This window comes from Coloeus monedula (genome assembly GCF_965178545.1).
Source record: "Coloeus monedula genome assembly, chromosome: 9".
Classification (NCBI taxonomy): domain Eukaryota; kingdom Metazoa; phylum Chordata; class Aves; order Passeriformes; family Corvidae; genus Coloeus; species Coloeus monedula.
In genome coordinates, this window is record NC_138789.1 from 28028389 (window position 1) to 28316746 (window position 288358).

Genomic DNA, 288358 nt, shown 5'->3' on the forward strand with positions numbered 1-288358 from the left:
GACAAAAATGATAGTTTTGATTGCTTTATGGCTTGGGGAGGTGATGTCTCTGGGGGATACAAGTGGCTGTGTCTCTGTGCAGCACCGGTACCGGCGGCTGGTGCAGGCAGCAGAGTTTGGAGGGCGACGCTGTGCGGGGCACCTCTGGGATGAGCAAGCCTGTCGAGCTGAGACAAGGTGCACAGGGCCACCACGGTGTGGGCAGGACTTCCAGTGTGAGGGAACAGGTGAGTGAACCAGGCACAAACCCCTGCCAGAGAGGTTTTGGTCCTGGGGGTATCAGTCCCCTGCCCTGGGCAGCAGGAGGGTGAACCAGTACAAGAGAAAGCAGGAAAGTTCCCCTCTTTAGGGTTTTTCCCTCCTTTAGTGTTTTTCCCCCCAGTTTTACAGAAATCCATCCATGTCGCACTCGGATTTGGGTAGAAAAGGAGGCTGTGTGACATGGAAAATGTGAATTTTTCAGTGGAACAAAGAGAGAAGGAATATTCTGCTCCAACTACTGTGCTGCGTGCTCACGCACCCCTCCGCGGGCACAACGCTCCCGCAACGCGTCGCTTTCTCCCCTGTTAGAGACAGAGTTCAATCATCAATCCAACCAGCAATCTGTTGGGGTGATTTAGTTATTTTTAGCCATCTCCAGCTCTGAGGATTAGGATATAAAACGGCTGTTCTCTGAAACTTTGACTAGCCTTGACAGGTTTTTGTTCCTACACAAATGGCTCCAACTTCCATCCTGAGCGTTTAACGAAAATTCTATTGAAATTTGGAACCAAAGGTCGGCTCTGTGACCAGCTCACCACCTGGAGCAGGTCATCATCATTCCCCTGGGGTAAATTAAGCAGTGCCAGTTCCGTCCTCAAGGCTTTATCCACACTCCCAGAAGCAAAAGCCCTTCCACGCTGCCTTTCCTGCAAATATCCATTCTTGCACTCTAATTATTGCAATAAACTCCCCAAATGCTTCCTGCAATGGGAAGAGGAAAAATTGCACTTTAATAAGATGGAGTTGACTTCCTTTAGCCAAGGGGAGAAGCTATTCCTATAGCAACTTTCCAAGACCATAATTTTAGAAAATTAAGTCAGGACAGCGAGGTGACCTCACCTTGATTCCCACCTGGCAGAAGCCCATGGGAGTGGCCAGCTTGGGCTCCGTGATGTGTTTAGGTCACAAAGACCTCCCCCCAGGAGCTTGAAAAAGCAAATTCCCAGTGGAATAGCTCTGTGTTTAACACCCAGCATGACTCCTTGTGGCCCTGAAATGTGGGTGAAAAGCAGCACAATCAGTGCAAGCTGCCAGCCAGGATTTCTGGAGGGCGGATAAGCCACCGCCTGCATCTGTGCACTTTAGGGCGCTGCATCAAACGACATCTTGTGTGCAATGGAGACAGAGACTGCAGAGATGGGTCTGATGAGGATAACTGTGAGGATGAAGATATTGAAAGCCCTTGTGAACATCTGTTCCCAATCCCAGGGGCGGAAAAAGCAGTCCAAGGGTGAGTAATTAATCAATAGCCGCTCCTCTCGCAATCAAACCAGGATTATGTTTCTTATACTGCTCTTCCTTAGTAATAACTGTGATCCATGAATTGATAGGGGGCTGCACAGAACCCAAAGGGGAGCTGCTGTCCCATGTGACCATGGGTAGCAACGAGGGTTCATTCCAGCTTTTATTTCAAATTCTGTCTCATATCTGTTACCTGGCCTTGGCCTCTCCCAGCCACACCGTACCTGTGATGCCCTCTTTATACTCCTGTACAAATATATCCCAGTTACCTCACAGCTTTCTTCAGTTGTTAAAACCAGTAGACAAAAGCAAACAGCAGACTTTGGAGATGCAACACCCTGCTGGCATTCATCCTTAAGGAGATTTAACTCCAGGATTTAGGACTTCAGAGCACAGATTCAAGGCAGAGAGCCTGAGCTCCACATGAGTATATGTAAATACTCCTATTCACAAAAAGTGTTTCCCTGTTCAGTTTCAAATTTTGATCAGGTACTGCAGGCAAAAGAGAAATCCAGAAGAACTTGAAAGGCAAATAGTGCACCGTGACATTCTTGTTGTAAATCTTGTGTTTTAACCAAGCTACTGCTTCACTTGGAGAACACGGCCCTGCCTGTGACAGGGGTTGGAACAAGATGATCTTTAAGGTCCCTCCCACCCCAAACCATTCTAGGATTTTATGAACATGGGCTACAGGATGAGAATGGAGCCAGCTGTTGGATAACTTTCCCACCAGCTCAATGGGACACTCTCTGGAGTCCATGAGATAAATGTCTCTCTGGCCCAGGGCCTGGGATGGTCCATCCAAAGTTTTACAAGGCATGCATTAATTTTCACTGAGAACCCTGCTTAATTCTGCTCTCTGAGGTGTTTCTCCTGCAGAACACACAAAAGCAATGGCATTTGCTATCTTAATCCTAAAGATGGTTCCCTGTTGAGAAGAGCAGTGCTGCTGCCTAGTTTGAATAATGCTTTCACTTTGGGCCACGGAATTACATGGAATACTAAGTAATAGGAGGGATTTCAGAGGGCAGCAGCTGTGAGGGCTGGAGAGCAGGAAGAAGGAGGAATAAGGAAATAATAAGTGACAGACTTGGCAAAGCACAGGCTTCATGTCTAGGGAGGGTGTTAACTACCCTGAGAAACGGGACCATTATTAAAAAGAAAGAGATGAAATTAAGAGAGAAAATAATTGCAGAGAATGCCAGGAAGCACTTTGTGACAATGAGATGCATTAGGCTCAAGAGGAACCTGGAGGAATTCCAGGACTTTGGGACTTTCATGGCTGTGCTTGTAGGGAGGGGCTGGGCAACTTCACTGATTTCTTCCATTTCTCGCATCTGAGTCCAAACTAACGTCTTGGAAATAAAATGGGTGTTTGTCTCCTGTTAGCTTTGGGAAGGAGATAACAACAAGATAACAAAGCCCACCCAACTCTAAGTTCTATTCCAGATCCTCAGCAGGCCTGAGGATAGATAACCTGTAGTGTCAGCAGAACCTGTGACAGAGACTGGGGAAACAAAACCGGAGCTATGGGTAACTTCCTGAACGCTACTTCTTTCCAAGATACAACATCCTAACACAGGAGGAGATGCAGAACATATACGACCCTGGATTTTTTGGAGGGCTCTGTGAGTACGTGTACAACGGGGAGTGGCGGGAGCTGCAGTACGACGCCGCCTGTGAGCGCCTGTACTACGGAGACGATGAGAAGTATTTCCGCAAGCCTTACAACTTCCACATATACCAGTTCCTGGTGAGTGCTTCAGGAGGCCAAACTTAGCAGCAGTTTCCCAGCAGAAAGCCAAACTTCCCACAAAGATATTAGGTACATTCCATCATTCTCTGTAGGTTGTCTTTAAGGTACCTCAAGGGGCACTTGATGGTGTAAATGTTGGTTTATGGCACGTCAAGGAATTAACGTGCTTCATCGCCCAGGCATCCCCACTGCTTCCTCTGGCCCAGTCAGAGCCAAGGGAAAGGTGTTTTCTCTAAATTCTGCTATTAGTGAGCTGTAGAGCTTGCACCAGCCTCTTGCCTCTCTAGGGATAGAGCTGGCCATGTGTAAAATGGTACTGATGCTGCTGGTTCAATCTTTGAAAGTGTTTTATGTCTATGGCGTGGCTACAAGGGGCATAAATCCCAATTCTGAGTGAGACAGGGATCCTGAAACCCATCACCATGGATCACAACACCTATAGTCCACGAGGTCACATCTGATGTTGGACACTGATCCAAGCAGACCAAGGATTCAGCTTGGGTTTTCCATGTCCTAAGTGGGTGCCTTGGCCACACTGTTGAACATTCATCATGTTTTGTGACATGAATGAATGAAAACACATTAACCCTGGGAAATATTACTCAGTACAAGTAGCTTTCATGTCCTCCCAGAAGGCAGAGTCCCTTAGTCCCCAGTGTGATCAGTGGGGCTGGCTTTTTACAGAGCTGGCAAATGGCACAGCCCAGATTCAGCAGAGCTGCTCGATTCCACGTGCCAGCAAAGCAGAGCTGTCAAGGAAAAGGTCACTTCTCTAAAACACAGGCAAAACAATGTTTGTTTTCTAGCCTTGCCACTGTAAATAGATGTTGATTTTCTTTTTTTTCTAAAGAAATTTATCCAGAAGCAGGCTGGAGAGAAAAAAAAATCAGTCCAAATCGTTAGGATTTGGCAGAGCTGTAAAGAACTGGAAGAAGGGTTTTATAATGGGAAGTGTCAGGCTGTCTTAATAGGTACCATTACCAGCTCTGGCTTTGAGTGGCTAAACACAAACTTCTTCCCTGCTTGGAGATGGATGAAGCAAAATGCTTGGCTTTATCCACATTTTTCACATATTTCCAAATGAAACAGCAAGGGACTTAATTCCTTATTCCACAATCACTGGAGTCAGTGCTGGTGCTGTCAGGAGCATCACGGGCTTCAACAGAGGTACTATCAGCTCCTTCAAGAAGTAGTGATTGAAAAGGAAGGGAAGCACCTGAAAAATTAATGTCTGCTCCTTTCATTTTAGGCTCATGCTGATTCTGGATTCACTTTTGAGTTTTACAACGATTCAAAGGACCTGCTTGACGCCCTTAAAAGTGATAAATCCAAAACAACGGGCTTCACCATTGGAATTGGGCCTGGCAGAGCAGATGTCATGTTAAACCTGGGCCTGACTTTATCAGGTGGCAAAGGATCCCTGAAGAATTTCACAGAATACAATGAAAAGGTAAAAAAAACCCCAACCAAATCAGTGATGCATCTGCTCCAGTCGTATCATCTGTGCATCGCATGGTCTGGCTGTAACTTATGTCAGTTTATTCTCTCAACTGCATTTTTTAACACAGGGTAATTGTACCTTAATTTGTTCATGTAATTGCAAATGTATGATCGTTAGTAATCCTGTTTGCTGTTCCTGGTATGTTTTAGCAAACAGGGAGTGGGAATAAAATTGAATTACGGAGTGCCACGGCACATGTCATCTCACCCCATCCTGTTTCATGGCTACATTAAGCACATAAATAAAAAAATGCTTAAAAGTGACGATGAGGGAGGAGGGAATATCAAGATGCTGATCAAAACAATTATCCTCTGGGAATGATCTCCGGTAGCAAATATATCTTGCTCAAATTAATACGAGCTGCCTTGTGATGGGGAAATAGGCTGCTTTTTACAGGAGGTTAAAATACCACGCTGAAAAAATAGCACCTGGTAATAGGGTGTACTTCTCACACAGGGTTTACATCATGGACTGGCTGTGATGACCTCTTTCCAATCTAATAACATGAGTGCTGGTATTTCCCACATTTACTGTGCCCCATCTCCACTTCTCTCGTGGCTGCTGACAGAAAACAATAAAGAAGAATTACTTTGATGGTGTTCCAAGTTAAAATGCCCTTAAAAGCTGTTTGAAATGAGCACCATTATAGTATTTACTGTGCCCTTGTCCAGACTCACATGATGTTTGCAGCTAAATGATGATCAGTTATTGGAGGAATCATTTAAAGGGCTGCTCATGTTGCAGTGGAGATTGTCCAAAGCAATGGCAAATATAGAGGTGGAGGCTTGGAGCTGGTGTATATCCAGGAAATTCTGCCTCCATCAGCATCTTCCTGGCCAGGGAATCTCCCCTCTGCTGGGCTGGGCTTGACCCTTGTGCTTTGTCACTGATTGAGGCTGTGAAAAAAGCAAAAAGGGAATAAACAATATGGAAAGGAAACCAGAAAAAGAAATGGCAGAAATGGAGAATGGAGGGGAATCATGTGGAGCCCAAGTCTGATCGTGTTCACACATCAATTAAAAAAAACCCCACAGTATCCAACTCCCCAAGGCCCTCCACCTCCCTCCACAGCACGTAAGAGAGAGACTTTAAAAACAGAATTACCATTATTTCATTTAAACTTGGGCTTGTTTTCATGCCTTCAACATATATGGACAGTCAGAGACTCAGGCTTTCCCCTGCAAGCCTAAAGACTAGAAATTCATTTGTTTAAATTAATATTGACTGCAGCTCCTCTTTCCTTTACCTACAGGATGTTGGATTCATTAGAGCTGTGACCAAGGTGCAGACAGCCCGCTTCAAGATGAGAAGGGACAACATTGTTTTGGATGAAGATGTGCTGCTCTCGCTGCAGGACCTCCCAGACACCTACAACTATGGCATGTATGCCAAATTCATCAACGACTACGGCACCCACTTCATGACATCTGGCACCATGGGGGGTGTCTTTGAGTACATCCTTGTCATCAATAAGGAGGAAATGCGAAGAAAAGGTCAGAAAATCAAATATATATCAAATAATATATCAAAGTATATTCTCTGTTCTCAACTTTCTGCTTTGAACCAGGTATTTCCAACCTGGTGACATTACCAGCCACATGGCCTGGGATTAGCTTGAGTGTCCCAAAATGTGCTTCCTGCGGTAGTTTAGGAAGGAACCTGAGCATTATTTTCTCCATTTTTTCAGTGTCACTTGCTAGTCTTGCCCCATTTCTTGTCATCTTTGTTCACCAGGAATGCTGCAAAGCCATCCAGAGCACAGCAAATCAGCCCACTCACATTTTAGCCTGTTGGGAGCGAGGGCTGCAACTCTCTGTAAAAGGAAATATCGCACTGCACTCAGCCATACCTCTGCCACTTTACCCTGCTTAATGCCACATCTGAAGACTAACAGACCCCTGTTAGCTTCAGTTCTCAACAAATTGGAGTGTATGAGGCTGGAGAGCCCTACCTCTAAATCTCAGTTAGATAAAATACCCACTGCAGACGCCGAGAGCGTGAGAGTTGCCATTGCTGGCGAGTCAAAACGTAACATTTTTCCTAACCAAAAACATGGGATGCAGAAAAATAATATGGGATTTTCGCTCACTAACCAGGTTGTCAACTTCTGTAAAGGTGTCAACAATGCAGTAGATCCCACTTCCCCTAAGGGCCATCACTCTGCTGTGCTGAGGGCACCACTGCCTTGGTAACTCCAGGCCAGACACTGACGCAGAAGGAAATTGTGATCTTGGACAACAGGTGCAAATTGCTATAACTTTGGTAATTTCAATAATTTTCATGGTTCTGACCCAGATTCTGCCTCTAGTCTGAAATGGTTTGGCCCCATCAGCATTAGGATAACTGTGCATTCCATATTTCACATTAGCCATGCCAATTTTTCCTCAAGAAATTACTGATTGAGAGAATTTTCATCAAGTTCCTGAACCTCTAATGTTTGGAAACATGATGCCTCTTCAAATCACTTCTTCACTTTGAAGGGTGAGTGATACAGAAGTGAATAAGGTCTTGGCAAGCAAGTCTTCGGGAAGCAGACTGCCAATTTCAGAGGAAGAATTAATCAAGAGCATGTGGAGGGAGGCTATTATTTTGCTTTATCTTGTGCTTGCTGTGTATGTAAGGAGATTTACTGCTACGAGATGCCTTATCTTAGGAAAGAAGGACGCTAAGTCCAGCAAAAGACAAAAATATGCCCCAATAGGGATGTAATTTTCATTCGAATGCAGCACCATTCTGTAATTTTCATCTAATCCAGGCTCTGCCAGGAAGTCCACCCTTACCAAGCCAGCAGTGCTGTGTGTCACACAGCGCTGACCCAGAAGGACCCACCTGCAGTGTGTGATATGCCACTGTCTGAAAGCATTTAGTAAAAAAACCCTGATTTCTCTAATGTTGATCACAGCCATGCTTGGAGGCTGTGTTTGCAAGAGGATTATCCTCCTTGCCTGAGGAATGGTTAGGATCAGGATGTAAGTGCTCAAGTCTTAAAATTAGAGCTTCCTAAGATGAGTGAAGCTCTGAAGATGCATCACTGAGTCCCCACAGGGCTGAGCGTGGCACTGCTTTAGATCAACCACTGCATCCTGAGGGCCCATCCAGCCCACGAGGCTGTTTGCTAAATGCTCTGGAACAGAGAATAATCATTTTTTCATAGACCAGTGACTAAAGCACAAACTCAGGAAAAAGATCCCTTGGCTGAGTCCTCCCTAAATGAGACACAGCTTAGGTGGCCACTGAGCATCTGGGTCGGCATAGAGCTGGACTTTGAGCATTTAGGAAACCTGAATTTTGAAAATGAAATCACCTTCTCTGTTTAGATATCCACAACTCGCTGCAGAGCTTAGGGCTGCAGTTTTGCTGCCAGACCCATTCCCTGCTTTCAGGCTGCAAGGGCTTATATGGACGTGGTCATGAGTGAAATAAATACACATGTCAGAACGAGGTCCCTCGTTGCTCTGCCATCAATATTTTTCATTACTTGTTTTTAAAATAGATTGTTATGGTTCTATTATTTAGCAGAAAACAGTATAATGTGTTCACACATTACAAGAACATTTATGGGAGGAACATTATGTGCGGAGTAAATTAGAAAGAGTCTTCATATATTCTGATTAATTCAAAATGCAGCAGTAAATCTTATCACTCGAGCACATTTAACTATTGCAAATTATATCATATAAAAAAAAAAAACCCTATCAGGGCTCCCCCCCTCAAGTGCCAATATTTACTGTGGCCACCCTTTTGCAGTGATAACCACTTTTCATTTATCAAGACCCGATCCTGCTGCGACCAATAGCGAATGGTATCGACAGCCCCTCACTGAACATAATTACTCAACGGGAACCATGGCAAATCAATTAATCAGGGTGTTCCTCAAGTTTAATTTTATGGCACTCCAGCACCAAGATAAGCAATCACTCATGTTGCTTTGGGTGAATGAACTTTACCCACTGTGTTTACAACTGTTGAACAGTTTAGTACAAGTAATTGAGTGCTGCACATTTAATCTTTCTCAAGGGCCCAGTTTTGCAGTGGGATGCAGTTCCCACTCAAGTCTGGAACATGTTTCAGCTCTCACCAGTTTGAAGCCAGGACTTGCAGCCCCTTTCTCAGGATGCTGAGAACTTCCCCAGGCTTTGGATCCACCAGGCCAAGGAGCAGATCTGTGCCCCAGCTGGCTCCAGTGAGCCTCTCCTGCAGGGTGTGCAGAAGGGAACAAGTGTGCAGTTGACATCCCAGAGGGACCTGGACAAGCTCTGGGCCCATGGGAACCTCATGAGGTCCAACAAGGCCAAGCGCAAGCCAAGGGAGGGGATTCTGCCCCTCTGGTGAGGCTCCATGTGCAGTGCTGCACCCAGCTCCAGGGTTCCCAGCACAGGAGAGATATGAAACTGCTGGAGCAGGTCCTGAGGAGGCCACAAAGCTGATTAGAGGAGTGGAGAGTCTCCCCTATGAGAAAAGGCTGAGGGAATTTAGGTTGTTCCGCCTGGAGAAGAAAAGGCTCCAGAGAGACCTCATTGCAACACTGCAGTACTTATAAGAAAGACAGGTTTTTATCAGGGCCTCTTGTGATAGGACAAGGGGTGATGGTTTTCAACTGAAAGAGGGTCAATGTAGATTAAAGAAGCAATATTTTACAATGAGGCTGGTGAAACACTGGCACAAGTTGCCTGGAGAGGTGGTGGATGCCCTATCCCTGGACACACTCAAGGCTGGGTTGGATGGGGCTCTGAGCAAACTCATTTAGTTGAAGATGTCCCTGCCCATGAAGGGGAGGGGGCTGGACCAGATGGCCCTTAAAGGTCCTTTCCTAGCCAAACCATTCCAGGATTCCACAAAACCAGAGCTGTGAGTGTTTGAGCAGTATTTTCAACACAAGCAAGGCAAGGCACTGCTCCCCAGTGCTGAGGTGAGGCCATTCAGCAGACAATGCTCCAGGTCAGGGCTTGGACAGAGGTTCAATCCTCAGACCATTAAACCACAACCCACAAACCCCACTGAGCTCTGTGCCTCCTTTCAATACCATGGTATTGATCACCAGGCTCCTTTGTAAAACACTTTAAGGTCCTCTGACAAAAAGAGCAATATAAAAGTTACCTATTACTTACAATACCTGCATTTACTGAAATCAATGGACTTTTTAACTACCAAAGAAGACGGCCTTATATTTGCAGTACACTGAAGTGCTTACATAAAACCAGGCTGTATGAAATATGCACATTGCTTACCTTGGTGAAACCACCTCATTAGTTCCCTTCTCCCCTCTGCAGTCGCTTCATGGGTCTCCAGTTACATATTTTCATGATGTATGTGGTGGTGCTGGCAGCAGCAGGCAGGAAAGCTCTGGCAGCTCTCAGCACACAGACCTTTTCCAAGTTACTACTTAAGGTGCTGCTTAAGCCATTAATAGGTGGGTCAGATCCTGAGTTTAGGAAAATTAGCGAGGATCTATTAATTTCAGCTGCTGTTCCCAGCTTTACCCTAGTTATGGTTAGTCTGTAAAAAGAATAAAGGTTTGCTGTTAAATATATAGATCAAACAGGACGTACGTGCCTGACGCCTTGCATTAAGATTTTTACTTTCTTCTAATATTTTCTAAGGAAACAAATTTTACACCTATTATATTACCCCACAAACCCAATAAAATATTGGGGTTTTCCACTGTGCTCTGCCCAGAATAGCTCTTGACTTCAAAATACAAGCCATGAAAATAACTGAATCTTTTCTTCAATTATAGAAAAAAGAAGTAAGAAAACAAACATCATGAGTCACTGCATTTATCCGTCTACTTTCTGTTTTGCAGCCATCAGCACCGAGGAGATAAGTGCCTGTTTCGGCCTGTTCTTCGGCATGACAGCCAGCAAGGAGAACCTGAATCTGAGTGCAGCTCTGACATACTCTGACTGCAAAAAGAAAGGATTTCGGAAAGCTGGTACAGCAGCAGGGCAGGGGTCTGTTGAGGCACCTTAGGTCACTTGTTTTGGTCACTTGGGCATGGGGATTTGAGTAGGGTCACACAAGGTATGAGGAAGGGTGCTCTGGTGTCATCGCCCAGAAGAGGTAGGACAGGTAGCAGAAACTTTGGGTCCAAGTCTCCAGGAGTATATTGACTATAAAAAGCACTCAAAGAGGGTAGGAGCCACCAAATCTGTACATTTCATAATGAGCTATAGACAGTGTGACCTACTGCCCATGTCCTACCCAGAAACCAAGGCTGGAGGGGTGCAGGCTCTTCGGGTCTTATCAGTTTAGAGGATTTGGGATGAGGGCTCACCCCACAAGCAGGGAGCACTGGGCTGCCATCGATCCCAGGAGCCAGATCCCTGAGAGCCCCCTGCACGACTGATCTCACCTCCATTTAGCAGTTTCTGGAGCCTGTGTGGAAACAGCAGCTAAATAATACGTGTGTAATTCAACTTTCCAGATTCTGAGAGCCACAGTGCAGTTGTGGAAGATATTATTCCCCGGATTAGAGGAGGAGATACCAGTTACAGCGGAGGGCTCCTGAACAGTTGGGATGGCAAAATGTATCATCACTGGGGAAGGTCATTAAAATATAATCCTGCTGTTATTGATTTCCAGGTAAGGCTTTTCTTCAGTTGAAGAAACTCTGCTGCTCTAAGGAATGAAAGTGTAGTCGAGCAGATCATTTTGTATTTTTATTGTGATCCCATCACAGAACAAGATTAAATGTAATGGGCCACTGATCTGGTAACCTCTTATTCATTTCACAATGGGGAGTACATCTCCCACCGACTGCATCCGCAGGGAGACAGACAAGGAGCTTAATGCTGGATTAGTGCCAGGTTAAGTTTCTGATGTGTTCCCCAACAGCTTCACAATGAACTACAGTTGTATTCATCCCTATTATTCTCCCTGGTGCTGTCCACCCTCCTGTATAAGCTGGGGACTCACAGGGGGCTGGGGAAAGCGTTTTGTTTCCCCCCAAACAGCAAAGGCTCTGCACAGACAGCCCCCCTCCAGGAGTTCTCTGAGCAGGGAGCTCCTGGATACTTTGTCAAGTGCATCCTGTCTTTCCCCACACTCCACAAAGAGGGTCTGTGGCCATAAAAAGCGGCAAGGCTCTACTCTCCCTTTTGTTCCACTGGATGCCCCATAAAATGGGAAGATCACTGAAGCACCTTATAGGGCTTCTGAGGGGGGGAGGAGATATGGGCAAGCAGAGGGGATGGAAAGGGACAGAGAAGAGCAACCCTACAAAAAAATAATCCAGGGTAGAGCTGGCAGAGGCATGAGGGGGTGGCCACAACTCCTCAGCTGTGGTCAGCAGGACCACAAGTACCCCAAGACACCAAGATCGCTGATCTGCTCCAGGAGCAGCTGTGGCGTGTGGGGGAAGGACCTCTGTCACGGCAGGGACATGCTGCCATTTCTGTCCCTCTTGTCTTCATCTGAAAGCAGAAAGCTCTGACAGAGAGTGGGAGAAGGGAAAATGGATTTGGGAATTATCTGTGTTATTGGCAGGGCAAGAAGGACTGTGCAAGCCTTCCTGGGCAGCACCTCGGTGGCGGAAAGATCTGATAAGACACAAGTGCTTTCAGTTCCAGCTTCAGGTTATTCACCTTTTTGCACAAGTTCCCATCAATTCTGGGCAAAATTTCTTGCAGTTTTCCAGTAAACCATGCACTGACCTCTCTCTTGGCTGCTCCAGAGCTGAGCAGTCACCTTGCAACTGGAGCGGCCGATAAGCGCTCGTGTCCACTTCAGCAGCTCTTATCTGCAGCCCCCTCAGTTTGTCAAACAGGCTTGTGCAAATTTGCCTAAGAGCTCTTCCCAAAGCCCAGCTGATCCTGATCTTCCCCATGAATCACTCTCACTGTGCCTTGCACAGTGAGCTGACACCCAGCTCTTCTCTGGAACAAATTCCTGGCCTAGTCAGAGAGCATTTGCACAGCTGCATCGATGGACAAACATAAATAAGTGTCCTCAGACAGTCTCAAGTTTTTAGCTTTAATACTCATTTGAATATTAATATTCAGTTGGGCAAGTTCTAATTACAGCTGCCCATACTGGCCTATTTTTGCTGACTGGTATACAGGAACTGGATTTTGCTGCTGGAAAATATGATGAGCGAGTTACGTTCCCAAAGCTGTAGATGACAGTATTATTATCACTACATCAAAGGGCAAAAAATATATAGGAAAAATTCCTCATTCTCAGCATTTACTGGATATTTCACAATCTGGCCACTGCAAGTGATAGGATGGCAATAAATTTTGATGATACCCTCTGTCCAAAGCTCTTACCAAAACATTTTCTTCAAAAAGGCAAAAAGCATGCAAGAATCTCAGGGATTGTGACAGCACTAAGAAATCAGTCAAAAAAATGGGCTTACTGGGGTGTTTTAATTTATCATTCGAATCCATACTAAAACTCCCAAGCATGTCCAGAAAAGCCAATCTCACACAAACCTCCAGGATGAGGAAGGTTTTGGAACGGTGGTTTCTCACTGGGGCAGCAACACATTTGCATGATGTACATGCAGCTGTCGAGGAAGACAAATGAGTTTTTCCCGAGTCCTGAATTCATCCAGCAATGTCACTGCATCCCAGTTGATGCCCAGCTGAAATTGTTTCCATGCTATCCATCTCCATCCCCCACAGCTGCAGCCCATCCACGAAATCCTCCACAGGAGCAACCTCGGCCACATGGAAACCAAACGGCAGCACCTGAAACGGGCTCTGGATGAGTTCCTGCTGGAATTCAACCCCTGCCGCTGCGGAACGTGCCAGAACAATGGGGAGCCTGTCCTGGTGGGAGACACCTGCTCCTGCCAGTGCCGCCCTGGCTACAGAGGCCCTGCCTGCGAGCAGACTGAGCGCCGAGGTGAGAGCCCAGGGTGCAGCAGGGGAGGGGCGAAGGCAGCAAAGGGGATGGATTTCCCCCTCCACATGGCTAATCCAACAGCTCCTGGCATCCACACATCAATCCCACCTTCCCTTCTGTGTTTTGTTGCTGCGTCATCCTGAGCAGCCCTGCAAGAGACTGAGTTTAGCAGCTGAGGACAAAGGGGAATGGGTTTAAATTGAAAAAGAGCAGGGTTAGATTAAAGAAGAAATTCTTCGCTGTGAGGGTGGTGAGGCCCTGGCACGGGTTGCCCCATTCCTTGAAGTGTCCAAGGCCAGGTTTGATGGGGCTTCCTGCTCTAGTGGAAGGTGTCCCTGCCCCTGGCAGAGGGGTTGGAATTAGATGTTCCCTTCCAACCCAAGGAATTCTAGGATTCTATGGCTATTACAAACAGAGTAGTGGAAATGAGGGTGTGTTTAATCGCTGGATTAAACCCAGGAAATCCTCTGGAGGGCTCATGGCATGCCACTAAGGATGGCTGCTCCAAGGGGGAGAGCATAAACCTCAACAGACAGAGAGGGGAGGGAAGGGGAAAGGCTCAGGTGAAGCAACTGCTCACACAACGTGCCACCAAAAATGCTGTTTTAGTAAAAAATTGCTACATCACCAGATTTCCCACCCCCTCCTGGGATGCGTTTTGACTAGAGGGAAGTGTCTATTCTGGGGTGAAAAAATATGTTTTTCTGAAGTGACAGGCTTATATTTATGTTTTCTTTGTCACTTTCTATACTATCCTAAAAAGTTAAGTGGGTAGCAAAAAAAAGCCGAGGTCGGAACAGGCTCTCTCATTTCCAAAAAAAGTTGCAGTTCTCTCTGGATATTTTTGTCCTGATTCATGATGACAAAAAAAGTCTAAATCTCAGCACATGAAGCTGGCAGAAAAATCCATCTTCAGAGCAGTTCCACCAGGCAGAGCTCCAGGCCTTCAACCGTGGGCTCACCAACAGAAAATCAAAGCCGTGATGAGATAAGGAGTTGGAGCAGAGCTGGGGAGACAGTTTTTGAGGCTGAATGCCAAAGCTTAGCTTCACTGACTGCAAAGTGGGTTTCTTTAAAAAGCTCAGGTTCTTTAAGTTGTCTCCAAATCTCAGGAATTTGCTTGGGAACCTCAGGACCCGCCACCAAAGCAGCACACTGTGCCAGCCCTGTGCTCCTTGATTTTGCCAACAGTGGGGACAGGCACACTTCTAACTCATGGGCAACTTTAGTTTCAAATTTTCACTTCCAAAACTCATTTAAGACCAAACTAAATTTTCTTTTTTTTTAAAAAAGCACAATGTTCCAGCAGATGGAAAACCCAGCTTTCCAGCCAGCACTAAGTAAGAGCACACACATCCATTTGCGCTGTCTGGATTAATAAACTGCCCAAGCCAGGCATGAAGGCCAGATGAGTAAATAAAAAACGACAGTAAATGACAGCCATCAAGCATTCCCATCATTCAGGAGCACTGCTATAATCCATAGTATCGACCGCTCCTGACAACTCAGTCTGTACTGTAATGAAAAAGCTTTGAAATGACCCATCTCCAAAAGGACTTTTCACAACATCCCCACAACATTCGGGGACTTTTGTCCCTCTGCCTTGGTCAGAGGTGAGGAAATTGCTGCAGAGAGAGCTGTGAGCTACCCTTTGGGAAAGGAAAACCAAGACACAGGCTTTCAAATGAGCTGAGAAGGAAAAGAAACAACTGTTGGTGTTTGGGGTGACGATGTTTCATCTGCCCTGGCTTCCAAGTGCCTTGATCTAAACAGCCTGGGCACAGCTGGGATAGAGCAGGGAGTCCATATCCAGAGAGGTTTCAACCAGACCTGAAATCCCTTTTTTTGGTCTGTTTTTCCCTTTTTTTTCTGTGTGTCTGCAGGTGGAGAGACGGATGGGCGCTGGAGCTGCTGGTCGGGCTGGTCGCCGTGCCAGGCAGGGACGTCACGGCGCAGCCGGCAGTGCTCCAACCCTGCCCCGCAGCACGGTGGGCAGCCCTGTGCTGGGAAAAACCTCCAGAGCAGAGCCTGCTGAAAGCCCAAGGTGCCTGGAACAGTGTGGTTTGGAACCTGGGCTGGGCCATAAATACTCCAGGCGTGCTATGGAATTACCCCCGGGAGAGATAATTGATTGGTAAAGTGTTTCTATACGCGCTGAATTCACTGTGTAAAACCTGACCAATTGCTCTTGTGGTTTTGCCCCACCAGACGGGATGGGAGCCCCACCAGACGGGATGGGAGCCCCACCAGACAGGATGGGAGCCCCACCAGTGCCCAACACCACTGCTGCAGCACAGGAGATGGCAGAGAATCCACCCAAAGGAGGTGGTTTTGCTGCGGGGTGACCGCGGGGCTACAGCGTGTCATGAAATAAATTCACTGCGAGTGTTTACATAACTAAGCTTGACTCTCAGGGAGTTTATACGTTTCCCTTTGGGAAACACATGAAAAGCTCACGATCTATGCAGTTGGTATTGACATATGTACCACGAAAACTTTTGGAAGTTGGCACTGTCAGATTTGTAAGTCCAGCATATTGGCCAGGGCTGGATTTCCTGCAAAGCCATATGCTGCTCTGCATGGAGAAGGCTTCAGCCCAAAGATGCTGAAGCATCACCACAAAATGTAAGCCCGAGCTGATGAGGAATTTTAAATAAGTAAATAAAGCAATAAATAGAGAGGCTTGAACGCAACCGTTGGGCAGAGGATGTTCCCACACAAGCAAAGGCTTTTGCTCTGTAAGATCAGTGATGAATTGACTATTAGCACGCAGGCATTTTATCTCCCAGGCACACAGAGCCTGAGAAGATGCTAACAGGCTGCTTGATTTAAGGGGCTTTTTTGAATGTGAGACGTAAATCTCAGCACAAGAATGCACACAGTATTGAACTGTGTCCAGAGACCACGGCGAGAGCCAGCAGCTCTCTCTTCTTAATGAACTGCCACAAAAACCTGGGATGGACGGAAGGCGAATGGCACTTCATTTTACTGAGCTTTTCATTACGGGGGGAGAAGGGGGGAAAAAGCCCTGAGAAGGAATCAGCCATTATGAACAACAGCACCAAAACCTCAAAGCACAAAGCAGCCCTTCTGTAGACATTTGAATGGAGAGAGGGAGTAGAATGGAATAGTGGTTTAGTGAAAGAAATTGCTCAGGTGCTTGGAAATGCTTGTTTTTCAACTGTGTGTCAGTGGGGATTTACAGGCTGACACTCAGCTGATGTAAATCAGTGTTGCCCCTTCACTGCAGCTGATTTATGGCACCTGAAGATCTGGCCCCATATTTTCTTTTGTGAGCATGTTTGCCAAAGGCCAATTTTTTCACCACTTCTCTTTTGCTTGTAAATGAAACTACGGGCTGAAAACAACAAACCATGTTGTCTCGAACCCTGAGATGGATTGTCCTGTGAAAAATCCTTTTGCTGAGGGGCAAAGCCATGGCCTTTTGGGCCAACTTTGCTACTCCGGGTGAAGGAGCTGTTCACCCAGAGAGGAATTTGCTCCCGAGGGCTTGAATTTGATGTCTTCTGTGTCAGGAAATGCAGCAGCATGAAGCACCCATGGATTGGTGTGACTTAGACATCCCAGAGGAATGTGAAATGTAGGATCACAACAGGTGATTTAATGAATGCTGCTCGGCATTGGGCTGCCAGGTTATGTGGAAACACGAGACAGGGCTCTTACAGCAAGGACCAGTTTGGCTCACAAGCAATTCTTACCTTTATATCGACTTCTTAGGACTCAGGAAAATGCCTGCAAGTAAATGAGTACAAAGTCACCTCAGTCAGAAAGCCAAGTACGCTTCTTTTTTGACCAGAGGGGAGAAATTAACGAACAGAGAGATCTGATGCCTTGGAGGCTGGGAAAAGATGGGGTCTGCAGGAAAACAACCTGCATCCTCAGCTTTTAGAGCTGTTTCTAGAAGGATAAATCACAAAAGAACCACAAAAAAAACCAAAAGAATAAATCCAAGTGATTAAAGAAACTGCATGCAAAATACCACCATGAAACATATAAACAAGAGCAAAAAACCTATGTTTTACCTGCAGTTGTTCATTCTCATCCCTCACCTCATAGCCCAAGGCACTGAGACACAAACCCAAGGGCTTCCTTCAAACACCAAAGGCAGGTGGGCAGTGCCCCTCTCCTCCCCCTCCGCCCCAGGGCTCAAACATCCTCTTGCTGAAACCCAGGAGCAGCGAAGCTGAAGTCAGAAGAAAGGAAGAAGCTGCCTGTAAGGCCTGGGAGAAAAAAAACCCCACAAAATAAAGAAAGAAGAAAAGATTATGAGCAATTACACATTTACAATGGCAGTGGAAGAAGCTAATATATCTCGTGCTGAAGTGGGCAGTGGAGAGTTGTGCAAGATGAGATAAGCAGCAAAAATGTGTGTTTCTTAGTTAAACTAAAAGCTTAGAGGGTACAATAAAACGCTGCAGTTCCACCCGGCTTCTAATGAATGGATTTTCCCCTCTTGCACACTGACATACATTTGATATAGTTATTTATCCTATATATTTCTGGCGGCATATTTCCCAGGAGACCTTGTTTATCTCGCTCGTAAGCGCATGATGGATGTATGGCGCTTTGGATAAATGGTATCACAATCAGATATTTTTATGGATATAGGCAAACTGGGTTATTAACAAAGGAAGGGCAGAGAGGAACCAGCACGCAGAAGAAAATAGGAAATGATTGATGACAATACACCTGAGGTTGCAAGGTGTAGGCTCCAGATAACCAGCTAACAGAAGAGGAGATAAGGGCAGTGCTTGAGACAGAGCTGTTTTCTACCTCGGGGTCAATGTCACGTCGGCTGCCCCAGCTCCTGTGTCCCTCTGAGCCTCGGAGTTTGGAGCAGGCAGAAATTCCCTGGCAGGAGCAGCTCAAAAATTGTTGCCTTCCTTTTTATACAGTGGAATGCACAGGCACAGGGAGCTACAAAACATTTAATCCCTCCACAAAACCTGAAACAAAAGAAATTCCAGGTTCTGGCAAGTTTGGGGAGGGACTGGTGTTTGTTCCCTGTCATGCCCAACACAGTGGGATCTGTGGTGCTGAACTACAAATAAGTAAAAATATTTGTTTATACTGGCAATAATGACAGTATTCAATGCTAGCTTTTTGATTTACAGAAGCAGGAGGTATTAAAATGGGATATAAAAGGAAGATAAATCTGCAGGCATGATTTGACCTGAAGTCTGGCAGTTGTGTTGGGTGCTCACTGGGCTCTTCAGCCACCAGGGTAAAACCAGGAGTTGGAAATCTGGGGACTGTTTACACCTCTGCATGGACTTTCTGGGTTGCTTTCAACAAAACATCTCCATGTGGGAGAGAACCTGGGCAGGAACAACTGCATCCATCTAGCAGTGGGAGAAACAGGAGCGTGGTGAAGTAATTTAGCAATACTGAGTTTGCAGGTCCCCAGCTGCAGCCTGGACCACGTTCCAGCCTCACAGGTAAAGTGTCTGCGTGATACGACACAACAGGGAGCACATGAATCCAGGCTGGAAAGCAGTCCAGAGTCCCACTGCTGATGGAGACATTAGGGGTGGCAAGATTCAAGCCGGTTTTGTCCTGGGAAAGCTGGATATGGCAATTACAACTCACCTGAAACACTTCTCTGGGATTTTCCGTAGCTGCTGTACCACAGCAGCAATGTCTTCAAGCAGGGAGGTGCAAATAAATACAGCCTCTCCATGTCTATCCTCTTCTTTTCCTCAAGAAAACTTGTGAAAATACAACATGGGATGTAGCAGAGCCCATTGAGACCAGTATCTTAACCAGAGGGATGGGCTAGAGCAGCACAAGCAGAGCTGAACACGTGCACAGCCGCCTGCAGCCTTCCCGAGCCCTCACACGTGGGTTATTAATCTGAACTTACACTTGGAGTGAGAGTTAGGAACACCAGTAAAAGATGGTACCAAAATTTAATGTGAACCAAAATGAAACAATAAAAGCTTCAGCACAGTATTTTTTATTGCCCCCCAGGTTATAATAAATCATTAGGTAGGCGAATCAAAGCACAAAATCACAAGGACAAGATAAAGTTATGTCCTTTATGGGAGGCTTCTAAGCCTACAGGCTGAATATTCAACCAGTGCTGAACTCATTCTTCAGTCAGACTATCCTGATGATCTTGACAACTGTCAAATCTCTCCTCTCTTCCTCCAAAACCCCGGCTCCCCAAATATACAAACTCAGGTACTGCCACCACTTCAAAAAATCTGGGTTTTTCTGATTTGGGAACAATTCAGGTCGCTACACTTGGCTCTCCTTGCCACAGCAGTGGAGAGAGGCACCACTGCTGTGTGTTTAACCAGCTTGATGCTCAGGAAAGGTGGTTAAATTTAAAAAAGCCCCTTGACTCATCTGAGAAATGTCCTTAATCAGATTACATCGATGATTCTCGAGAAGGGCAGGCAATGACACTGCAGCTTGTGTCCTCAGAGGCACCCATGAACCATGCTCAGGGTCCTCATCTCCAGAGCTCCTACACAGCCCCTGCAAAACACTTGGAGGAATATCCTACTTCACACAAACAGTGACCTCTTTGATCATGACCCAAAAGAGAATCTCTGGGCAAATTTCCATCACACAAAAGATAGTGCAGCTACGCAGTGGAAAAGGGAAATGTTTTGGGTTGGCAGCTAAATGATGAAGCCCATAATGAGTACAGAGCCCTCTTGTTTTACATATGCAATGTGCTCTGCCTTTCTTAAAGCTGTCACAGAAGCCCTGTCGATAAGTGTGGAGGCGGCATGAGGGCTACAACTAAATGCATGTTCCATTGTTCAGATGTCAGAGAGCCTGAGCTGCTCTCACAGGAATTACATTCAGACAACGTCAGTCTGAAAGGAAAGGAACGGGCAATACCACCCCACCATCAGCAGCTCTGCTAAAAACCCTTGGAAGAGAGTTTGACCTTGCAGATGTTAGAAGACTCACAACACTCATGAGCAACTTTGCACTGGTGGAATTGTCTTTTGGAGCAAAGCTGTCGCTGGTTATTTTGCAGCAGGCCCGACCAAATGTTTTTGCAAAAACTATTAACCACCAACAAAGCTGTAGGAGGCAAGGCCCTGGAACGATCCAGGCTCATGGAATGGTGCACAGTGTTTTAAGTTCCTCTGCTGTTAGACCTGGACTGTGATGCACAGCTCCAGGGATGCCAAACCATTCAGTCTGTCTCTTTTCACAGTGAACTCTCCCCAGGTCAGATGTCCCACCCTGGGTGGACTCAGCAGCAGTGGGAATACTGGCCTTTATGGGATCACACTGATGAACCAGAGCTTGTTTGGGGCAAAGGCAGCTACTAAGGGCAGAAGACCTCAGGGGATGTGCAGACAGCTTTTTCAAAATGTTCCATTTGTCCCAGGGAAGCTGTGGCTGCCCCTGGATCCCTGGAAGTGTCCAAGGCCAGGCTGGGCAGGGCTTGGAGCAACGTGAGATAGTGGAAGGTGTCCCTGCCCATGGCAGGGGTGGGAACAACACAGTAAATTGGGAAAGCAGAGTAGTGAGGCACAGTGGCTCTAAATGTCACGTTAGACACTGTTGTGCTCATTGGGATTTAGGCTTTAATGTGCTGTATTTTGCTCCACATGACACAGCTGCCTTCACAGAAGCTGTGCATTAGTGCACATCCTGCTGCACGTAAGATCAAAGTGTCTCTTCTTATCTCAAAGGAACCTTCAACAGCAAGACAGTACAATTTGAAATCATGCAGCTACCAAATGCAGACAGAGATAAAGCTTGTCTCATTGCAATAAAGACAGGGAAAAGGTAAAATATTGAGGTCAGTAAGCACATTCAGTCCCATGGGACAACTGCATGTCCAAAGGTGTGGCTCCTAACACCCTCCCAGCTCCCACTGTCTTCTGAAACGTTTCTGACTTGGACGAGACCCAAGGGCAGAGCAAGGCCAACTCAGAAATTCAGTGAGGTGATGTCTTCCCAAGCAGTCTGCCAAGTGCCCATCAGTTTTGTGGGAGTTCCTGCTGATTCTCTCTAGCAAGGAACTGTCTCAGAGTCTGGCCCTGAGCACGAGGAGCCACCATTCTGTGGGGCAGGGTTGTTGCACTGTCGCCTTCTGGTCCTCTGGCCCCCTGAACACGGGGACCAGCTGGCCCAGCACCCCCAGTTTCCATTAACAGCAGCATCTGGAAAAAAAAACAAACAACAAAGCTGGAAAGGATTGTCAGGAACAAGCAGCTTGTTCCATGGGAAGAGTTGTCAGCTCCCATGAATCGTACTTGAGTACAAACAGCTCTGCCCCTGTCCACATCACTAACAATATACTGGAGTCATTAACAATGAGCAATTGTTTTAGAGATGTTAATTCTCTGCTCAGCATTTCTGGTACTTGTTCAAACTACACTTCAGGAAGAGATGAAAGGGGGGGAAAAAAGTCAATTAGCTTTTTATTTGCTTGAAGGATGTCTCTCTCTTTGTCTTAGTCCAAGCCTAGATAAGAAACAGACCAACTAAACTTGTCTCAGCCACATTTCGAGGTGGTAGGGGCAGTGTTAGCACCTCAGTGAACAACAGCTTGACTATTCAGCTTTGCCTCCACTGCTTTTCCTATTACACTGATTCTTCTGGACCCTGAGCATGTGAGTGACATAAATTCAAAATCCCGAGGATCACGGAGGCAACACATAAAAGGAGGAAATGGGAGTGAGAAATGAAGTTACAGTGTTGACAAATGGATGGGTGTGAGCTTTGGGAGGGTTGGATGTGACTATGTGTGTGAAAAACAGGCTGAGGTAAGGTGTCTGAGACTCCACAGTTCAAGGCTCCGTGGGATTCCTTAGAAACACACACAAAAGTGACCCCTGGTTCAGTGAAATCTTGGCTTAAAGTGCATTTCAGCCTGGCTCAGTTTGGACATAGCCATGCAGAATGAGCACCGGGTAAGGCTGTAAACAAAGCCAGTGATAAATGCAGTGCATCAAATTGTGGGACAGTGCCAGAGCTCCGGGTGCCTGGGATCTGGTATTATTTAGCATCTAAATTAATGAGCTGGAAGAAGTAAACAAAATGATTAAATTCACAGATGATCCTAAACTAGAAGGAGTTAAGAACATCAGTCAGGAGGCAGGAGATATAAAGTGACCAAGAAGCATTAATAAATACTTCAAAACAACGTAATAAGATTTTAAGATTAAAATGCATGGTAGCATATCTGGGGGAGAACAGTTTGCAACATGCTGGCTTTATCAAAGGGGAAAACTTAGGAAACAGAGCTGTTTCCTGAGGAGGAGACCTGAGGCTTTCCAAGGATTGTAAATTAGGCAGGAGTTTGTATTTTGGTTGCAAGGCATGTACATGCAGCTTTGAACTGCAAAAGTAAACCCACCTCATCAGGAGGGCAGAGAAATTCGGAAGAGGGCAGGGAAAATACAGCTGTCCCCTTTGCAGGGGCCCAACTGGGTGCACTGGGCTGGGCAGACTGGGAATGGCCAGGGCTGGCATCACTCCTCACCCATCAGCTGCCATCCCTGGACACTCCTAACCCAGCTGGGATTGTCTCCTTGGAGCTGGGAGCCTCTCACCTTTCCTCCTGCTGATCTCACAGGCGGTGCCGCGGTAGCCGAGGGGACACAAGCACTCACACTCTGTTCCTGAAAGCAAGCAGAGATGGTGGGAATTACAGACCTGGAGCCACATTTCCCAGCAGGCATCCACTCCTCTCCAGCACTTCATCTTCTGTGAGGAAGGGCCAGAGGGTGAAATGCCATCATTTTTCTCCAGTGCTGAAGGGATCAATACCAATAAAGAGGGGAGCTGTGATGGCCCTGCCACCCCTCTCACCTCCCCAGCCATTTGTTCCTGCCCTGCAGCTCAACCTCAGACTCGCTGGTGCAATTCCACAAGCCAGGGGACCACAGAGTCCTCCTGCTCCTCTCCAAAAGAGATCACAGAACCCTGGAATGGTTTGGGTTGGAAAGGATTTTAAGGCTCGTCTCATTCCAACTCCACTGCCATGGGCAGGGAAACCTTCCACTATCCCAGGTTGCTCCAAGTCCTGCCCAGCCTGGCCTTGGACACTGCCAGGGATCCAGGGGCAGCCACAGCTGCTCTGGGCACCCTGTGCCAGGGCCTCACCACCCTCACAGCCAGGAATTAATTCCCAGTATCCCACCTAACCCTGCCTTCCCTGTGGCCTCCTCTGGACTCACTCCAGCAGCTCCTCATCCTTTTAGTATTTGGGGTTTCAGAGCTGAACACAGCACTGCAGGTAGGGTCTCTGGAGAGAGCTCTTGGTAAAACTGATAAAGAACAAACTGCACCATCCAGAAAGAACAACCAGGACAGAAATATCCTAACTTGGCTTTGTGGCAGAGGAAAAGCCCAAAATCCCTGCTCTGACTGCCCAGGACTGTGGTGTGTATCCCAAGTCTAGAACCTGGAGGAGAGTTCCCACTTAGGAAAATATATGGTCATTTAAAACCTTTTGCTGAGAAGATCCTAAATGAAATACTAACCTAGACTCATCTCCTACAAAGTTATTTAAACAAAGGTCACCACGAGACAAATGCTTGAAGTGCTACAATCAGCTGGCTGGTACCTGAAGTGATCGTTTCTGCATTAGATACAATTTGATGATAACGATTCTCATCAGGACTTTTGCAGATGCAGATTGGAATTAGGCACTTGACAAAATGGTCCCTTTGTTAGAAGCTCTCATCACATCATATACCTCTTGTTTAGGCAGAGCAGTTTTCATTTAATTTGATTATTTTTCCCCTTCATTTTTAAAATCACAGCCTGCTTTCAAAGGAGGACAGCTTCTATCAGAAACGGGGAGGTGGTGGTGATCACTGTGCTTGGCACTTACATGGTGCTTTTCATCTTCACAACACTTTTACAAACACTAATTAATGCTGAGACAGTAGTCGCTTCTCCAGGAGGATGGAAGCAATCTTAAAAGCAAAAGGAGGAGACTTAAAGACGTCAAAGATTTTTTTTTTTTTAAGTGGATAATTGAGAAGTAACAAATTCTTCTGTAAAACTGATACAGATAATGCTCACTCCTATTACAAAGACACATCCCTTGACTTTACTGTCTTTACTTACTGGGACTTTACAAACAGAGCAACTTTAAAAACAGAGTAATTACCTGAGAAAGAAATGACAGGAGAAACTAAAGAGCAGACTGCCTGCCACGTGCTCCCCACAAATTCCCAGCTGATTTCAATCAAGAGGGCAGAAAAGAGGAGCAGGATCCCTGTACCTCTCAGGAAGGTGATGCCATTCCCGTGGCACGGAGCACAGCGACAGGAACTGGTCTCCAGCTGGAACTCATCCAGAGCCTGCCGCAGATTCTCTTTTATTTTGGTGGAATCAGCCAAATCAGAGGGAGTCACCAGCTCATACAGTGGCTCTGCCTAAAGGGAGGGGAGAAACTGCATTAATTCCCAAGCTCGAGACACTCTGAACATCCCAAGGCCCGGTGGTGGCGCAGCTGGAGAGGGACATGGAGGCTGTGTGGCACAAACTCCAGGTTTCCCATTGCTATTTGCTAAAACCCTGTGAACAACAAGGCCACAATGCCAGGAATACACCCAAGGATGCTCCCCTTGGTTTCCAACACCAGAGCAGTCGAAATGGGTAACAAAATACAGCAGCCAAGCTGCTGGCTGACAAACAGGCTAAGCTGCACAGGAGTTTCATTAAATCCTTTCTCATCCACATTCCTGGTACAGACATTTATAGATCAGATTTGCTCAAACTTATGTTTTCTGAGTGACCTCTTACTCTGATTTTAAAAATGTCTCCTAAAAACCATCCACAAAAACCTCCTCCTACAGTGCCCCAGCACAGCCAGAGGCACCAGTCACAGGGACTCACATCAGCACTTCCACCTCCACCACTCCTGCATTTCAAGGCTGGTTTCTGTCTTTATGGGGCCCAGATAAGGGTTTCCATTCCCTTCCAGAAGGGAGAGGATTTGATCTCCATGTGCAGATGGGGTCAGAGAGAGAAGGCAAAGGGGTGCACAACACAGTGAACGTGCAGGGATCAAGAAGACTTTGGCTCACTCATTTATTTTCCTCCTGAGAACAAGGGAGAGTTGAAGTGGGGTGTCAATAGTGCCAGTCACCCACTACTGCCAGTGGGGTGGTATTTCCATGTGCCAGCAGAGGATCCATCCCAAATTCCCATCCTCACTGCAGAGATACTGCCATGCAGGCCACACACAGTAAGCATGAAAGGATCACCCTCCTGCTGTCACAGGTTCAAACTACAAGAACCAAAGAATGTTCCAATAAAAAGCAAAAAAATGCTCATTTCCTGCTGCTGTACAGCCACTCTTCATCAATTATCTGTGATCCATACTTTGCTTTTTGAATTCAGATCATACAAATGAGGAAATACACTAAGAGTGACCTGCCAAGTCCCTCCAGCAGATGATTTATGAACTGATTTGCTTTAGTTTTCCCTAACTAAGCATTCTTGGGCTGACATTTAGTCACACTCCGCTGGTACTTTTGATCTTCAAGCCCCACAGGGATATTGGTATGGAAATGAAGATACCAAATCCAAATTACATCCGCCTGAGCTTTTTCACTGGGCAGCCTGGTCACTGATGCCAGGCAAGACAAAGAACACCTCAGTTCCTCATGGGAGATGTGTGGGATTTGGGGCAGAGGGTTGCATTCCTCTTGTCTCCTGCCCTGAGACCTCCCAGTGCATTTCTGGACGCTCAATCCACAGCACACCAGGGGCTGCAGCAAGTGCCAGATGGGCACTGGCTGTATTTCCAAATTACTGAGTTTTGCTTGCTTCACCTTTTTAGAGTTCACGTCTTTCTGGAGAAAAACCTCTCTTTTACAAATGTAAAGATTTTTGCCTAAAATTAAATTTTACAATGAAAAACAACTATAAATCAACTTCCACCTCAACCAACTCCTGTTTAAAAGGATGTTCTCTTGCACCTTTGTTCTATTCACTCATTTCGACACTAAAGACGATGAGGCATGCTTGCTTTTTGCATTTCTAAAACTCTCCAGGATCAAAATTCCTTGACTCTTCAAAGCCAAACTCCTGTTTTTAAGGTTCAGCTAAGCTTCACAGACATCCAGGCATACACCGTGAACCACTTGACCTTATGAACCAGAAAGAATTGTCACTAGGGCTCACAGAAGTTGATAAACATCAAGGAAAATAGAAGTCCTTATAAAATACATGCTGCCAGATATAATTTTGGTAAGTTATACACTGGTAAAACAGAAGGTGGATTGTCTGATCTGCCTGGCAGGCAGCAAGAAATGGCATCTGCACAGCCCAGCTAAAGGGTTAAAGCTGTTTACTTTGTGTATTTCTGACCACAGTCCCTTTAAAGCATCACACCTTTGCTTTTCTGAATCTCACTTAGAGAAGCTATGCCGCGCAATGAGGTCCATTATTCCCGGGTTTTTTTTTCTCTAAATCCTGTTTATCTAAACACAGAGTTCTCCAAAGTGCTCAGCTGAGGCTGGAGGAAGTGAGGGATGCAGTACCTTCAGCTTTATGATCTCAGGGTTGTACTGCACAGCCTCTCCCCACTGCTGCATGAGCTCGGCCGTGGGCACGTCCTTGTGGGCCAGGGTGACGACGTGTTCACTCGCTCCGCCGCGGACCAGGGCGAGGAAATCCTCCACAAACTGCTTCTTGGCAGTGCTGTCTGCAAAAACACCCTCAGAAAGTGCCCAGCTCTGCCCAGGTTGTGTCTTTGTGGGCTGCAGTGACCAGCGAACAGCAAACCAACACCCCCCTACGGGACACGTCCCACTCAGAGGGCAAAGGGAAAAGGCCACAAGTGTTTCTCACCTGGCTTCCTACAAAGGGTGTGCTGTGTCCCTCCTGCTCCCCTGCAGGAATTCCCCATCCTGCACCCTGCATCTCTCCCCTAAATTTCTTCCCTATGGTGTTAAGCCCACAGGTCCTTGCACAGCCCGATGCTCCTCACCACCAGGAAGATTCCTTGTTCTCCTCCATGTATTCCCAGGTGCACCTTCCTCCCATGCACACCCCCAGCTCCCCACGTCCCCAGAGGATCCCACAACACCATCACCTCCCTGTTTTCCCCATCAGGATGCAAAAAGGGGCGTGCTGGGTTGCCCTGCTCAGAGGTGGGAGTTGATATTTAACACAGTGCTGGCCTGGTGGGTAATGGTTGATCTGCCCCTGCTTTTCCTTGGGATGCTGAGCAGATATTTACTCTCTACACAGAAAATACTGGAAAAACCCCAAGCTTTGAGACATCTCCTCCTCTGTTAAGCCTGGCTGGGGTTAGCCAGGAGACCCAAAAGTGGCTGTGAGGGAGTGGGGAAATATTTCAGACAGGCAAGCTCACAAAATCTTCCTTTCACTATGACAAAGAAATGAGATGGCAGAAGTGTTTCATGCTTACCTCCAATCTCTTTCAAAAGGGCTTTACAGCCAGCTGAATCTACTCCAAGCCCCACAGTGACTACACGAAGATTCACACCAATGTTAAAGCCCTTCTGTGCACATTTCTGGACATCACTCAGAGAATAACCTTAAATACACAACCAAAAATTGTAGGGTTTTAATACAACTGTTCCATGTTTTATCTCCATGTACACAGAACATGGGAGTTGATGAGTATTTTTGCTTTGGGGGAATAAAAAAAAAAGATAAGATGAAGAAGGTTGGTTTTTTTTGGGTGGTTTTTTTTTTTTTTTTTGGTATTTAACAGAACTATATGAAATGAAATCTCTGTGTTTTATAGAACTCTGAAGCCAAGTGGAAATGCAAGGTAAATGCTGGAAGAGGAGGATTTTAGACATCCACCCAGCTGTACTGGGTTAAGCAGAGCTGCAGTGGGTGGGAAAACAGTGGATGTCTAACCACAAACTCCCCACCACCCCTCCCCATCCCCAGGAGCCAGGCTTTTTAAGAGGAATAGATAGCTTTTCCTCCTTTTACTAGCTCCCATCTCCAATTCTCTGTTGCCAGAAGAGCCTTAACTGCTCCACGGAAATTTAGATTGGATTATCAGGATACATTTCTTCACCAAAAGGGTTACCAAGCCCTGGAAGAAGCTTCCCAGGGCAAGGGTGGGGTCACCAACCCCAGAGGGATTTATAGGACATGTGGATGTGGCACTTGGGGACGTGGTTTAGCGGCAGCCTTGGCAGTGCTGGGTTAAGAGTTTGGACTCCATGATCTTAGAGAGCTTTTCCAGCCTAAAGGATCCCGTGATTCTATGATGTGGCAGATTGGATTTTATGGATATCTATTCTATTATATGATTCTATGAGAGCAGAGCAAGTTCCAACCATGTAACACAGTGTGTGATACCAGATCTGCAAAAGAAAACTTTAGTTCCAGCACAGACAGTACAAACATAATAATGGATTTGAAGGGAAAACCCTGAATTCTCAGACTGGACCTACAAAACCCTGGTGAGAACTCACAGCCCAGCTCAGCACTTGAGTGAAAATGTTGTCATTGCTGCAGGATGCTGATGTGGGTCAGCAGACACTGAGCATTTTGATGCAAACAATAATACACTTCAGTTCAAAGAAACGTGGCTTGTGATGGGCTCACACCAACAGCTGAGAAATTGGGAAACTCTGTTAGAATTTGAATACCTGAAATCCGAGTCTAAATTCTGTCCCTCTGGGCTCTACCAGAGTCCAGAGTAAGGAACTTCCTACACAGCAGAAGAGCAAACAGACTGAGCATCACACAAAGCAGAGCCCAATAAATGCCTCTGCAAACAGACAGCGGAGGCAGTTCCTCACTCCCCTGCCAATGAATAAATAATTGAGAGTGCAGCTATTGATTAATGTCACACTGCTCGCTCTGTCCTGCACAACAATCATCATTTCTCACAACAAAGGGAGCCAGAGCCAAAGAGCAGGAGCAATGTCAGGCTCAAGAGTCACCCAGCAAATTATTTACTGTTTCCTACGTGCTGGAAAAGCTCTCGAGGCTAAAGGTGTTTCAAAACTGCCATTTGAAAGGCAGTGGAAAAAGAACTTGGGTGAAGGCTTTCAAAGCTAACAGAAGTGTTAAGATCCACGATTCTCATTCATCTCAACATCTTGTCAGCCTCTAAAACGTGTTGTCTAAAATACTTGCCACAGGGCCTTTCTTTGTGAACTAAATCCAGTCCATGATGCTGAGCATGCTTTGAAAACCTCTTTATTCACTGCCAAGGAGCACGTCCACTCCCACATTTCCTGCAGGATTTCTCAGAGATGCTGTTGACTCCTTCTTCCATCATCTCCCTCTCCCGACCTCAGACCTGAGCCATCCCTGTGTGCCTGCAGAGGGGTTTTACCACCCAAAAGCTGTTCCCAAAGCTCCTTCCCAACCATCAGATGCACGTACCCGCCTTGCGGAGCTCATCGCTGTTCATGACCAAAGTATATTCATAGATGCCTCCAACAGTGGCCTCCTTGATGAAGTGTGTCCCAAAGTCCCTGTAGAGCTCCCGGTATTCCCCGTAGCTGTATTCCGTGGGGAGCTGCCGGAGCCTCTGCAGGAACTCGTGATGCAGCATCAGGGCTCGGGGCTTCAGCTTGTAAACACCAACAGCCAGCTCAGAACGGGCGTGGATGAACTTGCTGGACTGCAGGAAAGGCAGGAGCACAGGAGAATCCAGGAGGAGTGAGGGATGTCATTCTTGTGGCAACGTGGGGTTATTTGCAGTTAAACAATTAGCGCTGGCCAGGATTTATTAATTTCACAGTTTTTAACTGGAAATCTCCTAACTGGAAATCTTCCAGCTAACTTCTGCCAAAGGAAAACTTTTAGTAGTAAAGCTCCTGAGAGTCAGGCCACGACTGGGACACAGGGAAGGGCAGGGTCCTGGTTCTGACGTGGCACACCCAGGACGCAAGGACACCTCAGCATCCCATGGGACTGCTCTACCCCTAATAAAACTTTATCTCTCACAAGCCCTCTCCTGAAAAGTTCTGACATCTGAAATCATGATTTGTATGGGAAATGGTGATTCTCTGGCTGAGCTAGGTTCATATTTGTATTTCACAGAGTATGCCCTCATCAAAACTGAAAGGAAAGAAGAAAACACAAACACTCTCTCCCACACACACACATTTATATGTCTCTGTGTAGATGTGTGTACATGGATACATTTTTTTCTCTCCTCTTTTTGGCACAAAAGTCTGGGACAGAAAATGTCTTTCACTAAGTTTAAAGGATTTAGTGTTCAGCTGTCTGAGCCAGCAGCACAAGCACATCAGGGAGGGTTCAGTATAGAGGTCTGCAGCTTCAATAATAAAATCAGGACTTAATTTGGGGTTTCTTTATGGATATCTATTGCAAATGCTTCTCATCAGCCACTGATCTTGTTGTGCGAAATGCCACTTTGCAGGAAGCAAATGCAAGGAACACTTTGCCATTCCTGAGTACACTTTATACTGAAAGGAGACACAGGTTGGTGATGCTATCTAACCACTGATATGAGCTATGTTTGTTTATGGCAACAACAGATGAAAAAAAGAAAAGTTATGGGAGTCATAGGAGTTATAGATTCAAGTTGAACAGGCTTCTCAGTTTCAATTTTTAGATGACTTCATGACAAACATTCAAAGGTGGATGCCCAGCAGGGCACTGGACAGACCCCACTCAGAGTCAGAGAATATCCACAGCTGGAAGGGACCCACAAGGATCACTGAGTCCTCTCAACAAGTTGTGGCTTATTTCAAAGGTCAGGCAGCCCAGACCCTGGCTGAGAGCTGAATGGAAAAGCTCCAGGATGCTGCAAACACAAAGGAAGGTGTTGTGGGGGTAGTCAAGACTCGAAGAAATGGAAGAATCCAGTTGGGGAAAAAAATTTGATTTATCCCAGTCCTGGCTGCTGACCTGAGGAGGAGCATCAAACCAACACACACACACACACACACACACACACAGGGAACACATTAGCAGGGAATTAAGTGGAGCAGTGCTTACACTTGAAGAAAATCTTTTCATCCTCTGAAAGAACTTCTTGAACCTCATGTCATTTGAATTGTAACCAAGTTCAAACACTCGTGGTATTTTTATACCAAAGCCGAAGCTTGACTGCGAAAATTTTGCCTTCAGGACACTGCTTTCATAATTTGAGTAGGAGTCATATTCAGTCATTGTAAATTCATATTTGCCTTTGGTCTAAACAGAAAGGAAAAACAACACGTCTCATTTCCTGCATAGCGATTGCACACCTGAAGCATGGGGAAGGAATGCAGACACAAATATACTTGTGAATTAATGCTTGCACTTTGAAGATGAAAAGCCCTGTATAATTGCAAAGCACTATTATTATTAACACAGGTACTTCAAGAATGCTTGATTTACAGCAGCAGAAAAGCCCCTGTCTCCTCCACACTGCAAGGTCCTCAGGCTTTCACTTAGTATGTCAATCTTATGCAAAGAAGGCGAAATCTTAAACACAGGCATCAATTAAAGTACAAATTCTAAAAGGAAAAGGTTTCCTAGTGGGCAGCACTCAAAAGCATCACGTCATCAAAAGCATTAAGGTCATATATATATAATATTTGAAATACAGCTTTGATGCCTGACAGGAACAAGTTTTCACACAAAGCACGTGGTGTGTTCAACATCGTGGAGCGCGTGGGGTATGAGGGTGTTCTGGAATAGGGTGAAATCAGCCTGATCCTTTTGGGTGTCAAGAATTTGGGGATTTTTTAAAAAAAAGATCCAGCAATGAAGCTTTGGGCACTAAATCCACTGGAATATGTGTAGGTAAGTTTACTTGCTGATACGTACCTCTGGTATGTAGCTTTCCACATTGTATGGCTTCCTGAACCTTGTGTCTGTGATGTAATGGGGAGAACATCCCCCAGCATAGTACCTGTGATCAAGAACCAACCCTTCCAAGCTGTTTGTGAAGATATTCAACCTGTAGATGAAGCAGAACAGCAATATTTTATGGTACCATCAATTCAGAGCTAAACACCAAATGCATTGGCTGAGAAAGGAAAAAGATTTTGTTTGGCCACGGGCTCTTTGTTTCACACTTTTTTATTTTGAAACCCCAAAGGAAAGCTTGGCCTCTTCCACTGTCCAACCAACCCAGGTGCTGCCAAAGAACTGACTAACAAGAAAGGAAAAGACAGAGCTGAATTTTGACACTTGATGAATACAAAGGGCAATTTTCACCCCCCCCAGCTGGGAATGTCACCAATGTTACTGCCACCAGCACTGGCAGCTTTGTGGCCTTTAGTGGAACTCTCCAGGAAAAGCAGAACAAACTGGACCAGCCAAACCCCCACCCCACCAGGCTGCTCACCCTGAGCACCCCCAAATATCAACAGCATCCATCAGAACCTTCAAAGACAGGTTTGCCAATCCATGCCATCAATCCAGACTGATTTTTAATTCACATTTCTTTGTTCCGGTTTATCAGCCAAAATCTTTGCCAGGTTGGTCAAGGATCAACCAGAGGTCAGTAGACAACAGTAAAAATTGCTGGGGAACAAGAATAGAGGTACTTGAGCAACAGCTCAACTAATCCTTGAAACCACAGGGAGTTTTCCTTTGATTTCAGTGGATGATGGACAGAAACCTTAACCTGTGTGCTCTAAGAAAGGATGTAGCAATGCAGTTTGTGGAGATGAAGAGATTAAACCCCATCGTTTGCTTTTCCCATTGCTGCTGGCGGGATGAAACTTCACCAAAAAAACCCCACAAAAAACTATCAGCACTCCAGGTCTCTGTTGGATCTGCCTCTCCTGATTTTGGGGAGAGAGGCTTGCATGATAATGACTCTGAAGCTGTAAAAAAATTAACTCTAATTTTAGAACAATCTGGAAAAAAGGGGAAGTCCACTAAAAGCAAATTACTGAGCAATTGTAGCTTCAAAGAGATGAGAAGCATGTTCCTATAATTGTCCAACATTATTTTTAATTTTGATTAAACTCAGAAGTACAAAGCATTATCAATGACATGTGCAGCAGCCGTATCTCCAGAGAATAATGAGAAAATTGTATTTTTTCCTTGCAATATGATTTTCCTTCTTTTTTTTTTTTAATGTAAAAAGCAATTTTTCCCCTGTAGAATAAGAAAAAACCCTCTTTTCACACAGTCTGATCTTACAGAAAGTTGTCACAATCTTAGCCTGTAAAAGCCGAATAAATTCAGACTTAGATTTTAATCCCCACAAAGCTGCTAATATGCAGGTTCACCCTATCCCACTCACACAAAGCACAAAAATCCCACCACCTCTCAATGTCATGGAAGAAATCAAAGACATTTGAACACCTTTCTCCCTCCCCACCACACCAATACAGGGTGTAAGAATAGAAACCCCAAGAATCATGGAATGATTTGGGTTGGGAGGGACCTTCAAAGGTCATTTAGTCCAACCCCCTGCCATGGGCAGGGACACCTCCCACTATCCCAGATTGCCCCAAGCCCCATCCAACCTGGCCTTGGACACTGCCAGGGATCCAGGGACAGCCACAGCTCCATTGGGAACCCTGTGCCAGGGCCTCACCTCCCTCACAGGGAACAATTCCTTCCTAATATCCCATCTGATCCTGCCCTCTGGCAGTGGGAAGCCATTCCCCCTTGTCCTTGCACTCCAGGCCTTTGCAAATAGTCTCTCTCCATCTTCAGGCACTGGGATGCCACAATTAGGTCACCCTGAAGCCTTCTCTTCTCCAGGCTGAACAATCCCAATTCTCCCAGCCTTTCCTCTTAGCAGAGCTGCTCCATCCCTCTGATCAACTTGGTGACCTTCCTCTGGACTTGCTCTAACAGGTCCATGTCCACAAAGCTTTGGATCAGGTTCCTGGATCCCAGCTCACTCCTGGATACAGCAACTGCTCCAGCTTTTCTCTGTTCAGTGTTTGTCTGAAGTCACATTAGACCATTCTCAGCCTTAAGCAAGGAAGCATCTCATCAAAGCCACTGACTCACCCTTTTGCCAGATTCTCTATCCCCCAGTACTCTTCCATCTTCTGGTCACATTTCCTGAACACTTTTTTGCAGTTTTTTTCATCTGACTGGTCCCCACAGTCGTCATCCCCATTGCAGAGCAGCCTCCGTGCAATGCATCTCCCTAGGATGGAAGGAGAAAGTCACTCATAAAACAATCTTGTGATCACACTCCCTGACATGGAGTCTAGGAGCAAAATAGGAAAGTCCTGGAATTAATGGTTCAAATCTAGCTGGAAAAAAAAAATTCTTCTCTATCTGCATGGATCCCAAAGTCCATCTGCTCAGTTTCACTCAAAATCATCATAATCTTAAAATTCCTTGCTCAGCTTAGGAAAAAACCCCACAGTAATTAAAAGTATAAAAAAGTATAGAATGTTTTGGTAATTTTGTTTCATTTGGAGAGAACAAACATGCTGTTTCAGCAGGCCTTGTATATGGTATTTCTTTTCCCCTCTTCCCATGTCCACAGTTACTGAGTGTTTTCAGTCTCACCAAAACACTGGAAGATGGAGAGCAGAGGCATTTTCCTTTGCCCCATCTCAGGTGCCGAGCTCTTGTTGCTGTCGCTTGTGCTACAGATTTTGCTGATATAACCAGGTTATAATTTCCTACTTGGAGATTTTAAAGATAGACAGATGTTGTAATAGACTCACTCAAAGTCACTGACACACAACACAAGCATGGATGGAGCCAGGTCAACTCCTGGCACCCCTCTGGCCCAGCAAACTCCTGCAGAAGCATAAAGTTCAGCACAGTGGCATCAGAGGTGACACCTGATTATCTGAGCACCACCAGTCCCCAAATCCTTACCTGTAACTGCACACACAAACCCATCACATCGAACTCTATTCCTGCAAGGACTGTTTGTGACACAGTCCTCAGTTTCTCTGTCAGAGTAATCACAGGGATCTCCACTGAACTGAGAGGGTTGTTCCAGGCGGGCAAATCTGTACTGTGATGAAATAAAAAATATTGACTCAAGTACACAGAAATGGTGAATTTTACGCTTCTCTGGTTGAAAAACAAACGTTGTGTCACCGAGATCTGATCTCAGTGCACTGTCATATTAAAAGAGAAAAGTGTCAGCGCAGAAGTGTGATGCTGGTAATTTGCCTCATTTCAAAGGTTTCTGATCTGCGACAGTTTTAATTTTACTGAGGAAGGGTTGAGGATTGGGAGGGATGAAGGAAAGTTTGCTTTCTTTGACAGTTTGTGTAAATGAGCCTGACAGTGCAGTGCGGAACTTTGCAAGAATAAGGAAGGATTCAGTTCCATCTCCTCTCTTTCAATTAATGCTGGTAACGACATCCCTTGTTATTTTCTGTCAGTGTATTTACTTGCCCCTCTGTATCATTAGGGATTTTTTTCCGCCCACAACACTGCTGTGAAGCAGTCAATTACTCCGTCCAATATGTTAGCCCTCCTTTTTTCCCCAGCTTCCGAGATTAACTCTTTGATATGAAGCTTCACTCTGCCCAACTCCCATCACTGGTTATTTCTGCTTAAGCCTGGGAACAGCTTCTCCAACTCGTTAGCAGAGGTCTCTCTAGCAACGGGGATTTTGCTCTTCACGCTGTTGGGATCATTACTTTCATTTGATGGGGCTTCTTGGCTGGAAAATGCTGGCTGGCAGACAAGAAAAAGCATCCTAATCCTGAGAGGCACCAAGTGTCTCCAGGTCCCAGAGGGGACCATTAGTGGGGAAGGTGCCTTGCACCGATGCTGGGAGAACAGGACTGTGTTGGAAAGTCCCTGCAAAGCCTGGGCCGACACCTTCTCAGGACAGCAAGGCACCCTGGAAAGCACTGGAATTACTGGGGATGGTGAGCTGAAGAGCTAAAAGCCACCTGAAAGCAAAAGCCCCCAGTCTCAGCTGTACAGGACTTTCCTCAGCAGCCCCCCTCGTTTGTCCAACCCCATGGACAAAAAGGACAAGGCTTGAAGGAGCTCCCACCTCCTCTTTCTAGGTGGTCCCTAGACCATAGACACTCACCCTTTTCTTCTGGCAGGGATCACACGTGCTCCAGGAGGACCAGGCGGAGAGGGCGCAGTCGCGGGGCTGCGGCGGGGCACTCACGGAGCGGTCACTGCTGTCACCGGGGCTCGGGGACTCCTGACCACTGTGTCCAACACCACAAGAGATTCAGGGCGTGAAACTCTGAGCTATGAGGCCCTGGCACCTCAGCCTATGCCTGTGTGAAACTAGACACCGAGGAGAACTAACACTTGTTAGATCTCACCATGCTTTGCATGCAGCCTCTGGATTTCAGTCCTCATCCTGATGGCATTGATTCCACTGGCACTGGTTCTGTATGAAACCTGACCCACCCTTCAAGTGCCAGCATGGGAAACTCAACCCATAATCCACCAAGCTGGGCTTCTCCTCAAGCTGTGCAAGCAGTAAAACCTTCACCATCAGTTGCTGCCCTTGCCCCACGGCTCCCAGGGTCAGACACCTCCATGACAAACACCGGTCCCAGCATGCACTCAGCATTTTTGAAAACCAGGTTCAAGTGTCTCTGCCCAGCAGCCCATTTTTTCCCAAGCTGGCCAAAGCCACTAGTTTTAGATTCTACTCTCAGTTCACAGGTCATTAACCCATTAATCCCTTTCAACCCAATAATGAACCTGAACTCCAAGTGTGAGCCTTTACTCTTCACCCCAGCCACTACTTCATCCCCTCACATGACCACTGTCTCCAAGGTTTCCACAATGCCACCATTAAAATGCTGCCTCCTCTTTTGGTGGATTCAGGATTTCTGATTAAATCCTCGTCCCAGACAAATGCTCCCTTGTAGCACCTCCTTCAAGTGGGGAGCTTTAGTAAAACATTGACAATTAGTTTCTTTTCATACCCAGTCTGACAAGGAAACTACCACAGCGGTGTTCCCAATTCTTCCACCCAGACAAGGAACAGCATCAGCTGAAGTTTTAAGTATGATTTAGTGCCTGGCATGGGGCTCCCATTGTAGCATATTAAAAAACACATAGAATAAAGGAATTACAAAACCTCATCGGCTTGCTGAGGCATGAAATCAAAGCTCAAAGTTCAGAGAACAGTGCAAAAATATAGTTAGATTGGAAAGATTACAAGATGTAGTTCTCTGAAACAGCAACATCTATTACACCAGCAGAGAAAGAAACAGCTCCCAGCCACATTCTCACCATTGCTGCACTTGAAGGAACCAACCCCCTGTGTGCCCAGCACTCTGTGGGGCAGCCAGCATGGGAGGAGGCTGCATGTTCAAACAATTCCACGTTACAACACGAGTGTGGCAATTTGTCAGCTCCGATTTATCACCAGGATTACTCCTCTGAAGGTGGAAACGCTGCCCCACGCTCCCTTCAAAACATCTTTCACCGTTACCGGCGCAGAAATCCCTCACGACAGCAATTACAGCCTGCACAACACCAAAGCCTGCGCTGATCCTGATGGTTTCTCATGTCATCCCGTGGATGTGGCTTCAGAAACACTCACTCACCCAAAGCCATGAGCAGTCTGGGTGCCGAGCACGGCCCAGAGCAGCAGCAGCAGTTTGATGGGGCGCGGAGCGCTCATCGCTCCGAGGTACGGCCGGCGATCCCACACCACCAACACCCCCACCCCGTCTGCTCACAGGGGTTTGAACGGGGTTCAAGCAGAAAACCAGCAACTGCTGAGCTGCTTTGCCACCCTGTAAACAGCAGATGACCCAGCACCTGGCAGGCTCACAAGGTAAACGCTGCAGTTGTTAGCACATGGCTTTCCCAGGGCGAGCGGGCAGGAAGCAAAGCTCTGCCCAGGAGCAATTTGCACTTTCATTTGTAATGCTCCTTTCAAGGGGTGGACAAAATGAATATTTCAACAAATGAAATGTATTTGAGTCTTGGCAAGAAGGAAGTGATAAGTAAACTCGAGCTGGCTTTCTAGGAATAGAGTGCAGAATCATTTATTTATTGCTGCTTTGCATGTCTGTCTTCCAGAGGAAGGTCAGACACAAGGCATAAGCACTTATTCTCATGCCTCAGGGAAAGCCTTATCCCTGAAAGTTCTCTGCCCTGTCTCTCCCACTGCTGGGGAGGACAAGAGCCCCAGCCCTGGCTGGGCCATTCCACAGAGACTCTGCTCCACATACCCGAAGTCTTGAGCCCATGAAAGTAGGACCTGTCAGGGTATCAAATGTAATGTCTCAGGATATCAAATGTGATATCTTGGTGTTTTCTTGCTACTAAATTGAGTCATTCTCTCTCTTAAAAGATCCTGACTGGGCTGAGAACTTACCATGGGCTGGCTCCCATCAGTTCAGTTGGGTTTTCAAAGGCGGATCAGAACCTTGAGGAGTTTTTCTTTGGTTGCCTGTTGAGCCTTCACATCCTGCTGCTTCTTCCTCTAGGTACAGCTTTTTGATTCCTGAGACACAAGAGTCTTTCCCTTCATCTTCCTATTAGTCTTAGCCTACAGCAAGCATCTTAGAGGGAGGAAAGTTCTCTCAATCTGTGTTTCCCTGTACAGAATGAGGAATATCATTGTGTTTCCCCACCCTTCCCCTTGCTGGACAATGTATTTGAAGAGACAAAGCCTGACTTTGAACAATTGTGGCTTACAGCAGCGCAATCTCTCGCTCTGGGGTACATCTCTGAGTGCTTTGATGACACAAATAATACATACATTTTAATTAGCTCATTACGGGAATGAAGAATGGTAGATATATAAAACTATTCCTATTCACTAACACCAAACAAACCCAACCACCTCAGTGCTGTTACCTGGCCAAGTGCTACACCTCAGTGTGTCACAGTTACCTTACAACTGACATTACTCTGCCTGTGGAGCCACGTCTCTGCAAAATAAGCAACTGGCTGAGGCATCCTTCTGGTTTGGCAGTGGATGATAACAATTTAACACAGAGAGGCACATGAACCAAATCCTTGCAGGAACCTGCTCCAAATAAACGAGTGTAATTCAGGCAGCCCTTTTTTAAACCCAGTTACTGAGCACAGTGATAAACTGCCCTCCAGACATGGAGGACAAACTGTTAGGGGAGATGATTCAGGCTGTGCAAAGCTTTCTGTTTGCCTCTTTTGCCTGATTTTTCTTCTTCCAAATGACTTTGCCCCAGCCTGAACCCAAGATGTGCCTGTGTGATACGGCTTGCTCAACCTCTGGCACAATTGATTCAGTTGTTAATCATTTGTTCATGACTAAAAAAAAAAAAAAAAAACCACTTACAGACAAGACCTCTCTATCCACGGGACCTTTGCTGGCCGGGAAATACAGCACACATCCAGTATTTCAACAGCAGTAAAAGATAAGCTAGTAGTATAAACACAGAGCACCCTCTAGATTCAACTGCAAACCATGAAGGCGATCCCAGCATGTGGAATAATCAAGCTTCTCTCTGCTGCTTGTCCTTGTTTTGCTGCCTCTCACCATCTCAGTGGTGAACAGGCAGAAGCGGTGAATTACCAGAAGTGAGGTTAAAACAGGAGCAGGGACCCATGAGACAGAATTTCCTACACCTCAACATACTTTTCAGAGAGAACTAAGAAACACAATCAGGTTTTACACATAATTTACAACTTGGTTTAATTAGAGGGAGGTCTAACACATGAAATTTGTGACAGCAACCACAGGTCATTTTCTGCTTCCTCAGGTCCATGGATCAGTGGGAATGTTGCCTTGTAACACTGCCTGTGTCCTCTTCTCCATTCCTGCTCCTTCTCCACTGGTGACTGTAGCAGCCATGGCTTTCTGATGAGCTCAAGTCCCAAACCAGCTCTCTATGTTGCTGAATGAGGGTTCATCACACTTGAAAATCAAATGTCCACCATGAACACAGAGCCTGCAAATGCAACACATCCTTTGCAGAGCTCATATCCCTGCTTTACGAGCCCTTGCTCCCTGTAAGTAAATCCCACACAGTTTCACCAAACATGATGGTGCTTTAAATGGCAGTTTCCTGTTAAAAGAAAAACTGAAACACATCAGCACTGAAAGGCCCTCCCCGGGAAAGATGAAACTGGAGCCAGCATGCAGCTGTTTATAGAACTACCAGGGCACTTTTCAAAAAGTTTCTTTCTTTCCTGTGAGAAAACTGTTTTATTCCCTGCTTCGGAACTCAAGAACACATTTTCTTCTGTGGAAAAAACTCATTCAAAGGTAAAAGGAAGCTTCCCACCAATTTTGTGAAGAACATAAGGTGGCAAATACATGGTAAAATTTACAACTAAGGAATACTTCCAGACTTTTACAACTAACCCCACTGCATCACCACTTCTGTTACTAACACCGTTATTTTCTGGTGTGAGGCTGGTCTATGAAAGGCCTTGGACATAAAAAAACTCACCTTGCTGAACTTAATTCTCCTCTTCTGGCTTTTGATCCACTAAAAATTATGTCCCATTATGACTGAGGCCAAATCTGGCACAGGTTCACCTACTCTGAAAGCTCTATAGGTCCTGTGAAGAGGGGTAAGACAAAGAAAGAAAACTCCACCATGCCCCATCCCCTCTCCATGAGACCTCAAAACACCACACACACAAACTTATTTTCAAACTAGAAACGCCATTTTTTAAAGAAAAAACCCAGGACACTCATAATCCACGTATGTCAAATAAACAGCACAAAATTTACAGAAAATCCAACGTCTCACAGCATTGTAACTTCTGCTCACTTCAAATACAGCTCACTTCAGACACTGAGAGCTGTTCTTACACCTCTAGTAACTGTTAGAGAAGACAAAGATGCCACAAAAGGATTTTTTTGCAGCTAGTACCTGGCAGTAATTCTTCCTAATCCTTTATTTTCACAAATGTCTGAGGCTGAATGGGCAGAGATTGCTGCCTGTTAACCTGATTTTCCTTTAATCTATTGTGATTTCCTTTCTTTGCCGGTGAGGAGTATTTATAGAAGTGGTGCCAGGGGAGCGATGAAATAGGGTTGAAAAGCCAGCAAACAATATCAAGATCTTAAAAGACCTTTTTTTTTTTAAATAAAACCCCATTCTGTATCTGAAAGCCCCTTGAATGGGCAACATCTGAGGCTATTCTTCTCATTGAGATTTTTTCAGGTGCTGATAAAACATTTTAGGGTGATAGATGAGCCACAGGGCAAACACATCCATTGAGATAAGACTATTTAAAGCTCTAAAAACTAATAGCTGGAGAGCTGTCTCACTAATAGACCTGATATTTCCTGCCTCCAGTAGGATAATTTTAGAAAGAGACAGGCCATGTTACAGGTACTCAGGAAATCCTATCAGGGTATCTCCCATATTCCTCACTGTCATGAGATGAAATGTGCAATTCAGTTTCCCTACACTTTCAGATAGCAAGTAAAACCAGAAAAAAAAACAACCCCACACACCTTTATTCTTCCTGATGCCAGTTTTACCTCGGGGATTTAAAAACAACAAAATACAGGTTTTTAATGGGGCTGATCCTAAAAAGCAAATCAGTGCGAGAAGACAAATTCATGGAAGACCCCAGCACAAGAGAGAAATACTCTTGCAAATCGTGACTTTTGCAGCAGTGACATCAAACCAGAGCCAGGAGCAGGGGGTGAGTCCCAGGATGGCACAAACAGGAGCAGAAGGAGAAGCCAGGAGCTGTGCCTCCATTGCCTGCTGGTCAGATGGACTTTCACTGCGCTCCTTCACCATTGTGTGCATCCCACGTTGGCTCAGGGAGGGAATTGCAGAGAACAGTCAAACCTCTGTGGAAAACTGCCAACATATGTCCCCTTTCATTTCTCTGACATGGTATTCTTCTGACTGGGAACAGCATTTGCCAGGGAAGCAATAAATATGAATGTGACAGGACAGGAGTTCTTCACAAAGCAAAGAAAGAAAAAAGGAAACAGTGCATGAAAATGTATTTCACAACCTAAAACGCAGCCAGGAAGAGGTTACCTTCTCTGTTGCAGCAACTGTCACCCAGCAGTGATTAAAGCACATAAAACATTGCCTTTAATCCAATGTGAGGGAGTGAAAATTGCATATTCCCAGTCTATACAAGCAGTTGCTTTCCCAGAAGTCACTGACATGGAGAAGAGAGATCTGTCAGCGTTCTCACTGCTGTAAAACACAGGCTGATTCTGCAAACCGTTTGCTAAAGAAATTCTCACTACTGCAGAAGATCATGGCCTTAATTAGCACTGGTTAAATTGGGAGCATTTCTTGAAGTGGTCATGTCTGAGCTGGGTATCTCATATGCAATCTACAGACTGACAGTGCTGAAGCTCCAGCAGTATTAATGTGACACAGGACATAAACACAGCACAGTAAGAATACATTGTTATCCCTTCTGAACACACAGAACACATCCTTCCCTCCCTCCTTGGGATTCCTCTTCCTCACCATTGCCAGATGACATCTCAAACCTGCTCATTCTGAATTTTTAAACTGAGTTTACACAACAACTGTGCAACATGAGCCAATTTTTCTGATTTTTCAACCAGCTTCACCCTGAGGGTACCAGAAGAGGATCAACAAGACCAGATTTAGCCTTCATTGTAAAAATGCACATTAGTTTAAATCCACACTTAGCTGTGGCTTATTTAAGTTGATGTTTTGTAGCTGGTTGAAAACCAGAGATCACGTTCTTCCTTCCAAGGACACCTGAGTAGAGTTACACACGAATCAAAATGCCATTAACACTGGTGTGCATTCATCACAGCAAAATAACCTTTATTCCCAGGTGGGATCCAAACATTTCAACAATGTTCCTTGACAAAGGCAAGGAATATTTCAGCATGACCTACTGGGCATTTCTGGTGGAGAAGGAAGGGATGAGACATCAAAAAGCAGAACTACAATAAAATATATGTGCACACACCCACACCTCTCTCTCTCCTTGTATATAAACATGTATTTCTTACACTTAAATTTTACTGCATTACTCTCTTGGCAGAGAATGGTAAAATTCCTTCTCAGCTGAGCTTTATTATCAGTTCTGTGCACACCACTGGAAATTTTGGGGGGGGGGGAGGGGGTTCTGCTTTCAAAACTGTCATGTTTAAATGCACATCTTTAATTTCAAATCCCACTTGAATGAAAAAAGCAAGGAAAATTAATTTCAGCTTCTCATTCCGCAAAGATAAACCAGCTTCAGGAGCATCACAAAGTGCAGGCTGTCCCAGGAATGTGGGATTTTGCAGGAGGTGATACAAATACCTCCTGGTTTGGGATGCTCATCTGAAAACACCCAAGAAGAGGGCAAAAATGAAGAGGCAGCAATTAAAATCAGCAAGTTATGTATTTGCAAGATAAGCAACACTTAGTGTTTAAGAATAGTTATTCCCCAAATCGAGGGTTTTCTCCTTTCCCAAAGGGCCACAGCAGACACCAACACTGCACTGTAAGTCTGGCAGAATTATCCCAGAGGAGAACTAGCTATGAAACAAACTTACTGAAATGACACCTTTTTTTAATGTTTTTATTCATAACAGTATTACATGGCGTGTTACAGAAATTAATGGAAAATTTCTAAAAATTTGTTGGTTTCTGTTGTTGTTGCTGAATGCGTTACACATAAAGTTAAAAATAATGTGTCCGTATGTGTTAACAAATGGTCATTATCTGAGGTAAAGTTAAAGTAGGTTTAGAAATGTACTGCAACAGTCATTTTATCTTTCTCATCTTTATTAAAAAAATAAGTGTCAGAATGCAGAAATAAAAATGAATGAAAACCACGGAGTAAACATTTTTGCAAAGAAGGTGCCCAGTACGTTATTTAGATGAAAGGTTTCATCAGACACTTGGATGACTACGATCTATCAAAATATCTTTTCATGACAGGTAAAGATCAAGAACCTACGGGGGGGGGATGGTAACAGGATGGCTGGTGGGGTTCCCTGGTTTGTAAATTTAAAGTGACGAATTTAGTGCTAGTGAAGGATGAGGGATTAAACAATTGCACAAGCTGGATATTTGAGTTATCTACAATACTGGTACAGTGCAGAGGCCCTGCAGCCCTCTCAGCTCAGCATCTCAGCCACGACAAGGACGATCATATGACAGGACAATCCAGAACCTGTTTTTATTTATGAGCATTGGCAAAGGTAAGACAAAGGTCCGCGGTGACGGCCCAGCTGTCTCCCGGGAGAGACACTGGAATTGCAGCCTCATTCCCTCGGCACCTATTCGTAAGTGATCTGCTTCCTACAAATATGATCCTCTGAGACATCAATCTCTTCTTTTCTCTGTGTTTCACCCCATCACTGGAAATGCACTGACGACACTAAACCTCCAATGTCTGTGATGAACCAAAACTGGCTTTTGTGGTTCCATGTGCAGGACAAAACCCAAAAAAAGCCGCTGAGGAATAAAGTAGCACCACTGTGCAGCAAATCAGGAAAATATTCTGACAGAAATGTCCTCCAGAAACGCTTTTACCTCTGCTTTTAATCCTGAAACACTCAATCCACCAAAGTTTTAAATTATCTCCTCCAGTTAGAAAACTTGATCTTCCAATGGGAAAATAAGATTCGCTACAAAGCTTTTTGCACATGACTAAGGAACAAGCATCAAATGACAGTGGATGGGGATAAAATTCTCTTCTCTGCAGGTTTGTTAGGTCTATTCACAGCTAATTTCTCATTCACATACATTCTGCAACTCACATTTCTCTAATTTCTCTAATTCAAAATAAAAGAATGGGATCATGTTGTGAGATTTGGTTGCACGTACCAACAATCACCACTCCAGTTATTCTGCCTTCTAAACCATTTTTAGCTTATACTAGAGATGAAAGAAAGTAAAACATTTGTAACTCCAGGCCTATTTTAATCATGACAAAAATGTAAATCCTAATGTGTCAATTTAAAAACAAAATCTGCACAATAACCCTAAAAACTGATTAATCCTTTGATTTCTTCAACCTTTTTTCCTTTTTCTATTTTTCTGTTTTTTCTTTTTTTTTCTTTTTTTTTTTTTAGTGTTAAACCACTAAATTCAATATACTGTAACTGCATAGGAACATCAGGAAAACACATTTGACCTGTATAACAATTCTCTGTAGGGCAAAAATATATAGATTCTTTATGAAAATCATGTGCTAAACATATGAACCCAAACACTGCACTTTTTGCTTCATAAATGTAAAAAAAGGAAGTTTTAAATTCTTTTTGTTCTGCGTGTAAACAGTTGGATGACTTCTATGCAGAGGTTCAAAGGAATGTCAATGGAATGTGATCTCTTCTAAGTGGAATTATGTCCATGTGATAACGCTAGACCATAAAATCATGTGTTCCCATTAATTTCACTAGTTGCTGACAAGCTGACTGCTTTTGGCAAATGCACTTGAGCTTCAGCCCATTATTGTTAAGCACGTGAAAAAACATATGTGATGCAAGAACCACAAACTGGGTTTGCCACACCTCCCAAGCACTGCAACTTGCTACCTTCTCTACTGTGTAATGGCATTAGTAAAAGAATTTTCATAACATTTATATTTACAAAAAAATGGCAATTTTCATTCGAACTCCTTAAAGCCATTTCCCCTTAAACATTTAAAGAGTTTAACAGTAAGATTTTTTTTTTCAAGTTATAAAATAAAAATCCCATTTGATTTTTTTCTGATGTACAAAAAGTGATAAAGATGAACAATTTTGATCACAGAGTCAGTTTGTTATTCCAAAATCCATGCCGTCCTTGTCCCATTTGTCAAGTCCGCTTCATCCAAACTCCTAAACCAGAAGCATACCAGTATTATTTGGCAAATGATTTTTTTTTCTCATCAAAAATGGCACACAGAGAAGAAAACACTTGTCTGCATAGCATTACAGCAGCAAGATATTGAAGAAATAAAAATATTCCTTTTCTGCACTTTGTTTAGAGTTTCCTAGGAAATACTGACTCTTTTGTCTTTCCTCAGTGGGACTCCATGTCCTTTCTCTACCCACAACATGAGTATTCCAACAGAAAGCAGCATTTCTTCCTCGTGATGTGCTAGAACTTAAAAGGTCCATTTGGCAACATTTTCAGTCAGGATGGATAAACAACCGAGTTCTATTCCGTGGTTTCAAGTTGGAAATCATTTCCGCAGGAGGCGTTTCGCTGTAAGATCTGTCACTCATACAAAACTACAGAGTAAGAAATAAAAAAAAAAATACAAAAAAGGAGAAAAAAAAGAAAAAAAGAAAAAAAAGATGACACCACCAGTATTTTGTTGTTGTTGTTTAAATATGTCTACGTAGGGGGAAAAAAAAGGGGTCAGGATCAGCCTGATGTAAATGATGATGAAAAACATGTCACCGTGACATAAAAAGTGCCAACTTGTGCCCCAAAGGCTGCTGAATGATAATGCCACTGCTACATACAGACTCTGCTTTTTGCTGGAAAGAAAAAAAAAGGAATGTCTAACATCCAATAAATTTCAGATGCTCGTTATTTATAGGTGGTGCACAGAAGGTGAGAAATGTTTAAAAGAAGACCGAGGAGTAAGATTTCCTAGTCTGGATACCCACCACTTGTGGGGACGGGGCTGCACTCGTGGTATGAGAAGCAGGGAGAGTTTTTGTTTTGTGCTGCCATAGGAATCTGCCATTGGTTGCCAAAAAAACACATCAGGAACACTCGTAGAGCCAGTCCAGGAGGGCAATCTCTCTCCTTGTCAGACAAAATCAATCGGAAAAAAAGCATGAAAGCCAAAGGCCTGCCAGGTTGTTGGGTTTCTTTTTGAATCTTGGAGCACCACAAGCCTGTAACAATGCTATTTCTTAGGTCTGTTAATCTGCGCGTAGAGAGGTTCTGCTTCCTGGGGATAACAAAAATAAAATGAGCAGAGATGTCTCCAGACAGCATTTTTAGAACATTTTTACAACATCTGCTTGAGAACAGCGATACCTTGTGAGTCAAAACCCACAGGGAGTGTTTGCTTTCTGTGCTGCCCTGAGTGAACATGGCACCCCAGTTGAGTGTGAAGAAAATGGGAATTATTTCAGAAAATGAATGGTTACTGTCCATTTCCTCTTCCAGCACTGGCCGTGCACTGACCCTCACTGTTGGGCATGGGCATATGAAGAAATTAAATGAAAATTTATAGGCCAGGATGTTTGGAATTTCAGAGGCCGGAATTGCAGCCTGTGTACAAGGCTGAGCCCCCCCACCCCCAGCAACACAACAGCAGAACATAACTGTGGGTTTTGCACAACTCAAGAGAAAACCACTTGCAAACAGAAACTGCCACAGAAAGCTGAGCTAATGAAGCTGTGATGGGATTTAAAACAACAGCATGAGTGGCCCATGAAGAACGAGGAGCGCCAGCCCTGTGCAGTTTGATTAGGAGTCTGTGGAACCATTAGTACAATCGTTAAAGCTGGGAGGAAAGCACGTCAACTTGTTAACAGATACTTTCTTGGGAATTTCCTGGATGTGGGAGGGGGGGAAAAGCTGCCACGTTCTTCAGCGTTGCTTCATAGCTGGCACACCCTGTGTGCTTTCTTAACACTGTGTTCCTCTCGGCTGCGGTGGGAAGCAAACCATCCGTGGACCCTGGGATCCATTCTACTTCATTTGCAGAGACTAATTTATTAAACTAAGAATGACATCTAAAAAAGGAACAAGACAGGCAGAAAGGCTAATTAATGCCATACTGCGTTAACTCTCCGCAGCTTGATAAATATTCAAATACCACGCCACGGCATTGAATTTAACCAAGTTAGAAGCAACTCGTGTTACAGCAGCATTGGCAGGAGCTGACTTTGAGAAAAAAAACCCTCAGGAGGTTGGCAAATCACTGGGCACTGAGGAGCACACACAGGTCTGCCAGGGGATGGCACAGGATTTTAATTACTGTTTATCAAAATGATGCTGGGGATGAGGAGAGCAGCCCAAAGGTGGATCCATCATTTTGTGCGTGCTCAGTGCTCCAGGCTCTGCCCCATCCCAGTGCCCTGTCCTGCCCTCAGAGTGCAGGAGCACACAACAAATCCAAAATATGACCTGTTTCCTCCATGCCAAGGCAAGTTGTCTCTTTTTCCCCCAAAACTGCTGCCTTTCAGGAGCTTGCAGACATCCTGTTTCCCCACCTCCTGCCCACATGAAGCCCTGAGTTCGCTATGAGCACTACAAGTGAGAGAGACCCTCTGGAATGATTAAATAAATGCTGCTGAAATTATTCCCAGCAAGAAGCAAATACATTTTGTGACCTTGAAAAACTGAAGGTAATCAAAGGAGATGACTGGGAGTAAATAACTGCTTTTCACACACTGTGAGTTAAGTCTACCTACGCCAATTTCCACGTGCAGGCTTGAAGCTGGCAGAATGATCTATCACAGCTAGTTCAGAGAAAATCTGTACTAATTAATGTGTGAACCTGACACACACCAGGCCATTCTTCAGGCAGTTGCTGAACCTGAGGTGATTGCAAAGGGAAGTGAAAAGGAAGGAGGAGAAGAAAAGGAGAGGGAGGGAGAACATCCCTTTGGAACAAAAGATGTCAGTTTTTCAAACGCCTTCGGGGAAAAAAAGAGCTTTTCAAAATGTCAAGTCTGCTTGTTAGAGCTGTCCTCAAATATCCTTCAGATATGCAGATGTGCTGAAGTAACAGGTGTCCTAAGGTGCCACTGGACTCCACACCCTTGAAAGAGCAGGAGGAGGAGCTCCTCATCATCAGCAGCACTTCCAACAACGCATGAGGCAGCCTTTACAGTGAGAAACTTCTTTGATTCATATCCAACATTAATCTGCACAAACACCTGATATGGCAAAGGCCTGCATCTCTCACTGATTTGAGTAATTTCTCTTCCAATAGACCAGAGCATTTTGCATGAGAAGTGTGCTCTTACTTTTCCTTTCAGTTGATTTCTCCCTTCAGATGCCTAAACAAGAAACTAATTGTGGTAATCGTGTGCAGTCTTCCCAGCCAAAGGGTTTTGGTCAATGCCTGAGCTTTGTTTCCCAGTATTATTTTGAGTTAATTCAAGCATGCTTTTAGCCCAACAACGCAAAAGGTGTCTGTAAAATATTGATATTCAAGAGGGCAAAAGAGAACAGAAAAGGAAAGGAAAGAGGCAAAAGGAGAGTTGAGTGCTGTTGACTTCACAGACAGCTTCTCTCACAGTGCCAGGCACTATTTTGGAGGGTCCTGGTCGCAGAAATAACCCCCCTTTTTTTTACATACTCCACGCAGAAGTCACAGGCCATGTTATGAAAAGGCAGGTGAGCATTAACTCTTCTCACAGCATCTCACCAGCATTTTCTGCTTTTGACTTCTACGACTGCATTAGGAACAGATGCAGAGGGAAGGAAAGGGAAGAACTGGTCTTTGTCAGAACAAAAAGAGAGGAGCAAATAAAATAGCAGACAAAGCTCTAATTCACATAAACCCCTTGAATCTCACCATGTTTTCCTTGCTGAACTGGCCCGGAATCACTTCTGATGTGCTTTCAACAACCCACAGGGAGAAACCAAGACAAGAACTGGAAGCCCTTTTTTTTTGCTGCAGTATTCCAGAAATATTTCATGCTGCAAATCACTTTATTCTTCCCATTTTAAGGGGGACAAGACAGCAGCAAACAGCATTTCTGGTGTAGTCCAGTACTGTGTGAGGCAACAAGGGTGCTAGTGCTTTCGAATAACATTATGCAAATACTAGAAGTAAATTTTCAAATCCCATTTGAAGATATTAACAGCTGCTCCCCAGCAGAACTACTCACTGGAGAGCATCTCCTCAAAGACTCAGCACCTACTCAGGCCTGTAGGGGTGAACTCACTCACAAAACATAACTGTGGGTTAGGAGGAAACTATTTTTACCCTGTCAGCCCTTTGATCACTGTGAGGCACCTGCTCCGTGCAGAGCTGCAGGCGAGATGTTCTCAGCTGTCGGGGTGAGGCCCTCATAGATTTCTGTGCCCTTTACAGCGGGTGCTCAGTGCCAGTTTTACTCCTGGCTGACTGATCAGAAAGGGCAGGCTCCAATGATAAAGAGTTTCATGAAATAAGTGTGCTGGAGAGCCACACAAAATGAGCATCTTGTGCTGGGGATGCAAGTGAAGGGGGTGGGAGTGAGAAGCGTCTTCTCTGTTTTTTGCATGCTGACCCATAGGCAAAATAGGACAGAGTAAAGTTGGCAAGCGGGGTTCAAATTAAATATCTTTGGTGATAAGACAGGTCATTCCTACTGCCTCATTAACAGGCAGTTTTTATTTACTACTTATTGCTAATTATTAATACTTGGTTATTTTTCTTACAGCCTCCATCAGCAACAACCTTCTAATTCAGGATTATGCCTGGAGAGTGTCTCTGTTCTTACCATAAACCTACCCAGGAAAACTTTCTAGTCTCAAATATCCAGTTTAATTATTAGCATTCTAAAAATCTCTGTCATTTTAGTAGTGAGATGGATGCTTCACATCCATAAAATCAAAAAGCAATGACAACTACTCAGAAAGATGAACCTGCTCCATATCTTGGTCCTGATATAAAAATGAAATGCAGCCAAGAAACACTGATTATTTCTGGGCCCCTCTCCCAAAACAGTAGCCACACAATGATTTCCATCTACAGATCTGCCATCCACATATCCTTCCATCTATGTATCTGTCAATTCTCCTTCATAACATTTGAACCTAATGGCCAATTTGAAGCAAATTGTTCAGAAGTCTCAAAGACGCTAAATTTTCATAAGGAGATTTTTAAAATCAGTCGTCATGCAGAAGACAGGGAACTTTTAAATGACCTCATCACAGAGGAAGTAAGGAGAACTTGTCCCTAAATTGAATTGTTGGGCTGCAAATCAGCAAGAACACAGCTCTAGACAAAGCTACAAAGAATGCTGTCCCTTGTTTAGAGGAAGAAGTTGGAGGAATGGAAGGGTGCAAGGCTACTTCGGGCGGGCTTGGTGACACTGATGAGGTGAGAAGCCCTTATATGACCTGGCCACATGAAAATGGACAGCTTCAAGGAGACTGCAGCCAGCAGAGATGAAGACAAGCCTGCAGGATGCCCCTGTTCACAGAGCAGCCTGAATTTCTCTGCTCATGCCCCTCCAGATTTCCTGGGAAATACGAGCAACCGAGTATGAGACCTGAAATGCCACTTTTAGGGTTTCTCTGGAGTGAAGCAGTACTTCCCAACCTGTGATCCCCTTCCAAAGACACAACACTACTTCTCTCAGATTCCCAGCCCTGCCCAGTGCTGTGTCTTTAGCTCAAGAACAACAGCTTTAGAGCCTACAGCAAGAACAGGTCACCTGTAATTAGAAATTTCTCTTTGGACTTTATCCAGTCCCTATTGAGCCAGGTGAAGGACTGGAACAGGTCCTGCAAATACAGCCTATAGTAATTTGAGCCCATTCAGAGTCCTGGTGCAACAGAAAAAGGGCAGAAGTAAGAGGAGGATGCAGAATCAGCTTGATACTCCCTCCTGAGGCTCACAAAGCTCCCAGGCAACCCAAGGCTTTGTCTGTAAGTTCCTGTATTCTCTCCACTTCCTAAAACCAGCCCAAAAAGGAGTTACAGTAGCCCATCCTGGAGCTGACTAAGATTTTTAGGAACATTTATCACCAAGCACAGCACTTGCTCCAAGATGGATGATGGCAGCAGGCCACCAAAGCACCACCAAAAGCTGATAGACAAATATTCTAATGAACTGTTGCTCTCCTGACAGTGCTGATGGCATCGTGAAGGGTGTGACACATTTTGAGGGCTCCTTATTGTCTGCACACGTTTCTCAGAACAACTGAACAATTTTTTTCAGGGAGATGTGCTCTAGCCACAAATGTTTTGAAGGTTTCTTGAGAATCTCTCATGAATGATTGCCAGTGCAAGTTTTGAGCTGCATTTGTTCCTCTGTTCAAAACTTCCTGCTTTAATGTAAAATGTCAACAATAAGAAATGTTTAACACATTTGGTAGGATCACAGCTACAAACAGTTCTTTCCCTCCCTCTCCTTTCACCACAATTACTCCCCACACAATCTGGAGACAGCAGTAGGGATTAAACATAAATCATCTGAAGATGGCAGTCGTCTTATTCTGTATTCTCTTCACCCCTTCTGGAAAATCACTATCCATCCTCAATGCCATGCATGAACAAATACAATGAACAGCTCTGCAAAGAGTTAATCTTATTTCACCTGTGGAATTTGGGCCTTTCTGCTTCAACCATAAAGGGACAAAAATGTAATACATCCATAAAATATTACATTTGCCTACTAAGAGGTCACAGCTATTTCTGGAAGGGTGATTTCTAGAACAGCTGCTGGAAGGATGAGGATTTTGAGAGCTGAAGATTGCAAAAGGAAGAGAGGAAAAACAGGAGAGAAGAAGATAGTAACTAGATGACAATACAGAGTATCAGAAGGAATCAAGAAACCAAATTGCTGTGGTACCTTGAAAGATCAGGGTACAAAAATCCAGGCAGGTGAGTATTCTGACTACATCAAGATAAATAAAGATATTGTATGGGCAGAGCTGTTCTCAGAGATGCTGGGAACAGACAGATTTGACATTTCTGCACACAATGCTCTGTTCCTGAGAGGTCCATTCAGCTGAGTTGTTACTGTGCTGTTCTTGGGGTAAGAACCACGTTCTGAAGAGCGAAGTAATCTCCCACCCAAGCCACAAAAGTGGCTCTTATGCAGACTCTGATTCTTTTGCACGACATCTTTCTCCCCGTTAAGTTTCTCCCCCAATGCAGAGCTCAGTACACAACTCCATAGTAAGTCCTGAATTGATAATTTTCCATGGAGATTAGACTTCCCATTGCTCTGATGACACCAGGCTTCAGAATTAGATGGGCTGGCTTTGGGAAGTGGATTTCCTACGGACTGCTGCTGAATGGCTCTGCACACAGGCACAATGCTATTAGTGGAACTTCACTGGAGAGAAGCTTTCTTTTTTGTTCAGCTTCCTGTTCCTGCCTACAGCTTTTAGGAATTACTGTAACACGATAATCAGGGACATTATTTAACATTTCCCAGAATACATTTCTGAGAATTATACATATTTGATGCAAGGCTCTACAGGGATTAACGAAAAATGCAGCAAAACCATATGCAATCACTGGTAATACACTGTCCTGGCAGCTCTGAATTTCAGAACCACCCTAAGATAAACCATAATAAACAGATGTATGGGGGTTTCCAGAGTGTGGGACTCAGATAAATGGCAAATCCTGTTTCATGATCCAGGAAAGAACTCCTGGAGTGGTGTGAAGCTGGGATAGCTGGGGATGTCAGTGCTGGCCAAATGTCAGCCAAATTATTACGTGGCACCATCTATCTGCAGCAGCAGCTCTCACTGGAGGAAATAATGAACGTTCTTGCTGGAGCAGCTCATCCCAGCTTGACTTTCTCCTCACACTGTCGCTGGAGACTCGAGGAGACACAAAGCTTAATGCTCCTGTTGCTGCAGCCCCCAGGAGCTGAGCATGGGTGAAGCTACAGAAGGGGGAGATGCCCTCTCAGAGCACCACATATTATTAAGAGAGATTTTCATTATTCCCAAGTGGATCAAAGCTAAGTTACTGTAAGATTTTTTAAAATCATAGGTAATGCACAACGTCAACTGACTCCTAATGAAACTGCTAATTCTGAGTTGAAACTAAACTCAGGATGGCTAAGTCACTGGCAAACCCAGTGCAATTTCTGTACAAAACGGGAAAGGGTTCTCCCACTGCTCTGGATTTGCTCCAGGAGCTCTGTGCTGGAGCACAGAAGCTGTATCAGAGAATGTATTTGGGCAATACCAAGCAGGAGTGGCAGACAGGGAGAAGATAATGAAACATATTCTTCAAACAGCAACACTAGAGAGTATTTGGATGGAATAACAACACTCAGCACTCATAAAACTTTGTAGCTTCACTGTCTTTTTGGCAAAACATATTTACTATATTGAAACAAATCACAGAACATTCACAGGCAGCCACATTTTCTACGTGTTCTGTAACACAAAGGATGAAAAGATCATCTTTCCCGTCTGTCTGGGTTTAAATGACTTACATTGATGAATAATTTTTAAAACATCAGTATGCCAATGGTAATGTGAATGATGATAATTTTCAGATGTTTTTAATTTGCAGTTGGAGATAAAAATACACAAACCCATTTCAATATTTTTTACATGCAGATAATAAACGTGCTTCTTCTACTGATTATCACATTGATTTAGGGTAGAGACACTCATGTATCATTACATAATTTTATTTAATGATTGTTATGTCTGTGGGTAAGATGTCTTATTCCATTTAATATGTTACATCTGACTGAAGGCCAGGGTGGCTTTGATAAAAAAAATGCTCTGCCTAATACATTGTTAGTAATGGCTCAGTTTCCCTATTTGCCCTTAGAACTTGAACACAAAGTAAAATAAGTCTACATTTCTTTGAAGCATGCAGGCAGCTGAAACACAAATATTTGCATAAGCTGCAACACTCAGTGAATGGCAAAAGCCATGCAGACCACCAAGCACGAGGAATGCACTGTGGAGGATGGAGAGGTCAAACGGAAGAGATGAAAAGGAAAAAAATAAACCATGCATCCATGAAAGCAATGGCAGGCACTGGTGGAAGAGTAAGTGAAGACCTCAAGGTGTAGAGAAAAAAAGGACAGATACCTACCCCAACCTGTGCTATCTAGCTACCGACCTGTGGACTTATAGTATCACCAGTTGGCTCACCAAAGGGATCACTGTTGGAGGAGGCCTGAGACCCATCAGGCTAGAATACAAGAACATAACACCTTTTTTTCTCAACAATAGAAAGTGAAAAGTCAACACGAGGTTATTTTCATGCTGTGGGCATAACAAGTACATCCTATCTCATGAAAACCAGAGTGAGACCTCGCCGCTGATCCGCTCTCAAAAGCCGTAGCGGTTCCCTACAGCTGCTGCAGGCAGCAAAGGACCTCACCAGTTCCTGCTGGAGCCCAGGCAGGAGGTGCCACAGACTCCAGAAGGTAGTGGATCAGGCCAACCACAACTGCAATAGGCCCTGAAAGCCATGTGAAACAGAAAGAGTCCAAGCTTGGGTTATTTTGCACTTTTTGTTGTACTGACCCCCTCTTGCCTTCGGCTCACTCGGGCTCCTACCTCCCTAAGACACCTGGTGATTTAGTCATTGCTTGGATAACACTTCTTGCTTTGGTCCATAACGGCAAAGAAATCACATACTGAGGGGCCAGAACATTGAGGAACGTAGCTAGGCAAGCAACTGGGATGCAAGAATGTGCAAGACAACATCAACCATCATCTTTTAACACACAAACTCTCACATCTTCCTCTGCAGCCTCAGCATGTTTGTTGTTTTACCCTAGATTTCCTTACCATGAGTAAAGTGAGTGCTGGTGTGCTAAAGAGGACATTGGATATAACTAACATGTACAGCCTTACATATGAACTCTGAGTTTGGTTCCTTGTATGCAGTGCTAGTGCATATCAGCAGAAACGTTGTGCTATCAGCTGTCAAACCCAAAGCAGGACGGGAATTCTGGCTGCAGCTCCCCCGTAAGCACCACCCAGCCCTACTGGAAAAGTTATTTCTGACGCTACAGAACAACATTTAATTAGCTGCTGTCTTTTCTAGCTAAAAGGAGACAATGAGGATTTAGAAACCTTGTTGCTACTCACAGCCTCTGGCTCCTCACTTTTGCTTGGGCTTTCAAAGCCCTCTTCAAAGAGGTCGTCTGCAGCAGCGTCACTCGTATGAGATGCTGATGATTTTGATGGAGAACTCTGTCTGGGTGCAGGGGTTGGAGCTAAACAAGGATTAAGGTAACAGCAACAATTACTCTGTTGATTTCTTCAAAAAGACACTGCAGCACAACATTTGCTCATGCTTTTACATCCCTCAACTTTTACCACCCCTGAGAATCATTTTCTAACAAGGAGCTGCAGGAGGTAAATTCAGGCACAGTCCTCATTATCAATCCCGTATCTTTGAATACATCTGGCAACTTCCAAATTAAGTTTGGCTGCATCTGGTCTATGTCTTTATGAAGCTGGGAGACACCACTACATTATAAGAGGGAGATGTGAGTTGCCTGCCCTGTGGCAGGTAAGTGAAACACGTCTGTGACTGACCCCTGGTGAATCTCATGAATTCCTCTTTTCAGCAGCCTGCAAAATCCCCCATCCCCATACTATGAACACCATAAGCTTATTTTACAGCTCTTCAATGAATTTTCCCACATGTCCAATAAATAAAGCTGCTAAAAAATAAATACCCATCCCCTAATTTCTGCAAAGTACGGATAGGACATAAGCAAAACCAGTTGTAAGGTTGAATGCCACAGGCATTTGCCAACCAGCTTGCATGTCCCCACCACAAAACTTGTATTACTGTCTTAGAAATTAAATTACAGACTGTAGCCATCTGGGCTGTTTATTTCTGTGGCCTCTGGAATTCCTCTCTGATATTTTCCTTTATGGCTGGAACACATTTAATAAGCCAGACCATGCATGAAGGTTCTCAGTACATATCTGGGTTGGAATTTAAAAAGAGACAGGAGTGCTCTGAGGAGCAGTCAACTTCCAAGGAAAGGGATGGCTGAACGCACATAAATACTCACGTGAATTTGTAGATGGTGTCGTGGAAGTCACAGGAGTCAAATTTAACTGAGAGATGTCAAAGTCATCACAATCATCTGCTTCCTGTGCCATCCCAACTTTGTTAAAGTAACTTGAGAAGGCCTCTGAGGTACAACTGAGGGAAGGCTGATCTGGTTTTCTTGATGGCACTGGTGGAGGCTGAGCCATCTGGAAATCTTTAAACATTTCTTTTCCCATTTTCTGTCTGGGCCTGTCTGTCTGCGGACTCGATCTGTTGGAGTCGCTCGTGGGTGGAACGGTGGCTATAGGAGCAATGGTACCTTGAAACATGGCTGCTTGTAAAGGCAAAACAGTTTGTGTTGGCATGAAGGCAGTTGGCTGGAACTGGCCAGCCACGGATGGCCACGGCTGCTGGGTGGGAGGAAAGATGCCGGGCTGGCCCCACGCGATGGGCTGTCCTCCCTGCATCACCTGAGCAACTGGAGGCTGAGCACCCATGGCCAACTGCTGTTGAACGAGTGGTTGCTGTCCCCAGAACGAGGGCAGGACAGCTCCCATGGCAACATAACCTTCGGAGAATAGAGAGAGCAGGAGAGGGGGGGAAACAAATGGGATGGAAGATTTTAATGCTGCTGTCAAGAGCACGCAGGAGAAGCGACACAATAAATCAGAAACGTGCAAAGCTGCACCAGTGATCCCAGAACTGCAGCACCCTCGGAAAGAAAACTGAAAACGTGGTTGAACTCACATCACTGAAGAAATACTCATAGACAGAACCACAGGCTGGTGGACTCTGCAAAGCAATCATCTCAAATTGCATCATAATGCTACTACTACTACTACTAATAAAAAAATCCAACCCAGATGATTTCAGATTAAAACCCTCACACACTTGGTTATTACCCAATTACTTGAGAACATCAAAAAGATCTTGAGCTTCTGCTGCACTAAATACCTATTAACAACAAACTGCTCCAGGTATTAGGCTAACATAACCCCCTCCAGTTGAGGAGGAAATTAAAGATTTAAACTGAAATTATAATTGCTTCCTGTCAGACCTGAAGCCTCCTTTATAGCCAGCAAGAGTTTGACTGTGTAGGAATTATAGGATCAGGTGGCTTTTTTATTTACAACAACAACAAAAATGCTCTGAAACTAAAACTCCTGTAAAAATTTTTACAAATTAAACTACCTTATATAATTATGTTCCACTGACAGAAGTACTGTGCTTTACAGATAATGCTGTTTCACATTTAAATTCAATACTTACCACTAATACTTCGTATAATGTAACTTCTCTCTCAATTTTAATACTGCTATAGCTTTAAAACTCTTGTTTCTAACCTGTTTTCTCAGTCCTCCTGTACCTTCTCCTCTTTGCTTTATTTCTGGGCTGTTTTGTAATCATAAATGTAAGGATGGCTGCTATACTGTGAAGCAAAAAGCCCCAAACCCAATAAAATTAAAAAATAAGGAATTGAACTTTGAGAGACCAAACTGCTGAGTGATGAAAGGAGCAGTAGCTCAGACACATTTCTGTTCCAACAGATGTCCAGGATGGATTCTCCAGATGTCCTTTGATCTCGCCCCCGCTGTGACCTCATCCCAGCATCGAAGGTTTCTATCTGACATTATCCCCAAACACTTCACTGCCACTGTAACCTTTCTGAGTGGCTGATCTGGTGCCATCAGGAGTTAACCAATTAGAAAGTCACTGCTGAATTACTCAAGGCACTCCTCCTCCTCCTTTCTTTTCCTAAGTGGAGCTGAGAGCGTGAGGAGAGATCAGCAATCAAACCACAGTGTCGGTTTAGAATGCACCCAGCTTTTGAATTCTGAGCACTTCAAGGAACACAGGGAAGTCTAAAGGACATCTCAGGATTTGACAAAGTGGAATACCTTTGAAGTGCAATCAGATTCTCAGCTCTGTTTACTGGGGACAGCAGAGGATATTCACCACTACCACCAAATGTAAACTAAATGCCGTTTCCTCTCTTGCTACTGAACCTAGAAGTTCTGTTGTCCAGATGGTTGAACTATGCTTGAACTCTCAGTGACTTTTTTGGCTTTTGCTTTAAAAAAAATGTAGGCAAATTCAGACTAATGTACTCCCTGCTTGTTACAGACTTGCTTTGCCTTGCCCTGAAGCACTGACCTCAAAAGCCTTCCCCCACTTCCACCCTGCTAAAATCAATGCCCTGAGTACTGAAATGCAAACCAGAGCTGGGCACTGATCCCCTAATCTGAGTCAGGACTATAATTCCAGTGCATTTCTTACCTGAGGGTACGGCAGCAGTGCTGAAAGGTACAGAACCAAACATGTCTGTACTAGCAGGAAGTGACTGGGATGAAGATGGGATAAAGGCATCACCTGGAGTAGCAGGAGTCTGCAGGGAGACAGGGATAAAACACAAGGGTGACACATCAGCTGCAGTTTCTGCTGCACATTGCTAAAAATCCAGGTTTGGAGTGAAGAATGAGACAGAAGAAAGAACGGAAAGATGTAGAACGAAAGAAGCAATAGAAATAAAAGTATTAGAATTTGCTGGGGATGGGAGAAAAAGAAAGAAATGGAGAAACTTCCTATCAGAGGAAAAAAATCAAGATGAAATTTTCCTGGAATACATCACATGCAAAATATTGACACATTTTCTTCCTCCAGAACATAACAGACTTGTGATTTTAGATTTTAGGTGACAACCAGGAAAGGCAGTGACCAAGACACTAACTTTAGAAAGACTTAAAGTAAATGAAATATCTACAAGATTTGTGGAAAAGTGAATAAATATTGCTTCTAATTAACCAACAGGATCAGAACCATAGGTCTACATTAAAGGAGAAGCCAAATCCAGTTGAGTAAGGTGAGGATGAGCAGACAGGGCTTTGAACATCTAGTCCCACACATGCCCCAAAACACCCTGGAGATTTGAGGCTCCCGACCTCACAGTGCCTCAGTTTTCTCAGTATCTTCACACTTCCCTACAGCTTAATGTAAGGCTCAAAAGCTTTACAGGAAAATTATTGTTTTGTCATTTTATAATGCTGAAAAACATGTTCAGAAAATTTTCTTTGCCTTTAAAATACATCCAGCCCTTTCTCTCCCTGTCTCCCTCTCTTTTACTGTTTTGCCTCCCCTCCTTTAACAGCAGTTCTGGGATCTGCGCTTGGTGGATCCAGAGACATGAAATATGAGGCTGTAACTGGATCTTCTGCAGTGCAGTGGGAGTGCCATGAAGCACTTCCCTCTGACAAACACCAGGGAAGCAGATCTGCAGCTCAGGCTGCACCTTATGTGACACCTAACACTAGAGCAGAAAAATACAAATTGAAGGTATTTTTGCACATTGTCGTGAAGCAGGGACTGGATGTTCGATCTGCTTCGCTTTTGTTTTCCTGCAACCCAAAAACTACTTTGAAATCCTCCCCACTGGAATGGGTGAGGACATGAATTGTAAATGTACTCAATTAATGTGCTGAAAATAGCATGTAGGGAAAAGCACAGTGCAGTTTCCCTGGGTACTCACTGGGGGAGAGGTTACATCAGGAGGAGTGGACATGTCCCCAAAAAGCTCTAGTTGGGTAACAGCCTGTAAAGAGAAGAAAAAATAAATTCCATTTATCTTTTGAGAAGAAGAAACTGTGAGTTAAGAAGTTACAACTTGAAAAGTTATCTGGTAACAGCAAACAAGATAAACCTCCCCAAAGCCCTGCAGGCTTCAACTGTGAAGTCCCATATGGCCCAAACACGGGCTCAAGCTGTGGGATTTTAATATTGCTGATGGACCCAAAGAGCCAACAACTGACTATAAAACAATTCTGTAGGAAATTCACCAAAATGAAAAAAAAAAAAAAAAAAAAAAAAGAGTAAAACATGAAACAACTATCCAGAACAGGACTGGATGCATTACTGCTCTGCCTTTAACATCAGCAAGCTCCAAGTATGATTTATGGCCAGCCCTTTTCCCTGGCTCCTCTTCTAAACCCTCACTTCAAGGTTTAAAGCATGGCAGCAGCACGTGGAGTGCCAGAAGGATACAGAAGGGAAGGGCTTTTAAAGTGCTGCCTGATTTCCCCTTGCCCATGGGACAGGTGTGACCTGGATAAGTGGACTTGAAAGAGGATGCACAACTGGGTTATCACAAGTTTGTGGCTCTACATTAAATTATTGTTAGAAATATTTCCTCAGGACCTTCCATGGGAGCTCAAAACAGGTCACCCATGCAGGCCTGGCTAACTGGACCAGAAGAGAAAACACACTTTATTATAAGAAGCAACTTGAGTGGCTGCATAATCAAAGCTCCTTCACATGTTCTAGAGCAAATTTACTCCCTTCCACCCAGCTGCAAAAGAATTCAGCTGGAGTTCAGGGATGTTAAAGCACAGATCCCTCAGAGCTCTGCAGGACACCTAAACCCCATCCACCATCCTTACCAGGGTGGTTATACTGGAAAGCTTTGGTGGGAACTCAGAACTTTGCCTTCTCCACTACCTTTCTTACAGGTTTTCCCACAGTATCACACCCGACCACACCCACAAAACGTGGGAAGCCACAATTCTCATTACGAACAAGATTTAATGTAAATCTTAATATAGCTCATTGAATCTCCTCCCCATCTTAGGCACATAAACCTTGGATCCTGCTGCCACACAGACAGGTCTGACATTCAGTTGAGTCTTGTCCTGCAAAAGCAGCCCCTGAGTTCTCTGGACATTAACCAAACTGGCTTTACAACCTTCCAGAGACCAAGATCACCCCAAGATTTTTTTCCTGCCTTCAACCTTCCATTAAAAATGATCCCTTAAGGAGTAAGACTACACATATCAGAAGTTCACACATTTTTTTTCAATCCAGTCTCTATTCCCACACATAAGGGCAACACCAAAATCACTTAGACATGGAATTTGTCTAAGCAGCTCGGATGATTCCCAGCTTCACGTCTAACGATGTACCCAGGGATGAATTACCTCACATTTTCTCACATCATGTCTTATATTAAAAAGATCACATTGCTTTAGTGCTATGACAATGCATTTTCTTCTTATGGGCTGTTATATTCCTCTAAGTATCTGCATGGAAATGCAGAAGGGAATTAGAGGGAAAGCCACGTTTTCTTCAGGGTACACCAATTCTAGTGCTCTGTACTAAAATGCTACTAGGAGTAGCTTCTGAAAAAAACCCCAAACAAGCAACAAACCCAGCCTAAGTCCTTTCTGCAGTGTGCACAAACACATTAGGCAAGGGTTGTTAAAATGCCCAGGAAAGTGGGAATAATGACAACAGCAGCACTCACTTGGAAATCACTTCAAGCCTCCTGCAGGCACTACTGACTCAAGAGGTGGCAATATACTGAAATACTCCAAGAGCCACTTTCTTCTCATCTCTCCAAACTGCTTGTTTAGCAGCACCCCAAACCTGCCCTTCTCCTGCCCCCTCGTGAACTATTCACTGTTTGCTAAGGAACACTTGTGTCCTTTCCATGAGCAAAAGCTCCCCTGTGCCTCCATCCCACGTGAGGGAGCAGATGAGCAAGCCAGGGAAAGGATGGGAAAGGGCAGGATACACACAGCTGTGTGCAAAGCTATACATTTTTTGTGGAAAAAATATTATAGGTTTCACAGGAATACTGGAAATTGATAGTCAGTATACTTTTGAACTCTGGATTATATCACATGCATTTGAAAGGTGGTAACTCAGATCCCTGTGCCTCCATACTCCTGGATAATGGGAATAGTAATACTTTTCAGAATGCTTCAAGGTGATGGATCTTTGGATACTCTTCACAGATATAATTCTGTTAAAGCTCTGCAGACACATTTCTAAACAGGCAGCTGGAGAGAGTGATAGGAAAGCCAACAGCACTTTATTATTATAAACCCCCACTCACAATATTCCCCAGGAAAAAGAAATACATTTACAGGGGAGTTATTTTTTTACAGAATAGCAACCTCATATGCAACAAGAGCTACAGAACCATATCAGAGAATGTAAACACAAATTTAGTGGGAACACAGCACCTTCATTTACTGACTGGAGGCAGCTTTCAACAGCAACACTTGGAGGTAGATTTTAAAGTCCCAAATGGTTCAGGAATCTTTTTTCTACAACCTGGTTGTCAGCCTGAATAAGCAAATGCATCTTCTCTGACACAGAGCTGCCTTTATCTACTTGCAGCACACGAGATCCCGGACACCAAACACTCACCTTTTATTTCTGTGATTTCACTGTCACTACAGAACTGATTTCACCCCTTATGCTTCATTAAGATTATTCACATCTGATATTAGCTACGTTCCAGTGAAGTTAATCCCAAGATGAACATTTTCCAGTTGCACTATTCCTATAGATGATTTCAGCAATATTTCCTTAAAATATTTTTTAGTGTTACAACCTTACCTGAGTGACTGAAACAAGATTTTCATCAATGTCCAGCAATAAGTTTCCATTCTCCAGCTGTAAAGCATGATTTATGAAATGAGATGATTTATGAAAATGACATGAATTTCTGAGCATGAAAATGATAACCTCCATAATTATTGACTTCAGCATTGAAACAAAAACCCTTTCCATCTTGCTGTGAGTGCAAATATGAAATCAAGCAGTCAAAACAGTGAGTCTGAATGGTGCTGGGATGTGGGGCAAACATACACTTTGTTTATGCTAAATTTCATCTTCCAGTGCATAAAGCATTTTTACCACTTGTGACACAGCTATTTATTTTCCCAAATATTTATTAATTCAGCAGTAAGCATACCCAGTGAGCTCTGATCCTGCTTACATTAATGGAACTTTTCCCTGGCTTGGTGAAAGAAGGGATTTAACATCCTCAGGGGAAAAAAGAATGACTGAGTTTTGGAGAATGAAAGCTCTAAAGTCAAGTATCCACAGAAAAAAACCACACACTTCTCTAACAAGGGAAACTACTACATCAATGTAAATATAATTAAGATAATTATTTTCTTTCCACAGCAATTTTGAAAATTATGTAAGTCAATTCAAGTTGTATTTATATCAATAGTTTGTGTTTATGTAAATATACATGGGAATATACTGCCCTCACATCTGTATTCACCCACACATTCAGCACACATTATCGCTTCAGAATGCTGAATTTTGGGTCACACTTATTGTAGTGTTGGAGACTTCATTCCTGCAGACACAAATGACAGCAAGCTGTCGAAAATCAAGTGTAAGATGACTGAGAAGCTTCATACAAGTTACCAGCCAGTAATCCCATGTCACTTAAAAATCTCACAAACAGCCTAGAATGATTTTTTCCCCCTCCTCTCATCAGTGAGCTGAAGAAAAGAGAAGAAGAAAGAGTGGGAAAAGGCAAAGCCAAAGGCAGATAATGTTGCTGTGCACAGTCAGGAACAGATGCAGTCCTGTATGTTCTTGGGGCTGACCCTGTGTTCCCACAGCCCCAGGTGAGGAAAGTGTGAGAAAAGCTGTGTCCATCCACTCAAGGAACTCCAGAGACTTTGAAAATGCTCTTAAATGAAAGCAGGCATCTTTACACCTTCAGGAGGGCCCAGTTTTAGCCAGCAGTTCATCACTTTGTGCTCTGACAGCCCCCTTGTTTGCCCCCCACCCTCCAGCCCCAGGGACGGAGCTCCAGCGGCTGTGCTGGCTCCGTGGGAGCAGCTGAAGGATAAACCAGCTCCCAGCACAGAGGGAATGAGCACCCAGTGCTCAGCAAACCACCAGAAATCCCCACCTGTGCTGCAGCAGGACCTTGCAGGAGACATTTGCCCAACATGCCACGGTGCATCCCCCAGTGCCCAACTACCACGCAGCACTCGAGCCGCGCCTTCCATCAGCTCGTGTCGGCATCACACACAGAGAGGAGACGCCTCCCGAGGGTGAAATGACCCTCTCTGCTGGAGCATGGGTCAGCCTTCCACAGTGGCCACGTCAAGGAAGCAACATGGGCAAAATTCACCCTTTTGAGCCTTCCTCTGGTTCAGCTTTTCCACACCAAACAGCTCAAACTTGGCAATCAAAGTCAACAACCCTCTCCCTCCTTCCCCCAGCGCTCGACAGAAAATAACCAGAAGCCTGGAGAGATGCTCCAGCTCTTGGTCTTTCTCCATATGAGGATTCCTCCCCAGAGTGATGTAAAAGCTTGGTTTAATTATTCAAAAAGGCACGGTGTTGGATGTGAAACACCCCTCCAGCTCAGCCAGCCAGGAGCTCACCAGTCCCTCACGAGCGGCCGCGCAGGCCGGGGCGGAGGAAGGAGAATTAATCCTTGTATCCTGGTGACATTAAACCTGTAATGAAAGCTCCATCTTCCTATACAGGCATGTGAGACATCCTGTAAATCTTTCAAACATGAAATATGTAAATCTGGCTCCTTAAAGCAGCAGCACCACTGGAAGCCAGGAGCAGTTTTAAAGCACTCCAAGCCGGCAGCAGAATTCCTCGTGACACTTTTCACTATTCACTAAAAAATAACTTGTTATCCAAGAGCTGGAGAGAACTCCAGAGTGCAGAAGCAATGGTAATCACAGAATCACAGAATATCCTGACCTGGAAGTCACCCACAAGGATAAGAGACAAGTAAACTGCAGCTTTCATAAACCTCACAAAACCAATCCACTTCCACTACAGTATTCCCTCTGATCATCAAGTCCTCTGAAAAATATCTTTTCTAAGCAAAGCAGAAGTTCAGATATTAAAAGGGAAATCTAAAACAGGGCTCTTGTGCTCACATGAGTGTGAAGCACCTTCTTCTTTCACTCCCATACACATATCAAGACAGAATATCCAACTTCTGCTACTCAGTCTGTTTTTCACCAGCAGCAAGGGATCTACGCTGACATATGGCACGAGAAAACCTGCTTAATACTGTGTACTTTTGCAAACAAGATGATAAAAGTAGCATCTTACAAAACATGGTTTTGTAATCTCAGAGAATGGAGCAAAGATGGTGCTTAAAAGCATGAAAAAAAAATGTGGTAATTAACTTGTACTCTGCTATGGAGCTCAGCAAGAAAAAAGAGTATGAAGGATACTAAATATAGCAAATAACCAGCAATTAGTAATTAACCTTTGAGCTGGGTATTAGCTATTCAACTCTTTTAAGGCAGCAGAGGGATTTAAACTTGGTTTCCTGCATTCAGGGTGAGTGCTGTACCACACAGCCCAGCAGACGAAAGAGGAGTCATCCGACCACAGCCTCTCTGCATCTCCAATTCCCTCTCTCTAACATGGATTTCACATTCAAGTCTAATGACAAGTCAAATGGTTGGTCAAACTGAAGATTTTCTATCTTATTTCAGTTGAACATGTAAATATTTTGGCGATGGCAATTAACTTTTCTGATGGTTCACGTCGTTATTGCAGCTCAGCAAAGCCCCAGTAGCTCACACCTTACACTGTAACTGTTGATACTGCAACAAGCTCCATGAGCTGCAAGCAGCTTGCTAATTAACTACAATTCATTCTAAAAAAACAATTAGAACCATAATGAAGGAGCATGTCAGCATCGTGGCTAAACCCATCATCAGTCAAACTGTGTCTGGTAGGTTGAGACGCACTGAAAACATCCCACAGACGTTGTTTTCCTGTAGAACTACTGCTGAATTAATGAAGTAGCATGGGAACTCAACAAAGAATTGCACAATTACTTCCCAATTAAAGAGAATACACAGAAGAACGTGTGTCAAGAAAAAACTATCAGTGTCTTTGCAATCTCCAGCTTCCTACAGATCCTAAAGATCCTCAAATGCCATGAACTTTCCCAGGTACAGGCTGCTGTTACCAGCCCAGATTTACAGAGGTACAGCTGAGCACAACCCTTTCCTTGTAAGGCTGCTGTGAACATTCCATTGAGGAATCAAGAATGGTTTGGGCTGGAAGGGACCTCAAAGCTCATCCAGTCCCACCCCCTGCCATGGGCAGGGACACCTTCCACTATCCCAGGTTGCTCCCAGCTCCATCCAGCCTGGCCTTGAACACTCCCAGGGATGGAGGCAATTCCCAACCAGTACAGGTCATGTCAGCAACACGAGCTGCCATAAAACCACTGAGGGATATTTATCCAAAATACAGGCACTTTGGGCATCTGACACTTGCACAGGGTACAAATCCAGTGCTCAGAATGCCATGGGACACAGGAATTCTCCTCTTTGAAGCTCCTCTTTTCAGTTTCACAGGGTAACTCCGAATGCTCATGGCCATTCTTCTTCAGGGAATTCTCCTGAAGCCATAAACCCAAGTCCTGAGCGTGATGTATCCAACTGCAGGGCGGCCTTGAGCCTCACTGCATTCTCCAACTGTGCAGTTTCCTTTGTTTGGTGACTGGGAAGCACTGGATGTGCTGGTTAAAACTCCTGTTAGCCAATCCTGCACAGCTGAAGAATTGGGACTGCTGGATATAACTGACATCCCAGATTACTGAGGCGTGTTGAGGGAATTGAATTGCTCCACTGTTGCTCAACAGCTTCCTTTAAATTAAGGAACTCTTCATATGATCAAAACAGACGCTTACTCATTTGTTTATTTTCTCTTCACTTGCAGGGAACTTAATTCTGAATTCCCAGTGTACTTGAGGTATTTACTCTTATAGGAAATGGTATTTAAAATGCTTCAATTACCACTTTTCTCTGACAGACTCTGACAAATCAAGAGTCCACCAGAGTGACTTCAGCTTGGAGCCAGACCCATGCTGCTCCAGGGCTGCACACTCCCAAGAAAATCAAACTTCCCAGGCACAGAGGGTGCTGGTGCAAAGATCCCAGACATGGGGTCAGGACAGGGAAAGATGAGCCCTTTAATGTCCGGATCACAGCCTGGGGACATGAGGTGGCTTCCTTTAACTGCAGGTGGGAGACACAAGAGATGATGAGAACCCAAACTTCCATGTGGGAGCCAAACTCCACTTCTGGATGGCGACAGGATGCTTGCAGGGAATAAACTCAACAGTGGAAGGGAATTAGGCACAACCTCATATTTATTATTTAAAACACCTGCAAGGCACCGTTTGACAGGCGTATCGAATGCTTTTCAAAACAACAGGGGACTGGAACTCCATCCAAACTTCAGAAACAAGTTACTTCTACCTTCATTACTGAATACCATCATGGTATTTTCCAAACCTTGAGATCCTGTGAGTTTCAGTAGGCAAAAAAGCCAAGACCTGTGTACTTCTGTACTTAATAAGGTAGGGTAGCACTGAAAGAATCTGCAAAAATTTACTACTACTTCTCCCCAGCCTGGTGCCAAGAGTGTACAACACTTTCCCCAGAAGTGTATTATCTTTAATTTGTGAATAAACCCCAAGTTGTGCAAATTATAAAATTTAAGGCATAGAGTGATGCAGACCAGGTAGAGCTACAAACTTCACTACTTAGAAAGCAGACTGTCTGTAAATAAATATTTTAGCAAATTACTATGAGCTGTAGGGCTCTGAGCAAATCCAAAAGTAGTGAATCAACACAAGGTGCAGCTGTCAATTTAATGTATCAGCTGCTATCAGAAAAAATCTTCATTGGTCATATTAAATAAAAGACAAAAATTCACAGGATGTGACAGAACTTTGTGCCACAATCAATCACATTAATCTATGGTCCAGCTGCACTCTTTTCTCCACTTTGGATAATATCAAAAGGTGCAGAATATTACCCAAAAAAATGCCCAGGCACCCAGGGAAGTTTAGGAATGCAAATACACATGAAGCCATTAGACACCTGACCCAACAGGTTGCACAACTGTGAGGGCCCACTGAAATGTTTACCATTAATTCACATTACCCAAGTTTTGGATTAAAACCACAAATCTACACTGCCACACACACGGCAGCACCCCTGTGCCCTACATCCACCAAGAAAACTGTGTCACTGAGGCAAAGCCTGCAGCTTTGGGGTTTGGTTTGTTTTGTTTTCTTGCTGCTTGCACAGCACAGAGAGAGAACAGCGACAAACTGATCAAGGGCAGCACTGCTGGATTACAGCTTCCCCACGCCATGTGATTATGTCCCAAAATCCTAAAGGATTGCACTAGGAAGTGAACTCAGTGCTTTGATGGCATGTAATCATTCTGCTGGTGGAGCAGGGTTTAGGATCACACTGGGGGAATGGTATTACCCATGCAGGGATGCAAAGCCTGCTAGCAGGACAACTCATGCAGATTAAAACCAGCTCAAGATGTGGCCCACAATATCCATATGGCATAAAAGAACAATTAAATTAGGACATTTTATCCCTATCTGTGAAACAGCACTCCTGCACTGTTAAAACCTGCTATTTGACAGGCCTGATGTAAAATCCAAAATGAAGTTTGAAACATGAAGCTTGCACGGGCAGATGCTCAGAAACTACCCAGATTAAGATTCTCAATCTTTACTTGTCTATACATTAAAAATTGATTAATTCTAACATCTGACCCTCCTGATTTTTGGAAATTCATGTGAGTAACCTCTGAATTCAGGTTAGCAGCTTTCTGAATTGTCTTGCTCTACCTTGTAATGCAAGAACAGTTTTTCAAGGTTTGGTTGAAATGCCTTTAACTTTGAGCTCAGGTGTTAAATTCCACATAAACCGTGTACTTAACACACATGAAGGAACTTATCACTTTATGTTAAAGATGTTATAAACTGGGAAGATTAGGGAGGAGGACCTGGCTTCTGCTTTCTGTGCCATTAAAGTTTTTTGTAAGGAATAAACCAAAAAATATCCCAGAAAAGATAGCTTAAAAAAAAAAAAAGGTTGGATGGGGCTTGGAGCAACCCAGTCTAGTGAAAGGTGTCCCTGCCCATGGTAGGGGGCTGGAACAGAAGATCTTTAAGGTCCCTTCCAATCCACACCATTTCATGATTTCTATTCTATGATTCTGCCTAAAAAAAAAACAAAAGTCCACCAAAACATCAACCCAGGCCACAAGACACTGTCCTAACAAACAAATACATTTTCCAATTTTGCAACAAGTAGCTGTACCTGTTAAAAATGCACGCCCCTCACTGCAATATTAAACCTCCTACATGGGGTTTAATTGAGTGTCACTAAGTCAGGACATTTGAACACAGGTGTTTCTTTCAGCAAATGTAAACAAAAACTGGACAGTTTTCCCAGCACAGATGGCCAGAGACCAGGACTGTGCACTCCCTTTCTCCTCATGTTTAAGAATTTGATCCTGGAAGCCTGACTGTGAGGCTGAAGTCAACATCACCAGGCTGCAGGTTGTTTCTGCAAAGCCACTGATGCAAACTTTGGGAGAAGCCAGACGTGGGAAGGGCACTGCAACCCCAGCCAGAATCAAAACTGAGCTTTCCCAAACACACCAGGACCACCAGGCAGATCTGGTGGCTTCTAAACCTGAGTGTGCTCAGGTCCAGCTTGATCTGCTCCTCCCACACTGTGTCCTAAGGCAGCCGAATTTCTCCCTGTCTGTTCCACCCTCGTTTAATATTCCCCACGCAGCTGGCACCAGCCCAATGACTGCCTGCACTGTAAGGCACCAGCTCCAATGCCTTGGATCTTGATACAGCAGCGAGATGAGTTGTTTGAAAGCCTTCATAAAATTCTTAGGCAGATAGTTTAGACATTTTGATGAGGAGAGAAGGTTTTATTGTGACGTGACTGACAGTCTCTGTGAAGAGTATTTACAGTCTGACTCTTATTACTAAAAACACCATGACAGGTAGAACTTGATGTGGATGTTCAATGGGGAGACGAAGGGAAATTATGACAAAAAGAGCTCATTAAACATTTCCCCTTTTTTTAGAGCAGTTAGTTTCACACGCACAACTAGAATTTCTAAGTGGAGCATGCACCACTTAACAGAAGCTTTTTGGGTAAGACTGCTTTGTCTTGATGTCTACTCTCAGTGAATGGGGAGTAGGAAAACTGAGGAAGGAGCAGAGAGAAAGCAAGAATGAATTCAATAAGTGTGAGTTGATACAGAGGAAGGGAGAGGTACTGGGAGAGAACTGAATTCCAGGAAAACTGTGTGTCTGGAGCTCAGCTGCACACCCAGCAGAGGAAAACCACAGGAGAGCAGGATTTGCTGGGAAGGGATGCAGCGAAGAGGTGGGGAAACACAAGAATTACATTGAGTAAGCAATCTTTTCATCCCAATGTCAGAGAAGTGACTTGGCGAGCAGCCACTGCTCATAACTGAGTTCAGTGGGTCCGTTCCAATCCCAGGATCCGAGGCTCATTCCTTTCTGCCTCATTTGCTCTGTATTTACATTACTTGATATCAGAGATCATGAGGAGTCAGGCTATAAAGCACTTTGACACCTGCTGACAAACGGCCCCACACAATGGCACAGCACTGTTAAGCACATGAATACACAACTTTGAACTCTCCTGCTTCTCCCTGGCTCCACCACTGAGATGCTCCACTCCTTCAGCCTCAGTGGGATACCGTGTCCACGGAGAAATATTTGCCCGAATGGTTCTGGTGCCTTATGAAGCTGCATCTTACTGAAAATCAGTGTGAATTACACTGCCCAGGCACAAAGCAGCCTCTGAAATGGGGATTCTGCCCTCAAGCCTTGACACTGTGACTTTTAGGAGTCATTGTACCTGCAGGTCATTTCAAATCTATCTGCAGCCACAAAAGAACCACGTGCAGATGTACATTTATTTCCACCTGAGAGTGAGACGTCGTGAAGATGGGAGGAGTTTCATGGAATCAGAGAATCACTGAATGGTTTGGGTTGGAAGGGGTGTTAAAGCTCATCTCATTCCAACCCCCTGCCATGGGCAGGGACATCTCCCACTGGAGCAGGTTGCTCCAAGCCCAATCCAACCCTGGGAGGTGGCCAATTCCCTGCACTGGCTACAGAGAGCCAAGGCTGGGGGGCACCTGGATGGCTACTTCAATATCCCTCACTTTTCTGTGCAGAGACTGGAGATAACCTGCCTGGAAACACACCAGAGGAAAACAATCCCACGATGGAAACTCCATCCCTGTCCAGGAGCCGTGGGCAATTCAGCCTGAACTCAACCAAAACTTGCAGCATTGTTATTTAGAGCTGAATTTATCATCAGCAGAGAGAATTCATGGTGCCTGAAACCTATCAGGGGCCACAAAGAAGTTTCTCACTTCATTCATCTGTTACAAAATTACTGAAAGCAAGACCTCCTAATAAAGGAAGTGTCCTTACATGTTCAAACCAGGTAGATGAGCTTGATTATTTGCCCTCAGATTGAATTTTAGAGGTTTATATAATAATGACAGCTATAAATTGAAAACAGAATTATGGCAAGTGTCTCAATGACAGAGAGTCTCACATGTGGAAGGGTGAGCAATAAATCAGATGGGCAGTGGAATATTAAATTGCTAATTTAAAGAGCTATTGCTCTTTTTTTTTTTCTTTTAATACATACTAATATAAAAAGATGAAACAGGATCTCAGCTACCTCTTTCTTCCTCTTCTTTTCTTCATTAATTAATGTACAGAACTTGATTAGAGAAAAAGCTTTAATCCCTTTAAATTTAACCATGAACTAGCCAAAAAAAAAAAAAAAAAAAAGTGCAACCAGCTTCATGGAGATGGCAGATTAAATGTATTTGACGATTACAGAGTAGGTTTCATGTGTCCTGGATCTCACATCTGCTATTTACAGGACAGAGTAGTACCAGAGTGTCTGCAGACATGATTGCAAGTGTACTGCACTCCCAGTCACACTGCAACAACCTAAATTACACACTGCACCCTGAGTAAAACTGAAGCATCACTGAAGGGCTAATAAAAGAATCACAGGAAAAGCACAGCAGAAAAATTCTAACACTGAACTATATGAAATACAAGTGAAAAATCAACAGCTATTCCATGCCCACAAATACCTCAATTGGTGATGCAAGGTGAGTTCTTTCACCAGATTTTTGCAGGCAACATGTAGGAGCCTCCCTGCTCCTACTGGCTCATCATGAGATATTTATGGCAGGGTCTGTTTGTTTGTTTGTTGGTTCGTGCAAAGCCCAGAAGTGTCACAGTCCAGGTCCCACCCAGCCCCTCCACAGCATTTTTCTTTTTTTATTCCACACTTTGGTCAGCCCAAGCTGTGGAAGTCACCACATCCTGGTGTCAAAATGTCTTCTCTTCAACACAGGCAACCTTTTCCTTGGTTTTTCTCCACTCTCACATAAATCCTCAGAAATACCCATTTTTTTCTGTAACCAAAGCAATCTAACAATTTCTTGAGGCATTTATAGCACAATTTTCTACTGAACAGCATAACCCACCCTTTGGCAAATGCACACCTTGTTCTAAGGCATCTGTCACTTCTCTCAGTCACTTGTTACCATTCCTTACACATTTTGGGAATGAATGCTTCACCTTTTCAAAACGCCAATACACAGGAAGGGAAAGCTGTTTTATGGATACAACACCATATTACCCCCATCTTTTAATATTTTACTGCCCATGCAAGGTATAGGACGGGAAAAATTAAGCTGAATTAAGCTTAGCTTCCTGTATACTTAGAGCACTACAGAAATAATACACATCTGGGTACCAGAGGAACCCTTCTAAACCAGGCAGCACCTCAAGCATTAACAGGCAGAAGGCTCACTGTTGACTCCTAAGCACAAATAACAAATTTACAAATGGTGACCTGCCTAAAAATGAGTCAGAAAAGACAGAAAGGAGATTCAAGTGATGAATGAGATGGATGTAAGTGACATCACAATCCCAACCAACCCATAATGCATCACTGACAAAAGTCACACCACGAGGAATGCACCAAATGTTACACACAAAAATGGAAGTCACAGAAGCTAAACCCCTCACTTCCTTTACTGTGCATAAATGAGGGAGATACTTACACTTACAGGTTGACTTTTTGGCACATCATAAACACCTTCCTTCTTTTGGCTGGTAGGAACCTGCAACAGCAAAGGAAAACTGAGGTCACTACAAAAGCAGCTTGGACAAAAAGCTGAGAAGAGCAACTGGTATTTATGTACAAGGTGTACATAAATTAGTAGTTTATTTAATAATACTTTTTTAATACCAATGAAGTCGAGGATGGTTCCTTTCTTAACCAAGTAGGACCATTAATGGAGAAAATACTGAAGAAATAAAACATCTGATTTTTTTACAGCCCAGCAGTGTTCAGAGAAGAGATTTCCATTCTCAGATAATTTTGTTTACATGAAGTTCAGGTGTACTTGGAGCTGCTTCCCACTTAAATGGTTGTTTTTTCCTTTAACTTGGGGATTAGAGATGTGCAATGGAAGTTATGGTCAGGTGAGTTCATCATCTCCCCAGATGAAGAGAAACAGAGTAGAGCTACCGACATGAGGGTAAGAGATGTTACACCTGGTGTTAGATTTCTTCCTCCCAATTCATTTAATCATCTAAAAAAGGTCCTAAGACTGCAGTGATGGGGCCTTGTGGCTGCTCTGTGAGATATTTGGTTATAATGCTGCAATTTTACTAAGGAGTTAAGGCCTCTTGAAGTCTGACACAGGAGAGATGGACAGGGGACGATGCACTTAAACTTCGTGTGGGCATTTAGCTGAGCCACCAGTCATGATTTATACCTGGGGGATTCACAACCTGCTCATGTAATATTGGGCTGTGCTTACCCAAGGACCACTGCTTTGCATATCTATAATTTGTGATTATATTTCTTTTCCTTCATAGAAGCACGGAGTGTTCAGTGTAAGTGCCAAAAGCAAAAAGAACAGTAACCTGTTCTCATCAGTGCTGCTTTTCCACCAAAAAAGGCATTCAGAGTACAAAAGTTACATTTCAGACAACAGTGAAACCTCACAGGTCAATGAGATGATATTGCAAATATGATAAAATCATCATCTTTTTGGTTTGTAAGATAATAGATATCTTAAGGTTCTGATATTAAACTTGGACTGATCTAGGGGGAGCTGAAGAAATGTTACTTATTCATTGAGATGTGCTATCATTTCTTACTCTGTGTAACTATTCTGCCTAATATTCTGTGTAATACATTAAAACCTCTCTGTACTGCTGTCCCTACTGTACTCTCACCCCTTCACAAGCCTTCACAAGGAATTGTGTGTCTTTAACTTGGTGCACACTGAAGAAATTTGTCAAGAACTCTCAAAGAAAATGAATGAACTTTGCAAAAAAACCTTCTTCTATTCCTATCCTGGGAATGATTTGCTTGCCTTGGTTTCCTCTGGCCACTTCCACTAAAGCCAATGACATTAGATACGTGAAACTGGTAAAAATTCAGTGTCATGGCAGTAACAGTCTGTAAAGAGAGAGCTGTAGGTGACACTGTCAGAGCAGGAACCAGGAAGGGTCTATTTAGGAAGTCAATGGAAAGCAGAATCTTTACAAAAGAAGGGGTAACATGGAAAGATAAACTGTTCCTAAACTTCCATTAGGGTGCATTTTTTTTCTGTTTTCTCCGGAATGTTTCCCCTTCAGCCATTCTCCTCTTCCTCCTTCCAGCCTTTCTGTGAAGTCATCCCAATTTGCACATATATCCAGAGTTGACTGTGGAATGAACATTACCCTGCACTATCAATCCCCCTTTTCCTACTCCAATTTATACTCAGAGAAAAGCTCCTTGCATCTCATATGAAGACAGAGAAACTTTTCTGAAAGCCATTTTTCCCTCCCAACTCAGTGCTGCCTGACCTGCTGTCTTTAGTTGTTGTGCACTTGCTTGCATCTCCTGTTTACACTGGGGGGCTGGCAAGGAATTGCTGTTTTTCCTTTGATTAGCAGTACCAGTAAGAGGTACCAGCACTATTTCTGCTGTCAGCTCTGTCTCTGTGACAGGCTGTGAACCATCTGGATGGATTTGCATCTTGCAGCAATAAAAGCACCACGATTCAGAACCCTCCATCTCGGATTGTCAACTCCTCACGGAGCAGAACTTGCCTCTCCACAGAGACCAGTGCTGCTACACAAGCACCAAACCACCTCCCAAAATCCCATCTCCACCTCGCTGGAACACCAGGCAGGAGAGGAGATGCTGTTAAGCAATCTGAGGGTTGGTATGTGCTCAATGATTGAGTCCTTGTCTAACAAATTACAGCAACTTACACAGATAATATTAAAAGAGCAGACACAGACGGTCTTTGGGGTAATGCATCAAAGAAAGGTGACAGACAGAGAGAGAATGCTTAAAAAGAAAAGTTGTGACCTCTATTATGCTAAAAAGATAGAAATTGTCACTTTCTGCACGTGTCTTTCATCTGCAATTCCCCACGGGGTGGGAATCTCTTCCACCAAGGCAGAAGTGAATTTGTTGCACACCAGCAAATGAAAAGCCAGAGCAGTACCAGCAGAAAGGTTTGGTGAGGCTGAAGCAAGGCTGCATGAGGTTATTGAGCAGATACACGTTGAGCAATGTGTGGTATGGGGAAGGCTTTGCAGTAAATAATAGAAGCTGCCACAAATATGCATCAAATTTTAAAAAAACCCTGAAAACCCAACCAATCAACCAAAACCACCAAAAAAAATATATAAAAGAGGATTTTTTCTGATTTTGGTTTTAATAGTAGCCTGATGGTTCTGAGACTACCAAGACCTTGTAAGAGAAACAATTTTGTCAGCGATGTGAGTGTAAAATCTGAGCTGTGGAGACCCAGCTTTGGGGAAGCCAAGAGCTCCAGGAGCCCGTGGGAGCTGGGAACCCCATGGCTACAGCCCAGTCTGTGCTAGTGATACCTCAGCATCCATCAATTACACAGACACCAGAAAAAGACTCCTAACTCCCCAATTCAGCATTTGCTGTACTCAAGTAGTGCCTGTAGTAAACACAGAGGACAATGCGAGACTGTGAATATCCAGAGTATGGCACATTAATCACAGGTGTTTTCTGTGACCACTGCAGGAGGAAACACTTCATCACACCCAGATACTGTCAAATAAAGCCTTGAGCAATTCTCTGGTGACTTAGAGGACAGTAACAGCAGTACCTTGAGATGAGGCAAGGCCTCACTACCTGCTTATCACCTTCTATTTCCATTTTAAGGAAAAGAAACTGCCCAAGGAGTCCTCCTGTTCTCTGGGCCATTCCCCAGAATACAGTTCCAACTTCCCTACCCACCAATGTTTGCTGGAAGATCTACAAACACTGGGAGCAACAGCCCCATTTTGCTTCCTTCCACTAATAATTCTGTAGAGTACCACTAAAAGCTCCACACTTTGATGAACAACAATCACTGTTTTTTTCTCCAAAGGGAGTTCTCATGGGATTTTTGTTTCTAGCACAAACCTGACAACTAGAGTAGCAATTTCTTAACATTTGCTGAGAATAGTCAAACTTTCAACACTGAAAATGTTCAGCCTTAGGCAGACTCTCACCTTGAGAGCCTTGCATGTCTTGGTCTGGAGATGCAGAAAGCTGTGTTTTTGAGTGTGTGTGGTGGGGGTGCCAGGGCATCAGCAGGGAGAGATTAAATGAATCTCATATCAATGACCCTCTGATGGCATCTCCAAGATGTTATTTTCTAATGTTTAACTTGCATTTCCCTTTCCCACTCAGCTCCTTTTCATTTCAGCTTACAGCTAACACTAGCCTCACATCTTCCTACATTTTCTCATTACTTAATGCTTTTCCTTTTTTTTCTTTTTGTTCAACCCTTGCTCCTGCCTATCTTACAAACCTTTCCTATAAGCAGATCAACCTCTAGTCCAGCTGGATGAAATGCTTAATCACTGCTTGAAACTCCTTCCCCTCCACACTAAACGATTTCCTCGAATCACAATTTTCTCACAGCGCACAAATTTGCCTCAGATTTGCCTCTAGTATGTGATACAAAATGAATTACATTGTATTTTAATAAACCTCGTACTGATCCCTTGAGGATAAATTGAATGACAAAAGATTATTTTATATTGCTTTCAGTGCAGTTTTTTGTCAGCGTGAAGAATGCAAGCTTGGGCTTTAACACAACATATGCACTCTGAAAATAGTTTCCCTGGTCTGGGGGATATCCCTTGAGAGCTCTGAGGTTTTGCTCAGTTATTTCCTTGGTTAGACAGAAGCAAGAGCAGTACCACTGAAATTTCTAAGAATTGCTTAGATGGTCTGCCAACAAAACATCTTCAGCACGTTTCTCAGAACAGGGGTATAAAATTTCAAAAAATTAACAGGAAGCAAAGAAGAGTTTCTCCACTTATCACCTCATATGGTGTATTCAAAAGTTTGGGAGTTGACCAAGTTAATATAAATTTGCAGAAGCTGATATGACAAACAACAGAAAAATCACACTGTGACTTTTGTGACATTGGGCAGATAATGTCACCAGAATGAAATGCCAGGACATTTTGGTGATGGATGAAAACTAAAAGCGAGCTATGTATGAAATGCACTTTCATTAAATGCTTGCGGTCGTTGCAATGGGAACAAGGGAGAGGTTTTATACCTGATAAATGTTTTCCTCCGTTTCAGGCTCACGGATGGGCTCGTGTCCAGCCTCAAACACAATGTACTATGGCAGCAGCGCCAGAGAGGGACAGTCAGAGATGAAACAGAAGGGAAAAAGGCCGTTTGGAATTCCACGTCAAAACAAAGGCAGGCATTAAAGAAACAACTTCAAAGCACAGGCTGGCAGCAGGACAACCAGTTTGCTGGGAAGGACCAGGAAAGGTTGCTTCATATTTCATAAACTGGCAGTGAATAGGCCTAAATCTCCTCTTAATGATCATCAGAGCAACTTCCTAATTCTTTCTTGCCAGGGAGACTGCCTGTGGCCCAATATTAATTTTCTGAAGGCAACATGAATTTTGCCTCTTTTACATAATGGCAATTATTTCCACGTATATTTATTATCTATGAAAAAAGTGCTAAATCCAAGCTGGGAGAACAGGCTGGTGTGTGTGGAACAGGCCACATGGCAAAAGGCTGTCACAACACTTTTTCATTTTCAGGTTCTTGCTTTATTGTGAAGAGTACAGAACAAAACTCCTGACATTATAAAAGCTGAACAATAATTTAGGGCATCCTGACTCTTATAATCTTTCTCGCTGCACCTTAGGCACTGTTCAATATTCACTAATGGTTGAATTGGTTCCTTTCAGCGTGCCTCCCACTGATATGCCTAAGTGGAAGAACACAAAATCCCCAGGAAAAGAAAAGTAAACTACCACATATTTTGTTTCAGCACAAAAACATGAGAATGAAATTACATCTTTTTCTTCTTCACACTCAGCAGGGTATCGGACATGAATATATTGACACATTTCTGATAATCATCTTTGCTCCCAGACATTTTTCTTGGATGAAGCAAGACTTAAATTTCAAGACTTAAATTAAAACATAATTTTATGTTATTAAATCATAGCTCAAACTCCAACAAGGGAGTGTGTTACATCAATGCCACTGTTGGATTTTTTTCCCAAACATTCACCTTCTGAATTAAATTCTGGCCCCACAGAAGACAAAATGCCAACTCATTACTATCAGAACGAGATTTCACCTTCCCTAATTCTCCCTTTTCAGTTAGAGGTCCTATAAAAAATGATTACAAATCTCATTTGGAAACTTAAAATCTGGATGTACAAGCCACATTTTAACTAATATTTATGACATACTTCAAGTAATATTCCTATACTCCCAACTGAAATATTCTATTCTATTCTATTCTATTCTATTCTATTCTATTCTATTCTATTCTATACAGACATATTGTGCTATTACTTACAGCTTAATCTCTATGCTACTTTCTGTGGAAGTTTTAAAGGTTTCTCACAAGACCTCTCTCAGTAAATTTCAAAACACCTTGTGCAAGGTCTTGGCTGTGTTTGAAGAGAACATGTATCTAGTCATTTCTGAAACTCCAAGGCCATACAGCTTCAGAAATTACCTGGTATACAGGATCTTCTACATCTTCTTCCAAAATTGTCTACAGCAAAGTAAGAGGACAGGCAGTAAAAGCACAGAACATAAACAGCAGAGGTAAAAGAACTGTATTCAGAAATTAAAGGACAGCAAAGGGATAAGCAAAATGGGCAGGTAAGTTTATAGTTTTCTTTCTTCAGGATACAGATAAAGTCACATTATGGTACAAAGTAACTTTATTCAAGTTCCATCCGAGTTTAACAATCTGCACCTTGTTTGACTTGATTCAAACACACACGTTCAGAAGTATATTGAATCTCCCCTAAAGTATGAGACACTTAAATCCTGACTTAAAACACTTAAAACCCAACTTACAACACTTAAAACTGACTTACAACACTGACCTTCATTAAAGTTTTCCTTCTGAATTAGAAGAAACACTAAGCAGGAAATGAGCAGATCATTTCTAGCTGCTAACCAGGTTCATCACACCCCACAGACAGCTTTCAGCTCAGTTTAATCCTAGTCTGGGCTCAGGATGACTGCTGGGCTCACACTGGTCCTTTGGAAGCCAGCACTGCTCAAACCCACTGCTGTCAGAAGTGCTGAGGATGCTCAGAGCCTCTCTGGAGCAACTTGGGGGGAAACTCCAAACCCAAACTTTTCGTGGCAGTAGTCTAAGCTTATTGGTGTACCTGGTATACCGCCTGCTCACACTGTTTGTCCTTTTGTGCCTTTTTTTCCATTTCTTCCCTTTGTTTCAGTTCGTAGATGAGCTGAAACAGGTCTCTCAAGTCCAGGATTACAGGTTCAGCCTATGGAAGCAAAAACAGGGTGGAGAATTTCTGTAGGGGAAAATACACACCCCTTATCCCATATCCTGCTGATAGAGCTGTTAGAGCACCTCCACAATTAAACTTCATATAGAATTAATTTCTATCTCAGCACACAGGCCTGGGTTAATTCCTACTGAACTAACTATGCTTGAAAATTAATGGTAATTATAGTTATGAATATAAAAAGCATTATGAATATAAAAGGCACATGGATGACTGTAAAGGCATATTTATTAGTGGCTCCTCAACCACTGGAATTATGGTAGACTACACACAATGTAGGTTTCCATGAGTATAGGAACAAAGCTAAATTTATCTGCATCCAGTCTAGCTTAGCTAGAAAGGTAAACAATAATTATGAAAAAATAGATCATAAAAAATTGAGAATAATGAAACACATTCCCTTTTGCCCAAGATGGTTTCATTAATTTGCTGTTTAAGATCTACACAGACACTTGTGACAAGTTTAGCACAACCACAAACAACCCAAGACTGGCCTCTTGAACAGCTTCTCACCAACAGCTTTTCAGCTGAGTTACACAGCAGAAAATGACAGTGATTTGATACTTACTGCCTGGGCTGTTTTTATTGCCACAAATCTATGATTGCCCTCCTTTCCACACACATATCCAAACGCTCGGTGGTCTGTGATATCCTTCGCGATGTAGGAAATTTCATGAACTGCGTGGTGATGCTGGAGTAGCTAAAAAAAACCCAACAGTAGAGAATATACATCAGAATGGTTGATTAAAAGGCAGTATAGTTTCTCCTTCACCACTTTATCTGGATCCCAACGCAATCTGATATGAAAACCAATTAGTATCTGAAGTCTTTAAGCCCCTTTTTTTCTCAAAATCTAGCCAAACTTGACTTGCTTTAGTAGGTTGACTAAAAGCTTCCCCTGGAGATTTTTCTTGGTATCTTTAAGTGAAATATAATTAAATAGAAAATGCATTACCATGTTACTATCTACACAGCATCCCAGGCACAGAACCAGTATTTCTAGGTACATAAATGAACAGGGGTTGCAGAAACCTGTAGCTTCACACAGGGTGACTCTGAGGCCAGGCTGATCTGCAGAGGCTGCAGAGCTACAGCTGAAATCTCCAACACCTCTAGGAATCAGGACCAGACCTGCCTTATCTCTACAAAAATCAGCACCAGCCAGTGAGACAGATTTCACTTCAAGCAGTAACAGAACTCCAAATATTTATTTTCCCCAGAAAATGAATGTAAATGTAATTACTGAACTGGAAATCAATGCTGAATGCAAAACTTCACATTTTATTTAAAATCCCACTCTGGCAAATGGTAATAATAAAAAGACTTAATTTTGTTTTATATGTGTGAGCAAAACCCTGCCCAGAGTCAGGACGTGATCTGAGGCTTTTAGAAGCATCTCTTGTAGTGCCAGAATCTTTGTCACTTTGGACTAAACAGTATTTCATTATCAAAGCAGTACAGAAGTACTCCCACTTAGAATAATGTCCTTGGAAAGCTTATCTAAAACAATCTATTAGCTTCAATTTCTACCTTCTGATATATTGACCTGCTCTTATATCATCTAGGGCTAATGCTATTTCTGACAGCAGGCAAAGCCTCACAGACAATTCTTTCGAGGTCCAGATTCCTGCTGGCTTTGAGAAAAAGAACATTTTGAAAACCAGCATGGTATCCATGCAATCTCTAAACAACCAGTTGTTTTTAGAGTTAAAAAAAAGTAAGTGTTTTAACATTCAGAAGCGGGGAGGATGCCTGTGTGTGGCAGGGAAAAGGCTGAGCAGGGCGAGCGATGGGACTTCTGGAGGGCAGGGATTGGGATGTGAAAGGAGAGGCAGCCTGGGAGAGATGGATGGCTCCATATAAAACAAAAGACTGGACATGTTTCATTTTCATTTCACAGTAAATGGCTCTTAACGTCCCCAGATCAAGATTGCTTGCTCGTGGGAGAGTGAAGTGTTGCCAGTGACTGCAGGCAGAACGTGGCTGAGCTGAAGCTGCACTTCAGACTCTCCCGACGTGTTGAGCGTTTAAAATTAATGATGGGATCTCACTTAGATAATACAGGGATATTGATTTATTAGGTTTTTTTGAAAACCAAGTTACATGCTATCTGTTACACTGAAATGAAGTGTTCCCATCTCTCTATTCTGCATATGACAGAGAACGTTATCTCTGGCTTCTATTAAATCAAAGTTCTCTGACATTGCTTTATTGATTGCCAGGCAGCGTTTCGCACTGAAATTAAACTGTGATCAGATGCCTTCCTCATGGAATTAAATTTGAAGATTGTTCTGCCATGGAAGAGTATCACCCAAAAGGTAAGAGAGCAGATGGAGACGCTCCAATTTATTTGGGAATCCACGTTCACTGTTCAAAAATCATTACATTTCCAATGGTTACGATATTTTACACACTGTATCAACAGAGATATAAATTAAGTAAAGGTAACTGCAATTATCCTTTTATGTACTTTATGGGATGGAGTTTAGGGAGAGCTTTTCACTTGTTTGAGGAACACAGAGTTGGAACACACACATTGCATGCACACATCTGTACTCAAATGCAACTATAAACACACCTACATTTTCACAGCCCTCAATTCAACTCATGAGTCCCTTCTACATATTCCAATGCTCCATTCTAAGCATTATTTAATGAGTGCCTGACTCTTTGCTCCTGCACAGAAGAAACGGGGGTCCTGTTGCAGCCAGGAGAGATTCACTACAGTAAACTGCAAGATCAGAACCCTGTCTCTAGTGGCTACAAGCACATAAAAGAATTATTTCTCAACTCAGGGATGTTTCTGACCCCCCTGTATGCCAATGCTGATGGATTCCATCACACACTATTTAAAGTTTTTACTCTATCTGTGCAGAGAGCTGCTACAAACCATTTACCAATCCTTAAGTGAGGTACCAAATTGTTTTGGAGCACTGCAGCACGACAGAACAAATTATAGAGAAGGCTTAATTTGTATTATGGTTCAACACAGTCAATTACATACTGCAGAGATTAGAAAGGAATTTAACATTTAAATTTCAGTTGTTAACAAAATCCACAGCCTTCAAATTATTTTAGCTCTCCTGTGACTTTAGTCACTGTTGCAAATGTTGGAGATTTTAAATGGAAGCACAGATAAAGTCTCAAGCTGGGTAACAAGACCATCTTGTGATGCATGAGTTGTTTTTTTAGGCTAAACATAATGTCATTATTATATTTTATTCATACACTACCAAATTTTTGCCTGGTTTTAAACTTAAAAGTCAAAAATACCCATGTGCACCAAGCCTGCTCCCTTTTCCTCTTCCCTGCTCTCTCCCACCAGCCATTATTTCCTCTCCTTTTCTCCATTCCATCCCCTGCTTCTCCTCTTCCCCCAGGTTGCTCCCTGTACATCACACTGAATTGATTTAGCTGCCTCTGAGATCTGTAGCATTTCTAATTTCCCTCAGGCTGCTTGGCACCTATCATAAATTTTTTCACCCCTTATCCTCATCGTGCCCCTTTATTTCCACACTGTAGCCTCCAGTGCCACTAAATCAATTAAGTCAATCAATTAAGTACTTGGAGGGTCCAGCAATCATGTCAAAAATGTGAGTTAGATGGCATGAGAAAGTCACTGCTTTACTATCGCTATTTCTCTTTTAATGAGGTTGTCTATTTAGTGGAGCCTGGGGCACAGTGTTAAGAGCCACAACAAAAAAAACCACCCTGCAAGCTGCAAAGCCTCCTGGAAAAGCTGCCCCACCGAAAGCACGAAGCTTGTTCCACACAGTGTCACATCCAGCAGGACAAGTTCCATAGGGATTTGGGTTGCAAGGCCTCTCACCTTGAGTAACTGAACACTGAGCCTGGTTTCAGAGAGGTGGGATCAACTGGCAGCTCCACCATGGATGCTGGGATGTGGGATACAGGCAGGGACCAAGCCTGTCCCTGCCCACTCACACTGGAATAAGCAATGAAACACTTTGCCTGTATAAGCTCCCTAAACACCTCAGTTACCCACCAAACTGCAAAACCCTTAATGGATTCATAATAAAATAACTTCGTGGACCATAGTTTCAGCCATGCTTCAAGTCCCCTGTATTCCAGCTGGGACTGCTCAGCAGCACATAAGGAAAGCAGGCCTGGTATGTTTAGGAATACCACTGGAAAAAAATCATGGAAATTGAACGTGGGAAATGAATGGTAAAGCCTTAACAAGAAGCTCAGCAAGCCCAAAGTGCAACAGGACATCGACCATTACTTACTGCAACACACTCAGTGAAAACAGTGCACTGCAAAACACGTGAGTGGCTCGGAGATCAACTTTATCTCCCTGCTGCAAGGAAAACACTGGGAGGTACAGATGGTTCTCCTTCACTGCACCCAGGAGGCTGCTGTGCTCCTTAACAGGGCTCAACATGCAGCACCTGCTCCAATGCTCTTCATGGCCATTTCCTTACAATTCCTGTTTGTTGGAGCTGATATTTGCAGGGATCATGGGGACAACAAGAGGCCACAAGCATTTCCTTAACTGCCTGTGTTTGTGCCACAATGGTTCTCTGCTGTTTTGTTAAAATGCACTTAGAGGTGGTGTGGAGCTGCTCATCCCCTTCACAAACGTCCCACAGTCCTGGAAGTGCCCATGGCACTGGGGTTGGAATTAGATGATCTTTACGGCCCCTTCCAACCCAAACCACTCAATGACATGAAACACCTGCAGATTCAAATCCCAGACTGATCTGGTTTCATAACTTCTGAAAGTTTTAAGAAATGGAAAGCAGTCCCTGTATGTAGACAGCTAAAAAAACACCACCCAAACCCCCAAACCCTGCTCCTGGCATAGACTTTTCCCTGGTACCCATTAAGGTGCAGGGATACCTCTCAAGCAGTTGTGAATCCTTCCACTTCCTCTCCCTCTTGAGAAAAGTGCATTTCAGTGGGACTGTGTACAGACAATTTGGAGGAAAAGTCAACAGTCTCAAATGTCAGAGTGAAATGAAAAGCACATCAAAAAATTGCATTTGCATCACAAACTTTCTCGTGTTTTTTTCTGGAACTTGGTATTTGGATGGCAGATGGGGTGGCAAGACATCAGCCTCATGAGATAGGCAGGGGATGAGCAGATGGGGAAATGAAACAACCACTGCAAAAATTCTCAGTTTCACGTGAAATAGCAGAGAGGAGACAGCTCAGTGTTACTTCAGAGCTACAGCTGCCAACAACTTCAAACTCCCTGCAAATTACTACTGGACACAGCACAGGGTGACTGAGAAATATCTTATTTCCAATCTGACAGTCCTCCCCTACTGTGATGAACGCTTCAGTCACGTCCATGGAAAGAGGACAGAACAAACAATATGTGACAGATCACAGTAATCTGCCTTAAATGTGATAGTGCTTAGTGTGAGGAAACACTTGATAGCCCCCCAAAAATATCTGTTATATAAACATTTACTGCAATATGTGGAACATTTTATCAGGTTTGATCTAGTAAAGGAAGAGAGCTGTAGAATTTAAGCGCAACAATTATCAAAATACTGAACTCCTACAAGAAGAGCAAGGAGTTTTGGAAGAAAGCACCATTCCAATTCAGCTTTCCAAAGAAATGTCACATATGAAAACCTGAAAAGCGAAACTCACTGGAAACCTCTTGCATTTATGGAGATTTCAGTACTGGGAGGCATCTCCCAGCACTGACCAAGACAATCAGTTTTGGTCATAAAAGAGTATAAACTGAACATAAAACCACAGAGTGGGGGCTGAACCCTCCCCCTGAAGGAGACTGAAAATGAAAAATCCACTGCTGAATCTGCTTGAGCCAAAGGCACTCATGGAATGTAGGCTGAGCAATAGATTATGGACTTTCCTTCTCCAAAAAAACCCCACCCCAAGAACAGGAGCAGAAAAGGAAAATGTAACCTCTGGAGTGTTCCCCAAGCCTGAAGGGACCTTTCAGATGGCAGCCTGTAAGCGTGGCTTCACAATCAGAAGAAAATAAATCTGTCTAATCCCTGTGCTTCCTCCACACACACTGATTTTGCAGACAATAACCTGAAGAAAGGCTTCTCCAAGTGCCAGCTACTAAAAGGCGTCTCAGTGCACAAGCTCTACAATAAAAACACTTGGCACAAAAAGCTCACTTTGAGATTATATGCAGATCAAAGCTTGGTCTGTGTAGCACAAAGGGCCACATGAAATATTGTGTGATAAAGAGAAGAATCAAAACAGATTTAGCCCCAGCTCTTGCAGACTCAGTCCCTCCAGGGGGGCAGCCGTCTGGCTGTGACACAGCACAGCACCCAGAGAAGTGTAAATTTAATTTCCTTTTAATAACAATAACAATAACAAACTCGTAAGAGCCATTCTCTCCCTGCAGCCGAGGAGACTGAAGCAAAAAAAGCAGATTATGTGACTTCCTGAGCTTACATGGCAACGTGCAGCTGAGCCAGGAGGAAGCAGAGTCAGAGAGCAAGATCCTGGGTGAGGATAAGCACCTGCTCGAGTTGAGGGCTACACTAAGCCCTACCTGTACACTCCATCCTAAATAAAGGCAAGCACTTCACAGGAGTACCCCAGGCAAGAGCCTGTTTGGTTGGACTCAGGAAAAGAGCTTAAACGGGTACTTGGGCCACAGCTAAAACCCAAATTAATCCTCACCGTTCCCTTTGCTTGATGAGAAAGGCATCCTGCTGCTGCCTTTATCTCACCTGGGGAGCAAGAGGGGAAAATTCTCAAGAGAGCAAAGGCAAGTGCCCTTGTGGGTGCCTCTGTGCCAGACACACCCAGTGATGCTCTCAGCTGGTGTGGCCCTGTCCCCACCTCAGACACCCAGAGTCAATTAAGGCAGCAGGACGTGGCTCTGCCAGCACAGCAGCCTAATTGTGATGAATGGATCTCTGATATTGAGCTGGCTGGATGCTCCAAGAACCTAATTTGTGAAAGGGAACAGCACTAAGGTAATAAACTTCTGTCCAGCTCTCATAATTTGTAATAATGTCCGACAAAGACCAGATATGAATTTAGTTATTGGTCATTGTCTTCGGAAGCAAATGCTAAGTTGCTCATGCAGAAGAACCATTTATTAGATATATGAATTTGGAAGGGGGCAAAACAAAACTGGAATGCACATATGGCCATTTTCCCATCTTCTTTTCAAAAGCTTTTCAATTTTTTATCGAATCAGGAGTGAAAGCAGCCAGTTAAACCCAAAACCCTTCTCCAGTTACTATTAAGCCCAAGTTATATTTTAAATATGCACTTGCAAATTTTGTTCCAGGGCAAAGAAAATCCTAAAGGCCAAGGAACCATTTTCAGAGAGCTTTGGAAAGACAGATGTGCTACACTGAAGCTGAGATGCTGGGCATCCCAGGAGTCTTGTACTATTTTCTTACTGTTCTGCATCTGACACAGCCATTGTTCTATCAGATGGTTAAAGCAAAGGACTTGCACAGCAATACCAAGAAGCAGCAAATCTGACCCTTGATACCGAAGCCGACGGCCCTAATCAGCTCAGCAGTGCACCATGCCCCAAATTCCAACTGCAAGGAGCATCTATAGCCTGCAACACATGGTTTCATGTTGCCATTTCACAATTTCAGTGTGCTGTACAAGCAACAGTACTTGCCTGGAAGTTATTACTTCATTCTTTGGGATGGCAGCTGCCCAGTGGCCACTGTGGGATTCCCAGGGCTCTAACACATCTGAGTGTACTCCCCCCGAGCTCCCACCTCACCACCCTCTGCAAAATGCTCAGCGGATCAAAATGGCCATAAATATGCCAATATTGCCCTCTACTCTCAAGCCAAAGCTTGCACACAGCTCAAGTGCAGCACCAATGACCATGCCTTGTATTTTTTCCTGATAAGACTGTAAGACTCACTGATTAAATCTTGAATTTGAGGGAGCACAATATGCAGGAATGGGACAGTTTGCAATAGCATCACTGAACCCCTCCGTATTTTTGCTGTGTTCATCTTCACAGCTTGTGAATGTCTTTTGAGCAGCCCTTACTTTTTACAAGATTCTTTTGTTCCTTTACACCAATATTCCTCACCCTCCTCAAATGCTTTTGATTTACATGAACAGCACAAGAAATTCCCTCATACAACTCCTAGGGGATTTGGAGGTAATTTTTTTGGCTTTAACTGTCTCACATCTTAACTGCTTCAGATTCAGCAAGCATTACCAGCCACCCTCTTCTTGTAGCCTGTGATGTGAAAAACTCCTCAGCAAGAGGCAGCCGCTGATTCTCTTGATTTCTCATGCAAGGTCTATAAAGCAGAGCTTGGAAAGATCACAAAAACCATACTCAAATTTAAGTTGCACTGGATAGTCATCAAACAGAAACTTCCTTGGACCATAAATCTACTTGCACAATGTACCAAACTTTACTGGAAAAGGGGGAAAAGGACAAGAGGGATTCATTTTATATTTATCTATCTATCTCCCAGATACTCTCCCTAATTCAGCAAGATTTGAAAGGGGGCTGAGAGAAAGCACATGTACAGGGAAGAACAAGAGCAGAAAAGGATTCTGTGAATTCACAAACTGTATATAACCAGTATGTTGTGCTCATGAGCAGACTGAAAATGATGCAAAACAGTTGAGAACTTCACATGAAACAATTTTGGTATTTTTCAAATACTGAAGTGATTTCACAATCAGAAATTAACCAAGGCATAGAAGCAAGAAACCCTGTGTTCCACAATGACAGACTGGTTGCAGTGGCTGACAATGGAGTTGCTGCACTTGGATCTTTTGCTGCACATCAGCAAAAGATGACTCTGGAGTGATGAGCTTTGCAATTCAGAAACAGCATCATGAACGACCAATCCTGGTCATAAAGACCAGAACATTTTGTTTTCAGTCTTCCTATAGTAAAAAGAGAGGAAAGCTTTTCCTCCAAGTTACAACTGCACGTATAAACAAGCTTCAGACAATCCCACAAATGGGATCATTCATCAATAAATCCTTCATTTGTTCAGGTCCCACAACAGACACTTCACCTCGGCTGTAAACCATCCATAGCAATGTGACAAGTGTGTGTGCAGTATTTGAACCCTAAGATAAGAATAAAATAAAATGTAAAAGGCAAACCTCAGAGAGACTCTAAAGCAGAACAAAGAACTTGCAGGTAGTTTTTTTTTTGCTCTATTTCCTTTTTCTTTTCCCCTTGCATTATCCCAAGGTAGGAATTCCTGAAGCTACTCTAGGAAGGTGCTTGGCACATTGTGTTCCAAGAGTTCTACATTTCAACTCAGGCAGAGGAGACTGCTTTTAAACTCTGCCCTGGCACCTTCCAAAAGAGATCCTACAGCTCACATTTGCACATTTAGAGTTGTTTCTTCCCTGCTCATTTTCATGGAAAGCAGGATGAATGTTTAGTTTTAGTCTTCTTCTGTTAATTGAAATCTCCAAAAGCAAACTTTGATTAACGCTCTGCATGCAGACCTGGGCCCAGCTGAGAGCACAGATCAACTCTGTTGGCTTTTCTCTCTCCCTGCCTTGCTTTGCTGTCCTGGCCATGGGTGTCACACACAAGGTCTGCCTTTCAGAAAAGCACCCTGGCAGTGCTGCCCTCACCTTCCACCAAAATGCAGGCAGCAAAGCCCTTCACAGCTGTGGATGCTGGCTTGTTTCCTACTTATTCCTTTCATTCTACTCCCTTTGCAGCTCCTGCACACAGCATGTCTTCTCCTCAAACCTGAACTTACTCATGACTCCAATCCCAGCACTGCTCAGCACTGAGCCTTATGCATGCACAGGTTACACTCACATGTGCCTTACACTTTAAAATACCTCCAAATTCCTGTATCACTCACAGGAAAGCATTTGGCTAATTAAAGATTGCAGAAGGCTGCATATAAAACCTTTCACAAACCCACTCAGCCTTTTTAAAAGCAAGGACATAATCCAAAAATTGGATTCAAATCCATATTTTGACTATCTAAAAGGAAAAAAAAAGTACTTTGAGCTATGCAGAGCCAGGGCTGGGAGCCATATGCAATATTTTTAGATACCCAGACTTCTTACTTGCTTTAAATGTCAAGGCACTCAAACTAATTAGTGTTCTGCCTCACCTATTCATAGTGCTGCCTTTAAAGCCAGCAGGAATGCTGCTGCCTGTTTCACTGGGAGTACAATGACGTGGAATTGGGATGGGAACCACAAAGGATTATAAAGTATTCACAGCAGAGATAGGCAGGACGCTACAATGTAGGGACACAAGAGGCACTGCTGTAATTCCACGACTGCCACTGGCTGCTGGGAGCACCACAGGAGATGCTGTTCCAGCCCCTGGGCTCCCCTGCCACATGGGCAACCACATGCTGGGCACACAGAGCATCCACCAGAAAGGTCAGGAGTACAGGGAGCTCATTTGGGAAGACAACTTTGATGAACAGTTGTTTTTGTACTAAGCAAAGATATACTGGTATGTGAAATTTATGACTTATTCAACTGAAAGAGAGGGATGAAAGCAGGTATTTGTGTTGGTAAGTGTTGACAATGAGAGCACCCAGTGACAGTGGCCTTCCCTCCTCTTCTCCTTCCATTACACAAACTAGGAGGAAAAGAAAGGTGTTTATTCATCCTCATGAACTCTCAGATTGAACCACACTCTTGCTGACTCCCCTGCAAACACAAATGTGTTCCAGAAGGCAGAACATCACCCACTGTCTGTATTTCCAATAAGTATCTATTACCATCATCCTGCCAACTCCACATAAATTTAAAAGTAATCCTTCCTGTAGTTTCCCTCTCTCATTACCCCGACAGTGAAGGACATCTGCCCCTCTTTCACCTGATCCCAGCAACAGGAGAGCCCACAAGGCAGCACAGGAACTCGGGAGCAGGGACAGTGCTATTGCTCCTACCAGGGCAAGCACAAAATTGCAGAGCAGCCTACCAGATAAAAATGCTCTGAATAGAAAGGGAAATCACCAGCACTCCTGGGGTGTAATGCTTCCCAGCCATTTCCAAGAAAAAAAGAGTGGATTTCAAAGCAGGATGTAACTTTCTGTTCTGGCACCTGCTGAATGTCCCCCACTGCTCTCCAGGGAGGTTTCAGAGCATCTCAGCTGCCTGTGCTATTATTATGTCAGCACTTCTCTTGCTAAATCCTTTCCCAAGCAGTCTGAAATCCAGCCATTGTAATTCCAGGTGTGCTGAGAATGGGCCTGAAATTTTCTTCTGCTGTGTGATGCATTAACCTGGCTTAAAAACACCAGGAACTTGCATGCAACTCTGTATTTTGGGTGCTCTTCTTGTAAGACAAAATTGCAGCTGGAAAAAAAGGAATGTGGCTCTGCTGGAGATTTATTTAACTGGATCACAAAAGGGTAGTGACTATAGGCAAAATAAATCCCAATATAACTCCATACTTTTGAGTTTTCTGCCATGGGACAATAGGGGACAGATGCTGTTTAGCTCCACTATATAACAGGATCCATAACAACAAATATACTGACTTCCAACTTCTTAGCAAAATTCACCCCAAATTCTGGTTAACCACACCAAACAAATTAGACAGAATTGGAAATGTTGGTGTAGTAATTTTTACTACAACAGCTCTGTAGACAGATACCCACCCCCATATGCAATGGAAGCCAAATGGTAACTGGGAATCCATCAATATTCCTAATATTTACTGTTTGGAACTATTACATATCACTGTTGCAACTATATAATAGTGAAATTCTCCATACCTTAATGCAGAATGAATGTAAGCAGCACTTCCCTTTCTTAAATCCATCCTGGGGTGCTTGGATTAAACAACAGGAGGCCAAAAGAGACCATCACTAAACTCATAAAATCTCATTTTCTGCCTTTTTGAAAGCAATCAACTTTTTACCCTTTTCCCACTGAAAAAATAAAGCAAAACAACTAACACAAAATGGCACAAATTATTTCAGTTTGGATAATATGTCTGGAATAGCATTAGTTCATCTTCATGCCCATTAGGGTCAGAATTCTCACAAGGCAGTTTCTGCATACCCTGGACTACAAACAGGCTGGACTCAGCTCTAGATTAGAACTTTTCCCTTTTCCAGATGAGAGGAAGAGAAATTTCAGCCTTCCTCTGCACGCCAAGTGTTGAGAGGGATGACACAAGGTTCAAATCAAACCTTGAGATCCTCAAGACTTCCTAATATCCAAAATCACACCCAAATTTTGCCTTTTGTGTTCTTTTTTCCACAGTAACAAAACTGCCATAATACCTAAGGCTTTTACAACCCTCATACAGCAAACTGGGCATTTAAAGAACAGAACTCCATGAGCTTGTGGCTATTAAAAATCCCTGTGGAGCACTGTGAACCATCCAAACCGCCCAGGGCCCAGTTTGGAAGGCCAATAATGAATGAATTACAATAGTCAATAGGGGATGTAATTAAGGAAGTAGGTTCTTCTGACATTTACATTTTGCTGGTTGTCACATGTCCATGAAATGTGTTATTGTTTCCCTTCTGAAGTACCAGAGTCTATAAATACCTTGTAAGAATCATATGCAGATTTTTAAGTCCTCTCCTCTGCCATATTCTAATTAGACACATTTATTGCGTGTAGAACAGTAAATGCCATGTTTTACTGTTCATATTTACAAGCAGAAAGATGGAGAGTGTCAAGGAGCAGGGCATGACTCCCAGTCAGCCAGAGGGATCTTTTGCAGGCAGAAGCTGTGGACAATGCACAAAGGAAGGCCTCAAATGTCACCATTTTCAACTCTATGTGCAAAATTTGACTTTGCTGTTTTACAGTTGTTGCTCTTTATCGTTATTATGTAATATTTTTCACACTGCAGTCCTTAGAAGTCCTCAGCATGGTCCAAGACCAAGCATTTCTTACAAAAGAAGTTCCTATAAAAAGATAATAGTGATCTAAAAAATAAAGAAAGAATTAAAAGGTAATCCCAGTGAGTTTACACTTAAATTCCAGCCTTTGAGAGCTAAAGGCCAGATGGCCCTTGGACATCTCCAGGATGCAGGAATGCAGTAGCTCCTCAGCATCATCAGGTTTAAAACAAGTTTGTAGCATGGGAGTGTTTTAAAGAAAAATTAAGGAGGTACTGCATGGATTTGTGGAAAGAATTCCTCCCAAAGATGGTGGGCAGGGTGGGAAGGGGCCTGAAGTAATTTATTATGAAAACTGAATAAATGAATGGTGAAAGTTGGTACTATGGACTGACTCCTCGAAAGCTGATGAAGAGTAAAGGCAGCCATGAAGAGCCTGGAAAAAAAACAATTCAGCAATGGGCTGATAAAAGAGAGAAGGCAGATTCAGCCCAGGAATGCAAAGGGAAGTGTGACATGATCAAAAGAATAAGCTGAGGCGGCAATCCTGGCAGTGACGATGGATTTCAAAAATAAAAGTCAAATTTTTCAAGGACAAAGCAAAGGATAACAATTGAGACACGAGATGCAGAGAGGCAGGACTGGGCTTAAACTCTCAGTGTGAGAGTAAATGCTGCATTTCAGAGTAGGTGAGAAGAATTCTGCAAGATTTGGAGTTACCCTGGGTGTGGCCATAAAAAAAACAACAGGCCAAAAAGGCTGAATTTACAGGGCTGAGTAATAGATGATGCTGGTATTTTGCTCAGCTCTCTGAAAAGGAGGTCAGAGAGAGACCTCTGGGAGTCAGGATTAAAAGGCCTGGTTTTAGCCACACTGAGCTTCAGCTGTTGGCTAAACATGCAAGGAGAGGGCTGGAGAGACAGATCAACACTGGAACAGAGGACAGAGCTGGCATCACTTGGTTTGACACAATAACCCAATTTATGTTTGCAAATGAAATAATTCTGGCAAAAAGCACAGCAGGGAAAAAATGAAGAGACCAAGGACAGACAGCACACAGGAAATTCCAGACAAAAAACTGCAGGAGAGGTTCTAGGAAAACAGGTAAAATCCAGAGACAAGAGTCATGGAGAGCAGGTGGAGGACTCTGTGTGGAATCAGCTGATCAGGTAAGATGCTCACAGAGGGCTGCACCTGAGATCAGCCAGGAAGAGGCCAGCAGGAACTTTGGGAAGTTTTAAAGACATGAAGGTGACAAAACCCACCTGTGGCAGCCCCAGGCAAGGACCACCAGCAGTCTCCTGGCCAATCCCACCCCCTGGCAAACACAAAACTCAGTGAACTCCTCGCCCCATCTCTCCTGCTTGCTGCAGAGCGAGCAGAGAGCAGAAGAAATTAATTCTTTCTATTTTTAAGGACTCAGAGACACTCAGTGATAGAGACTTTGACAGTTTGACATTTCATCTGCTCCAGCACATGTGCTTCAAGGAATAACTGCAGATCCATGATGGTACCTCGATTTCTGGTCAGGGATGCCAGAACCAACAGATTTCCAGCAAAGTCAAGAAGTACCTTTGGTACATTTTAAATGAGGCCTCTTCTGCCAACCGTGAGAATTTTAATCTTGCTAAAATTTTCTTTCAGCCAAGTTTAGCTGTCCTGTTAGCAATCTATCAGCATAGTTAACACCATCACTCACACTGAACGGGGAAGAGCAGCAAATCCAGGGGTTATCAGCACAAACCTGATAAAGCCTCAGAACATGCTGGAAAATGCGCTGTAGCAACAGCTTGAAGAATCTGTGTGCACTGTAAGGTCAAGAGAGCTTAAAAGTTCAGGAAGATGGGCAAAATGATGGCATCCAAAACATTGGTTGGAACACTTCAGAGCCTTAACATGATCTCAGTTAAAGAGAACAACCTGAGGACAACAGGATGATAACCACCCACCACATGTGTTATTTATTTGGATGTCATTAAGACTTAAAGAAGAAGCACAATCACCAGTTCTGTGGCCAGCATGGGGAGAAAAATTAATTTTTTTTTAATGGAATGCTACAGGAGAGGTCTGGTCCCCCTTATATGGAATAGGGCACTGAGTAACACCATTTCAGGCAGGTAAACCCTCAAAGATAAAAACTAAACTAAACTAAAATCCTCAGCTAAGATAATGAAGCTTTGAGTAACTGATAGATAATAAGAACAGATAGCCAACATGAAATATATGTATTTATCCACACGGTTTCCCTCCCTGGGTTTCACACTGACAGCCTGAAGAAAATGGCTACAGATCAAATTCATAAAATATGAGTAACACACTGCAATACTTCCCTGCAATAAATACTGAAACTCCACCAGAGTATTCCTAGAAATGTTACAATCCCACAGACTGGGCCCAAGAGCTTTATTTCAATAAAGATAGGGGTCAACATCTCTGAAAGAGAATAGACAATGCAAATGAAACTCACTTTCAGGGTGCTACAAAATAGGAAAGAAATTGTTGTGATGACTGTCATCTTCATCAGCTGGGTTACAATCCATCTGTTTAGGTTATTTCCCATAAGATACTGACACTGATTTACCCTGCTTGTTGGCCAGTGGAGGAATCCAGATAAATAATTTAGCTGTAACAATAGCTCAGAGAGAGCTGTATTTTACAGCAGATTCTGGCAATTTACACATCCACGAGCTGATACAAAATTTTACTTTAACAGATATAATTCTTTGCTTAAAGCCCAATATTAATTTCCTGCTTTTATCTCATTTCTTTTTCACAGTGTAGGCTCTTGCCATTGAAGTCGACAGGATTTTGCAGTTAGAGACAACAAGAGTTTAAAAGCCCACCTCACTGCATGGAGGTGGAAGGAAATACTTTCCCAAGCATTTCAGAGGATTTAATTATTAGTTTCAAATACATTTTTGGAAAGGAACCTACAGTAAACAGAGATTTATGGTCACATAAATAAACAATGAGACAATTACAGGCTCTTTACAGAGCCCAGATTAGTCACGCACGTCTAATGAAGCATCACGGAGCTATCACAGGGAGATGGCCTGATGTGTGTGATTAACAAAACAACCCTGAGAAACAGCTAACCAGCAATGATGGGCCTTCACAAAATCCCCATTTCCTTCTATAAGCACAGTTATGCCTTTTGTTGCTGTCTTAGGAAATCACCAACCACTAGGTTCCACCCCAAAAGGCAGAATATTAAACAACACAATGCAATTATTTGTATTTTGTGCCATCTGCAGATTGTGCTTTTGAAAATATAACAGAATTCCCACAAAGATTATTAATTAAGAATATATTGCAGCATTGAGGTCTAACCAAGATGGGATATGAAGAATAAATGGTAAGAAAATATTTTCATATCAGATGCAGCAAGGAAGTCTCTCAAGTGGCATTGGGTAGAGAAAGTCTGGGTTCAGCAATAATTATGGTAGGGTTTTTTTCAGTATAAAACAAACCAAAACGTACATCCTTCAGGTAAGGTACATATTTAGCAAACATAATCTGGAGAAAGCAAATGGGATGGATGGATGGAAAACATCTGACAGCAGAAAAAAAAGGTGCATTTATAAGATTAACAGGGTCAAACCTTATGTGTAATGACAATTTTTGGCACACACACAACAGGAGAACATCCTGTTAGTCACATTAAATACAATTTTTTGCTATCATGTTCTAAATACACTGACAAGTACTTGGAAAGTGGTATGAAGGGACCCATTTAGTTTAATCCCTGGCATGGAATGATGGAATGTAAGAAAGGATTGTTATTATTTTTATTACAGTGCTGTAGATGAACCACATTGTACTGCATCTCAGTGCAAACTCGCAGCAAATCCTTCTTGCATTTTTCTTGGTGAGATATGTTCTTTCCAAATGATATTCCACCTTCAACTCAATCTCCTTCATGGATAAATTTAGTCAAAGGGCAGAATTCCTGATGGCTGGAATAATACCATTATTAAAATCAATACTTTTTGATGAATGGAACATATTAAGGAGAGCTATAAAAGTAGAGGGAGGAAAAAAACCTGCTTATCATTTTCAGTAGTAACCCAACCAGAGCCCTTCATCTGTAACGAATTATGGAGCAATTCCCCTAAATCATCTGTATGAAGTCAGCTATGACACTGCCAATTTAAAAAAAAATTTGCTGGTTTTGAGCTACAAATTGATTTTTTATTGTGATAAATTAAAATCCAATGGCAGCCTACAAGATACTCAACATGAAGAAGCCCACTTTTTTTTTCTGAATATTTTTATTCTTTTCTATCACGTCGGACTGGCACTGGGGCAGACGTGACAGCAATAGACAACAGCAGAAGTTAAGAAAGGACACACTGGAGAGACAAATAATCTTCCTAAAATACCCTTTTGAGAACTCCAAAATCATGGAAATACAACCAAGGGAGAGAACACTGTGGGGGACAGGGAGGGTTGTTAAAGGAGGAAAAAGCAAATGCAAGATTATCCAGGCTCTTCCCCATTTAGGGCTGCTTTTTTCCCTGTTGCACAAAACACCAAACTCCAAACTTTATAAACTCTGAAGTTTAACATGGAAATCAGAAGATCTGTGTGAGTGAAACACAATCTTTTTACAGCCCTTTATAGTCTCTTCCCATCCAAAAACCTGGGCTGAGCAACTGTACCATCTCTAGTTTTGTCAGCTTGTGGGATTTTCCAGCAGGAATGGGAATGAGAGGACACCTGTAAGATGGCAAAGCAGAGACAGGCTGGGTGAGAAAGACTAAGAATGAATGGACAAGGGTGTGAAACTCTGGGACAAGGAGAGACCTGAGCTGGGAAAAAAGCCCAAGGGATGGTGGCTGTGAAGACCTGGCAGAGGATTTCATGCTCCTCTGCTCCAAACCCTTGGCATGGGGAGCACGACTCTCCTGTTTCCAAAACAAGACGTAAAAACCGATGTGGAAAGCTCCCCACATCCCTGTGTCACAGCCCTGTTCCAAGAAGGACAACTCAACAGTCCTGTCCATCACTCCAGCAGCTCAGGGGCAGACATCTGCAAGGTGGATTTAAGGCTTTCATTCTAAGCCTCAGTGGGTGAGTGACAGGTTTACTATAAGGATGATATAGTTATGTCAGATTTAGAGTATGGGATGTCAGAGCTATGAAATGAGGGAGACTGTTCTCATGTCTGCCCCTGAGAGTGTGCAGGAAGCTGCAGGAGAGGCAGCTGGAATAAAGCACATCTTTGTTCCCAAAACATGTCCCCTTTTCCCTCTTTATACTATGCAAAGCATTCCAGTGGTTGAGACACACTCAGAGACAAGTACAAAAAGAATAGTCTTTCTCTTTCCTCTTTTTTATTTCCCCAAGAAAAGGCTTAATCTTAGGACAGCAGCTGTGGCTGGGGTGCAATTTGCACTGACAGTCCTAATTTGGACATTTCCTGTTTTCTCTAACCCCAGCAATGCCCTCTGAAACACAGCTTTTGCCTGGATATTTTACACAACACATCCCAAATGAGCATTTCATTACTAACTACTTGCATTATGTATCAGTGAGCTCAATGACATTGATTTTCTAATAATATAAATTAACTGGCAAAGATAATTTCATCTACCATCAGTAGGGTTTTATTTCTGGCACCGTGTTAAATAGTTAATCTTCCAAAAGATTAAATCAAGAGCTTTTTAAAATTCAAGGCAGAGCTTAAACTGCTGTAAAAATCTTCTTAATTATGACTAAAACAGTTTGTGTGTTGTTGCTTTTTATCTAAGTAGTGTAATGTTTTGCTTAGGTTTCTTCTTTTAGAGCAATTTAAAAAATCAAACACGGTATTGCTGCGGCAGAAACTGTGTAAGGCATGAAAGTCTCTGCAACTTCCTTAACCAGATGCTACTGAGGAAGTTGTTGCTTGGCAGCTTCACACAGCCAAACACAAATTTTCTTTTACCTCCCATTCCATACAAAATACAATTTTTCTACCACTGACAACACACAAGCTACACTGTACAAGTGATGCAATGGCTTGCTCTGACAGATGATAACCCTTTACCAAATCTCTGAGATGCTTCCCATGTGTTTGCACCAGTGAGATTCCACTGGCCCAGCCAGGAAACGCTTCTAAAGGAACCAGGGAAAGACTGAATTCTGTCTCACCCCACGATCACTTTACTTACCCCTGTCTTTTCATCAAAGATTTTGATTCCCCCAAAGGAAACTGTTAAGAAGACTTTTTGTTTATGTTCTCCTTTCGATCGAGCCGCAGCAACAATTCCCTGTGGAAACAAAGAGCAGCTTTGGTTGGTTTCATGACTCTCCCAGGAGCCACAGATCTGCTTGTGGACAACTCACCACTTTTCTAGGAAAACTCAAAGACCTTCCAGGAACAGTCCCCTCCTTACTTCTGTCTTCCTCCCTTTTTTCAAGGTACCACATCTCTTTATGCTACCCAGAGAGCATTTCAAATGTGCTCCCACTTCCAACCCCTGCATTAGCTAATCCTCCATGAAATTTGTTTTCATGGAAGCTGAAGGTCATTTCTAGCACACTTTTCCCAGCTATAAGCTGTTCTATTTATTTTTTTTTAAATAGGAAAAAAAAGCCCAGCAAGCAGCAGAGGAGAGAAAATGCCAACGACTTTAGCTTGCTTCACTTCACACTTATCTGGAATAAACAAGTTGAGGTTTTTATAGACAAAAAATATTCTTCTAAAAATCAAACTACACCTGGGCTGTTAAAAACTGGTATTGAGGGTTATTTTTTTTTAATAATCTCAGGCCTTTACTTTGTAAGACAACTTGCTGATATCATCTCATGCATTATTCTCCCACAGCGTAATTAGAACAGTAACTTCTGTTTCCACCTTCTCAGGAGCCTGCCCGGACCAGTAACACTGAACTGTGATCAAATATAATCAACTGTACTCCTAAATAAATGGAAGTATTTAGGTTTTATCTGGTTCTCTGTATTCCAACACGTTTCAAGAACCGCTAACTTAGATTTTAAGACCTTCGCTGCTTCCATTACAAGAATATGATGTCAAAAGCCACCCCAAAACTTTATGGGTGGCCTTAAAATTCACACTGTAGGACACTGGGTTTCCAGAGTCCATAAATTTATGCTCTATTGCAAAACATGAATTTCTAACACTCCCTTTCTTTAACAGTTTTAGTCATTTCCCAGGACTATTTAGATCAATCTTGCCACCTGCAAACAGGAATTAGGCACCTGGGAGATGTGGAAATATTTAATCCACGGAGGAGAGAGACAAAAAGGTTTGTGCAGCAGAACAGTGACAACTCTCCCCATAGTGCCAGCAACTATGACATGATGAGAAATACCCAGCACACACTTAAATCAGATAGGAATATTGTGGCAGATGTGAAATACCAACAGAGCACCTTTTGGAGCAGATTAATTTTTGCCTGCTGTAAAACTGATTTGTAAATCATCTCCCAGATCTTGCTTTTAGGTTGTTGAACCATAAGCTGAGTGTCACCCCATGCTGTTTCCCTAATGAATAACTCATTCCTCCCAGGTCTTTGGGACTGGAACCCCGTGGGCTGGTAGTGCACCAGACACCATTTAGTGATTTCTTCTCCTGAAAAAACCAGCAATGGAAAATCCATCAGCTCTCAAAGGCTGGAGAGAGGGCTGGAAGGGAAATAGAAGGGAAAAAACAGCAGAGGGTTTGCTGCTAGACCTGGTTTGTAACCCTGCAGTGCAGAGGGGAGATGGGAAGTGAGCAGCCAACACTGCACTCCAGGAAAACACAACCGCTCCTTCCTTCCCAGTGACTCAAGCCCTTCCATATGCCCCAGGGTGAGGGACAGAATGATTCCTACAGACAGCTCTCACGCTCTGAGAGAGACTGGGCCATAGAGGGATGTCTGTCAGGTCCAGACAGCACACCCTCAACACCACTGGTATTTTAGAATCTGCCTACACTCCAGCCTTACAACCAAATCTGCCTTCGTCATGGCTTCGCTTCTTCCTCAAAACTCCAGGGACTCCTCTTTACATTCTCATGCCCCATCCTCTCAGTGCACTGCCTGATTTTGTAACACATCAGCCCTGCCACTACTGGTGAAAGACTTTCTCCTCCCAGTGAGGACACCAGTCCCCCCTAAATCTGGCTGCCTACACCCATCACTGTCACTCACAGGAGGTAACAGCCAGAGGCAGTGCTGTCGTTGATTAGAAATGTCATAGAAAATGCTCTGATATCCCATTTTCCTCCGTAGTCATTTACTTCCCCTTTTGCATAATAAAATTATTCAATTTGCAGTGTGTTGTTTGTAATTTGTGGACAAATTGCAGCGGTGTCAATCACTGAGTAACTACAGAACTCAGAGATAATGTATTAAAATTAAAATTAAACCAGGATAAGCAATACCAGGCAGGAGTTCATGCAAAATTGACTGATTTCAATACATAATTAACCAGACTAAGGCTCAGTGTCATGAAAGGAGAATGAGCCCAAGTTCAAGCTGACATCTGCTCCGTTTGACTCTGTAATACTGAAAGTTTCACTGCACCTTGAGCTTCATCATGGAGTCCTGGCATAACTTGTCCCCTCGGGCAGCAGAAACCTCATCTATCCCGATGAGCTTGGCTTTGTACCGGACGCCGTCGCCTTTGAACCTCTTTATCAAAGTGGCTTCGCTGCGATCCTGACCTGCAAAGACAACAGGGACACGAGGCATTTACAGGAGAGGGGAACAAACAAACACAACCAAGCGGCAAAGCAGATCTAACTCCCACCCCGACACGTGCAAACATTTCAGTGGAATTAGAAGGAAGTGCTCGTTCAAGGAAACCTTTTGGCCTCGCTACCTCAAAGGAGTTCGCAGTGGAACTGCTGCCACACAAAATCTCCTGCACGGAATTTGCACACAAATTAGGTTTACTGAATTAACAGATAAACCTGATTCACAGCTCGTGGATCTGGAAACTTGTGGTCTATACAAGTTGTTTTAATCCCAACACACAGGAGAATTCTACATTTTGCAGACAAAACTCTAACAGAAACATGCTACTATTTCCTTACAAAATGACTCATCCAAGCAATATTGACACTACTAACATTTGAAAGATGGAAAACCCAAATTGTATTATTCGCCTATAGAATACTGCTGCTTTAAAACTCCTGGTTCTATTCTTTTTGCACATAAACATACACAGAAACAACTTAACTAGCAAAGGCTGCTTTCATGGGCTTACCCTGAGAAGCTTAAAATAAGGCAAAAAGATGTTTCTTAATAAAAAAGCTTGGGGATTTTTTCTCTCCTTTTTTTGCTATTTTTCATTTCATTGTAATATTACTATTATTATTATAATTACTACTACTACTACTGTTACTATTATTTCAACTAATAAACTATTCTTATCTCAACCCACAAGTTCTCTCACTTCTACCCTTCCAATTCTCTTCCCCTCATCCTGCTGGGAAGGGACTGAGTGCCTGCACTTTGTAGTCAGCCGAGGTTAAGCCATGACACCAATGTACCTAAATTACCTGAACCACAGGACTATGACATCACAACTATCCAGAAAAAGGACATTTTTGTCAGGGAAACTTCCCCCCCCTTCCCTGAGTATCTGCAGAACAGTTTTTACCGTGTCTCAGCTGGAAGAAATATGTTAGTTAGGGAATCAGTCTTCCTAAAATTGATTAAACATGTATTTCGCAGCTGCCTGTGGAATTTCTTGCTAGGATCTCAAAAAAACCCCGGCAGTGAGCTGTAAATAACTGCAACCAAACAAACAACAGCCAAGGCACAAAGAAGCAGGCAAAACGGTGAGATATTACAGAATCTTCAGTTTCTTGGACCCAAAAGATTTCTCAAAAAAACCCCTTGCCTAAACATGGACAGACATTGCTAAAATTTACACTATTGCCACCTAAAGGCTCTAGTCACAGATTCTTCCAGCTCATGAAAGGGAATGAGCCAGGAACCACAGTCTGCTACAAAGGAATCACAGGTCAGAATCTAGTCTTAGTCTACATTTGAAAATTCTGGCCCAAACTTTCTCCAGAGCTCATTCCAATTTAAAAGGTCAGATGTAAGCAATTTTTAAAAAAATTATTAATATGATAGATTTTATTAATACACTAAAATTAATATAATCTGATACTGTACAGCTGATTATTGATAAGAAGAAGTACAGAAGCTTTGGGGGGAAAATGCTGTTTTGTTTCACATGTCTATTAAAAGCCCCTTTTTCAGCAATCAACACCTGGGTAAACTTTGCTAATTTACACACCTCTCAAGTTGATCAAGAAGTTAGGTTCAAAACTATGGAATTAAGTCTTTACAATACCATTACAAGCATATGTGACCAGCAAAGAGCACTCCAAATGAAGATATTCATTTGGCTCCCTTCCCCTCAGCGCAGAGCACTGTGAACTAATGATGGATTAAATGTATATTAAAAACCAGAGCTATTTTAAGCATTCTGAGATCTTCAAGTATGTTTGAGCTCACAAATACTATTTCTTTCAATGAAATACATCAGCTCAGAGCAAATTTTAATGCCTCATTTGTAGCCCTTTAAAAATAAGGCAGCTCATAAGTGCTACTGTGATAGTTCAGCAGCCACCCAAGGGTTTCCCTTGATTTCTTCTCACCCCTCAAAAGAATTGAGCAGGGCTGAAACTTCATGCTCTTAACATTATCTTGTATTTAAAAAAAAAAAAAAAAAAAAAGAAAGAAAGGCAAATGAGACACAAGTGATGAATCAGAAACTCTCAGCAGTGCTAATATCATTCCCCAGGGAAGCGTCAAGGCAGATGTTGGCACCATCAGCTAAGAACAATGAAAAACCATTTCCCACTTTCAGCCTCTGGAGTGGGGCAGGAGGGAAAACATCTGGAGACACAACGAAGTACAACAATTAACAGTGGACTTTTCCATATGTCTTTTATACTTGGAAAGACATCCTGTTGATTTGCAATAAATACGATCCAATTCCAACAGCTTCCTTACCCGAAATCTTCAGCTTTACGCCTTCGTCAGAGCCAAAGGCAGCTGTGAGCTGACAGCAGGAGCATGTCAAGTGTTCAAAAGTTTTTTCTGGGTCCAAGTCGTGACTGTGACCTTGCATTCATCTGTTATTTTAACATTTATGCTTATTTCAACCTCTGCTGTATTTTACTGCACGTAACGAAATCCCTGCCATTAACAGCCCACTCAAACACAACTTATGGCCGCGTCTGCTTAGGCACAAGTCCCATGTCAATTATGACCCAGATTAAACAGGATGAAGTGCTTTTGGGATAAATGACTGGGAAAAATCATCAACTTGAAAATGATGTAGATATATAAAACAGCGGTGGAAGCTGCAAATTGCTGGAGACTGCAAATTCATCCGTGAAACCCCAGAGCATATGTCCCGTGCAGAGCACACTGAGTGCACATGCACACTGCCCTACATTGTGGATCAGCCATCTGCAAGCCACCACTCCTCAGCACACACCCAGGTCTCCTCTGATCTATAGCCATCCATATTCCCAAATTTTGGCGCTGCAATCAGCACTGAGAAACTCCCTACCTGCTTGGGAAATTACCATGTGACACTGTCAGGGCAGCTGATTTTACAGCACCCACGAGGTGTGAGATTTATGGATGGTGATACTTCAAGTGAACTCTGGGCACTCTGGAAGGCAGATTAGTTCAGACTGTCATAAACATCTCATCATTGAAACAAAAAGGGTGGGGTTATTTTAACGACAGTTCTCAAACAAGGTTCTTTCTGTATTTTGGAACTGCATTAATAAGAGGTGCCTGAATTCTGAGGCTGTAATTCTTCCCAGGCTTCAGAGGAGGGCGAGTGATAACATTAAAGCACTAAACCAAAGAGCTGTGCCCGTGCCAGGAGCACGCCCAGGGAAGTGAATCTTTCCTTCCATGTAACAAGCAGAGTCAATCTTTGCTCCTCTGCAGCTTCTGCCTTCATCAGTGGAGCTCTGCCATCAAGCCTGGCTCTCCAGCTGTCCCTGCCATCACACTGGATGGATCCCAACCTTTGGGAAGGAAAATTGTTCTGGATACAGGGCTGCACTTACTGCCAGAGCTGAGTTTTATTCAAATACTGTGAAGGCACATCTTGGGGTCAGGTAACATCTCAATGGTTCAAAGGGGGAGAGTCACCTGTAAAGGTATTACGGAACACTGAGGCTTGAGGTCAGAAATCAGTATCAGGCCATAGTCTGCAGCCAAATTAGAAGCCCGTGTTTAATGACAACCACTCTTCTGTCCACAACACATTTCCTGAAATCTTATTTTAGGGTCTCTAGACTAGAGAACAGCACAGATGCCAAAATCACTCTGGGTGAGCAGCTGATGTCCACTGTAGGTGTCCACTGTTCCCTGCACAGGGAGAGATCTACCCAAGTTCTTCAGAGGACCAGCACCCTTACATCATTCTAAAATGACCCTGAATTAAATGTCTGTATCAACACTTTTTGAGATCAATGGGTACTTTCCAATGCTTTGCTCTAAAATGCTTTCATAGACTGTTTTTCATAAGCATAAGGATTGTTCATAAGAAACAACCATAGCATTTGTTCACAACTCAACACAAGCAATTTACAATCCAAAATGGAACAAGATTATCAAAACGAAAATCAATTTGATTCTCATTCCACAAACTGCGAAAAAACGCAGAAGCTAAAAATGCACTAAAAAGTCATACAAATTCAGTTTAGAAAGGTAGTCACTTTTAATTAGAAAATGTGCCACTCTTGACTCAGGCAAAGAGAAGTTTTGTTTGCAGTGTATAGATTTATAATCCTCAGAGGCCCTTAAAATGTAAATGTGAGAGTAATTATTTTATTTTTATCTACTTCTGTAGATGTCACCACACACCCATGAGCCTTATGTGTTCCAGCTGGACCCCCTGCTTCTTCGTGAGAAGGAAAACACGACCTTTGCTGCGGAGCTGTGACGTTGCACTTGGACTATCATGGTCCTTTAAGAGAACAACAAATCCCCAGAGCTGGGTGATGCAATGTGCTCCCAAGCTCCCATCTGAAGTGGAGAGAGGCTTAACAGCATGATCAGCATTAAGGTACTTTATCCATCTCACTGCAGAAGTCATAAACAAGGTTTGTAATGCAGTCAGTCATTTTTATTCAAGGCACTATACCTTAATTAAACCAAGATTCCCTCAAGCAAGCTAGAGACAGCCCCAAACCCAAATCCCCAAGTACTCAGCTCAGCCTCAAGCCCAGTCAGTCCCAAGAGGTGACTGGCAAACAGCCCAAGAGGAAGATAATCTATTGTAGAAGATCCAGGATGGAGCAGCCCGAGCTGAATTCCAGAGGTGCTCCCAGAGCCATGCCCAGCAGCAGCAGCCACTGGGGCTCCTTGGGAAGCTGCGCCCAAGGCAGCACCATCACCTGCCTTTGCCATCAAGAGGGAGAGCTGTGTTTGTGTCTGTCTGGCTCCCCACACTGCTCTGAATTCTGCAGCCTGAAGCTCACCCAAGGTTTGCTTCCCAGGCACTGGGTATTTTAGTAAGTGTTTCAAGAAGCCTTATCCTTGCTCTTGGTACGAGCCAAGGATTACACTTGATTCCGGCTCTCAGCCCCACAGAACACCAAGCTAACGCTGTATTAATATGCTAAAGTTTAGAGCAAATGCTGTTCATCCTCCCAGGGGATCTGTAAGCGAGTGTACTTCATAAACAGAAAAAGAAAATAAAGCAAAGCCTCGCTGCAGTGAGAACACTGTTGCTCTTTCTGTCCTCCTCACAACACACTCAGCATTCCTCGTAGCACCCGCTAATCTAAACCAATAACCCTGGAAATGGCTATATCCTTTATTTAAATGTGGGAAGCCCTCAGGGCATAATCTGAATTTCTTGATTTTATGACTGTAAAATATATAATGATATTATCACCAAAGTCAATAACATGCTCCTGGCAATCAATCCGCTGAAAAATGACACAGCGCTGTCTTTTTTTCCCCCTCCTTTTCTAACTAATAAACTGTCAAAGTTGCATCCATTCAAATTATGTACACATTCAAATTATAAACCTGAAATAACACCTCCTTCTGTATCACAGGGCTGAAAAACAATCCCATACACACTTATAAACAGCCTACATCTTCCTGGGGCAATTAGCATTTTTATGGGTTTTTTACAGCATCAACGCAGTGGAAAATACAAAACACTGCGGTGCAGAATGACCTCTAAGATGCCACACAGACTGAAGACTCCTAAATTAATTGCTAAGTGAAAGGTATTTCCCATTAGCTGTGCATATATATGCACCTAAACACACATATACACCCATGCATAATCTTATCTATTTGCACATATACACACACACGATGCACAGGTTCATTTCATGTCAATTATCCCAAGAAAACTCACAGCAATTTTAATCAACTACAGATTTCCCTAGGAAAAAAAACCCCTAAGTACATAAGCAGGTGTAAAAGAGGAAATACTCACATGCAATTAAATGCACATTTCAGTACAGCAGGAACTAAAAGGAATCACGAAGATAACTTTGATTACTCTCCTTGACGGCACATTTTCCTCAGTGGCTTCACAGAACCTCAGGACCAACACAGAGGGCTCAAAATGATCCATCACACAAAGGGATACCACAACCACAGCACCCTGACAAAGCATTTCTTCCTTCACAAAAATAAAAAAGTTCAGTGCAGAATGCTTTTTTGGGGTTTTAAAACTGAGAAGCCCCCCCAAGTTCTCAGATTCCCCTGGCATCTGTTAATCTAACTTTTGAAATTTTCTGCTAGAACTAGGAAACACAGAGTTGCTAGGTCCTGTATTTGTCACCATCTTTGGGAGTACAACTGCCCAACCCCTCCTGTGTGGCACCCACAGATCTGCCACAGAAAAATAAAACCTTTTTCCTTTTATAACATAACATTTTAGAAAAGAAACCGCATTATACCTAGCAGTCTGTGTGCCCAAAATTTAACTTCTGGTGCCAGCACTACATTCTCTTCCTCTAACAATACTTCTCAAATTAGTTTCTTGCAATGAGCCATTTTTAACATTTTCTTTATTTTTAAACAGGACAGATACTTGAGGGATTAATTTCAAGATCAATACTTCATCTCAAGTGACCAGAGCGCAGTCACAGCACGATTTGCTCACGACATCAAGCAGTGCTGTCTTTCAAATGAAGACATACTGGATTTCACACTTTATTTCAGTGATAAAGGCTAATCCCTAGCAACTGAAAAAAACTACTGACAGTGAAATACAACCTGTTTATGGGGGTACAACCCTAAAAAGCATGCTAAAATTTCAAGGGGAATAAGCATCAATTTTCTATATAAGTCCCTGTACAAAAGCTTGGTCACAGTACAGGGCACAACTTGAGTGCAAACTTCTCCTTTCATCAGTTGACAGGAAATCTCCTGAAAAGTCTGCAAGCTGTTGCTCTGGAGTGCTTTTAATGCCCCGTTTAGACAGCAAAGCAATTTGTCCTGAATGCAAAGACTGAGAATACGTCCACAGAAAATGATAAACCACATAAAGAGGGGACACAGAAACCACTTCGAAGGCTCAATGAACTTCTATTATGGTTTAATTTAAAAACATTACCTCCAATTTTAAGCACAGATAAAGGCTCTCCAGGAAAACTCAATCATCATTCAGACTATCATCTCAGCAGTACTCCCCAATTGTTCAGCGCTGCTGTTCACAAAACCTCCAACTGAGAGATTTTATGGCTTCTGGCATTATTAGCTTGAGAATTACTGTACTCCAAGGCACCTACACAGCCCCACTCCTAGAACCACGTCTCCTCTGCAAGGAAAAAAGATGTTCCCATATTATTTTCTGTCCTTGATCAGTTTTATAAGCAGAGATGTTGTCCATCAGGTGACAGCAACTGCACTTGCCAAGTTTTTACCTTAACACTTAAAACAAGATGAACAGGATGCACTTTTTACCATCTCCAAAGCAAAATGGTTGCATGGACAGGATTGAATTATTTCTTTATACTACAGTGAAGTCCATGTGAGTACGTCAAAAGAAGGGTTCTGCTATTTACAGAGGAGGCCTCAGTAAAAAATAATGTTTGATTAAAACTTGGGACAAATCTCAGTGATGGAGAGTCTGGGGCGAGCACCCGGGAGAAGGCAGTGATTGAGCACCCAGGCTCCACGGGCAGATGACAAAGCACTCATTTTCCTTTTAGCCAGAAGGCTCACTGATCAATTTTATTTTCTTAGATGGTTTTTGAGATGACAGTATATGGGCACATCTTCAGACATAGAAATGACCAAAAGCTGAATGTAATTAAACTTCCTTTCAGCCTCTCTACCATGCAAGTCTTCATAAATCTTTGAAAGTCATTTTGTAAAGGAGCCTTTTACAGGCTGTGTGCAGAAGCAGCTGAAATTCCCAATTCTACATTGATTTAAAGTGAAATGAGACCCTGCAATAAAACTTCATATCGGGGTACTAACCTTGTTGAGCAAGCCCCAGGGAATGACCAGAAGAGAAACACAGGAAACTTGGCAGTCCATTTTCTGCTGTTAGAGAGTTAAAATTATGTTTTCTGGACAACCAGAGGGGAAGGGTGAAGACAGGTATTTGTGGACTCTCCTCTTAAGAGACAGAAGACAGTTTAGCAATCTTTGTCCACCTAATGTTTCAAAGCTTGGGTAAATGTTTAAGTCAAACAGACATCAAAATGTCAAGTACATAAAGCCCTTGGGAAAACAAGGTCATCAACCATTTCATTCCTTACCCACTTGCCTGGGTGTCAGCACGAAATCAGTTGTTTCTGAGCTAAAAGCAGCTAAGAAAAGGTAACTGATGTTACACTGATCCTTAATTTGCATTAATATGTGCACTGCACTTGGATGGGGCATCGTAACAGCACAACCCCTCTGAAAACCAAAGGACCTATTACAGCTGTACTCACATGCCCGAGCAAAAGAGTCCCAATGGGGCACTCAGCTGACACCATCTGCTGCCAAAAATCTCTTAAAGGACTTCCAGAGCAGCAAGGAGAGTCCAGTCCAAAGGGGCTGTTAAATAACCCCAGAATGTGTCATTTCCCAATCAAACCTGAACTTGTTGGGGCAGAGGAAAGTCAGATAGAATTGCCTTTCCTTCCAACCTCCACCATAGCACTGAGAAACACCTTAAAGCAGAAGAATTAGCCAACACAAGGAATACTGATCATTTACGGACAAGCATCTAATTAATTATTTTGGTATGTGAACATGCAACAAGATCTGCAGAGTTGCTGGATTTCCCTGACTCCTCTTTAACCCTACAAGAACTGTAAGAGCTCAGAACTCTTGAAAAAAAAAAAATCAAGCTGCTTTTATGTGTCTCCCTAGATCTGGCTTTAAGCATGCAGTTTTCAGGAACAATTTTAACTAGACTTTCACTAATCCAGGACACAGACACGCACCCGTTTACACGCGGCACCCCAAAGTCACGGCGAGACACACAAATTCACAATTTACACTTCAAAGCCTACAAAATGTATTCTGTTGATGAGCCTATCAAAGAGTTTAGCTTTTGTTATGTATAAAGAGAGAGAAAGGGTGGAGAATCAGTTCCCTTCATATAAATACCAGATTCCTGTGCTGCCCTAAGACAAATGTTAATTCCCTGGGACTATAAAAAGAGCAAGTTAAGAAAAGGTTATGCTCTGCTGATTAACATTCCCAAATTTCTCACATGTTTAGTAAGAGAAAAAAAATCTTTCCATTCAAGATAACTAATTACAGACACTAAAATCCTCAAAGACAAGAGCAATAGACTGTAACAGCTGAAGCAGGAGGACAAAGCCATTCAGTGATTTACACTTCACCCTCTCCTGTCACCACTGTGGTTCCCCCTGCACCAGTGCTGCGTGCAGGCACAGGAACGGGGCTGTGCACCACAGTGGATGGAGTCATGGCCCTGTGCCAGGGCCACCCTTCCCCTTCCAGCCATCCCCTTTGTCAGTGCAGAACTTCATTCTGCTGAAGGCTGATGTCAGTGCTCTGCAGAATGTGGATCCACCAGGCTGGGAATATCTGCAAACTGCATGGTCTGGGGCTGTGCTTGTGTTCCTTCACTGATGTCGTGCCCCAGTGCAAATAAAGTCTCACCTAAATCACAGGACTCAGTCTTCTGGGAGACAAGGTGAACTCTTGAAGAATTAAAGCTACCCAGCCCCTGCTCCCACTTCACTTAAACCCCAGAACCACTTCAGATCCCTCTGAACAAAGACTCCACAGAAAATGACAGTGCAACTGCAGAACAATCCTCATCTTCCCTCCTACGGAATTAGTGGCCCTGACAATTACACCTGGATTATTAGTTCTGATAATATTGGTGTCAAACACACTTCTGGAATGTGCAGACCTGTAAGTTTCTGCCTTAAAAAACTGGCTCCAAGGGCATGGTATTAAAGGCAACACGTGGCCTCAGAAGGGATCTGCACACCCACCTTACAACATCTATTCTCATGCAGAAAAAGGAAAAGAATGAAAGCATCACGCTAAAAAAAAACCCCACAGTAAACAGGTGCTTAGAAATTAGCCTAATATCACATTAACTCCATAAGAAAAGCAGGTGCTATTTATTTTCCATAGTCAAATGGAAATACCAGTATCCACCACGTGGCAGTCAACAAAACAACAAACCACTCCGTCCCTGCTGAAATTGTTCACACTTTGTTATCCAATGTTTCAGGAAGAAAATTATTTTCATTTTGGCCTCCCACTGCCTCTGCAACATCAGAGCACGTCTCTCCCTGTTGGAAAAACAATAGGAGGCAAAGAGGAAAGCAGCTTTTTTCCTGAGAGTTTGCGCTAAAAAACGCCATCAATTTCAAAATTACAACAATGGCAAAGTGCTTCTTTCAATCTGGTCCTTTCATTTTTGCCTCCTGCTGCCGTTCCTATTGTCAAAGTGGCAGCAGGAGGCAGGAATGAAAAGACTACCGCTGGCAGTCACCCTTGGGCAAACTGCTGATAAGAAGTAAAACACCCCTGTGCCAGAGCGAATTCCAGAGGTAAGAAATTGGGGTTTGCACATCTCTCTTGTGCGTAGAGCCACAGAGGATCAGCACATCAGGAGAACTCCTCTGCTCCTGGAACTGCACTGATCAGGTATCAAGGAGCCAAAGTGTTTGGGCTGGAGCTCAGGAAACTGAGAGTGAATTGCTGGGAAAGTAATGAAATACAATAAAAACAAACTGACAAACCCCACCAGCTAACTCTGGGCCAAGTAAAAGGAAAGGAAAATACTCAATCAGGAAAAGCTGGGAACCTTTTCAAGACACTGGGAAGCTGGGTTGAACTGTAAGGGCACAAGGACCCAAGTGACCATGTTTGAATCCAAAAAGCCTGTTAGTATGGGAAGAGAAGCAGGAAAAAACACCAAAGCTGAATGCTTAGCCAAGTGCCAAAATTTTCACAAATTTTAACACATTTGCTGAGCCACCTGCAGAGCAGTCCAGTGTTTCAGAGCTGTTCACTTAAAGAGCAACCAGAAAGAAATCACTAACAATCCTCTTCCGAACACTGCAAGTCAGAGACAAGCCCCTAAAGCAGCGACTGTGACTAACCCAAGTAATCACCTCTGTCTCCTGCCTTTTGGTAAAGCTTCCAAAGAATCCAAATTCAGCTGCAAATCAGTGTCCTCTAAACATGACTCTTTTTTTAGAAGGATGCCTTCATTCCCTGCAAGGAGGAGCTTCATCCCCAGCTGAGCAGTACCTACAGGTGTCTCTGCTTGCAGCCCACAACGCTGTTTCTGGCAGCTGGGCACTGCAAGGATGACTGACCTGGATCCTTTTTGGAAGAAATATGGGTGCTAAAGGGACGGTTCAACCTAATTCTAGGAAGTTTGAAGCAGCTGGAGCAAATCAAGGTAGAGGGTAGGAGCTGTGTCTCAGCCTGGCCCTGCTTAAGGCTTGAAAGAGAACAGATCTGCCAATATTATACACATGGTTTTACTTCCTTTGTGCTAACAAGAGTTCGTTACAACAGAGCAAAACATTCCCCTGAAGACCTTGAGGAAAAAAGTCTGAACAAAGTCGACTTCATCTGCAGAGATTCTCCGAAAACAGAGAAAACAACCAGGAAGCAAATAAAGGGGCTACTAAAACGGAATGTGTTATTATTTTTCATTGCATGGATTAAATAAAAGGAGGGTTATCTTTGCTGAAACTGAGCCATGAAAAAGGTACTTTTCCCCCACTAAAAATAAAAATCATGGTACTTTACAAATAAAATCACTATTATTACTTGTGCCAGAACTGAACAACAAAAACTTATGAAGCTTGAAAAAACTATTCTGTGCAATAAGCACCTAAAATGTTTCATCACCTGTGTTTGTTAAAATAATAAAGGAAGATGATTTTTTTATAAGAATCCATATCAACTTAAACTGAGAAGACTCTTTTCCCAAGGTCAGAGTTCTCTGTTAACTTAACCTGCAGAAAATCCTTGTCATATTAACTGAAAGGACACACAGATAAAATCAGTCTGCTGAAATCAACACTGGCATAAGGAGCAGCTGCAGGGGGAAAAATAGATTTTATTTACACCATCACAATATTACAAGATTTCTAAAACATTATTATTCCTCTTGCAGTTGTGCTTGTCTTCTGGAGAGTGTAAGACCTGTCTATTTGGTGTAATTCTCTCATTATTTGGCTGCTGGTACCATCAAGCTTTGCTGGCTGTTTCTACCTCTAGCAGATTTTTCAAGACCACACTGAAAACACTGATCAAACGATGCAGGAATCCTTCTCTGGACTGCACCCCAATGGCTCCTCAGTAACTTGCCTATAACTTATTCATTTATAAACAAAATTGGCTGTGTCTAATCTCCATGCAAAAAGCCCAACAATCTAATAATTTAATGTCTGTATGCAGCTTAGAATATTGTAAGATCGGGCATTGCTATGCCAGGTTAGTCTGCTATTAGCTGGGGGATTCTCAAGCATCTGTCATGCAAAGTAGGTCAATTTCTAGCCATATAATTCTGATTATGTCAAAATATTTATTCATGAGTTTTCTAATTCAATGTACTTCAAATAAGTCATATTTATGTGAAAAAAAAAACCAAACCCACATCTAAATTATGGTTGTTAACAACTGGGTTATCGCAGCTTCAAACACTCTGCTAATCCAGAGACGTGGAGAATGTTTTTTCCTTGCAATGTACTATGTAGTAACAGAATTGTTTTCATTTCCTATTTGCTGTTATTTTTAGCCTGGTTTCTCAAGGAAACGAGAGGAACACAGTCACACACTCCCTGGGTGTTATGTGGGAACGTGCAAAGCAATGGAAACCCCCATCCTCCCTTCTTGTGCCTGCTCCTCCCTGGATTAACACATGAACCTTAAGGCCAATTTCAGTCAAATCTCATCTATATTATGAATTTTTCACTCTACCAGGCAGGGGAAAATAGATGGTTCAATAGAAGGGACCCTATGGATGGATGCTGAGGAAAAACCACACTTGAGCCTTGTCTTTCCTTAGAGCTTAGATCAACATGAAAACAAAACAAAAAAAAAGGCTTCTGTGAGGTCCCTCCATGCGTAAGAGTCTTTCCACCAAAATTAAGAGAAGGAAAGAGGGGTGGATTTACAATGGCTGTCATTATCCACATGCTCCACAAGATCTAAACCCTTCCAGGGAGAGATCATGAATGACTCCAAGCTGCAGGCAACACTCCTGCAGTACCAGGGAGATGGAAAAATTCATAGATTCATGGAATCAACCCATCTGCCATCTTCCAGGTGATCACATAAAGACGAGAGCAAATAACAACTCCAAGGTTTTCAGTGCTACTGCAAGCAAAGAAAAGGTCTCCAGGATCTTCATTTCCTTCATTGCACTGACCTTGCTGCAGCATTCAGATTACCTGTGGAGTTCTCTTGCTTTTAGCAGTCCTTGCTTTTATCATCACCCACAGGATGGATTCCATATTTTACCCACCATATCCCTATTAAATATCCTAAAAACTTAAGGCTTGCCAGAAGTAAAATCTTTTAACTTTCCTTCCCAGCTAAGTGCTGCCTAAGCCTACACTTCATCTTTTAATATACCGCCAGGAGGTACAACTGAAATTGTATAGTACCATCATTCCTGAAGCAGAAAAAGATGAGCCTAATTCTTCTCCTTACTGTGTTTTCTTTCATGCCATTCCAGCACCGCACTGGAAGGTGAAAATGAAGAGAAAGCCCTCAGCAATGCCCACAGTGAGGTGCAAGAGTCACCGAGGCCTTGTGCAGGTTCTCCTCCTCAGTCCCCTGGAACAGCTTATGGGTGTCTTAAGATTCTTTACTTCCAGGACAGAATGGAGAGAATGGCTTTACATTTCATCAGTTAAGAAGTTTTCCCTGAACAACAGAGAAAAGACACACGAGAATGAAAACCTTCTGTGTATGACCAAACTTCAGGTCGCCTTTATACACCCGAGCTTAGAAAGGCTGCACCTGAAAAAATCATGAGAGGATGGAAGTCACCACTCATGCAGCTCCTTTTATAAGCTTTTAAATAAAAATATGTGTTTCTGGGGGCCGTTTTAAGAAGCCATACACCACTCTTGAGCCCTCAGTCCCCCGACACCTGCAGGAGCTGCACAAAGACACAGCAGCCACCATTCCCAGGTGTGCTGAAGGTACCATGTATGCACAGAGCTGTTCTGTCAGTGACCTTTTCAATCAAAGGGAAGAAAAGGGGGGGCATTAACATTTATAAATGCTTTCAGTTGCCAGTATCCTAGTATTAATTTTCTAAACATTCTTTGACCCAGGTAATTAAAGCACGGTCTGTGTTTCCTTTGTGTGGCTGCTTCTCATGCAGAGATTTAAATGCTATGTTTTGTTTCATCTGTAATTGTTTTCCCTTAGACCTTTCTGGTCGAGTCTGCGGGCATTCAGAGTAATCTGATAGTTGATTATGTCCATGGCATTTATTTAAAGACCTGTTGGGCTGGTTTGAAAGAATCACAATGGTGGCTAACAAGTCTAATCTCAGAACTACCATTTAAGAAGAATTCTTTCAAGGTTTAAATGCCAATTCTTTCTTTCAGTTGCCCTCCTACATGATGCCCCCCACAAAAACCCTATTTTATATTAAAAGCATTAACACTGAGCCTGATGTGGCCGATCAAAATATAAATTTAGGTGTTAAATATATTTCTGTATAGATTTTATAGTCAGGAGACTACTGTTATGTCAAAAAACCTTCACATTTTAGAAAACAGTGTAAGACAAGGCAGGTTACAGCAGATGTTGTAAGATGAGGAACACTTCATCCTTGGGATCATATTTTGGCAAACAGAAGTTTAAAAATCATGCAGAATTTGAGCAAACTCTAACACTGCCTTTTGGTGGTATGTGCTGCCCATCCTTCACCTGCACAAATTTCAAGCTCTTCGCCTACAACCTCAATACTTTCCTTAGGAAAACGTGTGGGTTTGATTCTGTTTCAGATGATCTGATTCCCAACTCTGGGGCCCTCAACATGAGAAGGACTTGGAGCAAGTCCAGAGGAGGCCACAGAGATGCTCTGAGGGCTGGAGGCTGCAACAAAAGGAGCTGTTTAAGCTCGACTCACACCAGAACCCACACGTGCAGGACTGGCCTTGGTCAGGACTGAGCTGATTAAAAATCCTGAGTCTGAATAATGCCACTGCTCAGCAAAGGAGTCAATAATAGCAGACAAAACAGGATTCATTTCATCAGCCATGTATTTCTCTGATTACCACAAACAAAGAAACAGGACTGTGTGACAATTTGGAGAGCTTGGTAAACTTCAGCAGTGCCTTGTAATGAAGCCTTGGCAAAGAAGTAAGTGATATACAAAGATTTTTCACACTGAAGCTGTGCAAATACAGTTTCCACTTTTAGAAATGTATCCTAGCAACTCATGGAGATGGTTTTAAAAGACAGCTGGACAAAACCATAATTTGGAATAAAACCAGATGTAATTGCTAAACCAGCAAGTCTGGTGGTCCCAAGCTGGTCTTGCAGCACCAGCTCAACTGTGATTCAAGATGCTGAGGAAAGAAACACCAGGACAAACAGATGTTTTAAAGCTAACATCTGCAGGATCCACCAAAAAAGATGCACTGGAGTTGATGGAAAGGATTCTGAATTTTGTATTCCTTTGTTACTGACGCAGAAAATCTCTTTGGCTTCCAGTAGCAAGGCCTGCTGGACACATACCTCCTGTTTTACGTTTTCATGACTCTAGACAGAGGTGCAGGATGCACAACTGGCTTTTATTTGTCAGAAGTTCATTCAATGCCATTGCAAATCAAAAAAATTTTAGTCAGTTTTTCAGGAGAAAACTGAAAAAAGGGACTTTTATAATAATGCACAGACCTTGATTAAATAACTAATCCATAATTTAGTAGAGACATTCTGCTGACATCACCAGCAAGGAGAAAGGTTCACAAAATCAACCATGAATACAAAAAGAGCCCAAACTATATTTCAGGTTAGTATTGAGACTACATTGCATAAGCATTATTGGCAATGGAGACAAACCATGTTTAGACACAACAGGTCATGTTTTAGACCCTCCAAGAAGGTGAAACACAAGAACAGAGCATCCCACTCCTGAGATGGAAACACAATACTCCTCAGGACACACTTAATTCTGCTGTGGAGGATTATTTTGCTTTCCAACTACTGTTTACATGTGAACTGCAGCACTTGGCACATAGAGAATAATTAACTATTAGGCTGCAAATTCAGATACTGTGGGGTTATTACCTCAGTCATAAAATCTTTGCAACTGCATCCAAAAGTGGTTGTGAAGGTTCCACAGCTGGGCCCAGACTGGATCCTGATTTGGTGTTCAAGGAGTGATAAGGGATTCTTGGGGGAGGAGGAAGAGTTGGGCATTTTTAGGAGTTAAGGTTGTTTTTTAACCAACACTTACCATACATTCCCCCGGGCAGCTCAGTTATCAAGAAGAAGGTGTATTATACTGAACATCTAATGGGTAAGTTATTTTTAACCAGCATAGATACACATGACTTCCTCAAAATTCACATTTAACACTTTGCTAGAGGCTACTTTTCCACAAGTAACAGTAGTTAATTTTCAGTCTCACATGGCATCCTAAATATTTGAAGAGAGGCTCAATTCTTTGATTTTTCACTTCTCCAAAGGTCGAGTTTTAACAATTCTGTTATAAAGTTTGTCAGCAGATAAATTACCAAACCAGACACACATGCACTGCAACATAATGCACATTTCATTTTATTTCAATTGATAACATTGATAAATATGATATGTTCCTCCAGGCTGCATACAAGGAGCCAAATCCAGAAATCTGGTTTTTGAAAGGGAGTCATGTATTACTATTTTTCCTCCTTGTGGATTGTTTTAAGTTATCAATTGGATTGGATCTGCTTCTGTTGCCCAGTTATTCAATGTAATCCCACCTTTCATGGCTGCACTGTTAACTTTCAGTTCTACTGCTCTGGATCTTATTTTGGTGTTAGTGAACATCCCTGTCCCCCTGTCTGGCTTATGGTACTGGTTCAGGGTGACTGACTTCATCATTTTATTATCCCTTCCCCTCTTTCCCAATTCATGTATTTCTTCTGAACTTTAACACTTTTGCACTTCTCAAGAAAAGGGGAATAAAGTAAGATGAAGATTAAACTGAAATTCAAATGGAGAGCAGCATAGCCAACACTACATTTGGATTTATTTTGGAAAAAAACCCTTAAGATCTTTTGTTCTAAATAGAGTTACTGACCTAGAAACATATATTCATTTCTGGAAATAAATCAAAATTCCTCCTATGTTAATCTAATTGCACCAGTGGAAGCTAAGTAGTCCCTTAAGTAATTTAAGTTTCCTTATTTGAGGGGGAAAAAATTAAATAAAAAAAATCAGACCTTTCCCATCGCTGAGAGTGTGTTTTGTAGAACAAGCCAGTTATGATTAACTTCTCTGTTTGCAGTAGCAAAGCCATTTTCATTTAAAACTGGAATAGGTGTGTAGAGATAGTCTCGTTTTTAGGGAGCCCTCGATTAGCAAGTAAATAACATCAAAGTGTAAAAAACAGTCTAGGTTTGATTGTTTGCTTTTGTTTTACTGTCACTGTCATTAAAGTTCCCCACAAAATCTGCTGATTTCTGAAATAGAGAAAGCTCAGATATAGGAAGCTTTTTCTGGAGGCAGCTGCAATGAAAAAAAGTGGAAACCTTAAGGAATTAATGATCCTGCTGAGTTTCCTACCTCGTGCAATCATGAAGCTGTTTTATAAAAGGGCAGCGGTGCCAATCATCCAAATCATCCCCTCTTCCTGCAGTGCTGGTGGTGGAAAGAAAGGAGGAACACTTGCTCTGTGCCCAGGAAAGGGGGCACAGCCCAGGAGGGTTCAGGAGGCTGTGCCTGGAGCCAGGGACTGACAGTCGGAGCAGGGACTCCTGTCACGGAGCACCACGGGATTTATCAGGGCCCGTGATGTCCTGTGAGCCCCTTTTCCTCACACAAAATGTTCTCTACAAGTATCTCTTCATCTACAGTAATTACCTGGGGATTAGGAAGAGCTAATAAAACCCCCTCTTGAAAGGCTGGATGAATTTGAGATGATAACAGTGTTGTGATGTGCCTAAGGGAGCAGGGGCATCTTTCTGATTGTAATTTAATCAACCTTGATTAAAAGAAAGAAACATTTACCTGTATCCTGCTCAATAAATTTTGATAAAAGTCTATATTCCAGCAGGCAGCCAATCAATCTCTACTGCCTGCCATGCTTACCATAAACACTCTAAACTCAGATCTCATCTACTTCTGCTCCAAGAAAACCAAAGGAAGACACAATGATGCCGTAACGTGGCTAAAACCCCTGAAAAATACTCCCAAAAAACAAAACCCACACCAGCAGTGCTCTTGAGAGACACAGCCCTGGCTTCCTCTTTAATACACTCCAAATCCCCATGCTGGTATTTGGGATAACTGCTTCCTTAGACTGGGGATTTTTAGCCAGCAGAGCCCTACTGATGCATTTGCAGCACATTCAGCCCTCAGCAGCACTGCAGGGATGTGAAATTAGATCTGTGACTCAAAGGACTCTCCTTCTCTGACCCTGCAGCAGAAGGACCACCAAAGAGCTTCTGGCTTCTGCCAGCACCTGGATAAAGTCTTCTGCAGCAGGAAACTACCCTTGATGAAGTCTTCCCTCAGTAACCATCTCTAAAGGAAGAGCAGTTGAAATTGCTACTTTTTCCTGATATGCTGCAGCTGAGGAGACAACAGTAAATAGTAATTATCTGTACTCTTCCCAAAATATCAAGCTTCTGAAGTTCCAGTTTTGTCCTCAAATACACCAGAGCTCACCATCAGCATAAAAATTCCTTCCCACCATTTCTTTCAGTCTTTGAAAGAAAAGCCTACGCAGTGAAAAATCTAAAGATGCAATGGATTGAATATGATTATTATTCCTTATTATTGAACATGATTAGCTTATTGCTTCTGCAGAGTATCTTAATCACTGTAGGTGTTACTCATTCAGACAACTAGGGCTTGATTAGGTTAAAGTTATGTTTCCTACTTTAGTCTAATCATTCCTTTTATTTGCACCAAGAGCCCTAAGCTGCACATACTTTAAAAGACCCCCAAATAGTCAAAGAAGCACCTACCTTCCAAGTGACTGAGCAGGGAAAGAGTGAGTCAGTGCTGCTTAATCAGAATTAATCCTAGCAATGGACTGAATTTTCCATATTCTTCACACAAGCTGAAACAAGCCAATCCCCATAAGGTTTTAGGCCCCAAGTTTAAATAGGTCAAAAAATAAGAACACTGACAATTAAACAGACTCTGCAGACAATAAAAATTAACATATTGCAAAATCATCTTCACTAAATGCAAATGGGAGATGAGATTCTGATATGCTTACTCCAGTATTAATTTGAGTGTGAGTGCTGATGAACTGAGGTGCTAATTAACTTGTAAAGCTATCACTATTTGGCTTTAATTGATTGGCTGTATTACAGAAATCCTACAATGCTCAGAACATGTCAAAAGAAAGGAAAAAGCTAAAAATACTTAAATTCTCACTGTTTTGAGACAGTGGTGGTTTTAAAAGCAACAGAAGGGAAATCCAACAGATAAGAGCTGCTTTGCAAAATAATGAAGTGAATTAAATTAAACTATAGCTTGATGAAAATTGGAAGAAAACAGCACTAATGATGCTAGGAATGGAATATAACATCTCTCTGCCTGCACCACAAGTTCCATAAGCACACTGTGCACATAAAGCAATGCAGTGAGTGCAATAAACATAAAGCACAGTAGAAAGGAGAATGTGCACTTTGCATTAGGCAGTATATGGAAACCCAGACCAATTACGTACATAAAATATTGGTACATGCTTCACACAGAGGCAAGTGAAAAAAACCAACGAGGAAAGAGCAGGACAGCAGGCAACATTTTCAAGATGAAGAAAGTCCAGACCAGAACAACAGGAGCTAATTGAAGAGCACATGGCATAGCAGGCTATTCCCTCTCCCTTACCTTGTTCCAAAACCCCTCCAAAACAGATCAGGCAGCATCAAATGAGGCAGGAGATCATCCATTTTTACTCTCTCCCCTGCTTAAAATATCACCACAAACTGACCACCCTGAAGCTCTTGTTTCAAACACTTTTCCCCTTTCCACTCTTATCTCCTCAGCTGGATACAGAAGGTTCCCAAAGAGGCACTTCCACATCTGGCACATGATAAAGTTTAACATCTGAGAGGCACCTGCTGAAAAGTCTGGGGTGATGATCCTGGGTAGGAACAGTGGCCCCACAAGCTGGGATCTGTCTCCGAGCTTGGTAACTTCCCTGAAAACACAGCACTCTGCAATTAGAACACAGCTAAAGGAAGGATCCCACCTGTTTCTTGATCATTTATGCACCATTTTGTGTTAATTAAGGATCATCTATACCAAGTTTTAAGCCTGAATGTCACACAGTTAATAACAAACAGGAAACAGTCACTAGCTCAGGAAAGAAATATATAAGGAAGTCAATTAGCAGGGGGAAAAAAACCCCTCAAAATTGTTAAATACAGATCCTTAAGTGTCTTATTACATAAATAGTTAATTAAGAATAATTTACAGAAACAATTATCATTACCACATTAACACTAATTGTTCTACCCAGGAAGACAGCATTGTACAAAGCAAGATTGCCTGCCTGTTACTTCAGCACATAAAAATGTCAAGGGACTTTCTTTGGTCTCCCTTAATTCCCTTCCAGTCTTTTACCATCGCTAGACAGAAGGGCTGTAAAACAAATCCATAGAACAGGGGTTAATATTAGACACACCACCTGCCTACTTTTATTGAAATAAGTCAAGTTATTATATTCAAAATATTCCTCCTTTTTCCCCCCTTCCTTCATGAAAAGATGTCACTTACAACCCTGCCCAGGAAAAAGTGTCATCACTAATACTGTACAGAAAATAAGGAGCAAGATTAAATAAATAGGAAGAGACATAATTATGTCTACATACAATTTAAATCTTGAGTTTTTAAATTCAATGGAACAGCCTTCAAAGAGAAAAAAAACCCAAAACAACCGTGGATATAAAAGAGAGGGGGGGAAAAAAAGACTGTCAAAAATTACACGCAGGAGGGATGAGAAAGCGGCTTTCTGCTCACATCTCTGATGCCAACATTGTTTTCTCCAAAGCTACAGATGGAAATAGGAGCTCAGTGCATGTACTGAGGCACAGGATCTGGCCCTTCAGCTCAGGGCTGCTGTGCCTGATTGAGTTTAATTTAAGCTTTCTTCAAATTGCCTTCCCTGTTGCCTCTCTGCCAGCAGCTTTCCCTGCACAGCACGTCCTGCCTGCGGGGCAGGGAAGGAGGGCAGCTCCTGCTGCAGCTCAGGGCTTTCATCTCCACGGGTTCCCACTCCCAAAATCCAGCCACCTTCTCACCCACGAGTACTCCAAAATCACCTGCCTTCCATTACAAATCTGCTCCAGTAAAACAGCTGGAGATGGGAACACCTCCTCCTGGATCTCAGACATGAGTAGTTCAAACTCCAAAATTTTTTTGTAGGACAAGCAGGACCTCTGAGATTGGAACATTTAACCATGTGTCCCATCAAACCAATCCAAAACCCCCATTAACAACAACATTATTACAACAACGGCCCTAAATGCAGCCACCTTGCACTTGCTCATTTAAAAACCAACCAGACCAGTGTCCCTGGACATTGCAAATAACATGCTACAAACCAACTGGGTTTTCCTCAATCTATATGACAAAGATGCCAGCCACCTCCTGCCTGCCTCTTCCAGGAAGAGACAAAAATTAGAACATTTAATTTAATTTAGACTTGCTTTTCCTCAATCGCCATGCAAATTGGAGGCAGGTGTGGAAGGCAAACAGAGATCTTTTAAGATGTTAACTTCTCACCTTCCACTGCAGTTACACACACGCAGCACTAAGAGCTCTGTGGACCCACAGCAACCTGGAGAAACAGACTGTGAAAAATACGACATACATTTTGCATAATTATCAGTGTGAGGGGCTGGGCTCAAAGTTCTTCCCAATCCAATGATCTCGAGAAACAGAAAGTTTTAAGGTGCCGATGTAGGAAGACAAATGAGCTTAATTTAATAAGTGCAGTAGATCCTGATCCCTCTGTACATTCAAGTGTCAACCACTAAAGTGATGATTCCCAGGCTTACAGATGGGCTGGGTAACTCTGACAACCCCAAACTCAGCACTAGATGCATTGCTCAAGCTCAGTCTACAAAACAGCATTAACCCAGATTTTCCTAATTATGGCTCAGAGAAATTCCAGGGTGGCAGCAACCTCTGCAGGCTGGCCTGTCACATAAGAATTACCCAATTTGGGGCTTTTGCTAAAATAGCTTGCAGGGATTAAGCTTTTTTACCTTGAAGCTGAGTTAAATAAATGCACCACCTCATCAGAAGAACAAAGCAGACTTTAACACTGTTTGTGGTAGTGCTGTCATTCCAAAACTCCTCAGCCTTAAGAGACGCTGCAGAAACACGAGCTCATTTATACCAGGGCACCTGCTCCCAGCAAGGCCAGACAGGGCATGATTATCCTCTTCAAGCTCATCTTTTGAATAATACAGCAAAATTGGAGACTGAACACTACGGAAGGACAAAAATTTTACTTTTTCTTATGTCCCAAAGCTTTCTTGAGAATGCTAAAGCCGTGCACCACGAGAGAACCCTGCACACAGCAGCAAGAACCTCACAGGGCCAGTTCACCCGTGCTGACAAACAGGATTTTCAGGCCACCTTGTTATTAATGGTTCTGTGTGGAGCTATTGGATAAGGAGGGTAACTCCTGAAAGTCGTTCTGCACCTCTGGTCCCAGTGCCAGACTCCACGCGAGGCTCCCTCCGCCGCTCCCCCGCGTGTCCTGACGTGGGAAGCGAGCGGGAGCCGGGTGTGCTGAAATCAGAGCTCAGCCTCTCAGAGCTCCCTCCAACAATGCTGCCTAATGAAAATGATGGCAGAGGAGAAGAGACCGGTAATGAGGCATCTCAGAAAAGGTCACACGTGCTCGCTGGAAGGTGCGGCAGCGCTGAGGTGCACTCCCCTGGATTTTCAAACAGATGGAATAATGACTTCCCTAAAAACTGCAGAAGCTCCCATCCTGGAACTGGCATCTTCTGGTTTAAAACAAGTTGTAACAGGGAAGCAGCACGTGGAGAACACAATCCCTGAGCTGCTGCTGGCTGCTTCTCTCCTCACACAGAGGCTCGGGAGCGGACAGGACAAGGATGAGCTTCCCACCCACAGCCCAAGCATCCCAACTTCACCCCAGGCTGCTGCATCTCTGCCTGAACTTTTGTCCTGTGCTCCTCCCAGCTCCAGCACAGTCAGCCTACCCACAGTGCAGGAATACAGAGGACACCTTTTAATATTTAACATTCAAATGAGGCCCAGCACGTAAACATTGACAACTGCCCCATCTCTGACTCCCTGCCTGACACATCTTTTGCCCTTCAGTTTAGTTAGTAGGTGTGCAAAATTCACACTCACAAAGTCTCCTCTGGATGGGACTGCACAGGGTTTTGTACCTTGAAGAAAACCAAACCATAATACTAAGGCTATCCAGGTATTCAGAGTAAGTACCCATTATTAATAAGGAATTTTTCAGCACTTCTAGTTTGCAGCAGTAAGTTTCAGGAGGCAGGTATCTCTTTTTTCTGTAACATAAATTCACTGCTCTTCAGGTTTCACTCCTTGTTTCATCCACTGGCATAAAGCATCTGTTTCATCTTTCCAACTCTCTGCACCAACCACCCTAATTTTATTCAGCTTCTCTTCTGTATTTTCTATCTGCCATCTTTTTCACCCTTGAAGCATGATGGCTTTATAGAACTTTTGCAACTTTTTTTTATTTATTCTATTCTCCAGACGTGCTATGATCCTGTCAGCATTAAGGGGTAGGCAATTAATTTTTCTCTGTATGGTGGGAGAAGATAAGAAGAAATCAGCTAAATTTACAGGTCAGAGATTAGGGAGAAGTTTCAGTCCTGCACTTAGACCACAGGAACACCTACCCATTGGTAATATGCTGCTTCACTGAAGTTGTTGTAAGAGCAGCTTAGTGAACCTCTGGCATGGTCCAGATCTTTCCTCTGTGATTGCCCAAGGACTTTCAAGCCCATAATTCTATAAAATTATGTCAAATTAATTTTCTACCTTTATAATGTAATTTTCTAATTTGATCATTCTCATCACTTCTGTGAAGAGTGGAAACAAGAAAATAGGGAAAAATTCAAGTGAAGGTTTCCACTGAGAGAAAAGTTGCAACCCCAGTAGATGTTCATCATTAGTTGTTAAATAATACATGTAAGAGAGAAAAATAGTTAACACAAAATTGCTCATATCCTCTTTTTGCTGAAATCCATGTCAGTTCATAATCTGAACAACAGACAACCAAAGCAACAGATTTTCAAGAACTGCTTTGGGAATAAATGTTTCAAGGATAACTTTTCCAGCATACTGGAAAGGAAAAGTAAAATCAGAAAGTCTACAGAATTCTATTCTCATTCTTGCAAAATAGACAAAATCAAAAGCACTGGAAAATAGAGAGGAAGGCAAATTTAAGGCATAAATAATATTCAATAATGACTTAATATTCACTTTCTTTTCCAAGTACTACACATGTATATTTTCATTTATTAATTGCCATTACACTTATGAGAAAGCTACAACTCAGCTTTGCTTTATGGGCTGTCCTGGTTTCAGCTGGGATCATTTCTTTTTGTGCTGAGTTGCCAGCTGGGCTTAAACAACAACATGGGTGTTGTTTTATTTTTCTTAATCAAAAGCATTTTAATTTACTTAGCCATTCGATTCTATTTTTTTTTCTATTTTCTGTTCTCTTTTAAGCTTCCACCATTGCCCTTGCAGAGCAGCAGAGGGGAGGGAGGGCTGTGCTTCCATCACTCCCCATCTCCCACAGGCTGTCAGTGACATCCTGAGCCTTTTCCCTCTGCACTGGTACTTGCTGCTCAGTGCCACTGGCACCTCTTTCTCCATCAAGAAGAAAGATGAACAGCCCAGGTAGTCAGGTTCAATTTCACTCCATAGATCAGCTAACTAAGAGAGCTGCAGCAGAGCATAATTTAAATCTCCCGTCAGAAGTCTGAGCGTAGCTGACAGCCAACTTCACACAGCTTTGTCTGATCTTAATCCATCCCTGCACTCCGAGTTCCAGCAGCAACCAGCTGGGCCCAACTGAAACCTTCTAATGCCTACCCTACAACACAAAATGCTCCACTGCTTCAGAAAAGCCTGTTCTTTATGGGAAAAAACCCAAACAACCAAATCAACATAGCGTAGAAAAATACAGATTAAGCATTCAGCTGTAACAAGTGAAGTGAAATCCAGGTGAATGCCCCCCAGGTAAATATTTGCTAAAATAAAGGGCATATCTTTCTTAATTCTAAGTAGTTCAATATAATTTTTGAGGAGCAGAAGTTTGTCTTTTTTATTTATCTACAAGTGACTTCAGCTTCAAGCAAAGCACTCACAACGTTGCAGGCAGCACTGCTACAACAAAATTTAAGGCTGTGCCTTTCTATCATCACTGTCTAATGGCTTGCCTAAAAATGGCTTTGCAATAAACCCGTATTAATTACAGCTAATATTCTCATACTTGATAAAGAAAAATGCATTTTCCTCCTGTGTGTGTTCAGTGACAGAACCCGACGTGGCACCGCCCAGAGCAGCAGCATCCCTGCTGGAACTGTCACCCCACATCCAGCTCAGGATCCTTCACAAAAGTGAAGGTGAGTGACAGTGAGGTAAAATTCAGCTCTCAACTCAGGCTGGAGAAATTGGAAAGTCAATGAAAACCTTGTTTCTTTCAGAGCCATTAGTGCTGAGTCCTTCTACAAGAACAGGTACAGCTGCTTGAAAGGCTTGAAGCCGGCAGCTCACCAATGCCTGAGAGAGGAGCCTCTGCTGAGGAGAAAAGGCTTTACAGGCAGGGAGTTTGGCTGGTATCTTTTAATACAGAAAAACAGCCTTTTCTTTTGTAAAATCAATGGAGTTTATCTGCCCTTCACTGATTTACAGGACAAACCACAGAACTTTTTATCAGATCATCAGAGACACCACCTAATGACATTCACATCCGGGAAGACTCGTGCCCAGACAGAGCAATTCTTGTTCCTTTAACTGATGTTATTTCGTAGCTAAGAAGCACAAAAAGCCTAACTCTGGGTGTCGAGTCCATAATTTTACATCTCTGGATTTCCAAGATTTACACCTGTCATAAACATCAGAAACATGAATCTTGGAAATCAAATATTAAAATGAGGGATGATGCTGCGATGTGCTGCAGCACAGGCAAATTGCTGTCATTTCCTGAGAGGTGGCAGCATTTCAGTGGTGGCTGATTGCTTTATTATTTTTGCATTCATTGCCCATCACTGATGTATGCAGGTTCATTTTCATTTTTAAAAAGTAGCTCTAAAATAAAGTTCTAAAACGCACCGCTCACAATAGGCAGAGTGCACATGTGATTTCTGTGAATTCCTCACTTGATTTAGTTTCAAACTTTGTACAGTACTTTGAAATGTGGGATAAAAAAGGCAGACACCCACCTCCATGGGCAGTATTTACAGATGTGTACAGCATCTCTACTAATTTTGTGTTTCAGTATGTCCAAAATAAGTCCAGCAATGGAAACCTCAAAATGTACATTAACATTACCAGCTTCTTGTATAGCAGGTTCTCAAAAATACTTCTTAAATATACTTACTCATCTGCCCTTTCCATTCCAGACAAAGGGAAGAAAGAGAGCAGTATTTTCATTTTTCAGTGAAATAAACTAAAGGAAAAATACTTGCCTATGTCCTGCAAGGGAAGCAGCGAGGATGGAAGGCTGTTGACACACACTTTGTTACCATCAACTGGAATGTTCTTTGCTTATCAATACATTATCACAGTGTGTTGTTTTCCACAAGGGTATCTGAATGTTAATCCCCCTGTACTTGTTTGTCTACTGTTCACTATGTTTTCCTCCTTGTACACTGAAGGTTTGCTGGAAACTTCGTGAACCCCTTGGCTTGGATCAAGCTTTCTGTACAAAAAGACCATTTCTGTGCCCCTCCCCACGTTTTCCTCTGAATTTCACTTACTGCAAGAAGGGGAACTAAATAAAAACATTTTATATTTACAGTTCTGTAAATGCTACCCACACTGAGTGGGAAGACACCAACAGCACAAGTCATGGATTTTAAATTGTGACTTTAGGAGAGCTCAAAGTCCTCTGACCTTGTTTTAAAAGGCAGGTGAGATTTCCCACATATGCCATTTGCTTTGATACACTTGCTATTTGCTCCAAATCTTCCATTCTTCTGCAACTGCGATGTCATTTTTCTATAATTTATTTCTCTAAATGCTAAGGGAAGTAGGAAAAGTGGTTTTCTAGTCCAGTGTCTAGATGGCACCTACACCTGAGGTAAAAGTAACTCAGCCTTATGTGAGTAACAGGGGCACTCGGCAGAGACAGTTCTCAACCCTCACCAGACCTTTACAGCCACTAATTCTCCTTTCTATATTGGATCCAAAACATTTGTGGATGCACTGGAACTCCACAACACCACCAACACAGAGCCACTGATGGAGCCCAGCATTATTAAATGCCTCCAAACCTTCCTTTGGTTTCCTAGACAGTGTGAAAAGGTGAGGGAAGACTGTTTAAAGCCACCCTTCAAGATGCTACAAACCCTCTCTCTTGTTAAGCAAACAATACCCAAAAATTATCCTCAGTGCAAGTTCAGTGAGGAGAAACCATTGTCAGGATCTTTCTCTCAGGTTATTTCCCATTCCATGGTAGCAAAAGGATGCTTATTTCCACAACAGGTTAATTCTAGAAACCTTCAGGGAAAGTGTATCATGGAAGAATATGCACAGAGAAACTTTCTCAGGCCAATCTCAGACTGCTGTTATCAAGGATGGAAGCGTGAGTGGGATTGAGAGGGATATAATAAAGGAAGAAATAACTGAGGCCATGCAGGGCAAGCCAGGTTTGCAGAAGGCCTCTAGGATGTAGTTAAACAACCTTGCACTTTTCTAGCAACACCTCCCAGGACACTCCAGCAAACCAATTAGGGAGAAAAATCCCTGCAATGGGAGGTTCAAAAGAAAAAAAAAAAAAAAAAAAGGACAGGGCAAATCAAAATAGATGCTGCAGTTCATTGAGGCTCCTAACACTGAAGAAAACCAATATATTTCCACCCTTGAAACAAATATACTGACATGACTGGTGACTGGCCAGTGTTTAAGTTCTGACTTCAACAATCATATGAGGCTTTGTTTCAAGACTACAAAATGCTTCTTCCTGTAATTCATAACAGTTAAGCTTTGGCTCTTTTCCATTAACTGCTCTAAGCACTCACTGTCTCTCATCCTTGTGGCACCGCTTATGCACCACCACCTTCTATTCTGCATTGCTGGAATTGCTCTTTACCTGCAGCCTCTGGAAAAGCATTGCAGAAACATTATATATGTAGACAGAAATGGAAAAAAGACTGTAATGATGCCAAAGAGCAGTAATTAAAGTGAGACAAATGAAACTGGGGAGACACTGAAAGATGATTTACTTGAAATACTGTATCTCAGCCCACCTAAGGAAAAGAAAAATCTAAACAGTTTTTCATTTAGGGTGATGGTTAATTATTTATGAAGGTAAATCCATAAAGACTAACAGCTGTATTAGAGCAATCTTCTGCCTGTGTATTTGCAAACACTGCAATTCCCACACTCCCAAAGTTACTTCTGGGCTGTAAGTTTTGATGGGGAAGAGAGGAAGAATGGAGCTTTTTCAGGAATAGCCCACTAAACCCAGTTTGAAAAGGAAAAATTTTGATTTAGATTGAGACTGTAAAAGGAGTTGAAGAAAACCAAACCATGGTGTGATCAGAACTCCAGTACTGGTGAACAAATTCCCATTTGGGTATATTTAGACTACAAAGGATTCTTAATATGTAGGGATGTTCAGTATAAAATGACAAATTTAAGCAGATTTTTTCAAAGCAATCACTTAGTTTAGGAAAAAGGCACTACCAGAAGTGCTTGATTTGCTGCAATAATACTGGTAAATAGTTTAAGGAAATACCTGAAATTACAGCCCAGTTATTATGGCTAATTCAATTCAGCATCACAGCATTGCGCAAAGGGAGACAAGTCAGAAATACGAAACTGTCAGAACTTCCTTAAAACTCAAGCACGATACAGCCTAAATCTGCCACACAGCTGAAAAAAAAAAAGTGGAAGAAAAATTAAAAAGAAGCCTCAGAAAACAAGGCTGACGTGATTTGTGTGTGTGCCTTTTGGGATTTATAGGCAAGGAAAAAAAAAAAAAAAGCATTTTCTGCCGAAGTTATTTGACTAAAGTTGTTCCATCCCAAATTTCCTTTTTATCTGCCTTGGGCAGAATTCTCAATTTCCTACAAGCAGAGTCCAAAGTGGGTTTGGAGGCTCATGGCACCTCCAGAGCTGTGCAGATCCACCACCTGCCCCTGAAGCTGCCTGTCATTTTCCCCGATGCCACTGACACACTTTCCCTACTTTTCTCTCTTTGTTAACTCATAAAGGGAAAACTGGGAAGAGAGCAGCTTCTGCTGCAGGCTGGATTCATTAGGAATGTCCTGACAATGTGCTGCCAAATGAAGGGAGGCAAAACTGCTTAAGAAACACGGTGAATATTTTTATATTTTAATTGTGTCGCGCTGCATATTTTACCTGCGGGAGATGAAAATATTTACAGCCTTTCACACGTTTACAGCAAGATGTACATCTTTGTCACAGACTGAGGGGAATAAAATGGGTCTAAAAAGAGAGAAACAAAGGTTTCTTTTTGTGAATATGGTCATATAACAGGACACTGAAGAACCTGGACCAACTCAGAGCAAGAAGTATTTACACAGCTCCAAACCCAACAGCAGCTGGATTTCTGAAGCAGCTTTTCCCTTCTCTTCAGCAGCAATTTCCTTCTATTTCTATGAGAATAAAAATGTTGGAGAAATTCTGATTTCCTCACATTCCACAGCCACTCTGCCTTCTTCCCTAACACAGAAAATCAAGTGCCTGTGTGCTTAGCAGCTCCTTGGGTGTTAAATCCTTACCTGCTCCTCTTCCAAAGCCCTTCCAACAAGGGGTTTGCTACATCTGTCTTACTGCCAGAAGATTTTCACAGCATTAAATTGCCACGTCTACAAACCACATTGTGCTGACCATTCTGAAAACTAGAGACACCTCAAACTGAAAGGTGCATTTATTCACATTTAAAAAATAACCAGAGAAATCACTGACATTAATTTATTTCCCTGAAAGAATCCTTCCTGACCCTGCAAGCAGCAGACCTGGAGTCACGTATGTTTATTCTTACAGCCGGAGAACCAAAATCCCTTCACAATGACAAGATATTTAAAATCTCTCCTTCTTAGAGAGCCAGCTTTATTTCAGGCATCTTAGAGAGAAAATCACATTCCCTCCACAGAGTGCTCTGTTAAGAGTCTGGATGTGGATGAGGCACTGCCCAGACCCTAAACTCAGTAACTGGAATTTAAGGCTTTTATCCAATCTGCAGCTTTGTCTACACTGCAGTATTTTGTGGGTTTCTTGTCTGAGTGGGGAAAACCCCCCAAACCTTCATCTTGAGGACAGTGCTATTTTTTTTCTAATTTTCTTTATTTAAATGTTGTGCTATGGACAGACACCTGGGCCACCAATTCCCTGAAATCACTGCCATGTGCCCCACCCTCAGCTATGTTCCCAGACCACTCACACACTAATGAAAGTGTGTGAATACATCATTTGAAAGTGCCAATTCTAGGAAAAGACATTTCCATACTGGTTTCAGCTAACACAAACTATAATTTAAAATGATGTCTTGGTTTGGTAACTTCTGGGAAATTTGTCTGCACTGATTTCAGCAGATTTATTTTGACACAACTGAGAGCTGAGCCCTCCATATTAAATGTGCAAAACTTTTGCACTAGTTCCAAAGCAGAGTCCCCAGCAAATTTGCCTTAATGGGACAGCTCTAGCAAACTAAAAATTAATCTTTTCCTCCAGATTTCCCACAAGAGTGTAAACATTTTGTGGTAGGTTTCTTGATTACATGAAATCTCCCTGAGGGTTCTTCACCCTGGAGCTTAATGAATGACACCACACATCAGATGGGAGCCAGACAGAATATATCCAGTCAACTGCCTTCTGATGAATCCACTACTCAAAAGTCAAATTAAAGATGTCATCTTACAGCAAGATGTTTATTCCCCACATCTTTCTCTACAGGAAACAGCTTCTTCCTTTAAGTCAAAATCCTTAATCATGAAGTGAGTCTATGTTTGTGTGCCTAATTCCACAAAATCTCTAAGCTCAGAGAAACCCCAAGGGCAAGGTTGGTTTGACTTTTCCTGCCAGCATCTGGGATGCAGCAATTCAACATCTGGAAAGGTAAAAAACACCCACTGGAGTCAGTGGTGACCCTGGCCAGTAAAAAGAGCAACCTGGATAGCAAGAAACCAAGGCCCACAGCAAGATAACTTCAAGTTATTCGATATTGATTCAATATTAAAATCCTCTTTGTTCTGCTAAAGTCAAAATGAAATATTTTTATGTATTTTGAGCTTTATTAAAACCTATTCTTCCTTCTTAAAACAAAACTTAATTGAAACCAGCTAGAAGAAGAAAGCTTCATTTATCACAAAGTGACATTTTGTAATTAAAATACAGTTCAGAACAAAATGTTTAGCTGCAAAGGCGTGAATTTTCCCTTCTTCACCGTTGCTGCCAACATGCTATTATTATGAGTGCATTTAGAACCAGAAAGCTGGCTGTTGCTTCTTTTCACTGAAAAATAACTGGAAGGAAAACAGGGATTGTTTGTCCAGAAAAAACGCCAACTTCTTCTCTTTTTAAGGCATGGTGGAGATGCAGCGCCGAGAGCACGCACTGAGTTCTGTGGGGCTGGTCCAGGCATGATACCTTCTGAAAAGTAATTAAAAATAGCAACAATTCCTACTCCTTTCTTACTCTTGTTTCCTTGAAGGCTCCATTTTCAGGTCAACTCATCCTTCATCATTGAAACAGTTGCTCCGTGTGACTTCCTCTAAACATACTCAAAAGTCCACAAGGCTCTTCACATACAGCAGTACCCCCAAAATCATTCTAGGAAATCTGGAAGTTTCAGCTGCACAAGGGTAAGAGTTGGAAAGAAGCATCAGGTTATGGACAGCTGGCTACAAACCTGACCATTCTTAAATTTCTGTACGTGGGTCTCTAACAAAAGAATCACGTTTGCTTTAGAATGGAATCTTTTGGGATTGCAACCATGAAAATTGTACACTGTGTGCATGAGCATTGTCTTTTATACTCACTTGTGGTGCCTAAAATGCTGAAAGGGCTCTGCTTGTAATAACTCTAAGCTGTTGTAAGCTGGAAACCCAAAGCTGACTGGCAGATTTCCTTGGGATATATCAAGTTGTCCATTCCTTTTCCTAAAACAACATTCCAGGTGCTAGGAAAATCTCTGTGTCTGTGCACAGCAGCAATAAACACAAACCTTCTCCCAGAGGCACAGAAAACGTACAAGAAACTCTTATTCCTCCAAGCAGAATGGAAGATGGAACCACCACCTCCACTGCACCTTCCACTTTGAGACACGAATAAAAGGAGCGGAATTTGTTTTCAAAACCTGCCAGTGAACTCGGAGTGATGAAAACATTCTTGCTCCCCTCACAAAGTTGAGCATGCTCCCGGGGCTCTGAAGTAGGTTAATACCATGATTACAGCATTTGCAGAGGTTGGCAATGCTGCTCCAATCTCCTGCTGTACTTAGGCACTAAATGAATGAGGATGTTTCTGGTACAAAGGTTAAGTACATTAAAGAAGAGTCATTTGAAGCTTTAGCCACACCTCTGGCTGACACAAGAAAGAAAAATCTGCAGGATCCAATGGCTCGAGATGCTCCGAGTGATTCAATGCTTTTGGCACAATCTTTCCCATCTCTTACACCACTTAGGAGGTTTTTTAAAAAGGGAGCACAAAGAGCCGCCTCCAATCACACAATGAATCCAGTGCTTCCGTTTAATATAATGAGTGTTGGGATTCATTGCCCTTGAATCCAGTTCCCTTTCTAAAGTGGTGTGTGAAACACCCTCATTTGGAGGAATTCCACCACTGCCAAGGCAAGCACTGGCCCAGCTGTGCATTCACTGGGATAAGGCTGTTCCAGCTGCACTCCAAACTCTCCCCTCTAATGGCTGAATTCCAGATTCAAAGCTGAAATTTTCATGAAAGGCAAGTGTTTCCCTCAACAATTTTGACTTAGCATTTACTTAATTCTACTTATCAGGCTTGAGATGAGTAAATGTGTAAATTAATGTATCCAAGTAGATGAAATTCTGATGAACAGGAACGTTCTGATTATGAAATCTCAGACCTCAAAGGCCATCACACACAGCAGATGAAGAGAAAACCCTGCTCCAAATGCTGGCACAGGAACTTTGAAAGGTGATGCACCTGGAATATTTTGCCTTGGTCATAGCAGAAGCATATTAATGCCATATATGGCATAAGCATATTAATGTATTCTAGACATGAGAGTTTGGCTGACTAAATATCCATATTCCAGGGATGCTTAGTTTATATAAACAGCACTGGCAAGAGGGAACTGCTTGCGCTATACTCTTACTAATTAAGATAATTCACTTTTGAGTGTAATAAAAATACTAAAATTATGTTTTTAGGAGAGAACACCCAGCTCCTTCTTTCAAGTCTGTTGGTTTTTTTCTCCTCACAGATCCCCATTTCCAAATCTTTCCGCCTGTCAGGTCTGAATAACTTGGTTAAAAAAATGGTATCTAAAGGGTTTTGAGTTTAATGCAGGCCAATAACCTTGAATATTTTAAAGCAGCTAGAAAGAAGCTTAACCACACATTTCAGCAAGTCTAAAGAGACATAATTTGAAAGGTATTTATAGATAGTGCCTCTTTATTTTCACATCTCAGGCTTTTAGAACCTTTGCTCTAAACCTAAAGGGGAAATTTTCTCCCTTTGAACTGGGTTACTTCAAATGGAAACTTCATTACTAATGTTAGAGAATTCAGTCTCCTCCAAGCATCATCTGCTTTGAGAGAAAAAAGTAAATCAGCTTGTGTTTGGATATAATTAGTGTGGAATGACAGAAATGACAAAATCTGGCCTGCAGAGGTTATGGGGCATTAACAAAAGATGATGTTGTAATAGTTTAGGCTTATCTGCTGGAGATAGACTGTGTGGAACAGAGCAAGAAGAAAGCACAGAATATGTAACGCCGCCCTCACCGAGTTCATCTGATGGTCACTGAACTCACACGAGCTTCAAGTTACATTTCCGAAGATAACTTCACAGTCCTGAAAAAACACATTAAGAGATGCACCTTTGGTGTCTTTTTCCCCCCCTGTCTCTAACTGGAGCATCCACCTGCAATCCAGCAGTGGAAAAAAAGATCTCATATTCGCCACACAAATGTAATAGAATATAGGAGTCCTCTTTGACAACTTCACACAGAGGTGGAGCTCTGACTTTCTCACTCGTGTTGGCCAACAATTCCAAATGAGCTTCCTCGTTATGAAATATTCAAAACCATTAAATGTCAATATGACTTCCCTGGAAGCTGACCTTGGAGTAAAAGGTGAGAAACAACTTGCTTTTCAGATCTTCAAGGCCTCCTATTTCCTCTGTTGTGAACATTTTACTACAAAACTGGACTCCAGTAGCAAATATCAGGTTACTTAGTACGAGTGACATCTTTATATGTCAGTCTTAACAGGCAACAGGAAATCCATTTTCCATAGTGTGTTTATAGAAGTCCTTACTGCACGTTTAAATTTGCACTGATTGCTTCATTACCAAAAAGATACACATCTCCCCTCAAAATCCTTTTCTTATAATTATATTTTGTCTTAAAAACAGAGGAGTTTAATACAAAGACACAAAGTATTTCTTATCAACACATAATCTCACATACCAGAAATCCAATATCTGACTGCTCTATGGACATTTAGCTCCAAATAATTGGTTCTACCACAAGATTAAGAAAAACCAACCCCAAACCTCCTCTTTATCTTCATAATCTTTTCAGTACACCAGCAGTTTATGCATTGAATAGAGTATGAGGAATTACTGAATTAAGAAATTACTGCAGAGAGTTTACTAGGTTTTTAAATATATGGAATATATATTTACTTTATCTTTATTTGCTTAAATGACCATGTCCCTGAAAATGGTTGTGAGATAATTTAAAATGAATGAATAATGAAATTAAGATAAAATCCTAAACGTTTTTAAACACAATAAAGGTTCGCTGCTTCCATGATACCTGCCCCCAGGATCCTTGTTGCTCTCTTAAATATCTCTACATAAAAAAACCCCAGACATGAACCTACAAATCAGCATTAAAGTGAGCTTTCAGGTTGGTAAGAATCCTTTAAAGAGGTTTTAGAACACCTAAGCTGTGTTTCACTGAAGTAAATATCTAGCATTGAGTGGCACCACTTACACTTGTTTTGTGGGGAAGTACTTGACCTAAGAAGAATTATTATTAATTAGCATTATCCTGAACCTCATTAACACATGCACATGCAGATGAGCTTCAAAGTATGGGCCTTTGCAGCATTCTAGAGTTAGATAATCTCTAATAAACCTCAGCATCATTAAAGATTTTTCATCTCCCTCTGCTCTAACCGTGGGTTCCTGTTAAGCACCCCTATCTTAACCAACTCTCAGTCCCTTCTCATTTGGTCCTCTGCCAAAATAATCCCTCCCAAATCCTGCTCTGACCACTCCTCTGAGGCCCTGTACCGATGTCCAGTCATTCAGACTTCTCATTTTAAACTTATTTAAGAGGTATCTGTGAAAAGAATTTTCCTGAGATGTAAGGAATTTAGATCTAGTGCTTCCATCCATATCCATGTATTCACATTCAGGCTGGGGTGTCATGCAAACAAAGCAGGCAGCTCCATCCTGGCTGCCAAGCACAGAAAGCAGCCCCAAATGGAGCACGTTCCCTGACCACTGTCCTTCCATTCACTGAGCAGGACAAAGGTCTCCAGGAAACAGCAAGATGAGCTCAGCTCATTAAAAGCTGTATGAAAATGTATATCCTGAAGGGATGTTAAATGAGGCTTACACGGGCAACTTTGAGGCTCTGCTTCCTTAGAATTTTAGTGCTTAACCTTACAGCCCCAGCATTTCTTTAATGCAATTAAACAGAGGCATAGATACAATGTATTGCTTTAGTTATAGTCTAGCACAGGGAAAGAAAATAGGCAAGAGAGAGAAAGAATTCTGTAGGTAGCTTTCATTTTGATCTCCAGTGCCTCTCAAGCAGTGCCATCCTTTTGACATGCTCACTACAGCAGAGACTGTGTTCTTCCACATCCAGTTTTATTGGGAAGGGCTGGTAACAGATTATTTTTAAAGAGCCACTTCAGACAGGTGAATTTTTTTTAAAAAGAACTATAAACCATAAACATCCTACACTAGTAAATACAGCAAAGACTAAACACACCTAGGTAACCATGTCAATATTAAACTTAAGCCATGCCTGAGTACAGAGTACACCCAATTTCCCGAGTGCATTTAATTCACTTTATGTGACTTTGGACATTTCAATTCAATTTAAAACTTACACAGGCAACACAAGGTATAAAAAAAAAGATTAGTTCATCCAACTACTACTGGTGTTTTTGCCTTCCACCTAGTTATCAGCACATTATTGTGACGCGTGAATATTACCCTCTTATTACTTTGAAGGCAATTTTATATTTAAAATGAAATTAATAGCTAACCTCAAAAGACTGCACTTAATTTCATTTCACTCCCTGAATATCCTTTTCACTACACAATTCTTCCTCTAACTAAACTAAGAGCATTAAGAGGTGTAATTATAGATCACATATTAGCTATTCAACATTTGCTGGTGGTTAAAGCAGGGTAGACATTAAAGTTGGCTCCAGAGGAAGCTGCTGCTCCTGTCACTTGTAGAAGAGTCTGCTGCAAAATGCTGTTATTTAGGCAGTTGAGGCTGGAGCTTTCTGTGCTTTTGGACAACTTTGCAGGATATCTTATGGCCACTGAAACCACTGCCAGGAGGAGGTGGGGGAGGATGAATCCCCCCAGACCCTGTAGCCCATCAGATTCAATCACCTCCAATGGAAGACGCTGGAAACACGATCATCCCAATTTCTTTGGTTCCACTCCTAATGACTTTTGTGCTGATGGAGCAACAGCTTGTTTGCTTTCCTGACTGTCCCATCACAAAGAAAGACCATACACCATTCCCACCTCTACTTCAAACTTGATCTATCTGGAGCAAGGGAAGGCAGTTTTGGGACTCAGCAGCCAAGTGACAGTTCACCTTACTTCTCCTGTTTTTAATGCTGTTTTGCAGCAATGAGTAATGCTGTCTCTGGGAAATGGAAGTGAAAGCCACTCCGTTCTTGTCAGAATAATAATGGATATTGTGTTGGCAACTACTCTCCTGCACTGCACAACTGCATAAATAAAAGGAATTGGGAAAAGCCAGGAGTAAATAAACGGGGTAAACTCGCCTGCTTGCAAGTAAGTGATAACTTGGTTTTGTGTTTCAGCTTGGGCAATGAGAACAGGATAAACATTGTGTCTAAATCAGAAGAGATTTCAACCCCACTGATCCTCCTCTGTGGAGAGAGGCTGTGGGGAGAGGCTCTGGCTGTTCAGGAGGCTCTAAGCAGAAACCTTTAAAAGGTTGAGCATCTCCACACGAGGTTTTACAGCCAGGAACAGACTGACAATGGCCTTTGGCAACTCTCAGGCTTAGTTCAGTGCTAACTGGGATGGCAGCTTTGCCCCCACTACTGTTGCAAGTAGAAGGGAAGATGCCAATGAGCAATACAGTACACCCCTTTCTTTTTCATACAAAAGGCCCCTACAAACACATTACTTAGTTAATCAAACTAAATATTGTCGCACCTGCAAAACCAAGCAAATGTAAAAGCAGAGAAATGCTCTTTTTCCTGTCCTTATACCAACACTAGCTATTATATAAAACAATGTTTAGATAAAAATAATACAAATAGGATGTCATTGTTTCTGAGGACATGTTTATCTCTAATTCACTTTCAAGAGAAATGTTAAACTTCAACACATTCACAGAATCACAGAATAAGCTGAGCTGGAAGGGACTCACAAGGAACATCCACTCTATCACTGGACAACCCAAATACATTACATGTATATATAATATATTACCTTTATTCTGGAAGACCAATAATGTCCATATTGATCCTATAAACAGAATCATGTATGAGGATCACAGCCACATCTCTTCTTTACTCCTGAGGAGCACAGTGAACGTCTGCCCTGACATATTTATCACAGGAAGTCTTAGCCTATTACTTGGCCAAATTCCCTACATATTTCTTTGAGCTCTTAAAGAGCTCATACCACAAGGCATGAATGAAGGGCTTACAGTTTCTGTTGTAGTATTTCAAAATGCCACCAGTTCTGTGGGCAAGTTTTTCTTAACCAGAAGTGGTCAGTGTTCTGTGACATTAAGGAGACAGTTATTTTTCAACTGAAGATTTTGTGACTAACATATATATATATATATATGTCTCAATAAACATTTCTGATTCAGGCTGCTTAGACACACAAACCTAACCCTGTCTCTATTAACTTGTACATTCCTCCACAGTTTTTCCTTTGCAAGCTGATTAATGAAATTACTGTGATATCAACACTGAGAGAGTGAAACGTGTTGGTTAAAGCACAAAATACAAACAGGATCCTCAGATTACACACCAAGCTCTGCCCTGATTTGTTCCATAATCTTTGGAAAGTGACTGAGAGATCAGCACTGGCTTTTGATGCAAAGATGTAACCACTTTTGAAATAAAGTTACATTTCCCCCATATGTCCACAGGTCAAGAAAGCTCATGATATTCCATAAATTATGTAAGATTATATAAAATTGGAGGAATTTTCCCTAGTAATATATAGAAGTATACAGTGCAATAATGTGGACATCAATGCTAAGTATTATCTGTTTATTTCAGGGAAAAGTAGTGAGCAATTTAATGCTGGTATCAAGCTAATATTCCAAATTTACTTGTCTTTGATACCCCTTCAGCAAAATGGGAGCAGTTATCAACATCGCTGATACCTCTAATCTGTATTATACAGTGAGCAACACTTGATTGCATTTTATGGGAAATTCTGCAAGTAATAATAATGTTGATGGAAAAGGCAAAATGTTTCAGAAAATTACAAATGCTCAAATGCACGCAGTGCAACATGCTGACAGAAATGTTATTTATTAATATTTATTAGGTAAGCAAATATCTTTGGATGAAGAATACTGCAAAACCATTATCACCATCAACATACTTGTCCCTGTAGAATATTTCTCTGTGAGCCATATTAGGAAACTTCTACTAATCCAAACCTCTGGAGGTATTTTAGCTACTAATCTGGACGAATTAGGTCACTCCTGCTCAGTTATTCATTACACAATAGAATTTTCTTCCCTAAACTCTCTAAACAAAGCTTTCCATTCACAAAAGTTCTAATGTGAACTTTGCAATTTTGCTGAGAGTCTTTTCAGTGACTGCAAGCAGAGAAAAAAGTTTCCCAGAAAATTAATTTATTTGCCTGTTTAGAAGTTCTACCTTATCAGCCCCAGCCTCACTTTCTCTGTATTTCAGTCAAATCTCACAGGTAGTTTTAGAGCACAAGAGGATGAAGCCAGAAACAAGGTACAGCACAGGATGCACAGGTGATGCCCACAGCAGGCTTCCCAGTGCAGAGCCAGCCCTGGAGCACAGAAACACCCACCTGGATTTATGGACTGTTACATGACTCAAATCCTCTCTGGAATATGCATTGCATTAAGCTCCTGATTACTATTTTAGATTGAAATGCTTTGATAGCTGCTTAAAACATTGAGGAATATAACAGAAGCTCTCAAGAAACCTTATTCTTAATATTCAACAGATTATTGATTCCTCTCCTGAGGAGCAGCAAAGTAACATCAGCCCCAACCTTGGTTTAGGCAGATTTCCCCCAATGAAAAACAACAGTAAACATCCTATCTGCAACAAGAGACAACATCCATCACCCCCAAAGAATCCTTCAGTTAACAACCACAGGCCCCCTTTAGTATGTGGTATTTAAAACAGAATTCATGAGCTCTCTAATTGATGAGAGGTTATTGGATAACCCTTGTTAATTATAGCTATACAATGCCAAAATTAATGATTTTCCCACCCCCTTTCAACTTGAGAATGAATTCATAACTTATATCAAGACACAAAAGACGTGCAATTAATATTGTCAGTAATCATTTCAGAAAAGAGATTTGTTAAAGGCAGGCATGTGGACACAATTAGTGTATCAATTAATATTGCTGTTACTTGATCTATAAATTATTGAAAAACTCATAGCTCCTGAAAGAAAACAAAGCAAATCCACTCCCAATCAATGCAAGAAGCTCCTCTGTTCATTACTCTTTAGATCAAATTTGAGTTCTGCTGGATTCCACAAATCTTAGCTACATAATCAGAAAAATAAATGAACCTATACCAACGTGACATCTTGAAATGCCTCGTTGCAGTGATGATGCTTTAATTGTTGTTAGCTGATCACAAAGTTAAAAAAAAAAAAAGTTAATTCATTAAAAAAGTAATCCACCATCACTGTTCATAGCACTTACTATTTTAAACTGAAGTTCTGGAAACTTGAAACTCTGAAATCTGGAAACAAAGCTGTAAAAACTGATTCCTGTGTGTCAGCAAAACTGTAACTTTTACATCCATCAGAAACCTCCATTCCCCTCTCAAGTTTAGCAATGATTAGTGCAAAGTCTAGATTCAAATGAGGTCTAAGAAACCCAAAACAGGACCTGGGTAGCATTAGGCACCTATGATGAAAACTGACAATGACAAAACATAACCTCGTTTAAAGGCTTCCTATCCCCAACGGCTTTTAAACTAACTAGGTAGCTCCTGTTTGATCTTAGTCTGACTAGAGTTTTGCTCCTGGGGATGCAAAGGTTTTGCTTTAGATAGTTAGACAGACCCCAGCCTCTCATTAGTGGTTAAAAGACCCAGGAAATAGATGTGACTGTGCCAGAGGCCCAATCCACACGTGAACGGTCCCGCAGCCACTGCATTCCTTTTAATCAGCAGTCAAGAGAGATAAAATGGGACACTTTAGCTTTTTGCCATCCTGATCCCAAGAGGATCAGACTCAGATCTACCACCTCCAAGCCAGTCCTGCCACACAAACCCTCCCTGGTGCAAATTCCTCACCTGGCATGAACCAGCCCCCCGTGCGGAGCCCACTCTCGCTCTCCCTCCTGGAGCACGGCTTGGACACTTGGACATCCATCTAGCAAGGACAGAGTGCCCAGCTCAGGGCGAGGAGAAGTCATCCAGCTCCAGCAGAGCACATCCCACCCTCTCTAAATGCCCCACTGGCATTTCATACTGGCTGTGTGCAGCAATCCCTGGCTTGGCGCCCTGCCTGCTCTGAGAGCTGCTTCCAGATGCCACGTGCTTCCCACACACTCTGGAAACCCATTAAACAAGGGAATCTCACCCAAGGGGACCCTGAGCATCAGGGATTGTCACGCTGATTGTCAACATGCCCAAGCTCCTCTCTCTATATGCTTCCATTTTTTAAAAGTCCCTGCCATTTTGAAAATTAACTCAGGAGTCTTGCTGTGGGGGATACAGTGAGAGATGGAATTGCAGAACAAGCCCTAAGCTTCAAATAGAAAAATTACAGAATGTAAGGGCAAGAGGAAGAGATTAAATCTCTAAGAAAAGTCTCCTGGCCTACCCCAAGCAGACACAGATCTGCACTGAAATTTGGTAGCCAGGCTCGCTTCTTTACCAACCTCCCATTTCAATTTTTCTGTTCAGCTGATTTTGCAAAAAGGGATTTTCCCAGGCACTTATCAGTGTGAATTCAACATCAATGGAACACATTTCCCCCAGAGAGGTTTCTAAATCAATTTTAATTCCGATAGGCTCAAGCAAGTGTTTTCAATTTGATTCAATAATCTATACACACTTAGAAAAAGCCTTTTCCCCCATGTACTACAAGACAAACGTGGTTTATGTTTCTAACAACTCTGGCTAATAAAAAATTCTAATTTCCTATCCTGAACGATACAAACACACAATTTTTATTCACTTCTTAATGAACCAGATGTCATAAACAAATGAAATCAAATCAGTGTTTAAGAACATTAGTTATATCATTAATTCTCTAAATTCTTCTTAAAGAACACACGACTTTTGGCAAACTCACCAAAAAAAAAAACCCCAACATTTATCAGCAAAATGTCCTCAAACTGAGCTTTCTGAATCTCCTGAGAATTTTTCATGATTTCCACTTAGAGAACAATGTGAAACCTCTCCAGGATATCTTTTAAAATGTGAGCAAGTTCTCAAAAAGAATAATTAAAACCAAATTACCAGCAGATATGAGCAAGAGTGGCATGAAGACTAGGGCTGGAGGTGGGGAATGGCAGAAATATAATCTCCTCCAATAACACCTAGTGCACTGTAAGCCTGTAAAATGGAATAAAGTGTAGGAAGGAGGGTTGTGGAGGTCAGGGTGAAACACTGGCCTCAAGGGACAAGGAGCTTCACAGCACAGGGAGCACAAAGTGACAATCTGGAGAGGAAGGGAGGTGCCTGGCCCACCTCTGTTCCCATAACTGCATTTCCAGGACAGTTACAACTCCAACCCCTCTGACCAGGACACATTTCTAGAGCCCATCAAACACTGGATCCATCAGATCAATATGGACGGAATGAAAGGCAAAATTTGTACTTGATTTTTCAACAGCCTGCTTTTAAGATTATCTAGGGTGATAATGTTAACATACCAAATTACAGTCTGATGTGATCACGTTAATATTGAATTTACCTACAGAACATCAGAGCTCCTCAGCTGCGATCGTGTGTAAACAGCAGCTTCTGAGAGGGTTTTGTATTTAAGTTCTTGCCCTAACTGCAGTGACAACCCTTCAGTGCTGGAACAGGACACTGCCCCACAAACCAGCTCAGATGGCAGTGGAGACACTGCAGAGTTGGCTTTGACTAGAAAGCTCATGGCTGTAAAAACACCACACTTAAAGAGAAATGTTTCAAAGGGAACTGCTTTGCATGGGACTACAGGAAGAGATGTGTTCCCAGAACAGCAAAGAAATATTCAGTAAAATCTTTGCCCTGTCTGCAGCACAAATCAAACTATTTCCCTGTCACCCCAAAGCCAGCAGTCTTTACAGAGCCTATAAGCAATTATGAGAAACCCTCAAGGAACTTCTAACCTGTCCAGGTTATTAAACTGTTCACCAATGACATCACAGTGGCTTTAACTCAAGGTAGGCACTATTACCACAAAGGTACAAGCCATTGTTTTCATTCTGGCCGTTGTACTTCAGTAAGAAGAGCTGCTTGCATTTATCTCACACTTTATCATGTTTTATATCCATGTATCTTACAAATCTTAGGAATTAAGCTTCATTTTATTTCAACACTTCAGATAAGAAACACTACCTTACTAGATGTTTATGCAGATGAAGAGAGAACTAAAGGTTTAGCTGACTCTACAAAGACTTAGGCTGAGATCAGGAAAGAATCCTGCCCCATGCTCCAACTCCACACTAATCCTCATCCCCTTTCAGTCACCCCAGACCTCCAGTGTGGGATACAAATCTGGGACAGACATTCCATCACTGCTGTGAGCTGCAGAAGGCAGGAGAACTACCAAAACAGTGAATAATACAGCAGAAGAGGCCTGTCCCTGCTCTGGATGGAGAAGGACGCACAGCTCTTCCACAAGTGCAACAGAACACCGGGAAAACACTAGAGCTGAAATTTCTGTTTATACAGCAAAGACTTATTTCTTGGGAATACTCAGTTCCACTGGATAATCAAACTCACTGATTAGCAACATCAGAAATTTCGTGTTAGCACTTGCTACCTGTCACTGCTTGCAGTTAATGAACTTGGGGGAAAAAAAAGGAAAAAAAAATATCCCTGTTTTCATGTGTCCATCACTCACACTATACAGAGGAGGGCTCCTTTGTTGGAATACAGGCAAGTGCACACAACTCAGTGACAAGTAAATGAGCACACCAAGTTTCTTTTGACTCTCGTTCTGTGGGATTTGAATAGCAAACAGTGTGTGCATTGTGTACCTTGTCTGTGTGAAGCATTCACTGCTCCAGCCCTGGGATGGCTGATGTGATGGGATGCACTCACACTGCACAGACAACACTGAACCAGAGTAATCCCAGGCATGTGCCACTGCCATTCCCTGTCCCTTCCAGCTCTCCAGACACTCTGATCACTGCCACACAACATATTTTATACTCCCCCTCAGCACTGAGGGCAATTCTCAGAATTTCCATTTGGGGGATAGAATCGGTTTTTGGGCAGAGAAGCGTTCAGTTATTGTGATTTATGGGAATGTTTCTAGAAGTTGGATGCTGAATATTTTATTAACAAAATGTCAAGTTCCTAAAAGAGTTGTTTGCTGGTTTCAAAAGTTTCAGCCTCCAGCAGAATAACACTGGAGACACACATCAAAAAGATATTATCCATATTGCAAAGAAATTACATTTTTTAATTTCCTGCCTACCCCCAAAAACGGAACGATCATACAACCAAACCACTTTAACTTTATTTGCCTTAAACATCTTAGATCACATTCTCATTTATATCAAAGTTCCCCTTTTTTTGCCTTTCCAAGCTGCAGCTTTTTTATCTTAAATGAATCATTTCTGATTTGTGAGTGTAGGCCTAGAGCAGTCATAAGATTTTTCAACCATCTTCCCAAACAAACACTTGAAATATTTTAATTGCTGTGTCTTCTAGAAACTTTATACTGAAGATTTCTGATACAAACCCTAAAGTGAACACAAGGCCTTAGTAAATGTTTTGGTAGAACTGCTGCACTAAATGGTATGACTACCTAGAAGTTCAAGTTATCTATGAGTAAAATTTGCATTATACATATATGAGCAAAGATAAGACTTTGTCTTAGAAAAATGTAAAAAACACTCAGAAGTAAATGGCTAAATTACACACCCATAGAAAGGTAAGAATGACAAACTCCAGAGCTCACATGAAAGTTCAAATATTGCTATGTCAAGTATTAAAACTATTAAGTATGATTATTTCCTTTTTGTTTTCCCTTTTTATTTGAGCAATTAATATTAAATCTGTTTTCAATCTCTATTTCATGCATAGGTTTTTAAAAAACCTAAGTATGGCTACACAGAACAACACAAACTGCCACTAGAATTCAAGGTCTTGGGTTCCAAGTTCATCAGTATTTAAAACCATAAGCAATAAAAATAGGAATAACAGTCTAAGGATAAAAATCCCTACTAAAAATCTTTAAGTGAGCATAAGCACCAAATTCACATGGTCCCATTTCTCACACTTACGACTCCAAAGAACTGCTTTACAGTCTGAGGCAAAATTGTAAATACAAATATGAACTAATCCAACCACACATTTATCCATAGCTTCTCCTTAATTCTGAGTTTTCTTCCTCCTCATTTATATTTCCTTCACCAGATTACAATTAATCTCCCTAGAGATTGCCACTGAGTTCTCTAACTTCACAAAGTGTCAGTAAGATTCAAGCTCCAGTAACAGAAAGTGCATTTAAGCTCTGCTTAGTTCAAAACAAAGTAGAAAAAAGCCATTTGAAGAAAACGTATTTATCAGCAGAGAAAAAAAAAAATCTTTTGTTGAGTCACTTTAAAAGTTGTATTTCTCTTTGTGAACCATAAAAAAATGCAAATTTTTTCTCACATTCCAGATGTATTTCAATAAGATATATTTTTAATGTCAGAGAATCAAACCCCATATTTCTGCACCAGACTTCCACTGAGCTTAACAAATCCCACTTTTCACTGAGCACACGGATAACACAAGAGCCACAGATGTGCCAAAGGTGGCTGATGTAGGAGCTAATTAAAGTACAAAACACACACAAATAAAGAGAAATGAGTCACTACCTTTCTTTTTGGAGTCTTTCTTTGTGCTGGTTTTAACAGCCACTTGAAGTTCTGTCTCAGTTGACATCCTATATCCTTAGTCCTCTTCACACAGATCCAGGATCTCGGTCAGGCTCATTTAGAACGTCTCTCCAAGTGAATAATTTAGCCTTTCAGATACTATAACCCAAACAGTTCATCTCATTCACTCCTTTCGAGTGCTGTGAAGGAAGGAAACAAAAAGGAACAGTCATTTTCTGGGTTTAAAACATGAAAGGAAAATAAAAAAGCCAAACCACAGCAAGCGAGAAACATATAAAGTTCTCCATCTACTGAGCCAATTGTCCACGATTTTAGATGCTTAAACACAGTTATCTGTGACTACCTCAAACATCTATATTTGAGATGTTCTGGCATATCTGAGATGCCTTCACAGCCTAGAGACACTGCTCAGGGTGTACAGAAGATCAGCACTTCTGGACCAGCAGCTGGAGGACAAAGACCACGATGCAGAAGTATCTGGAAATGTCACCAAAAGCAAAAAAATCTGCAAGGACTCAATTCTTAAATGCACCAATTCCATATTACCAGAGAGTAAGTACAGATTTTTACTCCTCCAATGCTCTTTTAGTGCTTTCATTCTCTTACTTGAACAAAGGCAAATGAAAAATGTATTCATTGCTCATGCTGAGAACATCATACTTTGCCACTCCTCTTGCTTATGATAATGTTTGCAATATAAAAGAATCTGTCTCCACGCAAACAAAGCTGTAATTTTAACACCCATCCAGTAATCTTTCTTGCAAAGATCTCTGAAAATAGTTAATTAAACCCATGAAATATAAATGGGATAGGTGCAAAAAGATAACATTTAGGGGAGAAAGCTACAGCTTAACATAATGTGTATTTGTTGGGGACAAAAACGCACCAGCTGTGAACCCACAGCAGCAATGTGCTGGAGCAGGATGAGGGAGGCAGGACTGGGGATGTCAGGGCTCTGGAGGTAAAGAATACACAAAGAATAAACATCTAAGCAGAAAATAACCCATTGCTCCAGTTCTCACTGCTGGTCCCTCTTGCTTTGAGGGATGAGCCACTTACTTGAGCCAGGCTGTCGAGGGCAGAGGACCAGACTGTCCTGAAGCCATTTGTCGGGATGTTCCCTCACCAAATGCATCTTCTTACCGCCCCTTCTTTCCGTGAGAAAGTTCTCATTATTAGCACAATTATAGAGAAGTCCATCTGGCCTGTCTGAACAGCTGCCCACTTATTAAATAAGCATTTAATAAAGATATTAACCCAGCATATCAGCTGGTTAGATGGCCAGAGATTAACTGCAGTTAGAGTTATTTACTAATGTTCCTTCTTTGTCATTTAAGAAAGTAACAGACTGCAAACACTGGAATAATTTTGACACTTTAAATCACTTTTCACAGTAAGGGCTGTGAAGCCACCAGTACTTTCAAATCCAGGCTCTTTTAACATTTTAAAATGCTTCAGTAACATTACACTGCCATGCACCGTCTGAAGTGATTTAATATTGCTGAAGTGTGTCAGGGGCTTTCTTTAATAAGCTCTTCAAATCTGTCTGTGTATTATAGAATATTCAAAGATAGCTTTTCAAAATCTGCTGAACTGATTTTGAAATACAAAATTCCCAGTTCCCCCTCTGTGGAATCTGAATAAGCACCACATGGCAAAAGGAGGAGGAAAAATAAAGCGAAGAACAAATTGAAGTTGCAGTGCTTGCTGAATACACCTGCCTGGTGAAACACACCTGAATAAGCCAACAGCATCTTGATGAATGTTCTTAGCTGAGAAAAGAGTAGCAAAGGACAAAGCACAGGAAGGCTGATCAGAGAAGGAAAAGGAGTAACAGCTCCAAAAGTGGCGCTTCCAGGATGCAAGCGCTCTCTGGCCAGGTCCATGGACAGGAGATGCCTCTCCCCAAGCACAGCTGCTCGGAGCACTGCTGGGGGGAACGCCCTCACCCTCCTCACTCACGCTTCAAATCCCCCCACGAGCAGGGAGAAGAGCTCTGTGCAGAACAGATGTCCCTCACAACCCCCATCTCCTTCCCCTCCCCCTGCACGCAACCCAATTTAATAATATTTAGTTTTACAGCACAGTAGGGATGTATCAGCCTTTACAGCTCAATGGCACTTACTTAAAGCATCTCTCAAGTCACAGCTGGATTGACAGTTTATTTTTCGAGAATTTGGATTTATATTTACCTAAAGGTTAACTGCGTAACTCTACAAGGAGCACTAACACAAGCCACTTCACAAAAGGAAAATATTTATAATAGGTCCATTTATTCAAAAAATAAATTAAAAATAAATACCAAATACCCCCAGGACCCATAGTTAAGCAAGTGTTAGTGTCTTCGAAGACCATTGTGGCTACAAAGCATCAGGAATGTCATCTCCTGTTGTCAGCTATTTCCAACAGGACAGCTGAAATAGTAGCATCTGAATGGCACTGAATATTTTAAAGTAACAACATATGACTGCTATCTCATTTGAAACTCTCCAGAAAGCTATATCCCCTCGAGGCTATCCCACTGAGTAATATTTTTTAAAATAAATGCATGTCTGTTTTTGGACAGGTTCACATATTGATTTACTTTCAAACCTAATCAGGTCATACTCTCGCAGGCTCATAGATCCTTGAATAAAGTAATAGGTATCTTTGTAAAGGAGCACATAAACATCTGTCACATGCAAGCTATAGTTCAAACTGAATTTGCTACAGAGACGATTCCTCCAAAAGTGTAGGTCTTTATGTAAGCCCCATTAGTAAACTTTCATGCACTGTCCATATTTCAGCCGTTTATTACCCAGATGAGAATGGCAGTCAATCTGCTCCTCACCGCAACAGCTTTTATTGTCTCCTCCAATCTAGGTCACCGTTGTTAAATACTACAGCCTCCCAACTGTGGGAAGTACTGCAGCATGTGTTTTATCAATGAGATGCTATTTTCTTTGATCAGTTCTGCCACATTTCTCTCCCTGCTCTGAAGACAAAACGTTGTTAGCTGCATTTCCGAAAAAAAACAAAACAAAAAATCCATCATCTGACACATATCCATCCACTCTAACGATCTCCTTGTGTGCCTTGTTACTGCTCCAGCTATTGCAATGTTATGTGCACGCCTCAGCTTTTCCTAAAGAGGATTCTGAGCTCTTTGCTTTAACAAAACACTGACATTTTCTGTGCCCTTATTAAGTGGCTACAGCAGGAACACAATCAGCGCATTCTGGAATTAACTGGCTTTTAATTCCAGGAGAAGTTCTTAAGCCTGCATTCTCTATTACTCCTACGCCAGCATAAAATCTAAAGCTTTAGCAAAGAAATATTTTTGTAAATTCAGTTTGCAGTTAGGATTAACACAGGTTGGACCCTTCAGGCACAGGGAAATTAGTCCCAAGCTCCACTCGCCTCCCCCACACGCCTGTGAAACAACAATGTCTGTCAAATCATTTGTCTTTTCAACCACACTTGAGTGAGCTCATGAAGGGGTTATTAGGAGACTTCCCCTGGCCCAAGTTATGAAGGAGGTCAGACAAGATGATCATAATACTTCCCCTCTGGCTTTCAAATACATGAATTAATTAATTTTCTTCAGGACTTCAAAACTTAAGAAGTTCCCTCCCCTGAAACCAGTTTCCATCTGCTTATATAAAAGAAAAGCAGTCTTAGAAAGGATTTGTAACTAAGCCCTGGCATTCCCTAGGTATTTAAGTTCTCCACAGCCCCAAAGTGGGATTTGACAAGAGGATAGTACCTCCCAAACCCTGGTTTGACAAAACAAAAGCCACGTTCCCATCCTTAACTCTTGCTTTTAATGCCTCTGGAGTCTTGCAATTAATTTTTTCTCCTCCAAAGCACTCAACATAATCACGTTGATGCCCGTGGTTTTATAAGCGTTAAACAAAGCCCAAACATACTAAAAGGGCAAAATATAAGTGAAAATATAAGTGAAAAGTGCTGTGATCCGGGAAAACTAAAACCAGTTCAAGTATAAGGGTCTGCAATCCAGGGAGAAAAGGTTACTCGTCCACTTCCCACCTTCCCTCGAAGCCTAACACAGAGAACAGCAGTGGGACCACACACAAACAGACGATGGAAAACCCATCCTTGCCACCAGTGCTCTTGGTACCCTCCAGGGAGAGGGGCCAGGAAATCCTCTGGTGTTGCTCACACTGTTTTGTACTCATCAGCTCATTTCCCCAATGGTCAGGGCTGGTGAACATCAGAGTATTCATCTGGCACAGCAGGCGCTGCACTAATTCCGAACGGGACCCCAAGGGACTGATCCAAAACCCACTGATACACTGCAGTTAACAAGGCCTGTAAATAAGAACCAGAAAAGGGGGAAGGAGAGGTAAAAGAGAGCTTAAGACACTGACAGAGAGGAGAAAATGAGGAGGAAACAAAAGCAAACAGCAGAGCTGAGGGTGACACTTCATTACAGCAAATTCTGTAACGTGTTTAGCAGCAAAATCAAAGTCAGACCATGCACTGAAATTCTGGCTACCCTGCCAGAGAAAACAGAAATCTCTGTTAAGAGTGCTCATGGGTCAGTCCCTCTCCTCCAGTTTTGCCATTTGCCCCCAGAACAGCAGAATGTTTCCAGTGACAAAGCCAAAGGACTCTCTTTTATGGCACTACATGCCAAGCACTGCTTTTTCCTGCCATTTCTTTATTGGTATTTCTGCAGCCTGTAAAGGTGACAGGAATTTCACTGGTCACATGCACAAACTGAGATACTACATGAACACTTATTCCCCTACAAACCCTCCCCTGGAACCCAGCATCCTTCATCTCCCACCACCTCCCTAAGTTACACAGCTTGCAAAGACTCACAACTGCCTCCAGATCTCATACTTAGTTTTATTTGCTCTAAAATGAGCATCTACTTCCCCCTCCACTCCTGATTTTCTATATATTAAGATAAAGGAAGGAATTTTATGTCCTTTATTCAGCTTACTATGTCTGTAGTGTCTTCCAGAACAACACTTCCCAAATAAACCCTTTTTAATTCTTCCAGTATCAGAAAACTACTTAGTACTCAAACCACAGCATTTAATTTTCCTTTGCATTTAGTTGCTGTAGTTGACTGTATTCATAAAATATTTCTCTTATCTCCTGGAAACAAGAAGCTCTTTTTTTAACAAAACCCTACATGTAACTAATGCCAGTAACACATTTTATTAAGTTTATTGTGGTTTAAACTACGCTTCATTATTCTGTCTTCAGGGCATCTTTCAGGCATGTAACCCAGTTCCTCACATGGGGTAAACAGCACCCCTGAATCAAACTGGAGTTGATTCACCACTGTAAGAGCATCTTGGCAAAAAACTGACCTATTAAATATTTCTAAAGTAAGATTTTTATTAGTATTCCAGTGATGGCAGGAATAATTACTGAAATTCCTCCTGGAAATCACTCCATATAGTGGTGAACACTGCACTCCACTCCACCAATTATTCACCAGAAGTGCTGTGAATTTTCTACTCACAGAAAATGCTGACCGGATTAAAAAGAAGCTTTTCAAAGGAATGAATTGATTTCATCAACATTTTTAATGGGAAATTGCTAACATTTCATTTTAATATTCCAGTTTCTATTTTATATTATACAGGGCAGCATTCACGCAACAAAAGCAAAATAGAAGACATGGATTTGCTTTAAAGAATTTTTGAAATACTAAAGGTATGCCATTTGAATTCAGGAAAAAACTACATCTCCTCTGCCCAGGGAGCAGGGAATGCAACTCCAGCCAAGAGAGCTGAAAACCAGGAACAATCCCAGTGTGCTGGGGGTATAGATACAGCACTCATTGTTCCTTTAAGTGCACTTTCTGACTCAAAACTCCACTCAGAGTGCTTTTGTAAGCTTTAGCGGGGTATCACATCAGAGAGAAGCAGGCTTAAAAACTTCACATCATTCCTCTGATACCACATTAGCAGATAACAGAGGAAATCGTTCAGATGGGACTAGAGCTTCCCTGTGCTCATTGAAACTGAATTACCTAATGCTTTTCTCCCATGAATTGCATCACTCCAAGACTTTATTTACTACTCCCAGATTCCCACCCTGCTGACCCTGGAGCAGAAAAGAGAAGGAATTTCTGATAACGCTGCGCAAGAACAAACAAGAAACCGAAGTCACCACTGCTCCAAACACAGGCACAGCCTGCCTGAGACCCACCAGCAGAAACTGCCTCACCTCCACTCCAGTCAATAAAGCCACACCAGCACAAAATCAATAGCGCTGCATTTGACTCATACTGGCCTAACTCCATTGATTTTAATGGAGCCGGAGCTACACCAATTTTATGCTGGTGTTACCTGCATTAGTGTCACAGAAGTTATGCCGGCGTGACTGATGTAAACAACAGCAGACCAACCAACCCCTCTATGGCTAAAATTCAATGTAGTTAACTCTGAAGCCACGAGAAAATGCAAATCTGTACATTACCAAAGCAGGGCCTTTGGAATTTATTTTTGCAAAGCAGAAGAACGGCTCTTTTGTGATCCTCCCAACACCAAAGAAACAGAGACTAAGAAGGCAAAGAGGACAAAGTACACAGTTGGGATCACAGTATTCTGTAATTAGAGCTGTTAAATGATTACTAAAGTGCAGTGGTGCAATCATCACACCGAAGGAAAAGGGAGAAGTGTGCAGTCAGGAGCATCACCAGGGAGAAGGTAAAAGCAATGTCAGACACCACGTTTCATATTGAAATGCAAATTCCTCACAATCAGAATCTGTGTCTTCTAATTGGAAGAAAAGGTTATGGAATTAAACATTTTGCATCCTGGACAGCTCAGCATGTTTTTAAGTGACACAGTAAGTTGAAGGAAACTTGTTCATCTCCTGTCCTTCATAGAAATATCTTAATTTAGCTTTTTTTTTTTAATTCAAGATGATTTTCTTAATATTATAAGTGAGATTGAACTGGAACTCACCTTCTCCTTCCTTTTAAATAAAATAACAGCACTCTACCTACACAAGTATTAGGAAAACTGATCAAAGGAGTTCACCTTGCTGGAAATGTACTTTCACTTTATTACGTCAAACTCAACCACCTGACTCCTACCAAAGTTCATTGTCTAGCAGAGCAAAGGGAAAAAGCAGAAAGCTTCTGGGACTGTAAGTATGAATTCACACAAACAGGCAAGAATTACTTCTACATTCTTGTTCACAAATGACAAGCATCAGTATTTTAAATTTTCTGGTAAGCAGGTGACCTAAGTGCGGCCTTCCAGAACCTGAAGGAACCTACAAGAAAGATGGAGGGAGACCTTTTACAAGGGTATTTAGGGACAGGACAAAGGGGAATGGCTTCAAACTGACAGAAAGTAGGTTTAGAGCAGAGATTAGGAAGAAATTCTTCCCTGGGAGGGTGCTGAGGTCCTGGCACAGGGTGCCCAGAGAAGCTGTGGCTGCCCCATCCCTGGAAGTGTCCCAGGCCAGTCTGGATGGGGCTTGGAGCAACCTGGGCTACTGGAGGGTGTCCCTGCCCATGGCAGGGGGCTGAAACTCAGTGAGCTTTAAGGTCTCTTCCAAACCAGGCCATTCTGTGATTCTATGACGAGTTTTAGCTGCAGAATTACTTCTGACCATTCCATTTAAATAGTCCACTCCTGAAGGCAATCCCACAGGACTGCTGGGATGAACAGCAGACAGGCTCCTGCATGATACCAAACAGAAGTATTTGAGGACAGCTGCTAGATTTTACTGGAGAAATTTCAAATAAATAATTTTCTGGAAATCACTTATCTATTCTCATCTCATTTGTATCTGATTAGGTTATACACTGCTCCACAAATGCCTCTGCTTTCTATCAGTAGGAACATTAAACATTTTTAAAGGGAGAAAAAGCACCTTCCCTAAGAAGTTTCCACGCATTTTCTGGTTTGGGCTAAGATTCAGCAGCATTTCTGAATAGTAACAGACAGTGCTCTTCCCACAGTTGGAAAATATAGTAAAAGAAAAACAAAGCCACACGACCATCTGATCCTTGGAACTGTGCGGGCCAGGTGTTGGTTGCTGCATCCTAACTCCATACAGAGAGACATCCATAGAGGGTCCCCACTGTGATGTAAGCAGGGCTACATGACCACATCACACCCTAACAGGATCAAAGCCCAGGTGATCAGGTTAGGGACCCCGCAAAAGGAATCACAGGAAAAAGAAAAATCAAACCACTGCCAGGCTAACGTGTCAGGAAAAAAAAAAAGTGTTTGGTTATTCAGATGGGGAACTCATAAGCACTTAAATGAGTACAAGGACCTGCACGAGTAGTAACACATCAGAAAATAATGCTTATTTTCTAGATATTTTTAAAAATCACCAAGTAGCATGCAGTGAGGAACCATTCACCTTCTACTGTCATGCTACAGTTTATTCTCTCTTGGAAGCAATTACAGGACAAATGCCAAGCTACAGAAGGTATTTTTCCAGCAGCAGCATCTGGCTTCTTGGCAGACTCCTCAGGCAATTTTATTGGAAGCTTTAGAGATGCTGTTGGGTCAGTCCTAGCTATATTGCTTCAGAACTGTCTGGCAGATTCCTCTTCCTAGATGTCATAATCCCCCTGATTTACCTTGAAGGAATTAGCACACTTTTATCCATTTCAAAAACAGTTGACCTGCAGGGCATTTCGGGGCTGGCCACAGAGACACAGTAAAAGTCACTGGTGTAAATCTGTGTGCCTTTGAACCAGCAGCATTTCAGCACCCAGTGCCTGATGCATCATCAAGGAAACCAGGAAGCAGTGCAGACACTCTTTGTGTGTGTGCTCCTGGAAAATCGAGTGCATGCCTGATGATTAAAGGAAAAAAACACAAGTTGCATGAAAGATTAACTAGTTTTAAAAAAAAAAAAAAAGTAGGAATCTGCTTCTTGCAACTCCTCCATCAACCACAGAGCCTCCAAGGGCGGGAGGGGCTGGTGGAAGGGAAGCCAAGAGATATCCTTTGCTCCCCCCATAACCATCCCTTCCCCAACTCCAGCCCCAGCTAAGGTTTGCATCATTCTGCAGCTGTGATCATGATTAATCCTCACCCAGAAGGATGAAGACAGGATGCTGGTTTTGCCCACCCTCTCTGCATACCAACAAAATAAGTCCACAACGGAAAGGCTTTCTGTCAGTTTGGGGCTGTCCTCTGGAACTCACAGAGAAAGGGGACAGAACGCTATACAAAGTGAATTTATAGTCCATAACACAGGTGGCACTTTCCTATGTCGAAAGACTTTTGTGCAACCATTTACAGGAAATATACTTTCTAATTTAAAAAGAAGAAGAAAAGGAGATGAGTTCATTACTACTATTTCTTCTAGGGCATCCCAGATATGCTTGGATGTCTTTTTTTTTCTTTCAGAGAGGTTTCAGAAACTCCTACAAAATCCTGCACCAGCTTATTTTCCAGGAAAAAGAGTTCTAATGCTCAAAGGTAAATACTAAAGGAACAAGTAATGTGCTCTATAATTTAATAAAGGGCTATGGATCTTGGATTTTCAGTAACAGGAGTATTCACTGAGCAGCAGAAGACAAGACTGACAGCACTAAGAAAGATACACACAAGCAGGCCAAACAAAAAGCCAAACAGAGCTTGGTCATCAGCCCAGCACAAATAAATCCAACCAGACACAGACTTCAGGCTTGGCTAATGTGAATTGACTAATATAATTCCATTTTATGCAGGGAAAAACATATTCTGATTGCAGGCCAGCGGTGCTCACAAGTTCTAAATTTAGGTATCATCAGGGCCAGGTGAACCATTAAGTGAACTAATCTGAATTTTATCCATATCAAAGATTTGTCCTGTCCAGAAATTACCTTCCCAGATTTAAACCATGTATTCACTCTCATTACTGCCTACACCTTTTGGACATCCCCATCCATTAATCAAAATTTCTGCAGAAATCACAATACTCATCAACAAGGCAGCCTGTGGGCTTTAAAATGCTGTGCTGTGGCACACACTGAAAAATCAATTATTTAGGCTCCAGTACATGAACAGAAGTTACTGGCACAGTAGAAAACAGGCCATATTTTAGGGGAGATGTAGCACAGATTCCCTTGTTTACCAGCTGGTTCCTGTGAAGTGCTGAGCAGTCTCCGCGATCAGGTGAACATTTGGATCCACACTGAAAACTGAATTTCCACTGATGCCCTAGATTTCACTGACTACACAAAAGAGATGAAAGCTGCACACAGAGGCAAACAGAAGGTTTCCTGGATGCAGTAAAGATCTAAAATATTTTCATGAATTGCCTTTGATTTTACAGTCTCAACAAGGCCTGTAAACTGAGAAAGCAAACAGGAATAACCATCAAATGGGTGTACTTCAGTACAGCAAAGAAAATCAATTAAAAATAGAAGTAAAATGTTGCTCTCCCTTGTACACTGCTCTCCTGAAACACCTGGCACACTTAAAGCAATGTACATTACACTCAAGGGTAATATACCCTGATCTGAAATAAAGTCCCTGCTATAATGAGAAACAGTTGTTTTGCCGGGCGAGTTTAAAGCCAAAAGGTGAAGAATACCAAATCCAATTAAAACGAGAGGGAATTCAGGAATGCAGAATTTAATTACTCCACTTGGAAGGTAGCCAGGACCATTGGGTTAAGCATCTGTGGTCAGGCCCCTGGCTCCTTTCTCCCCCTTGGCAGCCACGTGCCCTGAAGCTGAGCCCCAGGGAAGAGCCCAGCTCCTGAATTCCAGCCTTTCCAGCATCTCCTGCCTCCCAAAGCCCAGCATCAAGCAGGCCTGGCCTTGCCCAGCTTGTGAAACCAGACAGGCTCTCAGTACATGGTGAGACTGCAGAAGATGTCCAATTAAAGCCATTCAGATAAATACACATTCAATTCAGTTATTGCCTATGCATCACTTGAATGTTATGGTTTGTTTTGGGCTTTTTTCAGTTCAACAGACTAAATAGCAGGCAGCAATAATATTAGTTTTGGAAGAAGTGCGATGTTTGTGTTACCCACTGAAGTTAATTAATGAAAATAATGACAGAGTTACAAAATCAGGGATGATTAAGAACTTGAAGACCATCCGACCCGTTTCTCTGCCAAGGAGGATTTGATCTTAGCAGCACTTTAATTCTGTTCTTCAGCAAACCTGAATCAAATCACAGGAGCAGCCAGAGTCCCATCAGAGGTGTTCACATTTTCAGGCTGATTCAGAGGAAGAAGTAAAACCTGGGAACAGAAATCCCACCAACTCCCTATCATTATTCTGAGTTAACTGCTCGGTGATTATCTTGAGCAATTACTCTCATCCCTTCCTGCACACACATTCCTGTAATACCTGTAATCCCCACTCTGTCAGTGCTATACCAATCCATCCCCTTCAGGTAAGATCTCATGGTAAAACCACATACTGCTGCCTTTATATCCCACACTATTACAGCCTCCATTATTAAATATTGCTTATTATTTTGTACTTACAAAGTCAGGGAGATGTGATTTTATTGCTTGCAAATCATCCTTACGTGAGTCTTAGGCTGTACTTACACTTCACTCTGCTCTTCCAGATAAGCTTTTTGCTTTCTGCATATTTAAATAGTAACTCTAATTATCCCTTCTTGATTGCCCTCCTCTTGCAAAGCCTTTCCACAGGATCATCTGCAGTGAATTCTTCATCCTACTTAGATTTTAAAAAGTCTAAGATGGGTTATATTCTTTAATTTTAATAAGGGCATAGAGATGTTTCTTTATTAAAAAAAAAAAAAAAAGACATGCATGATAGGTTCCATCTTCAGATATATTTTTATCAAAAACACAGCAAGAAGGGCAGATTACTGATTATTATTACAATGGGAATAGTAACACTACAGAACAGTGCCTAGCAATAAAGTCAATTAAAAAACAAACAAACAAACAAACAAACAAAAAAAAAAACAACAAAAACAAACAAACAAAAAAAAAAACCAACCAACCAACAAAAGAGTACTGACATGGTACCACACTGGCAAAGAAAAGTTCACTTCATTTTCTAAATATACTGCTTCTTTTGCAAACAATGCTTGTGAGAGTTTTCTGGATTTATTTCAAATCAGACACAGTAAACACTTTATACTTGCAATCCATAGGTACACAGAACCTACAGGCACCTACACAATAGCTGAAATTAATGGTACTTTGTGGATACAATATTGCTGCTAGCAAGAATTTTTCTTGCTTCTTTCCAGTCCCATGAGATACTTTTCTCTCTCAGGGAAGATATTTGTAGAGTTCTATAAGCTATGAACACCTGCGACCTTGCAGAGCTTTGTTTATGGTACAGTAGAAAAATATTTTGACAATGGATGTTTTAGGATTTTAGCCAATCACCCCAAGGGGTGGCTGATCCTTTGACCAATTAGACTATGAAGAAAAAAGTCTACAAAAGAGTTTGTAAAATAATTAAATAAATCAATCTTACTGCACAATTCCTGCCTGCTGGATCTCTCCTCTCCTCCCTACCACTGTGGGATACAGTAATAGTAATCCATCCAAAGAAATGCACATTACAGTAGCCCAAAACACGTCAATAAAATGTGAGTCAAAACTCATGTTTCTTACAAGAGATTTGTTAGTCTTCCTGGTGATTTTTTGAAGAGATTTGGTTACTGATGATGTAGCTTGGTTTAACTATAGTGGTGCTCAGTAACATCACGAATTGTTAAAGTTGTGTGACATTTCCCTGCACGAGTTCTCCTTTTTATCTCCCTTTTATCTTTACCAAAGGGAAGTGCCAGGGCTGACGTCTTGCATGACACACACGGGAGCAATGGTACACAGAGTTCAACCTCCAGGACCTCGTCCTGCTGCCCCAAGGCATGAGATCATCCTGTCCTCCTCCTCCTCCTCCCCTGCTCACCCAGCAATGACCACAGACAGTGACTGCCTTTATCACAGAACTCTGACTTCAATCCTCCAGCACAGACTGTACCTAAAGACATCATGTGAAAAGAGAAGTTACTCTGTGACTGCACACACAGCTTTTCATTCCACCTGGACAATGATAAATTCAGCATTTCTTCACTGATGTGCTTGGCTCTGGAACAGTCATTTACATTTCTGTGGGTCTCCGTGTGTAATGACACGCAGCAAAAAGCAGCAGTACAGGTGTGCAACAACCACACTGCAGCATCTTCCACAATTCAGCTCACAAGCTGCATTCCTTCAGCACCTCCTCCTGCAAAAGTTACATCAGCAATGCGTGATTTGAGTCTGGCAGCAGTGACTGTCTCAAACATGACTTGGGAGAAACAGGAGAGGAAAAAAGCAGGATGTTCAGTTTTAGCTGTGACTTTCAGGTCTCTGTGTGAAAGCAGCATCAGAAAGTGCTTGGAAAGACAAAACAGTCTTGAGCTGTGAATGCTCAGAGCATTCACTGCTTTATTGAACACTACATTATTAAGAACTACTTTAATAAATAAAACAAACCAACCACCCAGAGACTTTGTGGTCCCTCTTTGAACCAAAGACTTCCTTTAGGAAATGTGACATTCAACCAAGAAAAAAAAGTCTTTCTCTCATCTCCTCTGGTCCTCTCCATGAATTACACATCACTGGGGATCTGACACCACCTCTGAAGCACAACAAAGTCCCACCATGGGCCCTGAGCCGGCTGGTTCCAGGTACAGCACCTGAAGGCAGCACGGCAGGGCACTGCTTCTGCAGGGCTGAAATGACCAAATTAATCACATGAGAGTAAAATTCTGGTGCTGTGCACATTCAGTGCCAGCACACCTGGCTGAAGAAGGCAGGCAGGACTATCTGACACTTTAATTCCCCAGCAGGAGGCCCAGCTCAAAGTCTTGTGCTGTCCAAGATGATGACAGAGGGGTTGAAGAGAAACTTACATTGATAACAAATGTTGAACACTTAAAAGCAAATACTTCATATTATAATAGCCATTAAAATATCTTTTTTTTTCACCAAACAGGCATTCCTATCAGGACTGAAGTCAGGAAGGATACCTGATGTCACCAGATTATCAGCAAACACGGGTGGGAAAGCTCAGCCTTCAGCAGCACAGTAACCCTCTGGCACTCTATTCAAGAATATTCAGAACATTATTGGAAGAAAAATTCTGTCTGAAGCTTGGTAAATAAGTCCCACATTTTTTTATATGAAGTAATTTGGTTCTATTTTTAGCCATTAAAGAACATTTGGATTAACAGATTGAAAAAAGTTCATTCACAGTTTAAAAAAAAAAAAAAATATATATATATATATGTGACTGTTGCAAACCCTCTCCCCTGCTGCCCATAAAACTAACAAAATCAAGGCAGAAATTACATTTACATAGTCTTGAAAATATTTTAAAATCATCATCATGTGTGATTTCATCTTATTTTACTTATGAGCCCAAAGTTGCATCCTGAATGCCATTTCTATAGAAACTGAGTGCCAAGTATTACCAAGTTGCAATTTTACTGTCTATGTAAAAATACCCTGGCAGCATTCAAGCAAATTAAATTTAAAATTAAACTTCAAGCCTTTGCATGCCACCGTAATATTTCAGGCAACAATTTCAAGAAAGGGAAAGCCGAAAACAGACTGTGCATACACTATAGTTCAAAATAGATTTCTCATGTCAAATGGCACAGTTTTTCCTTTTTTTCCATTAAAGAGTTATTTCAAATCTTCTGCAGAATACATTTCCATGCCTAATGAAACCTCCTCAGTGATTCTTCTTGAATTACTCTGTATGCTTTAACACTGCATACACTAATAGTGTACACATACATACAAATCCACACATAAATGTACGCACTCATGCACACAATATTCATGCAAAAAGAATTAATGGAATTTTTTGACTGCATGCTACCCCCTGTAAATATGTTAAACGTGAACAGTGCTTATGGCTGGGTTCATTAACTAAAAACGCTGCTGTTGTCTGCACAATTCGTGTTGCTCATGTGAGAAGGGATGACATGTAAAATGCTAATTTACAGACTCGGTTCTTTTCAATTTACCATCAGGATTCTCTCCCCATGAGCAAAATCAGGGGTCACTCGCTACAATTCTCAGGGAATAACCTGGGTTGAGACCTCACTCAACACCTGGAGATAAAATTCTGCAGGGAGTCTTCTCCAAGAAAAAGAGGAGAGAAAAAAAAAAAGGGTTCTGACTGAGCTCCAAACACATTTTCTGACATGTTCTCAGAGAAAAATAATATCCCGAAAGCCACAGTCCACTGACTGGCAAACATCCCATCTTCCAAGGAAAGAGTCATCATATTTTAGACTAGCAGCTGATACAACAGATAACTCTTCTCACAACTTCAGCTGTTCACCTCCTATTTCTCCTCCAGTCTCTTTCCTAAAACCCCTGTCTCTTGAGCACCTGCAGTCTGAGAGATCTGCTCACACCCAGTCTGAAAGGTTACTCTGAACACACAGAACCAAGCATGAAGCTTCACTTTATCAATGAAGTTTGGACCTCAAGTCCCCATTATGGGTCGATGCAGCATTTGATCAACAGATACAATTAAGAGATTAACTTCAAAGCCCCATTATTTCTCCAAACTGGAACACCAGTAGTGCCACCATTCCCTAAAACATTCCAAGATTTCACTCCACCACAGCTGTACCCGCTGCCTCTTCTACAAAAGCCTTTGACACCCAACTACTTCAGAGACCATAAATGGTAACTCATTGCTTAAAATTAACAAATACTTAAGTACTTGATGTATTTACAATTTCTGAGCAGGTTCACCAGTGGTTTTGTTTCCCTTTCCTGGATGCACCTCTGTGCTGTGTTTAATTTTCCACAGGGTCTCACTACCTCCCTGCCCCTTGGTGTACAAACTATTTTGGTTTCAAAGATCTCTTCTACACAGGGCAAGTTTTCAGCAGGACTTTAATGCCTTTAAACCCCTTCCTGTAACCTCTGTGTTAGTTTATCAGAGCAGTCATTAAGGCTGAGCACTTTGAGGCTGATGGGTATATCTAGGCTAGCCCAACTCCAGCTAATTGCATTCAATTTGACATTCTCCAAGCACTGACAGTCCTCATTCAAGCCGAGTGTGAAAGTTTTTAAATTAGCTTTCACAGTTTGATTCACAGACAGCAAATGCAAAATGGCACAGGATTAATTTTTTTCCCCAACAACACAGTGTAACAAAATAGCCCAAAGGCTATTTTACTTCATTTGCTTTAACTATTAGGGAAGATTCACAGCACAATGTTCCAACAGAGACAAAAGCTCCAGAGGACTTTCAAAGCTTAGTATTGCCCCCATTAATTAAAGTACCATACGTTTGTACAGCCTTTCCACTTTGTCACTGGATGTTAAAATGAAGCCTAGACCGTTTCAGACAAGCCACAGCCATTACTGCTTAAAACATGAACATGCCAATACATTCTTCTCAATTTTATTACAGATCACATTCTTAATACCTAATAAAGTATGGCACTGGACTTAAAATGGGCTATACAGAAACCCGTATTTTCTTGGGGAAGTACAAATCCTGACTTCACGTGTCATCTGACAATGAGCCTGTTGATCAGTCTGCCTTCATTTGCCAGATAAAAGTTAAAAAGAAAACCAGAATATTGGATTTTCTGTTGCAAAAGTGATTTGGTCACTCCCAACAAAGAGTGGCAGGACAGAAATTCAGCTTTCTTGGCACTCTTTATTTTATTATTGGGTGTGTTTGAGCAGCTCCAACAACAAACTGAAAAGTTCAAGCAAAACCCCATGAAATACTCAGTATTTAGGAGAAAAATATTTCTCAAATTTCAGAGGCAAACGAAAATGTCCACTAACACTTTAATTTATCTTGCCGAAGTACATATCAGAATATTTTACATAAGGCCCAAAACTCATAAACAATCTTTAATTCAAATTAGTTCTAATACTCTAATAACTAATAATTCCAATATAATCTAGTAACTGTATCAATAGTGGTAACTCACATCTCAGATGGGGAACTATCTTAAGGTATGAAAATTATTTACAGTGAAATTTAAAAGCAAAAATTTGCATGCAGAGATAGACTCCAGCTTCATACTCCAGATTCCAGGTATTTACAGCCCAGGATACATAGGTCACATCTGACAAACTGTAAAGTCAAAGGTCCATCTGTAAATGTCAAAATGTTAGTCACTGTGCTGGATGTAATTTAGGTACCTCTTGCCAGGATTCAGAGTAGTAATCTCAAGTACCAACCTAGTTTTATGAGTATTTTCTATTAAGAAGTTACATACTTGCATTACAGTGACTGTAAATATTTCGTAAACAAGAAGGCTTTTTTCACACAGCAAAGGACACGAGGAAATGTAAAAATTTCAAAAAACAATCCTCACTGTCTATTTAGGGAAATCTATGCCTAAACCTAGGAAATGGGAATTCTGGTGTGTGATCAATAATCAGAGCCCAAACTAGCCAGGACCAGGCTGTGAAAAGTGAGCCCTGACAGTGCTGGACAGCCTTGGACAGTGTCCTTGGAGGCAGAGCTGTCACAGTTGGCACATGAGCACCACTCCTGCTGCCTGGATTAAAGTGCATTTGGGTACAGCTACAAGGGCCAGAACAGCAGCTCTCCGTGGTAATAGAGAGCAATTTGGATATGCCTTTATAGACATTTCATGAGATCTTTTCTGATGTAATGAAATGAAAGCTGAAATTCACTGAATTAAAGAAATCAGAAAACCTAGGTTAACACAAAGTGTGGAACTAAGAAGTATATTATTTTTAAAAATAAAACTCCTTTGCTCATGCCTTTAGACCATTAGATCTTGTGTATTGCTACAGACAATATAAATCCTTAAGCAATAATGAAGCTTTACACTCTTTTAAATAAAACTCAGGCCACCATATATGGAACTTTTTTGATGGCAAATACAACTCAAATGTTCCCTGAATTAACCTCCAAAACTTATGAAGCTTCATCAGCTCAGATGGCAAACAACCACGGGTTATTTGAGAGCTAAGCTTGTCAGAAACTGCAAAAGAGAGACAATCCAATTGTCATTGAAACCAATGAACACACTCCTCGGGTCACTTCATGTCAGGTGCTAACAGACATCAGAATCACTGAACAACACACTCACACCAAGTGAGACACCAGTGTTTGTGAATATTTATGCTTAAGGAACTCTGAATTCTACCCAGTTGTAAATGCCACACTACAGCTGATCAGTGCTGATCATCAAAGTCTCCCAGAGTATTCTCGTTTCTAAAACAAAGTAAGATTGGGAAAAATTCCAGTTTCGGTGAAAGTGAATTGTCAATGGATTACTGGGAATTCCAGAGCAGGGAAAAAGCATTCAAGGGGAATGGAAAATGGCCCCATGTAGGATGACTGCATAATGCTTTGCAAATAGGTAGCAGCAGCAAATGTATAGGGTACCCAGTTGATAAGTGATGCACAGAACATAATCTGACACATTTTAGTACCAGGATTCTGACAATGCAGATTTTTTTCCCCCTCCAGCACAGATATTGGCATTAGTTGGAGGTAAAAACATTTCAGCATGATCTTGGCTATTCTTTGGGGATCTTAATGGATAAAAACAATTCCTGATAATAAAGACTAAGGGCCAAAGCAACTTCTATGAAAGCCATTATGAAGTGCAATAAAGGCAGCAAGCACAATATACTGTACATTTCCAGATACATCTCATCTGTTTTGACATTTTTATACTTATTATACTAATTTTATATTTGGATCCTTAAGCTCCTCAGAGAGTTTGTTTTTTTCTTTCCTCTGGGCACAGTAAGACAGGGACCTGACAGGGACCAGCAGAGACCTTGTTTTGACAAGAATCTCTGCAGAAAAAAAATGGACATGTGCATTCAGATCTATCTTCGGACAGCCAGAACAGCTCCTAGAATTTTCCTTTTCTGTTAACTATTAAGTGAACTTAAATTGCAACCCACAGATAAAACACTGCCTTTGAGTTACACACCCACTGCCCCCAGAATGGCAGGGAAAATTCTAGAACCACCGAGTGTGTTTAACAGAGAAGAGGGAGCACTGCTGAAGATGAGGAAGGTCAGATATGAGGAGATGCTACAGGGCAGCTATTCTCAGAGTGCTGGAAATTAACAGCTGGCAGACAATTGTTGGGGTCTCCCACATAACTTGCTGTCAACCTAAAACATTCCCATGTAAAAGCTTATAGTGCTAATGACAAACAAAACATCTCCTCGTTTTGTTTCTTTCAAACTAACATGACACTGACACTTCGGATTTTTTTCCCTCTGCTGAACTCCTGCTCTGAAAAAAGCACAGCCCACATCCTTTCTGAGGCTGTTTGTCTCCATTTCCAACTGGAAAGCTCAGTTTTGGCCTCACTAGGACACAGTTCCTTGAAATAATGGACTTTAGTGCTAGGGATGGGAACCATTTCACCTTCTTGCATTTGGCAGGAGTTGATTTCACTAAAGGCTGTCAAGGGCCGTTTTGAGCCCAAAATTACCTAACAATGTTTAACTAAATCACTTTATATTTTACCAAACAGTATCCTTTACATTTAACTGTCCTAGTGCAAACCAAAGTCAATGTTCAAGTGGCAAATCCTCAAAATGAATGAAAAAGATGAGTTTCAGAAAAGCTTGGGTTTTTTCCAAGGTACTATCAAGCTACCTCTGTTTTCCCACTAAGTTCAGTGCTGTTTTATTTTGATGGCTCTGAAAGGATCGTCAGGTAGAAAACCTTCAGCTCTGCTTTGAGTTACTCCTACTTCGAAGACAACCAGCACGAAAGCAGTAGCACAAATCCGAGAAGTGGAATTTCCACAAGATGTTACACTTGCATGAGTAGCTGTTAACACCAGCTGCAGCAGCCAGAATACCAATTTTCCCATTGCTAAAATTTTAGAAAGCAAAACATAAAAGTGAAGGCAGCTTTATCATTACCTGCCTGTTCTCATTTCAGAAAGCTGGCTCCCCTTACCTTCTTTAAGCATCTACTAACAATTTTTTTCATTGCAGTTCATCTTGAAAATTAATCATCATAAATTTAAAACCATTTTCTTGCACATCTGTCAGGTTGGTAGTGCTATTTCATTTATTACGAGACCACATGATGCATCAGAGCTCAGTATTTGAACATGACATATTTTCACTTTGTTGTGATACCACATTCGAAAATTGTTCCTATCAATCTTTCACTGGAGCCAAAACTTAACTGTCTTGTTCACTGAAACATTAAATGCCAAGTCACACAGATGAATAAAAGCATTTGCAAGATGCAAACATTTGCAAAAGTTTCCTGTTGAAAAGGTCTATAGAAGAGAATCCACCAAAGTGAACCGAGCCCACAGTCAGTACCAAAAGCCACTGCTGGTGCTCATTTTGGCCATCAGATCTCACTGAAAGTTAAATGATTTCATTAATAGGCTGAACTTTTAAGCAGAATTTTGGAAGTGCTTACAGCTCTGACTTCCAAAAAGCATTACAACTGCTGTGCACGTGCCAGACTCAGCTCCTGCCCTGCTCCACATCCGTGATTTTCTGCATCGTTCCCAGCGAGGAGCCAACCCCCAAACGAACAGGCCAGGTACTTACAGTCCCCATTAATGCATCATTTTCCCTCTAAACAGTGGCAGCAAACAGGCACCTCCAATACTGCATTACTTTCTTCTCTCATTCATGACGATGTCACACACAGGTTCTTTGATTCTGAAAGAGAAGCATTTCCCAGGTTCTGAGGACGGAGGTACCCCAGCCAATCCATCATGCTTTGTGTGCTAATGATAGACTCATGCAGACGAGGCACCAGGAGCAGTCAGAGGCAGCAGGCATGAAAAGGAGTGAATCAACTGTCAGGGGTTGTGATCTGAAGGACTGCAAGGCTGTGATTAGAATTTTCAATCAGGACTTCCACAATTCATCACGCTACAAGGGAAATGGGGGGGGGGACACACATATTTCTTCATCAGCCCTTCCTGCTATGGGCAAAGCGAGTTCTGATGTGTTTGAAAAAAAGGAAATCTGAACGTCTTGTGCTCGAAAGCAGGTGCTCTTCAGGGAGTGGAGAGCAAAGGATTTTCTGGGACTGCACAGCTACTACTTTTTGTCTGCACATTCAAGATTACGCGCAGCACAGCCTTTGAGATTATGAGAAATAAACACAGCTCTTCCTCTCTCTCCTCTTACAGGTGCACTCACAGGCACCTGAGCAAAAAGCAGCCCTGGAAACCTTTGTGTGTTGTCTTTAGGGATACGAAAAGGAATACAACCGTCCAGGAATCCTTCATCAGAATTTGCTAACACGCTCAGTAAAACTTTAGAAAATAAAAAGGCAGAGCTCTTTACAAGGCAAGGATTCTCATAACCTGTATGAAATCACCTGCAGCACTTGCCAGGAGGCATTCAGTCACATCTTCCAAATGCAGAAAGGACCAGCAAGTTTACTGAGTGCCCAAGATCACAGGAACCAAACACGTGGTATAACCCTGTTTTCCTCATGGTATTTGTTTGCCTTGCTACTGCAGCCTCTGACTCAGAGAAAAACCCAATTCCACAACTCAACAGGGCTTGGAGCTGGGCTGGTTCTGCAGCTCTGCTGCAGCCTCCCTTCTGAAACCATGGGGAAGTCACAAAAGCTCTGCAAGTATTTTGCTGCTTCTTTCCTCTCCTTCCTCACTTATGAAATGTAGTAACTCTGTCTCTCCAGACACAAATTTGGCAAGAACTCATCCCCAGAGAGGATTTGCTGCCTCAGAGAGCCTGTCCCCAAAACAGTGCCAGCCCAGCAATTAGGAACTGGGTGCTGGTAGCTCAAATGAAGTGCCCCAAGGTCTGTATCCATGTCACTACAGTCTTTGACTCAAAATCCAGATCCAAGTCACAAGCTAGGCAGATTAGACATTTATTGAAATATATGAATGAAGCATTATTTTAAAAGGCAATTTTCATGTTGAACTATGAATAATGAACAGTAAAGACAGATCTTATTTACATAATTAATGTTTCAGTTATTGATATTCCTTCAGAGGGTCACTAGACATTTTTCTCCAAGTTAATTAATTAATAAAGCAACTCCTTTTATGTAGGTAATTGCAATCACTTCAATACTCAAAGGCATGTAAAATATCTGGCTTTTTTTCTTTAATGTTGCAACCTGAGTGACACAACAGTCATTTGTATAAATATAAACACGGAATGGGTCCATTTAACTCCTGGCTAGAAAAAAATCCTTTGAAACTAACAGGAAAGAAATACATTAATTAAAGACAAACATGGGCAAGACCACCTTTTGTCCCTGCATCGCATCACATTTCCCTAACACAAATCTCAGCTTCAAGACACTGAATCACTCATGATGCCAATCTGTCCTCACTCTTAGCTGAAGATTGGTCTGAGGAGACAGAATAATTTGGGAAAGAACAGACTTTATAGAGAAACAAAGAGAAACTAGAAAGCTGTTAGCAAGCAGAAAGCTTTAAATGCTCAACATTTCATACGTAACACGAACTTTTTCTTTTTCCATTAAGAAATGCACTAACGAATCCCGCAAACAGAATCCTGGTCCTGCAAAAGTGTGTTACAGAAACTCCTACTGCTCATGTAAGTCCCTCTCAAGCCAGGTGAGAGTGTTACTTTGCTCAGCAGCCAAAGTTTATTTGCTCTTGCATCAGGTCAGGCCTCATAAAAAACAATCTGGAAAGGATTACTGGATGCACTGCTTGAGGAAGGTGGCACAGCTGAGAGGTTATAATTTTTTATCATATTATTCTTAAATCATTAATTCCTTGTACTCATCCCATTGCTGACCTTTTCTATCTGTATCACCACACAGAGGTGCCAAAAAAGCATCTTAGGGGGTAGGCCCAGGTGCTCCCCTTAAGAACAGCCACACAGTCCTCCAAAGCCAATTATTTGTTGTTAAAATTTCACCTCGAATATGTCATTTGTTGTGTGGTTTAATGAATGAGAGAAAGGGGTAGAAGATGTTGATATTTGAACCCGGACTAGCTCATAACCAGTCACATCATTCCGCTATTTCCTCATCAGAAAACTGCTGTTGTCTCTACTATCAAGCATTCTAAAATATAATTTGGGATTTTTTTTTTCCTGTTTGCTACAGTGCCTAGGACCATGGGGGAAAATGAAGGCAAGGAGGGCTCCAATCCACATCCACAGCTCTGAGGAATGGGATAGCAATACAGATAATAAATGTTATTATCTGTATTATGCACTCATCTGCACCATATCAACTGCTAAAACCTTGCAAATATTCCTGACTCCATCAAGAACCATTTCAACCTGTTTTCAGACTGTAACTCTTGTATCTGATCTCCATCCAAGAGATTATAACAAAATGTGAAATAACCTAAATATTGAAAGCCATTTGACAGGAAATGGAAATAGATACTGTCGGGAAAAACACATTCCAGGCTTGCAAATTCTCTCCTCTACATAATCCTTATCCATATCCTTCCAGGGGACTATTTGATATCTCTCTCTCTCTCTCTCTCAGTGTTTTTCACCACTGCAGGTCTTTTCAGCCAGCAGTTGGCTGTGTTTTCAACTGGTGGCTCCAGCAAGTGGCATTCCAACCATGCAGGAGTCAGGAATGCAGCCTCTAAGCAGGTTATGAATAAACCACTCAGGTATTCTTTTCTGTGTTTCTCAGTAATTACTCACAGCCACGGAGCACAACAGAGATCGGCTCCTTCAGGGCCTCACTTCCAAAGGATCGATGTGCTGCAAACAGGGGCACTACAGGACTTAATAGCAAGTTTTAAGTGCTTCTCACAAGACAAGAGTCTCCTCGACAGCCTTCTTGCAGGTAGCCAGAAGCTAAAGAGCTGCTCTTAGCGTATATTTGTGCCTTTTGGCCAAAATCACACTTCCTAAACACAACGAAGCGACAATGCACAGATGCAAGAGAAGATATAAATGAAATTCCAGATTAACAAAGCTCCATTAAATCAATTTAGCAATTCCATCTCCAGGGATAACAATTTGGCTTGCAGTGGTAGGCTAAATAATGCAGTTGAACACATTAAGAATAGATCTGTATTCAGGCTGAATGGACTGTTTGCTCAGGAAAAAAAAGACAGGAGGGAAAAGAAATGCTGAAGTAGCTGTTTCCTGCCCACAGCACATTTTCTCTTCTTTATCTTCCAAAACTATCGTGATCATACAGCTATCAACATATCATACACCTTCCCTGTGAAAGAAACAGAATAGGCCTCAAAATCTGCGTCTTAATGGGTGCCATGAAAAGAAATATCAACTGATCTGGATGCATAAAACCTCCAGAAATCAGTGTAATCAAGAAGTGGAGCTTCTCCTTTGCCATCTTGCAAATAGCAGGGGCTGCTTTTGTATTTTATTATTTTATACTGCAGATACCTTCACTTCCCCTGAGTGCATTTAGCAGCAAACACAGAGATTTCCCCTCTGACCAAGAGGCAAGTCCCCTTCTCTCTCCCTGCAGTCAGAGTTTCAGTTTTTCATGAGACAGTAAAAAGTTTCTCTACTGTCAGCACTAAAAGCTTCTCCTAAAGTAGTTCTTTCTCTATGTAGCTGCATTTCCATCAAATTTTAGTGCATACTTTTTTTATGAAAGTGTTTGACAACCTCAGGATTTAGGTTAGAAAAAGAAGATGAAATGTAGGCTAGGCTACAGGGGGCTTTCTAGGGAATACCCCACTAAAGCAGTCTCCTGATAGCTAAGGTATCTTCCCTGCTATAAAAGCAGTGATTGTTGAGCACAGATTTTCAGGGGGCTCTGGAGGTTTAAAATCTTAGAAAGACCTAATTTCATTCAAAACTACCTGCTGGCTTCCCCTGGATTTTATATAAGTTCAGACGGAACACAGAAGGAATGATACACCATTAGCAAAAAACTTCAGTTGAATTTTCTTTCTCTTATAAACATCATCTAATGCTGTCAGGTTTGTTACACAATATTTATTGTTTTGACTATCCAAAAAAAATTAATTTTTTTGAGATTAAAACCAGCACATCAAGAGGGGTGTAAAATTACATGATTTCTATTGCCTCAAAGTAGGCAATGAAAACTTTAATGTATCTGTTCCTATCCCAGGCATACCCATGAATATTTTTAAAGCACAGATATAATATTCCGCCAATGGTTTTACTCCTATTTTTGCTCTAGTTAAAATACATTTTTAACTCCAGAAGGGATCAATTTGCACAGATATTTACACCACCTGCCCTATTCCAATTCATTGGGTCCAGTTTAAACATTCTGCAATGCCAGACTCCTGAATAGAGTTAAAACTTCACAGGTGTTTACAGTAACTAGACAAACAACAAAGAATTCCCAACACCCTGCCTTTTAATGCTTCATATCTCTTCTTTTGTGAGCAAAACCCTGTAAGTGAAAGGATTCCAGACTCATCCTTTGTGCTGCCTTTTCGGGACATGCTGAGCATCACACGCTTCCCAAAGCCTGTGTGCAGTGAGGGTGACAAGACACACTCCTGTGGGGTTCTTTTCCCTTTCTCAAGAGTTCAGTGTTTATGTGTGACCTCCAGTGTTTAAGTGATGACTATTCAGCGCATCACTTACAAAAAACAGCCATTCTCATTTCCTTTACACTCCTCCTCGCAGAAATAAATCAGTATCCTGACTGATTGAAACACTTAGCTGCCAGTCATCCTGCTTTGTCCCTTCGCTGCCTCATGCCAGCCTGTGAGAGCTCTGGAGATGCAGGGAAGTGATTAAATTGCAACAGGGAGCCCTGAGAGCAATAACTAAGTGAGCGGTTATAAACAAATAACACCGTTCTTCATAATTCAGTAAAATGCATTATCTGATTTTGTGTGTGGCTCTGAAAGGCAGTCACAGCAGCAGGGCTTTTTTACTAATGCAGTAACATTACTGCTTAATGGTGGAAAGCACAGGAGAGCAATACATGGCCTACAAATAAGAGTAAAATGTGCAAGCTTAACAATACAAGTTTATCTTCCTTATGAATTACCTAGGCAGTGCTTTTATTGTATGAGATCCATTGTTTCCTGATCTGCAAATTACTTCCTGAATCTGTTAACTATAATGGGATAAATGCATTTTTCAGTCTTGCCCTCTGAAAAAGAAAATAAACAAACCCACAATAAATCAGTCTAAGCAGGTGAGACTGAACTGGCAACAAGGCCAAGGTATTTCAAGTGTGCAATCTCTGGCTCCCTATAACGCTAAAGGATTTTTTTTTTTTGAAGGTGGGAGCACAGAGATGAAAGGATTTAAGTGTAAATTATCCAGTGATAGTGCAATTCTGGAGTATTACCAGTATTGCATGTGAAAGATTATTGAAGATCAGGTAGGATTTTTCCAGCCTTACTTCAGTCCCCTCCAGGGAAACAAATTCTGCAATGCTCCGTAAGAAATAAAGAACAACCTGAGTATGTTAAAAGATTCATAGATATAATTCCATGAACTACAAGCTTTGTAACTCAGATACCTCAAAGTGCACAACACTTTTATCACAGTCCTTGCATTTCATGTGTCTGAAGGATGACATTTCCACTCCCTCACTTAGCATTTGCATGCCTTGAATTCTCTCGTAAGGGCCCAAGAAGAGTAATATTGCTTGTATTTACATATCTTCCTCCCCCTAAATTCCAAAACCCATCCCAAATTTGTTTACCTAAGCAAAATGCTTCAGCCATGTACAGCCATTAAAAACACCATGATTATCCTGAGAAAGATAAGAAGTCAAACACCAGTGTAGTTTAAATTCTTCTCCATCAACAGAAGTCAAGAGGACTCTTGGTATCAATGACTCTCGTGCTCTGTCTCACAGGAGTCATCAGATATAACACATTTTCTATTGACTAAACCCACCAGTCCCAGAGTACCTCAGTGAGTACATAATCTGAACAAAATCCACTCTTCCAGTTACCTCAGACCAAAAAAAAAGCCATAAACCAAAAATCTCAAGCCCAATACTACTTACAATAAAAGAGATTTTACATTTGTCCAGGACTACTCCTTCATACCAAAATCCCACTGCACTATCACCCCTCCTGCAGCCTCCAGAAGGAACTAGAATGCATTCACATTTCTAAAAGTATTTTCCCAGAAAATGGACTGTTTCTTTAATTACTGCTTTGAACTGAAATTACACAGAACAGTGGAAGTGACAGCAAGAGGTTCATCTTTCCATCAGGGCACCCAGCAAGCTGCTGAGTTTGAATGCATAAAGTACAAGAGTCAGAGCAGAGAAAAAAGGGATCGACTCTGACGTGAAGTCTTGTATCACAAGAAGCAGAAGAGAAGAATTTGTGATTGCTGTTTAATAATGGAGGACTTGGGAGGTTCAGCCTGGGAGTCAAGATGTAAAATCAGCTTCCAGGGGCGGGGGGTGAGGGGGGGAGCTTAAGAGTGGATGGAGACAATCATCTGTGAGGAAGGAGCTGCATCCAGATAAAGAGCCACGAGGAAAGGAGAGGGACCAGAAAACTGGGATTAAGAACTCACACAAAGAGCTGGCATCTCATCTGCCTCTATTTAAGGTCACAAAGAACACAGCAGAAGCTGCTGTCACAGCTTCTAAATTAAACCAAATGGTGTAGGTCCACAGGAAAAGAAAACCTGGTCTTGAGGATGCACATGGATCTCAACACAATAGGATTTGATGTTCCTCCCCAGAAAGGAGTTGTATCTTCCTTACTGTATTAAAAGCAAGATCATCCTACCATTACTGCTGTACTTCTTGTTGAATATCGTAAGCTGAATTATTCCAAATACTTAATTTCATTAGATGAATTTTCTAAGAAGACATAAATTAGGGCATATGGTTCATAATATTTTCACTTCCTTTCCCTGTAACCCATTTCACTAGTTTTACACTTCATCAATTTAAGCATTATGGTTAATAGGTAACGTTTAATTCTGTCAAAGGAGGAAAAAAATCCAAGTGTCTCATTAGGAAGCTCTGATGGCTATTTCAGAAAGTAGTGCTACATTTTTCTACCTATGTCCAATATAGATGAAGACACTGAAGTTGGAAGCATGTGCAGAACTTACAGGCTTCTGTGCAGGGCAAAAGCTTTTTTACTGCTCACTTGGGCACGAGGAAAAGTGGATCCCTGGGGGACAGAATCCCTGGGAGATTTACAGCTACACAAAAGCAAAAGCAAAGCACTAAACCAGAGCACAATAATGTCTGTTTTACCACAGAATAAAATCAAGGGAAAGCAACATTTTATTTATGTTAAGCACAACACATTCCTACAACAATAATATATGAAGATTACCTAATGGCAGGAACAGCATCTCTGACTAACTCCAGGAAAAACATCAGTAAAGCTGTTTTCTACCCAAAACTATGCACTGAAGTGTGGCAGTAATCTTTCAAACACCAACAGGTGCCAGAATGTCACACAAGAACAAGAAACACATGAAAAAGCTTGCACAAAATATAAAGGAGGCTGAGTTCTCCATTACACACACTGTCTGGCTTACAATCACTGCAAAAATTTACAAGGAGCTGTTTTACAAATCTTTGTGATTGTGTGTGAACTCCACTTCCTCAAAATAAGCAAGATACATTTCTGTCACATACTAAGAATGCTTCTACAGGTGGTATTAGTGCCTTAAAAGCCCCAGTAATCAATCAGAATTATCATAGGAGGGGATTCAGAGTCATGTCAGGTTTTTGAATGACAGAAGCATGCGGGGCTTCGTACTACAAAAAGAGTGTTCAGAAATAGAATACATAATCTAACCATCTACTCACACTCCTGAAGAAGTGGGCCAGCAGATAAAAAACCTTTGAAAAAACCAACAATCAAAATGTATCCCACTCCAATTTATTAACACATCATTAGACTTTTTCACAAGTTGCTGTTAAATATAAAATTATTCAGTGGAGAAAAGGGAGGCTGTGAGTAGTAACACATTGTACCTGTAATAGCAGCTGTTTCTTTTCTGCACCCTGACTCTTCTCTGAGCTGCTTTCCCCGTTGTATTTTTGAAATTCTGGGTACACTGTAACACAGCTCCTAAGGCTATAACCACGAAATGTAACAGGCTACTTTAAAAAGACAACCTTTGGCAGGTGAGGTTTGAGGTGTGAAGGTCGCAAGGCTCTTTTATAGGTGCCAAGAACTAAGATTTGTCTTCCCAAGTGTGATGCACAGCACAGGAAGGACATGGTGCTGTAGAAGCAAGTCCAGAGGAGGCACCAGGGTGATCAGAGGGATGGAGCAGCTCTACTGTGAGGAAAGGCTGAGAGAGCTGGGACTGTTCAGTCTGCAGAAAAGAACCTTGGTTCAGAAGTTTCCCTCTCACGTTACTGCACAGAGATGCTTTAAGAAACTTTACAAGTTATTACCACTACCTCACTAAAACGTTAGGCCAGCATTTTTCATTTAAAGGAAATTTCCTCTAAAAAAGCACTTTGTGAACTCTACTAGAAATTGCAAGGCATTTCAGTCTCCCTTGTCTACTCCTCAACCTTTTATTACAACAATAAATAATATATGCAGTAGATTAATATTTAGAAGAACTTTACTCTCCTACTTGCATCGCTCTTATAAATTATTCTATTAATGAGTTATTTGATCTCAACATATTAGCACAAAAATTACATTGTTCTCTGTACTACTCAGTAACCTATGTGCCTGCCTTCTGCTAAAAGCTTCTTTTCAAAGTGCTATTATTAATTGTCAAGCATTGGAACTGTTCCTCCAGACATTATCCCCTTTACTTTCAAGACAGGCAGACAAGATTTTCTCCACTTTTTGCAAGTCATGTACAACCTAAAGTACATCTGAATACACAATTCATTCTATTTAGCACTGTGCTCTCCCTAATGTGCCCAGTGTGGCCAACTTCTTACAGGAAGCAATTGCTGGAACCATCAGGACTCAGCAAGATTAATACACACTATGTTGTCATGTCTGCATCTTATCTCATGCAGTGATACTGGAATGATAAAGATGCAGTCCAACAGAAGTGTGCCAGCAGTGACCAAACCTGTACAACCATCTCCTGGAACTCTAGGCTGAACTTCTTCATGCTGTATTAATGTTAAAACTACAGAGCTATCATGAACTACTTCTGTTCCCTGCTGACTGTAGTTTAATTTTAAGTTGCTCTTTTCACCTAACTCCTACAACATTCACGTCCAAAGTGGGAAAGAATCCTCCAGACATCCTTGTTTCAGTTCTTTTGGTTTCTTCCAGTATTGTTTGAATACACAACAGTGAACTACACTGATCTCCAGAATGGTTTTTTGGAGAAGAAACCAGACATACACTAAATCAGCACAATTCCTGGTGGTTTCTTGATGCCTGTTTCTCATAACAAACCAAACCTCAGATTGTCTTGGAAAAATCCAGTGCCAGTCTTTCTCATGAAAATGTATGTGCACCTATGAGAATAAGAGCCATTCACTGTCATTCAGCCTAAGAATACATCTCCTTAATAAATTAATAAATGATTAATCACTGTGAAGCAGCCAAAGGTCATCCTAGCCCAACAAAATGAGAAAAAGTCTTATAGGTAGTCCAAAACAGACACTAACATTGATATTATACCTGCTTTACTCATTGACCACATTGCAAGTTATGTACACACTTTCAGCCATAAAGAAGGAAATCAACATTCCACTCATCAGGAAAATTTATTCCTGTGTTCCCAGACCCACGAGACAAACGACCCTACCTGTACAAATATTTCCCTTCTCTGTACTGTCCTTCTTCCCATCTCCACCAAAAAGCTCCATCTACAAACACTGATTAGCAGAATCAGCCACCCACAATGTGTACGGGTCACTTGCAGTCTGTTCTTTGAACTAGAGATGATCTTTGCAATAAAGAACAGAGTTAGTTCTCTACACAGCCTGAGCAATATTTCGAAGCTTGATGCGCATGATCTGCTCCCCTGGATTTCTGCTCCCTGGAAAAAAAGCAGCTCGAGTTCAGCGACTGAGAACAGGATCCTTCTCACCTAAATTTCAGTTGTCGGGACTGGGCATCGTGTCCAAATTAACAAACTCAGCTGCTTCTACAAGGATTAGTGAGGCACAGAACCATCCCTTGGAGAGTCCTCCTTCTGCCATCTCTTCACCTCGTCCAAGAGCCCAACAGAACAAATTATGCAAGAATGAAACATGAGAAACTCTACATTCAAAAGGACAGCCACATACAGGTACTTTGCTGGACCAACAGTCCTGCCAAGAAGAAAATAAAGAGCTGCAACCAGAGCTCCCTTATGAAAATCACTTGCTGCTCTTTTTCAAGCCCAAACTCAGCAGTGTTGAAGTCTCAGACCTGTTTTGAGGCCGCAGCAGAGTTATTTTTCTGGTGTTGTTTGACAGCATAAAGAAGATTTCATGTTCTCTCCGGGAGCATCCTGCACTGAAATCCAGAAACTGAAGCCTGGCACTGTGGGATTCACTCAGTAACAATTCTTCACTTTTCTCTGAGGATCTGTATGCACCAAATTCAATTAGCATTTGCTACAAATGTAACATAGCAACAGGGGACAAGCTCTCACGTGATGTAAATCAGTGTAGCGCTTCTGATGTGAAGGAACTTTACCAAATTTCATCAGCTGCAACTCTCACGCAGTGCTGGTGAATAGCTCACTCCATCTCTAGGGAGGTAAGGACCATAAAATTTGAGTGCCAGGAACAGTAAGTGGTCAATTCAATTTGTTATCCTCTTTAGGACTTCTCGAACATTTTATTTCTCTTGTTTTCAGAAAGAAGAAAAATGGGTCAGAATATATAAAAACTATCACACAGGGATGGTGGGTGGAAAACTGTCCTGAAGCCATAATGTGAGATTTGATTACTTCAGCAGCCACAAAGAAAAACCCCATTCATAAAATAATCTTTATTAAACTCACTGATTTTTTTTTACTGTTTTTAAACTTGAGCTAACTGCCAACATGCTGTGTGAAGTAGCATTTCCTGTTGATTTGTTTTGTATTAATTATAGCGCAATTAAAAGGGGAGTCTTTATTGCAAACAACTACCAGGTGTTTTAAAACCACAAACAGGGGCCACAACATTTCCAAGTGACACTCTCAGTGTTACTGTGGCACAATAAACACATTTTCAAATGTATGCACATTCACAGAAATAAAAACCCTAGCATGGGAAAACCTCCATTATGTTTAAAAAGCAGGGAAAATCCACCCGCTGGGAAGACCCTTGATATTTGTGGAACAGCTGCTAAAAGTTAAGACATGAGCACCTAACAAGTCATCTAATCTTGCCATTAAAAGGTCTGAATTTGCTAATAGGCCCTGGAGCTCGAAGAAAACGGACATAAGAGGCAGTAACAATAAAACTAAATTAATTGTGTATTTTTTTACATAAATGAATGAAAGGGAAAATTGAAATACTAATAAAATATTTGCTGCACTGACTGTTGGGTGAACTGAAGAGCAGTACAATTTCCTGAGTATCAGCTGTGCTGCACTACAGTTCAGAAGTATTTTGCTTTTTTTCCTAATTACCTTTATGCTTGGCTTAACTAAGCATCTACTTGGAAATTCGTAAGCCTGGAATCCTCTACAGCACCAAGTTATCAGTGTGGCACATCCTCACTAACCTCAAGATCAAGGAAGCAGAGTCTCCTACCCCACCACAGCCACAAGCCAAATACGAGTGGTTAAGAAATATTTGGTTTGCAAAGGTTACACAAGGAAATCAAAAAACTTAAAGCAAAATCTTCATGCTACTTGTTTATTAAAAATATCCTGAATACAGAAAAAGCTTTACTTTCTCCCCATCAATCCTGACAGATACTACGAGAGAGAATTCAAGGAAAGGAATGAACTCAATGAGGGGTGAATTCAAGTGACCTAATCCACTTTAATCTGGCAAAAAGCACATGCCAGTTGAAGTGTTCTGGCCAGTGTCAGGCATAGACTGACAGGTCCTGGAAGGGCTATCCCATCACTAACACTGTCTGCTCCTGCACGAGCACCGAGCCCTGCCTGCTCAGATCTCTTCATCCCAGCGTGATCTGAGGAAATACTGGAGGCACCTGAATAAATCCAGGGAAGGTTAAACAAGTTGAACTGCTCTTCTTCTTCGCTGTTTTAGCACAGTCTGTTGAGCTGCATCTCAAGTAACTAGGAACAGAAATGAAGCTTTTTTTTATGGTGTAAAAAAAGACTACCCACAAATCTTCCCTCAGTTACTTCAATTACTGAAAAAAAAAATATAATCCTTTAGGTTAAGAAACAACCAATATTGATGCCTGCTAAGTAACTGATCTGTCAGTAGGGCAGAAGACAGTTATGTAAAAGGAAACTATGAAATGTGTATTGCATCAACTGGATTCCCAGTAATCCAAGTTCTCCAAGAAATTCAAGAGCAAAGAACTGTGGTATGATCTTGAAATTCTGCAGACTCAAAACTTTCCTATGCTTCCCAAGAATAAACCTGTGCAGGTCAGAAAGTTCTTTTCACAAACACAGATAGATTGATAAGCTCTGGAGTGTATCCTGGGACCAACAGATTGATGGGTGCTACTATCGACAGAGTAACACCAGAAAAGGGTTTTGCACACCTGGAATTGCTTTAAGAGGCCACAGATGCAGTGCCCAGATGCTGATCAGCTCCCAATGAGCTTCAAAACATGCTGTCCCCTACAAACATCCTCAGCAACTCTACAATCACCCACATCAAACCCCACCAGAATTCCTGCCACAGTGACAACAGAGATATTCATACTGCATTTTGCTACAAAAAGCATTTTGGGGAGATTCCAGCTCCATCTTTAGCAATAATAAGGAGACTTTGTATGAGAGGACTCTTGATTATCCTCAGTACTAAACAACAGCCCATCACATTCAGGTATGAATAATTCTAGCAGCCTTAGTATTCTGTCTTGATTGTCTTCCTCTTCACAAGTATCCTCTAAATGTAATTTTCCAGTAAGTACTCACTGAGGAAAAGCACCTCCTAAAACCACAGGGACATTGCCTAACATTTAAATCTGAAGTCTTTGCAAGACAGCAATATGCCTGCTAAAAGAAAACAAAACAGCAAGGCACACATGCATGATAAGATTATTTGATCCAATACAATATAAATTAGGTCAGACTCCTCTTTGGAGAATTCTGAGTCAAGAACTAGGTGGTCCACTAAATTTCTATTCATTTGCCTTCAGGCTTGGGGAATTGCAAAGACTCTCAAGAAACTGATGCTCCTCTACCCACAAGAGTAATCACTATTTGGTGGTGGGAGGGGTGGGGAGTCTCTCAGTGTAACTGCTTGACAATACCTGGAGACCTGAGAAATCTTTATGTAGTAAAAAGGGCAGCAAATGAATATTTGCATATATATATATATATATATATATATATATATATATCTCCATACACAGAGATACACAAAATTCAATACAGAAAAAAAACAGGGCCCTGGTTTTTTTATGTTGTACGTATCATAAAATCATAGAACAGTTTGGGTTGAAAGGGACCTTAAAGCTCATCCAGTTTCAGTCCCTGCCATGGACAGGGACACTTCCCACTATCCCAGGTTGGTCCAAGCCCCGTCCAACCTGGCCTTGGACACTTCCAGGGATGGGGCAGCCACAGCTTCTCTTCTTCCCTGTGCCAGCACCTCACCACCCTCACAGGGAAGAATTTCTTCTGTATATCTTACATAAGAAAATATTCTTATCCTTAAGATATGAATACAAAACGTAAGATACAAAATAAATAAAAAAAAAAAGATAATATTAAAATACCCTTTAAAGAAGGGTAACCTCTGCATCCTCATTAAACCAAGAGTAATGGAATGACTCTCTGTAGAAAGTGCAAAGGATCACAGGCTGGAAAGTGCCTGGAGCCTGCTCCCCCAGCAGGCTTCTGCTCAGGAACACTGCATTTCCGAAAGCTCACTCACAGCCATCCTCCTCCCTGATTCCATAAGTAACTGAAGGAAATCTTCACGCCTCCAAGGGCCATAAGTTCACGTCAACTGCTTCACATATCTAAGGAGAGGACTGAGCCAGAGCAAGATGTGACAAGCAGCCCTTCAGCAATGCTGCTGCTCCACTGTGGATGGATCTGGCCAGGACATGCAGCTGTCTGAAGGGCTGGGACTTGGACAGCTGCTTCCCCCACAGCTGGGAACACAGCAGCCTCTGCACCGACACACCGGGGTCATCCCAGGGAACGAGCTTCACTCTCACCCTGCAAAAAGCAATATATTGATTCGGAGACCAAAGCTGACAGGCCTTGCTCTGCTCTGGCTCTTCAATACAGCACCACCTTGAGAGAGATCCACCACTGCAAACAGGCTGTGCAGACCCCACTGCCACCAGCAAGGCTCACACCGGTAGGTTCTGACAGAGGATTTGTGCACATGGCTGAACCACTTAAATGAACAAAGTCGAGGACTTAGAACACTGCTTACACCTAGAACACACGAAAACGTGTTTGACAGCAGTGTAAGATCAAACACACAGATACAGGTACCTTTCCTGGAGCTCACAGTACCGGGTTCACTCACCTGCTCCAAGTTGTGACAATTCTGCTGCCTTGAAACAGAAATGGAAGACTGATTCATGGATGAAATTCTTAAACCACCACCATGAAATGTCATTTGGCTGCAGTTAGACTGGGTAAAAACTAGTGTTAAGGGCAAAATATAGAGCTGCAGGCTCTCTTTGTGACAAATCAAAGTACGAAAATGAAAAGGTTTCAATCTGATTAATTACTTGGTTTAGAGTATATGCTTTTCATTCTACTGTATCAAAATACTCCTAATAAAACAGTGCAGCTGATGAAGTCAAGCACTGCCTTACAAAGGCTGGCAAATTTGCAGAACAGCACTTGAGGTTCAGATTAGTAAAATCCTAATGAATATCTACTCTAATACCCATGTAATTGCAGGGAATGCATTTGCAAGTGGTACAATTAATAAAGTAAAAGAAGGAAAAAAACCACTGGTACAATGGAAGTCCAGACTGATTTCAGTGTCAGTCTAAGAGACTGAAGTGCCATCCTGGAAGAATGAAGATCCCATTTAAAGGGATGCCAAGAAACAAAGAATCACAATAAAGATTTCCAATTCTTTCCCAGATCACAACATGCTTCCATCTTTCACTGTAAGTAACAATGCCAACAATTCTCAATTTCATCACTTTTGTCCCAGACACCAAAATGGTTTCCATATGTTTGATTGCTAATGATTGCTTTATCCCAAGTGCTCATCTCTTCCTGAGCACTGCACAAGGAGCTGCCCAGCACAGGCTCCTGAAGACTTCCTTGGAGCTAAATAAATGTTGCTTTTTCACTACATGTTGCACCTCCTTCTGGGAGTCAGCACCTGGCATCTCCACACCTCATCTTCCTACCCATAAAAACAGGTTAGTGCAGGACTTATTTTAGCTCCCAAAACCACCAGGCAAATAAATGCCTTAAAGACAGAGCTGGTGCTGTAAGAATGAAGCCACAGAAAGGCTGAAGGCAAGCACTGCTGAAATAACACCAAACAGAACAGGACATATGAGAGACCAAGTAATAATGTAGTTTTATTCCTAAGTAATTGGCTGAGCAAACGTATTGTCATCCAGCAGCTCTGATTCATTCTGCAAGAATGCTTGGGTAGTGTTTATAAAAACCAAGTCATTACCTTGACTAAACATTGACTTGGACAGTTAACTTTAACCATCAAGACCTTGACTAAATATTGACTGGGAAAGTTAATTTGAACTATAACATCTAGAAAATCGTGTTCCTCTTTCCTAGTATTTGCTATCACTTCAAAATGCAAACAGGGCTGTAAAAATAGAGATTCTCCCACCTCACTGATACTTAATAGCTGAGCTTGGCTGTTGCTAAATTCAACACAAATACCTTGAAAAAATTTGAAATATAAAATACTTTAGAGACAATGGGCCTGTTAGGGATGAGAGGAAATGGTCAATCTTCCTTTGCTTGACCAAGGACCCATCAAAAGTACTAAAAAAAAAGTATCACAAGGTTAATGTTTTAAATTTATTCTGATACATACATGCAGCAGTTCTACAAATTTTGCAAATTTTAAAAGCTGTGCCTTGCCCAAACAATCACACAGGCTGACCAACAGGACAAGGGGTTCATTTTGATACCTCTACTTTTTAGTAGCAGCTACTTCAAGTCTACATCCTCCACTACTTGTTTCACTTCATCATGTGAGGCCATGGGTCAAAGGACATACACAGGGTCTTTCACTGGCTGAGTTAGAAAAAAAGAAAAAAAAAAGAAAAAGAAGAAAAATCAATTTCAATCCTCCTAAGATGAAACCACTGATGTGTGCAGTCACTAAGGTCCCAAAGGTAATCCTACAAGAAAACATGATGGTGTCCTCCATCACTGCATTGAGATACTCTTAAAGTGCAGCAAAATCACCTATGAGGTACAGTCCAAGATCAAAACACTCCAAACAATAAATCTGTATTTCTAGACCAGTGTGAGCAGTGCATTTTAGCTGTGTAATGACATAAAAAGGTAATGACAAAGGGGCAAGGAATCCTATGCTTCGGAAGGTGTAATGTATGTGGATAAAGAAATAAACAATGCTATGAATCCAGCACTAATTCCACCCACAGTTTCAGCTCAAGAGTTTGAAAGTCCCTTTTAGCTTCAAGCCTTGATTCCTTTTTTAATACATCAGCTGCCTTTAGCACACCCAATGAAAAACAGCTTAAGAGCAAATATAAAAGACATAAATCTCAGCTACGAGCGAAAATACCAAACTGGTGAAAACTTGCTCTTCCATTATTTTTGAGTATAGCAGTAAGGAACAGATTGATACTGGTGTTACAGGGGGTGAGGGTGGGGAATGAAAGAACAATAAACAATACAGTCATCAGTAGTTTAACACAGCGCTGCGTCTTGCAATGGAAACATACTGTGAAACAGCTTGCGAGATAAGCTTCGTCAACGATAAGTAATTTTTATTCCGTTTGAGTGGCTGAAAACAATAAACATGATTAAATGCTTCAGACATGCATTCAGAATTTAGACAAATGGCAAAGAGTTCCAAGGACTTTGCTTTTAAAACGACTTCGGGGAAAGACCTGGAAATTAACTTCACTGGTTTGAAACGTACAATGAAACAGAAGTTCGCCGGGAAATTAAAAACTTCCCATTCGTCTGCCAGCTCCACGACTCTCCAGCCCAGAAACCAGTTTTGTCATCTACCGTTCTTTACTACGATTATTGGTCCCAGTTTCCCACCTCACCATTTCTCCATTCATAGAGGCATTTCAAATGTGCCGGTCATGAACCTGAGCCTCCCTGGCGTGAAACACCCCGGAAAACACCAAAGGAAGAGGTGGCTCTGGGGAGTTCACAGTTCCCTGCTTGTCCTGCCGGCCCTTGTGGGCTCTATCACCACTGTCCTGATCCAGCCTGGCAGCAGCTCCTGCGCCCACCTTCCTCCCACCGCCGGCAGCCCAGCAGCGCTCTGAACTTTCATTCCCGGCTGCCTGCTCCTGGTGACTCGGTGGCCGTGCACAACCCCGAGAAAAAAGCACTCCAAAACACGCAGATCGTGGGGGGGGGAGGGAGTCGGTTTTTTCCCTAAAGTAGGGGATTGTAAGGGAGAGGCGCAGGAACCCGCAGCACCTCTAACGCAAGCGGTCACTCTGCACCCGCTCCCCTGCCCGCGCACCGCTGGCCAGCGCCGGGGGCTGCTGGCCGGGGGCCAGCGGGCGGTCCCCAGAGGGTCCCCGGCTGGTGAGGGCGAGCTCGCCCAGCGCCCTGCGCGTCCAGCGGCCCCTCCGCCCCGGGCGCCATTTCCCCGCCGCTCCTCAGCGCGGCGTCCCCCGGCCCTGCCGCACCTTCCCGGGCAGGGCAGCGACGGCGCAGCCGAGCCGCATCCCTGCCCGCGACCGGCTCCCAGCCCTCGCCAGGCTCCCAGCCCTCGCCAGGCTCCCTGCCCGGCAGCGGGGGGCGCTTCCCGATGGGCGCTTCCAGCTGCGGGGCGGCAGCGGCCGAGGTTCCCGAGAGCGGCGCATCCCAGGGACCCCCGGCACGGCGGGGGCGTCCGGGGGGGAATCCCGCAGCCGCATCACATCTGTGGGTCCCTCCTCGATTTTATTGTACTTGCCCCGCTGCGGGGGATGGCGAAAGCGCCCCCAGCCCTCTGCCCCAGCAGGGCTCGGCTGGGTGTGGGGCAGCCCCGCACCGCGCTCCCCCCGAAGCCGGCAACTTCTCGCGACTCGCAGGGGATTCCAGCCCTTTCCCCGTCTCGGAGGGATGGGAGGGGGGTAAGGACGGCCAAAAAAAAAAAACTTCCTTCGGAGAAAAGCTGCCCTTCCGTGCCTGCGGCGGGGAAGGGGTCCCCGCTCACAGGAGGAGAGGCGCACCCCGCTGTGCCCCCGAACCCCGCACCTGCCGCCGCGCCGCCCTCAGGACCGGCCGCGCAGGGGAGAGGGGAGCGGCTCTCTCACCTGCCCCAGCGAGCCCTCTCCTCCTCGCATTCCTCTGCTCCCCATCGTGGGCGCAGCAGCTGCTGTTATTCCTTAGGATACACATGGCTCGTCCATGCTGGGAGAGCCGCCTTCCCGCGCCGCCTGCCCTCTCCGGCCCCGCCAGCGCGGCGCTGAGGCCAGAGGGAGGGGAAAAGGGAGGTGTGCGGCGGAGGAACGCTGCTGATGAGGGGTCGGTCTCCTCCTCCTTCTCCTCCTCTCCCAGGGCTGGGGGTCTCAGCGCCGCTGTGCAGCTGGGCAGGGAGAGGGGGACGGGCGAGGAGGGGGCTGGAGGGGCTGTCCCCGCTCGGGGCGGGGGGCTGGGCGCGTCGGCTCGTCCCCAGCCTGTCATCGGCTCCGGGGCAGCCCCCGAGTGCGAGCAGAGCGGAGCGGCTGGAGAGCCCCCCGCCCCGCCCGCAGCACCGCGCTCAAGCACGGCCGGGAGGAATCGGTACCAGGGGCTTCCCCGGGGCGGCCGAGCGCACGGAGGGCGGTCAGTGGGTCAGTCAGGGCGGGGAGTGGCCGCTGCCCACGCGTGGAGCCCGCACACGGCCCCGCGAACGCGGCTCCCCCCGCACGGCCGCGGGGCTCCAGCCGGGCCGCGGGGCTCCAGCCGGGCCGGGGGCCCCGCCGCCACCAGTGTGCTGCTTTTCTCATGGCTTCTCGCAGTCACCCATGAAAATTTAATGAGGCATTTAGGGCTGTTACCTTCAGAGTCAATGGAGGAAGCATATTTAGCCTAATGCACTCGCTGCCGAGCCAATAGGTCTGTTGCAGGCGGATCAGAAGTCATGGAGAGACTCTCCTTTCAACACAAAATTCACGACCCATTAAACTTATTCTGTGATAACAGCTTCTTTACAAACGGAGACCCATAGAAAACAGAGGCTGTCATGCACTTCCCGAAAGGATTTACATACAGAGAGAAGTACATTTGCCAGGTTATTGCCATTTCACCAGTATTATCTCCAATCAATGCATAAAAGCAGCGCTGCTCTCGCTAACCGAGGTAAATGACTACAAGAAAAGCTTTTTGCAGCCTCTAGATAGATCCGATTCACCCCCCGGGGCTGAGTGGCCACGTCTCCCTCGGCTGACAGGGAAGAGGGCTCAGAGCATTACAGAGGATTGGATCTGATCAGGAATTACGAGCGAGATGTTCTGCAGGACACGCAGATACCCAACTGCTGATGTGCACTCCCCGGGATGACAGCCAGGGCGGGATCACCAGGATGCTCACAAGGTAGAAAGAAGTCTACAGGTTATTTTACCTCCACCTGACAGGCAGGAGAGCTGAACCAATGTGGCAACACACTTAACAGGGCAGGGAGCAGAGGGAAAGGCTGAGCGAACAGATTGATTGAAAGTACATGCACAGATCTGGTAACATTCTCAAATATTATCAGTTTCATCTCCCTCAATTATTCTTTCTGCAGCACATTAGGTATTAAGCATAAAAGATAACGTCATGTAATAACCTTTACAATATAAAAAATTCAAAATTCAAGACACATTTATAGAAGCAGTTGATGCAATGGAGCCTTTCGCTATAGACCTGTTGTCTTCATTTCAATTTATTACAGAAATGAAAGGTCAGATTCTCAATTGAACCTACTTATTCTAATGTGAATTTAAAAAAGTAAGTTCTAGTAGTTAACTTCATTGCAGCAAAATTTCCTATGGGTGAGAATTTCACCATCTAGGAAGACAACTAAAGGAGAAATAAAGTAATTTTTTTCATTAGGAAATAATAGCATCCTTGAGGAGACATGCTTGTCTATATGTATTAGGTCCAATAAAATATTGGGGATCCTTAGTTTTCAAAAGGAAAGTTTTTTTGTTGGGGAAACAGTAAATGAGCTGCTCTTAGCCTTTGACCAAAGCACAATAAAATGAAGTTGCATTTATTGTGTTGCTGGCCTCACTGAGGTTCTAGAGTTTACAGGAGAGGGGCTGGCAGTTAACTAAGAAGAGGAGGAACTCTGAGTAGTATAAAACTTCATTCCCATTTCTGAAATGCATGGATGCAAGTCACACTTCCTAATAATACTTTTTAAATATAAAAGACTACTAGCTCACAGCTTGTAATATGAATGCAAATGAACTTGTAATTATACTATGCAATTTTCTACTTTAGAAAAAAAACAACTATGAAAATAGAACAGACCTGAAGAGCAATATGCACTGCAGTCCTTCATTATGCAGGAGTTGCCATAAGCAATCTGCTCTGGTTTAACGTAAAGTATTTTTTAGGCCATAACTTTGCAACACAAAGTCTCACATGAGAACATGTATTTGGTCACAGTTCCTCCTCTCTGCTGAAAAACATGACCAAGAAGCCAAGGAGCAAAAAATCTGGTGTGAAGATTGACACCTTCCATTTGTGTTTATTGTAAGGCTTATTTAAAGTCATCATTCCTGTATTCTCCTTTCTGATGATGCACTGTGCCATCACCAATTATGTGATAAACCATCCAGAGTTATATAGTAAGATCTGTAGGCCAAAGATACCATTTCCACTGAACAACTGGAGGAGCTGAAGATAAAAACCTAAAAGTGTAGCTCTCAACTATTTTTCCAATAGTCACTTCTGCAGCTCTCAGTCACTTATTACTTGCTAAAACAACTAGAGGGAAAGTAGGATCACCTGGGCTCCTGACTAGATTTGTAGTAACAGGACAATGATTAGAAACTATTCCTGTACACATCAGTTGAGAGAAGGATGAATTCAATGTTACAATCAAGAGCACTGTACACATTTTTAAAAGAGTTGCCTCAAAACAACATTAAAATACCCTCTACTGATACCTGTCGACCTGGATTCTACGTAATTTGTTATACTACCCAATTTCAATAAGCACTGCAGTTGTTAGTAAACCACTGCACCCCGCAGAGCAAAAATGTTTACCTGCAAAGAAGAGATAATTTGCAGGGTAATTATTGACAGTGAATTCACTGATAATTCACAGTCAAGGTCTCTGACTCCCTAGGAAAAGAGTAATCAAAAAACTTCCCAGTTTCACCTCAGAGGCAAGTTAGTCAGCATCAGTGTTGTCCAGCTGCAAGCCTGTATGTTTCTCTCGTGAATGCTAAGGCAGAATGCACACTGTAAAACCAGCATCATCCTGCAAAAATGGCAAATCATGGGCCAAAAACTCCGTAGGGTTGTTGTCAGTGCACTTGTGGAACAGCCAGTAGCATTAATGAGAACTGGGCATTCCCTGAGATGGAATACAGGCCTTACCTTCATTAAATTAATTAATGTATCTCAAGCTGATTATAAAGGGCTACCAAATAATGGTACAGAGAAATTTTGAGGGATGTTTGAGAAGGAGCTTTTGGCGGTGCTTTCAAAGAATCTAGAACTTCAAGATACACAATGTTACACTTTGCTGGATTCAAGTGGGAATTTTGGAGGGGGCATTCAAGATCTGAAAAGAGAATCAGCCATTATTTCTTTAACATCTTACTAAAATACAGCACAACGTGCAAACCCATCCCTTGCCAAGTGAGCTCTCAAGGTGTCAGCCTTCTCACAAAACCCCTCTTCACATTTAACTGATCTATATTGTAGCCCACAGCAAGATCATCTTGATCACTCTGGAGGTACTCTACGTGAATAGTTCCTCACACAATAGTGATTTCAGTTTAATAAGTTCCTCTAAGGCAATTAGGCACTGACTGAAAATAGTATCTGCTGCATTATCAGTAACTATGGTAGCCCATCTCTTATAGCTGTAGCCACACAGTGAGCTCCTTCAGCCATTCAGCAGGAGAATTAATCATGATTTGATACTCATCCTCAGTTTTCTCAAATGCAAAGAAACTCAGCTCTCTTATTCCACTAAAGATCTATTTAGATACTTCCCCAAAGATACCTCAGGTGACTGAACAGAATATGTTGCTGAACACTGCTCTTGTCCACCAAAAAGATCTGTGTAGAAAAATTGTGGTGGCTCTTCATGAAAAATGGGGAGCTGCTCTATTTTCTGTCAGTGACATATCCGGAAGAGGTTATAATAATTCTTGCCCACACAGTGCAATCTGGTGGAAAAGCATTATCCCAAAAAATCACTGACATCTCTCTATGAAAAGCCAGCATGTGGAAATACTAAAAATGGAATTAAGTATTGAATGTGCCAGAAATTCTTCACTGGTTTCTGAAGGTAGATCTTCTACTGTATTGTGGTTTGGTCACAGGGGGAACTCTTCCTTTCATGCATCCCAACAGAGATTGCACAGTCTTGTAGTTACACATGCAAAAAGGGATTCAGGAGTTTGGTTCAGATTCCAGCTTTGTCACTGACCTTGGATAAGTCAACCTATACTCATTTTATGTCCATCTCTACCACACCTATGTCAGAGGCCTCCTATGAGAATTTCTCCAGGAATGCTTGGAAAGACCCCAGAGACAGGCAAGGACAAACATAAAGCCTAATCATTGTTATATATGTGACCATTCATTCCATTTGGAGCTCTGGGAGGAAAAATAGAAACAGGATCTTGTCATTCTGTCTGGTAGCCCCTGTTATTTTCCTTCACATATTCAAAATATTACCAAACTAACCCTACTGCTAACACTTTCCTCAGCTGCAAATGAGCAGCTCCAACAAATAGTCCAAGACAGCCCCTCCAAAATCAATTTATCTTGTAGTAGATGGCAGCCTGTCCTGCCAAATAATGGAATTTGTGAAAGCACTGGAGATTACGAATCACATTATTTCCCAGATGCCCATGAAAGAGACTGAGATTCTCCAAGAACAGCAATCAACTTCTTCACAAATCCAAACTGCTTCGTATTTCAAATCCTTTTTGGCAAGGTGCATTTCCTTTCACAGCCAATTAACTGCAAACTAATTTAGAGAGGGTTTGCTTTTGCAAACATAAGTGTCAGGTTCCAACAGAGAACATGTTGCTAAGAGTATGATATATGCACACATTCTGAGTTCTGTTGTTCTCTCATTCCCCCCAGACACCACTGATGATCCACACAGAGACACCTCGGAATTTAATAAACTCCTTTCTGAGAGAACTTCACAGGTGAAGAAAATTTTCAGCATCCCGTACATCCTGAAAGCCCACATGTTCTGCATTGCCTTGCAAAGTGCTCACACGAGCTTAAACACACATAAACTGACAGCCAAGGGTACCCACTATGGAAAATATATTTCTACTATGAAAGTACAGAATATCTGCTTCACAGAGAATTCCAAAATTTGTCTTTACTCTGGATTAGAGAGTAAAAGGGGCTTTGAAAACTTTAAACTCTCCACCTCTCCAGTAAGAAAGCTTATTGCAGCTTGTTCTTAAGATTTTGTCTATTTTAACAAGCAGCCAACACATTTAAGCTCTCTGATTTGGACAATACTGCAGCTTCTTTTTGCTAAGTACATCTTTATCTTCATTATTTATTCATTTTTAGATGTAGCTTTACAACTGAAAACTTCAGACTCAGAAGTTCTCAAAGATCTTGGCTGTTGTCATATTCCATGATTTTGACAGCAAAAGATCCACTTGCCATTGTAAAGATCATTTTTTGTTAAAAAGAGACAGATGAACATGATATTTAGAGCTGCATTCCCCTCAATTTCTGCCAAAATAACAGGTATTCAGGAGACAGCAATTGTGTGGAGTGAATGTCCTCAACAAGTAAGGTTGTTTTTCATTTCCTCTTATGTCACATTACATTTTCCTCTTTATATTTCCTTTTAAATATTTAGACAGAGCAGAGAGTTTTAAACGTGTCATTGACACAAATAAATGTTTAGGCAGTCAGTCTACCTTGGGTTCAGCTCTTGTCAGATCTGATAAGTTAAATATCACAGGATCTGGCCAGTAATTGGATGGAAGACCTCTGAGGAAAACTCAAGTGCTGAAGCAAGCGCCACTGGTTACTCAGTAGGTGTTTTTTTAACCTCAGACTCATCCTGAAATATGCCCTCAGCATGGTATTATGAGCACTAGCTGGAAAAGGCATTTTCAAGTAAGATTTAATGTGTTATTTCTGTTAGGTACTAGAAAGGATTCCTGACACCTTCCTTTGAAAGTTGCTTAGCCCACTTTTGAGCTGGTTGAGCCCACTGCTACATAAAGCTGTATCTGAAAGTATGAAATCAATTTTTCATCATTTTCCTTTTAATAATAATACATTTTTAAAACCTCTTGTTTAAATAGTAACTTATACATTTCTTTGTCTTTAATGCGTAATTCCTGACCTTTTCCTTCACCTTCTCATTATGTCTCTGAGTCCAGCTCATGGACATCCCTGCCCATGGCAGGGGAGTTGGAACAAGGTGATCTTTAAGGTCTTTTCCAACCCAAACCATTCTCTGGATACCAAAGCATATATGTTTCCTTTTGCCATTTCAGAACCAACACCAGTATTTCCAAGCTGGGATATAATCCCCCTTTAACAGCTGCTGATTATTGACTCTTTTGATTATTGACTGCTTCTTGATGACTTTACAAGAGCACATGGTGACAGGACAAAGGGGGATGGCTTCAAACTGCCAGAGGACAGGGTTAGATGGGATATTAGGAAAAAATGCTTCCCTGGGAGGGTGGGGAGGCCCTGGCACAGGTTGCCCAGAGAAGCCGTGGCTGCCCCATCCCTGGAAGTGTTCCAGGCCAGGTTGGATGGAGCTTGGAGCAACCTGGGACGGTGGAAGGTGTCCCTGCCCATGGCAGGGCGGTTGGAACTGGAAATAATCTTTAAGGTCCCTTCCAACCCAAACCATTCAATGATTCCATGACAAAGTGGAACTGACACTGACAGGACCACTCCACTCTTGAGGCTGTGGGATACATTTGGGCCAAGGACTGAGGAATTCTGTGGGGCTGCTTCACTTGCTGATGAACCCAGGACTTCCACACACGTGGCTCAACAGTAACAAGTGCCAGTTCCAGTACAAGATCTCAGCACTTCTGGGACCCCTGAAAAGCACCATGAAATTAATGTCCAGGTAAAACCATTCCTGGGATGCCAATTTTGCCCTTGTCCAGCATGGAGGCTGGACCCTGGAGCTCCCAATCCCCAGGCACTCCACACAGTGAGGCTCTGCACAAGTCTGGAAGCCTCAGCTCCAGGCAGCATGCCAGAGTTCAGCCAAACATATTTGCCTAAGTTGATATTTCTGTAATACATTTCAAAACATGACAAATCATTACTTTCTGATGTTTGTTTGCTATTCTTTTTTTTTTTTTTTTTTCTTTACGCTTTCCAGGCAGGAATGGAAATTGCGAGTGCCACCATAGCAACTCAATGCAATAATATGAATCTTCAAACAATTTAAATGAAGGATGTTTGAAGTATTTTTATTTTGTAATAAATTTATAGGTGTCAATTAGATCAGGGCTTCCTTTCTAAAGGGGTTTAGCTGTTTATCTAAAAAGACAATCCTTCACTTGAAAGAGTTCATAACGTTAGCCTGAGACAAAACACTGAGGTTTAAAAGAATATCTCAAATACATTCTATTTATTTATATTAGAGAACTACTCACTGGAACTCAGTGGAGTTTAGGTTCCTAAATCTCTATGTCTTTTTTCATTTCTGGCTTTCTTATTCACATTTAATAAGAAATTATGACAGAACCAAGACAGAATCTATACAACCCAGCTATGGAGTCCTCATCCACTGCCACAAAACCAGGACAATTTCGAAGAGATTGTTAACAAATGGGATTTTTAAGAGATTGGCTGTTGTCATATGCTTATGGTTCCCCTTGAGACTACACAGCATATTCACAGAAGAGATTATAGTTTTTCAGATATGTGGTTCCTGTGGCTAAGCTGATATTTCTCCACATCAGGGTAACACTCAACAAATTGGGGAATACAGTGGCACCCCTTCGACTCAACATGAGGGCCAAGTTCCAGTTTTAGATGCTAAACACACATCATGGCAGGCTGACCTTCACGTGTATTGTGCATTGAAGACTGAATCTCTATGCCAACCTCTAACAAAACTGCCCAAACCAGCAGCATCAGGATCCAGAGAAGTTACATGGAATCAAGGTTACACACAGAATAAAAAAGAAATCTGAGGTATTGTTAAGCCAAATATCTCGTTCCTTTCTGATTCCTTCATTTCTTATCAACATCTGCCTAAGTGTATCTCCTTTACAATGAGTTTGTTTCCTCAACATAAAAATAAATTTGTAGAAGAACACCAAGATGCTTCCAGAGCAGGGAAAATCCATATTGTTTAAAAACCAAGGCTTTTGATACTAAATATTTTCACTCAGGACTTAAATATATTGTAGACATGGTCTTTAGCAAGGAAAAGAAGTCCAAATTAGATTAAATAGCTAATGAGTTACAAAGACCTGTAGCAGCCAGCTGAGTACTTATGTTCTGCTGAAATACAAGTCTTGGGGAGTGACAAATGTCAATAAATAACACAGCTCAGGAGTGGGTGGTAGGCAAGACTCGATCCATCTGGCCTGTTGATGAGGAAGGAGGAGAGCTGTAAATGCGTGGCTCCGGAATGTGACCAGGAGCACATATGCCAGGACGAGAAAATGGGAGTGTGCAGCAGCTCCCCCAGCCTCGTGCCCTCGTGGTAACCCCAAATCTGTGGGAACGTATGCTCCAGCCCTGCCTGGCGCTGCCCATATTTGTGCCCAGGACGCAATCCCCCTGAATCCAACTGGGACTGGGTCAAGTGCAGTTCCTGGGAAAATCTGCTGAAATTAAAGAGAAGTTGCTAACATTTGTATGCAGGCAGCCATAAATCCACCCTCCCACTTTTGCTACTCTGGGAACATCTTCCTTTCCTGGTCCACAGGGGGTTTTGCAGCCTCCCTGACACACCTCCTCCCTGCTCTGCCTCTGCCACAGTCTGGGAAGTGAATCCTCCTGCTATAAAACACTGATTTGCTACACCTCCCGAAGCTGAGCTTAGGAAGCATGGCTTTTATATGTGTTTTGATGAGCCATCAACTATTTTAGATACTATTCATGCTCACCAACAGATTCTGAAATGAAACAAAATCTGCCTCTCATCACATGCACAACAGGATATAACAGATGTCACAGAGAAACCAAGTAATAGCAGTTTTCATGGTTGGATTCAACAATTACTTCTGCGCTCCACTCTGCGGCCTCTGCCATAAAGCCCAATAAAAATGAGACACCTGCCCCCAGGAGTCCAGTGTAAACTTGTATAAACAAAGTGTGGCAAGGCCCAAGCCTGAAAAGCATCCAGATACACATTTTTCACACTGAAACCCACCCAAGTTAGGTTATACCTAATCTTGAATGCCCTGTGTCCTGTTGGAGCAAAGAAGGACGTACACTGCTGGAGAAAGAACAAACTCGCTGTCTCTTCTGGGAAGAACAAAGAATACTGTGCTCTTGTTTGCACTACAATCCCACTGTCCTCAGTAGTATTTGCTGTCAGGAACGGTACCCTCTTGGAAATTCCACCACTGACCACTTGCAGCCACTGTGAACACACTGTAAACCCCCCCTTTCTTACAAAACAACAGCACTTGGCAGCTCCTTGCCAAACCCTCCCTAGATGAAAAGTCCAATGAGGATCCTTTTCTTCGGCTCATTGCACAGGAGTTGTACATGGCTTTTCTGTCCCTGTGTAATTTTCTCTTGCAATGTGTACTCAAGGTTAAAATGCTGTCCTTTCTCCTTGGTGGTAGCTGTCACTGAACTATCAAAGTGTGCATGTTAGAGAGCCTGCCAAGTGGAGGGCTGAGTGATGCAAAGACAGACCTTTGATGCACATTGTGACCTTAGTGCATTCCCTTTAAACTGAAAAAAAAAAACCTGAAAAGAGCCTCTTCTGTTTCCCATTTGGGGGCAGAAGGACATTAAGTAGCACTTTGGGTGCAGTAGCCCTCACATTTATTGCAATTATTACAGCACTGAGAGGCTCCAGCCGAGCCCGCAATCCCTTTATGATGAGCAGTGTAAGACATAAAGCAAGGGAAAAGCCTTATCTCAGAAATGCATAAACCAAACACAGCTAAAAAGGCTGCTACGAAAAAATCCTCACCCCTGTTTCCATCATGAGGAATAGGCATAAGTGAGCTTTTCTCCAAAATCCCAGTGAAATCTGTGACAGAGTCAGGGGGAAGGAGCCAGGACCCTGCTAGGCTGACACCTCCACTTCCCAACTTCGCACCTATGACAATTCCTCATCTCCCAGGTTCTGCAGCTCTTTTACATCCTGCAGGGCCTTTGAGGAGACTTGTAAAGCAGTAAATCAACATTTACAAAGCTAATTGCGTACACAGGCCTTCTGGGGATAATGGCATTGTGTTAGTTTGTATTTACCACAAAACAAGGACAGAGAAGAAAACCACAGGTTTTGTACAGCACCAGTGTTACCTGCAGGAAATGTTCAGGCCATGCATCTGGCACCATTTCCAACTTCTGCTTTCTCCCCATTTTGCATATCCAGCTGGGAATGTCCATTTTACTATCTGTTCACCTGGTCCAGTGCTTGGATACACACTGTGATTTAAACATCACCACAAAAAAGAGCATTAAATCTCAAACATGACTTAGAGCACGGATTAACAACAATCATATGGGAACTATCTCATTTTAGCTAAAAGGGAGTAGGATTAAATGCAATTAAGAGCTCCCAATGATGTAATAAAACCAACTGAAAAAAAAAGTCAAGGCAAGTGGGCAAGAAGCAATCACTTTTCTGTCTAGGAACAGTAAAATAATGACAGTCTGATTGTTCATAGGGTCACCAGGGCCAAAATGTGCAGAATGACCTTCATTAAGTCATACTTTGTACTTTTGCTGGGGGACTGTTGCATCTGCTCCTTTCGATTTGGCTTGTCTGAGTAACAAAGCTCCCAGCGATCATCTAAACCTCATTTGGAGCACCTGTGAACAATTCATTATATTAATATAACAGCAGGGGAGGAGTGCAGATACTAATAAATAGGTTGTTGAGCAGCTCTTGCTGCCAAGGTTGCTTTACCCAGCAAGGAAATGTCCCCTCCACCCAAAAGCTGTGGAACTGCACGGAGACGCTGGGCTGGGTTGTACCACGACGCGTCAGAACACACATCTGGTGCTAGAGAAGCATGTAAATTAATTTTGCCTTTCAAAACAGTTGACAAATGTGTGTCTAAATACTTCTGAGGGACTGCAGCAGGATTTGAAACAGTTTGTTCTCAGTTAACATAGAACAAATGTTCTCTGGCTAAAGGTGGCTACGAAAGGCATTTGGTAACGATTTGTACCAGCTGGGCTCCTCATTACTTTGAATAGATTTGTGTAAATCAGCACATAAAAATAAGCAAGTGGTCAATGCCTTTAATTGCATTTGGATGTGCTGTAGTAGTAGCAAATATCAGAACTTTTGCATTTGTCCTCACATTCTGCAGTTCTAGAAAATAGATTTTTTTTTTTAATAGAAAGAGCAGCAAAAAGATTTTGCTGTTAACATCTATTTGGTCTGGTTTCACTTAGTCACATTTTGCAAATGTCAGTGAAAAGCAAAGGTCAAATGGGAAAAAAAACAGTATGCTATGGATCAGTACAATTACAGAGTGCAGAGTAGCATAGGGTTATGGAATCAGCTTAGGAGGAAAACATATCTGCAGTGTTGGATAGACACAGGGCAAAATCCTGCCCATGGACCAGCACAGCTATCATCTCCAAGTAGCAGGAAAAATATACTGTATATGTTACTGTACTTTAAGGTGCTTTTCCAGAGAAACAGAGAAGAAGATCAGGTTTTCAATTCATTGCTTCCCTCTTTTTAATATTTGGACAGCTTTGGAACAGCCTTGGTTTTGACCAGTTTGCAGGCCAGAGCATCCTCGTTGCAACCATCCCTGGAAGTGGAAGTTGTCTAACCCAGTATGCATTAGGTACCTAAAAACCTTTGTATCTCACTCTTGTATTATCTTTTGTCCCTGTTATTCTGCTGGGTATGTGAGTTGCCCAGAGAAGCTGTGGGTGCCCTTGGATCCCTGGAAGTGTTCAAGGCCAGGCTGGACAGGGCTTGGAGGAATCTGGGATAGTGGAACGCGTCCCTGCCCATGGCAGGGGCCTGGAACTGGATGAGCTTTAAAATCCCTCCCAAATCAGACCAGTCTGGGATTTTGTGATGATTCTAAAGCACACTCAAATCACTTGAAAGGAATGTGAGGTTAATAATTATAAAGTATTCTGCCCTTATAGACATGGTAGAATGTTTGCAACTATAGTTCTGGAAGGCACACAAAATCCACGCTGTGGTGTCTCTGACAGTTGAACTGGAATAGGCATTGCCCCGTTCTCATCCCTTTATATAAAGAAGTGAAAATTATAAAAGGAAGGATGCCACCTATATCAACAGCCAGAAGGAAGAACATTTTAAACACAGAATTTAATACCATCAATAAACTTTATATCAATATAACAGAATCAACAACATACCTCTCATAACATCACAACCTCACATTTTCTATGTCACTGTTGACGTGCATTAAAGATTATTTCTTTCAGCCAATTTTCTCTTCACAGCACAATCTTTTTATCCTGTAAATACATTTGTTGGTTTCTCAACATCCAATTACACATGTACAGAAAAGCCATAAAGATATCCAAGTTATACATTTTAATTTTGATGAATTATTTTAAACTTAGCAGCCATAAAGTATCTACTATTACCTCTTTGCTGGCACTGATTTAGCAAAAATTGGTAATTGTCATGCTGCTTGTGGAGTATCAAATATAAACATTTTCACATTTACTATGAAATCCTCTCCAGCAACATGAAATTGAAGGATAGACAAAAGTGCTGTTATGGAAAACCAAACTAATTTTTATCATTTTTTTCTGTAAGGGATGATCATTTGAAACCTTTGAGCTGAAAGGAATCACAGGGCACAAGCAAGCTGAGGGATTTTCAGTAATTGTATCTTTCACATTTATCTTCTGCATAGATAGCTATGAAATAAATACTGCATGTGAGCAAGTGTAAAAATGTACTTGAGGTACTTCTGTTAGATGGAATCTCATCCTCCTGAAATTGCATTTCCCATGAAAGATGCCCAGTGACAACCAGCAGTTTAACTAGCTGGGGATATATACAGTCAGTTACCCCTCAGCCTTAAACTGTTATCTGATTTGTCCCATAAAGCAAAATATATGAGGGACATGATCCAGCGTGGGGATAATGTACAATAAACATAACTTACACCACAGGAAAATGAGTTCCTGTTGGACCATCTCACAACAGGATCAGCTGTGGAAGAATCCACCCAATCTGTCCAAAATGTTTTCTTGTTTTTATTCCTTTTTCCCATAAGCATAATTAAACCCAGTGGGTTTGGCCAGATAGCTCTGTGATAGCTTTTAAATTACTTACTCTAGTGAAGCCTGCCAAAAGTTCTATTTCCTCCCCTTTTGAAAGTACAATGTGCATTATTTGCTGCAGTGGCAAGGCAGTACAATCACGCTGTTCTTTTCTCAACCCTTCCCTCTCAATCTTTACAGAGCATTTATTCGCCACTGTCTTTTTAGGTTTCTTCTCAGAACAAGAGAAGCTGTGATTGATGAAGAGTGGAATGTATTCAAATGACTTCGAAAAATCATGAAGTTAAAAGCCATCAGGACTTCTGAATAATAGTTCCTAAATATGTTTACATTTTAACAGGAATTATTAACTTACATCTCGATTAGAAGATAAAAGGAAAAAATATTACTTTATAGGACATTTTTTAGTTATTTACTTTCTCAATGAAGGCAGACACTGTCAAGTCTTAGCCATATCCTGGAGTTATGTAATTTTGTACATATTAATCATCACTTGAGATGTTCTGCATCCCTTTAAAGCTGTAAGTATTTGGAGAGAACACCTTCACATCGCCTACATTCTCAAATAATGGCTATAAATTCAAATGCAGAGGTTCTGGGGTGACTTTCTTCACCTAAACTTGTGCTTGCATCGAGGAATTTTGAATATGTAACCCACACACTGTGAAAAAGTACAGAAGTTGTGGCTTTAAGACCCACTCTTTGTCCCATTAGATACTGGATAAAACAGGTCAGGAAGACCTGTGCCTGGAGGAATTATCATCCAAATAGTTGGTATTCTTGGGCTGGAAGGGAGCCTGGGACATGTATTTTGAGAACAACAAGTGTATTTTTCTAAGTTGTGGCTTCTGAATGAAGAAAAAGAGCATTATGAGGTGATGAGATGAGAAGAAAAGGAGATAAGGGAGAGAAGCCTGGCCGGGAACAGCAGGGAGAGGAAGGCACACCTGTGGGAAAGCTGGAATGGGGATGCAGTGCTGGAGGGACACATGGAGTCAGAGCAAGGACAGGTCCCACACAGCTTCTGTGGGTGGGCAAACATCATCAACTCCAGCAGCAGTTTTTGCACAGGCAGGTCTATGCACAACAAATTCACTATTGTTCTAAAAACCAAGGCTATCCAAACCAGCTTTTGATTCTGACCACGGTCCTGATTTACACCATTCATGGGGTCTCGAAGCTCTATGGTTTGTTAGCATTAGGCAGACTTTTTCTGAAGAGCACAAAAAACTGAAAAAAACCCCAAAAAACCCCATAGGAAATTGGAAGAATTTGGCCATAAATGGGTTTGTAGGAAAGTAACTCCCTTAAGCTTTCCCAAGCTTCCCCTTATTGTCATAAGTTCACTGCAAACACACTCTGAAATTTCATCTATTCTCATTGACCATTTCCCTCTGGCTTTCTTGTGTTGTGTTTATTTTTATTATTTCTTAATTAGATTACAAACACTTTCTACAGAAGCAGCAAAACACTGCCTCTGGTTCCTGGTAACAGTACATTTTAAATGTATATTAACTCAATGTTTTAATTTCAAGCTGAACACAAATTAAATTAATCTTTCAACAGAGGCAGTAACTTGTCATTTTCCTCAGTGCTTTGTCTCATGCAAAATTTGTTCAATATTTAAAACGCCATTTTTAAACAAAATTGGTCACTGACTTCAGAACAAGCCTTGTTGTCTTGTGTTATTCCAGGTCTGTAATTGGTGGAGGGATGTCATCAAAACAGTTTTATCGTTTTCCAGTCACTGCTCTTGCTACAGCCTCACATAAAGTCTTGCAAGCACTTGGAAAGAACACTGTACCTTTCTGGTGTCGCACTGCCTCACTGCTGGCTGGGACCACTGTCTTCTCATCAAGGTACTGACAAACATATCACTGACTTCCCTTAGTTAAAAAGCTTTCACCACAAAAATTTGTTCCCTGACGAAGAGCTGTGGGGGGGACTAGTTTTGGCAAATCATTCTTTCTCACACTGCAGCAATTGCCAGAAGAAAACGATGGAGGAGGGAGGGAGCACTGCTGGCAAACACAGGGATCCTGATCTCTTGCTGTTTGGCCAGTGACCTCTCTGTGCCCAGGGAGGTGTCCCTGATCCCTGTGGGACTCGGCCCCTCACAGGCCTGGAAAAGGGCAATCAGTGCCAATTGCTCATTAACCTTCCCCACTGCTGGAAATCTACTGGCAGGGGAAACATCTTTATGAGAGCAGAGCCAGGGAAATGGAGGTGCAGGGAGTGGTGGGAAGGATCACGCATCTTCATCATCAAGAAACTAAATTAAAGGAAGGGCGGATGTCACAGGATTTTAGTTTTTCCAATAGCATCACAAAAATAACATATTCAGCACAAAAATAACACATTTTCCACAGGACCTATTGACCCCCAAGACCAGAGTCCCTTTCTCCTGACAGTTAAATGATGAAGAAATTTCTCTTTCTTATCTTTTAAGTCATTACTTGTTTGCTGTTCAGGACAGCTCTGAACAATTTCAGCCAGCACTGCCTGGAAAGGTTTGCTGTGACACCTGATACTTGGTGTCAGCTCTGTGGGGAGAGAACAGAAGCAACCAGTTTTTCTCAGAGGTTTTCTATGTCCTGAGTCCTTAAAAATAATGTTAACTGTGAAGCTTAAATCAGCACTGTTGGGGGCACCCCGTGTTCCTCCTAACAGGGCAGCCCAGGGCTGCCAGAGGTATTACACTGCTCTATTGAAGCCTGCTGTGAGGTGGAAATACTGCCCTGGAGTTCGTGACTTTGTAGCTGTAAAAAAAAAAAAGACACGACTATCAGATCTTATTATACCACCTCATGCACAGCTCAGTGGAAAGGGAAAATCCAATACGGGACTCTGTGGACCAAGAAATCCTAGGAAAGGTATTTGTGGAGGAAGAAAAAAAAAAAAAACAACAAAAAGCAAAACCCAAACAAGGTGGGAAGAGCGGGTTTAACTTTCCATCTGCACAGTACGGACACCCCCACGGAAAACTGAAGAGTTTACGTCCTTACGATCCTTGTGTGACTGACACAATAACTAATTTCCCTCAGGCTTGCCCTCCCTACAGGTTTTTAGCTGTGCATGTTAACCAGCACAACGTGGTTCATTAAGAACACTGCATTTGTTGGAGGCTGTGGAGAAATCAGTTTGCCTAAAACAGTTTTTGCAAAGATTTCACAGATCCGGGATGAAAATTTTCTGATCAAAATATATGAAAGAGACTGAGATAAGAGAACCCCAGGTTTAATAAGCTCATGCCCTCACTAATTCAGGTATTCCATCTCTCATTCCCCAGCCCTTCAGCTCAATGAATATTTATTGTTACAAAGTGGAAGGGCTTTAAACAGGAGAGATCAAAAGCCACAGAACAAACCTGCAGCCTCGTGGCTGAGTCCCCTTCCACAGATGTGCAGGAGGACAGGTCAACACCCCTCTCCCAGTTCTGTGCCCACCCAGCTTCCCCAGGGATGCTGCTCCCTGTGGCACCTCACAGGCCTTTGGAGAGCTGGGAATGGGAGAGAGCTTCTGATTCTTGGTCATTCCACCTGCTATTACTCAGTTTTTGTGGTGTTATTAGCCAACATTTGCATTTTCAGAGCTGCACGTCTGCCCTTGACGCTCACCTCCCCATGCTACCAGGTTTGGTAGGAACATTTCAAGTATTCCCTCTCCTTTCCCTTGATGGTGTTTCCCATTGAAGGGGATGTTTCAGAGGTGCTCACTGTACACAGGACACCAATGTCAATATTATCTCAGGTTATTTTTATGTTTGCTCTGAGTGGTAGTGTTGCCAGGAAAGCCATCAAGCAGGATTTCACACCTAATTACAGCCCGGGAATGAAGTTTGATGACTTGCAGAAAATATCAGGAGATTGATCTGCTACTGAAGAAATAAGGCCTGGTTCTAACAACTGCTAGAAATGAAACTAAGCATTCACTTTCCAGGACACATTTGATTTAATTTTAACACAGACCTATGAGTGACACTATAAACACTGCATTTGTTAAAATATTAATACAAATATCTACGCATAAGGAAGAAATAATTGGGTGGTGGCTTTACCTTCTGACAGAGGGGAAAAAAGCTCATTTAAAGTAATTCTATTACTTCCCCCAGACAGGCCTTGTAGGTTAGTTACAAGGAACTCATAGGTCACACAAAAGTGCAATGATAAAAAATGCAGGTACTGTGAAACATTTATAAAGTGAAAGTATGAGGGAGTATGTAGTTCAGAATCTGAAATGACATTTTGGCATGGAACAGATCTCCCACAGGGCAGTTTTGAAACTTGCAGAAATTCTTAAAATGACATCTTTCAAAATGAACAAACATCAAATGCGCTGAAGTTGTTACCTCAAAGTGCTTCACTGATAAGTCAGGCTGGGAATATGCTAAAAATAAAGCTGCCCAGTTTTACAGCTGCCAGGAGCAGCATGCCAGGAGCTGTGACCCCGGTGAGTGCTGCCCACACTGTCCCTGCTCCAGCTGGGATTGACTCACGTTTATTTGGACAGACAGGAGGAGCACAACAGGGAAATGAATCCATAGAGGAGAGGGAAAGGCCGGGATACACCATGGATGCACTGTGGAGAGGGACAGGCACTGACACGAGCCAGCACAAGCTACGCACAGGTGAGCTCTGACCCCAAACAACTCCCAGAAGGTGACAAGAGTGGTGTCTCTGCCCTGCGACTGCCAGGACAGCACACACCTGTTTTATGTGCTTAGTGACACAAAAAACTCTCTCAAAATGCTAAATTTATACTATTGAGCTTCTTTAGTTTAAAGAGAAAACAAGAGGGCAGAAAATGAATGGTACGATGCAGGCATTTATCCGTTTATTTAATAAATTCTGTGGAATTAGGAAAAACCCAACTGTTAAAAAGGAAATTCCTTTTTTGTGCAATGCATAATTAACCCATGGACCCCTCTTCCCCAGCCCTTGTTATACATTAAAGCATAGCAGGACAATATGGATTTGCTACTGTTCTTAGGTTTGCTATGGTTCTTTTCTCTCCTCAAAATGGAAAACCTGGGGTGCCAAGCATAATGTGACAGGAGTCTGCCACTTACAGGTACAGTACTTCACAGGAAGTTCCTCTAGCTGAATGAGAGTTCCCAGCCATTCACCAAAACAGAAGAAAAGAATGAATGTTCCATTGCTTTCACCCACCACTAATCTTCCTTTAAATGCACAGATGCTTTTGCATTAATTTCCTTAACTGCTAAAGATACAAGCAGAATTCTGCCTTCTTTCCCCAAATGGGAGGTTTACAGAAAAGAAGACCTCTAAACTCCAGCAGACTGGAATAATGCTTTGCATTCAATTCACTATTACAAACTTGTAGAAACACTTCTGTCATTTTTTGCCCGATTCTGAGAAAAGCTGAGTTACATCGCTGCATCCACATCAATCCCTTCTCCATCACCAGAGGTGCTATCCATGATGATCTGTTGGCACTGTGATCATTCAGTTATTCCATCTGGTTCTGCTACAGGAATTTGGGTTGATTCAAACGTGTAAGTAGCAGTTGAGGGGCTTTTTCCCTCCTCTGTGCACTTCCATAAATCCGTGGTAGTAAGCAACCCTGCACTCATCCCCTTGCGCTTTGCTCTGCCACACAGCAAAGGAAAAGGAACCAAAACCTCACACAAAAACCTGGAATAGTCTCTTGTCCACAGAGAGGGGAAAAGAGGTCCAGACCTTTGGGAACTTCTTTCCCACACCATTTCCATTCAGCCCACCTGACACGGATTTTCGTGTCAGGGTTGCAAGGCTGGTTATACCCGCAGAGGCCACGAGGGCTATTCCTGACCAAGCGGCTCTGCAGGAGTATTTCCCCTGCAATCCCAGCCTGCATTCACTGCATTCAGGAGTATTTCCCCTGCAATCCCAGCCTGCATTCACTGCATTCAGGAGTATTTCCCCTGCAATCCCAGCCTGCATTCACTGCATTCAGGAGTATTTCCCCTGCAATCCCAGCCTGCATTCACTGCATTCAGGAGTATTTCCCCTGCAATCCCATCCAAGACTGTCTCTGAAGGAAGAGATTGCTCATTCCCTTACAGACTGTTCCAGGCACTCGGCATTATGGAATACAAGCTTTCCACAAGGGTTTATTAACCTCTGCAGAAGAGAACATGCTATTCCATTTTGTAGACAAGAAGCCAATAAAAAGGTTGATTTAGGCATTCAAAATCAGTGCCTAGCTCTTAAGTGTGTAATCCAAAGCACAAAGGGCTAGAGTTTACAAAGAAAAGGTCATAAATATTTTAGGGGACTTCCTACTACAAAAACAAACAAACAACAATTTCCCTTGCTTTACCTCGTTTTCAAAAGCCAAACCGCGTTGCAGGAAAATTTTTCTCACTCCCCAAAGTCAGCTGGAGGCAGACACTCACCACAGACAGATCAGTCCATCAGGTAAAAGACAGGATAGATAAAGATTTTGCTTTCAGTTGTTCATATCATTGGAGATATAGAGGGAAAATCAACCTTTTGCACAACAGCAGGACTGGGGCGCTCATGTCCCAGGGAGTAAATGTTTTCTTTGCAATTATTTAATCCAGCTTTATACCAGTAAGGAAACTTAACAGAAAGAAAGAGAATCAGTGCCCATGCAATACCTTAATTTAGAGAGACAAATGATAACTATATCAGGTGTTACCTCAGGTATTTGTGGGCTTTTAGCACACCCCAATGTGTAATTTTTCAGCTGGAGGAATAGTGGTGTAGCTTCATTGGAGTCAGTGAAGCTGTAGCAGTCCACCTAAGGATGATGGAGGGAGCTGTATACATATTTTCCTCCTTCTTGCTTGCTTTCATAATTTCACCATTAATTCAGCTTTCAGAACTTGGGCCCTTGAACAAGGGACTGCAAAATGAGACAGCAACAGGTTGCCCCTATATCAACCTGTCCCTCTGCTAATTGCCTGGTTTTGCCTTAAGCAAACAGTAAAAATGAGACTTTGCACATTTTCTCTGTGTTCTTAACCACAGATGGAAAACATTTGTAATACACTGCATATAAGAAATGAGCTCCCAGTCTACTGTGGATCTTGAGTAGCTCCACAGGATTTGCTGTGGTGTGAGACAGAGCAGAAGTGACTCCACAACTGAAATCCTGCTGTCTCCTCAACACAACAAAGTGCAGATGAAAGGCTTTGAGCTCTTTCAGCTTCGACAGTGCTACACACAAATCACACATAACTAGGTTGACTTAACTTTGCTCTAAATTCAATGATGGTAATGAATTTTTACGTCTTCTCTGCTGTTAGTGACTTGCATGTAATAACCCCAATAACATTATTACAAATTCCTATGATACTACAATATCAATGGAAATGTAAAACTAAACTGCTAAAACTTAAAACCGATTAATAAAATATCCCGTCAAATAGATTCATTTCACTTCCTAAAGCAAAGAGCTTCACTTGATCTGAGAGCATTAGCTATTTGAAATGCTAAAACATATTTCTTTCAGTTGTAAAAGATTTTTCCACAGGCAAGAACTTGTTTGTCACTACTCACAGCCTTCCCACAAAAAACAAGAATCCTACTCTGTTTCCTTGCTTAGGCACTGGAGTGTCTAACAAGAAGAGTTAGAGATTATTCCACTGAGTTAATTGGGCTTCAGAAATCGTTTGGAAAGAGATGCTCTCTCTGGTTTTCTCCTCCGTTTGGGGAAATCTGACTTGCCAGTCAAAATTAGGATCTCTGTTAGTAAGGGCAGCATGAGGAGACCTTCACTCCCTTCTGCTTAGTCTGGAGACAAGAGCAAAAAAGCAAAATTGAAAAGAGTTCCACAGTGAAGCTGCAGATGTGAATTTTCTCGGATCTGAATATCTGAGCTCAATATAAATTTGTGCAGGCCTCATTGCAGGTGATGTGCCATGGAGACTCAAATCTGAGTTCAGCAGAAAAGCCAGTTTGAAGCAGGGAAGCACCCAGCACATCCTGGTCAATGCCAGGAAAAAAACACAAACATACTTTTCCTGCTTCTTCTCAGTTTCAAACAAATTGAGCACTTGGCACCTTCCCTGGGAACACCAACAGGAAGAGAATTCCTAAAAGACTGGGAGCTGTGATCCTGGTTCAGGCACATCCGTGCTGGGTGCCACTGGGGACCAGCACAGAGCTCTGCCACGCATCCAGCTGTGTCTCAAACTGCAGAGGAGCACTCAGAGCTGTGGGAATGTGCATGGCAGTGACAGACATCTCCTCTCATCTCTCAGCCAGGAGAAGTGTGATTCCCAAATGGGAGAGCAGCAGAGAGACCCTGGGGCCCAGCTGCTGTGAGTGCACCCAGGAACCTCCTCTGTTTCGTTCATGCCACTGAAATCACAGCTCTGTGCTCATGGGAACACTCAGAAAACAGCAGCTCTCATTTGTGGAAGTGGAGAGAGCTGAGAAGCCTCCAACACAACACTGCCACCCCCAGAACAGGTGGAGATGCACTCAGGCCACCCAGACTCAAATGAACCTTCAGCTTTCAGACCTCAGCACCCTCAGCAGAGACACCCCCTGCCCTCACTCAGCTGCCACCCTGCAAATCTTTGTGAGCAGTTTGGACTTCGTCAAGGTCACTTCAGGTCCTCTTTGGCCACTGAGGTGCACTTTGGTCTCCTGGGCTTTCAAACAGAGAGGAGAAAGAGCTGCTCACACCTCCATAAAGCACAGCTTGCATTTAAAGATATCCAACATAAAACTACCCACAGGGGTTTCTCTGCTTTCACCAGAAGCTTCTTTGTTTTATAAGCTCTATTATTACAGTGCTATTAAAAGGTTTAATGATTTAAATAGCACTCTTGAGTTAAGCCAGATGCTTTCACTCTCCAAGTATCAGGTCTATAGGTTACCAACACAAACATGAGAAATCTTGTTTGAAATCTTCTAAGGCTGATAGTACTCAATTTAGTATTTTTATTGTAGCCAGAAAATCCTCTGGAAACATTCTGACTTTCACAATATTAAAAAATAACCCACTTAGTGAGTTCTAAATAATATTTATTTTAGCTAACGGCAGTATTTTAAAAATCCTAGGCTCTCTAAGCCTATTAACTTCTAATACTACCAAGATGAGCTACAGGAAAAAAAAAAAAAGCTTCCTCTTGCTGCCTGCTGACACTGGGTGTCATCTAAATGGCTAAACAGCAATTCTGTTCCCAGAACTAATACTGCAGGAGAGAAAGATGTTAAAAAGGGACTTGCAGAAGGAGCCACACTCACAGCCCAGGCAGCACAAAGCTAAGCCATGTGGGCAAACACCTCCTCTGATTTCATTGTATTTATAGGTCAGCTGGTTTTATTCTGAAGCACAGGAGATTTACTAGGAAAATTCATTACTGCCATGTGCTCTGATTTTCTTTCTCAATATAATTAAGCTTTGCTAATTGTCTATCATGATTAAAATCATGCCAATAACAACCTTGTTTCCCCATTTGGCTGTGCTCCAGGCTCTTCAGAGCTCTTGTTTAAGGGCAGTTCTTCCTGTAGCAGTTATGGAAAGGTCTCTTACCAAACATGTGAGGTCAGCCCTCGGCCTGTTTGCCAATAAATTCATAAGAGTCAGGATTCTACCCATGGATTTTCTGAGGCAAAGATGGTAAAAAAAGGAAAGACATTTTAAGCAAGGAGTGAGATTCAGTAAAGATTCAGAATTCATTCTTGTAGGTCGGGAAAATGACCTCAAACTAGAGACAAAGATAGGAAGGTGTTGAAATGAGTGACTACTTCAGGGCTGTATTATACGCCCAGCAATTCAAAAGCTGATGAAAGACATGGAAATTCAGCCAGGACACAGAAAGGGGAGAAAAGGGGAGAGAAAAGGGGTTGGGTGTGGGTGGGAAAGAAAAACAACAGAAAGAATCCATGCTGTTGTTCTATCATAAATTGCTGGGTTTTAGCTTCATTCCCTCAGTGGAAGGCAGACCAGGGGTGCAGAGGGCAGGACCAGGAGCTGAAGGCAGCTCTGCTTTGCTTTGGGGCCCCTGACTGACACAAGGGGACACAGACAGGGCCCTGGCAAGGGGGACAGGACATAGGGAGGAGGCTAAAGCCATCCTTGCCTTCTTCCTTCCTTCCCTTTACTGCCTGCCTGCTGGGAACTTCCCTTGTTAACAGTCAGAGCTTGGTTTTTAGCAAGGTTCATCAGCAAATTTCTGACAAAACAGATTTTCAGGGAAAAATATTGATTCATTGACACCAAGATGTTTTAACCTCTAATGCTCTTGTTTCCCAGTAGCTCATTTGCTTGGGAATCAGGATTCCCACTGTCCACTGCCATGGGCAGTTCCAAGAGACACGTAATTCTCTCTGTGCCAAGGTTTTGGGGCTCTGTGCTTCCCAGCAAGGCAGACAGAGATAGAAGAACAGTGCAGGTCTGTCTTAATCTGTTTAAATGTTTTGCAAATGCTGCCTCCACATACAAACCCAAGCAACTTCCAAATGAGGGCTTGTATCTGCACATCACTCAAGTATCCCAGAGTCCCAACTCCAGAAGTAAAATAACCAGACCACTGTGGTTATTATTATATCTGTGCATCACCTTTTGGCAGTGTAGCACAGGTATCTGGACTTGGGTAGCTCATTCTCAGTTAACTCTGTGCACTTCTGCAGTGTAACACACTCTGTGCCTCATTTCCCCACAGGAAATGACTGAAAGCCACTGCTTTTCTCTCCACTTCTGTCTAATTTACACTGTAACCTCTTTGGGCCAGGACCTATTGCTTGTTACTTGCTCATACAGTGCCTAACACAAAGGCAACCTAATCTCAGACCCTTTTTTAATGCAACTGTAATGAGAACTGGGCTGTTTTAACAGAAAGGGTAATTTTGGTTCCCCCCCAGTAATGGACTCTGGGAACAGATAATTGGGCTGTTTTGTCATTATTCTTTTTAAGTGAGGTTAAGGTCCTATTGGTGGTAAAGTGAAATATGTATTGCAGGCTAATCAGCAGTCCAAATCCAAATGTGCCAGGGCAGAGCTCACCCTGCATTTAGTGCACTCAATAGATGGGTTGTGCTAACACAATTAAAGGAAGAATTTGGCTGTGTACACATGTAGATCATTATACTCACGCATCTTCTTTTACTACAGATCATGCAGAGATGGGTTTGAAGACTAGAACATAACAATTATGGGTCTAGACAGAGCCTGCCTAAAGGCATGAGCTGCAGCTAGAGCAGTTCAAGTGACTGTCTCCTCCTGAGGAAGCAATCAGAGAGGCAGTGGCACTTACGCTCCCCACCTAGCACAAAACCAGACTTCAGCCCCGTGGCAGGGTGAGCTGGGCTGCTGCACTTGGCTTTGCAGAGGGCTGGGAGGACACACACAACCAGCCAATGCTCCTCAGCTGGGGGCAGGAGCTGTGGAAGCCACAGAAGTGAACTGCTGGCAGCTGGTTGTGTCCTCTTGCCCCAGAGTCAACAAGGTCAGTGAAGATGCAACTTGGTAAATCCAGCCCAAAGGACAGAAGATTTGATTCTGTGTCCTTACATGCCACTGGTTATCCCACAGCTGCTTCTCCTCACACGGGGAAACATGTTTGTCACAGTGCCAGGGCATAGAACTAAAAAAACATTGTCATTGCTTCTTCATCAACTTAGTTTTCAAATACATTTCAAATGCAGCAGCTTTTATCGTGGTGCTATTTGTTTCAGTCCAAGAGAAAGCAAAGGACTGCCAACCTTCCATCATTTCTGAGCATGAAGGGCAGCTTATCAGAAAATAACATCAATGGCAGACACTTAAAATACCTTTATCCCAAGGTTTCTCCCCTGCTTTCACATGGATAGCACATTTAAACCACTGCTAGATAGTTCAAACCAATAATGGGCTATTCTGGTCAGTCTTTTAATAAATCCATCTTTTGTTACAGTTTTGCTTTTGAGTGCAAGTCAGGATGTTGATACAAATCACAAAGCCATGTATGAAATACACTTTGGATCAATTAGAAACTTTCTTCCCCTGCAGCATCCACGTAACCATGACTTAAATCAAAGAGGTCTTCTCCACTGGCATGCAGCAAAAAAAATCCCTAGCCCCAGCATTTACACCTTTAGTGAGATAGATCCTATTTCTGATAATCTCCTACAGACACTGCAAAGAAAACCTGCTCATTCCAGCTGTTACCTGAGTCTCAGAATTCCTTTTACACTTAGATTTTAATCCCCTAGTTACATGACTTGTAAGCCACCGAATTCTCTGTTCATGAGAAATTGTCTAGGATATCGTGCAGCAAGAAAACAGTGTATGTTTCTGTAATGCTTAATTCTCACCTAATGAAGAAATATTGGACCAAACCTACAAAAGCCAATCTGAGGGAGAACATAATCAGTATATACTCTCATTTCTTTAAATGCCAGGGAAAAATCATCCAATATATTTGAAATTTCAGTGCCTTTTTTCCCCAACACCTTAGGCATTAATGGCTTTTTAACAGGGCACAGTCTGTAATTTTCTTGAGGCAATTTTCCACATTTTTTCACCTTCAGAAAAAAAAACCGTACTGGGTTAATCTTTCCCCACTGACATCATAAGGATGATCTCTGCAGTTAAAAAGGTCTTCAAAACAAAAGGAATAAAAACAAAGGAGTTCATTTACAGTTCCTCTGCTGAGCAGACAAACCATACAGGAGGATTGTTCAATGACAGCCAGTGGGACAATTGTCCATTCGAACGATTATCATACTGCAATGTGCATCCCAGCAGCCCCTGCATAAATCCTTGCATTACAGCCCGGACTCTGCTGTGTACAGACTTTAACCACATCTCATTTGTGACTCAGGAGACCTGGCTTATGCTGCTGGATTTGCCATTGCCCTCTGGTATGTTGCCCTGCAAAAAATCTCTGCCTGTTTCTCCACCTCTGAGATGGGCATCAGGGTATCCTTATAAAACACCCTCCTGCGGAGAGATCAATGGAATGGTTCAGTTTCACCCTTTTGAATGGCTCTCTTGGAAAGCAGAGAATTTCAGTCTACATTTAAAGCACAAAAGCTGGTGTGTCTGTGGTGATTTGAAAGGCACTTTCACATCAAGCTCTGAGAATGCATAAATGAAAACACCTCCGAAACAAATTCTGTTTGTTTTTCATCCATTGTCTGTACACACTGACATGCAGTTCATCTTCTCTTCAAGGGGGAAAAAAAAAAGTTAGCACTTAAGCACTTATTTCTGCTGAAAAACCATTCATATAAATAAAAGAGAGACAGAGAGAGACAAAGTGCTCTGCACGGACACTTTAAGCTGACAGAGAAAATGCTCCTTCCACAACAAACTGGAGCACGCGCCGGGAGGACAGCAGCGCTCCTGATTTTCATCTTTGAGAGAAAATGAAGAAGAATGAATAGCTATGCCTCACTTACTCTTGAAGCAAATCAAAAGGAATATTCTGGTATCTATTTTTTATCCTCCTGTTCTGGTTAATGAAAACAAAAGACCTAAATATTTGATTACTTCCCCTCTGTGTCAAAAATAATAGTTCATGTCCCTTCTAGTTTGACAGAATGGAAACTTGTTAGACCTCAGTCCTTTCATCTGAAACACCATCACACAGGTTTGCACCAGTCAAACCTATTAAAATAAAGTTGAGCTCTGAAAAGCTGCCTTTTTCTTTCCCCCCCTTGTTTTTCCACCCTTTTGGAATTGCACTGCAAGCAGTGATTAGATTGCATTTGCCAATAAATCTATAGGGATAACTGAACCAAAATAGCTTCTCCCTCTCAAACCTATCAGTTAACAGTCTTCCTTTGTTAATGATGTTACCATTTCATGAGTTGTCTTAAACCTCACTCTTGCTCTGTCCTGTGCCCTTCAGAATAAATACGACCCTTGCTGAAGGCTGTGCAAAATGCATTCAGGAAATTCATATCTGTGAATTAATATTTTAACAATTTCAGCAGCATTCACAAGTTTATGTGGAATCTAACATACGCAGGATCCTTCAAAAATCTGCAGTTCAGGTGGAACACATCTCAGCAAAAACACACTGTGTTAGTACAGAAAAAAATTAAAGTGATCAGAAACTAATTATGAACGAAGGAAATCATAAAGGTAAGGGAGGATAATTTTAAGACCTATGTATGTCATGGTAAGGAGCTGTATTTCAGAAAATCACATGTAGCATACAAAGAATCATGGAAGCCATGGGAAGAGTGACCTTATTCCACAGAGGTCATTCAAATTATTCTAATAGCAACTTCTGCTTGTGAGGATTAGCCATAAATATGGGTGGTTTGACTTGTTAGTGGTATGTTTTTTCCCTGATGTACTGAATAGTACATTTTGTTACAACAAACACTGCTTCCATTTCATTCCCACAATTTTACCTCCAACTGCATTTCCAGTTCAGTTACTGACCCCAAGAACCCAGTTTCTGCAACAGCTGTACCCCAGTTCTGCCACTGCCCCACTCTGCCCCCTCATTTCTCCATCTACAATGGATTTCCTTCACATGTTGAAAATGAATGCTTGGTATGAGACATGATTTTAAAGAGAACTTTTATTTCCAGTAATTAGTGGTGCAGCAGTATTTTTCTGGCTGATGTTTTAAGTAACCTGAAGAGATAAAGAGAAAGAGAAGGAGATAAAAGAGCAGTTTAAAGGACTCTAACCTTTTAGCAGAGTTGTGCCAGTCTGAAGCTGACTAGATCATTTGGGGTGTTCTTTCCAAATCGTTGTGTAACCAAAAAGAAAGGGGAGTGAATCAGGGCATGATTAGTTTCTGTAGCAAGAACTAGGTAAGAGAACAAATCAAATTTAACACTAGGAAAGCAATAATGGAAAATGTCTGTCTCCCCAACAGTTTCCTTGAGACAAACAATCTGACAGTGCCGAGCTGAGCCAGGCTGGGCTTCTCACAGAAACCACAAAAGCTCCTTGTCTGTGCTGAGAACTCGGTAGAGCAAAGTATCAGCTGTAGCTGTCCCTTGTCAGCATTATGGATCTCTTTGTTTGGCAAAGATAAGCAATTTAACAACACGGAATAGTCCAGAAACTTTTTGCTCCATCTCTGAGATACTCAATGAACATTCTTCTAACTACAAGAAAAGGAGACAAAAACTCTCAGGTACCTTTGAAATGGTTAACACTATGTAAAGTATTTTTTTTCCTCACCATTTTCCCTCTCTAACCTCATCATGTAACTGTCTCACTGATATTTCCAGGCCCCCACTCTGATCATCCCTACATTAAACATTTCCTACCACGCACTGCAAAAAGCACTCACAGGGCACATGGAGCCCTGAATGCAGGCAGAACTGGTGATGTAAGGCAGCAAATAGAGAAACCACAAAAGCTTTTGGTCCTTATGATGAAAGCCAACACCAGTGTGGATCACAGCACTCCAAGAGCAGCTAATAGAGCACTCACAAATCCTAATTTGCCCATTTTGATCTCAGAATTCATCTCCTGTTAATTTTAGAAGAGAAACATGGCCCTGCCTCAGGCACTGCCACGTACTCCAGATAACCCAGACAGACATTGTACTGCTCACAGATTACCAACTGCTGATGTGAAATCAGGAGGAACGATGGAAAAAAGTGACCAGGGAACCTCATCTTGCATTTAGCAAACCAAATTCCCTTGAATGACCATTCCATGGGCTCCTAATTTCCCACTCCTGTGGCAGCAGCAAGTCCCAGTCTCTCTGGCTCAGGCCCATGAACCAGGCTCAGTGTATGGACCCACACCCCCCAGCTTGTGAGCTTCCAAAATGGGAGGGAAATTGGGCAATCTCCACCAGGCTTGCTAACACAAATGACATATTCCTGACCCAGAGTTTAAGGGGGAGATGCAGTCCTGTGCTGTGGGCTGTGAGTGCAGCTCTCCACCTCACCTTACCACCCAGCAGAATGGCATTTAATCCCCGACTTCCACCAGCCAGGGAAAATGAGATGGTGAGAAATTTATTAGGCTTTATAATCATGCATAACAATCTGCTGTACGTCACGACTTAAACTGGAAAATATGCCTGACAGTAGAATTTCACCCTTGTTAGATAAAATGAGGAAAGGTGATTGTGTGTGATCCTTGCCCCTTGCCTCCACTGGGAGAGAGAGGAGGCAACTGGCAACAGCATTTCTTAGTAATTACACATTATCTCTTTGAATAGACAGGGGCATAGAGACCTGTTTTCTTCTCACTCTCTTCACTGGTGTGATGTAAAGAAACACTTTGATTAATTGGACAACAATCCTTTGGGTTGTGAGGTGCTTAAACTGCTAAATCCCCCAGACATATCCAGAGCTAAGAAAGAGGAATTTCACTTCTCGATACAGATCAAGGGGAACCAACAGTGAATTTTAACATAACTGAAACTACTCAGGAAAAAAACACTCAACACAGCCAGCAAGGAGGCACTTGTGCCTCGTGTCTGAACTCTGTCCTGCACAAGAGGCTCAGCCCCATGTGCTGTGCCCTGCCTTGAGTCCCCTGCCCACACCATTCCTATTAAAAATGGATAAACGAGGAGAGGTGACTGTATTGTTTCAAAACATGCTTTAAAAAGTGCCCCTTGCTCTCTCTGTGTTGCTTGGTAGCCAAACAACTTTGGGTGTCAGAAGCACAAATTCTACCTAGGGGACCTTCCCCATCTTGTGCCAGAGATCCTGACTACCACACATTCCAGATGAACTGGACACAAACATCCTCTGCTCCATTTCCCCACCCTGACAAGGTTCTCGTTACCCCTGGAAGCACCCAGAAGTTTCCAAACAAGCCATGTTCCTGAGGCGAGGGTTCTCCATGGCTCCCTCCAACCTCTTCTCAGCCCCTCTCAGAATGAGCAAAGATCATGGATTTAAAAATAAATGCATTTGAAGTGTTTATATTTATACTTCTGTTTTTCACACAGGGCTTTGAGTATTCCAAGGCCACATTTTGAAAGTTTCTCTCCAACAACTCTAAGCACTAGGAACTTAAAAGCTGAACAAGGTGAGAGAGCAAGACCTGCTGCCCTGAGAAAAAGACCAGACACCTGAGAGCTGACAAAACTCATTTAAACATTGACATGATGCCGTTGCACTGAACATGTCCAGCAGTGACTGGGGTTCTTTAAGTATTTACACTGCGCTATCACAGGGTTTCAGAAACCTAAAGCACTAGAGATTAGTGCTTTAAACCCTAGCCTGACCTAGAGCCAAAGGGATGGGTGCCAAGGAATAGCTGCTAATGGTTTGTCAGGGATCTGGTTTGCCTCACTCCTGCACTGCTCTGGCTCTGCTGGATGGGTGATGTCAGGGTAACCACCAGTGCGGGTCAGTCATGGTGCTCTGCATATGAATTGGCTGAGCTCATTTGTAATGTTTTCCTTCCTCTGTTGCACTGCTTCTTGATTAATTAGTGCCATTAAAGCACCTACGCAGTGTACACACCACAACTTGCCTTGTGTTAACAGTGGGAAGAGAGAGCAAGTCCTGAATTGAGGGAAAAGTCTCTGAAGTGGAAATAGATAAAGATAATCAAATTCAGACGAGATTAAAATTAACAGAATATCAACCAAGTGACACTATTAATAAACTTCCACAACAAGTAGGGACAGCAAGGACTCCAGAAAGACCAAATGTAATTTAATTAAACAAATGAGAACATACAAAAGAAACCACAGCAGATAACTACACAGAAAGACAAATAAAGATTTCAGCAATAATTGATGTTACATTATTCACTGTATAAAATGAACCATACTGGTGTTCCTCTCTATTTACACAGCAAGGTGGAAAACCTTGGGATTTTACCTGTAACCTTGTGCACTGCAGAAACTTGTCCTTCCCATGAGTAAATGAAGTTTTGCTCTCACATTATTAGGCCACGTGAGTGCGGAATATACATATGTACTTACAGCAAACTCGTGATGCAAGGGAATACTATTATTCTGATTTTATGGATAGAGTTTTACAACCTCATTAGTCTTGAGGCAACAAAGCTTTCTTGGTAGGGTTTGCCTTGATATTACAGAGCGTGAAAAATCACATCCCATAATCTACATGACTAAAATAGGCAAAGTTTCTGATGTAAATGCAGTGAGGTTGACAAGACCCTGCCCATCAGCTGTGCTTGTTTATGATTTATGAAATCTTTTGTTGCCACATTAACACTCGAAGGAAGAGCCCTCTGCTACCCAAAACTCAAGGAACCACCCACCTGCACATGCTGAACTTCCCCTGAGGTTCCTGTCCTGGTGCTGATTAATGGAATGCTCAGGAACCTGCATTTCTAGCAAGGTATCTCCCCATCCTCTGCCACCACACTTGAAGGACAACACAAACTACTACAGAGACAGAAGGCATCACATCAGAATGCCCCAGCTCTCTGGGGAACCCTCCCATTGCTGGTATAGCTCTGTCCATGAGGGTGAATCCTTATTCTCTCAAGGGAAAAACAAGGCCAAAAAGAAAAGAAACTGAAATGAACCCCGACCTTTTAAAAATCACAGCCATGTCAATATGGGAGCTCCTTCCAATATAAAAACTCTGCCTTAAAAAGTCACAGCCCAGAACAACTGAATAACCCAGAGGTTATTTTCTCTCTTGAGTTTGTAAAAATTCTGTTAAAAACCAACGCACTACATGGTTCAGCATTGAATTCTACCAGCACAGCACTGTTTAATGTGGCAGTTCCCTAATTGTCACTGCTTCCTATACCACTTCACTAATCAATTCATTTGATTTTACTGTGTTTCAGTCACTCCACAGAGGAATCACAGAGTGGTGGGTGTTTCTAATGAGATCCTGCAAGGACCCTGAGTAATTGACCCTCAGCTATACAACATTTTTATCAACAAGCTGGAAGAAAATACGAAAACATTATTTGATAAAAATGTCAAATGACTGACAAAGATTAGGAGAATGGTAAATAATGAAGTGGAGAAGGTATTGATTCAAAGCAACCTGATAAGATCAACACAAGCAAGCATTATGTGCTCCACAGTACAGCTACTGAATGAGCCCTAAATCCTAATTAGGAAATAGGATAAACTGAATCCTAGGAACAAAGCATGTACAGCACTTTTACAGGTTGGAAGGGGTTATTTGGGGAAGAAAGGGGCTAAAATACAGAAAAAAACTTGGGAATCAAGGCCAGGCATTGCCATTGTAGCGAAGGGTCTGATGACAGTGTCAGCAGAATAAAGCCACATGGGAATAGAAAGATTCTATCACACTGGTAATGTGAATTGGTACAACCACAACAGCAACCAGCAGCGCTGTCCCCGTGTTTGGCTTTGCAGCAAAAAGCCACAAGAATGATTGAAGGACTGGTAAATACGTGGTCAGTGCAAAAAGCAAGGAAGTCAGTCTGTTCAGATTATCAGAAGAAAGGAGAGGGTACAAATTGATGACAGCTGATTAATTCCTACACACAGGACACTGAAGTTCCATAATTGCAGCCTCTTTATGAAATAAATGGAGCTATGATATGATCCAAGAGTTGGGAATTGAGCTAGGCAAGCTCTGACTTGAAATGAGATGCTGCATTTTAATAGCCAGAGTAAATAACAACTGGAAATGATTTATTGAGAATTAAAGTGCATTCCTCAACACTGTAAACCTGCATTTCACAAGTGGATGTTTCCTGAGATAGGCCCAGCTCAGCTGGATTAATTCAGGATGGCCTTCAGGAGGTCAGAGGTCGCTTGCACTGCTCCCTTCTGGCTTTACAAACCACAGGTCTCCAGATCAATCCCCATTCCTGCACCTTGAGTGTTTCCTTCAGGTCATTAAGTTTAACATCCACTCTCCCTTCATTTGCAATGTGCAATTTAAAGCTGTAACTGCTGCCTTAATTTAATGGTAATTTAACCTGAGCCGGCCCCAGTCCTTTCTGTGACCAGCTCGCTGCTGCAAAAGGAGAGCTGGACAGAACCTTCTGGAGCCACCATCGGCCCAGGCTGCCAGGAGGGGACAGAGACAGGAGCACGGCTGACTCTCCCCCACAGGGCAGTCACAGCCTGGAATTTAAATAAAGAATTGTGTCATTAGAAAGCCTGTTTGGCATGCAACACCACAGGAACAGGGTGTCAGCTAAGGAGCAAAGATACAGGAAGCCAGCACAGAGTCCTGACATCCAAAGAGTATTCTGCCACTGAGATAAGCTTCCCTCGCCCGGGTCCTGTGGTAATGCAGGAACTGCCCGTCTCTACATCCATTTTTCCAGCAGTGACACTATTTGGACAACATTCCTCTTCCTGGAAACTTTTTTCCCAGTGCTCGTCCTCCTGTCCCTCAGCCCAAGCCTCACACAGCCTCAGTTAAGCACCACACACAAAACAAATCAGTCCCGACATTCAGCCCACGCCGTTTCTGGAAGCAGCTCTCACTGGCACTGTGTGGAAAGACACAGGCTCTTATTTAAAGTTGATTTTGAAAGGTTTTCGCTGATAGCTTGTTCAGTTGGTCAAGAAACTGTGCAACTTTGTGAGTATTATTTCCAGCCACAGTGCAGGACACAACATATCCTGCTGAATAACTCGCTCCAAGTGCCCATCAGCGACGATGATTATGCACCAGAGCACCTCATTAAGCCTCTGACTCTCTGGTATCCATCTGATCAGGACAACTGTGAGCCATTGTCGTGTTTGTCAACTATGACACAGTTTGCCATGCTTGAAAAGGGGCACATTCTGAGACTGCAAGCCAGCAACACAGTGAAGAATGGGAAAAATGCAGCTTGGAGGGAAAATGTTTAAAAACAGACTCCAATTATGCCAGTCCTGAAAGGCTGATGCTTCCTCTGAAGGCGCCACACACACGAAACTCCATCAGGAGTGCTAAAACACAAGCAAAGTCTGTTTGCTCCTCTTTGCCTACCCACACACTTCTCACTAGGTATAATGGGAGTTAAAAGCCGTGCTCAGGTCTTCAGAGAACCAGATAGGGAAGTGCCTGAAGTTTTAATAAATATACATGCCTTTCCTCAGCTTTACATTAAATTAAAGGAAATAAAATAGCACTCTTTGACCCAAAGCAAAGGAGACATAGCTGGAAAACTTCAAACCAAGGAGCTGGTATTTCATATAACACACAGACTGGCTGTGGACTCCTTCCCTCCTGCTGCCTTGGACATGCATTGCAGAATTTGATTTTAAAGTATCAATCACATAGTGACCACCAACCAGGTATTTTGTACTTTTTCATTTGCAATTGCATTTGTACTTTCCCTGCTAAGTTATCTAACAACTACTTTAGAAAAAAACTCCCCCGAAACACAGAAAACAGAAACTGGTGTGCATATGGTGATGGGGGACACCAAATCTAACAGGTGTGCTCTAGAATCCCTTCTACTTAGTGCAGAAGGCAGAAAGGAATTTACTTATATCATCATGCACATTGCTAATAAAGAACTTGAGAAATTGTTAGGGGGACTGGGATTTCTTTAACTCCATTGTTTAGCAGAAATGAGACAATCTGTAGTCTCAGCACTGAAATAAGTAAGAAAGCCTTAAAGCAATATATGGATTGCTGCTACCACCACCACTAAGTGCCACAATATACATAAGCAAACTATTTTAAGATAGATAACCTCAGATGGAAAACATTGCATTGCTGTCTTTGAATTTTGGTCTGGTCTTAAAATACAACTTGGTTTTTATATAAATGTAACTGTGCTTAAAAATAAAAACTGATGCTTATGTACCAATCTATTTGAAGTGCTATGGATCTAAGAATGAGCCCCAAACACGCCCTGAGATTTGGTTTCACTCCTGGTATTAGTGGAGGTAATTTATTCAATCTTGTAAACAAATGCAGCTCTTGGAAACTCTCTGCATGGGGAGGACTTTGGTAAAGGCAGCTTTGCTTTTACTGATACCAGCAGGGAGGTCAGCAATAAAAACCTTAATGGCTCATCTCAAGTGGAATACTTCAAACCTTCTAAAATGAGCTCCATTCTCCCGATGCCCACATGGGAGTTTACATGGAGATACAGAACAGAACAGCAGAGATGCTGAACACGTTTTAGTTGCAGAAGTGAGAACCTCCTCATGGCTTCTGCAGCACGCCAGCATCTCTCCTGCTGATCCACAGAAGAGATGTTGGGATCATGTAGGTTTCTCCCTTGAGATGAGGCTGATGGCACAGCAGGACCATCTCAGAAGTTTCAGTAACACAATAAAAGTCTCTGTGCTCTGAAATAAAAATTAGGAGACTAATGGGACTTGGGGTTTCTCAACAGACCGGAGCCTTGTTGGTTTATTGCACACAATTTAGTGATAGTCATACCTTTCACAGGGTGCAAAAAGTGCCCTTTTTTTTTAATAACAGCTACAGAAAATCAATAGATTTCATGAGTTCAATTAATCCCTGCAGCTGCTGTGCCAGAGTCAGAAGGAAACAAAGAAATTTTCCATTTCTAAGCTGTGGGACTAAGCTGTTGTCTGTAGAGGAGGATGACCCTCGAGTACCTTAAACTGTGGCTCCCATTTAAGCAGGTTTTCCTGTAATTTGTGATTTTTTTAGGGTAAGCCTTTGTAATTATAAAGGTAAGCCAGTGCTAGACTATGCTCTGAACTAACAGAGTTATTTATATCCAAATGTGTTGGACATCTCTTAGATACAAAGCCACCAGGATTTAGGTTTGGATAATGGATCAAGGTCCTCAGGCCAGCCTCTTCTTGCTGAATTACATGGAGGTTCATGCTGGAGAACTTCTTCCCTACTGCTGGTCCTGATTCTGAAGTAATTAGAGGAACATTGACTACTTGAAAATCCATGTTTAGATCTTTTTCCCTGAGGTGCTCTCTTTTGTGGCAGCGGATACTCAGCAGGGCTTGGAGAGCCTTTGCAACTTTCCAGCTGCACATCGTGTCTTTTGCAAGGACAACTGTGTCTGTTGTCCAATTCCAGCTTAACCCCTGTCACCTGCATGACTGAAACCTGCAAGATACCTCTTGTTTATGGGATATTTCCATGTCCAAACTCTAACCCAGCTTGGACAACCAACTGTTTAACAGGGGCTGGGCACCTCTGGCACTGACCTGTGCACACCAGGGACCTCACTAAAATGTGTGACACTCTACCTACATCTTCTCCAAGAAAAAGGTTAATGTTCCATTTCCCCTTCTAAATAGCCAGTTTGGGTCCTGCAAAGGGCCTATAAAGCTGGGCTTGGCTAATTACTTTGTGGTAAAAGCAGTGACCTCAAGTAGCTCATTGTCCCTTATTGCTGCCAGATTTTATTCCAGGACAGTTATCCTGGACAGTTATCCTGGTGTAAACAAGATGCCTTTTCACATCTCAGGCAAAGTAACAGCCTCTGCATTTCCAACTCTCATGTGGCACTTTTTTTGCCAGTGGCAACTCTGAGCTAAATTTGCAATGTTTATTGAGTGTTTCACCTTCTGCACACCCCAGAGCAGCTGCCTTGTGACAATGTCACTTCCCAAAAAAAGCAGTTTCTACAAAGGCACGACACGGTGACAAAGTGAGGACAAGGGACACACCGAGCCAGAAGGACAGTGATGAGCCTCAGTTCAATGCTAAGGTTCTGAACAGGTGACTTAGAACCCTCAAGGCAGAGGGAGCATCCTTTTAGTAAACTTGGGTGATGGATTCTTCAGCAACAGAACCACAGAACAGTCTGAGTTGGAAGGAACCTTAAAGATCATCCTGTTCCACCCCCTGCCATGGGCAGGGACACCTTCCACTATCCCAGGTCGCTCCAAGCCCCGCCCAACCTGGCCTTGAACACTTCCAGGGATGGGGCAGCCACAGCTTCTCTGGGCACCCTGTGCCAGGGCCTCACCACCTTCATATATCTATTATATATCTTCCATATATTTAACCTAAATTTCCTCTCTTTTAGTTTGTTTCCGTTACTCCTTGTCCTGTCACTCCAGTTCCTGATGCAAAGTCCCTCTCCAACTTCCCTGTATCCCCTTCAGATCCTGGGAAGTACTGTGAGGTCTCCACACAACCTTCTCTCCTCCAGCCTGACCCAGCCCCAAACATTCCCAGCCCGAAGGAAAACCACTCCCCTCTTCTCCAGCTATCAAAACAGGGCAGGAAGGGGCAGTGTCGAGCTCTCTGAACTCCTGGCACACGAGCAGCTGGTTCCCTGCCGTGTGTTGTCAGTGGGTACATGGCACAGCCTCGCAGGCACCACGTTCCCAAGGGAGCAGCCCCAGGAGCGGCTCCTCCTTGTTGGGAGTGCGGATCAGTCTGTATTTTTCAACATGACGATTGCGGCTGCCAAAGCTGGTAATGAAAAATTGAAAGTCAAATAACCCCCATTAGTCTGTCAAAGGTTGACGGAGCTGGTATTCTGTTCTCCCATTGTGAACGACTCCCATTGTTAGGAGCTGACAGGCAAATCTCCGCAGAAATATGGACTCTTTGTGAGAGCTATTTATAGCAACACATGACAACGCAGGGCCGGAATATGCATGCTGAAGCATTGCCTGGGATGTGCAAGAGCCCCCTGGTACAATTCCTGGGTTGCAAGGAAAAATTCCATTAAGATAAGAACATCTGAGAGACCTAGAGACAGATGAGATATGGAGGAGTGGGGAGGAGTGACTTGGAGGTTGTTATGGCATGGTACAACAGCCTATGTACAACAGCCTTTTAGGGACGAGGAAAGAGCACATTTATCAACAGCATGGAGCAGGAAATGGCAGGTTTGTATTTATTTTGCTCTGCTTTGCTTTTTTTGGTGGATTTTTGTTTGTTTGTTTCATTTTGTGATCAGTTAAAAAGCAAACCAGGTCTGTGCATGGATGCCAGAAGAAGAGGATGATCAATAGGAACAACGGCAGGATGGATGGCTGCAGGAGGGAGCCAGAGGCTCTCTGACAAATATTGAGTATTAGCTGGGCTTGGGTGCCCACTGTGCTCCATGCACACAGAGACAGATCCAGGCTTTGCAGCAGAGTCAATAAAGTCAGGACAAAGCCCAAAGATGAGGCTCAAAGGAACGATTTCAGCAATTTCTGGAGGACTGGATGACACACTGGGAAGACAGGATAAAAGAGCCACCTCAGCTGAGCATACACTGATACAATTAAACCTCATGCAGATGACCCTTCCCCTCTTCCCTGGATGCCAAAATTAATTTTGGAGAGTGAAGTCCTCAGTGTCACCCAGTCCCCTCCACAGTACACCTTTCTCTGTGGGCAGCTGGTCCTCTCCAAAACCAAAGAGCAGCTGCTGCTGCTTTTACCAGATGTGCTCTGATGCACATGGCTTTGAAAAGAGGGGAAGAGGAAGGAGGAAAGAAGGGGAAGTGAAGGGAAAGGATAAAAAAAAGCAGTACCATGATGGTGCTTTTTGTGATAGTGTTTGCTCCACATATTTGAAGCTCCTGCATATTGAAATCCTCTGCAATGTCCTGTCTGCATTGGCCACAGACAAGAAGCGAAACAAGCCAGCAGTTCTCCTGGCACTTGAGGAACAAGATTTCTGAATTTTCACTCTTCCTTCTCATTTTTAACTGTGAAACACTTCAGGGCCTGGTGAACAGCAGCATTTTGAATTGTTGGCAGAAGGTAGAAGCACGACACTGTGCTTTGCACATTGCCCACTCTGCAGGCCGGGGCTCCCTGGTGGCTCTGCAGGATTCTCACTCCTGCCTGGGGTGCTGCCATAATGTCTTGATGCTTTTGAACCCTTTGGTGGATCAATTAAAAGAGTAAAAATCAGAGTTCACAGGACAAGAACTCTTCAAAGATGAGTCACTGCGTGGTAACAGCGTAGGCTGTGGAAATGCAGCCAAGTTCCTTCTTCCCCCAACCTGGCATCAATTTTACAAAGCTCCTGCAGTTTCCATTCCCTCACCTGATAGAAAACTTCTGAGCATACAGATAACACATTTATAGGCATCAAATAGTTATCTAGCCTGCTAGATACTATTATTGTATACAGATAAGATACGACTGATAAAACTCCATGAGCACAAAGGGCAGCTTAACACTCACCCACCTCTTAGGTTCTCGTTACCAACTCTTTTAACTAAAAAAGAAATACCAAAAATTGGAGGAAATCTTTAAAATCCTTGAACAGTTACAGCAAGGTCACCAAATTCCACCCGAGCCATCAGTGCCTTCCTCACTTCTTGCAGTCAGACACACAAGCTTGGGTTTCCTCTCATCAGTTTGGCATTTTCTTCCCTTTCTTGCCTGATTTTCCAGTTATCAAAAGAGTAGTGTGCATAGGAGGCAATCTGTATGTATAACAATTTCTATATGGTTTAAGATAATTAAAACCTTAAACAGTGTGATTTCAGGGGTAAAGCTAGTCTTACAGCAAGGATTTCAGTTCTAATCCTGGATGAATCATTAGCTGATTCAAACATGTATTTATGGGGACAATAGAGTTCCACTGAGCAGAAAGACACCAAAATAATGACAAGTGAATTGGAGTCTGTCCTCCTTGCCATCCCAAATGTTGTGGGATGTCCCCCAGCTCTTCACAGGCAGAGGAGACCCTCCCAGACCAACAACCCCTCTGGGAAGTGCAGCTCCAATGACACTGCTCAGAGAAAAAAATGTCAACATCTGGTTCTAAAACCATTTCTCAAAGGTTCAGAAAACACAAACACAATAAAATTTGGGTTGATTCAAGGTGCAAACTTGCCAGACTTGCAAGCCACAAGGAAGGGAGCACGCTTACAAGTCTCTGTGTGGAATAAGAATTACTGGTTTAGTTCCTTAAGTACATTAGACAGGAGAGTTTTGACTTGGAATCAATAGGAAAGCTCAGAAAGTTAAATACAGAACACAACAGATTATGCAGAAAATGATCCTTGAAAATTTTTGCACTTATGCAATGCTGGAAGATTTTATCTTCTCTGTGACTGGACCTCTTAGCTCATTAAATGTCAATATTTTGGTCTATTACTGCATTTTATGTGGCAATGCTGAGCCCATAAATGTGACAGGGGGTCTGTGAGTAGCCACACTGGGGGGTGGCAGTAAAAATATACAGCAGGGCACTGTGTCTTCAGTAAGGAGGAAAGTTGTTGTTCTCTCCACAAATCTCAGGAGATTAAGCAATGGAAAAGTGTGTCAGACAGCAGGATTTCACGGTCCAGAAACTCAAAAATAAGATAAAACTCCAAAATCGAATTACCACTCCTGCCAATAAGCTATTACTGTGCAGTTATTAAATACACACAGACATTCCCATGACCACGATGCTCTGTAAATCACACTTGCAGACAGTTCATTTAATGAACAGTGTTTGAGTAGACAATCTGTTTGGGATTATATTAAATATATAACTCCACTTGCTAAGAAATGCATTCATACTTAAACTTCCTTGCGATCCTCCCTCTAAAAAAAGAGGAGAGGAGAAGAACAAATCATTGCCAAGTGGCAATTTTCAGTTTCTGAAAGCAGCAAGTGGGAACCAAAGCTTAATTTAATTAAATAATTTACCTTTAAAGAATTTATCCTGTAAAGCTGGATGATAGCCCAGAAGAAAAATATGCAGAATTTCACCTGAAGATTTTAGTAACTAAAATATTACACCATTGATTTAATTTACTTGTGTTGCAGGAAATGCTCTTGCCTTGACATGCACTTTGAGGGTGTAAACATGACATACAGCGTCCTTCTAGCTGCTCCTGTGTCACAGACATTCCCAGTGCCTGTAGCTGGCAGTCAGATGGGTCCTACATCATCCCTAAGCATCCTTCTGGTTGTTTCCAGGGAGCCAGCACTTTCCTGGGGGGTTTCCTTCCCCTTTTCCAGTCCAAGGCTTTGGGGTTGCATCTCACCACGTGCCCAGCAGTAATTGCTGATGATGCCTGACCCAAATATGCTGCAATCCCAGCTCCCTATTTTATGGGAGAGCTTGGCCACCCTCTCCTAGGGTCACTGTGTTGCTGGACTGGGGCAAAACCAGGAGGAGAAGGTGAGAAAAATGCCTTCCCCCAAGGACTGAACTGTGCTGGCGGTGGTACCCGATGGGAACAGGGATAACGTGGATCCTGGAGCTGTAATGTGTGTTTCAGGAGCAGAGGAGATTTAAAGGCCATGCACAATCTCACGCTGCAGGGATTTAGCCAGACTCCATTAGGATTTAGGTGCAGATTCTGCTGGAGAGAAGGAAGGTGTCTTATCAGGGATCTGCTGCCTGGGGGCTTCCCTGCATTCTCCTTGGAAGCACCTGGTGGCCCCTCAGCCCTCATCTGCACCATCAGTTTTTAAATGCAATGTGGAATCAGGCTCTCCTGGCAGAGAGGTGTGATGGCACCAGCCCCACTCCTGCCAGGAACTGAAGGTCACCAGCCCTGTCCCTACGGAGTGGGTACATGGACAGTCCCACACTGGCCCAGAATCTTCAAGGACACCACTTCTGGCCCTGATAAATCAAGTTAAAGAACATCTCCAAATGCTCAGCCAGATGGATCACTTGAATGACTAAACACCCTAATACATCTTTTTGAGAAAAGATATTGGCTTGTGCAATGAAACAGATAATTGACTATTCCATGGAAACTGTTAGGGCTTTACCTCTGGGATCGGCAGGAACCCATCTCTCTTTCTACAGAGGAAAGCCAGCAAGTCTTTGGGCTGGATTTTATTCTCCTTTTTATTTCTTCCAGAGGAAGATTTGGAACAAAAACCAAGCCCAGGCTGCTCTTCCCACATCGATCCCCACTGACGTATCTTGATAATCTGGGACTCAGTGTGAGTGCAGCAGCTCCATAACGGAACCAAATAACCTAAACTTCCAAAAAAACCATGGGTACAGGGTAACCTGTCCTCAGGCCAGGCAGGTCTGATGGAAGGGAGCTCTTCAACTCCCCCATCAATCCCAGCAAACCTTCCCTCACCCCATGAACAACCTGAATCCAGTGTTTTCTCTCTGATCGACTGCTACACTGATGGATATGGAAGATAACCTGGGTTTTCCTGGGCTGTGGTAGAAGGAGATGAGAGGAAATCCTGCCACCCCCCCCCCTTCCCTGGCTCTTTCCTCTTCTGACACAGTCCAGCACCTTAATTGTGTCTCCCCTGATGGGGGAGGCTTTTTAGAGTCCTGGCCAGGAGCCAGAGACGATCGGGACTTTTGGCCTTCTCTTTCTTCTGTAGTTGTTTATTAAGTCTTATCAGAGAAATACGAGCTACTGCCTTGACCCAGACACAGCATGAAGTAGAGAATGCAAGAAAAAGCCGAATTACCAAGATTACACAGCCTTTTAAAGGTATATCACCCAATGAAAACTTAAAACGAAAGATATTTTCACTTTTCTACCAATGGCTAGTAAATTTTCTGGTCACGTAGACAGGAACTGTGGAATTCTTTAGCCAATCATCCCAGACTACTTCTACTGCAGAATATGGAGTAGTAGAAGAAGAAGAAGGTCTGGAGAACAGTAACAATCCTCCATTTTGATGTTTTTTGCTTTTATTTACTTACTACATTAATAAACCCAAAACTTCTAAATTTTTCACCCTGTGATAATCTTACATAGTATTCTATCACGTAGTTCACACCAGTGTAGATTCTAGTTCTTCCCAGAGGGTAGGCAATTTTCTCCATGGACAAAGGTCAAAACCAGTGTTGTCCAGGGGGGTAGAACCCTTCAAAACAGGCAGAGGAATATTCTCTGCATTCTGGGTTCCCACACTCTTCCAAGCACAACATCAGCTCCGAGATTTATAAAATTGTGGCTCTTTTTTGTTTGTTTTAAATAATACAAAAATGAATGAAATCCAGGTTATGGAGCTGTAATTCCAGGCAGAGCTCCACCAAACCCGTGGGCCTCTTAACAGTTTATGCCTGTGGTTTCTCAGGACACGAGCTCCTTGATGGAATTACAGTGCTGTCATTCAAGTTGCTTGTTATTTGTTCTGTATGTAAATAAAGGGAATGCATTTAAAGGACTGCACTAATGTATTCAAATATTTGTAGATAATCCACTGTAAATCTCCAGACTGGAGGATTTTGCATAAATGCTTGAATCTGTAACAGCTAGGAGGGAATTCCAACTCCCTGATCGAGTAAATTACACAAAAAAATAGCAGGATGATTAGACCAAGCACATTAATATTCGCAATAAGTTTTGTCTGTCAGCGTTCAGGACTGAATTCAAGGGTTGCATCCCTCTCAGTATCTGTGTGGCAGGAGGAGAAGCCATCCATATTCAGGGTGTAACAATACCACCAACACACATTTCATTGTTACAGAGCACTCCTAAACACAAGGAACTGGGCTGCTTGTTGTGTTTATTCATAGTTTTCATCCAACTTTTAACAGCTGATCAGCTGAGAATTTTTACTGTCCAAATATCCCTTCTCTCCACATTTTAATTTAGAGAGAGAGGTTCTGACAGCCCTGAGTCATTCAGATCTCCCACAAATCGCTCCTACATTTATCTACCAGGAAAAGGCCCCTCTCCATCAGTAAAGGTGTTAATAATATATACACGTATTATTAACTGCACTTATTTTCATTTCTTGCCCTGGAGTCATCATTAGCGAAGATTAAACATGCATAAATCAGTCTCTCCTAAATTAGTGAACATCAGCAAATGTCACCTTGTTGAAACAAAAAGTTATTTATTTATTTATTTGCCTATTTATTTATTTATTTTCCCCAAAATTGGATGGTGCTGAAAGACAGATTCAATTGTATCCCACCACTTTTTTTTAGCCAGGCCACTGGGCTACATCCCATAAGTCTCTCATTCTAAACCAGGGGAAATCAAGGTCAGGTCTGGAATTTTTTGGCCATATGTCTTACACACCTTAATTTTACTAAAAAATCCTGTGTGGTTTGGGAATCTTATGTGGAGAGGACCAAATTACATCTTCAGCTACTTCTATACTGCACTGTGCCAATCACTGGAAGTCGTACAGGTATAATAGAGACAGGAGATCAGCTGTCAATATTGCAAATAAAAACTAATTAAGAGCGAATGGTTTAATGATAGAGGCTCATATTTCAACACCGCCGGTTCCTGCTATTTTATCACGAGTCTCTTGGAGTTTATTTGAAAGTCTTTCTCCTGAAATAAGGTGATTACATGAGTATCTCACCGTCATTAACCAGGAGTAATTTCCCAGCCTTTCAGTTGCAGAGAGAGACGTCAGCTAAGTACACCTCCAAGGCTCAGAAATGAAAACATTCAACGTTTATTAATCTCACTAATTTTTGAGGGCCTGCTCACGTTATTAAATGTTCAGGGTTGGCTACACCAAGATAGCAGAAGTACCAGAGACATCCCAAATACCAGGAGGCCCTTTGTCCTTTCAAGGAGGGGAATGCTGGTGCTGTTTATTCATCACAGCTAAGTTTAGCACAGCTCCAGGCATGAAGCATTAAAAAACGTACTTATGTTGATTTGCATTTCTGCTAATTATTTCCACGGAGCTGTCACCTCCAACGCTGCCAGACAGAATTAGCTTGCCCAAAGGGCACTGGACAGACAGACATGGAGGGGTTGGATCTGAGATCAGGCAAACAGAGTGGTTCTGAACACCCTACCTTGGGAAAAAAATATAGGAATTCAACATCATTCCAGGTTATGGTTGCCCAAATGAGTTATGCACAAGTTGGGATAATCTCGGGATAGAAGTGCACACATCTGTTCCCTGTATTGCATCTGCAGCATCTTGCCTCGTCTTTTCCACATTTTCGCGCTGATCCAGCTTTTTCCTACACACAGATAATTAATTTGGGTTAGGTTCTGGAAGCCCTTTAGCTGCCTCACAGCTCGGACTCTGAAAAGTCCGTGTTTAAGGGAACATTTCCCTTTCTGCAGCCACCTGGGGACCCTCTAATTCCAGCTTTTCTCTGCTGAGATCCTTTGGCCATCAGAAACACACCTTCCTCCTTAGGGACTTCAGCTGATTTCTTTATGGGAACTGCCTGGACCCACAGAAAACACCAGTGGCACTGACAGAGTCACCCTGTTCCCTTCCACAGTGAGAGCGTGGCACAGCAAGGAAGGTCTGAGTGGTTTTGGCTAAAGTGGCCCTGACCAAGAGCCTGGACTTGCTGTTATCCCAGCACTATAATTTGGGACTGTCCATGTAATGGAGATGAGCTCTAAAATCTCTGGATCCCCTCCCTTTACACTGATGATAAAATTCAGCACATTCAGTGCTGTGCTGACACAGGGCATTAATCTTGATACCTCACTGGCTTTGTAGTGTTGATGCAGAACAACAGGAATGTTGCAAAATTCACCAATGGCAAAATCAAAGTATTATCTACAAAATAATGCTTTAAAGGTTAATTTAAAATATTTCTATCAAGTCTGAGAGAAGTACCTTTGGATACACCACTGAATCACCCCAGAACCGGAGCTAAAAGCGGTTTTGTTTTGGAACGGATCAATCCTCTTTCCCAGTTAGCACTGCCACAAACATCTGCTGTAGACCTTGGAAATACTGTTCCCTTTAACAGCCTGACAGTATCCTGTGAACATGTGCACACGAGCAGATTTTTTTCATGTACTACTACCCTTGAGCTGGGAGAACACGCCTACACACCAAGGCTTGGGTAAACAAACACAGGGGTGGAATACAGAGTATAAATAGTGGGAGGAGTTTAGTTCATGTTGCTCCCCCATTCCGTGCTGGGATCTAGGGCTGGGATAAGGCAGTCTGCTCTTAGTCCCATCCACCAGAGCCCTTCTATCCATAGAAATGATTAAAAATTAACTAGGCGAGGAAGACAGATCGACTTTATCGGGTACTGCTGAGATCAGATTAACACTGCACTGACACGGAGGAGTTCAAAGTTCAGGTTCCTGCATTACTGGAAGTTTAATTTTTAATCTTTCTTTAATAGTTAAGGTCTAGATGAGTGCCCTAGGTAGGTCCTGCCCTGACATGAAGGAACCTCAGGCCGTAAACTTCAAAAGCATGGCTGATGGGCATCTGATGTTCCCCAGAAGAAGAAAGAGCTCTTGCCTGCTGAACTAGAGGTACTCTTGGAATTAATCATGTCTCCATTGCTCATGTTTTGACTAAACACATCATCCTGATCCAAAGGATAAATGCAAGGGATGAGAGACAAGGAGACAGGCCTCAAGAGACTGCTGGGACTCTTCTGTTCATACCTGGTGGCCGCTGCCACTTCTAAGGACCAGCTCTCAAAGCACCTGTACCTTCCCCCGGCTCAATGACCACAGGAGCACCTCCCCTATGGATCCAGGCTGGGAGAGCTGGAGGTGTCCAGGCTGGGGAAGAGAAGGCTCTGGAGACACCTTCCAGTACCCAAAGGGGCTGCAAGAGAGCTGGAGAGGGACTTTGGCCAAGGGCCTGGAGTGACAGGACAAGAGGGAATGGTTTCAAACTTCCAGAGGGCAGGGATAGATGGGATACTGAGAAGAAATTGTTCCTGTGATGGTGGTGAGGCCCTGGCACAGGGTGCCCAGAGCAGCTGTGGCTGCCCCATCCCTGGCAGTGTCCAAAAGACCAGTTTGGACGGGGCTTGAAGCAGCCTGGGATAGTGGAAGGTGTCCCTGCCCACGGCACAGCATGGAATTGGATGAGCTTTAAGGTCCCTCCCAACCCAGACCGTTCCATGATTCCATGACAAAGTCAGCGAGTACTTGCAACCTACACACACTTTTACCAACACTTCACAAAGACAGTCCCAGCCACCAGAAGAGACACTCTCTCAAAAACCTGGGATGTTCCACGTTCCTGCCACTATTTTATTGTCTGCCTTTACTGTACTTCCAACAGTTGCTAAGAATTACTACTACACATCAGCAAATACTAAGCAGCAAATGTTTTAAACATGAAAAATCCTTTGCCTCTGGCGCTTTTAGAAGTTCACATTTTGTCTCATGCAACAGAGCTCGGGTTAGACTCTCACATCAGCTGCTGCAAAGGTTACAGGAGAAATAAGGGACCTCGTCTCCCACTCAGCCTCACTCTCCTTTCAAAACCAAACTGATTGCTCTTGGATGGGGATGGGGGGACATTCTGTACCTTCCCATATGGAGAGCAGATTCTATGTGTTGAACGTGCCTGTGAGGTAATATTTCAGCTGAATCTCCTGTCTGTCACATCTGGTGTTTTGAATAATAGCTTAAGTGAACTGTAAATTAAATTAAGCCGAGCCAGTGTCATAAACCTAAAGTGCATTTCCAAAGGTTCTCCCATATGAAATGGGAGTTGGCTTTAGAAGGCTTTAACATCCTGACTCTGAGAGCCTTAACTGCAAATAAATCAACAGCCTGTGTGCTTGTAGCCGTGGAACAGCCCCCCAGAGTGGATTAAAAATAAATACATGTGAGAAAGTGACAACACGGGTGGATTTTCCTTCATAGACACCTGCCACGAATGAAGGGCTTCTGATGGTGACAACTGGAAGAAGAGACTAAACAGGAAATACCAGGGGAGGCAGGATCCTGGTGGTGCTTCCCTGGCTCTGCCAGGTTGGCTGTGAAGGAGCAGGAGACACTGGCTGCCCTCTCCAGCTCTGGTAGCAAAGGATCTGCAGGAAAGGTGAAGTTGTTTTACCTGCCTGACACTGGGATGAGGGACTGGTGTCCAGAGCAGCTGCTGCTCAGAGGGCTTTGGATGTGCCCCAATCTTTTCTCCCATCCCCTGGAGCTGAATCGCCTCACTTTCGACCAAAAAAAAACCACCTCACAGTCAGGGAACAAAAAGCAGCAGCTCATTTGCAAGCTTGTCCTTGGGAATGCTCTCCACAACCTTGTGAATGCAACGATTTCAGCCAAAGGATTGTCTTTCCCTGCACCTCTCATGGCCCTGAGCACCACGTTTTACCAATAAAGGGCTAATGAACCACAACAGTTGTTCATATGTTTTCTTACTCCTTCTCGAAAATGTCACAATAAATCTATATTGCTGGGTAACAGCAAGCAGATGGATATTGTAGCTCATAATTTGGCATAGGTGTTTTCAATCAAGGCAGAGATTAATTCTCCCCAATGATAACCAGTTCTCTCGTTTGTTAGGAGCCCATTATCATTTTCTAAAAGGTTTTTCTCGGGACAAGGGTAAAAACCAGCTGTCTTTGTCCTATTGCTTTATCCATTACAAGGAGAATGAGGGATGGATTTCTGGAGACAAGGTGAGTTAACCACAGAAAATGACATCTCAAATAAGCATAGAAACAATAGCAAAAAATTCCTAGAAACACTCTTGAATGGAGTACATGGACTCATGGAGTGCATCTCTTGTGGCTTTGTGAACAGCCCAGGAACACTTCTGTTAGGATTATTATTTCCTCAATGAGACTGAAAAATATATTAAAAAACCAGATTAAAACAAATGAAAAAGCTGTTTTCTGAGATACATCTTACAACAGCAAAAGGAATGTGTCCTTTTTTCTAAAACCTTCAAACTAAATAACAGAATAGAAAAACAATATGGATTTTAGTAGCTGGGAAAAATAAAATGGGGATACAGTGCCATTGCTCATGACAGGGAAAGAACTAAAATTTGTAAGTGAATGCAAAGCCTGGTAAATAAAGTGAGCTTCAGTCCTGACTTCCAGACCCTGCCTTGTCCCTGGTCCTGCAGGAGGTGTGCAGTATCTCTAGGAATTTACATTTCCTCACTTATCCTCCTCTGATCTCATTATTTCATTAACTACTCCTAAAAACATCCCCTTAAGGTATTTGTTACCCTTGAATTTTGTTTGCCAATGAGCTCCTAATTGTGGCATAGCAAGTTCATCAACTGTTGTATTTCTGTAAAACAAAGAGGTACTGCAGCTAATTATTTGTTAAACTCATTATCAGAGCTCTGCTACTACAAAATTTCGTACGTGTTGAATTTTTCAGCTGACATCCTGCTGCAAGACAGGGGGTGAGGACTTGAGCAGAGGTCTTGAAGTGATAAAACAGCAATAATGATAAAAGTGATAAAACAGAGGGGTTTCAGAGTTCCTGCTTTTCCTGCATCTCTCACCAACCTCCAATGGGGCATTTCAGAGCACCCCCAGACACGCCAGGGAAACCTCTGCACTGACCCTCGTGGGCACTGGGTAGGATCAGCACAGGTAATTGACAACTTTTCACTCCCTGCACACTAAAGAAGAATATATTAGTAGAAAATTAATAGCTCCGTTGGTTATTGATTAACAGAAATGCTACAGTGCTCTTACGATTTCAAATTGCTCCTGATTAATGGAAGAGGGAATGGAATTTAAAGAGTGATCTCACTGTGCTGGGAGCATCACAGAGCAGGGGACTGCAGCACTGACTGCAGCATCCTACACCCTGCCCTGCAAACGGGGATCACCCAAGCCTGACTCAACAGGGAACCTGAACTGCAAAATATATTTCTGTATCCATCCTGGGGCTAAGACACTGCAGGGTTCTGCCCCAACAGATAATTGTAATCTGTTGGGTGAGTTTTTCATTCCCTTTCCTGCCTCGCTGCTACTGCAGGAGCTCAGGTGTCTGGTGTGAGCTGCTTTGACTGGGGAGGATCCATCCCAAAACCACTGTTTTATCCACTGTGGTGGGTAATAGTCACTCCTGTCCATTCCCACCTTTTCTTTCTACTCCTTGGCCCAGTGCATCAAGGTTAAGGAATAATGAATAATCAATAAGGCCACGTCTCCGCCAGAGAAAAATGTTTCAGCCTGAACATGACAGCTGAAAAAGATTTAAATACAGTTTTGTGCCATCCACTCCAGCTTTGCTAATACGAGCTGTGAGTCAACATCCTCTTCTCGATCACTGCAGTTGCCATGTCCTCCAAGAACCAGCCCTGCAATGCTTCCCACAGCCCCTGGGAACTCAGGCTTCTGGGAAGAGGAAGGAAAACAATTACTGACACTGCTCAAGTGCTCACCCAGCAGTGGCATCCCTTAAAATTGTGCAGATTGAATCAGCAAGTCCCTTCCAAGGAATGCCTGCATGCAGAGAAGCCAAGCAGAGCACCTTCCAACACTGACAAGGAGTGTTATACATGTACATTTATTCTATATATGGAACTGATAAACCACTCAAACTCTTTGGGAAAAGGGAGAATTAGCTTTCCAAAAATGCAAGTGGTGTTTTAGACTAAGGTGTTTTGGAAAGGGGGATCGTGTTTCCAGTTCTGCCACTGACCAGCTCTGGATGTGAACAGGGTCTTTGCTCCCTGAGCAACATGTAACAAATCTGCCCTGCAGTGAGGCAAAGAGATTGAAAACAACTTGTGAATCTCCAAGGTAAAACTATTCTATTACAAAGTCACATTGCTATGCAGTACTCATTCCTCTGCCTATTTAAGCTGAATGTGAATGCAGGCTGCTATAATCTTGTATTATAGAGAAAACACAAAAAAAAAAAGCCAGAAAAAGACATAACAACCTCTACTACAGATACAATCAAAACAGGTTTTAATTATTTGCAGGCAGTACTCTGCCATGTATCACAGTTATTCATTTATACTTAAAAAAATAATAACCCTACTCTATTTGATAGTTGGTGACACTGAATTAATAATTTGAGCAAGTCAGGAGGAAGTTAATGTAATCCTCAATTTGCTTTACATCCTCAGAGTCACCTACGGCACTTTACAAGGCAGGTAATATTATCACAGCTGGACACCTTGGTAATCTTCTGAGCTCTTTCTCCTTTTCAAAATAAATGTTACAGATTTACCACGATACTGCTGAAATAGCTGTTAATTTACTTCAAAAGATGAAAAAAACCAGGTGAATTAACAGAGCCTTGAACTCCATCACACTGAACAGAAATTCCAGCAGGGCACAACGCAATTGGGAGGTCCAAGGCTGCAGATTCACCAGGCATGAGAACCTCCAGCCACACCTCCCCTTTTAAGGGGAGGTTTGGATCCAACTCCTCCATCCTGGCTTTTTGTTTGTCCTGTGATCCAAAGCTGTGGGATTTGGAGAAGGTGGCAGATGCTCCCTAAGAGCAAACTTGCTATTTGGAAACCTCAGTTTGGCTCTTTGAGGCTGAAACTGAAAAGAGAGGTGACAAGGACCCCAAAATTTAGCTATTCCACCATTCAGGACATCCGAAAGTCAGTCTCACATGAACATTCCTCTCAGGCTTGCTCTTCAGTTTCCAATACTATTGCCTGCTTTTTAAATAGAACTTGAAAAAAAATAAAAAATATATATAAAACTAATTTACACACATTTACATATTAGAAAAGCCTAATCAAAACCTGCCTGATTTCCATGTCAACTGTCATAGATGTTTTAGCAATCAGCAAGCTTATATTAAAAATAAAATCAAAACATATTTGTCTTCTTACATAAGCTGTTATAGCAATATAATGTAAAAAGTTAGAGATCTAAATGACACTGTAGAAGCTGTAAAGGCTGGAATGATTGATTTCATAACGTTTCCAGGAATTATAAATAACCTTTAAGTGTCTCTGCTGCTTTGATTTCCATAAGCAATTGAGAGTTCATTAAGCAGGGATTAAAACAAAGCTGAGGCAGTGCTGGGGACTTGGTCTGAGCAAGGACCTGGGTCAGTCAGTGCTGCTCCAACCTCAGCTCTCCCAAAAAGCTGCTGCAGATCGTGTTGGGTTTGGGTGGTGAGGTGTGGGTAGTGGGGAGCCAGTGCCAGCCTGGATCAACCCAGCACACAGATTCCCCAAGATCAGCTCTGGGGTTACACTGACCTCTGGAAAAGCTGTGAAAATTATGTGTAAACCAGGGTGTGTCAGCCTGAAAGAGTGTGGCACCTCCACAAGAACTTCATAGGACCTCCAATGGAACTTGCAATCATGGAATATAATCACAGCATCACTGAAGTTGGAAAAGACCTCCAGGATCGTTGAGTCTGACCTCCAAAATCATTGAGTCCAACTACTAAAACTTCATAGGACCTTCATAGGAAGTTCTCAGGACTTCTACAGAGAATTCCCCCAAACATTCCAAGCCTGCCAAGGCTGGAATTTCCCCTCAGTGAGCACCCACCCAGCATCACAAACAAACACACACGATTTTGTGGCCTTTCCTGCCCGTGTAAGAAATGAGAGGCTTTTGCTCCTTTGGCTCTGAGCTGCAGCTCCAGGTACTGGTTATGGGGCATGAAAAGGGAGGATGGGAGCACAGGGGAAGGAATGAAGACAAGGGAAGATAATTGCAAGTACCAGTGCACTAGTTATGTTGCATATATCGAATGTAATTAGTATTAATAAGCTGTCAGTCAGAAGATGTAGTTGTTAAAAGGCAGTTTCAGTGGGGGAAAATGGTAATTGGACTGCTCCATGTATTTGTCTGTATTATTTATTCTGTTGTTTTTTCAGTTCACTGCCACAGTCTTTAGCAGAAAGTGAAACTGAAGAAGTAAATGGAGTTTTTTGTTTAGTAACTAGGAAAAAAAAATTAACCTCTATTGCTCTGAGCAGGGCCAGCCATATGAGAGAGGCTCAGGGAGGTCAGTGGGTCACTTCTGCACCTGGTTCTCGCTCCAACCACAATGTTTTCAAGCTATAACTTTACATTAATTCTGTTTTGATACATACAACTTGTTCCTGCGGTACCTGGCATGGCTGCTCCTTTCTATTCTCTACTAATTCTCTACTAATTCTCTACTCACTCCAGATGCTCTGTCTCATCTGCAGTTCCTAAAGCTGGTCAAATCACGTGCACTGAATAACATATTCAATATTTCGCTTTATTTTAATTTTTCAATTGTCTGCAAGCAGTTTACAGCATTTCCTAAAGCATCTGTAATGAGAAATTAGTCACTAAATATTTTATACAAACAGTTATTTAGGCTGTATCTTGATCACAAGCACTTTGCTGTGGATTCAGCTGGGACAGAAGGATTTGGATTGGATTTGTACTTCTCACTGTAAATTGGCCACATGGAGACAGCTCTCTTTCTCTGCTCTGCAGAGCAGCCCTCATGACAACACTGGGGTATCCAGCATTCCAAGCTGAAGTTACATTAGCTGTGATTGCTCTGGAATAGCCCCAGTACATCACCTGCGCTGAAAGTATTCTTAAATCTCAGAACTACATAAAACTATCACATCCCTATTTTACAGAGTGATGTCACTTTGGCTGCATGGAGGAGCTCTTGACCCATGGAGAAATCCTGACTTTTATTCCCAGTGTCAAGAAACCTGGACAAAGCCTCACTCAGGTTAATTTATATATGAGGAAGCTTTGGTAACACTGGCACAGGTTGCCCAGAGAAGTGGAAGCCCCATCCATGGAAACTTTAATGGTCTGGATGAGGCTCTGAGTGACCTGACCCAGTTGAAGACGTCCCTGCTCAGGGCAGGGGGTTGGACTAGATGGCCTTCAGAGGTTCCTCCCAACCCATTCTGTGATTCCATGTGCATCATCCACGCCATGGTCCCTCAAGTGCTCCTCCAGCACAATCCCCTGCTTCCCATCACTCCTCAGATCCCAGTGGAGCACTGGAAGTTAATGGTAACACCAGGAATTTCTCTTCTGTGTGTCACATAAATAAGAAATGCTGCTTTTTTTGGCCACCTGCTGAATTTAAGAAATCTGTAAGTCATAAACCCTTGGCAGCTGCTCTGACTACTGCAACCCATTTTTGATCCTGACTTTGTAGAACCCCAGAGGAAGTAACTGAAGGCCTTGTTGGGCTGGAATAGCTCCCATCAGCTCCTGTTATCAAAATGACACATTCCTGAACCAGTACCACTCCAGACAACGGCTAGGAGACATTTTGTGACTCAGGCAACTAAAGGAAAAAATAGATCTTAGAAGACATTAGGAAGAAAAATGGGAACTGGGATGCTACCAGAGCCCTGCTCCTGCATCTGACACCCTGCTCTGTGTGGGATCACGGGGAAGCCAGGACGGGGCTGCAGAGAGGCCAAACCTCTGGCCTGGGCATACCCCATCTCTCCTGTGGCTTGACGTGGCTAATTTGGATGGCTACGGTTGGAGGTTTGTTTGGGAAATGTTGATTGTTTCCTAACTGTAATTGATTGTGATCATTTGTTGCAGTCGTTGAGCGCGAGGCCCCGCGTCGTGCTCAGCAGAACGTGAGGATGAGAGAGGCCCAATCCACCTGCACCTTCCTGGAACTGCCTTAGACCCCGTCAGGCCCCAAGCCACACACTGAAAATGGGCCACTGGAGCTATCTGGGACCTCCCTCTGATGACCCCTTCCTTGCCTCCTCCTCCTGCCAAGCTCCAAGGTTAAAATAGATGATTCTGGTGTTTTTAAGGACAGGGAGGATGGAAGAGGAATCTATGTCCTTTCAAGGATTTCCACCTTTTCAGCATGGAATATTTGCAAGGAGGTTTGGACAGGGAGAGTTTGTGGTCGTTGAACAGCTTGTCCCATAATTACAAATAAGGATCCAGCTGAGGCATGGCTGGGCTTATTTTCAGGATGCATGGCTGCTCCTCATCGTCCCCTTCCCTCGAGGGACCACTCACCACCCCTGACAGAGCAAGACACTCCCAGAGACTGCCCAAAAACTGCTGGGGCTCTTCTCAAGCCACTGCTGATACAGGAGCTGACCCCACCCCTGGAGCCACAATTCCAACCCATTTTCCAAGTTGTTTATTGACACAGGGACAAAAGTCATTTTCTCCCAACCAGGTTTTCTTGTGTCAGCCGTTCAACATGTTCCTGTGGGTTTTTTTCCTCCCTTTCTTATTACCTTTTCTGATGGTAAAGACGTTGCAGATGGGCATCAAACTGTGCAAAATGTAAATTATGATTGGGTAGAGTCAGAACGTAAAAAATAAGTTATTTGGATGCATTTTTTTTTTTCCTAAGGACATATGGCATGCTAAAAAAATGTCTCATGTTCATTAAGGCTAAATGAGACAGGTTAGAGAATCATGGGCACCAAATGGAGAAGTTGGGGAAAAAAAATGCTGGCTGGCAACTCATTCTGCTGATAATATTTTTTGGATGTTTCCCTCCTGCCCTCTCTCCCTCATTTTTTTTTAAACTGCAAGGACATTTTCGCAAATATTTCACAAATATCTGATGGCTGTTGCTTAGGAATCTGTCCTCCCCGCTGTGCCTTCCTCATTTGAAGGTCATAATCTTCAGTTTGTGAAATCATAATTATCTTGCTAGCCAGCAACTCTGATGTCACAAATGGAGAATTATGATGACTTCAATGAAAAAAGCAGCAGCAGGAGAAAATGAACTCAGCCACTCAGAGCTTGTTTTCCTCCCCCCCCTCCAAAGAAAAAGGATACAGCAGAGTAAAATATCAGCAGAATGATCTCCAAATAGACTATTTTCTGCATGGCATCAATACCTCTTTCAGAATATGAGGTTAATTTCTGCCTTGTGCCAGTTTAATGCAGACTTCCACTTTATTTTAACACATAGCAGGTCTTATATTTAATGTAATAGCAGAATCTTGCTACTTCTTGTGGAGCTCATACAGAGACCTCAGAGTTCTTCCATAAAAATGAAACAAGGCTCCCTGTAGCACTCAGGAAAATAAAATGGCCAAGATTCACCACAAGGTCACCTAAACCCAGAGCAGGGCAGGCAGAGAAAGATAATTTACCACTGTATCAAAAAATATAACAAATAAACACTGTCAGATGAATAAAGTATTTAATGGACAACTCTCCTTATTGCTTGTAATTAAGCCTCCCTGCCAACCTAATGCTAAAAATTCAGACTTACTCAGTGACAACTTCTCTCCCCAAAAATCACAGAATCCAAAATGGGTTGGGTTGGAGGGGACCTTAAAGACCTTTTAGTTCTGACCCCCCTGCCATGGGCAAGGAAACTTCCACTAGAAAAGGAGTGAATCTTCCCCTAAAAATGGGGGACAGGAGAGACCACGGCGGAGCTGGGACCATCCTGATGCATTTCCCAGAGCAGAAGACACATAAACCCCAGACGTTATTTAGTTCTTGGAAACAGGACTGGGATGGCAGTGCTGATATTCCTCCAGGACGGGCGCTCTGGGAACATGATTCAGCAATTCTGAGTATCATCATTTTGAATAAAGCTATCAATGTTTCTCCTGAGGAGTTTGGAATACAAGAAGATTTCTACTGTCACTATAAATGCTAGCACGTGTCTCTTGGGCTTCAAATAATGTACATTTCAACTGCCTGCTTGAATGAGATGTTAGAAGAGCTATACTCTGGATTTCTGATGGTTTATAAAACATGAACTAATAGTGCAATGACACCGTTGTACTGTCTCTTCCCATTGCTTCTCTCAGGCACCTGCAGGATATCCACATGCAAAAGCAGCAGTGCACTGGGACCAACCCCAAATCTGGGAAATGCGGTGGATTCTGCCACAGGGATGAGAACAAAAGTACTGAATGCCAGAGGTTTGGGGAAAAAAAATGCAATTCCCCAACTGTAACCATGTTCCCTGGCACTTGGCACTGGTACTGGGCTGTGTAACTCGGAGGGGAGTAAGTGGCAGCAATTGCATCCTCGCAGAGGAGATGCCTTCCAAAGGCGTATCACGGCAACAACATCCTCAACTTCCTGGCTGCGGAATTCGGCGGCGAAGGGGAGAGGACTGGGGGAAATAAAAGCACAACAGCTGTGGTGCCACAGGCCCCTGGCCCACGGAATATGTTAGGAGAGCGCTGCGCACACCCACCGTTCTCAATCATTAGAAACAACATATGGTGGGTCGGTGTTCGTGCCGCCTTTCTCTGCCTGCCCTGTTTCTGCTCAAGGTGCAAGTAAATTAGGAGAGAGGAATGCTGCACACGTGAGCAGAGAATTGCAGGGGGAACAACCATATGGGGTCAGGAGGATGTGTAAATGCTTTGCCACCACATCTTCATCAATTCTAGAAGCTCCGAAGGCAAGGAAAAGCTATTCTGGTTTGTGTTTGTGTGGTCAAAACCTTCCTGTGCTTTTTTTCTGTTCTCACAGCAGCTGAGACACCCCATCATTGCCCACAAACTCCCAAAGTACAGAGCACAATACCACGACTTGCAAACGAGGTGACAACAACCAGGATAGCTCATCCAACCCTGAGAGCACCCCACAACCTCTCTGTGTGTATTCACAACACAGAGACTTGTGAAATCAGCCAAAATCCAAATTGCTGTCTTTGAGACAGCCAAAACAGAGTCAGACAAACACTCTGGACTGTGCAGGGTGGCCCATGGTGGCCCAGAAGTGGGAGATGGGTCCTGAAAACACCTTTCATGTGGGCAGCTTGGCAGCAGACATGGCTGCCACTAAGGACAGCAGGCAAGGATCAGTCTCAGAGCAGCAGGAAAAAACCCAGGGATGGCAGGGGATGGGAGTCCAGACAAAGGCACAGGCTCACAGCACTGCACAGACATCACCTGAGGCAGGTGTGTTGCCAGGATCTGGGGAACGGCAGGACCAGGACCCATGGGGGCACTGGGAACGCTGCAGCTCACACAAGATACGCACAGGAAAAAAAGAGCAAAGTCTTCCATTCACCTCTTTTAAAAGCAGGATTATGAATTTCTCCTAACATTTAGACTGCTTTTGATGGTGGGAAAGGTGGTATGAGAAATGCCAGCGCTGCCAGAGGAGCTGGGGATGGTGACAGGTGCTGCGGCAAGAGCGACTCACCACGAGAGCTCAGGAGAAGTGACACGGGAGTTGGTGTCACAAGCGTGGAGTTAACCTTTGTCACCGCTGTGTTCAGCTCACTTCTCCCTTTAATGAAGCAGCTTGATTTATGTACGAGTCATTTGCCTTCATAAGAAATTTATTAAATGATCATCTTTTTTTTCCCCCTCCGTATTTGTCACTTGGAATGTGGTAATTGGTGTTTGAAGCTGCGATGATGGCGCGTCATCGAATGAGTTCAAACAGCCCCACACGGTCCCTGCTCTCCGGATCGGAGCTCGGCTGTCAGCGAGGGAGGACTCCCGAGACAAGGGAAAATCCCAGGGCTGCCTCTGGATGCTGACAGCCTGAGAATGGCAGATTCTTTTCACTCCCTGCATGACACAAGACTTAACAAGAACTGGGGAGCAGCACAACCTCGGTGACTGAAGTGGGATCTGGCTCCAGAGCTCCATCCTGGTTCAGCAAACAAGAAATCCAGTGAGGACCAATAGACACATTGGAGTACACTGCTGAATCAGATCCTAACCTCCCACTCCCTTGGCATCTCAAAACATGAAAACAATACAACCATGCCAAGAATCTGCTATAAAAATAATTGCTTCTAGTTTTAAAAAACTAAGCTGTGAAACACTTAGTTGCAGTTGGATCTTAATCTCTCTGCAAGTGTCATTTTACATTAGATCCTTGTTCTTCATTCACAATTTGAATCAAAAAAGTACTTCTGGTTTAATTAGTTTTATAAATTTGCTGAGCTAAATGAATACAGCAGTAAAATCAAAACTGCAGAAAATGTGTGTAACCTCAGCAAACTGCATTACTTGTGGAACAAATTGTAAACCTAAAAATTAATTTATTGAATTTATTAATTAAAATAATTGGAATTAAATTATTTGATTAAAATTACTTGAAATGCCAAGTTGTGAAAACCGTGAATTAAGCTGCCACAGAAAATCTACAGATCATTTCAATAAACTACAAAAGCCCCAGCTAGAAAATTCTCTGCTCCAGAGAAATCAGCTGGTGTGTGGAGATGAGCAGTCCCACATGGCCAGGGAGAGTGGAAGAGTTTTAAATTCATTCTGTGACACCAACTGGAGACTTTTGTTCTAGATGATAATCTTAGTTTTCTCAAAACCCATTACAGTCCAAGTATAACTTAAAGTACACTCCCTTTCCTTGTGATGGCTCGGTGTCAAAGCACTGTGAGTGATGGATTAGCAATACTTGATTTCAGCTTCCAGGGCACTAATAATCACAGGAAATAGCTCTTTTAAGCAGGGTTTCCTTGCCCACTGGCTGCTCTGCAGATTGCTAGGACAAAACCAACCTATAAATGCAGACACTGTATTTCAGTACAGCTCTGCCAGCTGGCCACACCGTTATGCACATCATTCCTTCTACTTGGGCTTCTCAGTAGGAAAAAAACCAAATCCTAAACTGAATACATCTTAGGAATATGAATTTAATTAAAAGGATGACAAGAGGAGATAAAGGCAGGAGGGTGTTTTATTATCAGAATAGATTTCTACCTGCACTGCTACACCTGTGCCCATGTATTGGTGCGTTCTAGTGGAGAAAAACCTCTGCAATCTGTACTGACATGGGGAACACCAGCACCACAGGTACCTGTGGGAGCTGAGCAAAGGAGACAAAATTCTCACTCTGTGCTGCAGGAAAGAGAACAGATGGTGCAAACATTCACACACACACAAATTCACGTTTTTTTATAATACGAGGTTGCTTCCACACTTATGCTGAAGAGGATTATGGCTGGAGTTAGTCATTCTGGATTCTCCACTAAAATCACCTGGGAAAGGAGTGCAGCAGGTGAGGAGCTGAGGTGGAACAGGGGATGAGCCACGGATGGGGCTCACAGGGAGCCACACAGGAGCTCTCTCCACAAACCCAGACACACCAGTGCTTCTCTCCAGTTCACTGAACACTTCCATGCACATCTCCAGAGCTCCTGCAGACCCCAAGGAGCTGCCTGCTGGCACCAGCATGGCCCCCCCAGACACAAACAACAGCCCAGAACCCGCAGATGCTTTATTTAAGAACATGGATGCAGACAGTTCTCTAGAAAGCACGCACCATAAATAAAACATGTTTAATAACCCAAGAAAACCAAACAAAATAAATAAACCATGCTACTGACTGGCAACCTCCTCTGCAGAAGAATCTGTAAAACACTTTCCAGGATTTGCAAAGTGCCTGCCTGCAAAATATTTTGCATGATACAGTGCTATTCCAGAAACAGCTGTGATGGTCCACATGGTGCAGCAGCTGACAAAGTCCCTGCTGGACAGCTCTCCCATTCTCCACCCAAACCAGCTCAAACATCAGCTGGAGTCAGTGCTCAGTTTTATAAATGCAAGGTATGATTTATTAGAATAAAATAACTATGACTATGTTTTCCTACTGCTGGGAGTCAGTGTGGTCCTTGTGAGGTCAGGAATGCCAGGCCAACCTGTGCCAGCTCACTGCCCAGCCCAGCAGATTCCCTACAGACCATTAAGGGAAGCAGTGAAGCCTGATGTGCTGAGTGATGTTCCCACAGCTTTAAATTTCACTTCTGGACACTCCTCTCACCTGCAGAACGGAGTGACATGAGTCACACTGAGGTCTGATCTTATTCTGGATTTATTTCCAGTTTTGGACCTGTGCTGATGCTGGAAGGGATCAGGCAGCAGTCCTGCTCCTTCCTGCTGTGAGGAAGAGGGTGGGACATAAGAGGAAGGGGGTAAATGTCAGGTCCCAGTCAGGCAGGAGGGAGATGTCCCCTTGGGATGCAGCATGAGTACAGTCTGATGAAAACCCCTCTGAAACTGCTCTAATAAGACTCTGCAGCTGCCTCTGCAAAGGGGCATCTCAACTTCAACTGCTCCATGTGGGTGAGAGGCTCATTCCCATAGGAAAAGCTGGCAGGATTGAATCCAAGCTTGTAAGAGGTGATTTCCAGAGTCAGTTTGTTCTTCTCTGCCCTTTTTTATTCTCTGTATAAAGCTGAGCACACAGGAGAAGAACCAAATCCAATTTAGCATCAACTAATTCTTCGCAGGACAAAAGCTCCCTTTCATTAAAAAAAAGAAAAAGAAATTCCCCTGTAATTCCATCCACGCCATGATCTGGTGAATTACCAGAATGGATTCTGGATAGAAAGCTCCTGCTTTGGAGCGAGCTGTCATTGTTGGCTTCCTTGCTCTGCACTGCACACAGCTTGCCTTGTTTCACAGCCAGAAGTGCTGCTGGATCTTTTTGTCCTGCTCTCCCCAGAACTCAGCCACTCTTCAGTTGGATCTGTAAGCGCCAGCAGGTGGGAAGGGGCGTGGGGAGGGAGGGGCTGCCAGGATGCTCCAAAGGACCATCTGTGTGGGCAGGGAATGTGCAATCCCAGCCAACGACACCAGAACATCTGTCTGCCTCCAGCCCTTCACCTACTGCAAAGGTTACGCACCATCGCCGTGCCAGCTGTGCCAGGCACCAGTTTAACACAAAACACCCCAGCAGCAGCCTGTGGGGACACACTTCTGTTGTTTTTAGCCATTTTAAAAACACAAAATCCTGCCTAATTGAAAGCTGGAGTGCTCTCCCACTTCTCCCCGCACAGGAGGTGTTACTGGGGCCAGTCAGGTGTTTATTTGATGAGACTTCCCCTTGTGGGTGCAGGACCCCACTCCACACAGCAGTGGTTCATACTGTGTGCTCTGCCTGTATAAATCTTGGGATAATAAATTTTGGGATTATATGAGCAGCCAGATTTCCCAACAATAATATTGAAGCAAGGAGCTTAATACTATTAACACACTATCAATCACACACAAACCCAGTAACCCAGAGACAGCAATTTCCCCCATACTCTTCATGGATTTTACTATGAATAAACAAAAGCTTCCCACCCTGCACTTTGCCTTTCCAAGAATGCTGCCAGCTCTGACATTTTTTATATTCGTCTGAGTAACCAGTGCCAAAATTTTCCGTATCTTTACCAGCAACCAAAGCAGCAGCTACGGAGGGCTCCTGCAATCCTCAACCTTGTGAGCACAGTCAGAGGTGTTTCCCAGGTGGGATTTGAAGAGGAGAAAGATGGAAAGCTGTTCAGTTATCTCTCTAGTCTAACTGCCTGGAAGGTTTGGGTCCTTTTTAGTGTTTGAACATCACGCTCTTTAAACATGTTTTGTTAATACTTTATTGCCTTTTTAGGGAATACTTGGAGGAGAAATCACCTAAGGAACAGGACATTCATCTCATAGCCAGCCTTGAAATGTGCCTCCTCTCCACGTGACATTTTTTAATTCCCAAAAGCCACACTTGCTGCCACTTTTATGAGGCTTTTTGATGCCTGTTTGTAACTGCCTGCCTTTCCAGGTTCCTATCCCTCATCCCCAACGAGCTGCTCACCGAGCAGCACCGCCGCGGTTGGCACGGCCGCGCTCACGCCCTGCCAGGCTCTGCTTTCCAGGCTTTGTTTGTCACACCAGCCACTGGTAAATGAGGCTGGTGTGACAGACCACTGGCTGGATAATGAGTTCATTCTCCAGACCCACCGAGAGCAAGGTACTTCCCTGGCCCATCTGTTCTCTGCACTCCTCACGGCACGGCTCCGGGAACGCTCTTTGTAAAGAGAGCGGTGAACACCCGGAGGAGCTGCTGATGTGCAATAGGGTTGATGGCCCCTGCAACACACACTGCAAAGCTTCCTCAGCTGAAAAATGGGAAGAGACAGAGCACTGGGATTACTTCAGAGCCATTGCTGGAAATGCTTAAACTGGGGAAAAAAAAAAAAAAATTAAAAAAAAAAAAATCAGGGAGGAAGAAAGTCTCCAGAAGGCTGAAGAAAATCTTGTAGTGAACACATTGCATGGGCACAGTGCTCTCCCTCAGCCACCTCTATTTCTTCTAGGTTTTCTAAGAGAAATCAAAGCTCCAGGAATTCACAGGTCTATAAACAGAAGCGGTCAAAAGTCAAAGCGAAGATCTAGAGAGACTAGAACAAGAAATGACACTTCAAAAAACCAAGCCTGGAAGTTTATCCAGCCTTGAGCAAAACTGGCAGATCTGACCTCAAAAAGGAAAACACCAGTTAAAAAGCCTAGGTACCATCTGCAAATATTTTTAGGGGCAAGGAAAACTGGTACCATCTTCCATTTGGAGAAGGGATGAATAAAAAGTGATGGAGGTTGGTCTACTTGAATAATGAGTAATTAATGAAGATAACGTGGGCTCTGTAGTTTCCCACCTCCTCAGTACAAAAGTGTGGCAGCAGATGACTGACAACACCACATTTCAAACTGCCTTTAAAAAAAAATTCCCTATGTGTTTAAACACATTTTCCCACACAACGTGCTGCTGGTTGACCTGAGTGAGGGACAGATGTGAGCCATTCATTAATGCCTTGAGGCTGATGAAGGTCAGAAGAACATCCTCCCCCACATCCAACAGGACATTGTAACAAGGAACTCTCACAGTTAGGTTGGGATATGAGCCAGCTATTAGCAGACAGAGCTTGCTCCAGGTAAATCCTTCCACAGCTGCCTATTATCCCCATCACATTATTCCTCCTGACAGGCAGCACTGTCCATATAGATCACAGGTGCAATCCAGTATGGAAATCCTATTCAGTTGTGCAATACATTACTGTCTTCTCCCTGGTTGTACTAATGCCTGAATTAAACTGTAATATCTCATGACTGGAACCTTTCTTTAATTCATACTGAAGACCCCTCACACAATCTATGTGCTGAACAAAGTAGTAAATCCACCTTAACATCTTTATGCTTTCTCATAGTCTTTAAATCATTCATATCCAGACTTTCTGTGTGTTCTGGATCAGATGGAAATGTTTCCAGTGCATAACTTTTCCATTAATGGTTTTGGGGAATGAACTCTTCGAAGAGCAACCTCTGTCCTTTAAACATTGGGAGAAAGAGCAATGCCCACATTCACTGCTGCAGGATGAGCCTGCAGAAGCCCCTGGGCTCTGATCCATCCTGGAGTGAGCTCCCTCTGAGCACTTGCCACAATCAGGTCCTGAATCCATCCCTAGGGAAGAGCACACACTGCAAACAGGTGGCTGGTGGGGTGGCATCTCCCTCCCTCCACCAGTGTCCTTCCCCTGTACGGGCAAAGAAGTCTGGAAAACTCCCCTTTCTGTCACAAGATGTGCTTCTGTGGCTAAAACCCTCCAAATGGGTTTCCCTGCAACACCAAGTGCAATTATTCGCCAAGAATTGATAAGTCTTGCAACTCTGAAAGTAAGTTTGAGAACAGGCTCCACTGCATCATCAGCAGGAGTTAAGGCAGGTGAATAACAGAGCTGCAGGTAGGAAACCAAAGACTCGCTGCACTGCACCTAATTTGTGAGACATCTCTCAAAATCAGCTTGAGACACAGCACTCCAAGGGCTCGCAGGCAAAAACCACCACTGAGTACAGCAAAACACATTAAAACCACATCAAGGGGTTTGGCAGAATTCTCTAAAATTCACAGAAAGATTCTTCTTTGCAAGGACCCTGCACCCTTTTTCTGTCAACTGCCATCTCCTCCATGAACTTTTTTTCCTCTGTAGGTCCAACCTAGAGCTAGAAGGTCCCATAATCACTGCTACAGGTGCTGGAGGAGAGAGGGGGTTGTTAAACTGTGAAATCCCTCAAGCTGAACTTTATCAAATGTGTTTATCCAGAACACAAAGCCCCCCTGTGGGGAAAAGCCTCTCTGCTTTTTGGGGTCTGCATGGGCAGAGCATGGGCAGGAGCCACCTGCCACAACTGACCAGGAACTGCCACACCAAGAGCTGACAGAGCAAGGTCTGCTTTAGAGACTCCATTTCCCTGCATGCCTGGGAGAAGGGACTGTACCAGCAGCTGACTGAAGACTGATCCAAAATTCTCACGGTTTCTTTCAGCCAAATATGGTTTCCAGTCTTGTAGGGCCAAGGAACATTTTGTTGAAAGCACAGAAACTAGCTTTTGAAATAGGAGAATATTGTAAGCAAATGCAAGCATGGTACAGCAGCACACTGCCAGTCTGGATTGCTTCCTTAACATTCCCAATTTCTGGCCTGAGTCCAGCCCCTCAAACACAATGGGTTCTCCCCAGTGCCACCTGTTACCACAGGTCTCTCCCTAATTCTGAACCTGCTCTGAGAGGATTTGTCTTCCTGCAGTGCTCTCCAGCTGCTCCCAGCTTCTGCCTCCAGCCTCTGACCTTTCAAAGGCTACCTGGGAAATCCCACATTTGGTAAGAGACTTTTTAAAGCAAACAGTTTACATAGGATTAATTCTTCCTGTAGACCTCAAAAAAAACCTCCTTCCTGATTAACAAAGGTCACTGAATCTCAAAAGTTTGTGGCAGACACTTCAAATATGTTACAGCCCTCCTCTAAAAAAATGAAGTAAAACAAAACTCGGTTTGTCTGGAGAAAATAGATGGGGCAGAAGAAAAGGTAAGAAGCTGGGTAGGTACAAACTGGAAAACTGATAGAGGAGCAGCTGTGGGTTAACCTAAAGAGCTGGAGAAGAATAAGGCAAGGACCTCATGCCACAGCAACACCCAGACACAGAGAAATCAATCTATATCCTAACAGTGAACACTGCTGGAGCTCCTGTTGTATCCACTGTGTAGTGGGATATTCTCTGAATGCTTTCAGGTTGCACTTTCCCTTCATGGATGACCAAACACGTTGCAGAGGTCTGACATGACTTTATCTTCATTTACAGTGAGGGGACTGAGAGGTGGTGATGGGAAGTCCTTTTCTGAAAATAAGACAGTGGGTCATTAGCTAATTTAGAGCCCTGGTCCTCCACCCTCCAGCACTGCTGCCGCCCTCCACAGCCCCCACAGGGAACACGAGGTTTCCAAGTGCCAGTCCCATTGCAGGTGCTGTGCCTTGGAGCACGCCAGGACTTCCCAGTGGTGACAGCTGGTGACAGTGTCAAGCAAAGCTCAGCACCGAGGGCCTCCCAGCTGGGCTGGACACCAAAAAGCCATGCTGGCACAGAGACTGTCCTGTTACAGAGCAGGTGCTGCTCAGGCAGGGATGCTCCAGCCCTTGGGGGACTTTCACAGATCTCTGGGACCAGCAGGGGAGCAGGAACCTCCTTTGCTGAGGAGACCCTATGAAAACATGAAGAGGGAATCCTCAATCATCTTCCTGCACGTTCCCATCAAACCATTCTCTGTTAGGCAGCCATGACTTTGCTAACCTGACTGATCCATAATTCATAACTAATATCCATGCTCAATAATTACAGTGTTAATATTTTGGTAATTTAGAAGTACCTTTCTCCAGCAGAGTTCAGCCTGTGCCACTGAATAATGCACAATTTAAGTGTTTATGAACAAAACCGTTCTCTCTCCTCTTTCTTTTCCTTGCCCGTTCATACCTCCAAAATGTTTTCAAAATGTTAGGGAAAAGAGGAATTTGAAGAGGGAATCTCATTACTTCAAGGCAGAATTAAAAAATTATGACATGCATAATGCCCCATTTATCACTCAAAGCCAACTCTGCAGTACAGACACACTGAAAGCCCTTTTCTCTCTAATCACTAATAGGTAACACTATCAAATTCAGCCCTACACTCCATTAGAATTGCAGTAGAAAAGCACTTAGTGTAATGCCCAAAGACAGCTCACCAAAATACTGCTCACTTGGCTCAAAGACAAGGCTGAAGATGTTAATAATGTGAAAGCTACCTTAACCAGTGTGCTTTATCAATATGCTCAGAAAATGAAATAAAACACCTACAAAGAATTTCTGTTGATTAAAAAAAAAACCAAAAAAAACTAACTTGTATTCAGCCCAAGAACTGTAACTTTTTCCCAGATTTGTGTATTACCCATGGATGTCTTGTTGTCCCAGCTGCAGAGCCCATCATCTCGCAGTTGCAAACCGCAGGAATCATTTCCATTCCTTCCTTCCAACCACATTAATTTCAGGCTTGCTTGTAGCAGGATTTTTTTTATGTCCTCATTTCCTAGTTCCTCATTTTCCCATCAGTCTCCCAAGCACCACGAAGGTACAGTGTTGGCAGGGCAGCGGTGAACTTCATCCAATCTTCTCTCTCAGTTGTGCCTTCTTTCCTTGACCTCCACCAAGGGAAGGACACGCAGAGACACCAAGCCTCTGTGACCAGGTCCACTGCTCTTGTCCTCTCTTTCCGTGTTATTTTCAACCTCAAAATTCAGATTTTCTGGGGTTTTCTTATTCTCCAGAGTAAGTATCACTGACAGAGCATCACACTAAAGCACCCAGAGCTGGAGCAGAACCACCCAGCTGCAGGCAGCAGCACACTTGTGATGGGGGGGATATAGCAAACACCGAGTTTACACACAGAGACACTGTGAGCTGGTGACAAGTAGTACAAAGACTTATTTGATGCAAAGACAGAATGACTGCATTGCTTATGTCAAAAAAAGATCAGTGGAAGCATAACAACAGAGCATTCTGCATGCTACACACACCACGTAAAGCACAAAAAATACTCTTTATGTTTCCTGCGCTTTTCTAGCCTGGTTTCCCAGGAAAAAAAACAAGAGCTGTGCAATTGTTCTGTCACTCATCGCTTCCCCAAATAACTTTTGAACCTGTTGGCTGATCTCAGGTTTGACAGATAGGCTGAGGTCTCAAAGGGATCACATTCCTATCAGATGCGTGAAAATAATAGAGACTCCAACTGGTGCCTTTGCCGAGCTGCCCCCTGCGCCGTGCCTGCCTCTGCTCTGAACCTCAGGGGTACCAATTAGCCCACGAGCTGGAGCAGCTCTGTGGAGCAGGGAACAGCTGGGGGAATGCCTGCTTACATCTTCAGACAACGCTCCCAGCAAAAGCAATGGTGTGCGCTGCGGCCACAGGACGCGCTGGGAGGAGGGCTCCGTCCTCTCACCACAGCACACAGCGAGGTGAGAGCTCAGATCCATCCTCCTCCAAGCACAGAAATGCAGAGCAGAATCCCAAAATGCCCATGCTGGCAGCCTGAGCTGATCTTGGTGTGTTTGGTCCTTACTTTGTCCTCAAACCCCAAGTCACTGGTGGTGTCTCTGAGCTCCCACGTCCTGTTGGTGACAGAGCCCCAGGGATTGTCCTGTCCTCCCAATGCTCAGCAATAAATGGCATTTCCTTCCTTGCCCTCCTCTGCCTGCCCCTCAGAGCTGCAAACAGCAATTCAACCTCTGAGCTCCTAAAGAACACGTGCATTTTCTTGCTGGCATCACCAAAAAAATAAGAGAGGCGCTGCCTGGCAAAGTGTAGGATTTCTGTTCAGTTTTAAGGGGATATGTATGACAGGGAAGCTACAGAACTCTCATTCTAATAGCCAATGCTGCTAATTAAAACTGTTTTGGAAGATCTGCAGCCAGCATATAAATCATCCCTCTATATGCTATAAATAAGAGGCAGATACAGAATTGAATAGCTCCCATTTGTCAACGGAATGAAGAGATTTGATTGTGTCTTTTTGAATAATAAATCCAGACATACCTAGCAGGGCACAGAGAGTTGCTCCAAGTGTCTCTTTTATCAAACAACAATGATTATATTATAGGGTTTGCATTATGGGCCATCATCCATTTCTCTTGTTTTCTCATTTATTGCTGACATCCTCCCTCCCAGATGAAACATTTTCCTCTGTACAGAATGTGTTCATGCAAAGATCTCAGGAGCCAGGCAGGAGCAAACACTACTGAGTCTCCTGATGCAGTGTGCACCTACCAGGATGTATCACAGAGCAGAAGGGAGTTTTGCAGGGAAACTGAGCTGTGCAAGCCTAAATACACAGATTTTTCACCCTAAATACACAGGTTTTTCATCTTATCCTTTTTTCCAGAGCACTTCTAAAGGACACTCAAAACGCACTGGGTATCAGACAGAGGAGAGTCACATCATTCTTATTGGCAATGGACGTCCATTTATGCAAAACAACGCAGAGAACCAAAGTTAAATTCCTGAAGATCATCTTACAACATCACTGAACAATGGAAACTCCAAAGGCATCCACACACCAGAAGCAGATTCATAATAATAATAACAATAAGAATAATAATAATACCTCGCTCCTGTGCAGAAATCTCTTTTCAACCATGAACACTACATTCCACTCACAGCCACCATGTCTTTCTCACTGCAAAAGAAACAAACAAATGGGCACCAATTAGAAAAGGGCATTTATTAATGCTAAGTTCAGACTAGCTTCAAATCTTGCACATGCACTCATAAAACAGAAGATTTAGGATTCCCTGTCATATGGAAGGCTGCAGAAGGTTAATTGAGTTCACTGTAGAAGTATCATTACCTCTATAACACACCTAAGGAAAAAAGCACAGCAGTCAGGTTATGAAGATAGATTTATTTTAAGCCTTTAAAACTCTTTGTCAAATTTTTGCCCTCTAACAGGGTGAGGATTCCTCTCGCTTTGTCCATTCCAGTGCAACTGGAACAGCAACTTCCACAGCAATTCCCTCCACTGTGGCTTTCACACCTTCCCACAAAGAGATGCCCTTGTCCCACACACTGATAGACTGAGACACAGAGAAGTCGTGACCTCTGGCATCTATTCCCATTTTCCCAAAGGAAAAGCGTTCTCTGGAATGGACCACAAGATTCCCTCTCCCCTCCCGAAAGAGCAGCTGCTGGCTGGGTAACAGTGAAAGCAGCTCAAGGGGCTGCAGAGAATTCCTATGGGCTGTGCCTTTCTCTTTGCTTTTGCTGGGGCTTAAAGTGAGGAGAAACACGGGAGAAATCCTCCCATCTGGGATCCTTCATTCCCCCCCTTCCAAAATGGCAGCAACTGCCTATGGTCCCCTCAATATCACTGGGATAAGCCGCATCCTTGTGGCCTGCTCCTCATCTGCTCAGGCTGGTAAAGCTCTTGATGTGTGTTTATTTTACCAACAATAACTGTAAATTGGGATGATTTTATTATTTTGGGGTTATGTTTGCCAATAAAAAGGAAAAGACAGCACGGGCTGAAAGAATTTTATGGCTGGGCATTGATTTTGAAATCCCAGCCTGCCTCCCGAGGTGCTCACCTGGCTGTCTGCCCTCCCCTTGCTCCCTGGAGTTTCTGAGTCTAAATAATGTTCTAGGCATCACAAGCCAGGCCATGGCTCCCATGCCACCAGCTCTGCAAGGACTTTGCAGTCACTGTTTAGTGCCTGATGATGACACAAAAGCTGCTGCAGAGCAATTCACAACGGAGGCACACACACATAGCACAAAGCAGGCGGATGGGACTCAGAGCACAAAGAGGATAAAACATCATTTTAACAAAATCCATTTGTTCAGATGACCCGAACTCGAAATTAAGGTGTTAAAAGCCAAGACAAAGAGGATTTCTGATTGGCAGCCAGTGATGTCAGCCCTCTGCCAATTACAGAGGGAATTCATGTGGCTGCCTTTAAAAAGAAATAATTCCCTCTCTGATACAGCAATAAGACATTGTAGACAGCCCATTTGCAGGGGATTACACGGCACTTCTCAGGTAGTTAAAGTCACTGAGCCTTCTGACCTTGTGCCTCCTAACACTACTGGAGGCACAATCACCCGGGGACGAGCTGCTTATCATGTGTGTCTTATTGCTTAAACAAAACCCAGCCACCCAGCAACCTGAGCCCACCACCTCGGGCTCTTGGGCCGTGAATTATTGCACCGAAACAATGCAAACATAATAAACAGCGCTATTTATTAGCTTATTCTATGATTTCAGAGATGACTACACAGACTGAGAAACTAGAGGAAGCCTGTGCCAGGCCAGAATGAAAGCATTTCTCAGGTCACTGCCTTAAACACAGATATTTCGTGCTACCCCGATGCTTGCGCGAGTAAATCTTTGCACGTTGCAATCTTGAAGTGGCTGGAATTAATCGTCCCTCCAGATGGGATCCGAGCTCACTCACTGCCATAACGTTCAGCATGTAATGAACACCAGGCAAGGTGAAAATTGATATCAAGAGCACTTCTAAGAGCTAAAAAGTTAACACCTAAATTGGAAATCAATATATGCTGTAAGTATTGATCAGCAGAACAGAAATCCTCGGGGTTTTGCCTCTGCTGAGTGGATACTGTTGAGGTTGAACTGAAGCTCCACTGAAACACCCTACTTCAACAGCTATTTTTAAAAAAGCACAAAGCAACCCAACCTTATGCTTTATGGAGTGATCATCTAACCCTTCCACAAGTGCACCTGTGCAGAACAACCAGGAATGTGCCAAGCCAGATGTCAGCAGTGACTTTTTTACTGTCCCTTAGTTTCTGAAGTCATGCTGTTGTCCTCAAGACAAACAGAAGAAACCAGAGCTGAGGAGCACCACCTTTGAGGAGGATGGATGGCCTTTGGTACAGGCACGGGAAGGGCACATCTGTCCCTGGTGATGGAGCATAGGGCAAAGATTTTGAGCCTGCTGAGCACACGGAAGCCCAGGTCTCACCTCTGCAATGCAGTTCACAGCTCTTACTGTGCTTGCACAAAGGCAACTCTGCTGCTTTGGGAGGGGGGATCTCTGCACAGTGCCCTGCTCTGGTGGGGACACAGCTCCTTGGGTCAGTAGTAGGTGAAGAGCAGCTGCAGAATGTGTCATCCCATGCTGTGTATCTGCTCAAAGCAAGCTTTTCAGACACGCGGATGAATTAAAGAGCTGTGAAAAACAAATGTCTCATTGTTTGAATCCTCCAGCCTGCAAGGAAGCAGGAATTTCTGTGCACTACATCAAAGAAACACTTGACCCTATGTGATCAATTCCTCCGCCTAATTATTACACACTGAGAGACCTGAACTTCTGAGAAGTCTCCCAGGTGAAAAGAGGTAAGAATATCTAAGGAAAGGTTAGAAAATCCGTACATTTCTATAAATATTTGTTGGTCTGCATTCCTTTAACTTTGCATGATTAAATACAGCCTGCTTCTGTTCTTCCACTTTATCCTCCAGGGAAATTTATCATCAAAATTATTGTACAGCATTCATTACTCTAGCCTCATTTAAAACCTTGCCCTACTTATTATTTAGGCTGCAAAAAAAAATGTTGCTTTGTATAGTATTTCCTATAATAGTCTCAATCATTACATTTAAAAGATTGCTCTAAGGCAGCTTAGCCTGCATTAGAGGAAAATAAAGTGGGATGCCATAGTTAAGTGTTACAGTTCTAATTCAGCTTTTGTTTCCCCAATCACAACAATGCAATGTTTCAGTTCCTTAAAAGGCTCTCGCTGCTCATTAGCAGCATCCAGGACTTCAGTCCCTGGATTTCAAAGGGACATCCAGTGGTTCTTCTCCAGCTCAAAAAGTGGCAGGGAAAGGCAGAAGGATGGGAAGGAATGGAAGGGAGACAGGAGGTTCCATCGATTCAGAGGTGGGGCAGTCTTTTAAATCAGTGGTGCAGGGAATGCACTCAGCTGTGACAGTCAGAGCAGCAGGGGATGCAAACAAATTATGTTTGTTTAACCCTTCCTCAAAATTTCTGTTTAGGACAGAGAGACAGACATGGCTCTGGAAAAGAAACAAATGCAGCATTTAAATGGAAGGAAAAAAGCTGAACTTAAATCCCAGTAGTGCTACGTGAAGCCTCTTAATTTGGGCTCCTTCATTAATGAGACTGCTCTGATGTAGAGTACCATTGCTGGCCTTTTAGATAACACTATATGTGTTTGTCTAGCTCTTCTGTGCTTCTGAAAAAGCACAGCTGGCCTTGCACTGCAGACCCTGCTGGGGAAGTGATCAGGGAGAAGGGATCTCCTCCCCATTAGCAGTTCCACCAAGATCTCCTCCTCCATGGACTGCAGAACCAAAGATTTTTGTTTCTGCTTTGACCACATCAAACTCAAACTGAAACATCAGGGTGGGCAAAAGCCACTCATTAGCACCGAACAGTTTTTGGAGGTTGTGTCACTGCCCTCCCTGGACCTGACCGACCCCAGTGGCTTTTTGCTACCCCAGACCTGGCTGCCCTTCCACCTCTTCTCCATCCCAAATCAAAGACCTGATACAGGACTTAGGAACACACAAGGAACCCCTGGTTCAACCCTCTGCGATGATGAAAATTCCCCAGTTATTCCTAATCTTCACTTCAGGTTTTGATTCCTGACTCTTCTTTTCCCTTTCACCCACCTACCTTGTCTTTCTGACTGTTTTCTACAAGGGGCCTTACAAAGCCCTTTCAGTATCGTAAATAAACGAGATAAGCCAGCTCCTCTCTCTTCCTTTCTTATTGACAAGTTCAAAGACTTCTAAGAGATTAAGAGAGAAAGACTGTAAGTGACCTGCTGGGTCATCAAGCCTAGGCTTTCCCTATCACTTCCAGCCATATCCTATACTACCTTTCTACTGGATAAGCCTGATCTTATCAGCATCTCCCAAATGTTTTCTTTTTTTTTCTCCTTATCATTTGAACCAGTTTACGAGGTACAAATGAAAGGCTTAGTGGTCTGTAACTCCCTGGATCATTTTCTTCCTGGTGTCACCAGAAAGCATCTTTGTCCTTTCTATCCATGGAGCCCACACATTCCTCATCACCCACGGGAAGGGAAAAAGAGGTGAGTTTTGGTGGAAGGAAGGGAAGGGAACAGGATGGTGGAGTTGATGTTCATACAAGATGTTCTGCCAACTCTGGTACATGCAAACTGGTGGAAAAATGAAAATTCCTATTTTATCATAGAATCACAGAATCCCAGAATGGCTTGGGTTGGAAGTGACCTCAAAAAATCATTCACTCCCAACCCCCTCTGGCATGGGCAGGGACACCTTCCACCAGAGAGAGTAGTCAAGGCAGGGATCAATACTTTCCTTGGCTACGATTTTATCACTAGACTTCACAGATAAATAAATATTGTTTTCTTTTTTACCACTAATTGTATGGATTCGGAGCTAATAGGGAAAAATATGCAGCATCCTGCTATTTGTCATGCACCAAACACAGCTTTCCCATAGTTCTGGTCGGCAGGGGCTGCTCCCGATCAGTTCCGATGAGTGTCCGTGCACTGCCGACGCTGGAGGGACTGTGCTCATTAGCTGTGCTGTGCTAATGGGGCAAATCACCCTCCACACCAAACCCACAGCCACCCCAACACCTAGCTCTGGGTGCCAGCAGCTGCTCAGCACACCCAGATGCACGTTGGCAATCCCCCTCTCAACAAAATCCATTTGGAGACTCCATAATGCTAAAACGCCCCTATTGCCGTAAAAGGGCCTTTCCCAGGGGGGAAGTATTTCGTGCAGCCTCTCCCCAGCAGTCGTTTAAATACATTAAAAGCTTTAGGTTTGTAGCTGGATGCAAAGAGCAGCAGACACCTCGCCCAAAGGGGACACCCTTTGGTTCAGGGCCAGGAGAGGTCAAACGTCGCCGCAGTTCTCCGGTCACGAGCGATTTCCAGGAAAGCAAAGCCGCAGTTCATTGACCCACATGCTACACAAACACACCAGGTTACAGCACTCAGACATGAGGCAGCAGCTTGTCAGCCTCTCTGGGTCCCCAACAGCCCAAACCTCCTCTTACAGACAGCAAGCATTTCAAGAGGACACAATTTCACCTCCTGAGGCTGATGCGTGAAACACTTTGGTGCAACCAAAACATCTCCCCAAACCAGGTCCCTGGAGCAACCTCAAGAGCACACAGGGTTGTGCAGGGCTTGAACTGGGGAGCACCCACTAATGCAGCAAAAATGAGGATTGGGGTGAAGCTGAACAGATCCTCAACACTTGGAGAGGAAGGGGAGGAAGAAATTAGGATTTTTCATTTCATTTTAGTGATGCATTGATTCTATAACTCGCCATAAAACCTTATTTTCTTCAGAAAAAAATAAGCATACTGCCTGTTTTCTGCAATAAATTGGCACCACCCTCTCTTTTATCAACCAAATCTATCAATACTTGGATATTCTGAAATACAGCAAAACCCTGACACAAGCATTTAGACAAAAGAAGATTAACCAAAACACTTGCAACTTAACACGAGTCCCATGGAGAGCCCGTCTGTTATGGCCTGACCACAACCCCCCCATTCCCAACCACCCTGCACTGCTGGGCAGGGAGGAGGTAGAGGAGTTGGGCATGAAGGAGTGGACAGGGAAGAAGTGGAAGCAAGTGTATTACTTTTTGTCTTTGTTTCTCACCATCCTACTCTGTTTTAAAGTGCCAATAAATGAAAATAGTTTTCCCCAATTCCATTCTGTTTGTATAACACCATTTCCATGTGAGAGCCTTAACAACACCATCCACTTCCTGACCCCCAGATGACTTTCCACAGCAGAAAGGGAAACTACTAGCACTCAGGGGGTGGTTGGGGGATTATCAGCTGGTTGTCAGAAGATGACTCACAGAAATCACACACCTCCTCCTCCTCCGTCTCAAACCAGAAGCAATGAGCTGTCAGGTTGGCAAGAGTCCTTTCTGTCCCAGACCTTCCAAAAGAAATGATTTTACACTTTTTAAGCAGAAAGGTGCAGGTCTCTAAGTTGAAGGTACACGTCTTTTTCTTAGTCCTTTTTGCAGATTTTACAAGAGGTCAATCAGTAAAACAAGGTGTTCAGACCATCAAATGCTTGCTGTGTTTGAGGTGGCTGATTTTGACTTCTGAGTAGCTGGATCTAATTCTCTGTCAGTTCACTGTCACTTTCCCCTCCCCAGCCTCCGAGCCTCTTGTCTGTTAAAAATGAAAGGTTTTGAACAGGAGCGAAGGTCATCTCTGCCTGTGCTTCTGTTCCACAGCCAGTGTTGTAGAACAAATACTGATGAGGATCATGATGATAATGAGGAAAATAATAATGAGCATTGATCTCGATGGAGATGCTCCTCCGTTCTACCCAGGCCACTGAGATGAGACTCAGGAATCCCCAGACGTAAAGGATGTGTCACACTAAACTTTAATTAACAGCAAATCACAACCCAAATGACATATTCCCCCCCTCACACTCTCAATTTTCATAACTGACTTCTCACAACAAAACTCCAGGGGACATTTGAAACTAGAGAAGAAAGCAAAAACTTCTGCCTCCACGTGCAGCTGGTTACGCCAAGGGAGTCAGGCAGCCATGATTCCTCTCTGATTTTCTACAGTGTAAAACACGAGCAACTTCAGCCTAGTCCATGGAGAGACATCAGCAGAGATGAGAGGAGAATTAGGTCTGGTGTGCTCTGGGAAGACACATTTGGCACTGTGGTATTTGCCAGCTTCCCCTGCTAATGGTGCCTCAGTGCCACCGAACACAGCCCATGCTCCCACAGCTCCATCGGGTGATGCTTTTCTCCAGCACTGTCCTGCAGCACTTTCCCAACACAAACAAATTAACTTGGGTCACTCAGGAGAGCACTGTGAGGGACAGCCTTGCTGGCCAGGTCCCCTTGTTCTCAGCAAGGAGCACTGGGGTCAGCCGTGGCACCAGGGCACAAGCAGCTCTACAGATTCCCAAGGTTGCTCCTAACTCCTATGAGGATCAGAAGAAATCAGTGCTCAAGGGAAAGTCACGTAGCTGTAAATAATCAAAAGGCAGTATTCAGGACTGAACTATTTACTTTCCAGATATGATTTTTGCTGGTGGTGTTTCTGTAATATAAATATTTTAATCTTGCTTTCAAGTGCCAGACTTTTCAGTTTTTTCCCAACAAATTTGAAGTATTTTTTGATTGACACACTCCTCTATAACTGCTCGTACAAGGCACCAGGCAGTCAAACACGGGTTCCCTTTCTGTCAAAGCCTAAGGGAGATCTTGTTTATGAAAAAGTGCAACATGTAGAATCCTTTAAAAGGCTTTTTTTTTAGTAACTACCATAGGCCATTGACTCATTTTACAGACTAAGTAGGAGGAAGTAAGGAATATCTCAGGCAATTCCATGCATTTATATCCATTACATATTAACTCATTTCATATTGATCATGGAAAGAATAAATGGTTCAGGTTAAATCAATCTCCAGCAGGATAAGGTCACAGGCTTGTGCTATTAACTGCAATGGGCCACTTAAGAAGGAGATAACCAGCAGAATGGTTAAAAAACCCAGGTACATCTTCCAGTGATAAGATATCCCATAAATATTCCTCATGGAAAAGCTCACATAAAGCCACAGCTAAATTCAGAGTACAAGAGGAAATGGATAACAGGAGTTTCAGAGTTCCATGCTATTTTTCAGCCGTCTCTCCTCCCTGCAAGCAGCTTCTACCCAATAAAGAACAGCCTTTCCTGACACGAGGAGATTCAGCTGATGAAGCAAAGACTCAAACCAGAAGGACACGAAGCTGCACAGCCCCATCCCTCCTGCCTGGCTTCTGCATGGGCAGAATCAACATTTGCAGCACCAGGCAGACCAGCAGCAAGGAGTTCCTGATTCTACCTTTGGGAGAAATAAATAATTAGGCTTTTTCAAAAATAACTGAGAAATAAAAGGCCAAGTTTGGATAAAATTCAAGCAGAGCCAGTCTTGCAAATCGTAACTTAGGCAGCTCAGAGTGCTGTAAGAGAGGGATCTGCAACCTAACTGAAGTGAATAGCTTGAAGTGCTCTGCTATTAGGGAATCAAAGCTCTGGCATCTCTGCTGCAGTATCTGTGAAACAGCAATAACAGTGTTTGCCCACCTTACAGAGATAATAGAAGTGGTTACGTTTGTGCAGAAATGTGATCATGTAAAAAGCACTGCGGTATGAAAGTGCTAAATATTATTATTAGGTGTATGTTTTGGTACTCCAAAAAATACAATTCATTCAAGCTCTTCTATTTCTTAGACACTTGTAACAGGCTTGCAATGTGGCTTAAAACCCCTGCTCAAAAATAAACATCAGAATAATGAGCTTTCCTTATTTAATTCACCAAATAGGCACAATAAGCTCATGTTTAAACAAAAAATGAAAAGGAAACTTGCTGCTGTGCCAGAACAGCAGCACAATCAATTTTAATTAGCATTGCTCATTGTGGGAAATGATAAGGTATCAGTCATAGTAATTGGTGGTGTTGACAATTAGTCAAAGTTATTAACATCTCAAGACCCAGGACAAAAAAAGCTTGCTGAATTTTAAATATCTGGAGAAGGCTTGCCTCGAAATCCTTAATTTTCACACAGTGTGGAAACATTGCTCAGATTTATTATTTGTTAGATTTCCATCAGAGCACAAGCACTGGGATAATGCCACCAACCCAACATTACTGGTGCTTGATCTATCCAAGTTTTCAACTGCTGGGAGTGGGGCTGCCTTCTCTCTTCCAACAGCCCTGCTGCCTCCCTGCTTCCCATCTCTTTCCCTTTGTTTTCCTTTGCCTGCTCCCAGTGCTCATCCCAGATCCTCTCCCAGACTGAATGGATCAGGAAATGCTCCCAGGCAAGGGAAATGCCTTGGAGCTGGAGCATCTCCAACGAGGTCCCATCCAGGAAAACGAGCCTTTGGGTACCCAGAGCTAAGGTGGATGCTGCCACACAAGCAGCAGCAACTCCTGCTTGCAGGCATTGCCTGGAGCACCTCATTTAATGACCAATATGAGCAAGGCCTCAGGCTTCTGAGAGGCTCAGGTGTAAGGCAAAGCTCAGGTGTAAGGCAAAGTCTTTCCCAAGACACAATACAAGGCACTCCAGGGTTTTGTCCTGGTCTCTCTTACCCCTGGGCAGCCCCACAAATGTCCTGCCTGTGTTTGCTTTCCGACTTCTGCTGACAGGGAATCTGGCAAAGGAGCTCAGTGATTATGTGAACCAGGTGGGTAAACCAGGGAGCCCAAGTGTGTGGTTCACACGAGAACTGACACAAGGATTTCTGATCTTTCAGTAAAGTTTATTGGTTAATATCAGGTTATTTTTCTGGCCACCAAGACCGTAAATTCTCCAAGGCCTAGCACTTGGCTACTTGTACCTTCATGTTTTAGTGGGGAATTCCTGAGAGACCCAGTAAGTAGGTGCTGAAAGCAGCAAATGACCCACCTCAATGAGCTGCATAGGGATCACTTATGGACACAGCTGATGTACGTAAAGAAGGCAGAAAAACATTGTCCAAAAAGCATTTAGTTAATCTGACAGATCGCTGACCACCAACCGTAGAACACAAAGATCACGGAAATCTCTGCCAGTTGTTTTCTGCTAGAGGAGTTTCAGTGAAAACTCAATATATTCCACCTCCCACATCCTGCTGTCCCTTCATTGTAAATAAGATGCACATACTACTGCAATAGCCATCCTTCTGGTGTAAGTAGGTGTTACAGTTTAAAATAGCAGAGGTGACATGTATTACTCATTTGTTCTTTTGCTCGCTTTAATGAGTTTATTTGTATGGAAATTAAAAGCCAGGTAAAAATACCATCTCTGTCCCTAACATATGTATCCGTTACACAACTATGGTGATTCTTCTGACCCTTCTCCTACAATTTCTATTCCCAACCTGTGGTTGTCTTAGTCTTAGTGTTGCAGCCTTTCAAGCAACAGAGCAAAATACGAGACTGCTACAAAGGAACAAATGCTGCCGAGCTGCACCACTGGCACAACTGTCAGAGAGCACAGTCCTGAAAGAAACTCCTCCAAAACCCAACTAAGACTCAAAGCAAAGAAACTCTGATTTAAATTCCCTCTCAGGTGCCGGCCCACAGCAGCAGCGGGGCTCTGCCACTGCAGCCGCCAGATAAACACCATTTTCAAGGTCAATTTCCTATGACCAGTTGCTTCATTTCTCATCATTTTCTGTCCAACTTCATAGATTACCACTTAAAATTGATTTATTCTTTCCCTTTCCAGCATTACTTTGCACTTCATTTAAAAGGGATGTGGGGGGGATCTTTCTCTCTGTTCCACACAACGACGCCGTCACAAGGCGATGGGCTCAGCTGGGTTTCAATTGACTGAAACGAGTGCTCAGTAAAGCAGTGTGCTATAAAAGCCAAACCAAACCAAGGGACACCTTCCAACCATTTCTCCCTCTCTCCCCTACTGCTAGCAATATTGTTTTTTAGAGACAGTGACTTGGCTTGCTACGTACAGAGCTTTGTTGTAAAGGAACGTTTTCACAGCCCCTAACAGAAAACAAAAGTTATGTTGAGGTCTGGTTTGAGGTTCGTCCTGCAGGCCAGTAGCAGTGGCACTCGAGATGAGATTGAAGCTGACAGAGATGAAACTGCGCTGGCCCACATCCTTGGGCTTGCTCCAGGGCCTCTCATCTGCATTTCATCGTGATGTGAGCACATGTTCCCATCATTGGTACACTCATCTGCATCACTCTGAATGTTAATCACACGCTAACCCAATTTCTTCAGCAAATTTATTACTTACTGTTCATTAAAGTTCATAAAACCTAATGTGAGGCTGAGAGAAGCAGAACATCCTCACCAAGGAGTCCTCAGCAATTCCGAGGTGGCGACGTCAGCCCGAGGAGCTCCTCCTTCCAAGGTGGGTGCCACAACCTTTCATTTGTTCTCCAGGGGGTGTGAGGGGAGGGGAAGGAGGCCACGAGGAACAAAGAGCTGTGGCAGCCCTTCAGAAAGCTCTGAAACCGCTGATCTTGTCGGAACTCTTGTACCAAAACAAACCCGGATTTCTTTTCGGAGTCATTTAAAGATTTTTTTTTTTTTTTTTTTTTTTTTTCAATGAACAAGGAAAAAGAATCAAGGCTTCCCAGCAACGTGGGGATGTGAGGGGAAGGAAACCGAGCTAAGAGGAGGGCATCACAGCAGAGTGCTCACGGGGAGAATCTCAGCAGCACACGCTGCAAACGTTACAGGTTTTCCTGCCGTCAGGAATTGTGGGCTGTCCTCATGATGTCCCCAGCAGCTGGATCTGACGAGTGACACATTATTGCACTTTGGATTTACTGGTAATGCGTGGCAGGAGCACATTTGGACAATACCCACATGCTTAAACCTAAGCATGTGCTTAAATGCTTCGCTGACCAGGGCCCAAAGAAGCTGCATTTGTGTTTTTTACATCAGAAAGGGAGGATTTAATGTATTCCAGTCAACAGCCAGAGCAAACATTACCATCTACCTCCCCAATGAACTCTGTGCATCTGAAATGATCTCCATTTCCAGTTCCTCAAAACCTCGGGAACACGCACAAATCCAAGCCTCCAACATCCCGAGTGGAAACTGCTAAAATTCTCCAAAGGACATTATGATTGAAATATTCAATCAGATGATGCTACCATCAGAATAATGAAGCCTTTGGAGGATTTGCTTCATTGAGTATAAAATAATTTTGAGAGACACTTAAAAGGAAGAAACCATGTCTGTGGGAAGAAACAGGACCGATTTTTTGCCAGGAGGAGGATTATTCTGCAAGCCAAGAAATGACACCTCTTGGTAACCCAACATCAGATCTACTCCTAGGCTAAAATTAGATGTCACAAAACATATAAATATAATTTTTGCACAGCTGTGTAAATGAAAATACATCTGTCAAGAAAAGAAAAATTACAGATGCTTATTCTCGCCTTTCCCCAAAATTTCCGTGACCATAGAATGATCCAGACTGAAATTACAAATTTGCTCTCTCCTTTAATTAAATCAGTTTGCGGTTTTTTTTTTTCTCTCAGCTGATTAAATAATAGAAAAGCACAAAGGTGAAGGTGGGTTTTGTGATTAAAGCACTGGGCAAAGACCCAGGAGATTCAATTCCTGGTCCTGTCACGGGACTTCCTCTGTGACCTTGTGCTCCATCTCTTTGCACCTCTTTTCCCCCTCTGAGAAAGATGGATAATATTAAACTCTCTCTCACAGTCTCCATCTTGTCTGTTGGATCACGAGCTCTGCAGGGACAAGACTGTCTATTAAAGCTTTTAGGGACAACACTCCTGCAACAGGGAGGGAATTGCAGAGGGATGTCCTGCTGTCCTGTCCTCCCCTTCTGACCCCCACAGTGGCAGCAGCAAGGCCCCGACCTCTCACTGCCATGGCCATGTGGGCCAAGCCTGGGTGCAAGGAACACAAAAGAGGTGCAAGGGAACTTGCAGGGCTTCTCAGCGACTGTTGTGCCCATTTTTCCATGAGCTAACTCCAAAGTGTGGGCCTGTGAGCTGCACACAGCAGCGCAGGGTGGAGCAGCAGCCTGGCAGGGGGAGGTCTGCACCAAAGCACAAATCAAGACCGGGTCAAATGCTTTATCCCATTCTGTTCCCCAGGTCCTACTCCCATTTCACAGAGCATGGCATCATGCAGCACTGCATTTCTTGCAAGCAAGGCTGAGGTATCACCTAATGAGGGTGTAAAATCTGACTCTAATAAAGCCAAACCAGCCTGCAGCTCTCCATGGGGACGGGGCTCTGGATGAGCCTTGCAGCTGAGTGATCGCAAATGCTGCCAAGAGAAAACAGGAATTCATCTCGGGAAAGAGACTGGATCCTAACAGAATTATTTTAGAGCACAATAACACACCAAGCTGTCTTCATCAGCACTATTACTCTTGCCTGGCTTGACTACAAGCACATCGTGTCAAATCAACGGCAGGAAAATTAATATCTTCAAAAGGCAACAGTTCACCACATCACATACAGTCCAGCTCCCATAATGACAAGTTCCCTGATAGAGATCATCTTCAAAACCCCAGTGGTTATAAGAGACTCTATGGAATTCATCTTTTTGATGGTTGTGGTTTGTTGGTTTTTTTGTTTTGTTTTGTTTTTTTAATTGAACCAAAATACAGTTTTGAAAGACTATTCCTAGCCATGCTGTTTTAAGGGATTAACAAGCCATTATATACTAGAGCATACATACATAATGGAAACAGCAAACAGGAATCAGTAAGTAATCTTCTGCCTCCACAAAGACTAATGTGTAATTGCCAGAAGCACCGGGGGAATTTCTGCCTTTCGTTAAAGCTTCAGGAGGTGACTGTTGTCAAATCTGACAGCAATACAGAATGCAACAATCAGTTACAGACATGAAAGTTGCTGTTTCACACAATAACAAACTTCCATTACAGTTGGGAGAGAGAGCCTGAGTATTGATTTGCAGATGTGAGTGCTAACTGTTATTATTTAGTAGATTATGGGAAGAGAACAGCGAGCTTCTGAACACTACGCACAAAGAGCGGCATGATATGCAAGATGAATTTTATGAAGCAAATTTTCTTCACAGAGCCTCTACACTGATACAGCCTCAGTTTAATTCCACAAATGGGGAGCTGTGATCAGACAGCTGATAGGCACTACATTTCCCTGAGCAATTGCTTTCCCATTAAGAACTTGCATCAAACCAAACCACCATGGGGGAGAGCAGAGCTCGAAGAATAAATATCAGAACGAAACCCAGCAATGTGGCAATGTTACAGAGCTAAAGCAAAGCCTGTGGCTTTACAGAACAAACAAGTTCACTGCACAACAGGGTGAGAGAGCAGCCAAAGTGAGGTACCACAAAACCCCTTCCTCTTGTGACCATCTGCAAGTTCAAGCCGTGGGGATCTTCAGAGTTACCCCCAGGGGCGGTGGTTCTGCAGAGCTGTTCTCATCCTTAGGAATACAAAAGGCAAACAGTGACTAGTAGGATTCTCACTATAGCTCAAGAGATTTCTTTCACATTTCTTTATTAGAAGGGCTGAAATGCCCTAACACATCCCATGGGAGATGGGAGGCCCCTCTGAGAACACTCCTGGGGAATTTGAAAGAGTGACAGTAAGAAGTGTGTCTGTCCAAATCATTGTTACAGAACTAACTCAGATGGATTTCTCAGAAAAAGTAAATATTCTCTGGTGTTACACTCTCTGTACTTTTATTCTTTGGAGTTTTTCACTCCAAAGGAGCCATTAGAGTTTTTGGTACTGGTACCCAACCCTGCTAAAGAGCACAGATGGCAGCAGACCCTTTCTTGAAAGTTCATACAAGGGCAGGATGCCAACAAGTCATCCAAATAACTCCTAAGGTTTGTACAGCCCCATTTCATTCTGAAACACAGAAATTCTGCATGCAAATAGTTCCAGGTTCTTCTCTGGTATGTTTGTCCACAGACAGATACATGATGAGAAATTAGTCGTTAATAGCTTTAAATATGAGATCAGATGGTTGTGTCCAAGGCAGCAGAGAAGCCCATGTACTCATTAAACACCTCAGGTGAGAAGCTGATCCCAGCAGCAGAGTTTTGAATGGAGCTGCAGGATCATGAAGCAGGAAACGAGGTCTGTTAGTCTCTTATTTTTACCCATTGACTGTATAAGAGGCTGTAATCAATCATAACCTCTCTAGGAACAGCATCACAGTGCTGGAGTGGGGACAGTCTGTGCAGAGACTGCTTATTCCTTGCTGCTCCAGATGAAAAGATTCTCCTTGAAAGAGCTGTGGCAGAGTTTCGTGTCCCATGGCTGAGCCCCACCAGCACAACGCCATTGCACCAGGTTTTAACCCTGTTATTCCTTTGCATTAATCCATCACAGGATAACTGCATAACTTTCCCCCTCTATTTTCTGAGCAAATCACACACAAACAGCTGCTGGCCAAGCCAGAAAAACTCCGTGCAGGTGTTTTAAAGCAATATTAAAAATAAAAGCAATTAACAGACTGTTAAAATACACATAATTCCTTTCACATTTCCATCAGGGCCGAGGAGTCAGGTGCAGGAGAGAAAGCAATGCTATGGATAACATACACACTCCCTCAAACCTCATTGTGCTGCAGCACATCAGCATTCCAGCAACATCTTAGGTGGGAAGTTGTTGCAATATTGATAAATTATATTCTGTCCACATCACTGGTGTGCCAGTAATGTTTCAGAAGCCTGGAGGATCAGTGGGTGACTCTTACAATGTATATATAAAGAGAAATCTTGTTTTGTCTCCCTAGAGACAGTTTCTCTCTTAATGGAGTATGGTCAGAGGGGTTCTGCTTAATTCATGCGTTTAACTCTGGATCTCCATCACTTCACAGTGGTTTTGTGCTAACTACAACGTACAGAGGCCATTAGGCAGTATGACTAAGATTGACTTTTCTTCCTTCATGGATTATACAGAAGGAATGGGAGCAAGTCAGGCTCATTAGCATATGTTTAAAGAGTTCACAGGGTTGGCAGTAGCAGAAAGTACCCAGCAACCAGCAGAGACGTTTAATTCTAAACCTTACACATCAACAATGAAAGGAATATCTCTCCTTCTCACTATTACATCATTAAATGAACCAGAAGGAGCTAAACCAGGACCTCTGGAGGTGCTGACAACAGAGAGTTGTTTGAGCTTGGCAGAGGATAACATGAATTTTAATTATTGCAGCACACTGTTAGAGCGCTTATTCCCTTTCAGTGGAAGGAATCAGTGCTGGAATGTGTGCCTGAAGCCCTGTGGTGCAGCCAGGCACTCGAGGAACAGGGCTGTGTGCCTCTGGAGCCCCGGGAGCATCTGAACAGCATCTCTGGAGCCTGGGGAGCAGCCCAGCAGCACTACCGCCACTGCAGCCTCTTGCCAGACACACCACGGTGATTCCTGGCCACCTAACCTGGGCTGCTGCCTGCAAACCTCACACTCCACCTGGGGCTGCACCTGGGAACCCAACAGGAGATGCAGCATCCCTCCAGCACCCTCAGCTGCCTCATCCAGAGAAATCAAGCAGTGCTGCCTTGCAAACAGATCATGCAAGCTGGATGAGTCAAGGCTGTTTTTCCACGGGGGAGCAGCCCTGCAGTGAAGTGGCCGAAGAGACATCACCCACTCCTCCTCTCTCCCAGTTTGCATCTGGGCTCGTTAGGGCTGATGTGAAAACACCACCGTGCTCAGCATCAGCCTTGCCTCAGGGATGCCTCACCTGAGAGCAGACAGGCAGGACCTTCAGCTGCTTCTCCCTGTCCTGCTTACAGACCAATGACCTGAGCCACTGAATGGCCTTCAGGTGTCACTGCCCAAGGAGAGGAGACCGAGAAGTCTCACCATGAGTAGTAAGGAGCATGTGGAGGTCAGGAAAATGTGGGGTTTGGTGTGGAAAGGGGCAGCAAAAGGCTGTGTGCCTTCCCTGCTCCCCAGCCCCTTTTCCCAGGGCTTGTGGCCCCATTCTGAGGCTGAGAGCAGCATCCAGGCTCTCCCCTCTGGATCACCAGCCCACAGAGAGCCAGGCTCTGCAGAGACAATTTAAGGCAGGGAGGTAAGTAATGCAATTTTCACACAAACCTCCTGAATAAGAGACTTTGCTGTAACTGAGTTTCTGGGAATAGGGTTGGGCTGTCCTGCTTAACTCACAGACACTCTGCATTCTGCTGCTTGTCCCCCAACCAAAAAGAAACCCTTTCCCCTCATGGATGTGAAGCTGCTCTCACACAGGATCAGCAGCAGGACAGGCCACACGTGCCCACGCTGCAGACAGTCTCCCTTGCTTGGAGTTCTGAAAAATGTCAGATCTCAAGGAGCATATGTTCCAAGTGCCCCTGAGCAGTCACAGAACACTACATTTACAAACAGAGAAAACCAATTTGAATCACTCAGTGCATTTGCATGCGGTGTCTGCAGGATGGTTTGGAATCAAGATTAATATGCAGATTGGAGCAGGGGGCTGTGGTGACAGGCAGGGCGAGCCAGTGAGTGCAGGCAAAGGATGCTCAGGGATGCAGGAACCCCTCACAGAACCTCCCCAGGGACAGCAGCAGTTTTTGGGTGCAAATGCCAATACAAAGGCTGTTTATTGCTTTTGCAGGTTACTGCTGCTCACACTGGGGTTGGTAAAGGCCATCTGAAATGAGATCTTAATCTCATGTCCCAGTGGCTGGCAGAGATCACGCCTGGGCTCAGCAGCTCACAGGGATGTGTTGTGCATCCTCTCAAATGCTCCCAAAACCACAGACTCTCACCTTTGAGCTTCTCCATCACCTTTACTCACAAAGAAGTCGAGTTCAAAGGGCAGAACCAGGGAAGCAAAGCCCCCTTGCACATCAAGCTGTTCCTGCTTTTAATGAAACTGAGAATTTGGGGGGAGTGTTTTGAAGTGCAGATTGCAGCAAAAGGCCTCAGTGAGGTCCTGCTTGCCAACACCAGCAGAGTGGGCTCATCCTCACTAAGAGGTGGCTACCACGCTGGGATTGAGCAGCTGGAGCTTTTGAAGCATAAGGCTCTGGTTATCAGGTAAATAAGCTGGGGAGATGATAAGCCACTCTCTGAACACCCTTCAATAATCGCACTGATATCTGCCTTGAACTCACACTCCTTTCAGACTCCCCCGGCTTTTTAATGACAAAAAAGAGGATCTTGGTTTCAGAAATGTTCAGTGTTCTCCATTGTCAGTCTCTAGCTTAAAAAATAATTAAGTTTACTCTCCTGCCAGCCTGTTATCAGGTCAGTGCAAGATGCTAAGCGATGAGTATGCCACAGTAAGAAATATTTCTATCTATTCAACCCACTAATTCAATCTCAGTAAAGAATGAAACCCATGAAGTATCTATTTATAAAGTAAATACAGCAAGTAGAAATCAAATATTGGTCCTGTTTCAGGCCATTAGCTGAGAGGATGCTGGGAAGGCAATAGCCAGGGTTGTTATAGTGCTAAAAAGAAGTGGTTTGTTCCCACCAGCCTTTATTTTTTTTTTTTTTTTTATGCCAATAAGCATCAACCTGAAACATTGTGGGGAGAACTGGACAAGAAGCACCTCAGCTGTGATCTGAGAACACACTCCCAGGACATGCTGTCCTCTCACCACATCCAAAGGTGGAAGCACACAGCATTCAGGAAATTATTGCCTGCTCTCAACAGCTCATTTCAACATTTCCTCCTGTAAATGCAGCTTTGTGGACCAGCAGCTTCCATGAAGTCATTCATTCTGCTTGGAATCTTCCAAGAATTTGCAATAAAAGCCAGGGTCTCCTAAGTTAAAGTGTTTCCACTCAGCCATCCTCCCTTAGTGGCTCTGGGGTGGTTAACTGGATTAGTTCATGGAGATTATTTTCCAGTACTGTCTAGATGTAAATATATTAGGATGTAGCATCTCTCATCCCACTGATGGGGGACTCCAGAACCCATGGGAGGACAGTTTTGGCACGTGGAATGAAGGTAACATGGACACTGTGATGCTCACAAAGCACCACCAAGGCACCAATCAAAATTTTCAGGGAGGAGAATTAAAAAATTTCCAGCTTTTATAATTTAGCACTTATTTTTTAACCATTATTTCACCATTTTTTGAGATAAAACACAGCCCATTTTGTCCCCTCTTCATCCCCTAACACACAGAGTTGAACTGACTTCAGTCTCACTCTTCCATTCTGCAAATCCAGCAGAAACTGTCTATCCTGTATTCTCCACATCCATTCATCACAAAAATGAATGCAGAAGTTTCAAGTGCCAAACTAATACTACTGTAGAGTGCAACTAAAAATACATTTAATTCCACTAATATTTCACAAAAAAAAATTTCACAAATAGCAACTCCTTTCAAAAAAAAAAAAAAAAAAAATTATTACACAGTAAACGTCACCAGAGTCTTAAATAAAGGGAATTGCTGTTGATCTCTGGGTATCCTAAATTCAGTAAAATACCGTGGCAAAACTGTGTTCTAATGAAGCAGTAATTTAAATGTCATTAATTTCATATTTGCCATTCCCTTTCTACTACACTGATCCCTAAATTAAGGGCATTAATGTCTCCTATGTCATTTAGGGATTTAATGATTTTGATCCAGATTGAAAGGTTTAGAAGTGTTTTATTTGGAATTTCTCATATGCTCTCCTAGGAACCATTCAACCTTTGCCAGAACCAGGACAGGAGCTAATGGCAGTTTCCAAATAAATCTGTATTTTTAAATTTGGGAAGAAACCTCAACGTTTTCCACTTCAAACCAACCAGCTCCCATTTCTCCCTTTTCATGGCAGAGCTGTGCAGCTGAGGAAGCTTCTCGTGAAATGATTTCTGACCCCAAACACCTTTCAATATGGGATTCTTGCTACACTTCCTAAAACAAGGCATGAAAAATAGAGTATTTAAATTTTACAAAATCCTGGCTGTACAGTTTGTGCACAATGAAAGACCTTCTCACTCTTTACAAGTCCCTGACAGGAGGTTGGAGCCCAGTAGGGGTTTGTCTCTTCTCCCAGGTAACAAGTGACAGGATGAGAGGAAACGGCCTCAACTCACACTAGGGGAGGTTTATTATTGGATATTAGGGGAAAAATATTCACTGCAAAGGTGGTCAGGCATTGGAACAGGCTGCCCAGGGAAGCAGTGGAGTCACCATCCCTGGAAGTGTTCAAAAATGTGGAAGTGGCACTTGGGGACATGGTTTAGTGGAGAATGTGACAGTGCTGGGTTATGGCTGGACTTTTCTAAACAAAATGATTCTATGACAAATTCAATGTACCATGGTTACAGTTGCTTCCCCACATACAAGAAACCTCCCTGAACTGTCCACACAGAGAATTCAAATAGTTCAACATGGAGCTGAATTCTTCATTTAAGTGGTTTGTGTCTTTACTGGATAATCTCATACATGTGCTTCATTATACCAAGAACAGTAGGAAATTATTGATTTTTCTGAAGCCATTAAGTTCAATTAGCTTTTCAATTCAAATGGAAAAACGGTGAATTACCTTCATTTGATGGCAAAAACAATAAGGGGGGGGGGGGGGGGAAGTATGGATAATACCCTAATTTGTGAAGTATGTGAGCAAAGTGGTAAAGGTAAAGCAAACAAATGAATATTCGTGTAATAGCTCTAATCAGCACTGCTCAGCATTTAAAACTGGCATCATTATGCTCAGTGGACTGTGCAGCTATAAGTAGTTGTGATGTTGTTTACCCACTTAATCTTGTGAATAAATTATAGCAAAATAAATAATAAACAATAGGGAAAAGGGTGGAAAATCATTTGGAACAAATTAAGCTTCTGCTTATCCTCAGCCTAAGGCACACCCAGCACGCCCCAAAAGTTGTTGAATATTGAAATGGAGAGAAGTTGGAAACAGGGGCCCAGAATTCTCCAGTCTTGGGAGACAAACCTGGGCAGCACATAGGGAAGATCTCTGGATGTGTGAGCCCTGCCTATAAAACTGAGGGATATGCAGATCCACTAATTATGAACTGAAACACTGATTTTAAAATCCTTCAAATCATGTGCAAGTGACCAAGGAATATACAGTAAGTCACCTGATTTAGACTGGGTTTTACTTATTAGTATTAAGTGAATATTACATTTTTGCTGCTGTTCACAAACATCACATAAAAATCCAAGCAGAGATAAGACCAAGGAAATAGTAAAATAAAACCAAGTATGTAGTTATTGAAATAACTTTTTAAAATATTTAGATCCAAATTTGTGTTTTAAAAGTTTACTGGAAAACCACAGCAAAAATTTATTATTTCATTTCAGTTATTGCTCTGAGAAGACCACATTTGAAGTTTTTAAGATGCTTTCTTCCCCCAGCAGAAATCATAGCTGGTTCTTTATCTGTTTCCTACAGCACCAGAAAGAGCTTTGCAGCAAGCTTTGGGTTGAAGATTCTCCGAGGAGCTCTTCCCTCCACCCAGCTGGATTTGCACACACTTCAAACCAAGTCCAGGGAGGAATTCCAGTGCTGTGATGAAGCTTTTGGGATTCTGACATGAGAATATACAAAGAAATAAATTACCTGCCTACCTGATCAGGCAACACAGAGCTTTACACCCTCCGTGTTCAGTCCCTCCAGAAGGTCCTGTGCACCTGGGCATGTTGGGGCTGGGATTTGGGAAGCCTCCAAGAAAGCTCTTGTGCTGCTGCCTCTCCCTATTTCAGTGCCCAGCCATGGCCAGACTATTGATTTCTGCAGTGACTGCAATCAGTCATAATGAGGAGACAAGAAAGAAACCATCCATCCTGACACAAACCCACCACTGGATATTATCTGGGGCTTGCTGCTGATTTAATTTCTACTGACCCAGTCGTTTGGCTTGGCTGGAGCTTCTGTGCCTGAGTAAGAGTTCACTTTGTGCCCAACAGTAATCTTAGCATTATTACTGTGTTCATCATCTTCAAGGCAATCTAGAAACAGCAAGAAAACATTTTTTAAAACTTATTTCTCTTATTTTCGCATGTCAAAGTTTGTTCTCTTTATTTTACCTTTATGGGGTGATTTTATTAAAAATAATAAATTGTCTAATCATTTCCTGATCAAGTAACATGCTAACTAACTGGGTTTTTTGCTGAATAATTCACATTTAATATTCTTTTCCTTTTCCCCCATGTGAATTCCTCCTCTCCACTTCATATCCAGCTGCAATGAACTTTACTGCTTAATCCTATAAAACCCAGATACATTCATTTTCTGGATGAGCAGTATAAACTTTGAAATTACGTATTCCCAAGGCTCTCCACCACTGGCAGCTTTCTTATGAACTGAAGGGGATGTGCTTAGATCATCCTCCACCTTTCCTTTCTTTCCTTCCTCTGCCCTGCCCCGTTTTTGTGCCTGGATACCTCTCCAATTGTTTCCATTTAGTTCCACAACACTTTAAATTATTTGTGAAGCTGTTTCCCTCGCCCTGGCTCCATAGCACAGAAAGATCTATACAGTGAAAGCTCTGTCAACAGTGGTGTGTATATATATATATAAAAATATTAAAAAACAATTTAGAGATAGAGAAACAGAGGGATGGAGAGTGTGTAGCTGGATCCAAACCAAGTTTTGGAGAATGGACCACCACAGAGAAATAAACCTCATTCAGCTATTCCCACATCCAGTGGTCAGCAGCTGTTCCTGACACAAGATGTAAGCAACTTGGTCTCTCGTGCCCATGGGCTCTCACATTTCTGTGGGAAAAGCTTCCCTCCAGCTGCTTTTTAAGGACACTAATGTGGAATGATGACCAGACCAAAGATACTAATGGTTTGGTCATCTTCTGACAGCTTTGTCCCTGCCTGTCACAGCTGTCCATGAGCTTGGCCTGGGGTGTTTAAAAGACTGCCCTAAAGTCTGGGATAAAGGCAAAATGCTAGGCTGGTGGCTGCCTACCAAAATCCATCTGTGACTCAGTATCTTCCTGGAAAAAGCCTTTCTGTGAGCTCTCCAGGATGACAGTGCAGCCTGCATGTGCCATGGGCCATCCTTTGGGAGCTCTCTGCAGCATGAGTTAAAGCTCACCCAAGCAGAAGGCAGATGTTCTCCAAGGCAAGCATAAGGCTGTGGAATCAACTGCAAAGCTTAGGAGAAAATTCACACCCATCCACTCCAGATGGGGGATCCAAGCATCGATTCTCCCTGCCTCGACTTCAGGACACAGCAATGGATGCATTAAAAACCAAAAAGCAACTCGCTCTGCCTCAGAAAAGACTTCCACGATGACAAAACCAACCGAACAAAAATGCTATTAAAATAAAACACCCCATTGCTCACACTTCTCTTCCTGGGGAGAGATGACGGAATAAACTCCACATGATGGATGCCAGTCCTGCTGCTTAACGTGCTCCAGGACGGTGCTCTCACGTGAGAGGGATGAAAACAAACTAGGGCAGCCAGCAAGAAGCAGCCCAGGCTTAAGTTTTCTGGCCCAGGGCTGCTGCTCATTAAAACTACGCAAAAATTGTCACTTCAACAGAAAGCTAAATGCAATTCAGCACTATTGACTCAATCTGGGAGTTTTTTTGCTAAGCCTGACACTGGAGGGGAACCTTCAAGTGCTCCCATGGATAAGCTGAGCTAGGTCTGCAGAAAGCCCCCAGCTGGAGAATTTTGCAGTGTCATCATGCAAACACTTTATTTGCTCTTTGCTTCTTGTGCAAAGGATCTTTGCAGGTTCTTGTACTGTGAAGTTTTTTGCCAATCATTCCAGCATTTTATTCCACTTCCCCAGCCTGGCCACATAAATCCATTTCATTCTTTACTAATGCAGTCATTAGTAACAGAAGAATAACAAAGCATCTATCCCAGATCTCAAACCTGCAAACAGATCTGTTCTCTAGATTTCACCATTGATTTAATTCCTAGTGAACATTTCCAGTCTTAACTGCTGAAAGTGTGGCTCTCATAGATGTCAGGAAAATATTTTCCACTTCACATTTTAAAAGAGGTCGTGTATATGAATTGATTTTCAGGTGTTAAGTTGTAACATTTAAGCCAAATGTTTCTCTCTACCAAGCCCAAAGCGAAATTCTAATATCCAGTGGGAAAAATAGCCCAACACTAAGGACATTTGCCTATCACTGTATTTCTTTCTCATTTAACTGATATCTGCATTTATGATTGATTCCTGACTGTGCTCTCTTCATCTTTGACATCTTCAACCACATTTTCAAACACAATCTTTTTCACAAGGAACCAACATTCACATGCAGCCAGTTACTTGTCATACAATTATTATACCTGTACATACACTAGGAAGGAAGGAAGAAATTGTGGTTGAAAACACTGAATCAGGATTTCATGTCTTTGGAGACCTTTTCCCCATACAAAAGGACTCCTCACCTCCGAGCATCACCTTCAACTGGGATTCTACAGATGTTTTTTCTTTGGAGTTTCTACGATTTTTGACTAGAGAACAAGAAAAATTTAAAAAAAAAAGTCACTCTTCTGCTGAAGAACTGAAATAGCCTAAAGAAGAAATACCTACTCTTTAGCCACTATTAATTAACTACCTAAAACATGGTACAAGTGTTCAACTACTTTGTATGTATGCACAGGGGGGCTGAACTTTTAAGAACATGGTTCTGTGAGAGCGAAGGGTGATTGGAAGAGAAACACCAAGAACAGAGAAGTATCACACAAACAGGAGTTCTCTGCTCAGCAGGTCCACAGGGAGCCAGGAAATAAAAAGAATTAACAAGTAGATGTATCAAAATGTGAGCAGATTCTTAAGCAGCTGTGATGAGATATCCTGTGAAATACCCCAGCAGCTAAAAGCAAGCGAGGACTGGACTCTGCACAGGGACCCAAGTTCACATGCTCTGAATCTCAGTGATATGGGGCCCTTCCAATATCACATCTTCTGATCAGATCATGGAATCACAGAGTGGTTTGGATTGGAAGGACCTTAGAGAAATTTAGTTCCAACCCACCTGCCGCAGGCAGGGATGCCACCCACTAGATCAGATATCACAGTAGGAGCTCCCATCTGGGAGAAAATGCAGGCTTTTCTCCCTTATTCTTATTTTTGAGAGGCAGGACCAGCTAGATTCCCCATCATTTCACAGAAGCCTGGGTGTATTTCTGCAAGGAGTGCTCTGGTTCAAGCACAAAGCATCGAGCCTGATCAAAGGGCTGCTGAGTGACCCCCTCTGGCCTGCGCTGTGCAGGAGGCAGGACTCAATGCTGATCATGATATAACCTCAGCTGGCTTTTACCATCTGGGAAGCTGTGAAGCAGAGCATGAAAGAACCAGAGGTCCTGAACATTCCTAAGGTCTAATTGTATCTGTATCCAACCTCGCCTGGCAGCTACATGAGCTGGAAAGGAATAGCCAGATCTAAAATAAAACATGCTTCTCATGGCACTCTCCCAAAGGCCATTATCTGAAGGACAGTGCCCCTGTGAATACACATGAGCTTATGGCTTGGTTTCAGCATCAGCCTACACCGGCCTGTTTTATATGAACAGAGAGGCCACTGGATCCTAAGGTGGCACTTCCATTGACTCAACCACAATCCCATCCAGCCAAATACCATTTAACATCATAAATGATGCAATTCCACTGGGATGCGGTTAAAACGAGTCCCAACTCACTTTCCCCAGAGGAATGCAGTTTATCTGGGCTTACAGCTGTTGCATTCACAGGATAAGATTATGAAATAATCCTTTCAGGAGCATTAGGATATATGGGTGGCCAGAGCAATAGAGCCGTGCCGCTGTCCTGGGAAACGCTCTGGCTGTGAACGGGATTTGGGGAAACGAGCGCGTGTCCCGCAGGACCTCTGTGGATTCCAACGTGCCTGCTTGAAAGGCTTGCCTTCTCCAAATGCTGGGAATTGGGAAGGGAGCCCACTGCATGACCAAGCATTTCATGGGAATCAACAGGAAAATAAGGAGAGGAAGAATTTAACAGGATTGTAACATGGACTCAGTAGGGCGGAATTAGATCCCCACAATGCTCCCCTGTTAAATGCAACAGTTCCACAGAGTTGGTGCAAACCCTTACACCTATACAGTCCATAAGCACACTGAGGATTCCCAGCAGGTATGGAATTACTGCCTATTATTCATTCCTCCTTAGTAATAATATCAATTTAGCTGTTAGTTTTTGTTTTGACTCAGTGCTTAGGAATCAGCAGGGCAATAAAGCTATTTAAATGGAAATACTATTCAAATACACAATCACCTGATTGGAACACGAACAGCTCCTGCTCCTGAACATTTCTCATATAATAGCTGCTTTTTCCCTCATTAAATGCAGAAATCTGATTAACATTTAGATCACACGTGCTTTACTTACAGCAATTAGGACCAGATACTGGAGTTTTGTTAAACTATGTAGGATTTTTGTGCTTTATCATGAAGAGGAGAACAAAGAAGCTCCATAGCGCTACATCTGGTCCTTTCTACTGCTTCTGTTCTATGCACACTCTCAAGGACAAGTGTTAACTTTAAAGAGAAGTCTGTAGAGACAAACTTAGTGAGGAAAAAATTGGACACTTGGATGAACTCCCCTTTGTAACATAGTAGAGTGATTGGTAACACTATAATTCCATACACTCCCTGGCAACACCCAATTAAACAGTCCAAGGGGTTACAACAGCTAGAGATTAGGAAATAGCTGCTAAAATAACACGTATGAATCCTGAAAATGAAAACCTTTTTTGTTCTGATCGGAAAATAGTAATCTGCAATTCATAAGGTTCAACTCAAGTTAGAAAGGATCAAATCTCAGTTGTTCAGAAAGCTTCAGAAACATAACTGAAGAGGTAATTTAGGATGTCCACCGCATTATTTTGCTCAAGCCACGTTGTCACATACTTCACAAGCTGTCATGTTATTCAACAAATGCAAGACGTGGGGCTCAGCCCTTTCAAGTAAGGAGCACAACCAGAATTAAACAGTAAAACAAAACAAATGAAACTCTGTCTGAAGAACCCCCAAGTATATTAACATTTCCTGCAACATTCTGCTCTGAAGAGTCCCAAAAGAGACTCAAGTAGCTTTAACGAAGCCTTTTCCAAGATTAAACTCCACACAAATGAATAGGGTGGAAATATGTTTCCCAGGCAGACAGGCCCAGCCCTTGCTGGTTTCCCAGGGATTTGGTGCTATCCCCCATTTTTCCATAGGGTGCTCTGTGGGAATCCAGAGTGCAGAGAATATTTCTCTGCCTGTTTTGAGGGGTTTCACTCCCCTGAACAACACAGCTTTTGACCTCTGTCCATGGAAAAAAACTTCCTACTATCAGAAAAGAACTAGAAACTACACTAGTGTAAATTAGGTGATAGACTACAATGTAAGACTGTCACAGGGTGAAAAATTTAGAGGTTTTGGGTTTGTTAATGTAGTAAATAGATAAAAGCAAAAAACATCAAAATGGAGGATTGTTGTTGCTCTCCAAACCTTCTTCTTCTACTCCTCCATATTCTGCAGTAAAATAGTTTGGGATGATTGGACAAAAAATTCCACAGTTCCTGCCTGTGTTACTAAATAATTGGCAGAAAAGTAAAAATAATGTACATTTCTAGTGACCATTGGTTGATTTACCTTTAAAAAGGCTGTGTAATCTTGATAATTCAGCTTTCTCCTGTATTCTCTGCTTTGTGCTACGTCTGGACCACGCTAGTGACTCTTTCTCTGACAAGACTTAATAAACAACTATCAAGAAGCAGCGAAGGCTGAGAGTCCCATTTGTCTCTGGAACTCCTGGCAAGGACTTTAAAAACTCTCTCCCATCAGGAGAGGTTTGATTACGGCATGATCAGTGTCAGTGCTCCACCCTCAACATCATAGCAAACCTGACTTAATGGTTTGGCCCTTCTGGATCACCAAAAATGCAGCTTGTGTCAAGCTCCTGCATTGCCCAAGTGCTGCACAGCCCAGGCTGACAGTTTCTCTCATCCCACTTCATTTTGATGTGCTGCCCAAAGCCCCCACATCATCAGGAACCACAAAGTGCCATTTTCCACATATTCCTAAGGGAGGGAGCAGGCATGTGTGTGCAGCAAAAAAAAAAGTCTCCTCTCCACAACACACAAACCCAAGTTTAAAACAATGCAAATCCTATTTCTCTCTTTATGGGTCACCTTTAATCTTTTATACAAGCGCTAACTCAGGTCAAGGTTGAACCGACTTAAGAAAAGGACTCGGAGTCCTTTGAAAGAGCCTGCGAGTACAATCTTGTGTTTGCATTTAATTAATCAGCTGAAGCTTTCAAATCTGTACTATTATCTCTTTAATAGAGAGGCCCCCTGAAGGCTTTAGCAGCGAGCCCACGGCTCCTGGGGCACGCCGATGCAAACCACCGCCAGCCACAATTCCCGGATCCGAGGCGGCTCCGCACGCCGCGAGGCACGCGAACAAAAGAGCTCCAAATTTGGGAGACTAAATATTAATTGATGGTAAACAGAGTGAGAGTTAGTGGCAGCGATCAGCTCTCCCCCAGTTGCTTTCCTGGTAATGTTGTTGTTGGTTAATGAACTGTGTCTTTTCCTCTTTCATTTTTTTTTTTGAATCCTGCAGATGTCCGGTGTGCAGGAGCTGTTCCTCAGACGGCTCCCAGATGAACAGCCTGGTGAACGTCTAACTTCCCACGCAGTCTGTATTCCTCAGACACTAATTAGTGGTATTTCAGGAGCTGTAAATGATGGAAGAGTCTCCTCTTTTTTTTTCCCCTTTTGTTCAAGACATGTTAATAATCTAAACCAGGCTGCTCCTGCCATTGTTTCCCACCCCACTAACCCGCCTTGAGGGTCTGAAGGGCAGACAGGAAGTGCCTCACAGTGGCCTCCTGCCCAGGGGTGAGCTGCAGCTTCACTTTCTTAACAAGATAGTGAAGAAAACCAGGAAACATTCAGAAACACATCAGAAAGATGCAGCCTTGTTGATTTGTGCTCTTCATGACCCACATCCCACAAGAAGCAGCAGCTCCTGGCCCAGGTGAAAAAGTACCAGTGAGTCACTGTGCTTTCCACTCTTACAGGTTCTGATTTACAAGGGAACTGTGGCATTCCCATCAGCATCTCTTTTGGCATGACCCAGCTGAGACTACCTAACAAGAGCAGACACTACTTTTTTTGGGTTTTTTAATAACTCCACTAACTCTGGGAGAAATTCTGCGTTGGGAAGACAGTAAATATTTCCTCTGCCACACCTGAAATTTTGTAGGCGATAAAACCTGAAGGAACTACTGGAACACCTCTCCTGATCCGCATGCAACAGGACTCAGGATCTGACGACGGTCACTGACAGAGACTGCGACCCCCAAGGTAGGTAGTGGTGCTAATTTCCATTATCATCCCTATTTAAAACGTATATCTTGTTTCTAGGTTGCAGGAGGTTTGTGTTTTCTTGGCACCAGTGGCAGGATCAAGGTTCATTTCCCATGGATGAGTGGATACCCCTAGGAACAGGCCAGTCCTGACGAGGACAAAGGGCTTCTGCTCCTCCTGCTGTTTCCAGTTCTGACTCCCCATCTGTCCTGCCCACAGACAGTGGGTGTTTCCCACAGCCTAAAGAAGAATTAAATGTCACCAATTTGTAGCAGAGGGGAAGGAGCAAGACAACATTAATTGAGTTAAATTAGTTCACAGGCACTTGCCTAGCAAAGCCTTTGGACATCTTCATTTCAGAAAACACTGCTCATTATTTTGGTGCTGCCACCCAAAGCATCCTCTGGCTTTGGCAGATTATCATCAGCAGTCACTCAGAGAGCCATTCCTGCATCCAAGGGTTTGGGCAGCCTTGTGGGAGGGTATTTTCCCCCCCACTTGCCCAACCTCAAGTCCCTTTCCCCCACTCAATAACCAAGCTACTTAACACAAGGAAAAGGCCAAAGGAGATTCTCTGCAGTCCTGCTATTCCACATCCATTGCTGTACTGGGAGGTACCATACAAATACCTGCAAAATGTGTTTTTCTGTTTTACTTTACACTGCCCAATAAAAGTCCCCTCCTTCCCCCTCAAGAACCAAGGAATGACATGATTAGCAAATTACTAAACACGTGGGAGAAAAGTACCCCAAAACAGCCTCTGAGAGCTGATCCCAACTCTTATTCAAGAGCCAAGATGTGAAATAGTATCACACAGCTGGCTAAATTTGGGATCCAGCTTCCTGAAGGACTGCATCCCATTGTGGGGTACCATCCACCCTCTGTCTCCTCTGTCACTCCCAGAAGCTGAGGGGAACCCAAGCTCCTCCAGAATAACTCCCTGCATACAACAGTGTGAAATCAATATGCACTTTGATTATTTTCTGTAACAACAGCACATCACATGATAAACAAAGCAGTTCTGAGGAAGAGATGGCTTTTTTATTGCTAACATCTAATTTATCATTCAGTCTTTCCACTGAATGGATTAAAAATAAGAACACGTGCATTTATTTGGAAGTTTCCAAGAGAAACAGCAGCAGTTAAAAGATGGAAAAATTCATGTTGGAGCTTTCTCACCCTGATATCCCCCTCTTCCATTCTGCCTGTCAGGAACCAAATGGTTTTACTACAGCTGCCTTACCTACAAAAAGAAGGAAAAAAAGGCACCTTCCTTGCCTGAAAGAGCTCCAGACTTAAGGTCAATTATCAGCAAAGACAAACCCTTCTGTCATTTTCATGAGTTAGAAAAATCAAAGCAACTTTGATACCTGGCTTGTCTCCACAGCCTTCTAACTCCTGGGAATACTATCAACTAATCTGTCTGTGCTCTGTAGTTTTCCCCTCATTAGCACTACAGATTAAGGACACAACCAGCAGACCACCTTCAGGAGAAAAGCCTGAAGCCTTCACCATGTGCCCACCACGTGAAAAAATGTGGCTTCATTTCCCTGCTCTTCCCAAGAAGCCTCAAGCCTTCATTCCCTCAATCACGGCAGCTCCTGCAGGGGCTCCTCCTGCTCCAGCCCTGCCTCTTCCAGCCAGGCGGGGGGGAAAAAAAAAAAAAAAAGTGAAACTGGCTCCAGCTCTCAAGGAATAAATGGAAAGATGGAGCTCAGAGCAAGGGTCATGGCTGGGGATGCTGCAGGATGGGACAACAGAGAACCTGCATCGGGAAGTGCTTCTGGATATAACGCTCATCTCCACATTTTAAGTCATCGGTTCTCCCCAAACTAACACCTAATTTTGGGCCTAAATTCCTCTAAAACTTCTAAGACCAAACATTAAAGAGGGGTAATTCTTTTCTTTTTTTTAGCTGTGACTCCACAGGGCATCTTTGTTGGCTCTTTTTCTCCCTTAAAAGCAAAAGCTTTCAGCAAAACACAGCTTCCAGGGCTCACTGCATTACAGAGCAAGGTCAGAGGTCTCCCCTTCAAAGCAAGCCTTTTACATTGGAAACACTGGGAATGTGCTCTGTGCCAGCAAGGAGGGAAAATAAGGTTGGCTGGAGGACCACTCATCCTGCATTTGTTTTCCCCTACAAAGGCTTCTGCAATGCCAAGGCAAATTACTCACAGCCCTGTAAACCTCGACACAGATATTTGGGGTCACTGGGCTTGGCTCTTTCACCTGAGATCATATCCCTGCTGCTTCAGAATAAAGCAGCCCCTTCAGCCACCACCAGGACACCAACCTGTCTGGCAGCTTGTGCATCCAACTGTGCTGTCCACACCACAGGAATTATTCCATGCTGAAGGAGGAGAGGGAGCAAGCGTGGTCACCACACAGAACTCAGGATCAGAGGGAGTGTCCTATGTGTAACCTGCCCTAGGGACGTGCAGACCCAGAATCATTATGGGATGCCCCACTAGAACTTCCCATCTCTGCCGAAAAACTGCAGAGAGCCCTGGGCACAAGGGTGGCCAGAAAAACACAACATGGACACGTTACTACTAATCTCCAATGTCCAGTGGTTGCATCCATATGTTACAAATGACTCACTGTTTCTTCAAAAGAGGTCTATAAAACGTCACTGACACGCCAAAAATCCATCACTTCCTCTTGCACCGATGACAAACATCGGTACAGTCACTTTTGGGGGGAGGAAATAAAATAATAATTAAAAGAAATAGATGAGTCAACCCCAAAGTAGTTGTCAACACATTAGCCCTTCATTTAGCAAGGGAAAAGACACTGCTGCACTCTCCTCTCCTCCAGGTGACAGCAAGCTAAGCAAGCACTGCCAACAGTGAATATATTGTCCAGACATGCAGCCAAGTAGAAGATGGGAGGAGGTAGGGCTTGTCTTTGGGTGGCAGAGCAGTAACAAAGCCTTGCCAGCAAAGTGCTTTAATGGGAATTTCTGTTTCCCTTGGGAAAGGCCTAGTCATTCGATTGCCAAAAAAATATTTAAGGATTACTACCCAAAATAATTTCTTCTGCTACTGTACCATATGTTTGTGGCTCTTACCAGGCTAAAAAAAAAAATAATTACATACTCATTACTGTAAGTATGGCCAGTTGCAACTGAAATATTAAGCTGTCAGACAATTCCCACTGCAGCCAGTGCCTTGCAATCCCCTGTTGCAGATG

At 42.9% G+C, this 288358-nt stretch overlaps 3 protein-coding genes across 6 annotated transcripts in view; 1 reads left to right on the plus strand and 2 right to left on the minus strand.

The window, feature by feature from the left end:
• Window positions 1-15642, plus strand: part of C8A (complement C8 alpha chain) — a gene marked incomplete at both ends in the record, with an annotated part of 18695 nt that extends 3053 nt beyond the window's left edge. The window contains 9 exons of the mRNA XM_082287677.1: window positions 83-227; window positions 1348-1492; window positions 3067-3256; window positions 4509-4709; window positions 6013-6253; window positions 10564-10692; window positions 11185-11342; window positions 13385-13607; window positions 15491-15642. Of these exons, the coding sequence (XP_082143803.1) occupies window positions 83-227; window positions 1348-1492; window positions 3067-3256; window positions 4509-4709; window positions 6013-6253; window positions 10564-10692; window positions 11185-11342; window positions 13385-13607; window positions 15491-15642 (1584 nt within the window). The remainder of the gene's footprint in view (window positions 1-82; window positions 228-1347; window positions 1493-3066; window positions 3257-4508; window positions 4710-6012; window positions 6254-10563; window positions 10693-11184; window positions 11343-13384; window positions 13608-15490) is intronic.
• A 5972-nt stretch (window positions 15643-21614) lies between these two features.
• C8B (complement C8 beta chain) lies at window positions 21615-38094 on the minus strand (the record flags this gene model as incomplete). Its single annotated transcript, XM_082287403.1, has 12 exons — window positions 21615-21766; window positions 23162-23230; window positions 24844-24997; window positions 27113-27276; window positions 28006-28134; window positions 29958-30198; window positions 31545-31742; window positions 32361-32493; window positions 34515-34656; window positions 35346-35487; window positions 36529-36655; window positions 38018-38094. The coding sequence occupies 12 exons, from the start codon at window positions 38092-38094 to the stop codon at window positions 21615-21617; spliced, it is 1728 nt and encodes a 575-aa protein (XP_082143529.1).
• A 9131-nt stretch (window positions 38095-47225) lies between these two features.
• Window positions 47226-147974, minus strand: DAB1 (DAB adaptor protein 1; the record flags this gene model as incomplete). Of its 4 annotated transcripts, XM_082287349.1 has the most annotated exons (15): window positions 47226-47270; window positions 55103-55174; window positions 56083-56210; window positions 57024-57572; window positions 59282-59390; window positions 60528-60590; window positions 63398-63454; window positions 73781-73840; window positions 78326-78391; window positions 79766-79804; window positions 80436-80555; window positions 81148-81279; window positions 99508-99606; window positions 101869-102008; window positions 147908-147974. In XM_082287349.1, the coding sequence occupies 15 exons, from the start codon at window positions 147972-147974 to the stop codon at window positions 47226-47228; spliced, it is 1746 nt and encodes a 581-aa protein (XP_082143475.1). The 4 variants fall into 4 exon arrangements, with proteins under 4 accessions (XP_082143475.1, XP_082143477.1, XP_082143476.1 ...); XM_082287351.1 differs by lacking the exons at window positions 47226-47270; window positions 63398-63454 and having other exon boundaries at window positions 55091-55174; window positions 73787-73840; XM_082287350.1 differs by lacking the exons at window positions 47226-47270; window positions 63398-63454 and having other exon boundaries at window positions 55091-55174.
• Between the last annotated feature and the right edge of the window lie 140384 nt (window positions 147975-288358).